This window comes from Styela clava, chromosome 12 (assembly GCF_964204865.1).
Source record: "Styela clava chromosome 12, kaStyClav1.hap1.2, whole genome shotgun sequence".
Taxonomy (NCBI): domain Eukaryota; kingdom Metazoa; phylum Chordata; class Ascidiacea; order Stolidobranchia; family Styelidae; genus Styela; species Styela clava.
In genome coordinates, this window is record NC_135261.1 from 14,050,992 (window position 1) to 14,339,349 (window position 288,358).

The window sequence follows — 288,358 nt, forward strand, 5'->3', positions numbered from 1 at the left end:
TAGTCTATTAAAAGCTATACTTTTTCAAAGATCTGTGTCTTTATGTGTTTTATTGGACAATTAAGATTATGATATACTGGTACACAGCAGGTGAAGTTTAAATATGTTTTGGATTATACATATATACTAATTAAATTGTTACTTATGCAGAGTTTATATCTAGAGTACTAATATATGAAAAATACCTAGTCGGTACCTTCAACACTTTACCGTTTATGTCTACCGCCTTTTGAATGCAGCTGAGTAGTGACTAATAATCACCTTATGTTATGACTACCTAACATTGTCTTAAACTCGACAACGTAGTATATATACAGTATAATAGCAAATACCTTTGAAAAGTTCGCGAATAAAACAAAGAATATTGTTTCATTGGATAAAATTTGTAGTAACTTTATATATTTTGCTTATCGAAATTCACCTATAATTTAAAAACTACGTAAATGCAAATTATAGGGAAATTCGTGGTTATATAAAAAAAATTGTGTCATCAATGACCTCTTAGCTCATATTGTTTCAAAATATATCGGTCGAAAGTTAAATTTGGCCAAGCATTCATCTGATGCATACAGCATTGAGTGATGAAAGATGTTCATTTATATACCCGTTCTTAGTGGTACTTTAGGACACAGAGAGCAGTTTAGAATTAGGCTGTACATCAACACGTCTAATTACTATAATGTGTTAAAATGGAATCTATAACATCTATACAACAACAAACCCATGTGGTCTCCAATCGTGATGGTAGTATACATTCAAAAACCGGAAGCTTTAGAAAAAGACAACTTCAAAGACAAAATATGTCGTTCAAAGAAGAACCGGAATCCGAAAGTCAAAACTTTTCATTTCCTTCTGCTATATATGAAGAACGAAACGCAACTGAAAGACATGGATACCAAACGGAATTATATGGAAGGTTAGATGTTTCGCAAACCATTTTCTCTTATTCGAATATATCTGGCCTTACTTTGTTTTAACGTCACATCTCAATATCCAGAAACGCCTAAAATTTCTCCTGATTTAATATGAATAAGTATGTTTGTTCAAAATTTGAAAGATATTACAGATTATCATCCCTTGTGTGGTCATTAAACTTATTTTGTCATCAATGTAACAATTGTTCATACACTGGTAAAAATATCTAAGAAACTATTGATGTTCTAAACCTCATCTATATATAAATGAATATGCAACGGGTTATAACGGATGGCTAGCATAAAACGGATCCAAACTAGTAGGGGAATCGATTAGGTAATAGATTAAATTTTATAGCACAATACGTACAGGCAAGCAATGTGCTATTTTTGAAAATGAATAAAAGGCACTCCACAATCGGCCCATCGGTATTTGAGAAAAACCAAGATGGATAGATTTCAATCATCGAACTGTTATCATTTCTCTTCAAAAAACATGAATCATAGACAAAGCGCCCACTGATTTGGTGACAGTATACGGACTCGACTCGAATTTGCGAAATACAATGCAAAACTAGTTGTCGAAAAGTTTGGATCGATAGATGCATTATCACTGAATAACAACAAGTTGAGGGGAAAGGCAATTTACTCTTCATTGTGCCTGAGTTCCGGCTCTTCTTGGTCTTTGTCCATTTTGAGTTTATTTTAACTCGATATTTTGTGTAACAAATTAAGCAAATTACTGACTGGAACTTGTTGATGAGAGACTTGATATTAAAGTTAATCATGAGCTACAACGTTTTGTTTGGGTACACCTGGTGATAAAAAGTTAAGTTGGCGGGACTAATGCATAGTGGGTAAATGTAGTTTTTATTCAGTGACTAAGAAATTCCTTTGCGACACACATCTTACCGCGCATAATTCTTCATTCTGAATCATTAGCCCCACTCTTAAAATTTTATTTATAAAACTTTTATAGATTTAAAAATATATATGAAAAGAACTATACCGCCATAACAAACAATTTTGATTGGCTAATAATCATTGGTTGGCCGAGGAATAGCGTGTTTAAAGATGCCGAAATATAATTTCTGGAAAGTCCAAAATATTTTTTAAGTTTTGTATGCGGACCTTCGGTAAAAATAGTTGAGTAGCCCTGGGCCCTAGGCTAGTGCTTCTCATCGTTTAAATCAGTAGATTGCCGCCGATGTAAGTTTATTTTTCATTATCGTAACGCACTCGCTTTGCCGAAGGCTGCCTTTCCCTAAATCAATTTTGTAGTAGGCTCGTGAGCTAATTTTCATGATTTTTCGTCTCAAAATGTCTCTCTGGTATCTCGGATGAACATTCCGGGTAAAATCTTATGACTTTAGTTTAGATACCACCGTGGCGATGAATGTACGCAATAAAAATAAAAGTCAAAACAAGAATTTTCACTTACATTTTTGAAATTAAAATTTCGGCAGCGTATGCAGCTGTTCGAACGCAACGGTAAAAATATCTAAGAAACTATTGATGTTCTAAACCTCACCTATATATATAAATGAATATGCAACGGGTTATAACGGATGGCTAGCATAAAACGGATCCAAACTAGTAGGGGAATCGATTAGGTAATAGATTAAATTTTATAGCACAATACGTACAAGCAAGCAATGTGCTATTTTTGAAAATGAATAAAAGGCACTCCACAATCGGCCCATCGGTATTTGAGAAAAACCAAGATGGATAGATTTCAATCATCGAACTGTTATCATTTCTCTTCAAAAAACATGAATCATAGACAAAGCGCCCACAGATTTGGTGACAGTATACGGACTCGACTCGAGTTTGCGAAATACAATGCAAAACTAGTTGTCGAAAAGTTTGGATCGATAGATGCATTATCACTGAATAACAACAAGTTGAGGAGAAAGGCAATTTACTCTCCATTGTGCCTGAGTTCCGGCTCTTCTTGGTCTTTGTCCATTTTGAGTTTATTTTAACTCGATATTTTGTGTAACAAATTAAGCAAATTACTGACTGGAACTTGTTGATGAGAGACTTGATATTAAAGTTAATCATGAGCTACAACGTTTTGTTTGAGTACACCTGGTGATAAAAAGTTAAGTTGGCGGGACTAATGCATAGTGGGTAAATGTAGTTTTTATTCAGTGACTAAGAAATTCCTTTGCGACACACATCACCAAATTGCTTTGAAAAACGTCTATCAAGTGTCCCACTGTACCCACCTGTGGGGCACATTCGGACAGACCTTGGGGCACAATGGGTCAGTCTGTCAAATTCAACGAAGTATGCCTTTAAAAATGAGCAATTAATCAGCATAATCGTCTAAACTCTAAAGAACAGGGAGACTTCAAATTTGAAGATTTAATATTTTTGAAATAAATGTTCTGAAATAGTTCAGATATTTTGACAAAAAATTTTGCAAACAAATTTGAATATTTCCTTCCTCGAATCTAAATCTGGAAATATTATTGATTCTCGAATATATTCCATATTGGGCCATGGGTCGAAAGAAACCATAATCTTACACAAAATATACGGCATCTCTAGGTTTCTGAGCACTTATTGTATCAAACACTCTCGAATTGTGCCCTGTAGGACATGTCCCACTGAACCCCGGTCCATTGTTCCCCATAGGAAGCAAATATTTTCAGACCATCCCTCGGCGAAATTCGGAAGGCTCATCCACTCGCCAACGTTATGAATATTTTACAGTGGACTAAAGCTGAAAAATACCAGACGGTGGTTTGTCATGTTAAAAGGCTAAAGTAGAAAAAAAAACTGGAACGGTGAAATTTTAGTTTCAACCTACCTAAACCAATTTCACCTCATAGCTTGCGCCGCTCTACCCGTCCATTGTCCGTTCGCGGGGACGTTGTAACTCACCGAAAGGCGGATTGAAACATCGAACCGCGGACAGGATTGCGGATATAGTATCAGTACGAGAGCTGATTTTCCACTGTGCCCGATGTCCCAACGTGCCCCATCTTCCCCTGCAATATTGGTTATAAGCACACTCAAATTTATTTATAGCACATTTGATCTGTTCCTGGAACTGAGCAAAAGCATGTGCCGGCCACGGAAATGAGATGATTAAATGTCCTTCAAACTAAAAAATCTATTTTCACGGTGACTAACCCCGAACAACAGTAATTTTTCAAATGAAACTTTACAGCACCTATGGAATCATGCGTACTATTTTTATTACTTGACAATTAACAACCTCCGAAAATATTTCATCTAAAGATTTAGATGAAAAATACCACTAAGAAAGAAATTCTGTAAAAGAAGTTGAAATATTATTAAATCTTAATCAGTGCTGGGTTCAAAAATTTAAAATTGGGTTTTCTCTCGTATCGCCCCACCATCAACAGGTTCTACGGAACGCCAAATATAATCGTAATCGTTAACTACGGTGTTGCATTTGTTTAGCGTCTAAAACAAGAACGCTTTCATTCCAATAACGAGCTCGCACGAACCCGCTGAATCGTACCACGAATCTTAATTGCAATTATATTTTCGGGTTTTCCCAAGATATATTGCTTCGAGGTCCTACTTTACAATACTAGGTTTCAAAATCACAACTGAAAGAATATTATTCTAGATATTTCAATATGCTTTGTATGAATAAAAAAAAGCGTAATGCTTATAAAATGAAATAAAAACAACGATAACACGCAGCAAGTTTTCAATATTATGACGGTATACAATTGGCACGAATAAAATTTAAAAGAAAACTCAGTCACGAAGGAGAAAAATTTTGTTTCATTCCCGAAGCTAATTTTATTTTAACCATAATATATATATTTACTCATTACTTCGGACTAAATTAATTCATAACGATGTCAATAACGTTCGGGATAAAAGCTGTCAATGTTCATATATCTCAAGTTTAGTAACGTTTCATGTCAGACATCTTTGTATGTAAAATATATTGTGGACAAAATATTAAAACTTGTATATATATTTGGGTCGTGAAAACAATTCCTCGCATAATTTGATGAAAGACATTACAAGGTCTGGTTCAGATTATAATCAAAGGGGTGAAGGGCCCTTTTTAAGCCAAATAGAACGATGAGTGGACATTAGAGCATTACTTGCTATTCACTTAATTGCCGCTGTATGGAGTATTCATGTCCAATATCAAGAGTTGTAAATATGACAGGTCTCAAACTTGTTTCGAAATGCGTCATTTTTCTCACCAATGAAGTGTTGAGGCACGTTGGCTTAAAACTTCGATGGTTAACAACAGCAGCAGTCAAGGCAACTTTTTTAAATAAATCCATTTCTTCAATTTGTTCTTGGTTCTTACAGGACCCGATATTTAACCTAGAACTTTGCTGTTTACTTATAGTAGGACACTTTCTAGTTCATTTCGCACACTTTTCATCAGTGTTCCTCAAAATCCCCTCATTTCCTGGAAACTTAGCCGATCTTTCGTAAACCAAAAGTCATCGATAAGTAAATAGAATCAAATTCTTGAAAAAAATTTTTCCGTAAATATGAAAAGTATTTTAAACAAAGATATGTTTTGGATTGTGATATAACAAATCCCTGATAATATGTAAAGCATTAATAAGCGATCCTGCGGCATTGCGACAAATTTTGTTACTTCGTCCGAGTGCTCGACTTTCATTTGATGGCTTTCAATTATTCCCACTTCCACAATGAAGCGATCGCATCAGATTATACAAAAGTTAAAAACAATGCGTTCCAGGCCTGCCGAAATCTACGTTACTATTCTAAAAGAAACATTCTAATATAGCCTATGTCTGAATATTTATTTGCTACATTGTTCTATATTAAAATGAGTAGATAATTAGTCCTAAGAACCGTCAGATAATGTAATATTTGCGTCGTTGCATTATTTCGTTGAGAAGTCGGAAGCACTCATAACATCTGAGCATTGAGAATCATTTAGCATTGAGTCGATGTCACGTTCAAATCAATCAAAGTATTCCTAATGCCATAAAGATATTTTGCCGAGAGGTATGGGGTTGGGTGTACACTTCGATCCACTGAATCTCTGCGAGATGTTGACTATGTCAATATTAACACTGTGTTTTAAAATAAGCATAAACCATATGACGAACCACGGCCTCTCGTCCGGTTACCATTCTATGTCGGGTATGGGATTAGTTAGTTATTTGTCTTCGGTACCATGGACTTGATGGTGGATTATTGGGATTTGTTCAAAGATAATGGTTTTAAAACAATTGTTTTAAATCAATTTTTTCTTGCCTGTTTTGTTCAAAATGACTGTACTATTTGATTTTTTTGTATTAAATAGGTTGAAGGAAAATGGATGTAAAAACTTGCCAAGCGCTTCTTATTTTCAATAAATTCTTCGAAACGGCGCAAATATCGATAACGGCTCATACACACCTTCTCAAGCTTTAGTTCAGTGCGACCGCAAACGTGGTTGGCGCAGTAAGACGTAATCGATAAGGTATTACGTGAGCGACCCTGCGACGAAACCACCTTGCGAAAATTGAAATGTGATTTCAGTTTGTAAAATTTTGAAGACTCACTTCAACCTTAAGAACAAAGTATGCAAAGCATAAATTAACCGAACAGGATTAATTAACCGTAATAATACCTTTATTTTATGAGGAAAATGTCAATACATAAACTCGAAATCCTTATTATGGCGTTATAACAGATTAGTTGTAGCGTCTTTGCATCAGAGGACTCTTACAATTAGCATAGCCTAGGCCAGGGCTACTCAACTGGCGGACCGCGGTCCGAATCCGGCCCTCCTGAGTATTCGATTCGGACCGCGCATAATTCTTCATTCTGAATCATTAGCCCCACTCTTAAAATTTTATTTATAAAACTTTTATAGATTTAAAAATATATATGAAAAAAACTATAACGCCATAACAAACAATTTTGATTAGCTAATAATCATTGGTTGGCCGAGGAATAGCGTGTTTAAAGATGCCGAAATATAATTTCTGGAAAGTCCAAAATATTTTTGAAGTTTTGTATGCGGACCTTCGGTAAAAATAGTTGATTAGCCCTGGGCCCTAGGCTAGTGCGTCTCATCGTTTAAATCAGTAGATTGCCGCCGATGTAAGTTTATTCTTCATTATCGTAATGCACTCGCTTTGCCGAAGGCTGCCTTTCCCTAAATCAATTTTGTAGCAGGCTCGTGAGCTAATTTTCATGATTTTTCGTCTCAAAATGTCTCTCTGGTATCTCGGATGAACATTCCGGGTAAAATCTTATGACTTTAGTTTAGATACCACCGTGGCGATGAATGTACGCAATAAAAATAAAAGTCAAAACAAGAATTTTTACTTACATTTTTGAAATTATAATTTCGGCAGCGTATGCAGCTGTTCGAACGCAACGTTTTGACGTAGTTTAGCGGCGATGCAGGGGGTAATTCAATGAAAAGTACAAAGAATAAAGAAAAAAATTGTTATAAAACATGATGTTTTTTTTTAGAATTGATAAAAAACAAAACCCTACTGGAGGAAGGCGTATCCGGTCAGCGATTACGTGAATCACCCTACGGCGGCGAAGATTCCAGCAATCCTCTCGCACATAACTATCCCCGCATGGGATTCGAACCTGCAAACTCATACAGAGTAATCAGAGATGCGATGGCGAGCGTATTCCTAACGCTTAGGACGATTAGTAACTCACCCAGTGTCTCACGGGGGATTTTACTTGGCTCATCCGTGAAAAAAATTGCTCGTAGAAGTAAATGCTGTCAAATATTGAGGTCATAAAACTGCCTTTCCTAGCTTTACAGAAAAAAAAGAGAAAAACAGATTGAAATACATGACAGACGATAAAAATAAATTCAAACATGTGTCACTGGCAATAACAGCCATAAATGGACATAAAAGAAGCTTTAGATAGCTAGGTGATGCTTCTCGCGCGTTTGAACGACTTTTTTTTCATTAGCGGTTCCAATAAGGGCTCAGATTTGTGAAAGACATTGGGATTCGAATAATACCGCGCGGGCCACTCGAAAACTTTCGGCGGGCCACGGGTTGGACCACCCTAACCTAGATGGTCAACAGCAGCAGCCAGAGCAACTTTATTAAATTTATTCATTTTTTCAAATTTAGTCCTGATTATTATGGGACCCTATACTTCACCTAGAACATTGCTGTTTACATATAGTAAAGCACTTTCTAGTTCATCTCGCACAATTTTCCCTCAGTGTCCCTTAAAAATTCATTATTTGGAAACTTCATCGACTTTATGTAATCCAAAATTCCTAGATAATTGAATAGAATTAAATTCTTTGAAATATGGAAAGTAGGCTATTCTAAACAAGGTATATCGAACGAGCATTAAAATCGGTGACCCAAAAGCAATTATGTTCAATATGTTTCGAATTGTGATACAGCGAATCACTGATAATATGTAAAGAAATAATTAGCGTACCTGTGGTATTGCGACGAATTTTGTTATTTCTCCCGAGTTCTCGACTTTCGTTTGTTGGCTCTCAACTTATTTCCACTTCCACAATTAAGCGATCACATCAGATTATACAAACGATAAAAATAATGCTTCCCAGGCCTGTCGAAAGCATAGTTCTTTAGACTACGTTGAATATTTATTTGACACATTATTCTATAATAAAATGAGTAGATAATTATAAGTCCTAATAACCGTCAGATAATATAATATTTGCGTCGTTGCATTATCTTGTTGAGATGTCGAAAGCACCCATAACATCTGAGCATTGAGAATTATTTAGAGGTGAAATGGCCTTTAAATCAATCAAAGCATTCTTAATGTCAAGAAGGTCTTTTGCTGATGGATATGGTGTTGGTGTATACAATTCGATCCACTGAATCCCTGCAAGATATTAACTATGTTTTTATTGACATTGTAATTTAAAATAAGACATGTTTGATATTTGTATGAAATAATCAACAATGAGTACGATGCCATTTTACGTAACAATATATGATCATGGCAGCTGTTCTCTTGTGCTTGTCTGATTTCCTTGGCAGCACAATACTCAAAATCACATTTCAAAGTTATACCTCGATTTCAGTTAACGCATTTGCTGTAACTTGAAACAGTTAATTTACAAATAAGATGCTTTACTCGTTTTCATAAACTTACGGTTGTGTATGAATAAAAAGCTAATTCGTTTCTTGCCATTTCCATTACAATCAATACAAACGATGTATGTTGAATAGTCGGTTGCAACAAGGATCTCCGTGTCACCATTCAAGATTCACCAGATTCATCTGTAAACGTACACACATGGATTATACAAACGGTTGTGTTACGACCATAGTGATCACAGTCGAAGTCACACTATATAGAAATATTGAATCAATCAGATTATAAAATGTTATTTTTTAAAACTGCCTTCGTTATCTAATGAGTTGCTTGGTGTATTAGATATCAGATATTGCTTTTTGCTAAAAATGGATTCTAGTGCATAGTTACTTTTTCAATGAATCGAATATTCTAGTTTCCCGTCCGTTGGCCCAATATCACATTTTCACATACTTATTTACACGCAAGGCTGTATTCACGAAAAAAGCTCATTCTTCAGCTACCCCTGGATGCTGCTTTCGAACATGTATATAATTTGTGTACTTATTTGAAATGCCTCATGATAACTATAGATTTGTAAAACTTAATCGCCGTGAAATCCTGATGGATTCCTTTTGAAAATAACACAAAACCTTCCTGCGCAACTGCTGTGTCATGGACGTGAGAAGAAACTCGAGAGTCGGCTTCTCTATGATCTGCGTCTTCTGTATTTATAGAAATAGTTCCAATTTACAATAATAAATCGGGTAGTGTTTAACAACTGATAACTCACGAATTCCTCGATATGTGTTGTTTCCTTGGTTTTGAAAAGTGCGACCACGAATTCTTTAGAGTTTAGGCTCAGATATATGTTCGAAACTATAAATAACGTGTAATAGACTGCTTGTCAAAATACAATTATGAAGCTGCTTTAGATTCATTTTATATCAAGCTTTCTAAAACAGTGTTTCTCATTATCTACTCAAAAAGAAATAGCAGGTGAAATTCACTTAATTAATGTGCTTCGCAGGGTACACCCAAAATTTATTTATCTGCACAATCGATATGCTTTTGTGCCCTAAAGATACGAAAGATACCAATCTGACGATGAAATCTATTAAAACAAAGTTAAATATTATCGGATATCAATTAAAATATATTTTTGTCATCACCCAGAATTATCAAATTCCCATAGTTTCAATCATTGTGAGATTGAGCACGCATTGCAGCACCATATTGCAACGAGAACACACACTTGTACAAAAATGAAGAGTGCTCCCGAAGTATGCGAACCAAGATGGCGGACATCGGAACGTAACATGGGTAACAGGTTAGGGTTAGGCCATAAAATTTTTCCAATTTTCCTTATTTTAGTCCTATTATCAGTTCGAAGACTAGCCAAGAGCCTCCCGTAGTATTTATGCCTAAAATGATGGCCTAATCACAACCTAGTAGACATATCACATTCCGATGTCCGCCATCTTGGTTCGCATACTTCGGGAGCCCCAAATGAAGTAAGTTTAATTTTAAACATTGTTTACCCTTGGACTTCTGTTTGTGTATGATTATACCAGAACGTTACAGTAGTCTAAGACGCTTTGTACAAAAGTTGTTCTCTCCCTAGAACACTGGTTTTCAACCAGTCGGCCATAGCTGGTCCACAGGAACATTTTGAGGTGAGCCACAACCTATTAAAAATTGCTAGAGTTGCTGATAAAGTTAATTAAATTTGATGGTAGTAGCAATGGATGATGCTGCTTTTTGTTACAGGGTGGTAATTTTTACCTAATTATTAATAAAAGGAAAGTGTCAATTTTCGCAGAAAAAATTTCATGTTTTTCGTGAAGTTTTTCAAGAAAATAGGTTGAGAACCATTGCTCTAGCTAGATTCTAGAATGTGTTGTATAAGCCAGGGGTTCTCAAACTTTTTGTGTTGCGGAGCCCTTGAAAAAGTTGACTATTATTCACGGAGCCCCAAAATAAATGTTAAAATTGTTACTTTCCGAATAATATTTCTGAGTAAGTCAAAAGTAATGTACTTATTTTAAATGCTTAACCTCTTTTAATAGGGTTAATACAAGTCATAAATGAATCTAAATGTAAAAGATGAATTATATATACTAAAGCTGTAAACTTGATACTTGATACTTGATACAAACATATTAATAAATTAGGGGTCGGATCTTTTACCTTTATATATATATACCTTTTATACTATAAGCTAAACTATCTTTGTGATGTTGTAGACAGACCTGTATACGCTGCGCAAAATTGCCTTGGTCCATTGGTTTTATGCTGAAGCGCACTTTCTGCTACCTGGGCATGTCAATAACAAAAATATCGTTTACAGGGGCACATCGGGTAGTCTTGCAGAGAATGTCACACCCAGTGCGCGGCATGTGTAGCCATTTGCGTACGAAATGTTCCGGACGAACAAGGAAACGAATATCGAACGGTGAATATGGAACATTATGTGACGGTGCTAGCGAAGTGCTGAATATTATTTGAACGACGTCGATGATTGAGATGATTAGTGGTTTCAGCAAAAATTTTTGTAAACAAAATTAGATAAATTTTCTCGAATTTCGAAGAAGTAACTAAGAAATTTAAGGGATTTGTTTCTTAGGTCACTCTGTATTTCGCCTTTTCTTTTCGAAGTATTTCATCCTTTTAACTTATATATTTAATACAGTATATTGCTTCAAACAAAGTTTTCATTTCAATTTCTTAACTCTTCAGGTCACAAAGACTTGAATACAAAACTTGCCTCCGACCAGTCCACATTCTTCTTTGGTGTCAAACCACATTTGTCATGAATGAACGAGGTTGATTGACTATGGGCATCTATAGCCATGCACAGTTATATACACTAATACAAATAGGCTGCATTTCAACTTAATTATTTTGCAGTTTATACAACCTTCCGCCAGCAACACTTCCAGAATCATATCGGCTGATGTGAGTCATTCCATATAGATATCCGACGGGATAGGAAATGACGTTTCCAATAATACTTCATGATTTCTTAGCTTTGTTTACAATCCTCTACCATGTACTCGTATATATCTGCACATTTTCAATGTGTACTGTTGTAAAGTTTCAGGTTCTTTGGAGAATAAAAGGGGCTAAATATAATTCAGTAATAAAATAAAATTTATTCCGAAGTTAGCACCTCTTAAAATTGAAGATTAAGAAAAAGTTAAAGTAAGAAATATGGATCCCAAAGATCTCGATGCCCACGGAATTATCCGTATATATTCTTCTCATCGTTTTATAAACTACCGCTCATCAGTATATTTTCCGAAAGAATATTATTTTCAAACATTTTACTATGATTTGAAATAAATAAATAAAAAAAATGCCCATAAAATTAAACGAAAACGAGAAACGACAACATAGAAATATCAAAATTAATAAACCACAAGTTGAGTAACGTTTTATCTCGAAAATATATGTATGTCAAACACATAGTTGACGAATTGAATGATTTATATGGGTCGTGAAAACAATTCATCGCATAAATTGATGAGGGATATCACAAATTAGTATCAAAGTAGTGAACGTCTTTTTTGACCAACCAATATCTGACCAACAAAAGTAAATTTAAATGAGGACTTCACCTGAACGAATCATTGGATTGACGTTGTACGAAGTATTGCTGTCACATTAGGGGTTGTGCTCCCGTGACCGCAGTCAACCCCAATTACCGATTTCGCAAAAGTCATGAATATGATTAATCTAATACGTGATTTGTGGTGCAGCCTCTTACTCACCGATGAAGTGTGGCTTCACCTATAGCCTATTTTATAGATAGCGTAACAGAGCGAAAGCATTGAGGCACATTGTTTCAAAACTTGGTTGGTCAACAGTAGCAGCCGACAAGGAAAGTTATTACATTTATTCTTTCATATTACTCCGAGTCTACGGACCTGATATTCCACAAAATGTTTTACTGTTACCTTTTAGCGGAACAATTCTTAGGTAATTTTTTAAATTTTTATACCAACGTACTCTGCAAAGTCAGAAGAAATCGATCGCAGTCACCTAAATGCTCGCAGAACCGAACGACTTTTCATCACGTAGGCCCCAGAGTCCCATCCTAAACTCTGATTCACGTTTTATAATTATGTACGATTATTACAATTATATTTCTCTTTCAATCGGAGCTTTTCTCCGTGTATATAGATAAAGAGCAAAACAATATTTTGATGTAGAGCATAACCAGATAGAAGATTCTCAACGATCGAGTAAAATCCCATCGCAGTCACTTCAAAGATCGCAGTATAGACCCAAACCTGCATGACCCATTGTCGCAGAACAAAGAAGGGCGTCTTAAATATGTTGCGTCACAGTTGTCTCACCTGTGGCATGTGTCTCATTTGCCCCCCCCCCCTCCCAATTGTACAACGTGCCACAATTTTTCGCTCAAATTGTCCCACTTTTCCCATGTGCCCCACTTGTCCAATTTGCCGCCCGGAGTGTCCCACTTGTCGGACGTATCCCACGTGTCCCGCTTGGAAAATGAGGCACTACATATATATATCAATTTAATATGTTCTGGAATACTTGTTCGTCAATCTGAAAAATGATCACCGTAAACATAGTTCGCAGATACTATTTAATACTGTTTGTCTCCTACAATTCAAATAGGAAATAAATATTATCTGAATATCAGTATCGAAATATTTTTATAAATAGTAATAACAATAGTTCAATCAGGTATAATTTACTTATACGCCAATTTTCATCACATTGGTACAAGTATGACACGAGGAGCAACTGGGACACGTGGAACACGACATATCCAAGACATCGAGAAAAGAACCCTGAAGGTCTGCGTAATACAAATACAAAATAGATTCATTACTCACGAATCCACGATTATGATATCGTTAACACTATAGGCTCATATCAAAATGTTCCCATTTCTAAAACCCAGACGTTCATGGTGTAGCTCTTTTTCGGTCCTACTGATTTCAAGCGCTATAAGCTTCTCAGCGATATATTCAAATTCATACTTAATTCCTGCTGTAAAACTTTATTGCACATCGTTCCGATTTTGTTTCTTTTTTCATATTCGTCGCCACTTATCCTGCCATCATACTCACATATTTACCTGATTTTTTAAATTTTGAAATACATAAATTATATCAATTCGAAGCAAAATTAGGACTAATATGATAGCCCTGTAGATGGAATCAGTAAGCGTATGGTAATATTTTTCAAACGATTCCGAATTATTGAATATTACTTGTGGCTTGTTCTAAACTACACTTTTGATCACTTTTCAATTTATGTGTTTTTGCAACCTCCTTTTAATAAAAACTTTTAATATGTCAACAGTATGTATTTTAAAACAGGATGTTTTTTCCCGGCAAGTTCATCGGCGTTTTTTCAGAATTGATAATAACCGAAACCCTAACTGTGTGCTATCAAACTCCTCCGTTATGACGTTAGCCGCCGTTATGAGGCCATAGACTTAACAAACATCCAGCTGTTCAGGGTTTGAAATGGGCAGAGGACTTCTAACCAAGTTCGGTTGTTAGACGAATACCGGTACTACGAATAAATAGGAGTTCGGAAAAAAATCATGAAAATATCGGAAATGCCGTCAATACTTTGTATTTTGCAATTTGCTTTTAACATATTAATATTAGAAAAATATTTGGCGGGCCGGTAGCAACGTTGCCGGCGGTTGAGAACCACTGGTCTATATAACGAGAAACACATGCTTCTCATTCGGGATACACAATTGTTATACAACAATGGCAATTTAAATGTATATATAAAGTCACACCAAAATGGTAATATTCTAAAACCTTCCATAGAATAGCTTCCCCTTTATAAAGTTCCTAATGCGCTCCTGGTTTTAACCGCTTTGTACGGTGTGGTTCGACGGGAGCTTACAGAAAAGAGTAGGGGTTCGACAGACTCACGAAGGTTAAGAACCACTGGTATGAGGCCAAATCCATCTATAGATAAAGCAGGTGAGGCCTCTCTCAATTTGGTCTCGCCATGTAATTTGACATCATTTTGTTTGACAAAATTATCTGAATCAGTATATATATTCATTTTCAGTGACCATTCATCTCCCCCAGTCAAAACGACTGCCTGAATGAATTAGCAGTGGAACAGCATTGACTTTCGATTACAGCCATGTTCAAGATGAGATATTTCACATCCATACCGGAAAAAGAGAAAGCAGATAAAAACGTATCGCGTGGACGGGCTGTTTTTCACTTCAGTCTGTACATGCCCGTTCCTGCAATATATAACCCATAATTGTTCTCAGCTGAAATTGAAGTCACGCACACTGCGCAGTATGATCCGCCAACCATCCAGCCGAACAGTTCAATTCTAATAGATTCCGATTCCCGTTATTTTTCCCAGTGCCCCACTCCAGCGCATATTCACGTGGGTTTCCCCACATGGCAGTGCATTCGAATTTCGTTACAATCGAATAAAAATAATTGTTAGAGCTCAGTTGATTTTACGTTGCTTTTTTAAAAAATGAGATATAAGAATTTTGGAAAATCATTGGAACTTGTTCAAAGTACAAAATTTAAAAATAAAGAAAAATTTTCAATTGTCATCGACAATAACAGGCGATTCCGTACACATCTGCTTTTTAAATTTTATTCTTCTGTTTTGAAACCAAACCTTGATTTGAGCTTCCCCGAGTTTCAATTTATTTGCCAGTGCTGTTCTATCATCACCAACCAAATAACGTTGTTGTGAAAATTCTTTCCCAAATTTTTCAAGCTGTTTGTTGGTGAAAACCGTTCTGATTCTTTTCACATTAGTGTGTGATCTACTCACGATGATAGATTTTTAGGTCCTGGGCAATAGGAGAAAGCGTAAATGACTCGTTCATGTCCGGATGAAACTGTTTATATTGTGCCATTGGCTCTGGAGTTGAATGCAATAATTCACTATGCTTCCTTGAAGTCATGTTGTTAAAATCGGGGTAATTGTAGTGCCACCAATCATTCTGTCGTTTTGAGAGATGACAGACGGAATGATATCTACCTGAAGTTGAATCGGAAGATTCATGTGGTTCATAAACACTGAAACTGCTGGAGTTTGACGACTCTTAATCAAAGTTGGATATAACTTCAAAATCAACCGATGTATTAGGATTGTTGACAGACGATTCGCTTGACTTTGTTTGTTTTGATGGATTATATTTTTCGTCTTCCCTTTCGTTGTCGAGAATTGCATCAATCGTAAACCTGGTTCGCTTTGTGTTTTTCTGTAAGCTTGCTGTTGGTAATATTTCCCCGTTTGTTTTATTGCTATCTGTTGGACCAAAAAAGGGCCTTGTTTCGTTTACTGGACAAAACATACCTTGGAATAGGGGGAAACGACGTTGAACATAGTACAATATTGGTGCCTGGAGAAATACGTATTGGTCAGATTCCTTATGTACCATGCGGTATACTTTCATAAAGGAATTCTTATGCTATCTGTAGTGACCTCGGATTGTTCAAGTGTATCGCCGCGATAACTTGCACTTTTTATCACACTAAATATTGCGTATTCCCATAACATTGTTGTTATCTCATTAGTAGGTTTAGTTTTCACAATTGTGTCTATTAACGCGCGACATCACCTCCAATGAGTTCAATAATCGTAGATAGACGTTTATGTAAATTCAGATTTACCGATTTAATTACTTTCGAGTGTAATAGATAAAATGTTTAAATTATCGTTATCTATGCAACCCACAGGATACAACAATAATTAAGCAAGCGGGATTATTAGCCTAAATATCAAGAGATTAGCTGAAATATGCGACGGAAGTAGGCACTTGTAGTAGCTATTATAATATATTCAACTGTGCGTTTCTATGAATTGGATTATTCCAATATCACAGACAGGCGTTTTTATGACTTTATTGGCCACTGAACACAGCTCATATGTTCCAGTCCATGTTACCACCAGGTGCGGACACCCGGGGGGGGGGGGGCGAAGGGGAGCGGTCGCCCCCCAATAATTTCGCAAAAAAATTTTACACATGTTATTTCCGCCTTACAAAATTATCATGTTCGAGAAGTGCGATAGTCGAGCACGATTAAACGGTTGTTAGTTACCGATATTATAACTGCTTTCTTACAATAATGTAGACCAACGCGCTTTCGGAGCACCTTACATTTTCGTGAAACATGCGCACCCGCACGGGTAATACTCCGTCTTCAAACGCACCGCCGATCACGCGCCACGGTTTTGCACAACTAATTACAATTTAATATGGTTTTCTTATTGTCAAAATATTTCAATAGTGTTATTGTTGGCACTTGCGAGAGAAGTGAAAGAGGCAAACTTTCATTACAACAATTATTCATTATCGCATAGATTTAAAGATTTAAACAATTTTCACCGCTGGACGTATCTTTTCACGTTTTGGGTTTCGTGCAAGGCCCAGTATAATTTGCCGGCAAATATCAAAGCAATTACTATGTCAAAACGCTTATTCGACTTTTCAGACCACAGAAACTATCTGAAAAAGATATCCCCCCCCCCCCCTTGGAATTTTTTTAAAAACTGAAAAAGTCGTCAATAACGCGTTCAATTGCCTTTTGCTAAAATCGCCGGTTGTTTTCATCATTGTGACCTGTTACGTTGGCGTTTATTCTCATTGAATCACATCTTTTCTACAAATTTGTGACACGATGACTATGATAATTATTTTATATTTGTACTAGCACGGAATTATGAACCCGGTAAGTTCATCGGCGAGATTCTAAAGACAAATGAAGGAGTAAAATCCGAGATCTATATTTTTCGATTGAAAAGCGGCAATATAAAATACTAAAAATAAAACCGTAAACAATATAAGTTTTGTTGAGGCCCGCGACAGTTAAAAAACGCTTTTCTAGGCATCGAAAATCGCAAAATTTCGTGTTCCTACGGCACACATTATAGTTGGTTTCCGGTTGGCCTTCAAAAACATTTCGTTACTATCGAAACACAGTTTTGTGGGCTGGATTTGACTTTTTATCCATTACTTTTAAGTTGACGTCGAAAAATTTCGTGTTGACTTTAAACAAGGTTGAGTACGCGACTTTTTCCCGGTTTCTGATGATATATGAGATAATTAAAGTATATTCGATTAATTTTTATTGTACTGAAATAAATTTTACTTCGTGAAAATTGACAGAAAATATACAGATTTTTCGAAAGGTTTTATTTTTAAAAATAATCCGAGTGGCAGCATTGCGATTGAGCGGAGTCAGTGTTACAAGTACATCTCAAATTTATCGAATTCGCAAAATAGCAAAAATACGGATTAAAACAATATATAAACGGGCAGTTTACCACACATTTTTATGTCCGCGGACTGCCGTATAGTGTTTTAGAGGGGCTCTTGTTTTGTCGACGCAACCGCAATTTTAATTGAAGACAATTAATTTAATAAATCAAGACATTTTAAATGTGCCCGTATCGGTCTTTGATTGATTACTTTGCACAAGTGAAAAATCATTTTTCGTTGAAAAGTCGTCTCTTTTAACAAGTGGCGTAATCGCGGCGACTGTTCGGCGTGGATTTCGAAGCGGTGAATTTGTATTTTCGATTTACTTGTATACTTTATAATTATTTTCTTTGTATGAAGTAATATTGTACTATACGGGATTTTATATCAGATATCGAGATTTTTGTAACGGCGATAACGATATCGGAAGATTGCAAAAATACTATCAAAATTAAATCGATCTGGCAGCTTATTTCATATTTTTATGTCCACAAATCGACGTTGTATTTAGTTCACGAATATTTTTATTTTGACGTAAGAAGTCGCAACCGCGAGTTACGTTGCACACAATTAAATTAATAAATAGGGACATTTTAAAATCTCGTGGCTGACATGGATTGAATATTCTACGCGACAGAAAAATCATTATACGCTTAAAAAGGCGGCTCTTTTAACGAGCGCATAATCGCGGTGACTGTTACAGACGGCAAAGGGAATTTCCGACTTTGACCCCCCCCCCCCTTTTTTTTGAAAATCCTGGCTGCGCTCCTGAACTCGTGCCTGTTTGTTTTCATATTAAATTATGAATAAAAACCCTGCTAAGTCATTGTGTGAATCCTGAATGTTATTTCGAGTTCAAATGATGATTTAATAAATCGGCAATAATGGAAATTCTACTAGTCAAATCATCAAATGATAATTCCTTGGTAAAATTTAGGAAAAAATTCGCACAATAGCTTACCTTGTTTTGCATTTCTGATTTTATGAAACGGCGTTAGTGCGCTTTATGCAGAACTAGGAATTGAAACCCAATATGACTCCTCCAATTTGTCGTTTCTGTTTGTTAGCAAAAGCCGTGGGCTTATATTCAAGAAATTAGTTCAGTGACGCGCAAGTTCCGTGTCCAAGCAAAGCAGCCTAGGTATGCTAGGAGAATGACATCAACAGGTTATTGTTACGTGACAATACACGGCGCGGTCTTTTTCGGTAGGCGATCCAAGTTCGCCCCCCAAAATTATGGAAAGTGTCCGCCCCTGGTTACCACGTATTTAAATGAAAAGATGTAATTCCAAGCAACTAGGAAAGTCCGGCCTCTATAACGGATACGGATGGACTGTAGAGAATGACATGAATATATCCATCTCATTTAATATTATGCTATATCGTACGTTGTTCGGCTCCTAATTATATTACTATATTACCAATAAAAGCTTAGATACAACAAATACTTCATAGCCTAAATGTTAATCATCCAACAAGATGGTTTATTTTGTTTTGCTTTTTGTATATACGGTATTTATTGTCCTTAGACAAGTTGAAACACGAGTAGATAAATGAATGTACCAACCTATCGAACGTGAAGTGCTAGTTACACAATTTTAACTCAATAGATCTACCGTAAATAAAAAATATATATAACTTGTATTTGAATACTTGCGTCCTTCAGTAAATTGCATTGTGGAAGATAAGATCAAATGTCATTATGAGTGCGGCGATTCCGTTAATTTTGCACTTTTTACAGAATCACGGCACAGGAAGCTTTGCCAGTAATTTAATATCAATTTTGTATAGGACAAATAACCAACCTATGGAAGAAGTTATGAAGTTCACTCTATCAAAATGAAACTGTATCGTCAATTCGTTTTAGTTTTACAGTTGTTCAAGTTTTGTAGTTTTTTTTTTTTTTGTTTTTTTTGAAGGATTGCACTTATAGAATTATATGCTTTGAACGTCAGCTAGATGATTGAATTGTTTTGCTAACTTCTTGTTGTTAGGACTGAAATTGAGTAGCTAATTATGGTAAAGTTGTTTTGAGGTCATTCAATACTGTTAAATGAATTTTTGTACAGAAACATACATTGTGGAATATCAATCAGCATTGCTTTACAATAGAAAGATCTTGTATCGTTATTTTAGTTTTCATGTTGACGTATATTTACAAGAATGTAATGAATATCATAATTTTTTTCAATATAGTCTCCATTGCCGCATTTGTCTTCCTGGGATTCATAGCCATTTAAATATGTATAATATATTTGTCACTATTGGCTCGAGTGAGGGCTTCGAGTAGAGCTGCATTAATTCCGAATTTAATCTTCTTTCTTACTGTATATTTATCTTTACACATAAATTAAGATGACGAAGACTTCCAATACTGACTTCCAATACTCATGAAGCTTCCAATACTGACATGGCAGAAGCAAATCCACCTGAAGAACTGCGGCTGGCAGCAGAGCCACGAGTTATTAACAATGTTTTCCACATTGGTGCAATAAATAATGAATACCATCATCATCATGGAGATATAATACATAATCACGTGTAAGTGATTCAACACTCCTAAAATATTATTATTTTTATTACTCAAATTACAGGCATTTCATGCGGGTGTTTGTAAACTCTACTAGTTGCCTAGTATTTTCCACCAAAGCTTCGCCGTTTTAATTTTGAATTCTGGATTTCGATTAGGACAATACCAGATGTATAAAAAGTTTGAATTAAAAAAGTATTGTTTTAACGCAAAAAAAGCATATTTAATACTCTACTGATCAGCTTATATGCAGATTTCCCAAAAGTTATAACATATATGATGTAACATTGATGCGTAATTCAAGGTCGGTTATGTAACGATTCTTGTACTTGATATTCCAGATCTCCACCTGCTCGCGGCATAGCTACTCAACTGGGTAAGTTATTGTACTATAAATATATCAATAAGACGGAAATATCCTCAAAAAAATGTATTTGTAATACTCAAGTGAATTGAATTTCCCAATCAAACCTATCTACCGATATTTATCCTTATAATTTGTTGCCATGAACAACGGCTGTTCATGGTTGAAAGTAGGAATAACGATTCTCCATGGTCACAGAAAGCCAAACTTCTGGTGGAGGCACAGAAACGATGGACAGATATCAACTCAACGAAATGGCTGATAAGGGACAAGAAGCACTTTTACATGAAAATGAAGAAGCGTCCAAATTTATCAGCATATACCGGAAAGAAGGTACAGAATAATTGCTTCAATTTTGTATATTTTTTTTCCTTGTCAAATCGGAGGTTCTGAATAAGTTCTTTTTTTGAGAAATAGACATTTATCAATATTAATCAACGTGCTATATGCCAAAACTCTACTTTTTGATTGGTTAGATTTAGACTTCGTGCTTTATGCTTGTTATAAAATGTCAACATATATCTTCAACTTTTTATTCGACAGTGGTTGCAATACCGGAAGAAATTAAAGACGATTGGGCCAACGTTTTATCAGTAGTTAGTAAAACATGGGAGACACTCTACAATAAAATAATGGTAGACATTCGCAACAAGAACATGAAAATTGGGGACAGAGTGAAAAATGCTCTGGCTTCAATATGCAAACATCTGAAGACGCAAAGTTCAGAAGAACTTGTAATAGAAGATGATTTTTTGCGACAATTTGTTGGTAAAGTAAAAGATGTAATAAACATGAGGAGTATATTAGCGGAAAAACAGTTGAATATTATTTCTATTATCTGTTTTTATGTTGCTTCCAAACTCCATCATATCAGTGCAAAACGCGATTTCTCTGTTCTGGGAATAAAGGAGACTGTAGAAAAAAACACATCAATTATTTAAGAAAATCACCAAAGAGGACAACATGATGAAAAAAGTCATTCACTGTTGTGTATGATTTATTTATTATTATTAGTATTATTTCCTTGTTGTTGACGGCTTCCGCTTTGATTTTGCTAACGTGTGCTATGCGAAAGTTGCAGTATTTACAAATATTACGGTAACGTTATTCACGTTTACGGCTGATCCAGCTTGATCAATTTCAATCCATAAGTCACATTCAGTTGAATTTATTTAAACTAAGATCATCGCGTAGATAATATGAAATTTGATACATTGTAATATGAATAATAATAGAATGACCCCTCCTGTTTTAGTGCAGGGTTTTTGCGTATAAAGCAGTGTTTCTTAACTTGGGTTCGATCGAACCCCTGGGGTTCGGTGAAGCTATTCCATGGGTTCGACGAAGGTCCTCTGAAACAGTTGTATATTATGGGACTTTTCCATTACCCAGCGTACTAATTATCCAAAATGATCTGTAGTTTATAGCAGATATACAAGTTTACACGTTTAAGCAACTCGTAAAATAGCCGCGTGTAGCTTCGCGTAGATAGTAGATACACGTTTTATTGGATCTGTCAATGACTGTTACACATGTTTTCTTTCAATACAATTCACTGAGAACACATTGCCACATATGGGTGTCTTTCTCGGTGATAGCGTTTTGCGATGCTTTCTGCTTGTGAGCCCGAGATATCTTAGGTATTTATGACAAACCTAGAGGGTTTAACTTTCTAAATATACGTGCTCCCGTCAATGACTTGCAACTTTTATTTTTGGCCGCGAACGACAAAAGTTTGCCTACCTCTGGTTTAGACTTTAGAGTCAGTGAAGATATACATAATATAAAATCAACCCGATTCAATCGTACGTCGACAAAACATTATTGACGGCATTCGTTAATGTAGGCTGGAATCTCAATTTGCCCTTTAATTCAGCGTATAGTCCCAAAATTGAGCTTAAATTATCTGCAACTTTTAATGAAGTTGCAAGAGACGCAGTTCGTACGTAATCTTTGGCATCGCTTTTACTATGAAAAGTTAAAAAAAATACTTTATACGGACCAGAGCACTATTGCTTATTTCGGATCAGCATCATATTGTCACAAGAATCACGACATGGCCAATTATTAAGGGCATCAAACGGCTTGTTAAAATTTAGAAAACTGTCATTCTCAACAAGAAACCATCAGTAGCCCAATTAGTAACACATTTTTTAACTGCCAATTATGGTTATTGTTTACAATTTGAGATTCAAGCCTACATTTACGAATTCCGTCAATCATGTTTTGTTGACGTACAAATGAATCATCTCATTGGCCTACACGACCAGTATAACCAATGGAAGTTGGTCGCAAGATAGTAAAGTTCAGTGTGGTGATCGGGTCGTGAATAAAGCGCCGTTAGGTCAGGTACTGAATAGTGTAGCACTGTAGGTCAAAGATAAGTAAGTTGTGGCAGATAGGGCAGTGGGTCGAGAAGAGAAAGGTTGAAGGAGATAGGGCGGTGGGTCGAGGATAGGAAGGTTGAGGGAGACAGGGCAGTGGGTCGAGGATAGGAAAGATCAGGGAGTTCGGGCAGTGGGTCGAGGATAGGTAAGTATATGGACATAGGGCAGTGGGTCGAGGACAGTTTCCGAGTAAACGAATAGCTCGCGGAGGCCCTAAGCGTCTCCTGAGGCTCCGTACGGAGCACTTTAAGAACCTAAAGTCTACGTAGAAGGATATAGCAATGCGAACAACTAAGTAACGAATGTTTCCCCGACTTTTGATTTTTTGAATTCTTCCTCTTTACACTTTACCATTGAAAAATTATTGGTACTTATTTCAAGAATGATTTTGCGAGTTTAGGATTTATATTTACCAAAACACAACTAAAATCTAACAAATAACACGCGAAAACTGACAAAACGAGGTAATATTCACAACCATAAAAATTCAATCATTCATCCCAATGCAATTCTCGATCGATTGCCCTATCTCCCTCCACTTTCCTATTCTCGATCCACTGCCCTGTCTCCCTCGCCTAGGCCAACCGCTCCAACTCCCTCAACTATCCTATCCTCGACCCACCGCCCTATCTCCTTCAACCTTCCTATCCTCGATCCACTGTCCTAATTCCCCAAACCTTCCTATCCCCTTCAATCTTTTTATCCTCGACTCATTGCCCTATCTCCCTCAACTTTTCCATCCTTGGTCCACTGCACTATCTGCCTCAAGCTTCCCACCCTCGACCCACTGTCCGACCTCCCTCTACTTACTTACTTATCTTCGCCCAACGGCGCCATAATCACGACTCGATCGTCAAAACGAACTTTACCATCTTGCGACCAACTTCCATGTGTTATACTGGTCGAGTATGCCAATGAGAGGATTCAATCGTACGTCCACAAAACATGATTGGAGGCATTCGTAAATGTAGGCTGGAATTGCAATTGGTAATCAGTAACCATAATTAGTGGCTTAAAAATGTGCTACTAATTAGGCTACTGATGGCATCAGGTTTGGAGTCACTGTTTTTGAAAATTTAACAGGCCATTCGATATCGAAGTATCTGAGTTCCTTTCCACAAACTCATTCAATGTCACCTGTATTTCCGTGCAAGGTGAAACGATGAGGAAATATTCAAATATTTACACGCTTGGTTTTTTTCAACGAATGTTCTGCCATATTCTGCATTTTTTAATCCTACTCAGATAGTTGTATATACAAATTTCTTATACGTGACTGAGAAGGCTTAAAACTCAAAACCGGTCAAAAATATAAGTCTCTCAGTGAGTGTAATCCCATCCAAACTATTTTTAATCCGTGAAATGTTTTGTCGTAGCTAGCGTTGCCAACTGCCCTTTAATTCAGCGTATAGTCTCAAAACTGAGCTCATCTTATCTGCAACTTAATGAAGTTGCAAAGTACGCAGCTCATACGTAATCTTTGGCATCGCTTTTACTATAAAATGTTGAAAAAAATACTTTATACGGACCAGAGCACTACTGCTTATTTCGGATCACCATCATCTTATCACAAGACTCACGACATGGCCAATTATTAAGGGCATCAAACGGCTTGTTAAAATTTAGAAAACTGTCATTCCCAACAAGAAACCATCAGTAGCCCAATAAGTAACACATTTTTAAACTGCCAATTATGGTTATTGTTTACCATTTGAGATTCAAGCCTACATTTACGAATGCCGTCAATCATGTTTTGTCGACGTACAAATGAATCATCCCATTGGCATACACGACCAGTATAACCAATGGAAGTTTGTCGCAAGATAGTAAAGTTCAGTGTGGTGATCGGGTCGTGAATAAAAAACCGTTAGGACAGGTTCTGAATAGTGTAGCGCTGTAGGTCAAAGATAGGTAAGTTGTGGTAGATAGGGCAGTGGGTCGAGAAGAGAAAGGTTGAGGGAGATAAGAGTGGAGGTTCGAGAATGGGGAAGTTGGGGAGATAGGGCAGTGGGGAGAGGATAGAGAGATAGCGTAGAGGGTCGAGGATAGGAAGGTTGAGGGCTTAATACAAAGAATCCAGCATTTCCATTACATTCGTCTGTTTATATTTGTCGAGTAAACGCGCACGTGGATGTCATTAAAAATGTAACCTTCCTTCCACCCAATGAAAGAATAACGGCGTGTTTAGCTTTATATCAATGCATTCTCTAAATTGAAGTACAAATCTTAGCTCATTGACTTTTGCAGTCAAGAATGTTTTCATACAATAACGTGACGGCGATGTCCTTAAAAGTGGAGTCACAATGTGACGTTGTTCCGATGCCTACGCCCTACTGTAAAGGTAATTTCTCCGCCCAAACCAAACGGCAGAGACATAACATCAGCAACAGCATTTATCACGGTTCTATGTGAAGTTAATACGGTAATTGACTGCTCAGGACAAGAGCATACCGACGACAACGACTGATTCACATATTTGGTGTCATGGAGCTCGTGAAGAGGTAGACTGTTATTTACGGAGCCCCACAATGAGAACGTAACAAAAACAAATTGTTACTTAATATTAATGAGTGATTTGAAATTACTCTAATTAATAACTCGGATGTATTTGCTGCTTCTTAAATTTTATTAATGTCATTTTGAGTAAACAATTAGTTCGTGGAGACTCTAGTTCTGCATGAAGCACTTTGAGTCTGTCTCTAGAGTAGATCTCTTGGTAAAAAGCGATCATGATACAGGTATGTACGGCCATAAAGAACAATCCTGAGATTTCGTCATCCAGCGTAATGGTATAGACGTGTATTAATGTGTTTAGTATCTATGTCGGGCACGGGCAGTGCACTGCAGTTGACTACGTTTGCGTTGAGTGTCGCATCGTGCTAAGCCTTCGGACTACTCTTGATTTCTAACCTGAGATTACCCCGCTTGGATTGGCAGGTTCAAATCCAGTAGAGAATAATTTAGTACCAGAGTATTGCTGGCGGCTTCCTCCCACTATCCCTACCCTAAGCTAGCGCTTCCCAAACTTTTTTCGCAACGGAATATTAATACTTTTTATGATGTAATTAAAGTTTTTTCTCTACTTTCGCTTGAGGCACATAATATGCAGCACCTACGCCAAATGGATTTTTCGAACCGTCTGTAAATACTTGTACATAGTCTTGATAGTTTTTGTGTATATGGTCAAGAAATGACGTTTGAAGTATTGTTGGTGAACATGTTGTACCATAAATCGTTAGAGATGTATCAATTTGCGGCGGCTTCATTATCCAGGAAGAAATCTTGAAATTGACATCTTTTGCAACAGAGAAGTCGGTAAAAAAGCTGTTGGTTGTTTTTATATTAAACGTTGCAAAGGATGATTTGTCAGCAAAATATTCTTCCCACGACTGTTTAAATAATTGTGCTGTAATTTCGCTGTCATGAGGAATCATGCTGCATTTGTAATGTAGATATTTTCTATAATGTATAATATGTAAAGACAGTTCGTTACACTGGGTTTGTAACGCTATAATAGGAGTACTTTTTAATGCAACCAAACATTGTGATTGGAATACAGCCAGTTTCCGCAATATAGTCGTTGTGCTTATTGTTCCTGTTATTGTTCTTTGATACGTTTTTAAAAAGTCGCTTTTCTCTTTGATTACTGGACCGATTGCTTTGAAATTTTCAGTAGTTAAAGATGGAATTTTTTTCTAGAAGGCTATCACTTTTATTAATTTCAAATATTCCTGTGAGCTTTATGAGATTCATTTTTATTTTGAGCTATGACGTCATCAGACTTTGCCACCATGTGGCGATTCCGCAAACATATATCGATCACTTGATCAACGAACAGGTTCCGTGGTCAAGCCTGCTGGTAAGTTACCGTGCCGTACCACAGTGAATTTCAGCGTAACGTGTCTATATATTTGAGCATAGCTCTCTTGTTTATGATGTAATCCCTTCAATATTTGTATACTGTAAGTAAACAATTACTTTCGACTGTGACCACTTGTAACACAAACATTTGTTTGATTTATGTGTTTATTATCACAGCTGAGTCCTATGAAAATGGCAACACGAAGTGACGAAGATCGTGTTTGCATCAGATTATTCAACATTTATCCTGACTGTTGATTGTAATAAATTTGAAGGTAAATTTTGAAGTGTAACAAGTGCAGAAAACAAATTAACTCTTACTTTGCATACAATCGCAAGTTTAGGAACTTGGGCGAAGATCTTATTTATTAAGTAACCGCGTCAGGAAACATCAAGCGCATTAAATAAAATAAAACTATAGTACGTCTTCAGCACAAAATAAATGACGCCATAATCATATAAAATGAAATAACTCCAAAGTGTGTAAAATAAGGTCTCAAAACTGAAACCGTGGCGCCGTGATTAGTTCATACCAATATTCACACTGAGACCAATAGTCTCAAATTTTTCAGGTATTCGATGAATCGGAGTGTATACACCAACATCATATATCCAACAGCGGAAGATCTTCTTGGCGCCAGGAATACTTCACATGATTTGAATGTGACATTACCTCTAAGCAGCGCCGGATTAATCATCAAACAATATAAGCATGTGCTTGGGGCACCAAGCAAAGAGGGGCACCACAAAAATTTTAGAGCATAATTTTTTATAGTTTATCGGTATTTATTAAAATATTACGAGTTCACCAAACGACTAAAACTTCAAAATATTCGCTTATTTTTTGTCTTCAAGTATCATATTAACCTTCTTTACTAAAAATAAACACTGAAACTTATTTATTGAACCCGAAATGGCCTATGAGTCGTTTTCTTAAATTGTTGTTGTTTTTTCGTTTCTAGTATTCACCTTGTTGATGCATTTTTGTTTTGTAAAAATTTTTATTCTCTTCAACAATTGGACCAATGAACTATTTACACTATGTGGCGGTTCCACTATCGCATTTCAACGATATAGTGGTCAGCAAAGTCGGGAGTTTTTTGATAAGGTAGACCAGGGTGGTTCAAACTCTGTCATGCTGATACATTCCGTGCGGCTCACAGAACAATTTTAGCATATATTTGTATCTAATGAAGGAACGTTTTGAGTTTTTTTCTAGATATTCCAACTGGGGGTTGAGATCCCGAAATTCAAACCTTTTTTCTAACGCTTTGTGCCTTTATTTTAGTAAAAACACTCTTCTGTTTATAAGCGTCAGCCATGTGACAGTAGTGACGAAACGCAGAGCCGACTTAACGCCGCGTAATCCAGTTTTTTTTTAGGTAGGTCCCGAAATACCAACTTAGACTGACTTGGTTGGTATTTGACGATGTCACTAAGCTTGCTCACGCTGCAAGTTTTTAAATAACTCAATATAACAATTCGTAATAAAATAAGTGTCGCAAGAAAGGTGAGATAAGAGAACACGGCGGAAATGTATTTCCTTGCCCATCACACAGTGTCTGGTTTGATTTCAAGTAATATCTGTCACGAAAGAATATAATTTAAAGCGACAATAAACGCGAGATGCGCAAAAAACAACGGTAATTCTCGGGAATTAACTTTAAAATAACTGAAGGCTTTATATATCTTCTTTACAAGAACGCCACCCATGCAACATAATAATAGTCTGATTAGAACGGTAAACTCTGGTTGTTTATTAAATTTAAAGTAAGTAAACTCGCGATATTTTGATCACTTTGGATCGCGAGGACTGGTTTTTTTTATAAAAAAAATACAGCATCTAAATCGATATATTCATTTAATTCTAATATGATTTTGATTGGTAAATACACTATTTTAATAATGTAAACCCACGATTGAAAGACAACATTTCTTCGTTATATAAAACACATAGGCTACTTAGTAAAATACAGTTGCCCAGTGATATTTTTCTCCGGTTAACGTATAATGAGCTACAACTCTACTCAAACGCAGTCTACTGCTTGATTACTAACACCGTGGACAAGGAATATGGTAAGTCATATATATATGATTGTTCCAGCGACATACATTGATTGAGTTGGTGGCGAAAGCCGTGTTGCCTTCAGGGAGCTAGAGCCGAGGATCTATTCTAGGACCTTTATGGCATTTTACATTTTTCTGAATGGTCTTAGTAAACGGGATTTGAATCCTTTAAAATAGGTTACATGTTCTCATGGATGGTTAATACCACAGAACCTGTTAATAAATGCGTGTATTACGTTATTTTGAAATTTCTTTGCGTCTTAAAATTGACCTAAATTATCGAAATCATCGCGATTAAAAACTGTAACTTAAAATAATCACGAATAATTCAATCAATCAATCAAATCGTTTTTTAGTAGCCATCCATGCAGGCAAACGCGCACAACAAAGTCAAAGCAAAATTTAAAAAATATATATATACATATTCATGACTTTCCCATAATGGAAAGGATCACCGCGAAATGACCATTCGGTATACATTGGTTAGGTAATTGTGCTTGCGGTGATTCTGCATTTCCTACTATAACTTTTTGTCTTCAAAACTGTAAATATGATGCATTAGCAACTGTGTTGTCGGTCTATGTATATTAGCAACGACCGGAAAGTAAATTTAAATATGAGCCTGTAACAATTTGATTACAACACGAAGGAACCCACGTCTTAATCAACTTTCCTATAGGAAATATCTTTTTACTATTTACCAAGCGTGGAGTATACAGGTTTTGATGCACGAATAACGTAAACCATGCTAAATTTATTTTACCTCTGCTCGTGATCACCTTACCATTCATGTCATAGACAAATTGTTATGACTAACAAATTAAGAAACCTGCAATTGCTTGGAGTTTAAAAAACAAGTATTTTCATCGGCCTTACATATCAAAACACTGTCTATAGGTTTGAGTTATTGAATGTAAAGCCATTTGGTTGCGAGGTCGAAACCATATGAAAAGGTAGAAACCGAGCGATTAAAGGATTGTTGCGAGTCTTTAGTGAATATAAAATAAGCCGTGCCGGAATGTCGAAATGAAACGTTTGTTGTTGCAGAAATTCATTTAAGTTATAAGATAATCCAAAGAAATTGTTTTGAAGTGCATGAGGAAGTGAGAACAGGTACGAAGTTATAAGTCGCATAAGACATTCCAGGTCAATGCGTAGATTGAGTTTATCTTGAAAGAATATGATGAATAAACAAACAAACCTATTGGTTTATGAATGAGTTTAAGTTAGAGATAGAAGGTTCTGCTGACAAATACACACCGTTCGAGTAAATTTGTTATTTCAGTTATTTCGTCCAGCCTAATGCTTATTACAAATAATTTTATTGTCTGATTCGGAATCGGAATTTAATTTTGATTTTTTAAACCAATTTCAATTTACCCGAATTCAGATTTTTGAGTATTAGTCTATTAAAAGCTATACTTTTTCAAAGATCTGTGTCTTTATGTGTTTTATTGGACAATTAAGATTATGATATACTGGTACACAGCAGGTGAAGTTTAAATATGTTTTGGATTATACATATATACTAATTAAATTGTTACTTATGCAGAGTTTATATCTAGAGTACTAATATATGAAAAATACCTAGTCGGTACCTTCAACACTTTACCGTTTATGTCTACCGCCTTTTGAATGCAGCTGAGTATTGACTAATAATCACCTTATGTTATGACTACCTAACATTGCCTTAAACTCGACAACGTAGTATATATACAGTATAATAGCTAATACCTTTGAAAAGTTCGCGAATAAAACAAAGAATATTGTTTCATTGGATAAAATTTGTAGTAACTTTATATATTTTGCTTATCGAAATTCACCTATAATTTAAAAACTACGTAAATGCAAATTATAGGGAAATTCGTGGTTATATAAAAAAAATTGTGTCATCAATGACCTCTTAGCTCAAATTGTTTCAAAATATATCGGTCGAAACTTAAATTTGGCCAAGCATTCATCTGATGCATACAGCATTTAGTGATGAAAGATGTTCATTTATATACCCGTTCTTAGTGGTACTTTAGGACACAGAGAGCAGTTTAGAATTAGGCTGTACATCAATACGTCCAATTACTATAATGTGTTAAAATGGAATCTATAACATCTATACAACAACAAACCCATGTGGTCTCCAATCGTGATGGTAGTATACATTCAAAAACCGGAAGCTTTAGAAAAAGACAACTTCAAAGACAAAATATGTCGTTCAAAGAAGAACCGGAATCCGAAAGTCAAAACTTTTCATTTCCTTCTGCTATATATGAAGAACGAAACGCAACTGAAAGACATGGATACCAAACGGAATTATATGGAAGGTTAGATGTTTCGCAAACCATTTTCTCTAATTCGAATATATCTGGCCTTACTTTGTTTTAACGTCACATCTCAATATCCAGAAACGCCTAAAATTTCTCCTGATTTAATATGAATAAGTATGTTTGTTCAAAATTTGAAAGATATTACAGATTATCATCCCTTGTGTCGTCATTAAACTTATTTTGTCATCAATGTAACAATTGTTTATACACTGGTAAAAATATCTAAGAAACTATAGATGTTCTAAACCTCATCTATATATAAATGAATATGCAACGGGTTATAACGGATGGCTAGCATAAAACGGATCCAAACTAGTAGGGGAATCGATTAGGTAATAGATTAAATTTTATAGCACAATACGTACAAGCAAGCAATGTGCTATTTTTGAAAATGAATAAAAGGCACTCCACAATCGGCCCATCGGTATTTGAGAAAAACCAAGATGGATAGATTTCAATCATCGAACTGTTATCATTTCTCTTCAAAAAACATGAATCATAGACAAAGCGCCCACTGATTTGGTGACAGTATACGGACTCGACTCGAATTTGCGAAATACAATGCAAAACTAGTTGTCGAAAAGTTTGGATCGATAGATGCATTATCACTGAATAACAACAAGTTGAGGGGAAAGGCAATTTACTCTCCATTGTGCCTGAGTTCCGGCTCTTCTTGGTCTTTGTCCATTTTGAGTTTATTTTAACTCGATATTTTGTGTAACAAATTAAGCAAATTACTGACTGGAACTTGTTGATGAGAGACTTGATATTAAATTTAATCATGAGCTACAACGTTTTGTTTGGGTACACCTGGTGATAAAAAGTTAAGTTGGCGGGACTAATGCATAGTGGGTAAATGTAGTTTTTATTCAGTGACTAAGAAATTCCTTTGCGACACACATCTTACCGCGCATAATTCTTCATTCTGAATCATTAGCCCCACTCTTAAAATTTTATTTATAAAACTTTTATAGATTTAAAAATATATATGAAAAGAACTATAACGCCATAACAAACAATTTTGATTAGCTAATAATCATTGGTTGGCCGAGGAATAGCGTGTTTAAAGATGCCGAAATATAATTTCTGGAAAGTCCAAAATATTTTTGAAGTTTTGTATGCGGACCTTCGGTAAAAATAGTTGAGTAGCCCTGGGCCCTAGGCTAGTGCGTCTCATCGTTTAAATCAGTAGATTGCCGCCGATGTAAGTTTATTCTTCATTATCGTAACGCACTCGCTTTGCCGAAGGCTGCCTTTCCCTAAATCAATTTTGTAGTAGGCTCGTGAGCTAATTTTCATGATTTTTAGTCTCAAAATGTCTCTCTGGTATCTCGGATGAACATTCCGGGTAAAATCTTATGACTTTAGTTTAGATACCACCGTGGCGATGAATGTACGCAATAAAAATAAAAGTCAAAACAAGAATTTTTACTTACATTTTTGAAATTATAATTTCGGCAGCGTATGCAGCTGTTCGAACGCAACGGTAAAAATATCTAAGAAACTATTGATGTTCTAAACCTCACCTATATATAAATGAATATGCAACGGGTTATAACGGATGGCTAGCATAAAACGGATCCAAACTAGTAGGGGAATCGATTAGGTAATAGATTAAATTTTATAGCACAATACGTACAAGCAAGCAATGTGCTATTTTTGAAAATGAACAAAAGGCACTCCACAATCGGCCCATCGGTATTTGAGAAAAACCAAGATGGATAGATTTCAATCATCGAACTGTTATCATTTCTCTTCAAAAAACATGAATCATAGACAAAGCGCCCACTGATTTGGTGACAGTATACGGACTCGACTCGAATTTGCGAAATACAATGCAAAACTAGTTGTCGAAAAGTTTGGATCGATAGATGCATTATCACTGAATAACAACAAGTTGAGGGGAAAGGCAATTTACTCTCCATTGTGCCTGAGTTCCGGCTCTTCTTGGTCTTTGTCCATTTTGAGTTTATTTTAACTCGATATTTTGTGTAACAAATTAAGCAAATTACTGACTGGAACTTGTTGATGAGAGACTTGATATTAAATTTAATCATGAGCTACAACGTTTTGTTTGGGTACACCTGGTGATAAAAAGTTAAGTTGGCGGGACTAATGCATAGTGGGTAAATGTAGTTTTTATTCAGTGACTAAGAAATTCCTTTGCGACACACATCTTACCGCGCATAATTCTTCATTCATAATCATTAGCCCCACTCTTAAAATTTTATTTATAAAACTTTTATAGATTTAAAAATATATATGAAAAGAACTATAACGCCATAACAAACAATTTTGATTAGCTAATAATCATTGGTTGGCCGAGGAATAGCGTGTTTAAAGATGCCGAAATATAATTTCTGGAAAGTCCAAAATATTTTTGAAGTTTTGTATGCGGACCTTCGGTAAAAATAGTTGAGTAGCCCTGGGCCCTAGGCTAGTGCGTCTCATCGTTTAAATCAGTAGATTGCCGCCGATGTAAGTTTATTCTTCATTATCGTAACGCACTCGCTTTGCCGAAGGCTGCCTTTCCCTAAATCAATTTTGTAGTAGGCTCGTGAGCTAATTTTCATGATTTTTAGTCTCAAAATGTCTCTCTGGTATCTCGGATGAACATTCCGGGTAAAATCTTATGACTTTAGTTTAGATACCACCGTGGCGATGAATGTACGCAATAAAAATAAAAGTCAAAACAAGAATTTTTACTTACATTTTTGAAATTATAATTTCGGCAGCGTATGCGGCTGTTCGAACGCAACGGTAAAAATATCTAAGAAACTATTGATGTTCTAAACCTCACCTATATATAAATGAATATGCAACGGGTTATAACGGATGGCTAGCATAAAACGGATCCAAACTAGTAGGGGAATCGATTAGGTAATAGATTAAATTTTATAGCACAATACGTACAAGCAAGCAATGTGCTATTTTTGAAAATGAATAAATGGCACTCCACAATCGGCCCATCGGTATTTGAGAAAAACCAAGATGGATAGATTTCAATCATCGAACTGTTATCATTTCTCTTCAAAAAACATGAATCATAGACAAAGCGCCCACTGATTTGGTGACAGTATACGGACTCGACTCGAATTTGCGAAATACAATGCAAAACTAGTTGTCGAAAAGTTTGGATCGATAGATGCATTATCACTGAATAACAACAAGTTGAGGGGAAAGGCAATTTACTCTCCATTGTGCCTGAGTTCCGGCTCTTCTTGGTCTTTGTCCATTTTGAGTTTATTTTAACTCGATATTTTGTGTAACAAATTAAGCAAATTACTGACTGGAACTTGTTGATGAGAGACTTGATATTAAAGTTAATCATGAGCTACAACGTTTTGTTTGGGTACACCTGGTGATAAAAAGTTAAGTTGGCGGGACTAATGCATAGTGGGTAAATGTAGTTTTTATTCAGTGACTAAGAAATTCCTTTGCGACACACATCTTACTACCAAATTGCTTTGGAAAACGTCTATCAAGTGTCCCACTGTACCCACCTGTGGGGCACATTCGGACAGACCTTGGGGCACAATGGGTCAGTCTGTCAAATTCAACGAAGTATGCCTTTAAAAATGAGCAATTAATCAGCATAATCGTCTAAACTCTAAAGAACAGGGAGACTTCAAATTTGAAGATTTAATATTTTTGAAATAAATGTTCTGAAATAGTTCAGATATTTTGACAAAAAATTTTGCAAACAAATTTGAATATTTCCTTCCTCGAATCTAAATCTGGAAATATTATTGATTCTCGAATATATTCCATATTGGGCCATGGGTCGAAAGAAACCATAATCTTACACAAAATATACGGCATCTCTAGGTTTCTGAGCACTTATTGTATCAAACACTCTCGAATTGTGCCCTGTAGGACATGTCCCACTGAACCCCGGTCCATTGTTCCCCATAGGAAGCAAATATTTTCAGACCATCCCTCGGCGAAATTCGGAAGGCTCATCCACTCGCCAACGTTATGAATATTTTACAGTGGACTAAAGCTGAAAAATACCAGACGGTGGTTTGTCATGTTAAAAGGCTAAAGTAGAAACAAAAAACTGGAACGGTGAAATTTTAGTTTCAACCTACCTAAACCAATTTCACCTCATAGCTTGCGCCGCTCTACCCGTCCATTGTCCGTTCGCGGGGACGTTGTAACTCACCGAAAGGCGGATTGAAACATCGAACCGTGGACAGGATTGCGGATATAGTATCAGTACGAGAGCTGATTTTCCACTGTGCCCGATGTCCCAACGTGCCCCATCTTCCCCTGCAATATTGGTTATAAGCACACTCAAATTTATTTATAGCACATTTGATCTGTTCCTGGAACTGAGCAAAAGCATGTGCCGGCCACGGAAATGAGATGATTAAATGTCCTTCAAACTAAAAAATCTATTTACACGGTGACTAACCCCGAACAACAGTAATTTTTCAAATGAAACTTTACAGCTCCTATGGAATCATTTGTACTATTTTTATTACTTGACAATTAACAACCTCCGAAATATTTCATCTAAAGATTTAGATGAAAAATACCACTAAGAAAGAAATTCTGTAAAAGAAGTTGAAATATTATTAAATCTTAATCAGTGCTGGGTTCAAAAATTTAAAATTGGGTTTTCTCTCGTATCGCCCCACCATCAACAGGTTCTACGGAACGCCAAATATAATCGTAATCGTTAACTACGGTGTTGCATTTGTTTAACGTCTAAAACAAGAACGGTTTCATTCCAATAACGAGCTCGCACGAACCCGCTGAATCGTACCACGAATCTTAATTGCAATTATATTTTCGGGTTTTCCCAAGATATATTGCTTCGAGGTCCTACTTTACAATACTAGGTTTCAAAATCACAACTGAAAGAATATTATTCTAGATATTTCAATATGCTTTGTATGAATAAAAAAAAGCGTAATGGTTATAAAATGAAATAAAAACAACGATAACACGCAGCAAGTTTTCAATATTATGACGGTATACAATTGGCACGAATAAAATTTAAAAGAAAACTCAGTCACGAAGGAGAAAAATTTTGTTTCATTCCCGAAGCTAATTTTATTTTAACCATAATATATATATTTACTCATTACTTCGGACTAAATTAATTCATAACGATGTCAATAACGTTCGGGATAAAAGCTGTCAATGTTCATATATCTCAAGTTTAGTAACGTTTCATGTCAGACATCTTTGTATGTAAAATATATTGTGGACAAAATATTAAAACTTGTATATATATTTGGGTCGTGAAAACAATTCCTCGCATAATTTGATGAAAGACATTACAAGGTTGGTTCAGATTATAATCAAAGGGGTGAAGGGCCCTTTTTAAGCCAAATAGAACGATGATTGGACATTAGAGCATTACTTGCTATTCACTTAATTGCCGCTGTATGGAGTATTCATGTCCAATATCAAGAGTTGTAAATATGACAGGTCTCAAACTTGTTTCGAGATGCGTCATTTTACTCACCAATGAAGTGTTGAGGCACGTTGGCTTAAAACTTCGATGGTTAACAACAGCAGCAGTCAAGGCAACTTTTTTAAATAAATCCATTTCTTCAATTTGTTCTTGGTTCTTACAGGACCCGATATTTAACCTAGAACTTTGCTGTTTACTTATAGTAGGACACTTTCTAGTTCATTTCGCACACTTTTCATCAGTGTTCCTCAAAATCCCCTCATTTCCTGGAAACTTAGCCGATCTTTCGTAAACCAAAAGTCATCGATAATTAAATAGAATCAAATTCTTGAAAAAAAATTTTCCGTAAATATGAAAAGTATTTTAAACAAAGATATGTTTTGGATTTTGATATAACAAATCCCTGATAATATGTAAAGCATTAATAAGCGATCCTGCGGCATTGCGACAAATTTTGTTACTTCGTCCGAGTGCTCGACTTTCATTTGATGGCTTTCAATTATTCCCACTTCCACAATGAAGCGATCGCATCAGATTATACAAAAGTTAAAAACAATGCGTTCCAGGCCTGCCGAAATCTACGTTACTATTCTAAAAGAAACATTCTAATATAGCCTATGTCTGAATATTTATTTGCTACATTGTTCTATAATAAAATGAGTAGATAATTAGTCCTAAGAACCATCAGATAATGTAATATTTGCGTCGTTGCATTATTTCGTTGAGAAGTCGGAAGCACTCATAACATCTGAGCATTGAGAATCATTTAGCATTGAGTCGATGTCACGTTCAAATCAATCAAAGTATTCCTAATGCCATAAAGGTATTTTGCCGAGAGGTATGGGGTTGGGTGTACACTTCGATTCACTGAATCCCTGCGAGATGTTGACTATGTCAATATTAACACTGTGTTTTAAAATAAGCATAAACCATATGACGAACCACGGCCTCTCGTCCGGTTACCATTCCATGTCGGGTATGGGATTAGTTAGTTATTTGTCTTCGGTACCATGGACTTGATGGTGGATTATTGGGATTTGTTCAAAGATAATTGTTTTAAAACAATTGTTCTAAATCAAATTTTTTTTTTGCCTGTTTTGTTCAAAATGACTGTACTATTTGATTTTTTTGTATTAAATAGGTTGAAGGAAAATGGATGTAAAAACTTGCCAAGCGCTTCTTATTTGCAATAAATCCTTCGAAACGGCGCAAATATCGATAACGGCTCATACACACCTTCTCAAGCTTTAGTTCAGTGCGACCGCAAACGTGGTTGGCGCAGTAAGACGCAATCGATAAGGTATTACGTGAGCGACCCTGCGACGAAACCACCTTGCGAAAATTGAAATGTGATTTCAGTTTGTAAAATTTTGAAGACTCACTTCAACCTTAAGAACAAAGTATGCAAAGCATAAATTAACCGAACAGGATTAATTAACCGTAATAATACCTTCATTTTATGAGAAAAATGTCAATACATAAACTCGAAATCCTTATTATGGCGTTATAACAGATTAGTTGTAGCGTCTTTGCATCAGAGGACTCTTACAATTAGCATAGCCTAGGCCAGGGCTACTCAACTGGCGGACCGCGGTCCGAATCCGGCCCTTCTGAGTATTCGATTCGGACCGCGCATAATTCTTCATTCTGAATCATTAGCCCCACTCTTAAAATTTTATTTATAAAACTTTTATAGATTTAAAAATATATATGAAAAGAACTATAACGCCATAACAAACAATTTTGATTAGCTAATAATCATTGGTTGGCCGAGGAATAGCGTGTTTAAAGATGCCGAAATATAATTTCTGGAAAGTCCAAAATATTTTTGAAGTTTTGTATGCGGACCTTCGGTAAAAATAGTTGAGTAGCCCTGGGCCCTAGGCTAGTGCGTCTCATCGTTTAAATCAGTAGATTGCCGCCGATGTAAGTTTATTCTTCATTATCGTAACGCACTCGCTTTGCCGAAGGCTGCCTTTCCCTAAATCAATTTTGTAGTAGGCTCGTGAGCTAATTTTCATGATTTTTCGTCTCAAAATGTCTCTCTGGTATCTCGGATGAACATTCCGGGTAAAATCTTATGACTTTAGTTTAGATACCACCGTGGCGATGAATGTACGCAATAAAAATAAAAGTCAAAACAAGAATTTTTACTTACATTTTTGAAATTATAATTTCGGCAGCGTATGCAGCTGTTCGAACGCAACGTTTTGACGTAGTTTAGCGGCGATGCAGGGGGTAATTCAATGAAAAGTACAAAGAATAAAGAAAAAAAATTGTTATAAAACATGATGTTTTTTTTAGAATTGATAAAAAACAAAACCCTACTGGAGGAAGGCGTATCCGATCAGCCATTACGTGAATCACCCTACGGCGGCGAAGATTCCAGCAATCCTCTCGCACATAACTATCCCCGCATGGGATTCGAACCTGCGAACTCATACAGAGTAATGAGAGATGCGATGGCGAGCGTATTCCTAACGCTTAGGACGATTAGTAACTCACTCAGTGTCTCACGGGGGATATTACTTGGCTCATCCGTGAAAAAAATTGCTCGTAGAAGTAAATGCTGTCAAATATTGAGGTCATAAAACTGCCTTTCCTAGCTTTACAGAAAAAAAGAGAAAAACAGATTGAAATACTTGACAGACGATAAAAATAAATTCAAACATGTGTCACTGGCAATAACAGCCATAAATGGACATAAAAGAAGCTTTAGATAGCTAGGTGATGCTTCTCGCGCGTTTGAACGACATTTTTTTCATTAGCGGTTCCAATAAGGGCTCAGATTTGTGAAAGACATTGGGATTCGAATAATACCGCGCGGGCCACTCGAAAACTTTCGGCGGGCCACGGGTTGGACCACCCTAACCTAGATGGTCAACAGCAGCAGCCAGAGCAACTTTATTAAATTTATTCATTTTTTCAAATTTAGTCCTGATTATTATGGGACCCTATACTTCACCTAGAACATTGCTGTTTACATATAGTAAAGCACTTTCTAGTTCATCTCGCACAATTTTCCCTTAGTGTCCCTTAAAAATTCATTATTTGGAAACTTCATCGACTTTATGTAAACCAAAATTCCTAGATAATTGAATAGAAATAAATTCTTTGAAATATGGAAAGTAGGCTATTCTAAACAAGGTATATCGAACGAGCATTAAAATCGGTGACCCAAAAGCAATTATGTTCAATATGTTTCGAATTGTGATACAGCGAATCACTGATAATATGTAAAGAAATAATTAGCGTACCTGTGGTATTGCGACGAATTTTGTTATTTCTCCCGAGTTCTCGACTTTCGTTTGTTGGCTCTCAACTTATTTCCACTTCCACAATTAAGCGATCACATCAGATTATACAAACGATAAAAATAATGCTTCCCAGGCCTGTCGAAAGCATAGTTCTTTAGACTACGTCTGAATATTTATTTGACACATTATTCTATAATAAAATGAGTAGATAATTATAAGTCTTAATAACCGTCAGATAATATAATATTTGCGTCGTTGCATTATCTTGTTGAGATGTCGAAAGCACCCATAACATCTGAGCATTGAGAATTATTTAGAGGTGAAATGGCCTTTAAATCAATCAAAGCATTCTTAATGTCAAGAAGGTCTTTTGCTGGTGGATATGGTGTTGGTGTATACAATTCGATCCACTGAATCCCTGCAAGATATTAACTATGTTTTTATTGACATTGTAATTTAAAATAAGACATGTTTGATATTTGTATGAAATAATCAACAATAAGTACGATGCCATTTTACGTAACAATATATGATCAAGGCAGCTGTTCTCTTGTGCTTGTCTGATTTCCCTGGCAGCACAATACTCAAAATCACATTTCAAAGTTATACCTCGATTTCAGTTAACGCATTTGCTGTAACTTGAAACAGTTAATTTACAAATAAGATGCTTTACTCGTTTTCATAAACTTACGGTTGTGTATGAATAAAAAGCTAATTCGTTTCTTGCCATTTCCATTACAATCAATACAAACGATGTATGTTGAATAGTCGGTTGCAACAATGATCTCCGTGTCACCATTCAAGATTCACCAGATTCATCTGTAACCGTACACACATGGATTATACAAACGGTTGTGTTACGACCATAGTGATCACAGTCGAAGTCACACTATATAGAAATATTGAATCAATCTGATTATAAAATGTTATTTTTTAAAACTGCCTTCGTTTTCTAATGAGTTGCTTGGTGTATTAGATATCAGATATTGCTTTTTGCTAAAAATGGATTCTAGTGCATAGTTACTTTTTTAATAAATCGAATATTCTAGTTTCCCGTCCGTTGGCCCAATATCACACTTTCACATACTTATTTACACGCAAGGCTGTATTCACGAAAAAAGCTCATTCTTCAGCTACCCCTGGATGCTGCTTTCGAACATGTATATAATTTGTGTACTTATTTGAAATGCCTCATGATAACTATAGGTTTGTAAAACTTAATCGCCGTGAAATCCTGATGGATTCCTTTTGAAAATAACACAAAACCTTCCTGCGCAACTGCTGTGTCATGGACGTGAGAAGAAACTCGAGAGTCGGCTTCTCTATGATCTGCGTCTTCTGTATTTATAGAAATAGTTCCAATTTACAATAATAAATCGGGTAGTGTTTAACAACTGATAACTCACGAATTCCTCGATATGTGTTGTTTCCTTGGTTTTGAAAAGTGCGACCACGAATTCTTTAGGCTCAGATATATGTTCGAAACTATAAATAACGTGTAATAGACTGCTTGTCAAAATACAATTATGAAGCTGCTTTAGATTCATTTTATATTAAGCTTTCTAAAACAGTGTTTCTCATTATCTACTCAAAAAGAAATAGCAGGTGAAATTCACTAAATTAATGTGCTTCGCAGGGTACACCCAAAATTTATTTATCTGCACAATCGATATGCTTTTGTGCCCTAAAGATACGAAAGATACCAATCTGACGATGAAATCTATTAAAACAAAGTTAAATATTATCGGATATCAATTAAAATATATTTTTGTCATCACCCAGAATTATCAAATTCCCATAGTTTCAATCATTGTGAGATTGAGCACGCATTGCAGCACCATATTGCAACGAGAACACACACTTGTACAAAAATGAAGGGTGCTCCCGAAGTATGCGAACCAAGATGGCGGACATCGGAACGTAACATGGGTAACAGGTTAGGGTTAGGCCATAAAATTTTTCCAATTTTCCCTATTTTAGTCCTATTATCAGTTCGAAGACTAGCCAAGAGCCTCCCGTAGTATTTATGCCTAAAATTATGGCCTAATCACAACCTAGTACACATATCACATTCCGATGTCCGCCATCTTGGTTCGCATACTTCGGGAGCCCCAAATGAAGTAAGTTTATTAAATATTGTTTACCCTTGGACTTCTGTTTGTGTATGATTATACCAGAACGTTACAGTAGTCTAAGACGCTTTGCACAAAAGTTGTTCTCTCCCTAGAACACTGGTTTTTAACCAGTCGGCCATAGCTGGTCCACAGGAACATTTTGAGGTGAGCCACAACCTATTAAAAATTGCTAGAGTTGCTGATAAAGTTAATTAAATTTGATGGTAGTAGCAATGGATGATGCTGCTTTTTGTTAAAGGGTGGTAATTTTTACCTAATTATTATCAAAAGGAAAGTGTCAATTTTCGCAGAAAAAATTTCATGTTTTTCGTGAAGTTTTTCAAGAAAATAGGTTGAGAACCATTGCTCTAGATTCTAGAATGTGTTGTATAAGGCTTATACTATAAGCTAAACTATCTTTGTGATGTTGTAGACAGACCTGTATACGCTGCGCAAAATTGCCTTGGTCCATTGGTTTTATGCTGAAGCGCACTTTCTGCTACCTGGGCATGTCAATAACAAAAATATCGTTTACAGGGGCACATCGGGTAGTCTTGCAGAGAATGTCACACCCAGTGCGCGGCATGTGTAGCCATTTGCGTACGAAATGTTCCGGACGAACAAGGAAACGAATATCGAACGGTGAATATGGAACATTATGTGACGGTGCTAGCGAAGTGCTGAATATTATTTGAACGACGTCGATGATTGAGATGATTAGTGGTTTCAGCAAAAATTTTTGTAAACAAAATTAGATAAATTTTCTCGAATTTCGAAGAAGTAACTAAGAAATTTAAGGGATTTGTTTCTTAGGTCACTCTGTATTTCGCCTTTTCTTTTCGAAGTATTTCATCCTTTTAACTTATATATTTAATACAGTATATTGCTTCAAACAAAGTTTTCATTTCAATTTCTTAACTCTTCAGGTCACAAAGACTTGAATACAAAACTTGCCTCCGACCAGTCCACATTCTTCTTTGGTGTCAAACCACATTTGTCATGAATGAACGAGGTTGATTGACTATGGGCATCTATAGCCATGCACAGTTATATACACTAATACAAATAGGCTGCATTTCAACTTAAATATTTTGCAGTTTATACAACCTTCCGCCAGCAACACTTCCAGGATCATATCGGCTGATGTGAGTCATTCCATATAGATATCCGACGGGATAGGAAATGACGTTTCCAATAATACTTCATGATTTCTTAGCTTTGTTTACAATCCTCTACCATGTACTCGTATATATCTGCACATTTTCAATGTGTACTGTTGTAAAGTTTCAGGTTCTTTGGAGAATAAAAGGGGCTAAATATAATTCAGTAATAAAATAAAATTTATTCCGAAGTTAGCACCTCTTGAAATTGAAGATTAAGAAAAAGTTAAAGTAAGAAATATGGATCCCAAAGATCTCGATGCCCACGGAATTATCCGTATATATTCTTCTCATCGTTTTATAAACTACCGCTCATCAGTTTATTTTCCGAAAGAATATTATTTTCAAACATTTTACTATGATTTGAAATAAATAAATAAAAAAAATGCTCATAAAATTAAACGAAAACGAGAAACGACAACATAGAAATATCAAAATTAATAAACCACAAGTTGAGTAACGTTTTATATCGAAAATATATGTATGTCAAACACATAGTTGACGAATTGAATGATTTATATGGGTCGTGAAAACAATTCATCGCATAAATTGATGAGGGATATCACAAATTAGTATCAAAGTAGTGAACGTCTTTTTTGACCAACCAATATCTGACCACCAAAAGTAAATTTAAATGAGGACTTCACCTGAACGAATCATTGGATTGACGTTGTACGAAGTATTGCTGCCACATTAGGGGTTGTGCTCCCGTGACCGCAGTCAGCCCCAATTACCGATTTCGCAAAAGTCATGAATATGATTAATCTAATACGTGATTTGTGGTGCAGACTCTTACTCACCGATGAAGTGTGGCTTCACCTATAGCCTATTTTATAGATAGCGTAACAGAGCGAAAGCATTGAGGCACATTGTTTCAAAACTTGGTTGGTCAACAGCAGCAGCCGATAAGGAAAGTTATTACATTTATTCTTTCATATTACTCCGAGTCTACGGACCTGATATTCCACAAAATATTTTACTGTTACCGTTTAGCGGAACAATTCTTAGGTAATTTTATAAATTTTTATACCAACGTAGTCTGCAAAGTCAGAAGAAATCGATCGCAGTCACCTAAATGCTCGCAGAACCGAACGACTTTTCATCACGTAGGCCCCAGAGTCCCATCCTAAACTCTGATTCACGTTTTATAATTATGTACGATTATTACAATTATATTTCTCTTTCAATCGGAGTTTTTCTCCGTGTATATAGATAAAGAGCAAAACAATATTTTGATGTAGAGCATAACCAGACAGAAGATTCTCAACGATCGAGTAAAATCCAATCGCAGTCACTTCAAAGATCGCAGTATAGACCCAAACCTGCATGACCCATTGTCGCAGAACAAAGAAGGGCGTCTTAAATATGTTGCGTCACAGTTGTCTCACCTGTGGCATGTGTCTCATTTGCCCCCCCCCTCCCAATTGTACAACGTGCCACAATTTTTCGCTCAAATTGTCCCACTTTTCCCATGTGCCCCACTTGTCCAATTTGCCGCCCGGAGTGTCCCACTTGTCGGACGTATCCCACGTGTCCCGCTTGGAAAATGAGGCACTACATATATATATCAATTTAATATGTTCTGGAATACCTGTTCGTCAATCTGAAAAATGATCACCGTAAACATAGTTCGCAGATACTATTTAATACTGTTTGTCTCCTACAATTCACTCTTAATCAAAGTTGGATATAACTTCAGAATCAACCGATGTATTAGGATTGTTGACAGACGATTCGCTTGACTTTGTTTGTTTTGATGGATTATATTTTTCGTCTTCCCTTTCGTTGTCGAGAATTGCATCAATCGTAAACCTGGTTCGCTTTGTGTTTTTCTGTAAGCTTGCTGTTGGTAATATTTCCCCGTTTGTTTTATTGCTATCTGCTGGACCAAAAAAGGGCCTTGTTTCGTTTACTGGACAAAACATACCTTGGAATAGGGGGAAACGACGTTGAACATAGTACAATATTGGTGCCTGAAGAAATACGTATTGGTCAGATTCCTTATGTACCATGCGGTATACTTTCATAAAGGAATTCTGATGCGATCTGTAGTGACCTCGGATTGTTCAAGTGTATCGCCGCGATAACTTGCACTTTTTATCACACTAAATATTGCGTATTCCCATAACATTGTTGTTATCTCATTAGTAGGTTTAGTTTTCACAATTGTGTCTATTAACGCGCGACATCACCTCCAATGAGTTCAATAATCGTAGATAGACGTTTATGTAAATTCAGATTTACCGATTTAATTACTTTAGAGTGTAATAGATAAAATGTTTAAATTATCGTTATCTATGCAACCCACAGGATACAACAATAATTAAGCAAGCGGGATTATTTGCCTAAATATCAAGAGATTAGCTGAAATATGCGACGGGAGTAGGCACTTGTAGTAGCTATTATAATTTATTCAACTGTGCGTTTCTATGAATTGGATTATTCCATTATCACAGACAGGCGTTTTTATGACTTTATTGGCCACTGAACACAGCTCATATGTTCCAGTCCATGTTACCACCAGGTGCGGACACCCGGGGAGGCGAAGGGGAGCGGTCGCCCCCCCAATAATTTCGCAAAAAATTTTTACACATGTTATTTCCGCCTTACAAAATTATCATGTTCGAAAAGTGCGATAGTCGAGCGCGATTAAACGGTTGTTAGTTACCGATATTATAACTGTTTTCTTACAATAATGTAGACCAACGCGCTTTCGGAGCACCTTACTTTTTCGTGAAACATGCGCACCCGCACGGGTAATACTCCGTCTTCAAACGCACCGCCGATCACGCGCCACGGTTTTGCACAACTAATTACAATTTAATATGGTTTTCTTATTGTCAAAATATTTCAATAGTGTTATTGTTGGCACTTGCGAGAGAAGTGAAAGAGGCAAACTTTCTTTACAACAATTATTCATTATCGCTAAAACATTAAATAGATTTAAAGATTTAAACAATTTTCACCGCTGGACGTATCTTTTCACGTTTTGGGTTTCGTGCAAGGCCCAGCATAATTTGCGGGCAAATATCAAAGCAATTAATATTTCTAAAAACGCTTATTCGACTTTTCAGACCACAGAAACTATCTGAAAAAGATATCCCCCCCCCCCCCCCCCCCCCCTTGGGATTTTTTTAAAACCTGAAAAAGTCGTCAATAACGCGTTCAATTGCCTTTTGCTAAAATCGCCGGTAGTTTTCATCATTGTGACCTGTTACGTTGGCGTTTATTCTCATTGAATCACATCTTTTCTACAAATTTGTGACACGATGACTATGATAATTATTTTATATTTGTACTAGCACGGAATTTTGAACCCGGCAAGTTCATCGGCGAGATTCTAAAGACAAATGAAGGAGTAAAATCCGAGATCTATATTTTTTGATTGAAAAGCAGCAATATAAAATACTAAAAATAAAACCGTAAACAATATAAGTTTTGTTGAGGCCCGCGACAGTTAAAAAACGCTTTTCTAGGCATCGAAAATCGCAAAATTTCGTGTTCCTACGGCACACATTATAGTTGGTTTCCGGTTGGCCTTCAAAAACATTTCGTTACTATCGAAACACAGTTAATTGTGGGCGGGATTTGACTTTTTATCCATTACTTTTAAGTTGACGTCGAAAATTTTCGTGTTGACTTTAAACAAGGTTGAGTACGCGACTTTGTCCCGGTTTGTGATGATATATAAGAGATTTTTAAAGTATATTCGATTAATTTTTATTGTACTGAAATAAATTTTACTTCGTGAAAATTGACAGAAAATATACAGATTTTGCGAAAGGTTTTATTTTTAAAAATAATCCGAGTGGCAGCATTGCGATTGAGTCAGTGTTACAAGTACATCTCAAATTTATCGAATTCGCAAAATAGCAAAAATACGGATTAAAACAATATATAAACGGGCAGTTTACCACACATTTTTATGTCCGCGGACTGCCGTATAGTGTTTTAGAGGGGCTCTTGTTTTGTCGACGCAACCGCAATTTTAATTGAAGACAATTAATTTAATAAATCAAGACATTTTAAATGTGCCCGTATCGGTCTTTGATTGATTACTTTGCACAAGTGAAAAATCATTTTTCGTTGAAAAGTCGTCTCTTTTAACAAGTGGCGTAATCGCGGCGACTGTTCGGCGTGGATTTCGAGGCGGTGAATTTGTATTTTCGATTTACTTGTATACTTTATAATTATTTTCTTTGTATGAAGTAATATTGTACTATACGGGATTTTATATCAGATATCGAGATTTTTGTAACGGCGATAACGATATCGGAAGATTGCAAAAATACGTATCAAAATTAAATAGATCTGGCAGCTTATTTCATATTTTTATGTCCACAAATCGACGTTGTATTTAGTTCACGAATATTTTTATTTTGACGTAAGAAGTCGCAACCGCGAGTTACGTTGAACACAATTAAATTAATAAATAGGGACATTTTAGAATCTCGTGGCTGACATGGATTGAATATTCTACGCGACAGAAAAATCATTATACGCTTAAAAAGGCGGCTCTTTTAACGAGCGCATAATCGCGGTGACTGTTACAGACGGCAAAGGGAATTTCCGACTTTGAACCCCCCCCCCCCCCCCCTTTTTTTTTTGAAAATCCTGGCTGCGCGCCTGAACTCGTGCCTGTTTATTTTCGAATTAAATTATGAATAAAAACCCTGCAAAGTCATTGCGTGAATCCTGAATGTTATTTCGAGTTCAAATGATGATTTAATAAATCGGCAATAATGGAAATTCTACTAGTCAAATCATCAAATGATATTTCCTTGGTAAAATTTAGGAAAAAATTCGCACAATAGCTTACCTTGTTTTGCATTTCTGATTTTACGAAACGGCGTTAGTGCGCTTTATGCAGAACTAGGAATTGAAACCCAATATGACTCCTCCAATTTGTCGTTTCTGTTTGTTAGCAAAAGCCGTGTGCTTATATTCAAGAAATTAGTTCAGTGACGCGCAAGTTCCGTGTCCAAGCAAAGCAGCCTAGATATGCTAGGAGAATGACATCGACAGGTTATTGTTACGTGACAATACACGGCGCGGTGTTTTTCGGTAGGCGATCCAAGTTCGCCCCCCAAAATTATGGAAAGTGTCCGCCCCTGGTTACCACGTATTTAAATGAAAAGATTTAATTCCAAGCAACTAGGAAAGTCCGGCCTCTATAACGGATACGAATGGACTGTAGAGAATGACATGAATATATCCATCTCATTTAATATTATGCTATATCGTACGTTGTTCGGCTCCTAATTATATTACTATATTACCAATAAAAGCTTAGATACAACAAATACTTTATAGCCTAAATGTTAATCATCCAACAAGATGATTTATTTTGTTTTGCTTTTTGTATATACGGTATTTATTGTCCTTAGACAAGTTGAAACACGAGTAGATAAATGAATGTACCAACCTATCGAACGTGAAGTGCTAGTTGCACAATTTTAACTCAATAGATCCACCGTGAATAAAAAATATATATAAATTGTATTTGAATACTTGCGTCCTTCAGTAAATTGCATTGTGGAAGATAAGATCAAATTTCATTATGAGCGCGGCGATTCCGTTAATTTTGCACTTTTTACAGAATCACGGCACAGGAAGCTTTGTCAATAAATTAATATCAATTTTGTATAGGACAAATAACCAACCTATGGAAGAAGTTATGAAGTTCACTCTATCAAAATGAAACTGTATCGTCAATTCGTTTTAGTTTTACAGTTGTTCAAGTTTTGTAGTTTTTTGTTTTTTTGAAGGATTGCACTTATAGAATTATATGCTTTGAACGTCAGCTAGATGATTGAATTGTTTTGCTAACTTCTTGTTGTTAGGACTGAAATTGAGTAGCTAATTATGGTAAAGTTGTTTTGAGGTCATTCAATACTGTTAAATGAATTTTTGTACAGAAACATACATTGTGGAATATCAATCAGCATTGCTTTACAATAGAAAGATCTTGTATCGTTATTTTAGTTTTCATGTTGACGTATATTTTCAAGAATGTAATGAATATCATAATTTTTTTCAATATAGTCTCCATTGCCACATTTGTCTTCCTGGGATTCATAGCCATTTAAATATGTATAATATATTTGTCACTATTGGCTCGAGTGAGGGCTTCGAGTAGAGCTGCATTAATTCCGAATTTAATCTTCTTTCTTACTGTATATTTTTATCTTTACACATAAATTAAGATGATGAAGACTCCAAATACTGACTTTCAATACTCATGAAGCTTCCAATACTGACATGGCAGAAGCAAATCTACCTGAAGAACTGCGGCTGGCAGCAGAGCCACGAGTTATTAACAATGTTTTCCACATTGGTGCAATACATAATGAATACCATCATCATCATGGAGATATAATACATAATCACGTGTGAGTGATTCAACACTCCTAAAATATTATTATTTTTATTACTCAAATTACAGGCATTTCATGCGGGTGTTTGTAAACTCTACTAGTTGCCTAGTATTTTCCACCAAAGCTTCGCCGTTTTAATTTTGAATTCTGGATTTTGATTAGGACAATACCAGATGTATAAAAAGTTTGAATTAAAAAAGTATTGTTTCAACGCAAAAAAAGCATATTCAATACTCTACTGATCAGCTTATATGCAGATTTCCCAAAAGTTATAACATATATGATGTAACATTGATGCGTAATTCAAGGTCGGTTATGTAACGATTCTTGTACTTGATATTCCAGATATCCACCTGCTCGCGGCATAGCTACTCAACTGGGTAAGTTATTGTACTATAAATATATCAATAAGACGGAAATATCCTCAAAAAATGTATTTGTAATACTCAAGTGAATTGAATTTCCCAATCAAACCTATCTACCGACTTTTATCCTTATAATTTGTTGCCATAAACAACGGCTGTTCATGGTTGAAAGTAGGAATAACGACTCTCCATGGTCATAGAAAGCCAAACTTCTGGTGGAGGCACAGAAACGATGGACAGATATCAATTCAACGAAATGGCTGATGAAGGACACGAAGCACTTTTACATGAAAATGAAGAAGCTTCCAAATTTAGAATAATATGCTTCAATTTCGTATATTTTTTTTTCTTGTCAAATCGGAGGTTCTGAATAGGTTCTTTCTTTGAGAAATTGACATTTATCAATATTAATCAACGCGCTATATGCCAAAACTCTACTTTCTGATTGGTTAGATTTAGACTTCGTGCTTTATGCTTGTTATAAAATGTCAACATATATCTGCAACTTTTTATTCGACAGTGGTTGCAATACCGGAAGAAATTAAAGACGATTGGGCCAACGTTTTATCAGTAGTTAGTAAAACATGGGAGACACTCTACAATAAAATAATGGTAGACATTCGCGACAAGAACATGAAAGGTGGAGACAGAGTGAGAAATGCTCTGGCTTCAATATGCAAACATCTGAAGACGCAAAGTTTAGAAGAACTTGTAATAGAAGATTATTTTGTGCGACAATTTGTCGGTAAAGTAAAAGATGTAATGAACATGGGGAGTATATTAGCGGAAAAACAGTTGAATATTCTTTCTATCATCTGTTTTTATGTTGCTGCAAAACTGCATCACATCAGTACAAAACGCAATTTCTCTGTTCTGGGAATAAAGGAGACTGTAGAAAAAATAACATTAATTATTAAGAAAATCACCAAAGAGGACAACATGATGGAAAAAGTCATTCACTGTTGTGTTCTACCCCTCCTGCTGGAGATGTCTGAGTTGGTACCATGCGTTGCAGATGCAGAGCCAAAAGTGAAATTTATTAACGAAGTCTGGTGTTTATATAACGTCGCTCTCTGCTATTACTACTGTGATATTCGAGAGAAATCTGTGACGGTCAACTTATCCGTCACTCAACTTATGGAAAAGGAATATAACAACGACGCCGTCAAACGTCGAGTATTCGGACATTGTCATCACAATGCTGCACTTGCTTACAGCGAAAACAATCAATTTGGTGAAGCAATTGAACATTACAGGGTGGCCGTCGAGTCTTATGAGAAAGCCACTGATTGGGCCAGTGAAAACCATATGAATGAAAAAGTCAAACTCACGAAAGAATATCTGAGAAGAGCAGAATACGCAAAAATTGACATATATATAATTATATACATGAAAACACGTTTCACTTGTTCTATTACGTACAGTTCAGTGTTAATGAATAGACTGCTAATAACCAGAGTAAAGTGTAAAAAAAAGTTAGACCAGCGCCAAAGCTTAAGTAGCTGAATGTGGTAATTTTGTTTTTTCGTCCTTGCTCGGAATTATTCACAAAACTTAATATTTATATTCAATATACTTTCTAATATTTTGTGTTTAAATGAAAAATGCTATTCAGAACAATGTAGATGATTGCTTTGTATACAAGTGTAGGTGATGGCGAATCTAGCTTCAGAATGTGCTATATCTTTGCATATACACGTTTTGCTATTCAAATGCATTAGCAGTTTTATACAAATAAAAATGAATCGAAAATTGCTCGGTTCAACAGTTTATGTGTGATGCGTGGTTCTTCTATTACGGGGTCTGTTTATAAATACGCTACAATTATTGAGGCCAAAAGACTGCTGCAATTTCAGGGATTGGCAAATTAGAAGGCGTGCCAGTACAGAATTTAGATTGATCTTGGAGATTTGGACTTCAGTTATTACATATATATTCTGACTTATTTTTCCTCCAAAAGAAATATCTTATTGATTATCTTATACTCTTACTTTTGATAACAGCATTGGTTTGCTCCATAACCGTATGTATTGTATCACAATCTTGTAAGGTTTTACACTGGTAATGGAGTAGGGAGTTCTAATGATTATGAGAGTATGGTATCGTAACATTGGCTAGGGAAATTTGTAATTATCTAACAACAATGTGCTATTAACACGACCTTAGTAATGATGCTTCCAATACCATTAGGAAGCGACTATAGTACTTAATTAGGTTAGGACGCGATATGATAAATGATTTCCAACGAAACAGTTTGATCCCGAAATGACGGTTCATTTACCTCACACTTCTCAACGTGGTCCAAGTAGACCCACAGGGGTCCAAAGCGGGAACTCAGGGGGTCAACAGATAAAGTGCTAATTATATTAATAAGTTGTTAATATTAATAAGTTGTTGCTCTTCTCGTGTGTTGTTGGATAAACTGAAATGAATGGAAGAGAAAATGTTAGATTAGTGCTTGGATTAAAATTGGATCTTGATGTTAGTTACAAAGTTCTCACTGAGACTTCTGTTAGTCCTTTATCAATAAATGTAACTTGTTCCCAATCCCAATCAAACCTTTCTACCGATTTTCATCTTTATATGTGTTGCCATGAACAACGGCTGTTCATGGTTGAAAGTAGGAATAACGACTCTCTGTGGTCACAGAAAGAAAAACTTCTGGCGGAGGCACAGAAACGATGGACAGATATCAAATCAACAAAATGGCTGATAAAGGACACGAAGCACTTTTACATGAAAATGAAGAAGCGTCCAAATTTATCAGCATATACCGGAAAGAAGTTACAGAATAATATGGTTCAATTTTGCATATTTTTTTTTCTTGTCAAATCAGATGTTCTGAATAAGTTCTTTTTATTTTGAGAAATTGACATTTATCAATATTAATCAACGTGCTATATGTCAAAACTATACTGGTTGATTGGTTAGATTTAGACTTCGTGCTCTATGCTTGTTATAAAATGTCAACATATATCTTCAACTTTTTATTCGACAGTGGTTGCAATACCGGAAGAAATTAAAGACGATTGGGCCAACGTTTCATCAGTAGTTAGTAAAACATGGGAGACACTCTACAATAAGATAATGGTAGACAGACATTCGCGACAAGAACATGGAAGGTGGAGACAGAGAGAGAAATGCTCTGGCTTCAATATGCAAACATCTGAAGACGCAAAGTTTAGAAGAACTTGTAATAGAAGATGATTTTTTGCGACAATTTGTTGGTAAAGTAAAAGATGTAATGAACATGGGGAGTATATTAGAGGAAAAACAGTTGAATATTCTTTCTATCATCTGTTTTTATGTTGCTTCCAAACTCCATCACATCAGTACAAAACGCAATTTCTCTGTTCTGGGAATAAAGGAGACTGTAGAAGAAATAACATCAATTATTAAGAAAATCACCAAAGAGGACAAAATGATGAAAAAAGTCATTCACTGTTGTGTTCCACCCCTCCTGCTGGAGATGTCTGAGTTGGTACCATGCGTTGCAGATGAAGAGTCAAAAGTGAAATTCATTAACAAAGTCTGGTGTTTATATAACGTCGCTCTCTGCTATTACTACTGTGATATTCGAGAGAAATCTGTGTCGGTCAACTTATCCGTCATTCAACTTATGGAAAAAGAATATAACAACGATGCCGTAAAACGTCGAGTATTCAGACATTGTCATCACAATGCTGCAATTGCCTACAGCGAAAACAATGAATTTGGCGAAGCAATTGAACATTACAGGTTGGCCGTCGAGTCTTATAAGACAGCCACTGATTGGGCCAATGAAATTCATAGGAATGAAAAAGTCAAACGCACGAAAAAATATCTGAGAAAAACAGACGTTCGAAAAAATTGACATATATGAAAACATATTTCTATTGTTCTAATACCTAATTACTATCTCTCGAACTCAATATCTCAATAAGCACTGCAAATATTATTCAAAAGTATAATAGCAATAATTGCCCAGTTCAGTGGTAATGAATTGACTGCTAACAACCAGAGTAAAATGTGAAATAAATGTGGGTATTTTTGTTTTTTCGTCTTGCTCGGAATTATTCACAAAACTTAATAATTATAATCAATATACTTTCTGATATTTTGTGTTTAAATGAAAAATGCTATTTAGAACAATGTAGATGATTGCTTTGTATACAAGTGTAGGTGATGATGAATCTGGCTTGAGAATGTGCTCTATCTATGCCTATACACGTTTTGCTATTTAAATGCATGACCAGTTTCATACAAATAAAAATGAATCTAAAATTCCTCGGTTTAACAGTTTATGTGTGACGCGTGGCTCTTCTCCTACGTGGTTTGTTTATAAAAAAGCTGCAATTAATGAGCCCAAGAGGCTGCGGCAACTTCGTGGAATGACAAATTAGAAGGCGTGGCAGTATGGAATTTATTTTGGTCTTGGAGTTGTTGACATTAGTTATTACATATATTATTCTGACTTATTTTTGCACCAATAGAAATACCTCATTGATAATCTCATACTCCTACTTTTGATAACAGCATTAGTTTACCCAATAACAGTATGTATTGTATCACAATCTTGTAAGGTTTTAAACTGGCAATGGAGTAGGGAGTTCAAATGATTATGAGAGTAGGGTATCATAACATTGGCATACGAAAAAAAAACGTCATTTGTAAATATCTAACAACACTGAGCTATTAATACGACCTTAGTTATGATAAAAGAGTCCAGCTGCACACTAACACAAATGTATTTCTGTAACGTTTCGTACAAATATCAGTGGAGCTCATTTCAGATGTAATTAAAAAAAAAAGTTTTATTATTGCATTTACGAAAATGATGGGTAACTAAATGTAATTAAAATTATGGGCACTTAGAGAATCACGAACATCTGAAATGAGCTCCACTGATATTTGTGGTTCTAATTTTCCCATCATTACTTCTACGGCTAAATGCAAATTAAATGTTTATGCATTACGTCATAATTGATTTGATGTTTCAAATTCATTTACCAAATTTATTTCTTGCCATTGTTGTAAACTGTTGTCTGAGGAAGTCTGACTCTGGTCGGACGAAACGGTACAGAAATACATTTGTGATAGTGTGCAGCTGGACTCTTTAATTGAATAGAATAGTCATGTTTATTCCAGCTACAGTATCCTTGCAGTATACGCATACGGATCCACTAGCATAAAGGCATAGAGAAAAGATAGGAAGTTAGGCTCGCGCAACCCAACTCAAACTTAGTAATGATGCTGCTAATACTATCAAAAAGCGACTATAATACCTCAAAATAATAAAATAAAATGAGGAATGAATTTGGTTAGGATGCAATACGATAAATGATTTCCAAAGAAATAGTTTTTTTCCCGAAATGAAGTCTTTTATTTACGTCAAGGGTTCCCACAGTGCGATTTTACGGTACAGATAAAGTGCTAATTATATTAATAAGTACATTTATTTCATTAATAAAAGTTTTTGCACTTCTCATATGTTGTTGGAAAAACTGAAATAATCGGAAGAGCACCTGTTAGATTAGTACTTGGATTAGTGTTAAATTGGATCTTGACGCTTGTGAATAACGAGCATTCAAAAAGTTCTCACTGAGACTTCTGTTCAATTCAATTCAACTTGAATTTATTTAAAGATGATGAGTTACGTTATCTCATTGCTCGAAACTCAAAATCTAGCATGGAATCGCGAAGGTTTAGCAATAGATCAGACAATAAGGTGGAAAACATTAGAACAGTTTTAACCAACATACAACTTAAGAGATTGGAAGAAGATTATTCATTTTTTATTATGTTCTTGGCAGTATTCTTTTCTTGATGTTGACGGCTTCCGCTTTGATTTTGCTAACGTGTGCTATGCGAAAGTCGCCATGTACAACTATTACAGTAACGTTATTCACGTTTACGGCTGATCCAGCTTGATCAATTTCAACTCATAAGTCACATTCAGTTGAATTTAATTAATCTAAGATCATCGCGTAGTCCATATGAAATTTGATACATTCTAATATAAATAATTATAGAATGACGCCTTCTGTTTAGTGCAGGGGTTTTTGCGTATAAACAGTGTTTCTTAACTTGGGTTCGATCGAATCGCTGGGGTGCGATGAAGCTTTTCCATGGGTTCGACGAAGGTCCACTGAAACAGTTGTATATTATGAGATCATCACCCAGCGTACTAATTATACAAAAAGATCTGTAGTTTATAGCAGATATATAAGTTTACACGTTTAAGCAACTCATAAAATAGCCGCGTGTAGCTTCGCATAGATAGTAGATACACGTTTTATTGGATCTGTCAATGACTGTCACACATAAGTTTTTTCAATACAATTCATCGAGAACACATATTGCCACATATATCGTGCGCTGGGTGCACGTACTTCTCGGTGATAGCGTTTTGCGATGCTTTCTGCTTGTGAGCACGAGATATCGTAAGTATTTATGACAAACCTAGAAGGTTTAAGTTAATATTTGCGTGAACGACATCTTCATTCATAATCGACTAATAAAATGTAACTCAGTTTTACTAATGAGTGGAAATAAGAAGATAAGTGTACGTAAATAAATATAATATCAAGGCATGTTTGAATTTAAAGTACTGTTTGTGGCAAAGATTTCCAAGCAAAGTGGCAGAGCAAAGATATTTTGATTTCCCTTAAACAAAAAAGCACGCAAAACAACACAATGAATACACAGTGAATTGAGAAAATCGGTTGTTATCTTGGGTGTCATCTCATAGCCATTACGTATTTTCTAGACAATCTCAATATGGTGCTGAGTCATATGGTATCTCTATTTCTACAAAACAATGGACAAAAGCCCTTATGCAATTTTGAAGATTGACTCAAGCTACCAACGTTTTTGAGGCATAATATCATCTTTCGTGTCTAAAAAAATGCAATATTTTCTTTATTAGTATTTGGCCTTCACACTAGAGGTGTAGCGATGTACCGGTATCGGCGATATCTGCCAATTTTTCGGTATCCGAAGTGTATCGGTATCGGCTAAGTTTGGACCGATATTTCCGATATATATATTTAGCTTCTAAATATCATTCAGAATGTTTTAAAAAAATAGGTTAGAATACTAATCTTGATAATTATTTTTTGTTTGGATAGATCATGATTTATGAGCGATTGCACGTTCCGTTCCCACACCCGCTGACTGACCTGTTTTAAGCCATTTATCAGTCAAACTGGGTCAATCAATTTGGGTATTTTCTCTACCGAATTTTTATATTAAAATTTCTAATATTACATGGTAATTATGGAGAATTATATCAATCGAATATTAATGGATGTTCCGATGTGTAAAATTCAAAATACGACGTTATATTGGCCCAAAATCCTACGCACGTTACTCAATGTATCAGTTTCATACGATAAGTAGGCTAAACATTTTTTTTTACCACCAACAGTAGCCAAATCCTACTAGTTTTCTAATAAAGCACCGAGATAACTAGCGCCAGTTCTCAATGCATCTGAACCAATTAACGCATTTGGATCCCAAACATCTACATCTTATTATGTGACATTCCTCTTTTTTGATCCGAAAAAATGTGCACTATTAATAATGCTCAAAGACTATTGTTTTAAGCCGTCCGCCCAGCACAATTGAGGTGATAATTACATAGTATCGGAATATCGGTCGTTTCCGAATATCGGCGTATCAGTATCGGATTTTTTAACTGGTATCGGTATCGGCGGCAAAAGTGGTATCGGTACATCTCTACTTCACACCCGCTTTTTCACTCAACTTATAGAGAACTTGCACGGGTCACGTGACTTTGTTTACTGGACGGCAAAAAAACAAAAACGTCCATTTGGCTCCTGTCAGTTGTAAGGTTGGCTGTTGAAAATGGTTATTTCGTATTGTTCCGTTGGCTGTACGTATAGTACTATAGACAACGAAATGGATCTTCAGTTATATGCCACTGTTTTCAAAAAATCCGGAACGTCCTGCAATGTGGATATCATTTATTGGCAGGACTGCTTGGTGTCAAGTCCAGAGGTCATCTCGCTTGTGTTTCACTGTTTGCGGACAGCACTTTGTTGATGGTGAGTGATAATGTGCCGTTATCAATTTCTCTAAATATTCATAAGCTCCCTCATTTCAATGGAAAGCAGATGACAAACTACTGTTATTGATAGGCCTGGGCTAGGCGTAGAGGATTGCAGCTCGCTTTCCACTGAGGGTGGTTCACACGACCGCTGGTCGATTACGACATCCCCCCACCATCAAGTCCATGCTTCTGAAAAAAATAACTGGCTAACTAATCCCGACATAGAATGGTAATCGTACGATGTTGCACCTTGCAATCCTCCCTCACCAGATAAATCCTATCCTAAAAACTACCGACATTGGTAGGCATATTTGCGTTTTAAATTGGAAGGAAATCTTCATTAATGGTCAGAAGGTGTTGTCTGATTGTTTTGTTAGTTAGCAGGTAATCTATTACCGGTCTGATACACAAACTTGGCAGTTGGCACTGTCAAATGATGATTAGTGTTTAATTTCTTTTCAGGAAAAAGGAGAGATAACCCATTATCAGCTGCTTCTGTCCCATCAATATTTGAATTTTCGCCATCGCCATTTCGGAAAAGAATAGTTAGAAAAAGGGGGGTTTTAAAAAAAGGCAGGACCATTTCAACAAATTCTGTTGCCTTGTATGCGTTGCAATATCACTTTGCAGTTGTTAGCATAAACATTTAATGTGTCTTTCATCTAGACCTACCACACTTAAAAGAAGCCGCCTATACCCTTTTTCACTAGAACCATAACACTGTAAAATATGAGCTGTGGAGGCAGATACATTTTTTACTCTAAATTATGGCATGTTACTTCCAGGTTATCTTATCCTTGCCTATAGATATCTTGATGTTAGTGACTCCAACTGACCCATGCATGCCACATTGAAAGTTCTCTTGTGTACCAATAATATTAATCAGTTGGAGCCTTCAGACCTTGAAAACAGTCGAATCTGAGCACGATGGATTCATGTGAAACACGTAATGTGCATTTATGAGCAAAAATATCCCATCCTGAGCTGCACCGATCCACAACATCCTGCCTATGGAATCAAAACATTAGACAAATTGATGTACTGTGCGCATTCATAAATCTTTGCGAATCAAGTGTGCCTTTTGACTAAGGAAAATTTAGCATTAAAATGATCAATCTCAATATAAACCTGGTATCTGCAGATAAAACCAATTGTTTTTTGAAAATACATTTTTAATGTGCTTTATTTTTCAAATATAATTTATAATTACTGTAAAGTGTGTGATACATTTGGTACCAGGAATACCATTTGCAAATTAGCTTGGGTTACACCCCTCTCAAATGAAAGTTCAGACTCTTAATCATATCTCATAATATTCTTTAAACAAAAGGTTGCGGCTAGCCGGCTACCCATTAGAATTTTCTTCCAGATCACAAAGTCGGAATATTACGCCTCGCTAAGTTTCATCGGCAACTGTATTTGGTTGTAGTATCGATGTCCAACTTTAGACTGAAACCAACTTTAGACTGAAACCTTCACCACCAGACCCATCGAAACAAAAACAAAATGGACACTTTATCTCCATCAATCCACAGTAATCACAAGTTACTTTGTCTATACGATAAGCATCAATAAATGGATACTGAGGATGTATTATCAAGTCACGCAGGCTGAGGTCTTGTGCCACTGTGGTCTTATAGCAACTTATACTTTGCCATCCATCTATTCCATGGTCGCACCCATATCTGTGAGGTAATGGATACATATTCATTCGATATCATGATCCTGCACTAGCTTTGTTTTAATTGTAGAGTTTTCATAAAATCTAACAATCGAGTGGTGTGAAATTTATGTCCATGTCCCACCACAAACACTATTCGTAAATGAATTTGATTCCGGGCAGCATATCTTTTTTACCAGGTGCAACAACTAAACATATGGCGAACCACAGTCTCTCATACGATTACCATTCTATGTTGGGATTAGTTAGCCAGTTATTTGTTTTCAGAAGCATGGACTTGAATGGTGGGCGAGGGTCGTAATAACGAGCGTATTCCTAGATGGCGAATTCCATTGAATTCCGGTTATTTTTTCTCGTGACCACTGGTGTTGAACTTCAGTTATCTATTCAACCTTTCAAACTTAATAATAGATTACCTGCTAACTATGGAAACAATACCTTATGACAATTGATGATTAATTCCTTACACAAGTCAAGTCTGCAAGTAAGCTTACGCCTAGGCCTGCCAATAACAGTAGTTTGTCATCTGCTTTCCATTGAAATGAGGGAGCTTATGAATATTTAAAGAAATTGATAACGGCACATTATCACTCACCATCATCGAAGTGCTGTCCGCAAACAGTGAAACACAAGTGAGATGACTTTTGGACACCAAGCAGTCCTGCAAATAGATGATTTCCACATTGCGCGACTTTCCGGATCTTTTGAAAACAGTGGAATATAACTGAAGATCCATTTCGTTGTCTATAATAGTACTATACGTACAGCCAACGGAAAAATACGAAATAACCATTTTCAACAGCCAAATCCAACAGCTACAAATACTACTTATCAGTTATCATACCAGATCCATATCAACTTTGCAGCTGCGTACACCAGAACGTAGTCTGTGTAGCAGGTTAGGGTTAGGGAGTAACTTTATTCCAATTTTCCCTATTTTAGATCTATTACAAGTTCGACGACTAGCCAAGTGACTTCCGTAGTAGTTGTACCTGAAATTATGGCTTACCCCAACCTGGTACACATACTACGTTCTGTTGTCCGCCATCTTGGTTCACATACTTCGGGAGTTCCGATTTTTTTTGTATTGAATAGGTAGATGTTTACTGAAGGCCTATACATGCCTTCTCAAGCTTGAGTTCAAGGCGTTCACAAACGTGATTGGCGCAAAGAGACGCAACAGATAAGACATTACGTAAACGACCCTGTGACGAGAACCAAAATTGAAATACGACCGAATGAATGAGTTTGTATAACTTTGGAAAACTCTATCACTTTAACCTTAACAACATAAATAAGCATAAATTAACCGAACAATTTTAACCGTAATAATGCCTTTATTTTATGAGAAAAAAGTCGATACAGAAACTCGAAATCCTTATAATGGGGTCATAACAGATTGTTTTTTTTGACATCATTGCATCAGAGGGGTCTTGCAATTAGCATAGCCTGTCTCGTCGTTTAATAAATCAGGTCACCGCCGATGTATATTCTTAGTATATTCCTCATTATCATAACGCACTCGTTTTGCCGATGGCTGCCCTTGATTAAATAAGTTTCATGATTTTTCTCACTCGAAACGTCTCTCTGGTATCTCGGATAAATATTCCTGTTAAAATCGTATGACTTTGGTTTAGATACAAACTTGCAAAGATACAATACAAGAATTTTTACTTACATTGCTAAAAATATAATTCTGGCAGCTTATGCGGTTTCACGGCTATGCAAGGGTTATTTCAATAAAGCAAATTGATTCAAAACAAGCCCTTGTTTTAAATCGAAGCTTCACCTGATTAATTAACCATTTTTTAAGCAAATATAGTTACCATTTCGGGAACGGGAAGAAGAATCGGCGGTTATGAAAACTCAAGTTCCCGCAGAATTAAATCCAATAGCACGGTCTAGAAAGGCAATAAACTTTTCCTTTCCCATTGAATGCAAAGTTTCGTGTTCTGATGACCGTGAGTTTGCTTAATCATATAATTCAAACTGGAGAACAAAGAGAATGAAAGTGGAAAACAAAATAAAGTGGTATCGGCATGAGCGACTTGGACTTGCGGTATAGAAAGTTGTCCTAATTCCCACATTTCCACGAGTCTCAATAACGAGTTGTATCCCATTTGTTAATTAGGAATACAGCCGCTGAAAGGTAACAGAGCTTTCAAATATGCCACAGTTCGTTATAATAGATTTTAATCTGAATTTCAACTGTGCAACGTTCAAATTTCGATTTTCAGGTAATGTATTTTTTCGAGTGGGATTTGTCCAAAATAGCTCACAATGTACTAGGTGTTACCATAATTCTTTTGATTATAGATAGTTGGAAATAAGTTCAGTGAATATTCAGTTAACCATGGTTTGACTACACTCACAGCACATCGAAAATCATGTCCAGGCTCATTTAGGCAATTTCTGCTCTTGGTTTAATTGTCATCATGGCTGAGAAACCCTGGTCGCACTCCCAAGTGGAGGGAAAAACCAATAGTTGAGGAACAGCATTACGGGCCAGTGTCGGGTAACTAGAAGACAATTTTAGCCAGAAATTGATTCGTGATGAAGAGCATTCTCTGAGCTCATTTTTTGCAGTTTCATCAGCTTGGATATCAATTATCTCTTCTTGTTCACCAGTTCCAACAGGTAGAAGTGCGGGATTGACAAAAATCGGATTAACCATATATGGGCAGCATATTGTATGCGGAAAGTAATGCATCAGTTCCGTTATTAGCAATCTTAGATGTTCTGCAATTTCTTGAGACAATTTTTCATTTGGTTCCCACGAAACGGTGGTGAGGAATTCGAACATTCCGTAACGTTTGCTCTCCACATTTTTCATCCAAATGTCCAGCTTCCGAACGAACACTTCAAGCTTAGAGACAAAGTCTTGGATTGATCTGTCTGGCCCTTGCAACGAACGATTCACATCGTTAAGAGATTAAAAAGTATCCGATAAGTAAGCCAACTGTAATATAAACTCCTCGTTTTCCAAATCCTTTTGAAATCTTGTCTCCTGGAAAAATGTGAACAGTTCTTGTCGATGTTCAAAGACTCTTCAAGTGATATTTCCGCGAGATCCCGTGATCTGAATTCAAATCTTCACACAATCTTGCAAACAGTCGAGTGTTAAGAGCAGATGTTTTGACGTAATTCACCATTTTTATTATTCGATCCAAGCATGACAGTAGATCTCGAGGGAGCACCTCGGCAAAAAGAGCAAACCTGTGGATGAAGCAGTGAACAAATGTGGCGCGTGGGGATACGGTTTTAACATGCGATTAGAACCCTGAAATTCGACCAAGCAAGGATGGAGCACCATCAGTTGTGCATCCAACCAACTTGCCCTAATCCAGGTCATTTTGGGTGAAGAGTTCGGCCAAAACGTTGAAGACATCGATTCCCTTTGTTGTAGCTGACAGATCCGTGCTCAGTAATAATTCTGTTTGCACAGAATTATTCTGAATAAAGCGGACCTAAACGAGTAATTGAGAACACTTGGTGACATCAGTCGATTCATCAAGTTGTATAGCAAAACCCCAAACATCGATCCTTTCATTCCAGCAATCACTTGATCTTCGATATCAAGGGACATTACTTTGATCCGTGTTTCACAGTATCGTTAGAAAGCGATACACGATCTAACTTTGCCAGGGACTCTTTGCCAATCAGGTTTCTGACTTATATTCTTGCTGCTGGCAAAACAAGCAATTCCGCGATGGTATGAGCTTTCTTGTTTTGAGCCACGAGAAGAAATACTTCATAGGATGACTTCACAATCCCCGCATTCGTTTGGTGAAACTGACCTCTCTGGTCTATGCGCTGTCGCTTCACATGTTCCCTGAGTCGCTCAAAATAACTTTTATCGTGGTTCTTTTTATCTGCGTGATTGGATTCTAGATGTCGTTTAAGCAAACTCGGTTTTATTACTGAATTTGAAAGGGTTTTCATGCAGACCACGCACTGCGGTAAACTTTCTCCATTCTGCTCAATAGCAATGAACCCATATTTGATGTATTCGGAGGTATACTTTCGCTTCGAAATGTATAAATAAACAATCAAAAAATTACTGATGAATTAGCCTTAAAACTTAAGAGTATGCCGATCAACCAATACGTCCTGCAGGTAGCACTTGTAACATCCGTATATCGATTTTAACTCGCCTTGTCCGATTTTTCTCGATGCAGACGCATCGTGACATTACACGAAAAACGTGCAAGAACGTGCTCTTCTCGTTTCGTTTCAGAACTAAGTGCAAAAACATGCTCGTCTCGTTTCGTTTAAAGCGGGCAGTAGCGGGGAGGGCGATCTCTAAATACAAGTACTGGTAGCACTATAAACGCCATTCCGTGAATACATACAGTATGGAAAATAAATAGAAAGCTTTGACAGCATATTTCAGCGAACGCGAAAGTTAATTGTTGCAATTATTCAAAGCTGCTCGCGTACCACTTGGAAAGCTTCCGCGTACCACAGGTTGAGAACCACTGATGTAATATGATGCCATAAATTAATATAAAAATTTCCGTTGTACGGAAGATCTGTATGTTAATCACGCAAGTATACTAAATAATAAGTTGAATATAGAAAATTAATAAACCGCGTCACCAGTAAACTTGAAGTCAGAGTAGCTATTTCTATTTGTGCCAAGGGAGCAGGGACTTGACCCAAATCCTACCCTTTTTATATTTTTTATGAAATCGCCCATCTGAGACTTCAAAGAGAGGGGTGTAGGAGTATTATTAAAACGTACCTGGACATAATTCAATATGTACAATAGAGATGATATGACAATATTGTTATCACCGCAATGCAGATCGTGTTTTTTTATAGAAGTATGTTTGGGCAGCAAAAATTACCCAGCTTCACAAAACTGCCAAATTCATCAAAACCAACTGGAAACGTCACAGTAATTACAAAATTACAAGTAAGAAAAGCTCTTGTACAAGAAGACCAATCCACCTTTTCAACTGTTGGTACTTCGCCCATCAAGATCGGTCTGTCAAAATCGGTGACAGCAAAATGACTTTCGCTGACCATGCAGTTTAGAGTGACTGTTCTGTACCATTGACCGACAAACAATTACATTGTGACAAGATATTACAAGTCATCGTTATAATAAAATCTCCTGTTTGCTGTATCAAATAGACACGGGGGTAAGTACCGCACAATTTGGGCACAGATAGCAAACGTCAGCTTCAATAACAGATGCGTCGTATGCCATGAAAATTACAAGATTGCAAAAAATCTTAGCCCGCTGCTTCAGGCAAATACTATGTTTAAATATTGTGACAAATGCCCATGTCTAGGCAAAAAACAAACATGGGTGGAAAAATGTTAGAAGTCTTTCACGTTCATTATTATTCTGGTAATTGTAAATAATATTGCAAGCTGGTTCATATTTCTACACAATGCCATAAGTTTATAGGATAAATATTCCCGTAGTATGTGAACTGAGTTTGGGTTAATAAGCCATAACTTTATTAAGATTTTCCTTATTTTTGTTATATTTTGAAATCGGACTTCCTGTGTTGGCCAAGTACATATACCCCTTACCGTAGGTTTCAGTCCTTGATGTAAAGTGGGCCAACAAATTAGTTACCTCCATATTTGTACACGCACTTCTGGAGCGCCGTTTATGAGGCTTGAGCTGGCATTTTAGAACCTTGTGCAAGTTTTGAATGACTGACATCGGGTTAAATACCTATCTTAATTAAGCAGAGACTTAAATTAATTAATTAGCATCTCGACATAACATGTTATAGACAAAGTTTCTTTGTTTTATTTTGTATATATTTGACCGTGTTTATTTTAGGAGATATCGTTCATTGAGGTTTCTTATATGGTTGACCGCTCATAAAATTATTCCTTTTTAAAACAATTTCATCATCTGTCCGTGGGCAGGAATAGGCCTGTCGGCGTAAACAAAACCCTTTATCAGGCTTTTCCCTTATTCATGTTTATTTATTATTTCGAATCATTGCCAGTCGGCTGTTTACTATTTATTTAGTGTTAGAAGTTTGCCGTTGAGTAGTGCTAATTTAATTGTCGCAATGAGCGGATATGTTTGCTTGTTTTTTTTAAGTTAAAGGATGAGGTTTGATTTGTTTTGCATAATTGGACACGTTTATTGGACATAACGATTGTTTCAATAATATGTTGGTATTGTTATTATTTGTCTCCATCATTTTTAAAAAATCGCTTTTCTCTTCGAATACTGGACCAATTGCTTTGAAATTTTCAGTGAGTGAAGATTGATTTTTTTTGCCAGAAGGTGTGTGATGCATGGTTCTTCTATTACGGGGTCTGTTTATAAATACGCTACAATTATTGAGGCCAAAAGACTGCTGCAATTTCAGGGATTGACAAATTAGAAGGCGTGCGAGTACGGAATTTAGATTGATCTTGGAAATTTGGACTTCAGTTATTACATATATATTCTGACTTATTTTTCTTCCAAAAGAAATATCTTATTGATTATCTTATACTCTTACTTTTGATAACAGCATTGATTTGCTCCATAACCGTATGTATTGTATCACAATCTTGTAAGGTTTTACACTGATAATGGAGTAGGGAGTTCTAATGATTATGAGAGTATGGTATCATAACATTGGCTAGGGAAATTTGTAATTGTCTAACAACACTGAGCTATTAACACGACCTTAGTAATGATGCTTCCAATACCATTAAGAAGCGACCATAAAAATTAATTAGGTTAGGACGCGATATGATAAATGATTTCCAACGAAACAGTTTGATCCCGAAATGACGGTTCATTTACCTCACGGCTTCTCAACGTGGTCCAAGTGGACCCACAGGGGTCCACGGCGGGAACTCAGGGGGTCAACAGATAAAGTGCTAATCATATTAAATAAGTACAAGTTGTTGCTCTTCTCGTGTGTTGTTGAATAAACTGAAATGAACGGAAGAGGAAATGTTAGATTAGTGCTTGGATTAAAATTGGATCGGGATGTTAGTTACAAAGTTCTCACTGAGACTTCTTTTAGTTCTTTATCAATAAATGTAACTTGTTCCCAATCCCAATCAAACCTATCTACCGATTTTTATCTTTATATTTGTTGCCATGAACAACGGCTGTTCATGGTTGAAAGTAGGAATAACGACTCTCTGTGGTCACAGAAAGCCAAACTTCTGGCGGAGGCACAGAAACGATGGACAGATATCAACTCAACGAAATGGCTGATAAAGGACACGAAGCACTATTACATGAAAATGAAGAAGCGTCCAAATTTATCCGCATATACCGGAAAGAAGGTACAGAATATTGTGCTTCAATTTTGCATATTTTTTTTTCTTGTCAAACGAAGGTTCTGAATAAGTTCTTTTTATTTTGAGAAATTGACATTTATCAATATTAATCAACGTGCTATAAGTCAAAACTCTACTGGTTGATTGGTCAGATTTAGACTTCGTGCTCTATGCTTGTTACAAAATGTCAACATATATATTCAACTTTTTATTCGACAGTGGTTGCAATACCGGAAGAAATTAAAGACGATTGGGCCAACGTTTTATCAGTAGTTAGTAAAACATGGGAGACACTCTACAATAAGATAATGGTAGACAGACATTCGCGACAAGAACATGGAAGGTGGAGACAGAGTGAGAAATGCTCTGGCTTCAATATGCAAACATCTGAAGACGCAAAGTTTAGAAGAACTTGTAATAGAAGATGATATTTTGCGACAATTTGTTGGTAAAGTAAAAGATGTAATGAACATGGGGAGTATATTAGCGGAAAAACAGTTGAATATTATTTCTATCATCTGTTTTTATGTTGCTTCCAAACTCCATCATATCAGTGCAAAACGCAATTTCTCTGTTCTGGGAATAAAGGAGACTGTAGAAAAAATAACATCAATTATTAAGAAAATCACCAAAGAGGACAACATGATGAAAAAAGTCATTAACTGTTGTGTTCTACCCCTCCTGCTGGAGATGTCTGAGTTGGTACCATGCGTTGCAGATGAAGAGTCAAAAGTGAAATTCATTAACGAAATCTGGTGTTTATATAACGTCGCTCTCTGCTATTACTACTGTGATATTCAAGAGAAATCTGTGGCGGTCAACTTATCCGTCATTCAACTTATGGAAAAAGAATATAACAACGATGCCGTAAAACGTCGAGTATTCAGACATTGTCATCACAATGCTGCACTTGCCTACAGCGAAAACAATGAACTTGGCGAAGCAATTGAACATTACAGGTTGGCCGTCAAGAAAGCCACTGATTGGGCCAATGAAAATCCTAGGAATGAAAAAGTCAAACGCACTAAAGAATATCTGAGAAAAACAAACGTTCGCAAAAATTGACATATATGAAAACATATTTCTATTGTTCTAATACCTAATTACTATCTCTCGAACTCAATATCTCAATAAGTACTGCAAATATTATTCAGTATAATAGCAATAATTGCCAAGTTCAGTGGTAATGAATTGACTGCTAACAACCAGAGTAAAATGTGAAATAAATGTGGGTATATTTGTTTTTTCGTCTTGCTCGGAATTATTCCCAAAACTTAATATTTATATTCAATATACTTTCTGATATTTTGTGTTTAAATGAAAAATGCTATTTAGAACAATGTAGATGATTGCTTTGTATACAAGTGCAGGTGATGATGAATCTGGCTTGAGAATGTGCTCTATCTATGCCTATACACGTTTTGCTATTTAAATGCATGAGCAGTTTTATACAAATAAAAATGAATCTAAAATTCCTCGGTTTAACAGTTTATGTGTGACGCGTGGCTCTTCTCCTACGTGGTCTGTTTATAAAAAAGCTGCAATTAATGAGCCCAAGAGCTGCGACAACTTCGTGGAATGACAAATTAGAAGGCGTGGCAGTATGGAATTTATTTTGGTCTTGGAGTTGTTGACATTAGTTATTACATATATTATTCTGACTTATTTTTGCACCGAAAGAAATACCTCATTGATAATCTCATACTCCTACTTTTGATAACAGCATTAGTTTACCCAATAACAGTATGTATTGTATCACAATCTTGTAAGGTTTTAAACTGGCAATGGAGTAGGGAGTTCAAATGTTTATCAGAGTAGGGTATCATAACATTGGCTAACGAAAAAAAAACGTCATTTGTAAATATCTAACAACACTGAGCTATTAATACGACTTTAGTAATGATTAAAGAGTCCAGCTGCACACTAACACAAATGTATTTCTGTAACGTTTCGTACAAATATCAGTGGAGCTCATTTCAGATGTAATTAAAAAAAAAAAGTTTTATTATTGCATTTACGAAAATGATGGGTAACTAAATGTAATTAAAATTATGGGCACTTAGAGAACCTCGAACATCTGAAATGAGCTCCACTGATATTTGTGGTTCTAATTTTCCCATCATTACTTTTACGGCTAAATGCAAATTAAATGTTTATGCATTACGTCATACTTGATTTGATGTTTCAAATCCATTTACCAAATTTATTTTTTGCCATTGTTGTAAACTGCTTTTCCGAGGAAGTCTGACTCTGGTCGGACGAAACGGTACAGAAATACATTTGTGTTAGTGTGCAGCTGGACTCTTTAATTGAATAGAATAGTCATGTTTATTCCAGCTACAGTATCCTTGCAGTATACGCATACGGATCCACTAATATAAAGGCATAGAGAAAAGATAGGAAGTTAGTCTCGCGCAACTCAACTCAAACTTAGTAATGATGCTCCTAATACTATCAAAAAGCGACTATAATACCTCAAAATAATAAAATAAAATGAGGAATGAATTTGGTTGGGATGCACTACGATAAATGATTTCCAAAGAAATAGTTTTTTCCCGAAATGAACGCCTTTTATTTACGTCAAGGGTTCCCACAGTGCGATTTTGGGTACAGATAAAGTGCTAATTATATTAAATAAGTACATTTATTTCATTAATAAAAGTTTTTGCACTTCTCATATGTTGTTGGAAAAACTGAAATAATTGGAAGAGCACCTGTTAGATTAGTGCTTGGATTAGTGTTTAATTGGATATTGGCGCTTGTGAATAACGAGCATTCAAAAAGTTCTCACTGAGACTTCTGTTAGTTTTTTTTACCAATAAATTCAACTTGAATTTATTTAAAGATGATGAGTTGGGAAGCCCTGATTTACGTTATCTCATTGCTCGAAACTCAAAATCTAGCATGGAATCGCGAAGGTTTAGCAATAGATCAGACAATAAGGTGGAAAACATTAGAACAGCTTTAACCAACATACAACTTAAAAGATTGGAAGAAGATTATTCATTTTTTATTATGTTCTTGGCAGTATTCTTTTCTTGATGTTGACGGCTTCCGCTTTGATTTTGCTAACGTGTGCTATGCGAAAGTCGCTATGTACAACTATTACAGTAACGTTATTCACGTTTACGGCTGATCCAGCTTGATCAATTTCAACTCATAAGTTACATTCAGTTGAATTTAATTAAACTAAGATCATCGCGTAGTCCATATGAAATTTGATACATTCTAATATAAATAATTATAGAATGACGCCTTCTGTTTAGTGCCTGGGTTTTTGCATATAAAGCAGTGTTTTTTAACTTGGGTTCGATCGAATCCCTGGGGTTTGATGAAGCTTTTCCATGGGTTCGACGAAGGTCCACTGAAACAGTTGTATATTATGAGACCATTACCCAGCGTACTAATTATACAAAATGATCTGTAGTTTATAGCAGATATACAAGTTTACACGTTTAAGCAACTCATAAAATAGCCGCGTGTAGCTTCGCATAGATAGTAGATACACGTTTTATTGGATCTGTCAATGACTGTCACACATAAGTTTTTTCAATACAATTCATCGAGAACACATATTGCCACATATATCGTGCGCTGGGTGCACGTACTTCTCGGTGATAGCGTTTTGCGATGCTTTCTGCTTGTGAGCACGAGATATCCTAGGTATTTATGACAAACCTAGAAGGTTTAAGTTAATATTTGCGTGAACGACATCTTCATTCATAATCGACTAATAAAATGTAACTCAGTTTTACTAAGGAGTGGAAATAAGAATTTAGTGTACGTAAATAAATATAATATCAAGGCATTTTTGAATTTCAAGTACAGTTTGTGGCAAAGATTTCCAAGCAAAGTGGCAAAGCAAAGATATTTTGATTTCCCCTAAACAAAAAAGCACGCAAAACAACACAATGGATACACAGTGAATTGAGAAAATCGGTTGGTATCTTGGCCATTACGTATTTTCTAGACAATCTCAATATGGTGCTGAGTCATATGGTATCTCTATTTCTACAAAACAATGGACAAAAGCCCTCATCCGATTTTGAAGATTGACTCAAGCTACCAACGTTTTTGAGGTATAATACCATCATTCGTGTTTGAAAAAAATGCATTATTTTCTTTATTAGTATTTGGCCTTCGCACTAGAGATGTAGCGATGTACCGGTATCGGCAATATCGGCCAATTTTTCGTAATTCGAAGTGTATCGGTATCGGCTAAGTTTGGACCGATATTTCCGATATATATATTTAGCTTCTAAATATCATTCAGAATGTTTTAAAAAAATAGGTTAGAAGACTAATCTTGAAAATTATTTTTTGTTTGGATAGATCTTGATTTATGAGCGATTGCACGTTCCGTTCCCACACCCGCTGACCTGTTTTAAGCCATTTATCAGTCAAACAGGGTCAATCAATTTGGGTATTTTCGCTACCGAATTTTTATATTAAAATTTCTAATATTACATGGTAATTATGGAGAATTATATCAATCGAATATTAATGGATGTTCCGATGTGTAAAATTCAAAAAACGTCGTTATATTGGCCCAAAATCCTACGCACGTTACTCAATGTATCAGTTTCATACGATAAGTAGGCTAAACATTTATTTTTTTTTACCACCAACAATAGCCAAATCCCTACTAGTTTTCTAATAAAGCACCGAAATAACTAGCACCAGTTCTCAATGCATCTGAACCAATTAACGCATTTGGATCCCAAACATCTACTTCTTATTATGTGACATTCCTCTTTTTTGATCCGAAAAAATGTGCACTATTAATAATGCTCAAAGACTATTGTTTTAAGCCATCCGCCCTGCACAATTGAGGTGATAATTACATAGTATCGGAATATCGGTCGTTTCCGAATATCGGCGTATCGGTATCGGCGACAAAAGTGGTATCGATACACCTCTACTTCACACCCTCTTTTTCACTCAACTTATAGAGAACTTGCACGGGTCACGTGACTTTGTTTACTGTACGGCAAAAAAACAAAAACGTCCATTTGGCTCCTGTCAGTTTTAAGTCGGATTAAACGTTTCCATTTTGTTTGGCTGTTGAAAAGGTTATTTCGTATTGTTCCGTTGGCTGTGCGTATAGTACTATAGACAACGAAATGGATCTTCAGTTATATGCCACTGTTTTCAAAAAATCCGGAACGTCCCGCAATGTGGATATCATCTATTGGCAGGACTGCTTGGTGTCAAGTCCAGAGGTCATCTCGCTTGTGTTTCACTGTTTGCGGACAGCACTTTGTTGATGGTGAGTGATAATGTGCCGTTATCAATTTCTCTAAATATTCATAAGCTCCCTCATTTCAATGGAAAGCAGATGACAAACTACTGTTATTGGTAGGCCTGGGCTAGGCGTAGAGGATTACAGCTCTCTTCCCACTGAGGGTGGTTCACACGACCGCTGGTCGATTACGACATCCCCCCACCATCAAGTCCATGCTTATGAAAAAAATAACTGGCTAACTAATCCCGACATAGAATGGTAATCGTACGATGTTGCACCTTGCAATCCTCCCTCACCAGATAAATCCTATCCTCTAAAAACTACCGACATTGGTAGGCATATTTGCGTTTTAAATTGGAAGGAAATCTTCATTGATGCTCAGAAGGTGTTGTCTGATTGTTTTGTCAGTTAGCAGGTAATCTATTACCGGTCTGATACACAAACTTGGCAGTTGGCACTGTCAAATGATGATTAGTGTTTAATTTCTTTTCAGGAAAAAGGAGAGATAACCCATTATCAGCTGCCTATGTCCCATCAATATTTGAATTTTCGCCATCCCCAGAGAGGACCATTTCAACAAATTCTGTTACCTTGTATGCGTTGCAATATCACTTTGCAGTTGTTAGCATAAACATTTAATGTGTCTTTCGACTAGACCTACCACACTTTAGTTTAAAAGAAGCCGCCTATACCCTTTTTCACTAGAACCACTGTAAAATATTTAATAGAAATTACCCCTAAGGCATCATATCTTCCATTTGGAAGGGCTGTGGAGGCAGATACATTTTTACTCTAAATTGTGGCGTGTTACTTCCAGGTTATCTTATCCTTGCGTATAGATATCTTGATGTTAGCGACTCCAACTGACCCATGCATGCCACCTTGAAAGTTCTCTAGTCTCTAGTGTACCAATAATATTAAGCAGTTGGAGCGTTCAGACCTTGAAAACAGTCGAATCTGAGCACGATGGATTCATGTGAAACACGTAATGTGCATTTATGGGCAAAAATATCCCATCCTGAGCTGCACCGATCCATAACCTCCTGCCTATGGAATCAAAACATTAAACAAATTGGTGTACTGTGCACATTCAAAAATCTTTGCAAATCAAGTGTGCCTTTTGACTAAGGGAAATTTAGCATTAAAATGGTCAATCTCAATATAAACCTGGTATCTGCAGATAAAACCAATTGTTTTTTGAAAATACATTTTTAATGTGCTTTATTTTTCAAATATAATTTATAATTACTGTAAAGTGTGTGATACATTTGGTACCATGAATACCATTTGCAAATTAGCTTGGGTTACACCCCTCTCAAATGAAATTTCAGACTCTTAATCATATCTCATAATATTCTTTAAACAAAAGGTTGCGGCTAGTCGGCTACCCATTAGAATTTTCTTTCAGACCACCGCTAAGTTTCATCGGCAACTGTATTTGGTTGTAGTATCGGTGTCCAACTTTAGACTGAAACCTTCACTACCAGACCCATCGAAACAAAAACAAAATTTGATAGGGTCGTATTGAAGTTTCTTTCGTTCAAGCACAAGGGACACTTTATCTCCACCAATCCACAGTAATCACAAGTTACTTTGTTATTACGATTATCATCAATAAATGGATACTAAGGATGTATTATCAAGTCACGCAAGCTGAGGTCTTGTGCCACTGTGGTCTTGTTGCAACTTTTACTTTGCCATCCATCTATTCCATGGTCGCACCCATATCTGTGAGATAATGGATACAGATTCATTCGATATCATGATCCTGCACTAGCTTTGTAATAATTTCACACCTAATAATAGATTACCTGTTAACTAGGAAATCAATACCTTATGGCAACTGATGATTAATTCTTTACACAAGTCTATAGCATATATAATTGGTAAATAAATGTGATGTTACCGTATATTGCTATTTCGTAGATTGTCTCAGAACTTGCAAGTCACCCGTTCACCCTTCAACTTCAATGCCCACGTTAATGAAGATGCGTTAAAAATCTCTGTATGTTTTTATTCGTAAATTACCACAACACACAGAATACAAATCTTAAAACATTTATCCACACTAGCTTTTTTATTGAAAGATATCGAGTCGTATTTATATACGTCGATCATAAATCTAATTAAATACTGTAAACGTGAGCTCGTGATTCACGTTATAAACAGAAACTCCTATTATCTCAATAAGGGTAATTATTAACATCGTACGGATGGGAACTTAGATATAATTATTTCAATAAGTGACAAAGGTCTTGAGAATATAAATTTTAATTTGATAATGATCGGGTGGAACCTGTTATGTTCTTAAAACTGGTGTAATTTGATTCCTACGAAAGTCTTTGTTCGAATTTTGAGAAAAATTAACTTTGTTTTCATATTTTTAACATGAAATGGAGTACATTTGGGGGTTAGTTGCTATAAGTCAAGTCTGCAAGTAGTCTTACGCCTAGGCCTACCAATTACAGTAGTTTGTCATCTGCTTTCCATTGAAATGGAGAGCTTATGAATATTTAAAGAAATTGATAACGGAACATTATCACTCACCATCATCGAAGTGCTGTCCGCAAACAGTGAAACACAAGTGAGATGACTTCTGGACTTGACACCAAGCAGTCCTGCCAATAGATGATATCTACATTGCGCGACTTTCCGGATCTTTTGAAAACAGTGGAATATAACTGAAGATCCATTTCGTTGTCTATATATACGAAATAACCATTTTCAACAGCCAAATCAAACAGCTACAAATACTACTTATCATACCAGATCCATATCAACTTCGCAGCTTTGCAGTACACCAGAACGTAGTCTGTGTAGCAGGTTAGGGTTAGGGAGTAACTTTATTCCAATTTTCCCTATTTTAGTTATATTACAAGTTCGACGACTAGCCAAGTGACTTCCGCAGTAGTTGTACCTGAAATTATGGCTTACCCCAACCTGGTACACATACTACGTTCTGTTGTCCGCCATCTTGGTTCACATACTTCGGGTGTTCCGATTTTTTTTTGTATTGAATAGGTAGATGTTTACTGATGGCCTATACATGCCTTCTCAAGCTTGAGTTCAAGGCGTCCACAAACGTGATTGGCTCAAGGAGACGCAACAAGATAAGACATTACGTAAACGACCCTGTGACGAGAACCAAACTTGAAATACGACCGAATGAATGAGTTTGTATAACGTTGGAAAACTCTATCACTTTAACCTTAACAACATAAATAAGCATAAATTACCGAACAATTTTAACCGTAATAATGCCTTTATTTCATGAGAAAAAAGTCGATACAGAAACTCGAAATCCTTATTATGGGGTCATAACAGATTAGTTTTTTTGACATCATTGCATCAGAGGGGTCTTGCAATTAGCATAGCCTGTCTCGTCGTTTAATAAATCAGGTTGCCGCCGATGTATATTCTTCATTATCATACCGCACTCGTTTTGCCCATGGCTGCCCTTGATTAAATAAGTTTCATGATTTTTCTCACTCGAAACGTCTCTCTGGTATCTCGGATAAATATTCCTGTTAAAATCGTATGACTTTGGTATATATACAAACTTGCAAAGATACAATACAAGAATTTTTACTTACATTTTTAAAAATATAATTCTGGCAGCTTATGCATTTTCACGGCTCTGCAAGGGTTATTTCAATAAAGCAAATTGATTCAAAACAAGCCCTTGTTTTAAATCGAACCTTCACCTGATAAATTAACCATTTTTTAAACAAATATAGTTACCATTTCGGGAACGGGAAGAAAAATCGAGGTTATGAAAACTCAAGTTCCCGCAGAATTAAATCCAATAGCACGGTCTAGAAAAGCAATAAAATTTTCCTTTCCCATTGAATGCAAAGTTTCGTGTTCTGATGACCGTGAGTTTGCTTAATCATGTAATTCAAACTGGAGAACAAAGAGAATGAAAGTGGAAAACAAATTAAAGTGGTATCGGCATGAGCGACTTGGACTTGCGGTATATAAAGTTGTCCTAATTCCTACATTTCCACGAGTCTCAATAACAAGTTGAATCCCATTTGTTGATTAGGAATACAGCCGCTGAAAAGTAACAGAGCTTTCAAATATGTCACAGTTCGTTAGAATAGATTTTAATCTGAATTTCAACTGTGCAGCGTCCAATTTCCGATTTTTAGGTAATGTATTTTTTCGAGTGGGATTTGTCCAAAATAGCTCACAATGTACTAGGTGTTACCATAATTCTTTTGATTATGGATAGTTGGAAATAAGTTAGGCCAGTTAATGTAATTAGTATCATGTATTTCCAACAATGTGAAAAATCCTAGTGACGTCATATGGTTTTCTACGTGAAATTAATTTTGGCGTCATAACAAAGATGTTCATGTAATACAGTGTTTCTCAACCTTTTACTGACTGCGTACCACCACTTCAGTGTTTTTTAGTCCGGCCGCGTGCCACCGACGAAGTTACCTTTTTCGGAGTGGGAAAATGGCACAAAAAACGCCCTATGAAAGTATTTCACAATGTGGCACTACACTACATCGATTTTTTTAGAGCTTCATGCAAAGATTTCATATCAATTATACGCCGCAACAGCGTATTGATTGCGTGCAAAATCGCAAGAGGATTTACGTCGTCTACCGTCAGAGCTGAAAAGCTTTGAATATCGCCGCCACTAAATTATTGCAAACCTCGGGCGAATACACTTTGATCGGCGCTAGTCGCTATCACGAACTGCCTAACCTAGTCTCCAAATTAATTTGCTGAAATGTATGTATTATTGCAAAAAAAATCGAATTTTAGAAAAGCGTTATAGTTTAATGCGAGTGTTGCAATTTTTTTTCTACAAGCTGGTCTATGCGGGGTTTGACCATGGTTAACTGTATAAAACCAATAGTTGAGGAACAGCATTACGGGCCAGTGTGGGGTAACTAGAAGACAATTTTAGCCAGAAATTGATTAGTGATGGAGAGCATTCTCTGTGCACATTTTTTGCAGTTTCATCAGCTTGGATATCAATTATCTCTTCTTGTTCACCAGTTCCAACAGGTAGAAGTGCGGGATTGACAAAAAACGGATTGACCATATATGGGCAGCATATTGTATGCGGAAAGTAATGCATCAATTCCGTGATTAGCAATCTTAGATGTTCTGCAATTTCTTGAGAAAATTTTTCATTTGGTTCCCACGAAACGGTGGTGAAGAATTCTAACATTCCGTAACGTTTGCTCTCCACATTTTTCATCCAAATGTCCAGCTTCCGAACGAACACTTCAAGCTTAGAGACAAAGTCTTGGATTGATCTGTCTGGCCCTTGGAACGAACGATTCACATCGTTAAGAGCTTGAAAAATATCCGATAAGTAAGCCAACTGTAATATAAACTCCTCGTTTTTCAAATCCTTTTTGAAATCTTGTCTCTTATCCTGGAAAAATGTGAACAGTTCTTGTTGAAGTTCAAAGACTCTTCTAGTGATATTTCCGCGAGATCCCGTGATCTGAATTCAAATCTTCACACAATCTTGCAAACAGTCGAGGGTTAAGAGCAGATGTTTTGACGTAATTCACCATTTTTATTATTCGATCCAAGCATGACAGTAGGTCTGGAGGGAGCACCTCGGCACAAAGAGCAAACCTGTGGATGAAGCAGTGAACAAATGTGGCGCGTGGGGATACGGTTTTAACATGCGATTGGAACCCTGAAATTCGACCAAGCAAGGATGGAGCACCATCAGTTGTGCATCCAACCAACTTGCCCTAATCCAGGTCATTTTGGGTGAAGAGTTCGGCCAAAACGTTGAAGACATCGATTCCCTTTGTTGTAGCTGACAGATCCGTGCTCAGTAATAATTCTGTTTTCACAGAATTATTCTGAATAAAGCGGACATAAAAGAGTAATTGAGAATCAAATAGACACGGGGGTAAGTACCGCACAATTTGGGCACAGATAGCAAACGTCAGCTTCAATAACAGATGCGTCGTATGCCATGAAAATTACAAGATTGCGAAAAATCTTAGCCCGATGCTTCAGGCAAATACTTGCTTCACCTATGTTTGAATATTGTGACAAATGCCCATGTCTAGGCAAAGAAACAAACATGGGTGGAAAATGTTAGAAGTCTTTCACGTTCATTATTATTCTGGTAATTGTAAATAATATTGCAAGCTGGTTCATATTTCTACATAACGATCGTTTCAATATTATGTTGGTATTGGTATTATATGTCTCCATCATTTTTAAAAAATCGCTTTTCTCTTCGAATACTGGACCAATTGCTTTTAAATTTTCAGTGAGTAAAGATTGATTTTTTTGCCAGAAGGCTATTTATTTATTTCTAAATTTCGCATGAAATCTGATATTTCGTCTAAAATTTCGGTGTATTATTTTATTCTTGGGAACACTGGCTGTCCGGTTTGATTCTGTAAATTATTTCTACGCAACAGCGGAATTTTTTGTGGGTACCGGTGGCGTCAAAGGTAAATACTGCTTCGCTCTGGTTAACGTGTCCATATATTAGAGCACAGCTCTTGTTTGCATATTTTAGAATAAAGTATGTTAATAACCTGCCTGTTGGGTTTGCCGTAAACCTTAGCAATCCTCAACAATACTATATATTTATTATTCACACGTCTATATCTACAATACTGGAATCATTTTGTTTTATCACCTCACTATTTCGTCTTTTCATTCATCACATTTACATATTCAAAGTGGCGAAGTTGTTAATTATCGTGAAACCTGGCAAAGATGCATCAAAGGAAGTTAATGGCCCGAAGTGTCACCGCCCAACACGATATAGGCTTCTTGTAGAGGCTCATCATAAATACTAAGTCGCTTATATTCTACATAACATATTGACACACTCTGTTGAATTAGCTTAATATATATGTACACAACTGCGTGACGAAACCAAGGATTGGCTGGTATATATTGTCACGTTTTTGGTTTAAATAGCAAGATCTTGGCCAAAGTGAACCTAGAAAGAAAATTCTCTATGCATGACGTTACAAAGTAAAGTGAATACGTACATTCATGCATAACATTACAAAGTAAAACTGACTGCGCTGACTCATGCATGACGTTCCGAAGTAAAACTGACTATGCTCACTCATGCATAACGTAACAAATGTGAACTGACTACGCTCACTCATGCATGACCTTACAAAGTAAAACTGACTACGCTCACCCATGAATGAAGTTAAAAAGTAAAACTGACTACGCTCACCCATGCATGCATGACATTCCAAAGTAAAACAGACTACGCTCTCTCATGCATGATGTTACAAAGTAAAATTGACTATGCTTACTAATGCATGCATGACGTTCCAAAGTAAAACCGACTACGCTCACTCATGCATGATGTTACAAAGTAAAACTGATTACGCTCACCCACGCATGAAGTTACAAAACAAAACTGAATACGCTCACTCATGCATGACGTTACAAAGTAAAGCTGACTACCCTCACCCACGCATGAAGTTACAAAGTAAAACCGACTATGCTCACTAATGAAGGAAGTTACAAAGTAAAAACTGACTATGCTCACTCATACATGGTGTTACAAAGTAAACCCGACTACGCCCACTCATGCATGACTCATGAAATTACAAAGTAAAATCGACTACGCTCCCCATGCATGACATTACAAAGTAAAACTGACTACGCTCACTCATGCATGACGATACAAAATAAAAATGATTCTGCTCACTCATGCATGGAGAAGTTACAGTGAAACAAACTACGCTCACTCATGCATGACGTTACAAAGTGCAACCCCATCAATGAACTGACTATGCTCACCCGTGCATGAAGCTGCAAAGTAAATCTAACCATGCCCACCCATTCATGAAGTTGCAAAACTGCCAATCGAAGTTGCAAGGTAAACCGACTATGCTCATCCATGCATGAAGTTGCTAAGTAAAACTGACCATGCTCACCACCCATGTATGAAGTTTCTTGGTGGCCTCTAACTACATTTCTTTTGGTGATAGTCTTTCGGCATATTTGTCTAGTATCCACCAATATCACTTATCACTTTGCTCTGCCATTTCAAAACGGAATGAAACAAGAGAATCAATCAAAGCAAATAAATTTATTTTATTATACAGATATATTTTCTCCATTTATTATATATATATGCAAAATACAACTAAAACATATTGCAAAGTAAGGAGTAAGTATTGGAGTAGTCACATATTTGATTAAATAATCTAAATAGATTCGTAAGTAATATATATTCATTGCAACATTGCATTTTTCAATATTTAAACAAAAAAAGTATTTTCTAAAATGTCAAAATATAATTCCGAGCTTCCATGTGGACCCAAGGGGTGTCGGTTTTCCCACTCGTTAGGACTTGTTGATGGGGTCCTATCGCGCTTCAGAAAAATCTGAAACGCCCTATGCCCATATTTAAATTCCAAACGAATACATGACAATACCAATAAAACCACAGTGGACATTAGAAACGTTGACTCCAACAAATAGTGGCTTGTCAAAATTATAAAAACCCAGTCATTAATGCATTATATTATACCTCATCGTGATTGTCTTCACAGATCTTGTTCGGCTTCTTCTATGTCTCGGTAAGTAATCTTCTGAAAAAAAAACATATAATAAAAATATTCAATAGAATCGAATTTATCAATAAAATTCACTTAATTGAATTTAAAATTTGTAAAAATTTTTACATGTAATCTGTAGATTTTCCTTGCATCCGTCTTTTCCTAATTCTCCCAGCCCTTCCATAGTTCTTTGCCTGAGAATCTAGAATACCATTAAGATATCTAAGCCTAATAAAACCCTATAAATCCTAATGGCGGGAATGGGTCTGAATCTAACTATACCAAATAAAATAATAACAACAAAAAAGCCATGGCAACCTGTTAATACTTTTCTTTTTTGTCGGTGTCACGATATCCTGGTTCCTGTTGAAAATATCTTAAAAATAGAAGAGAAATTAATGATTATGACAAACACAGATAGGAAAATATGGATAGAGCATATTCCTAAAAAAGCTTTATTATTAAATATTCAATATCAGCTATGAACATAATACTTCGTGCATTACTGTATCAGTATTTATATAATCTAAAGAATATTATATCTAACTAAAATAAAAATAAACACTAGAAGGCGTAAGCTTGACTAATGAAACACTTGTAACATACTCACCGGAATTTCAGATTTGTCTATGATTATGTCTTTTTTCAATTTCTTCAGAGCCTTCAAAAATCTGTGCCTGAGAAGCTAAGATAACATTACCAATATCTAAGCCTAATAAAATTTGTAAGAATATTTACATTCAATTTGTAGATTTTTCTTGTATCAGTCTTTTCCTATTTTCTTCATTGTTTCCTTGTATCAGTCTTTTCCTAATTTCCCCATTGCCTTCATAATTCTTTGCCTGAGAATCTAGAATACCATTAAAAATATCTAAGCCTAATAAAAACCCTATTAATCCTAATGGCGGGAATGGGTCTAAATCTATCTATACCAAATAAAATAATAACAACAAAAGAGCCATGGCAACCTGTTAATACTTTTCTTTTTTGTCGGTGTCACGATATCCTGGTTCCTGTTGAAAATATCTTAAAAATAGAAGTGAAATCATAATTATGACAAACACAGATAGAAAAATATGGATAGAGCATATTACTAAAAAAGCTTTATTATTAAATATTCAATATCAGCAATGAACATAATACTTCGTGCATTACTGTATCGGTATTAATATAATCTAAAGAATATTATATCCAACTAAAATCAAAATAAACACTAGAAGGCGTAAGCCTGAATAATGAAACACTTGTAACATACTTACCGGAATTTCAGATTTGTCTATGATTCCGTCTTTTTTCAATTTCTCCAGTGCCTTCAAAATTATGTGCCTGAGAAGCTGAGATAACATTAACAATATCTAAGCCTAATAAAACTTGTAAAAATATTTACATTCAATTTGTAAATTTTTCTTGTATCAGTCTTTTCCTATTTTCTTCATTGTTTCCTTGTATCAGTCTTTTCCTAATTTCCCCATTGCCTTCATAATTCTTTGCCTGAGAATCTAGAATACCATTAAAAATACCTAAGCCTAATAAAAACCCTAATAATCCTAATGGCGGGTATTTCTAACGGTGGGAACGGGTCTAAATCTATCTCTAACAAAGCAAATAATATAAACAAAAAAAGCCATGGTAAGCCTGTTAATACTTTTCTTCTTTGGTCGGTGTCACGACATTCTGTTTCCTGTTGAAAATACCTCAAAAATGAAAGAGAAAATAATGATTAGGACAAATAAAATAGGCAAATAAGGATAGAGCCTATTACTAAAACAGCTTTAATAATAAATATTCAATATCAGCAATGAATATAATACTTCGTGCATTACTGTATCAGTATTGATATAATCAAAAAAAATATTATATCGAACTAAAATCAAAATGAACACTAGATGGGAGTAAGCATGACTAATGAAACACTTGTAACATACTCACCGGAATTTCAGATTTGTCTCTGATTCCGTCTATTTTTCAATTGCTCCAGTGCTTTCAGAATTCTGTGCCTGAGAAGCTAAGATAATATTAACAATATCTAAGCCTAATAAAATTGGTAAAATATTTACATGTAATTTTTAGATTTTTCTTGCATCCGTCTTTTCTTAATCTTCCCAGTTCCTGCATAGTTCTGTGCCTGAGAAGCTAGAAAAACATCAAAAATATCTAAGCCTAATAAAATTTGTAAGAATATTTACATTCAATTTGTAGATTTTTCTTGTATCAGTCTTTTCCTATTTTCTTCATTGTTTCCTTGTATCAGTCTTTTCCTAATTTCCCCATTGCCTTCATAATTCTTTGCCTGAGAATCTAGAATACCATTAAAAATACCCAAGCCTAATAAAAACCCTATTAATCCTAATGGCGGGTATTTCTAACGGTGGGAATAAGTCTAAATCTATCTCTAACAGAGCAAATATTAAAAACAAAAAAAGCCATGGTAAGCCTGTTAATACTTTTCTTCTTTGGTCGGTGTCACGACATTCTGTTTCCTGTTGAAAATACCTCAAAAATAAAAGAGAAAATAATGATTAGGACAAATAAAATAGGCAAATATGGATAGAGCCTATTACTAAAAAACTTTAATATTGAATATTCAATATCAGCAATGAATATAATACTTCGTGCATTACTGTATCAGTATTAATATAATCAAAGAAAATATTATATCGAACTAAAATCAAAATGAACACTAGATGGGAGTAAGCCTGACTAATGAAACACTTGTAACATACTCACTGGAATTTCAGATTTGTCTCTGATTCCGTCTTTTTTTCAATTGCTCCAGTGCTTTCAGAATTCTGTGCCTGAGAAGCTAAGATAATATTAACAATATCTAAGCCTAATAAAAACCCTATTATTCCTAATGGCGGGAATGGGTCTAAATCTATCTATACCAAATAAAATAATAACAACAAAAAAGCCATGGCAACCTGTTAATACTTTTCTTTTTTGTCGATGTCACGATAACCTGGTTCCTGTTGAAAATATCTTAAAAATAGAAGTGAAATCATAATTATGACAATCACAGATAGAAAAATATGGATAGAGCATATTACTAAAAAAGCTTTATTATTAAATATTCAATATCAGCAATGAACATAATACTTCGTGCATTACTGTATCAGTATTATTATAATCTAAAGAATATTATATCCAACTAAAATCAAAATAAACACTAGAAGGCGTAAGCCTGACTAATGAAACACTTGTAACATACTTTACCGGAATTTCAGATTTGTCTATGATTCCGTCTTTTTTCAATTTCTCCAGTGCCTTCAAAATTATGTGCCTGAGAAGCTGAGATAACATTAACAATATCTAAGCCTAATAAAACTTGTAAAAATATTTACATTCAATTTGTAGATTTTTCTTGTATCAGTCTTTTCCTATTTTCTTCATTGTTTCCTTGTATCAGTCTTTTCCTAATTTCCCCATTGCCTTCATAATTCTTTGCCTGAGAATCTAGAATACCATTAAAAATACCTAAGCCTAATAAAAACCCTATTAATCCTAATGGCGGGTATTTCTAACGGTGGGAATGGGTCTAAATCTATCTCTAACAGAGCAAATATAAAAAACAAAAAAGCCATGGTAAGCCTGTTAATACTTTTCTTCTTTGGTCGGTGTCACGACATTCTGTTTCCTGTTGAAAATACCTCAAAAATGAAAGAGAAAATAATGATTAGGACAAATAAAATAGGCAAATAATACTAAAAAAGCTTTATTATTAAATATTCATTATCAGCAATGAACATAATACTTCGTGCATTACTGTATCAGTATTAATATAATCTAAAGAATATTATATCAAACTAAAATCAAAATAAACACTAGAAGGCGTAAGCCTGACTAATGAAACACTTGTAACATACTTACCGGAATTTTAGATTTCTCTATGATTCCATCTTTTTTCAATTTCTCCAGTGCCTTTAAAATTCTGTGCCTGAGAAGCTAAGATAGCATTAACAATATCTAAGTCTAATAAAATTTGTAAGAACATTTCCATTCAATTTGTAGATTTTTCCTGTATCAGTCTTTTCCTATTTTCTTCATTGTTTCCTTGTATCAGTCTTTTCCTAATTTCTCCATTGCCTTCATATTTCTTTGCCTGAGAATCTAGAATACCATTAAAAATATCTAAGCCTAATAAAAACCCTATTAATCCTAATGGCGGGTATTTCTAACGGTGGGAATGGGTCTAAATCTATCTCTAACAGAGCAAATATTATAAACAAAAAAAAGCCATGGTAAGCCTGTTAATACTTTTCTTCTTTGGTCGGTGTCACGACATTCTGTTTCCTGTTGAAAATATCTCAAAAATGAAAGAGAAAATATTGATTAGGACAAATAAAATAGGCAAATATGGATAGAGCCTATTACTAAAAAAGCTTTAATATTAAATATTCAATATCAGCAATGAATATAATACTTCGTGCATTACTGTATCAGTATTGATATATTCAAAAAAAATATTATATCGAACTAAAATCAAAATGAACACTAGAAGGGAGTAAGCATGACTAATGAAACACTTGTAACATACTCACCGGAATTTCAGATTTGTCTCTGATTCCGTCTATTTTTCAATTGCTCCAGTGCTTTCAGAATTCTGTGCCTGAGAAGCTAAGATAATATTAACAATATCTAAGCCTAATAAAATTCGTAAAATATTTACATGTAATTTGTAGATTTTTCTTGCATCCGTCTTTTCCTAATCTTCCCAGTTCCTGCATAGTTCTGTGCCTGAGAAGCTAGAATAACATTAAAAAAATTTAAGCCTAATAAAATTTGTAAGAATATTTACATTCAATTTGTAGATTTTTCTTGTATCAGTCTTTTCATATTTTCTTCATTGTTTCCTTGTATCAGTCTTTTCCTAATTTCCCCATTGCCTTCATAATTCTTTGCCTGAGAATCTAGAATACCATTAAAAATACCTAAGCCTAATAAAAACCGTATTAATCCTAATGGCGGGTATTTTTAACGGTGGGAATAAGTCTAAATCTAACTCTAACAGAGCAAATATTAAAAACAAAAAAGCCATGGTAAGCCTGTTAATACTTTTCTTCTTTGGTCGGTGTCACGACATTCTGTTTCCTGTTGAAAATACCTCAAAAATAAAAGAGAAAATAATGATTAGGACAAATAAAATAGGCAAATATGGATAGAGCCTATTACTAAAAAAGCTTTAATATTAAATATTCAATATCAGCAATGAATATAATACTTCGTGCATTACTGTATCAGTTTTAATATAATCAAAGAAAATATTATATCGAACTAAAATCAAAATGAACACTAGATGGGAGTAAGCCTGACTAATGAAACACTTGTAACATACTCACCGGAATTTCAGATTTGTCTCTGATTCCGTCTTTTTTTCAATTGCTCCAGTGCTTTCAGAATTCTGTGCCTGAGAAGCTAAGATAATATTAACAATATCTAAGCCTAATAAAATTCGTAAAATATTTACATGTAATTTGTAGATTTTCCTTGCATCCGTCTTTTCCTAATCTTCTCAGACCCTGCATAGTTCTGTGCCTGAGAAGCTAGAATAACATTAAAAATATCTAAGCCTAATAAAAACCCTATTATTCCTAATGGCGGGAATGGGTCTAAATCTATCTATACCAAATAAAATAATAACAACAAAAAAGCCATGGCAACCTGTTAATACTTTTCTTTTTTGTCGGTGTCACGATATCCTGGTTCCTGTTGAAAATATCTTAAAAATAGAAGTGAAATCATAATTATGATAAACACAGATAGAAAAATATGGATAGAGCATATTACTAAAAAAGCTTTATTATTAAATATTCAATATCAGCAATGAACATAATACTTCGTGCATTACTGTATCAGTATTAATATAATCTAAAGAATATTATATCCAACTAAAATCAAAATAAACACTAGAAGGCGTAAGCCTGACTAATGAAACACTTGTAACATACTTACCGGAATTTCAGATTTGTCTATGATTCCGTCTTTTTTCAATTTCTCCAGTGCCTTCAAAATTATGTGCCTGAGAAGCTGAGATAACATTAACAATATCTAAGCCTAATAAAACTTGTAAAAATATTTACATTCAATTTATAGATTTTTCTTGTATCAGTCTTTTCCTATTTTCTTCCTTGTTTCCTTGTATCAGTCTTTTCCTAATTTCCCCATTGCCTTCATAATTCTTTGCCTGAGCCATTAAAAATACTTAAGCCTAATAAAAACCCTATTAATCCTAATGGCGGGTATTTCTAACGGTGGGAATAAGTCTAAATCTATCTCTAACAGAGCAAATATTAAAAACAAAAAAAGCCATGGTAAGCCTGTTAATACTTTTCTTCTTTGGTCGGTGTCACGACATTCTGTTTCCTGTTGAAAATACCTCAAAAATAAAAGAGAAAATAATGATTAGGACAAATAAAATAGGCAAATATGGATAGAGCCTATTACTAAAAAAGCTTTAATATTAAATATTCAATATCAGCAATGAATATAATACTTCGTGCATTACTGTATCAGTATTAATATAATCAAAGAAAATATTATATCGAACTAAAATCAAAATGAACACTAGATGAGAGTAAGCCTGACTAATGAAACACTTGTAACATACTCACCGGAATTTCAGATTTGTCTCTGATTCCGTCTTTTTTTCAATTGCTCCAGTGCTTTCAGAATTCTGTGCCTGAGAAGCTAAGATAATATTAACAATATCTAAGCCTAATAAAATTCGTAAAATATTTACATGTAATTTGTAGATTTTCCTTGCATCCGTCTTTTCCTAATCTTCTCAGACTCTGCATAGTTCTGTGCCTGAGAAGCTAGAATAACATTAAAAATATCTAAGCCTAATAAAAACCCTATTATTCCTAATGGCGGGAATGGGTCTAAATCTATCTATACCAAATAAAATAATAACAACAAAAAAGCCATGGCAACCTGTTAATACTTTTTTTTTTGTCGGTGTCACGATATCCTGGTTCCTGTTGAAAATATCTTAAAAATAGAAGTGAAATCATAATTATGATAAACACAGATAGAAAAATATGGATAGAGCATATTACTAAAAAAGCTTTATTATTAAATATTCAATATCAGCAATGAACATAATACTTCGTGCATTACTGTATCAGTATTAATATAATCTAAAGAATATTATATCCAACTAAAATCAAAATAAACACTAGAAGGCGTAAGCCTGACTAATGAAACACTTGTAACATACTTACCGGAATTTCAGATTTGTCTATGATTCCGTCTTTTTTCAATTTCTCCAGTGCCTTCAAAATTATGTGCCTGAGAAGCTGAGATAACATTAACAATATCTAAGCCTAATAAAACTTGTAAAAATATTTACATTCAATTTGTAGATTTTTCTTGTATCAGTCTTTTCCTATTTTCTTCCTTGTTTCCTTGTATCAGTCTTTTCCTAATTTCCCCATTGCCTTCATAATTCTTTGCCTGAGCCATTAAAAATACCTAAGCCTAATAAAAATCCTATTAATCCTAATGGCGGGTATTTCTAACGGTGGGAATAAGTCTAAATCTATCTCTAACAGAGCAAATATTAAAAACAAAAAAAGCCATGGTAAGCCTGTTAATACTTTTCTTCTTTGGTCGGTGTCACGACATTCTGTTTCCTGTTGAAAATACCTCAAAAATAAAAGAGAAAATAATGATTAGGACAAATAAAATAGGCAAATATGGATAGAGCCTATTACTAAAAAAGCTTTAATATTAAATATTCAATATCAGCAATGATTATAATACTTCGTGCATTACTGTATCAGTATTAATATAATCAAAGAAAATATTATATCGAACTAAAATCAAAATGAACACTAGATGAGAGTAAGCCTGACTAATGAAACACTTGTAACATACTCACCGGAATTTCAGATTTGTCTCTGATTCCGTCTTTTTTTCAATTGTTCCAGTGCTTTCAGAATTCTGTGCCTGAGAAGCTAAGATAATATTAACAATATCTAAGCCTAATAAAATTCGTAAAATATTTACATGTAATTTGTAGATTTTCCTTGCATCCGTCTTTTCCTAATCTTCTCAGACCCTGCATAGTTCTGTGCCTGAGAAGCTAGAATAACATTAAAAATATCTAAGCCTAATAAAAACCCTATTATTCCTAATGGCGGGAATGGGTCTAAATCTATCTATACCAAATAAAATAATAACAACAAAAAAGCCATGGCAACCTGTTAATACTTTTCTTTTTTGTCGGTGTCACGATATCCTGGTTCCTGTTGAAAATATCTTAAAAATAGAAGTGAAATCATAATTATGACTAACACAGATAGAAAAATATGGATAGAGCATATTACTAAAAAAGCTTTATTATTAAATATTCAATTTCAGCAATGAATATAATAATAATACTTCGTGCATTACTGTATCAGTATTAATATAATCTAAAGAATATTATATCCAACTAAAATCAAAATAAACACTAGAAGGCGTAAGCCTGACTAATGAAACACTTGTAACATACTTACCGGAATTTCAGATTTGTCTATGATTCCGTCTTTTTTCAATTTCTCCAGTGCCTTCAAAATTATGTGCCTGAGAAGCTGAGATAACATTAACAATATCTAAGCCTAATAAAACTTGTAAAAATATTTACATTCAATTTGTAGATTTTTCTTGTATCAGTCTTTTCCTATTTTCTTCATTGTTTCCTTGTATCAGTCTTTTCCTAATTTCCCCATTGCCTTCATAATTCTTTGCCTGAGAATCTAGAATACCATTAAAAATACCTAAGCCTAATAAAAACCCTATTAATCCTAATGGCGGGTATTTCTAACGGTGGGAATGGGTCTAAATCTATCTCTAACAGAGCAAATATAAAAAACAAAAAAAGCCATGGTAAGCCTGTGAATACTTTTCTTCTTTGGTCGGTGTCACGACATTCTGTTTCCTGTTGAAAATACCTCAAAAATAAAAGAGAAAATAAGGATTAGGACAATTAAAATAGGCAAATATGGATAGAGCCTATTACTAAAAAAGCTTTAATATTAAATATTCAATATCAGCAATGAATATAATACTTCGTGCATTACTGTATCAGTATTAATATAATCAAAAAAAATATTATATCGAACTAAAATCAAAATGATCACTAGATGAGAGTAAGCCTGACTAATGAAACACTTGTAACATACTCACCGGAATTTCAGATTTGTCTCTGATTCCGTCTTTTTTTCAATTGCTCCAGTGCTTTCAGAATTCTGAGCCTGAGAAGCTAAGATAATATTAACAATATCTAAGCCTAATAAAATTCGTAAAATATTTACATGTAATTTGAAGATTTTCCTTGCATCCGTCTTTTCCTAATCTTCTCAGTCCCTGCATAGTTCTGTGCCTGAGAAGCTAGAATAACATTAAAAATATCTAAGACTAATAAAAACCCTATCATTCCTAATGGCGGGAATGGGTCTAAATCTATCTATACCAAATAAAATAATAACAACAAAAAAGCCATGGCAACCTGTTAATACTTTTCTTTTTTGTCGGTGTCACGATATCCTGGTTCCTGTTGAAAATATCTTAAAAATAGAAGTGAAATCATGATTATGACAAACACAGATAGAAAAATATGGATAGAGCATATTACTAAAAAAGCTTTATTATTAAATATTCAATATCAGCAATGAACATAATACTTCGTGCATTACTGTATCAGTATTAATATAATCTAAAGAATACTATATCCAACTAAAATCAAAATAAACACTAGAAGGCGTAAGCCTGACTAATGAAACACTTGTAACATACTTACCGGAATTTCAGATTTGTCTATGATTCCGTCTTTTTTCAATTTCTCCAGTGCCTTCAAAATTATGTGCCTGAGAAGCTGAGATAAAATTAACAATATCTAAGCCTAATAAAACTTGTAAAAATATTTACATTCAATTTGTAGATTTTTCTTGTATCAGTCTTTTCCTATTTTCTTCATTGTTTCCTTGTATCAGTCTTTTCCTAATTTCCCCATTGCCTTCATAATTCTTTACCTGAGAATCTAGAATACCATTAAAAATACCTAAGCCTAATAAAAACCCTATTAATCCTAATGGCTGGTATTTCTAACGGTGGGAATGGGTCTAAATCTATCTCTAACAGAGCAAATATAAAAAACAAAAAAAGCCATGGTAAGCCTGTTAATACTTTTCTTCTTTGGTCGGTGTCACGACATTCTGTTTCCTGTTGAAAATACCTCAAAAATAAAAGAGAAAATAAGGATTAGGACAAATAAAATAGGCAAATATGGATAGAGCCTATTACTAAAAAAAGCTTTAATATTAAATATTCAATATCAGCAATGAATATAATACTTCGTGCATTACTGTATCAGTATTAATATAATCAAAAAAAATATTATATCGAACTAAAATCAAAATGATCACTAGATGGGAGTAAGCCTGACTAATGAAACACTTGTAACATACTCACCGGAATTTCAGATTTGTCTCTGATTCCGTCTTTTTTTCAATTGCTCCAGTGCTTTCAGAATTCTGTGCCTGAGAAGCTAAGATAATATTAACAATATCTAAGCCTAATAAAATTCGTAAAATATTTACATGTAATTTGTAGATTTTCCTTGCATCCTTTTTTTCCTAATCTTCTCAGTCCCTGCATAGTTCTGTGCCTGAGAAGCTAGAATAACATTAAAAATATCTAAGCCTAATAAAAACCCTATTATTCCTAATGGCGGGAATGGGTCTAAATCTATCTATACCAAATAAAATAATAACAACAAAAAAGCCATGGCAACCTGTTAATACTTTTCTTTTTTGTCGGTGTCACGATATCCTGGTTCCTGTTGAAAATATCTTAAAAATAGAAGTGAAATCATGATTATGACAAACACAGATAGAAAAATATGGATAGAGCATATTACTAAAAAAGCTTTATTATTAAATATTCAATATCAGCAATGAACATAATACTTCGTGCATTACTGTATCAGTATTAATATAATCTAAAGAATATTATATCCAACTAAAATCAAAATAAACACTAGAAGGCGTAAGCCTGACTAATGAAACACTTGTAACATACTTACCGTAATTTCAGATTTGTCTATGATTCCGTCTTTTTTCAATTTCTCCAGTGCCTTCAAAATTATGTGCCTGAGAAGCTAAGATAACATTAACAATATCTAAGCCTAATAAAACTTGTAAAAATATTTACATTCAATTTGTAGATTTTTCTTGTATCAGTCTTTTCCTATTTTCTTCATTGTTTCCTTGTATCAGTCTTTTCCTAATTTCCCCATTGCCTCATAATTCTTTGCCTGAGAATCTAGAATACCATTAAAAATATCTAAGCCTAATAAAAACCCTTAATGGCGGGAATGGGTCTAAATCTATCTATACCAAATAAAATAATAAAAACAAAAAAGCCATGGCAGGATTGGTTAATACTTTTCTTCTTTTGTCGGTGTCACGATATCCTGGTTCCTGTTGAATATATCTTAAAAATAGAAGAGAAAATAATGAATATGACAAACACAGATAGGAAAATATGGATACAGAATATCAATAAAAAAAACTTTATTAATAAATATTGAATATCAGCAATAAACATAATACTTCGTGCATTATTGTATCAGTATTAATATATTCAGAAAAATATTATATCGACTAAAGTCAAAATGAACACTATAGATGAAAAGCTCTGTTAATACTTTTCTTCCTTTGTCGTTGTCACGATATCTTGTTTTCCTGTTGAAAATTTCTCCAAAACTACAATAGAATATAATGAACATGACAAATAAGATAGCTAAATATGGAAACAGCATATTACGAAAAAAGCCTATTAAAAAATATACAATATCAGTAATTAATCAGTCATGTTCAATAACAGTAATAAAAATATAAGAATAACGTAGAATGAAAGAATCATTTTAAACTTATCATACCAGTACATCAAATACAGGATTGCATTGCAGGGTGTTAAAATACAAATAACAATTGTATTTTAGTTTTCTGAGCTATGATTCAATTCATTAATAAAGAGAAGAATCCGTTTGCAGTTATTCAAATTACATAAATAGTTAGTTCCTCACGGGTCGACCCATGTCAAACTTCCGCATATAATCCTTTTACAGTGTGTATGACATTTTGGTATAGTTTCAATCAACAGTCGTATTTGATATAAAAGACATGTGTATGTGCTGCCCAATGCATTTGTTTGGGATCACATATTAGTAATCAGTGCACATACATACGAGCTTAAAGTAGGTATGGCAATGGAATACAGTCTCAAACAACAGTCTATTTTTTTATATAGAAGTCTTGTGTGTGCCCTCGATGCATTTGTTGGCTAGCACATCTTAGTTATCTTTAATAAAACTTTTCTTCATATTCAAATAATTGAGTTGTATTTTCTTTTGAAACTCAGAAAGATTTTTCAAGTTCCATAATTGAAGAATCCTGTAAAAATATATATACATTTAGTTATTATGCACTTTTATAGTAGAGGAAGTAAATAATGATCAACCTTTTACGTATGATGAGTCTCTACAAGACACCTATAACGTGTTGGGCGATGACGCTGTGCGACTTCCTTGGACTTATAACCTGCCAGTTTTCTCGATATTAACAACTCCACATCTATGAATATGATTGAAGTCTATTACTGGCAATGAAATATCCAGTCTACATGAACAAAGTACGAGAAACGAATAATATGTGATGAAAAACGTCAAAAAGTGTGCTGATAAAAATGGTTATTGTAGAGGTCGAAACGCATAATGTAGAAGCCAAAACTATTAACCCTACTATTCACATATGTCAATATATTGGGACATCTGTCATACTTGGTCATAATGTATTGGGTTGCTAAAGTTTACGACCAACCTAAGTATGTCGACAACATACTTAATTCCAAAATATGCAAGCAATAGCAACTTTAATTTATGCAATATGAATAAACCCTATCATTTACCCAAAATAAAAAAAACAAGCAAACAATCCGATTATTACGGCAATTAAATTAACACTACTTGAACGACAAACTTCTAATGCGAAATAACCTTTATATAGCCGACTTGAAATGATCCGAAATAATATTAAACAAACAAGAATATGAGAAGACTGATACAAGATTTTGTTGAAGTCAATCAACATGCCTCTTTTCTCCCCGCAAACAGAAGATGAAATTGCCTTAAAGAGAGAAGTCCATGAGCGATCATTCACCAAAAGTACAATGCCCGATAACTTTCGAAATACCCCGGGTCAAATATATATATATACGGAAGAAAACAATTAAACTTTGTCTGTTGCTCAGGAAATAAATCTTAGTAGTGGTATGTGTAATATACTATTACATGCTTGAGATGGCTTAAAAAAGATGCTATTTGATATCATACGAGTTTTTTAGGTTTGCAGTAAAAGAGTATATATCTATTTTAGACATTACATTAACGTCCATTACATTATACTAGTGATTCCAACTAAGAGATGTACCGATACCTTTTGTCGCCGATACCAATTCGACAACAACGATAAAACGACGATATTAAAATTTTAAAGCAGAAATTGCCTACATTTACATGCTATGTAATTCTTATCCCAGGTGTGCAGTCGAAACAAGTTAAAGTAACAGTTTGCAAGATTTATTCATGCCACACAATTTTTTAGATTTGAAAAAGACATATTTAAGATAAAAAGAAATAAATGTTTTGGATCCTGATACGTTTTTATTTAAATATATTGCACACTGATGTTAATTTTATCGGTGTTCGGTTAGAAAACTCATCGGGTTTGGCTACTGTAGGTGGTAAAATAAACAAATGTTCACTCATTCTATCCAACTGATAAATCGAGTTGCGTGCGCAGAATTTTATGCCATTATAACGTCGTATTTTGTATTTTGCACATCGAAAAATTCACATTCGATATATTTCTTCATAATTTCCATGTAATGTCAAAATTGTCAATATAATAAAAAGGTTGCAATAATAGCCAAATTAGTAGAGCTAGTTGGGCTGATAAATGGCTTAAATCAGGTCATAATCATATTCCCGTTTCTATTCGCGCGGTTTGGAAACAGCATTGCTCCTACCTAACGAGGATAATACCGCGAACACGATCACACACGATCACAAACGAACACAAGCAAAAAATAATTTCAATATCAGTATTTCAACCTACTTTGTAAAACATTCAGAAATAGATTAAAAGTTTAATTATCAAGGAAATATCAGTCTACATTTAGCCGATATCAATACGAATACCGATACCAAAAAATTGCCGATATTACCGATACCCAATAACTTTTACCGAAAGCCTTTTATAATAGGTTTGACCAGCACTTGCTGCATGTGTAACGACATTGATGTTTGTTTTAAGCAGAAAGTAAAACACTCATTTCAAGCATTCCGAACCGAAATTGAAATAAATGAAAAGTCAATATACCGCAATTAATGATAAAATAAAACTAGTAAATAATACACGATAGTAATACGAAAATTTGGTAAAAAAATCACAATTCAAGACAGCCAAAATTATTGCAAAATGAACATATTATATTGGGTTAGATTAGCTGTCTTTAGGTAATATTTGGACGTGATTCGACTTAAAATTATTCTAATGTGAATCAAGCATCAAAATTAGAACCAAGCTGAAGTATAAAATGCGACTATCAGAAGATAACCCGTAGGTTACAATGACAATATATTTTCGTGGCATCAAGATACCAGAACAACACAACACAACGCAAAGAACTACAGAAACAAATGTTCGTAGAAGTATGTAATGGACAGACATTTTTCCTCTTTACAGGTATCCCATATTTTCCTTTCATATTGTTAACGGCGTTCTATATTTTGTACTAAACCCAAAGTGGGTTTATTTGATTTGAGAGATTCGTTTTCCTGTATGACTTAGATTTATAGTCACGTTAACATATTTTAGAATATGACTTTAAAAAAATCGCACTACAAATAGGAGTTTTAAGATGTACCTACATGAAAGCCAGTAGAATCCGCATTTTTATTTTTTTAAAAGCTCAAACTGATATGCTTTTGTCACAATTACATCCAAGCGCCTTCAGTTAACAGTTAGTTGGACGTGTTTTAACCCTAAATATTCTAATACTCTCCAACATTAAAATTAGAAGCAAGTTAAAGTAGTAAGTAAGATAAAGTTAAGCAAGTTAAAGTAGAGTTTATAAATGTCCACTTATTAACAGAGGTTCAGCTAAAATAGAAGAACAAACGATTAAACGAAGGCTTAAATAATAAATAATCTAATAATCAAACACAGCAATTTGATAACAATCACAAACTATATGAAATGTGTTGTACAGAGACAAACCAAAACGTGAATAAAAAACTAGCCTTGACAAAATGAAAAATTTGGAATGTTAGGAACTCCGGAAAAACATACGATTGAGCAAGGGATTATTAAATATGACCTGGCATGCGTGCAGTGTAACTAAGATTTTTCTAGCCTGTCAGCTTGCTTAAAACATTTTAACTTTTCGTTTACAAATAAACTATTTCAACACACATATTAGAAACTATGAATAGTCAGTATCAGCGTCGGATAAATAACAATTCAGCTAATAAAACAGAACTATTCTAAAGTATTCGCAATCCCTAATGAAGAACAAACTGATCAGTGTCGTTGCGACAAAATCAGAAAATTTATTAAAAAGTCCTCTTGTTGCGTGCTTTCGAATCTACCAAAATATTACGCTTCATCGGAGAATTAGAAGTGACCATTTCATTTTTTTCTTAAATTCGTGGACACGTCCACCGCTTTTTTGTTAATAAGTTTCTTCATTTCCCCAAATGTATTTTTGTACGGCTAAGACATTCACGCGACAATGACTTAGAAATGAATTGTTATTTATCAGAATTTTTGGATTTAAATAAAAATTTATCAAACACAAATCTGGGTCGGGCATTCAATTCAATTCAACGAAAGCATTTATTTCAAAAAACACCCCCGAATGCAGATTTCAAATTTTTTAATTTCTTCTAACCCGAAACCTAAACCAAGCTGGACAACGACTAATTTGTTATTTTAAAGCTTTAAGTTAACGACGGATTCAAATTCAATTCAATAGGAGCATTAATTTCAAATAAAATCTCTCATTTTTAAAGAAACAGTCACAACTGTGGTAATATACTTAGATAATTGGTATATTGCACTATAAGTTTTTTCAGAAATATTGAATCTTTTCCGATCTAGCGGGTCAATATTTGAATATTCCATTAAATCGAGGACTAATATAAACGAGAATATCGGTCAGAGACCGAAGACTCATTGATCGAAAGTTAGGGGATCCCCCAGAACAGCGCTCTTACTCCATAGTGACAACTTCTGGTACGCCATATGATGAATGCACATGCAAAATCTGGAGCAGATTCAATATCGCTTTCGTGAGATATCGAGTGCATCTAACAGACAAACAGACTATACCTATCAACAAACTTACCGATTAAAATCGATAAGTAACGAGAGAGCTGTGCTCAAATATATGGACACGTCACAAGGTGTCGTTATTTTTCATTCTGACCCAAAAAAAACTCGAATATCTTGAAGTCCACACAAATTTTTAAAATAAGTAAAAGTAATAGCCTTTTCTCATTTGGTTCAGTATTCGAAAAGGAAAGCGATTTCATCATGACGATTCATCATGACGAAAAAGAAGAATACTAACAAGAACAACAACATTAATATTGAAACGATCGTTATGTACACTGACGTGTCCAAAAAGTTAATTCAACAAAAACTTGCGGTGGCACAATGTAGTATTCGAAGATTGTAAATTTTACAAAAATTGATTGATTTCAGTAAAATATTTAATTATTTCGATCTAATTTCGGCTTGTGGGTTAAAATTTGAATGTACCAATAATTTTTCGAACTATGGCATTATGTGAACTATATGAACTATGTCAAGTTTTGGGTTTATGAATGACCGAAAATGTAATTTGATAAATTAGATATGAATTGGATATATATTTAAACCAATCTATTCGTACCTGTCTGCTCTAGTGATATGGCAACATCAAACAAAATAATACACCGTGGATTTTCCAAATTCTAAACCCTAACCATTCCGAGCCTGTCGAACCCCTGCGCTACCCTGAAAGCTCCCGCCAAACCCCATTGTACCAGATGGTTTAAATTAGGAGCCCAATTAAGACTTTATAAAGGGGAAACATAATTTTGTGCAAGGTTATAGAAAATGAAAAGATTCAGGTTGAAAATCCTTGGTTTGCCATAGCAATCGAAGATGTTTCAAAGTCATAAGCAGAAAGCACCAAAAGCCACTATCATATAAGCACAAACACTAAAGCGCGCGACATCCATGAAGATGACGGGTTCACTAAAACTTACAACTGCGCAACGCTATACAAACAGCAACGCTAATTTATAAGTTGTTGAACGTGTAAGTTTAAATATCTGAGATGAACTGTAGTTAAATTTGCATAATTAGTAGACGATGTGATACAAATTCCCATAATAGAAAACTGTTTTAATTAAAGATACCTCGTCGAACTCCTGTTACCCCAACAAAAAACAAAAAGTCGATTGAACCATGGTTTAAAACTACTCTTCTAGACTATTGAAAAACTAACAAAACGCTATGGCAACGAAATAAACCCATAAAGTACGAATACAACAAATACTATAAAATGAGGCCCGACAAATTGTAATAATGCAGCCGCAATTGCCCCATTACCTGTATTATAACCCCATTGCTGGCGGACTGCCGCATACTTCGATACTTGTCAAACGATGGGAGAACGCCCAAAAGTAAACATAACCCGCGTCTTTTCGGGAATTGTGCAAACGAAAGTAACACAGCAGAAACATTTATTGCATACCAGCTAAAAACTGCACATCTTCCGTGAACTAGCGGGTGGAAACCATTGCATTATATGAATTTTGCAATTCTTCCTGACTAGCGGGATTTAACATGATATTTCAGTTCATACCTGAAAAAATATGAATTGAAAGATTTATAAGATTTCATACTTGCTCTTTACTCTTTACACTATATAAAAGCTTCCATCTCACTCCGTGAGGCACCAGACTAATAACAACGTCCGTTTGATGCAATGACTCTTTCAAGCAGTGATTTAGAAAACTGAAAATAAATATATAGTTTCATTAATAAGTTTCGGAGTTACAAATCACAAAAAAATGAATGCTTATTAACAGAGGTAAAGCAAAGGTAAACTTATATTAAAAATGCATAAACAATATTATTTTGACCACGTAGAAATACCAGTATTGCCGATTTATTCATGTAGTTAGTATCAATAAAAAAAAGTGTTTTACCAAAGCTGAGTTACGTGAACACTCAACACCAAGTATTGTAGTAATTACCAATTTGTGAAGTTCTTTAATTATTATTTAATACGAAAGTAACACCGACACGATCCAAATTTAAACGCATAGAAATGTCCAACTATCCGCTTCACAAATATCGCACCCCGGGGTTAATAAGAATGATATTGTTCGCTTAAAATTGGAACTGTAATTTACAAACTGTGATAGAAATCCTACACAGAAGATAGAAATCATAATAAAATTGCATGCGAATGCACTTGTTGCCCCTCTTCGTCGATGTGAACTCACAATCATGTCCGAAATATAAAAACTACGATATCCGCCGTGATAATTAATATATACTAGTGAATAAAAAAGTGCTTTGATATAGTCTAACAACATTAATTGGAATGTCGGCCGCCAAAACGATCGCGGTGACGAATATTTAACTGAGGCCTTCGATTACGACAAAATTATGAAATAAAAAACGCCGCACTGTTACGAGTTTTCAGTCTTCTAGTAAAATTCGAAAAAAATATATATATATATATTGTCACGGCGGTGGTTTCGGCGGCCAACATCCCAATTAATGTCGTTTATAATGCTGATTATTCGGTGTTCGTTAAAAATATTCGATTAACTCGATTCAAAAATACGATTTTGCCCGCCCCTGATTACGGCGCGAGTAAATAATAATTGAATGAAAATAAAAATTTAACTTCATAACAATAAATTCCAAGTAATAGTTTCACACCTCATGCATTCGGTCGGCGCTACATGCGAGCGTATTTTTGTACATATAAACCATTATGACACTACTGAAATGTTTTAGTTCTCTCTGAAATTAATTTTCCCGAATTTTTGATGTTTTATTTCTAAATGCGGGTACCCGATGACTACGGATTAATAGTCGATGATTGAAATACGACTTGTAAAATACTCGCCTACACCGGCAGGCAAAGAGAGACGGGCTACAACGTAACTGTGAAATTTCGCTGTGAACGACCATACATTTTAGTTTATTAAACGCATTACGTCGTCGTGAATTGCACTTTTGGCGCACTCTTTTAATTTCATCTTAACCCCCGTTGGAAAATCCTGACTGCGCCCCTGGATGCGGACATATTTAAAATGCGGTATTTGATGGCTTAATTGTGTTCAACGAAACCTGCAGTTGCGACGACTTACGACAATATAAAATCATTACAACTCAAAATTACCGCGTCAATCCGCGGACATAAAATGAAGAACAATGAAACCACGTGTAACAACACCGACTCCGCCCCGCCGCAGGCCTGTCACTCTGATTCTTTTTTTTAAGTTTCACCGTTTGAAATATCCCAAGATGTGGACAATAAACGAACGATTGTAATTTAAATTATTGCAAAAAAATGCGATCGATATATTTTGCATTTATTATTTTATATATAGTCACATACCGAGAAAAAGTCGTATGCGGTTTCATAGGTAGTTAGTTTCAAAATAGACAAAAGGTACATCGCGCGAACAATTTACAGTGTTTCGATTTCAGTTACTATTATGGTATATATTTTAAAGAAATACTAACATAACACCAAATTTTGTGCTTTACAATGTCTAAAAAGCGTTTTCAAACTGCTGCGAGACTGCTAAAACAAAACCTATGGTGATATCTTTCGTTTTATTATTTTATAATGCCGCTTTTCAATCAAGAAATTGGGTTGCGGATTTACCTCTTTATCATTTATCTCTTCACCGATTTTTATAATATAGTATTCTAACTTGTTTGTGATGAATGTAAATTAGGAAGATTCAAAAGATTTTAATAACATACTTACTCTTCAGACTCGATGCATCCACTTCTCTCAGTGATGTATAATCGGACAAATACCTCCGCGTGTCTTTTGATGTAATGATAAACTGTCTTTTCCGCTTCCAAGAAGTGTTTCAGAAAGCTGAAATTTATGCGAGATAATGAAATGTAGGTAAATTTTGTATAATATTGATTTGATTAAACATAGTTGTTCGAACTATGTCATTATTAAGTTTTAAGTTTATAAGTTACGGAAAATGTAATTTGACAGGAGCACAGAGAAGCAATGCTTATACTTTGAATACATAAAATAAAAATATTAATTTTCAGTTCATTCACAAATTATTCACAGATTTCCTCCTAATTTACAAACATTACTTTGGAATGATCTGTCAGGTTATAATATTGCAACACATCATATAAACTATATTTATAATCATTTGAAAGCACGTTGAAAATACGGCTACATATTTAAGAAATGAAAATATCAAAAATAAGGTGGAAAAGATAAAATCTAACAAATATTTTTGTTTCTAATTATCTTTACGCCCCTCAAAAAATTGCCCACGCCCTTGTGATAAGCTGTGCTTATTCTAAAGATACAAAGATGATAACTTGTACTGATATTCATTTACGTTCATTCTTAAATTATTCGCAGATTTTCAACATTATAAATATTACTTATTCGGAATGATCTGTCAGTGTGTTATGTTGTATCTCATTATTTAAATCTTAACTAGTGAATTGTTTATTAGTGTGTTATATTTTACCTTCAAGTGTTCTATAGTCTGTCCTTCCCAGCGACTACCTGAAAATATACGTCTATAAATAACTTCAGCCACAGACATTGTAGACATTATTTATATATATAAGAACATGATAGATCATAACTAGGGAATAAACTATAGAGAAATAAGGAATATATTCCCAGATTCGAACACTAATGAACATGGGACGGTATGATTATTAAGGCTATTAGCATAGGGATATAGCCTGACTATACTAGATTTACAATTGGTGGGATCTCATGTATATAGTAACCTTGGAAATTTTAGTTTGAGACACAAATCACATTGTCAACCAGTACTAAAGGGTGTACGATTCCCGGTTATATTGATGCATATTGATGCACTTGATTCTACCCACTCATATAATATCGTTATGGGAAACAATGCCATTTCAGTTCAAAACACATGTGAATACGAATGTCATGGTTAACTAGTACCAAAGGGGGTACTAGTTAACCATGATTAACCAGGGTAACGATTAAATTAAGTCAAGTCAAGTTTATTTTTTCCAACCAGCAAAATGTATCACAATCATAAAATACAAAACAAAAAAAAATTACACAGTTTTCTACTGGGGAAGGGAAGTCGCGGGGAACCAAACTGGTTATCGAGCAGGAACACCCAAGTTCCTAATATCTAATTAAAAAAGTAAGAATTCTGAGTTTTCAAGCTGCTCTATCTTATATTGACGGTGAGTGCCGTATGAAAGAGACCATTCAGTAGAGATTATATAGGAGAGTTTATATTAATTAAGCTCTCCCTAATACACGTGATTAGGCATAACATGACGTGACCCGCACTAACATTAGGGAAAATATGACACATATTTTTATTTTTCTATATTTATAGTTATGAACATGGATGGTATGATATCTTAGAATATTTACCAAGGGGATAAGAACCAAAAAGTTTACACTTGGTTGAATATAATTTATACAGTATCGTTTTTGGAAATTTTAGTTGGGACACATTTTGAAATTGTAATTTTTAGAAAATTTCATTTGACAGACAAACCAAAACTGAGCTTATACTCAATATATTGAAAGTAATAATTTGTCTGTAGATTTCCCGAAAAAAAAATACAATATATCATTTATTTATAGATATCTAAATTGAAAAGATTTCAAATGATTTAATTACATACTTGATCTTCAGACTTGCTAGGCCTTCATCTCACTCAGTGATGAAAAGCTGGCACTTGATAAATTGTCCTGTCAACCTTCAAGCGGTGTTTCAAAAAGCTGAAAATCAATATATATGTTATGATTTTGTGTAAGCCAATTCTAAATTTAAATTAAACTAAATTTCGTTGCGCCAAATATGTCATTGCTATTTGACAGAGACACTGCAAAGCAAAAAATATACGTTAGCATTTTAAACGTGAACGTGGGTCTTACTCTTTTGGACTTTTGATTCGAAAGACAATTATTAAAACTTGTGAAAATATAAACCTTCAATTTCGAGGGAAAAAACAGGATCAAATAAGTGGCATAACAATGCCGACTTTGATTGCAAGACCCGAGAGGTGGTGCGCTTGCATCTGATTGTTTAGCATTTTATAAGAAAACAGTGGTATGCAGGAATAGAATAGGCGTCGAAAGTCAAATAAAATGTTTGAATGAATTTTACTTGTATTATTCCTCGTTCGTTACTTTGTGTCTTTTAATCTTCAACCTTTAATTGTTTTGCATCTGAAAAAAAGTTAAGATATTGTTAAACAAACTGTCGAAGAATTCTCTTGCTTAATAAATGAAGAGTAGGGCTCTATCTGATCTTTTGCAAAAAGCTCCAGCCACGTTTTAAAATGACATATTACTAATTATCTATTTGGGGTTAGGACTGATTTATAGAATTTCCAGTGCAATCTGCATTCCTAACTTAAACTGGATAATTACTAATTCTCTTATGTTGAACGTTAGTAGGGTCTTTGTAGAAAGATCCAATCTATACACGGCGATCGGTAGTATTCGTACCAAGATGGCGCACAACCTGCAGATACACATACTGTGTTCAGGTTGTGCGCCATCTTGGTACGAATACTATGGGAGCCCCCTAAACACTATAAAATATGAAAGTGAAAAGGCTACGTCGAATCTCTAATAAACCATTGATTTTGCGATACATTTGAGAAAGTTTTGAAAGTTATGCATTACATTCATGTAAATCTTGCCATGTGGAATGCAGCTTACGTAGTGACGTATATCAGTATATTACGTTTAAGTTTCTTAATATGATAAGTCTATGTATTGCCTTATAGCTTTTAAGTTCGACCAGTTGTGAGAAAACGATGGAACCCGATGTTAGTGAGTTCGATACAAAAGAGAATCACCCACCAATCTAGACTTCTGTATTAGATTAATAATTCCAATTCGTATAGGCCCGAAAACCTCTAATTTACCACTTATACAATAGAAAAATGAAGGCAATAGAATAGCAATGAAAACAATATTAATAAAGAACATTTAGCTCACCTGAATATTGTTTCGAACTCGCTGTCATAACCCAACAGACAGCTTATCCATACTTCCTAAACAAAATCAAAATCAAAACCTCATCCTACGACAAACATTTGTGACTGCGATGTCGCTTGTGGCTTCCCGCGCACAAATATTTGACGAAAAAAGCTAACTGATTGTTGTAATCAAATTATTTAACTGATTACTTTAATTACTCCAGGTTGCCGTTATGAGCCGATCACGTTTCTAACGCGTGATCTTAAATTTGCAGAATGAAGAGGACGGTTGGGATTTGCTTTATACATTTTCTGATCGTTAATACCTAGTTCATATTATTTTTGGGGGTGTTTATCTCGGTGACCGTAGGGAAAGGTGGGGCACGTTGGGACATCGGGCACAGTGAAAAATCAGCTCTCACACTAATACTATATTCGGAATCCGGTCCGCGGTTTGATGTTTCAATCCGCCTTTCGGTGAGTTACAACGTCCCCGCAAACGGACAGCGTACGGGTAGAGCGACGCAAGCTTTGAGGTGAAATTGGTTTTGGGGGGTTGAAACTAAAATTTCACCGTTCCAGTTTTTTCTTTTTTCTAACTTAGTCTTTTCAACGTCTGATATATCAACCACCGTCTGATATATTTCAGCTATAGTCAGTCCACTGTGAAATATTTATAACGTTGTCGAGTGGATGTGCCTTCCGAATTTCGCCGTGGGATGATCTGAAGATATTTGTTGATTATGGGGAACAATGGACCGGGGTTCAGTGAGACATGCCCTACATGGCACAATTCGACAGTGTTTGATACAACAAGTGCTTAGAGACCTAGAGATGCGTTATATTTTTATGTAACATTATGGTATCTTTCGACTCATGGTCCAATATGAAATATATTCGAGAATCAAAAATATTCCCAGATTTGGATTCGGATTATAAAATAATTTAATTTGTAAGTGAATTTTTTGGTGAAATATCTGAAATATTTCGGCTGAACATTGATTTTAAAAATCTTAAATCTTCAAATTTGAGGCCTTCCTGTTATTTAGACGATTATGCTGATTGATTGCTTATTTTTAAGGGCATACTTCGTTGAACTTTCACAGAATGACCCATTGTGCCCCTAGGTCTGTCCGAATGTGCCCCACAAGTGGGGTGCAGTGGAACACTTGACAAAAGTTTTTAAAAGCATTTTGGTGGTAAGATGTGTGTCGCAAGGGAATTTCTTAGTCGCTGAATAAAAACTACATTTACCCCTCTCTGCATTAATCTCGCAAAGTCATATGTATGTGCAGAATAAAGGACTCAAAATGTGAAAAAGAAAAAAAGTGTCCCAACCTTCCCCACTTTCCGCTACATTTGAACCCACTTACATTTGAATCATGTGCATTTGAACCCATGTGTATATCCGCGGGTTCAATCTATATGCGGGTGCTAAAACCCATGGATTAGGGTTAGTAAGGGTTCAAATATCCGTAAAACAAAAAAATTCCATAGGTGCAATAGTATGCAGGTGCGATTGCCGTGGGTTCAGATGTACGTGGTTCAAATGTACGTGGGTTCAAATGTACACGGGTTCAAATGTAATGGAACCGTTTATCTCAGATCTCACATTTTTGCATCAGTGACGGGAGCTTAATACAAAGAATCCAGCATTTCCATTACATTCGTCTGTTTATATTTGTCGAGTAAACGCGCACGTGGATGTCATTAAAAATGTAACCTTCCTTCCACCCAATGAAAGAATAACGGCGTGTTTAGCGTTATATCAATGCATTCTCTTAATTGAAGTACAAATCTTAGCTCATTGACTTTTGCAGTCAAGAATGTTTTCATACAATAACGTGCCGGCGATGTCCTTAAAAGTGGAGTCACAATGTGACGTTGTTCCGATGCCTACGCCCTACTGTAAAGGTAATTTCTCCGCCCAAACCAAACGGCAGAGACATAACATCAGCAACAGCATTTATCACGGTTCTATGTGAAGTTAATACGGTAATTGACTGCTCCGGACAAGAGCATTCCGACGACAACGACTGATTCACATATTTGGTGTCATGGAGCTCGTGAAGAGGTAGACTGTTATTTACGGAGCCCCACAATGAGAACGTAACAAAAACAAATTGTTACTTAATATTAATGAGTGATTTGAAATTACTCTATTTAATAACTCGGATGTATTTGCTGCTTCTTAAATTTTATTAATGTCATTTTGAGTAAACAATTAGTTCGTGGAGACTCTAGTTCTGCATGAAGCACTTTGAGTCTGTCTCTACAGTAGATCTCTTGGTAAAAAGCGATCATGATACAGGTATGTACGGCCATAAAGAACAATCCTGAGATTTCGTCATCCAGCGTAAGGGTATAGACGTGTATTAATGTGTTTAGTATCTATGTCAGCCAGTGCACTACAGTTGACTACGTTTGCGTTGAGTGTCGCATCGTGCTAAGCCTTAGGACTACTCCTTAGGACGACCCCGCTTGGATTGGCAGGTTCAAATCCAGTAGAGAATAATTTAGTACCAGAGTATTGCTGGCGGCTTCCTCCCACTATCCCTACCCTAAGCTAGCGCTTCCCAAACTTTTTTCGCAACGGAATATTAATACTTTTTATGATGTAATTAAAGTTTTTTCTCTACTTTCGCTTGAGGCACATAATATGCAGCACCTACGCCAAATGGATTTTTCGAACCGTCAGTAAATACTTGTACATAGTCTTGATAGTTTTTGTGTATATGGTCAAGAAATGACGTTTGAAGTATTGTTGGTGAACATGTTGTACCATAAATCGTTAGAGATGTATCAATTTGCGGCGGCTTCATTATCCAGGAAGAAATCTTGAAATTGACATCTTTTGCAACAGAGAAGTCGGTAAAAAAGCTGTTGGTTGTTTTTATATTAAACGTTGCAAAGGATGATTTGTCAGCAAAATATTCTTCCCACGACTGTTTAAATAATTGTGCTGTAATTTCGCTGTCATGAGGAATCATGCTGCATTTGTAATGTAGACATTTTCTATAATGTATAATATGTAAAGACAGTTCGTTACACTGGGTTTGTAACGCTATAATAGGAGTACTTTTTAATGCAACCAAACATTGTGATTGGAATACAGCCAGTTTCCGCAATATAGTCGTTGTGCTTATTGTTCCTGTTCTTGTTCTTTGATACGTTTTTAAAAAGTCGCTTTTCTCTTTGATTACTGGACCGATTGCTTTGAAATTTTCAGTAGTTAAAGATGGAATTTTTTTCTAGAAGGCTATCACTTTTATTAATTTCAAATATTCCTGTGAGCTTTATGAGATTCATTTTTATTTTGAGCTATGACGTCATCAGACTTTGCCACCATGTGGCGATTCCGCAAACATATATCGATCACTTGATCAACGAACAGGTTCCGTGGTCAAGCCTGCTGGTAAGTTACCGTGCCGTACCACAGTGAATTTCAGCGTAACGTGTCTATATATTTGAGCATAGCTCTCTTGTTTATGATGTAATCCCTTCAATATTTGTATACTGTAAGTAAACAATTACTTTCGACTGTGACCACTTGTAACACAAACATTTGTTTGATTTATGTGTTTATTATCACAGCTGAGTCCTATGAAAATGGCAACACGAAGATCGTGTTTGCATCAGATTATTCAACATTTATCCTGACTGTTGATTGTAATAAATTTGAAGGTAAATTTTGAAGTGTAACAAGTGCAGAAAACAAATTAACTTTTACTTTGCATACAATCGCAAGTTTAGGAACTTGGGCGAAGATCTTATTTATTAAGTAACCGCGTCAGGAAACATCAAGCGCATTAAATAAAATAAAACTATAGTACTTCTTCAGCACAAAATAAATGACGCCATAATCATATAAAATGAAATAACTCCAAAGTGTGTAAAATAAGGTCTCAAAACTGAAACCGTGGCGCCGTGATTAGTTCATACCAATATTCACACTGAGACCAATAGTCTCAAATTTTTCAGGTATTCGATGAATCGGAGTGTATACACCAACATCATATATCCAACAGCGGAAGATCTTCTTGGCGCCAGGAATACTTCACATGATTTGAATGTGACATTACCTCTAAGCAGCGCCGGATTAATCATCAAACAATATAAGCATGTGCTTGGGGCACCAAGCAAAGAGGGGCACCACAAAAATCTTAGAGCATAATTTTTTATAGTTTATCGGTATTTATTAAAATATTACGAGTTCACCAAACGACTAAAACTTCAAAATATTCGCTTATTTTTTGTCTTCAAGTATCATATTAACCTTCTTTACTAAAAATAAACACTGAAACTTATTTATTGAACACGAAATGGCCTATGAGTCGTTTTCTTAAATTGTTGTTGTTTTTTCGTTTCTAGTATTCACCTTGTTGATGCATTTTTGTTTTGTAAAAATTTTTATTCTCTTCAACAATTGGACCAATGAACTATTTACACTATGTGGCGGTTCCACTATCGCATTTCAACGATATAGTGGTCAGCAAAGTCGGGAGTTTTTTGATAAGGTAGACCAGGGTGGTTCAAACTCTGTCATGCTGATACATTCCGTGCGGCTCACAGAACAATTTTAGCATATATTTGTATCTAATGAAGGAACGTTTTGAGTTTTTTTCTAGATATTCCAACTGGGGGTTGAGATCCCGAAATTCAAACCTTTTTTCTAACGCTTTGTGCCTTTATTTTAGTAAAAACACTCTTCTGTTTACAAGCGTCAGCCATGTGACAGTAGTGACGAAACGCAGAGCCGACTTAACGCCGCGTAATCCAGTTTTTTTTTAGGTAGGTCCCGAAATACCAACTTAGACTGACTTGGTTGGTATTTGACGATGTCACTAAGCTTGCTCACGCTGCAAGTTTTTAAATAACTCAATATAACAATTCGTAATAAAATAAGTGTCGCAAGAAAGGTGAGATAAGAGAACACGGCGGAAATGTATTTCCTTGCCCATCACACAGTGTCTGGTTTGATTTCAAGTAATATCTGTCACGAAAGAATATAATTTAAAGCGACAATAAACGCGAGATGCGCAAAAAACAACGGTAATTCTCGGGAATTAACTTTAAAATAACTGAAGGCTTTATATATCTTCTTTACAAGAACGCCACCCATGCAACATAATAATAGTCTGATTAGAACGGTAAACTCTGGTTGTTTATTAAATTTAAAGTAAGTAAACTCGCGATATTTTGATCGCTTTGGCTCGCGAGGACTGGTTTTTTTTATAAAAAAAATACAGCATCTAAATCGATATATTCATTTAATTCTAATATGATTTTGATTGGTAAATACACTATTTTAATAATGTAAACCCACGATTGAAAGACAACATTTCTTCGTTATCTAAAACACATAGGCTACTTAGTAAAATACAGTTGCCCAGTGATATTTTTCTCCGGTTAACGTATAATGAGCTACAACTCTACTCAAACGCAGTCTACTGCTTGATTACTAACACCGTGGACAAGGAATATGGTAAGTCATATATATATGATTGTTCCAGCGACATACATTGATTGAGTTGGTGGCGAAAGCCGTGTTGCCTTCAGGGAGCTAGAGCCGAGGATCTATTCTAGGACCTTTATGGCATTTTACATTTTTCTGAATGGTCTTAGTAAACGGGATTTGAATCCTTTAAAATAGGTTACATGTTCTCATGGATGGTTAATACCACAGAACCTGTTAATAAATGCGTGTATTACGTTATTTTGAAATTTCTTTGCGTCTTAAAATTGACCTAAATTATCGAAATCATCGCGATTAAAAACTGTAACTTAAAATAATCACGAATAATTCAATCAATCAATCAAATCGTTTTTTAGTAGCCATCCATGCAGGCAAACGCGCACAACAAAGTCAAAGCAAAATTTAAAAAATATATATATACATATTCATGACTTTCCCATAATGGACAGGATCACCGCGAAATGACCATTCGGTATACATTGGTTAGGTAATTGTGCTTGCGGTGATTCTGCATTTCCTACTATAACTTTTTGTCTTCAAAACTGTAAATATGATGCATTAGCAACTGTGTTGTCGGTTTATGTATATTAGCAACGACCGGAAAGTAAATTTAAATATGAGCCTGTAACAATTTGATTACAACACGAAGGAACCCACGTCTTAATCAACTTTCCTATAGGAAATATCTTTTTACTATTTACCAAGCGTGGAGTATACAGGTTTTGATGCACGAATAACGTAAACCATGCTAAATTTATTTTACCTCTGCTCGTGATCACCTTACCATTCATGTCATAGACAAATTGTTATGACTAACAAAGTAAGAAACCTGCAATTGCTTGGAGTTTAAAAAACAAGTATTTTCATCGGCCTTACATATCAAAACACTGTCTATAGGTTTGAGTTATTGAATGTAAAGCCATTTGGTTGCGAGGTCGAAACCATATGAAAAGGTAGAAACCGAGCGATTAAAGAATTATTGCGAGTCTTTAGTGAATATAAAATAAGCCGTGCCGGAATGTCGAAATGAAACGTTTGTTGTTGCAGAAATTCATTTAGGTTATAAGATAATCCAAAGAAATTGTTTTGAAGTGCATGAGGAAGTGAGAACAGGTACGAAGTTATAAGTCGCATAAGACATTCCAGGTCAATGCGTAGATTGAGTTTATCTTGAAAGAATATGATGAATAAACAAACAAACCTATTGGTTTATAAATGAGTTTAAGTTAGAGATAGAAGGTTCTGCTGACAAATACACACCGTTCGAGTAAATTTGTTATTTCAGTTATTTCGCTTATTACAAATAATTTTATTGTCTGATTCGGAATCGGAATTTAATTTTGATTTTTTAAACCAATTTCAATTTACCCAAATTCAGATTTTTGAGTATTAGTCTATTAAAAGCTATACTTTTTCAAAGATCTGTGTCTTTATGTGTTTTATTGGACAATTAAGATTATGATATACTGGTACACAGCAGGTGAAGTTTAAATATGTTTTGGATTATACATATATACTAATTAAATTGTTACTTATGCAGAGTTTATATCTAGAGTACTAATATATGAAAAATACCTAGTCGGTACCTTCAACACTTTACCGTTTATGTCTACCGCCTTTTGAATGCAGCTGAGTAGTGACTAATAATCACCTTATGTTATGACTACCTCACATTGTCTTAAACTCGACAACGTAGTATATATACAGTATAATAGCAAATACCTTTGAAAAGTTCGCGAATAAAACAAAGAATATTGTTTCATTGGATAAAATTTGTAGTAACTTTATATATTTTGCTTATCGAAATTCACCTATAATTTAAAAACTACGTAAATGCAAATTATAGGGAAATTCGTGGTTATATAAAAAAAATTGTGTCATCAATGACCTCTTAGCTCATATTGTTTCAAAATATATCGGTCGAAAGTTAAATTTGGCCAAGCATTCATCTGATGCATACAGCATTGAGTGATGAAAGATGTTCATTTATATACCCGTTCTTAGTGGTACTTTAGGACACAGAGAGCAGTTTAGAATTAGGCTGTACATCAATACGTCTAATTACTATAATGTGTTAAAATGGAATCTATAACATCTATACAACAACAAACCCATGTGGTCTCCAATCGTGATGGTAGTATACATTCAAAAACCGGAAGCGTTAGAAAAAGACAACTTCAAAGACAAAATATGTCGTTCAAAGAAGAACCGGAATCCGAAAGTCAAAACTTTTCATTTCCTTCTGCTATATATGAAGAACGAAACGCAACTGAAAGACATGGATACCAAACGGAATTATATGGAAGGTTAGATGTTTCGCAAACCATTTTCTCTTATTCGAATATATCTGGCCTTACTTTGTTTTAACGTCACATCTCAATATCCAGAAACGCCTAAAATTTCTCCTGATTTAATATGAATAAGTATGTTTGTTCAAAATTTGAAAGATATTACAGATTATCATCCCTTGTGTGGTCATTAAACTTATTTTGTCATCAATGTAACAATTGTTCATACACTGGTAAAAATATCTAAGAAACTATTGATGTTCTAAACCTCATCTATATATAAATGAATATGCAACGGGTTATAACGGATGGCTAGCATAAAACGGATCCAAACTAGTAGGGGAATCGATTAGGTAATAGATTAAATTTTATAGCACAATACGTACAGGCAAGCAATGTGCTATTTTTGAAAATGAATAAAAGGCACTCCACAATCGGCCCATCGGTATTTGAGAAAAACCAAGATGGATAGATTTCAATCATCGAACTGTTATCATTTCTCTTCAAAAAACATGAATCATAGACAAAGCGCCCACTGATTTGGTGACAGTATACGGACTCGACTCGAATTTGCGAAATACAATGCAAAACTAGTTGTCGAAAAGTTTGGATCGATAGATGCATTATCACTGAATAACAACAAGTTGAGGGGAAAGGCAATTTACTCTTCATTGTGCCTGAGTTCCGGCTCTTCTTGGTCTTTGTCCATTTTGAGTTTATTTTAACTCGATATTTTGTGTAACAAATTAAGCAAATTACTGACTGGAACTTGTTGATGAGAGACTTGATATTAAAGTTAATCATGAGCTACAACGTTTTGTTTGGGTACACCTGGTGATAAAAAGTTAAGTTGGCGGGACTAATGCATAGTGGGTAAATGTAGTTTTTATTCAGTGACTAAGAAATTCCTTTGCGACACACATCTTACCGCGCATAATTCTTCATTCTGAATCATTAGCCCCACTCTTAAAATTTTATTTATAAAACTTTTATAGATTTAAAAATATATATGAAAAGAACTATACCGCCATAACAAACAATTTTGATTGGCTAATAATCATTGGTTGGCCGAGGAATAGCGTGTTTAAAGATGCCGAAATATAATTTCTGGAAAGTCCAAAATATTTTTTAAGTTTTGTATGCGGACCTTCGGTAAAAATAGTTGAGTAGCCCTGGGCCCTAGGCTAGTGCTTCTCATCGTTTAAATCAGTAGATTGCCGCCGATGTAAGTTTATTTTTCATTATCGTAACGCACTCGCTTTGCCGAAGGCTGCCTTTCCCTAAATCAATTTTGTAGTAGGCTCGTGAGCTAATTTTCATGATTTTTCGTCTCAAAATGTCTCTCTGGTATCTCGGATGAACATTCCGGGTAAAATCTTATGACTTTAGTTTAGATACCACCGTGGCGATGAATGTACGCAATAAAAATAAAAGTCAAAACAAGAATTTTTACTTACATTTTTGAAATTAAAATTTCGGCAGCGTATGCAGCTGTTCGAACGCAACGGTAAAAATATCTAAGAAACTATTGATGTTCTAAACCTCACCTATATATATAAATGAATATGCAACGGGTTATAACGGATGGCTAGCATAAAACGGATCCAAACTAGTAGGGGAATCGATTAGGTAATAGATTAAATTTTATAGCACAATACGTACAAGCAAGCAATGTGCTATTTTTGAAAATGAATAAAAGGCACTCCACAATCGGCCCATCGGTATTTGAGAAAAACCAAGATGGATAGATTTCAATCATCGAACTGTTATCATTTCTCTTCAAAAAACATGAATCATAGTCAAAGCGCCCACAGATTTGGTGACAGTATACGGACTCGACTCGAGTTTGCGAAATACAATGCAAAACTAGTTGTCGAAAAGTTTGGATCGATAGATGCATTATCACTGAATAACAACAAGTTGAGGAGAAAGGCAATTTACTCTCCATTGTGCCTGAGTTCCGGCTCTTCTTGGTCTTTGTCCATTTTGAGTTTATTTTAACTCGATATTTTGTGTAACAAATTAAGCAAATTACTGACTGGAACTTGTTGATGAGAGACTTGATATTAAAGTTAATCATGAGCTACAACGTTTTGTTTGAGTACACCTGGTGATAAAAAGTTAAGTTGGCGGGACTAATGCATAGTGGGTAAATGTAGTTTTTATTCAGTGACTAAGAAATTCCTTTGCGACACACATCTTACTACCAAATTGCTTTGGAAAACGTCTATCAAGTGTCCCACTGTACCCACCTGTGGGGCACATTCGGACAGACCTTGGGGCACAATGGGTCAGTCTGTCAAATTCAACGAAGTATGCCTTTAAAAATGAGCAATTAATCAGCATAATCGTCTAAACTCTAAAGAACAGGGAGACTTCAAATTTGAAGATTTAATATTTTTGAAATAAATGTTCTGAAATAGTTCAGATATTTTGACAAAAAATTTTGCAAACAAATTTGAATATTTCCTTCCTCGAATCTAAATCTGGAAATATTATTGATACTGGAATATATTCCATATTGGGCCATGGGTCGAAAGAAACCATAATCTTACACAAAATATACGGCATCTCTAGGTTTCTGAGCACTTATTGTATCAAACACTCTCGAATTGTGCCCTGTAGGACATGTCCCACTGAACCCCGGTCCATTGTTCCCCATAGGAAGCAAATATTTTCAGACCATCCCTCGGCGAAATTCGGAAGGCTCATCCACTCGCCAACGTTATGAATATTTTACAGTGGACTAAAGCTGAAAAATACCAGACGGTGGTTTGTCATGTTAAAAGGCTAAAGTAGAAAAAAAAAACTGGAACGGTGAAATTTCAGTTTCAACCTACCTAAACCAATTTCACCTCATAGCTTGCGCCGCTCTACCCGTCCATTGTCCGTTCGCGGGGACGTTGTAACTCACCGAAAGGCGGATTGAAACATCGAACCGCGGACAGGATTGCGGATATAGTATCAGTACGAGAGCTGATTTTCCACTGTGCCCGATGTCCCAACGTGCCCCATCTTCCCCTGCAATATTGGTTATAAGCACACTCAAATTTATTTATAGCACATTTGATCTGTTCCTGGAACTGAGCAAAAGCATGTGCCGGCCACGGAAATGAGATGATTAAATGTCCTTCAAACTAAAAAATCTATTTTCACGGTGACTAACCCCGAACAACAGTAATTTTTCAAATGAAACTTTACAGCACCTATGACATCATGCGTACTATTTTTATTACTTGACAATTAACAACCTCCGAAAATATTTCATCTAAAGATTTAGATGAAAAATACCACTAAGAAAGAAATTCTGTAAAAGAAGTTGAAATATTATTAAATCTTAATCAGTGCTGGGTTCAAAAATTTAAAATTGGGTTTTCTCTCGTATCGCCCCACCATCAACAGGTTCTACGGAACGCCAAATATAATCGTAATCGTTAACTACGGTGTTGCATTTGTTTAGCGTCTAAAACAAGAACGCTTTCATTCCAATAACGAGCTCGCACGAACCCGCTGAATCGTACCACGAATCTTAATTGCAATTATATTTTCGGGTTTTCCCAAGATATATTGCTTCGAGGTCCTACTTTACAATACTAGGTTTCAAAATCACAACTGAAAGAATATTATTCTAGATATTTCAATATGCTTTGTATGAATAAAAAAAAGCGTAATGCTTATAAAATGAAATAAAAACAACGATAACACGCAGCAAGTTTTCAATATTATGACGGTATACAATTGGCACGAATAAAATTTAAAAGAAAACTCAGTCACGAAGGAGAAAAATTTTGTTTCATTCCCGAAGCTAATTTTATTTTAACCATAATATATATATTTACTCATTACTTCGGACTAAATTAATTCATAACGATGTCAATAACGTTCGGGATAAAAGCTGTCAATGTTCATATATCTCAAGTTTAGTAACGTTTCATGTCAGACATCTTTGTATGTAAAATATATTGTGGACAAAATATTAAAACTTGTATATATATTTGGGTCGTGAAAACAATTCCTCGCATAATTTGATGAAAGACATTACAAGGTCTGGTTCAGATTATAATCAAAGGGGTGAAGGGCCCTTTTTAAGCCAAATAGAACGATGATTGGACATTAGAGCATTACTTGCTATTCACTTAATTGCCGCTGTATGGAGTATTCATGTCCAATATCAAGAGTTGTAAATATGACAGGTCTCAAACTTGTTTCGAGATGCGTCATTTTTCTCACCAATGAAGTGTTGAGGCACGTTGGCTTAAAACTTCGATGGTTAACAACAGCAGCAGTCAAGGCAACTTTTTTAAATAAATCCATTTCTTCAATTTGTTCTTGGTTCTTACAGGACCCGATATTTAACCTAGAACTTTGCTGTTTACTTGTAGTAGGACACTTTCTAGTTCATTTCGCACACTTTTCATCAGTGTTCCTCAAAATCCCCTCATTTCCTGGAAACTTAGCCGATCTTTCGTAAACCAAAAGTCATCGATAAGTAAATAGAATCAAATTCTTGAAAAAAAATTTTCCGTAAATATGAAAAGTATTTTAAACAAAGATATGTTTTGGATTGTGATATAACAAATCCCTGATAATATGTAAAGCATTAATAAGCGATCCTGCGGCATTGCGACAAATTTTGTTACTTCGTCCGAGTGCTCGACTTTCATTTGATGGCTTTCAATTATTCCCACTTCCACAATGAAGCGATCGCATCAGATTATACAAAAGTTAAAAACAATGCGTTCCAGGCCTGCCGAAATCTACGTTACTATTCTAAAAGAAACATTCTAATATAGCCTATGTCTGAATATTTATTTGCTACATTGTTCTATATTAAAATGAGTAGATAATTAGTCCTAAGAACCGTCAGATAATGTAATATTTGCGTCGTTGCATTATTTCGTTGAGAAGTCGGAAGCACTCATAACATCTGAGCATTGAGAATCATTTAGCATTGAGTCGATGTCACGTTCAAATCAATCAAAGTATTCCTAATGCCATAAAGATATTTTGTCGAGAGGTATGGGGTTGGGTGTACACTTCGATCCACTGAATCTCTGCGAGATGTTGACTATGTCAATATTAACACTGTGTTTTAAAATAAGCATAAACCATATGACGAACCACGGCCTCTCGTCCGGTTACCATTCCATGTCGGGTATGGGATTAGTTAGTTATTTGTCTTCGGTACCATGGACTTGATGGTGGATTATTGGGATTTGTTCAAAGATAATGGTTTTAAAACAATTGTTTTAAATCAATTTTTTCTTGCCTGTTTTGTTCAAAATGACTGTACTATTTGATTTTTTTGTATTAAATAGGTTGAAGGAAAATGGATGTAAAAACTTGCCAAGCGCTTCTTATTTTCAATAAATTCTTCGAAACGGCGCAAATATCGATAACGGCTCATACACACCTTCTCAAGCTTTAGTTCAGTGCGACCGCAAACGTGGTTGGCGCAGTAAGACGTAATCGATAAGGTATTACGTGAGCGACCCTGCGACGAAACCACCTTGCGAAAATTGAAATGTGATTTCAGTTTGTAAAATTTTGAAGACTCACTTCAACCTTAAGAACAAAGTATGCAAAGCATAAATTAACCGAACAGGATTAATTAACCGTAATAATACCTTTATTTTATGAGGAAAATGTCAATACATAAACTCGAAATCCTTATTATGGCGTTATAACAGATTAGTTGTAGCGTCTTTGCATCAGAGGACTCTTACAATTAGCATAGCCTAGGCCAGGGCTACTCAACTGGCGGACCGCGGTCCGAATCCGGCCCTCCTGAGTATTCGATTCGGACCGCGCATAATTCTTCATTCTGAATCATTAGCCCCACTCTTAAAATTTTATTTATAAAACTTTTATAGATTTAAAAATATATATGAAAAAAACTATAACGCCATAACAAACAATTTTGATTAGCTAATAATCATTGGTTGGCCGAGGAATAGCGTGTTTAAAGATGCCGAAATATAATTTCTGGAAAGTCCACAATATTTTTGAAGTTTTGTATGCGGACCTTCGGTAAAAATAGTTGATTAGCCCTGGGCCCTAGGCTAGTGCGTCTCATCGTTTAAATCAGTAGATTGCCGCCGATGTAAGTTTATTCTTCATTATCGTAATGCACTCGCTTTGCCGAAGGCTGCCTTTCCCTAAATCAATTTTGTAGTAGGCTCGTGAGCTAATTTTCATGATTTTTCGTCTCAAAATGTCTCTCTGGTATCTCGGATGAACATTCCGGGTAAAATCTTATGACTTTAGTTTAGATACCACCGTGGCGATGAATGTACGCAATAAAAATAAAAGTCAAAACAAGAATTTTTACTTACATTTTTGAAATTATAATTTCGGCAGCGTATGCAGCTGTTCGAACGCAACGTTTTGACGTAGTTTAGCGGCGATGCAGGGGGTAATTCAATGAAAAGTACAAAGAATAAAGAAAAAAATTGTTATAAAACATGATGTTTTTTTTTAGAATTGATAAAAAACAAAACCCTACTGGAGGAAGGCGTATCCGATCAGCGATTACGTGAATCACCCTACGGCGGCGAAGATTCCAGCAATCCTCTCGCACATAACTATCCCCGCATGGGATTCGAACCTGCAAACTCATACAGAGTAATCAGAGATGCGATGGCGAGCGTATTCCTAACGCTTAGGACGATTAGTAACTCACCCAGTGTCTCACGGGGGATTTTACTTGGCTCATCCGTGAAAAAAATTGCTCGTAGAAGTAAATGCTGTCAAATATTGAGGTCATAAAACTGCCTTTCCTAGCTTTACAGAAAAAAAAGAGAAAAACAGATTGAAATACATGACAGACGATAAAAATAAATTCAAACATGTGTCACTGGCAATAACAGCCATAAATGGACATAAAAGAAGCTTTAGATAGCTAGGTGATGCTTCTCGCGCGTTTGAACGACATTTTTTTCATTAGCGGTTCCAATAAGGGCTCAGATTTGTGAAAGACATTGGGATTCGAATAATACCGCGCGGGCCACTCGAAAACTTTCGGCGGGCCACGGGTTGGACCACCCTAACCTAGATGGTCAACAGCAGCAGCCAGAGCAACTTTATTAAATTTATTCATTTTTTCAAATTTAGTCCTGATTATTATGGGACCCTATACTTCACCTAGAACATTGCTGTTTACATATAGTAAAGCACTTTCTAGTTCATCTCGCACAATTTTCCCTCAGTGTCCCTTAAAAATTCATTATTTGGAAACTTCATCGACTTTATGTAAACCAAAATTCCTAGATAATTGAATAGAATTAAATTCTTTGAAATATGGAAAGTAGGCTATTCTAAACAAGGTATATCGAACGAGCATTAAAATCGGTGACCCAAAAGCAATTATGTTCAATATGTTTCGAATTGTGATACAGCGAATCACTGATAATATGTAAAGAAATAATTAGCGTACCTGTGGTATTGCGACGAATTTTGTTATTTCTCCCGAGTTCTCGACTTTCGTTTGTTGGCTCTCAACTTATTTCCACTTCCACAATTAAGCGATCACATCAGATTATACAAACGATAAAAATAATGCTTCCCAGGCCTGTCGAAAGCATAGTTCTTTAGACTACGTTGAATATTTATTTGACACATTATTCTATAATAAAATGAGTAGATAATTATAAGTCCTAATAACCGTCAGATAATATAATATTTGCGTCGTTGCATTATCTTGTTGAGATGTCGAAAGCACCCATAACATCTGAGCATTGAGAATTATTTAGAGGTGAAATGGCCTTTAAATCAATCAAAGCATTCTTAATGTCAAGAAGGTCTTTTGCTGATGGATATGGTGTTGGTGTATACAATTCGATCCACTGAATCCCTGCAAGATATTAACTATGTTTTTATTGACATTGTAATTTAAAATAAGACATGTTTGATATTTGTATGAAATAATCAACAATGAGTACGATGCCATTTTACGTAACAATATATGATCATGGCAGCTGTTCTCTTGTGCTTGTCTGATTTCCTTGGCAGCACAATACTCAAAATCACATTTCAAAGTTATACCTCGATTTCAGTTAACGCATTTGCTGTAACTTGAAACAGTTAATTTACAAATAAGATGCTTTACTCGTTTTCATAAACTTACGGTTGTGTATGAATAAAAAGCTAATTCGTTTCTTGCCATTTCCATTACAATCAATACAAACGATGTATGTTGAATAGTCGGTTGCAACAAGGATCTCCGTGTCACCATTCAAGATTCACCAGATTCATCTGTAAACGTACACACATGGATTATACAAACGGTTGTGTTACGACCATAGTGATCACAGTCGAAGTCACACTATATAGAAATATTGAATCAATCAGATTATAAAATGTTATTTTTTAAAACTGCCTTCGTTATCTAATGAGTTGCTTGGTGTATTAGATATCAGATATTGCTTTTTGCTAAAAATGGATTCTAGTGCATAGTTACTTTTTCAATAAATCGAATATTCTAGTTTCCCGTCCGTTGGCCCAATATCACATTTTCACATACTTATTTACACGCAAGGCTGTATTCACGAAAAAAGCTCATTCTTCAGCTACCCCTGGATGCTGCTTTCGAACATGTATATAATTTGTGTACTTATTTGAAATGCCTCATGATAACTATAGATTTGTAAAACTTAATCGCCGTGAAATCCTGATGGATTCCTTTTGAAAATAACACAAAACCTTCCTGCGCAACTGCTGTGTCATGGACGTGAGAAGAAACTCGAGAGTCGGCTTCTCTATGATCTGCGTCTTCTGTATTTATAGAAATAGTTCCAATTTACAATAATAAATCGGGTAGTGTTTAACAACTGATAACTCACGAATTCCTCGATATGTGTTGTTTCCTTGGTTTTGAAAAGTGCGACCACGAATTCTTTAGAGTTTAGGCTCAGATATATGTTCGAAACTATAAATAACGTGTAATAGACTGCTTGTCAAAATACAATTATGAAGCTGCTTTAGATTCATTTTATATTAAGCTTTCTAAAACAGTGTTTCTCATTATCTACTCAAAAAGAAATAGCAGGTGAAATTCACTTAATTAATGTGCTTCGCAGGGTACACCCAAAATTTATTTATCTGCACAATCGATATGCTTTTGTGCCCTAAAGATACGAAAGATACCAATCTGACGATGAAATCTATTAAAACAAAGTTAAATATTATCGGATATCAATTAAAATATATTTTTGTCATCACCCAGAATTATCAAATTCCCATAGTTTCAATCATTGTGAGATTGAGCACGCATTGCAGCACCATATTGCAACGAGAACACACACTTGTACAAAAATGAAGAGTGCTCCCGAAGTATGCGAACCAAGATGGCGGACATCGGAACGTAACATGGGTAACAGGTTAGGGTTAGGCCATAAAATTTTTCCAATTTTCCTTATTTTAGTCCTATTATCAGTTCGAAGACTAGCCAAGAGCCTCCCGTAGTATTTATGCCTAAAATGATGGCCTAATCACAACCTAGTAGACATATCACATTCCGATGTCCGCCATCTTGGTTCGCATACTTCGGGAGCCCCAAATGAAGTAAGTTTAATTTTAAACATTGTTTACCCTTGGACTTCTGTTTGTGTATGATTATACCAGAACGTTACAGTAGTCTAAGACGCTTTGTACAAAAGTTGTTCTCTCCCTAGAACACTTGTTTTCAACCAGTCGGCCATAGCTGGTCCACAGGAACATTTTGAGGTGAGCCACAACCTATTAAAAATTGCTAGAGTTGCTGATAAAGTTAATTAAATTTGATGGTAGTAGCAATGGATGATGCTGCTTTTTGTTACAGGGTGGTAATTTTTACCTAATTATTAATAAAAGGAAAGTGTCAATTTTCGCAGAAAAAATTTCATGTTTTTCGTGAAGTTTTTCAAGAAAATAGGTTGAGAACCATTGCTCTAGATTCTAGAATGTGTTGTATAAGCCAGGGGTTCTCAAACTTTTTGTGTTGCGGAGCCCTTGAAAAAGTTGACTATTATTCACGGAGCCCCAAAATAAATGTTAAAATTGTTACTTTCCGAATAATATTTCTGAGTAAGTCAAAAGTAATGTACTTATTTTAAATGCTTAACCTCTTTTAATAGGGTTAATACAAGTCATAAATGAATCTAAATGTAAAAGATGAATTATATATACTAAAGCTGTAAACTTGATACTTGATACTTGATACAAACCTATTAATAAATTAGGGGTCGGATCTTTTACCTTTATATATATATACCTTTTATACTATAAGCTAAACTATCTTTGTGATGTTGTAGACAGACCTGTATACGCTGCGCAAAATTGCCTTGGTCCATTGGTTTTATGCTGAAGCGCACTTTCTGCTACCTGGGCATGTCAATAACAAAAATATCGTTTACAGGGGCACATCGGGTAGTCTTGCAGAGAATGTCACACCCAGTGCGCGGCATGTGTAGCCATTTGCGTACGAAATGTTCCGGACGAACAAGGAAACGAATATCGAACGGTGAATATGGAACATTATGTGACGGTGCTAGCGAAGTGCTGAATATTATTTGAACGACGTCGATGATTGAGATGATTAGTGGTTTCAGCAAAAATTTTTGTAAACAAAATTAGATAAATTTTCTCGAATTTCGAAGAAGTAACTAAGAAATTTAAGGGATTTGTTTCTTAGGTCACTCTGTATTTCGCCTTTTTTTTTCGAAGTATTTCATCCTTTTAACTTATATATTTAATACAGTATATTGCTTCAAACAAAGTTTTCATTTCAATTTCTTAACTCTTCAGGTCACAAAGACTTGAATACAAAACTTGCCTCCGACCAGTCCACATTCTTCTTTGGTGTCAAACCACATTTGTCATGAATGAACGAGGTTGATTGACTATGGGCATCTATAGCCATGCACAGTTATATACACTAATACAAATAGGCTGCATTTCAACTTAATTATTTTGCAGTTTATACAACCTTCCGCGAGCAACACTTCCAGGATCATATCGGCTGATGTGAGTCATTCCATATAGATATCCGACGGGATAGGAAATGACGTTTCCAATAATACTTCATGATTTCTTAGCTTTGTTTACAATCCTCTACCATGTACTCGTATATATCTGCACATTTTCAATGTGTACTGTTGTAAAGTTTCAGGTTCTTTGGAGAATAAAAGGGGCTAAATATAATTCAGTAATAAAATAAAATTTATTCCGAAGTTAGCACCTCTTGAAATTGAAGATTAAGAAAAAGTTAAAGTAAGAAATATGGATCCCAAAGATCTCGATGCCCACGGAATTATCCGTATATATTCTTCTCATCGTTTTATAAACTACCGCTCATCAGTATATTTTCCGAAAGAATATTATTTTCAAACATTTTACTATGATTTGAAATAAATAAATAAAAAAAATGCCCATAAAATTAAACGAAAACGAGAAACGACAACATAGAAATATCAAAATTAATAAACCACAAGTTGAGTAACGTTTTATCTCGAAAATATATGTATGTCAAACACATAGTTGACGAATTGAATGATTTATATGGGTCGTGAAAACAATTCATCGCATAAATTGATGAGGGATATCACAAATTAGTATCAAAGTAGTGAACGTCTTTTTTGACCAACCAATATCTGACCAACAAAAGTAAATTTAAATGAGGACTTCACCTGAACGAATCATTGGATTGACGTTGTACGAAGTATTGCTGTCACATTAGGGGTTGTGCTCCCGTGACCGCAGTCAACCCCAATTACCGATTTCGCAAAAGTCATGAATATGATTAATCTAATACGTGATTTGTGGTGCAGCCTCTTACTCACCGATGAAGTGTGGCTTCACCTATAGCCTATTTTATAGATAGCGTAACAGAGCGAAAGCATTGAGGCACATTGTTTCAAAACTTGGTTGGTCAACAGCAGCAGCCGACAAGGAAAGTTATTACATTTATTCTTTCATATTACTCCGAGTCTACGGACCTGATATTCCACAAAATGTTTTACTGTTACCTTTTAGCGGAACAATTCTTAGGTAATTTTTTAAATTTTTATACCAACGTACTCTGCAAAGTCAGAAGAAATCGATCGCAGTCACCTAAATGCTCGCAGAACCGAACGACTTTTCATCACGTAGGCCCCAGAGTCCCATCCTAAACTCTGATTCACGTTTTATAATTATGTACGATTATTACAATTATATTTCTCTTTCAATCGGAGCTTTTCTCCGTGTATATAGATAAAGAGCAAAACAATATTTTGATGTAGAGCATAACCAGATAGAAGATTCTCAACGATCGAGTAAAATCCCATCGCAGTCACTTCAAAGATCGCAGTATAGACCCAAACCTGCATGACCCATTGTCGCAGAACAAAGAAGGGCGTCTTAAATATGTTGCGTCACAGTTGTCTCACCTGTGGCATGTGTCTCATTTGCCCCCCCCCCCCTCCCAATTGTACAACGTGCCACAATTTTTCGCTCAAATTGTCCCACTTTTCCCATGTGCCCCACTTGTCCAATTTGCCGCCCGGAGTGTCCCACTTGTCGGACGTATCCCACGTGTCCTGCTTGGAAAATGAGGCACTACATATATATATCAATTTAATATGTTCTGGAATACTTGTTCGTCAATCTGAAAAATGATCACCGTAAACATAGTTCGCAGATACTATTTAATACTGTTTGTCTCCTACAATTCAAATAGGAAATAAATATTATCTGAATATCAGTATCGAAATATTTTTATAAATAGTAATAACAATAGTTCAATCAGGTATAATTTACTTATACGCCAATTTTCATCACATTGGTACAAGTATGACACGAGGAGCAACTGGGACACGTGGAACACGACATATCCAAGACATCGAGAAAAGAACCCTGAAGGTCTGCGTAATACAAATACAAAATAGATTCATTACTCACGAATCCACGATTATGATATCGTTAACACTATAGGCTCATATCAAATTGTTCCCATTTCTAAAACCCAGACGTTCATGGTGTAGCTCTTTTTCGGTCCTACTGATTTCAAGCGCTATAAGCTTCTCAGCGATATATTCAAATTCATACTTAATTCCTGCTGTAAAACTTTTATTGCACATCGTTCCGATTTTGTTTCTTTTTTCATATTCGTCGCCACTTATCCTGCCATCATACTCACATATTTACCTGATTTTTTAAATTTTGAAATACATAAATTATATCAATTCGAAGCAAAATTAGGACTAATATGATAGCCCTGTAGATGGAATCAGTAAGCGTATGGTAATATTTTTCAAACGATTCCGAATTATTGAATATTACTTGTGGCTTGTTCTAAACTACACTTTTGATCACTTTTCAATTTATGTGTTTTTGCAACCTCCTTTTAATAAAAACTTTTAATATGTCAACAGTATGTATTTTAAAACAGGATGTTTTTTCCCGGCAAGTTCATCGGCGTTTTTTCAGAATTGATAATAACCGAAACCCTAACTGTGTGCTATCAAACTCCTCCGTTATGACGTTAGCCGCCGTTATGAGGCCATAGACTTAACAAACATCCAGCTGTTCAGGGTTTGAAATGGGCAGAGGACTTCTAACCAAGTTCGGTTGTTAGACGAATACCGGTACTACGAATAAATAGGAGTTCGGAAAAAAATCATGAAAATATCGGAAATGCCGTCAATACTTTGTATTTTGCAATTTGCTTTTAACATATTAATATTAGAAAAATATTTGGCGGGCCGGTAGCAACGTTGCCGGCGGTTGAGAACCACTGGTCTATATAACGAGAAACACATGCTTCTCATTCGGGATACACAATTGTTATACAACAATGGCAATTTAAATGTATATATAAAGTCACACCAAAATGGTAATATTCTAAAACCTTCCATAAAATAGCTTCCCCTTTATAAAGTTCCTAATGCGCCCCTGGTTTTAACCGCTTTGTACGGTGTGGTTCGACGGGAGCTTACAGAAAAGAGTAGGGGTTCGACAGACTCACGAAGGTTAAGAACCACTGGTATGAGGCCAAATCCATCTATAGATAAAGCAGGTGAGGCCTCTCTCAATTTGGTCTCGCCATGTAATTTGACATCATTTTGTTTGACAAAATTATCTGAATCAGTATATATATTCATTTTCAGTGACCATTCATCTCCCCCAGTCAAAACGACTGCCTGAATGAATTAGCAGTGGAACAGCATTGACTTTCGATTACAGCCATGTTCAAGATGAGATATTTCACATCCATACCGGAAAAAGAGAAAGCAGATAAAAACGTATCGCGTGGACGGGCTGTTTTTCACTTCAGTCTGTACATGCCCGTTCCTGCAATATATAACCCATAATTGTTCTCAGCTGAAATTGAAGTCACGCACACTGCGCAGTATGATCCGCCAACCATCCAGCCGAACAGTTCAATTCTAATAGATTCCGATTCCCGTTATTTTTCCCAGTGCCCCACTCCAGCGCATATTCACGTGGGTTTCCCCACATGGCAGTGCATTCGAATTTCGTTACAATCGAATAAAAAAAATTGTTAGAGCTCAGTTGGTTTTACGTTGCTTTTTTAAAAAATGAGATATAAGAATTTTGGAAAATCATTGGAACTTGTTCAAAGTACAAAATTTAAAAATAAAGAAAAATTTTCAATTGTCATCGACAATAACAGGCGATTCCGTACACATCTGCTTTTTAAATTTTATTCTTCTGTTTTGAAACCAAACCTTGATTTGAGCTTCCCCGAGTTTCAATTTATTTGTCAGTGCTGTTCTATCATCACCAACCAAATAACGTTGTTGTGAAAATTCTTTCCCAAATTTTTCAAGCTGTTTGTTGATGAAAACCGTTCTGATTCTTTTCACATTAGTGTGTGATCTACTCACGATGATAGATTTTTAGGTCCTGGGCAATAGGAGAAAGCGTAAATGACTCGTTCATGTCCGGATGAAACTGTTTATATTGTGCCATTGGCTCTGGAGTTGAATGCAATAATTCACTATGCTTCCTTGAAGTCATGTTGTTAAAATCGGGGTAATTGTAGTGCCACCAATCATTCTGTCGTTTTGAGAGATGACAGACGGAATGATATCTACCTGAAGTTGAATCGGAAGATTCATGTGGTTCATAAACACTGAAACTGCTGGAGTTTGACGACTCTTAATCAAAGTTGGATATAACTTCAAAATCAACCGATGTATTAGGATTGTTGACAGACGATTCGCTTGACTTTGTTTGTTTTGATGGATTATATTTTTCGTCTTCCCTTTCGTTGTCGAGAATTGCATCAATCGTAAACCTGGTTCGCTTTGTGTTTTTCTGTAAGCTTGCTGTTGGTAATATTTCCCCGTTTGTTTTATTGCTATCTGCTGGACCAAAAAAGGGCCTTGTTTCGTTTACTGGACAAAACATACCTTGGAATAGGGGGAAACGACGTTGAACATAGTACAATATTGGTGCCTGGAGAAATACGTATTGGTCAGATTCCTTATGTACCATGCGGTATACTTTCATAAAGGAATTCTGATGCTATCTGTAGTGACCTCGGATTGTTCAAGTGTATCGCCGCGATAACTTGCACTTTTTATCACACTAAATATTGCGTATTCCCATAACATTGTTGTTATCTCATTAGTAGGTTTAGTTTTCACAATTGTGTCTATTAACGCGCGACATCACCTCCAATGAGTTCAATAATCGTAGATAGACGTTTATGTAAATTCAGATTTACCGATTTAATTACTTTAGAGTGTAATAGATAAAATGTTTAAATTATCGTTATCTATGCAACCCACAGGATACAACAATAATTAAGCAAGCGGGATTATTAGCCTAAATATCAAGAGATTAGCTGAAATATGCGACGGAAGTAGGCACTTGTAGTAGCTATTATAATATATTCAACTGTGCGTTTCTATGAATTGGATTATTCCAATATCACAGACAGGCGTTTTTATGACTTTATTGGCCACTGAACACAGCTCATATGTTCCAGTCCATGTTACCACCAGGTGCGGACACCCGGGGGGGGGGGGGGGGGGGGGTGGCGAAGGGGAGAGGTCGCCCCCCAATAATTTCGCAAAAAAATTTTACACATGTTATTTCCGCCTTACAAAATTATCATGTTCGAAAAGTGCGATAGTCGAGCACGATTAAACGGTTGTTAGTTACCGATATTATAACTGCTTTCTTACAATAATGTAGACCAACGCGCTTTCGGAGCACCTTACATTTTCGTGAAACATGCGCACCCGCACGGGTAATACTCCGTCTTCAAACGCACCGCCGATCACGCGCCACGGTTTTGCACAACTAATTACAATTTAATATGGTTTTCTTATTGTCAAAATATTTCAATAGTGTTATTGTTGGCACTTGCGAGAGAAGTGAAAGAGGCAAACTTCCATTACAACAATTATTCATTATCGCTAAAACATTAAATAGATTTAAAGATTTAAACAATTTTCACCGCTAGACGTATCTTTTCACGTTTTGGGTTTCGTGCAAGGCCCAGCATAATTTGCCGGCAAATATCAAAGCAATTACTATGTCAAAACGCTTATTCGACTTTTCAGACCACAGAAACTATCTGAAAAAGATATCCCCCCCCCCCCCCCCCCCCTTGGAATTTTTTTAAAAACTGAAAAAGTCGTCAATAACGCGTTCAATTGCCTTTTGCTAAAATCGCCGGTTGTTTTCATCATTGTGACCTGTTACGTTGGCGTTTATTCTCATTGAATCACATCTTTTCTACAAATTTGTGACACGATGACTATGATAATTATTTTATATTTGTACTAGCACGGAATTATGAACCCGGCAAGTTCATCGGCGAGATTCTAAAGACAAATGAAGGAGTAAAATCCGAGATCTATATTTTTCGATTGAAAAGCGGCAATATAAAATACTAAAAATAAAACCGTAAACAATATAAGTTTTGTTGAGGCCCGCGACAGTTAAAAAACGCTTTTCTAGGCATCGAAAATCGCAAAATTTCGTGTTCCTACGGCACACATTATAGTTGGTTTCCGGTTGGCCTTCAAAAACATTTCGTTACTATCGAAACACAGTTAATTGTGGGCTGGATTTGACTTTTTATCCATTACTTTTAAGTTGACGTCGAAAATTTTCGTGTTGACTTTAAACAAGGTTGAGTACGCGACTTTTTCCCGGTTTGTGATGATATATGAGATAATTAAAGTATATTCGATTAATTTTTATTGTACTGAAATAAATTTTACTTCGTGAAAATTGACAGAAAATATACAGATTTTTCGAAAAGTTTTATTTTTAAAAATAATCCGAGTGGCAGCATTGCGATTGAGCGGAGTCAGTGTTACAAGTACATCTCAAATTTATCGAATTCGCAAAATAGCAAAAATACGGATTAAAACAATATATAAACGGGCAGTTTACCACACATTTTTATGTCCGCGGACTGCCGTATAGTGTTTTAGAGGGGCTCTTGTTTTGTCGACGCAACCGCAATTTTAATTGAAGACAATTAATTTAATAAATCAAGACATTTTAAATGTGCCCGTATCGGTCTTTGATTGATTACTTTGCACAAGTGAAAAATCATTTTTCGTTGAAAAGTCGTCTCTTTTAACAAGTGGCGTAATCGCGGCGACTGTTCGGCGTGGATTTCGAAGCGGTGAATTTGTATTTTCGATTTACTTGTATACTTTATAATTATTTTCTTTGTATGAAGTAATATTGTACTATACGGGATTTTATATCAGATATCGAGATTTTTGTAACGGCGATAACGATATCGGAAGATTGCAAAAATACTATCAAAATTAAATCGATCTGGCAGCTTATTTCATATTTTTATGTCCACAAATCGACGTTGTATTTAGTTCACGAATATTTTTATTTTGACGTAAGAAGTCGCAACCGCGAGTTACGTTGCACACAATTAAATTAATAAATAGGGACATTTTAAAATCTCGTGGCTGACATGGATTGAATATTCTACGCGACAGAATAATCATTATACGCTTAAAAAGGCGGCTCTTTTAACGAGTGCATAATCGCGGTGACTGTTACAGACGGCAAAGGGAATTTCCGACTTTGACCCCCCCCCCCTTTTTTTTGAAAATCCTGGCTGCGCTCCTGAACTCGTGCCTGTTTGTTTTCGTATTAAATTATGAATAAAAACCCTGCTAAGTCATTGCGTGAATCCTGAATGTTATTTCGAGTTCAAATGATGATTTAATAAATCGGCAATAATGGAAATTCTACTAGTCAAATCATCAAATGATAATTCCTTGGTAAAATTTAGGAAAAAATTCGCACAATAGCTTACCTTGTTTTGCATTTCTGATTTTATGAAACGGCGTTAGTGCGCTTTATGCAGAACTAGGAATTGAAACCCAATATGACTCCTCCAATTTGTCGTTTCTGTTTGTTAGCAAAAGCCGTGGGCTTATATTCAAGAAATTAGTTCAGTGACGCGCAAGTTCCGTGTCCAAGCAAAGCAGCCTAGGTATGCTAGGAGAATGACATCAACAGGTTATTGTTACGTGACAATACACGGCGCGGTCTTTTTCGGTAGGCGATCCAAGTTCGCCCCCCAAAATTATGGAAAGTGTCCGCCCCTGGTTACCACGTATTTAAATGAAAAGATGTAATTCCAAGCAACTAGGAAAGTCCGGCCTCTATAACGGATACGGATGGACTGTAGAGAATGACATGAATATATCCATCTCATTTAATATTATGCTATATCGTACGTTGTTCGGCTCCTAATTATATTACTATATTACCAATAAAAGCTTAGATACAACAAATACTTCATAGCCTAAATGTTAATCATCCAACAAGATGGTTTATTTTGTTTTGCTTTTTGTATATACGGTATTTATTGTCCTTAGACAAGTTGAAACACGAGTAGATAAATGAATGTACCAACCTATCGAACGTGAAGTGCTAGTTACACAATTTTAACTCAATAGATCTACCGTAAATAAAAAATATATATAACTTGTATTTGAATACTTGCGTCCTTCAGTAAATTGCATTGTGGAAGATAAGATCAAATGTCATTATGAGCGCGGCGATTCCGTTAATTTTGCACTTTTTACAGAATCACGGCACAGGAAGCTTTGCCAGTAATTTAATATCAATTTTGTATAGGACAAATAACCAACCTATGGAAGAAGTTATGAAGTTCACTCTATCAAAATGAAACTGTATCGTCAATTCGTTTTAGTTTTACAGTTGTTCAAGTTTTGTAGTTTTTTTGTTTTTTGTTTTTTTTGAAGGATTGCACTTATAGAATTATATGCTTTGAACGTCAGCTAGATGATTGAATTGTTTTGCTAACTTCTTGTTGTTAGGACTGAAATTGAGTAGCTAATTATGGTAAAGTTGTTTTGAGGTCATTCAATACTGTTAAATGAATTTTTGTACAGAAACATACATTGTGGAATATCAATCAGCATTGCTTTACAATAGAAAGATCTTGTATCGTTATTTTAGTTTTCATGTTGACGTATATTTACAAGAATGTAATGAATATCATAATTTTTTTCAATATAGTCTCCATTGCCGCATTTGTCTTCCTGGGATTCATAGCCATTTAAATATGTATAATATATTTGTCACTATTGGCTCGAGTGAGGGCTTCGAGTAGAGCTGCATTAATTCCGAATTTAATCTTCTTTCTTACTGTATATTTATCTCTACACATAAATTAAGATGACGAAGACTTCCAATACTGACTTCCAATACTCATGAAGCTTCCAATACTGACATGGCAGAAGCAAATCCACCTGAAGAACTGCGGCTGGCAGCAGAGCCACGAGTTATTAACAATGTTTTCCACATTGGTGCAATAAATAATGAATACCATCATCATCATGGAGATATAATACATAATCACGTGTAAGTGATTCAACACTCCTAAAATATTATTATTTTTATTACTCAAATTACAGGCATTTCATGTGGGTGTTTGTAAACTCTACTAGTTGCCTAGTATTTTCCACCAAAGCTTCGCCGTTTTAATTTTGAATTCTGGATTTCGATTAGGACAATACCAGATGTATAAAAAGTTTGAATTAAAAAAGTATTGTTTTAACGCAAAAAAAGCATATTTAATACTCTACTGATCAGCTTATATGCAGATTTCCCAAAAGTTATAACATATATGATGTAACATTGATGCGTAATTCAAGGTCGGTTATGTAACGATTCTTGTACTTGATATTCCAGATCTCCACCTGCTCGCGGCATAGCTACTCAACTGGGTAAGTTATTGTACTATAAATATATCAATAAGACGGAAATATCCTCAAAAAAATGTATTTGTAATACTCAAGTGAATTGAATTTCCCAATCAAACCTATCTACCGATATTTATCCTTATAATTTGTTGCCATGAACAACGGCTGTTCATGGTTGAAAGTAGGAATAACGATTCTCCATGGTCACAGAAAGCCAAACTTCTGGTGGAGGCACAGAAACGATGGACAGATATCAACTCAACGAAATGGCTGATAAGGGACAAGAAGCACTTTTACATGAAAATGAAGAAGCGTCCAAATTTATCAGCATATACCGGAAAGAAGGTACAGAATAATATGCTTCAATTTTGTATATTTTTTTTCCTTGTCAAATCGGAGGTTCTGAATAAGTTCTTTTTTTGAGAAATAGACATTTATCAATATTAATCAACGTGCTATATGCCAAAACTCTACTTTTTGATTGGTTAGATTTAGACTTCGTGCTTTATGCTTGTTATAAAATGTCAACATATATCTTCAACTTTTTATTCGACAGTGGTTGCAATACCGGAAGAAATTAAAGACGATTGGGCCAACGTTTTATCAGTAGTTAGTAAAACATGGGAGACACTCTACAATAAAATAATGGTAGACATTCGCAACAAGAACATGAAAATTGGAGACAGAGTGAAAAATGCTCTGGCTTCAATATGCAAACATCTGAAGACGCAAAGTTCAGAAGAACTTGTAATAGAAGATGATTTTTTGCGACAATTTGTTGGTAAAGTAAAAGATGTAATAAACATGAGGAGTATATTAGCGGAAAAACAGTTGAATATTATTTCTATTATCTGTTTTTATGTTGCTTCCAAACTCCATCATATCAGTGCAAAACGCGATTTCTCTGTTCTGGGAATAAAGGAGACTGTAGAAAAAAACACATCAATTATTTAAGAAAATCACCAAAGAGGACAACATGATGAAAAAAGTCATTCACTGTTGTGTATGATTTATTTATTATTATTAGTATTATTTCCTTGTTGTTGACGGCTTCCGCTTTGATTTTGCTAACGTGTGCTATGCGAAAGTTGCAGTATTTACAAATATTACGGTAACGTTATTCACGTTTACGGCTGATCCAGCTTGATCAATTTCAATCCATAAGTCACATTCAGTTGAATTTATTTAAACTAAGATCATCGCGTAGATAATATGAAATTTGATACATTGTAATATGAATAATAATAGAATGACCCCTCCTGTTTTAGTGCAGGGTTTTTGCGTATAAAGCAGTGTTTCTTAACTTGGGTTCGATCGAACCCCTGGGGTTCGGTGAAGCTATTCCATGGGTTCGACGAAGGTCCTCTGAAACAGTTGTATATTATGGGACTTTTCCATTACCCAGCGTACTAATTATCCAAAATGATCTGTAGTTTATAGCAGATATACAAGTTTACACGTTTAAGCAACTCGTAAAATAGCCGCGTGTAGCTTCGCGTAGATAGTAGATACACGTTTTATTGGATCTGTCAATGACTGTTACACATGTTTTCTTTCAATAACAATTCATTGAGAACACATTGCCACATATGGGTGTCTTTCTCGGTGATAGCGTTTTGCGATGCTTTCTGCTTGTGAGCCCGAGATATCTTAGGTATTTATGACAAACCTAGAGGGTTTAACTTTCTAAATATACGTGCTCCCGTCAATGACTTGCAACTTTTATTTTTGGCCGCGAACGACAAAAGTTTGCCTACCTCTGGTTTAGACTTTAGAGTCAGTGAAGATATACATAATATAAAGTCAACCCGATTCAATCGTACGTCGACAAAACATTTTTGACGGCATTCGTTAATGTAGGCTGGAATCTCAATTTGCCCTTTAATTCAGCGTATAGTCCCAAAATTGAGCTTAAATTATCTGCAACTTAATGAAGTTGCAAGAGACGCAGTTCGTACGTAATCTTTGGCATCGCTTTTACTATGAAAAGTTAAAAAAAATACTTTATACGGACCAGAGCACTATTGCTTATTTCGGATCAGCATCATATTGTCACAAGAATCACGACATGGCCAATTATTAAGGGCATCAAACGGCTTGTTAAAATTTAGAAAACTGTCATTCTCAACAAGAAACCATCAGTAGCCCAATTAGTAACACATTTTTAAACTGCCAATTATGGTTATTGTTTACAATTTGAGATTCAAGCCTACATTTACGAATTCCGTCAATCATGTTTTGTTGACGTACAAATGAATCATCTCATTGGCCTACACGACCAGTATAACCAATGGAAGTTGGTCGCAAGATAGTAAAGTTCAGTGTGGTGATCGGGTCGTGAATAAAGCGCCGTTAGGTCAGGTACTGAATAGTGTAGCACTGTAGGTCAAAGATAAGTAAGTTGTGGCAGATAGGGCAGTGGGTCGAGAAGAGAAAGGTTGAAGGAGATAGGGCGGTGGGTCGAGGATAGGAAGGTTGAGGGAGACAGGGCAGTGGGTCGAGGATAGGAAAGATCAGGGAGTTCGGGCAGTGGGTCGAGGATAGGTAAGTATATGGACATAGGGCAATGGGTCGAGGACAGTTTCCGAGTAAACGAATAGCTCGCGGAGGCCCTAAGCGTCTCCTGAGGCTCCGTACGGAGCACTTTAAGAACCTAAAGTCTACGTAGAAGGATATAGCAATGCGAACAACTAAGTAACGAATGTTTCCCCGACTTTTGATTTTTTGAATTCTTCCTCTTTACACTTTACCATTGAAAAATTATTGGTACTTATTTCAAGAATGATTTTGCGAGTTTAGGACTTATATTTACCAAAACACAACTAAAATCTAACAAATAACACGCGAAAACTGACAAAACGAGGTAATATTCACAACCATAAAAATTCAATCATTCATCCCAATGCAATTCTCGATCGATTGCCCTATCTCCCTCCACTTTCCTATTCTCGATCCACTGCCCTGTCTCCCTCGCCTAGGCCAACCGCTCCAACTCCCTCAACTATCCTATCCTCGACCCACCGCCCTATCTCCTTCAACCTTCCTATCCTCGATCCACTGTCCTAATTCCCCAAACCTTCCTATCCCCTTCAATCTTTTTATCCTCGACTCATTGCCCTATCTCCCTCAACTTTTCCATCCTTGGTCCACTGCACTATCTGCCTCAAGCTTCCCACCCTCGACCCACTGTCCGACCTCCCTCTACTTACTTACTTACTTATCTTCGCCCAACGGCGCCATAATCACGACTCGATCATCAAAACGAACTTTACCATCTTGCGACCAACTTCCATGTGTTATACTGGTCGAGTATGCCAATGAGAGGATTCAATCGTACGTCCACAAAACATGATTGGAGGCATTCGTAAATGTAGGCTGGAATTGCAATTGGTAATCAGTAACCATAATTAGTGGCTTAAAAATGTGCTACTAATTAGGCTACTGATGGCATCAGGTTTGGAGTCACTGTTTTTGAAAATTTAACAGGCCATTCGATATCGAAGTATCTGAGTTCCTTTCCATAAACTCATTCAATGTCACCTGTATTTCCGTGCAAGGTGAAACGATGAGGAAATATTCAAATATTTACACGCTTGGTTTTTTTCAACGAATGTTCTGCCATATTCTGCATTTTTTTATCCTACTCAGATAGTTGTATATACAAATTTCTTTTACGTGTCTGAGAAGGCCCAAAACTCAAAACCGGTCAAAAATATAAGTCTCTCAGTGAGTGTAATCCCATCCAAACTATTTTTAATCCGTGAAATGTTTTGTCGTAGCTAGCGTTGCCAACTGCCCTTTAATTCAGCGTATAGTCTCAAAACTGAGCTTATCTTATCTGCAACTTAATGAAGTTGCAAAGTACGCAGCTCATACGTAATCTTTGGCATCGCTTTTACTATAAAATGTTGAAAAAAATACTTCATACGGACCAGAGCACTACTGCTTATTTCGGATCAGCATCATCTTATCACAAGACTCACGACATGGCCAATTATTAAGGGCATCAAACGGCTTGTTAAAATTTAGAAAACTGTCATTCCCAACAAGAAACCATCAGTAGCCCAATAAGTAACACATTTTTAAACTGCCAATTATGGTTATTGTTTACCATTTGAGATTCAAGCCTACATTTACGAATGCCGTCAATCATGTTTTGTCGACGTACAAATGAATCATCCCATTGGCATACACGACCAGTATAACCAATGGAAGTTTGTCGCAAGATAGTAAAGTTCAGTGTGGTGATCGGGTCGTGAATAAAAAACCGTTAGGACAGGTTCTGAATAGTGTAGCGCTGTAGGTCAAAGATAGGTAAGTTGTGGTAGATAGGGCAGTGGGTCGAGAAGAGAAAGGTTGAGGGAGATAAGAGTGGAGGTTCGAGAATGGGGAAGTTGGGGAGATAGGGCAGTGGGGAGAGGATAGAGAGATAGCGTAGAGGGTCGAGGATAGGAAGGTTGAGGGCTTAATACAAAGAATCCAGCATTTCCATTACATTCGTCTGTTTATATTTGTCGAGTAAACGCGCACGTGGATGTCATTAAAAATGTAACCTTCCTTCCACCCAATGAAAGAATAACGGCGTGTTTAGCTTTATATCAATGCATTCTCTAAATTGAAGTACAAATCTTAGCTCATTGACTTTTGCAGTCAAGAATGTTTTCATACAATAACGTGCCGGCGATGTCCTTAAAAGTGGAGTCACAATGTGACGTTGTTCCGATGCCTACGCCCTACTGTAAAGGTAATTTCTCCGCCCAAACCAAACGGCAGAGACATAACATCAGCAACAGCATTTATCACGGTTCTATGTGAAGTTAATACGGTAATTGACTGCTCAGGACAAGAGCATACCGACGACAACGACTGATTCACATATTTGGTGTCATGGAGCTCGTGAAGAGGTAGACTGTTATTTACGGAGCCCCACAATGAGAACGTAACAAAAACAAATTGTTACTTAATATTAATGAGTGATTTGAAATTACTCTAATTAATAACTCGGATGTATTTGCTGCTTCTTAAATTTTATTAATGTCATTTTGAGTAAACAATTAGTTCGTGGAGACTCTAGTTCTGCATGAAGCACTTTGAGTCTGTCTCTAGAGTAGATCTCTTGGTAAAAAGCGATCATGATACAGGTATGTACGGCCATAAAGAACAATCCTGAGATTTCGTCATCCAGCGTAATGGTATAGACGTGTATTAATGTGTTTAGTATCTATGTCGGGCAGTGCACTGCAGTTGACTACGTTTGCGTTGAGTGTCGCATCGTGCTAAGCCTTCGGACTACTCTTGATTTCTAACCTGAGATTACCCCGCTTGGATTGGCAGGTTCAAATCCAGTAGAGAATAATTTAGTACCAGAGTATTGCTGGCGGCTTCCTCCCACTATCCCTACCCTAAGCTAGCGCTTCCCAAACTTTTTTCGCAACGGAATATTAATACTTTTTATGATGTAATTAAAGTTTTTTCTCTACTTTCGCTTGAGGCACATAATATGCAGCACCTACGCCAAATGGATTTTTCGAACCGTCAGTAAATACTTGTACATAGTCTTGATAGTTTTTGTGTATATGGTCAAGAAATGACGTTTGAAGTATTGTTGGTGAACATGTTGTACCATAAATCGTTAGAGATGTATCAATTTGCGGCGGCTTCATTATCCAGGACGAAATCTTGAAATTGACATCTTTTGCAACAGAGAAGTCGGTAAAAAAGCTGTTGGTTGTTTTTATATTAAACGTTGCAAAGGATGATTTGTCAGCAAAATATTCTTCCCACGACTGTTTAAATAATTGTGCTGTAATTTCGCTGTCATGAGGAATCATGCTGCATTTGTAATGTAGATATTTTCTATAATGTATAATATGTAAAGACAGTTCGTTACACTGGGTTTGTAACGCTATAATAGGAGTACTTTTTAATGCAACCAAACATTGTGATTGGAATACAGCCAGTTTCCGCAATATAGTCGTTGTGCTTATTGTTCCTGTTATTGTTCTTTGATACGTTTTTAAAAAGTCGCTTTTCTCTTTGATTACTGGACCGATTGCTTTGAAATTTTCAGTAGTTAAAGATGGAATTTTTTTCTAGAAGGCTATCACTTTTATTAATTTCAAATATTCCTGTGAGCTTTATGAGATTCATTTTTATTTTGAGCTATGACGTCATCAGACTTTGCCACCATTCGATTCCGCAAACATATATCGATCACTTGATCAACGAACAGGTTCCGTGGTCAAGCCTGCTGGTAAGTTACCGTGCCGTACCACAGTGAATTTCAGCGTAACGTGTCTATATATTTGAGCATAGCTCTCTTGTTTATGATGTAATCCCTTCAATATTTGTATACTGTAAGTAAACAATTACTTTCGACTGTGACCACTTGTAACACAAACATTTGTTTGATTTATGTGTTTATTATCACAGCTGAGTCCTATGAAAATGGCAACACGAAGTGACGAAGATCGTGTTTGCATCAGATTATTCAACATTTATCCTGACTGTTGATTGTAATAAATTTGAAGGTAAATTTTGAAGTGTAACAAGTGCAGAAAACAAATTAACTCTTACTTTGCATACAATCGCAAGTTTAGGAACTTGGGCGAAGATCTTATTTATTAAGTAACCGCGTCAGGAAACATCAAGCGCATTAAATAAAATAAAACTATAGTACGTCTTCAGCACAAAATAAATGACGCCATAATCATATAAAATGAAATAACTCCAAAGTGTGTAAAATAAGGTCTCAAAACTGAAACCGTGGCGCCGTGATTAGTTCATACCAATATTCACACTGAGACCAATAGTCTCAAATTTTTCAGGTATTCGATGAATCGGAGTGTATACACCAACATCATATATCCAACAGCGGAAGATCTTCTTGGCGCCAGGAATACTTCACATGATTTGAATGTGACATTACCTCTAAGCAGCGCCGGATTAATCATCAAACAATATAAGCATGTGCTTGGGGCACCAAGCAAAGAGGGGCACCACAAAAATTTTAGAGCATAATTTTTTATAGTTTATCGGTATTTATTAAAATATTACGAGTTCACCAAACGACTAAAACTTCAAAATATTCGCTTATTTTTTGTCTTCAAGTATCATATTAACCTTCTTTACTAAAAATAAACACTGAAACTTATTTATTGAACCCGAAATGGCCTATGAGTCGTTTTCTTAAATTGTTGTTGTTTTTTCGTTTCTAGTATTCACCTTGTTGATGCATTTTTGTTTTGTAAAAATTTTTATTCTCTTCAACAATTGGACCAATGAACTATTTACACTATGTGGCGGTTCCACTATCGCATTTCAACGATATAGTGGTCAGCAAAGTCGGGAGTTTTTTGATAAGGTAGACCAGGGTGGTTCAAACTCTGTCATGCTGATAGAATTCCGTGCGGCTCACAGAACAATTTTAGCATATATTTGTATCTAATGAAGGAACGTTTTGAGTTTTTTTCTAGATATTCCAACTGGGGTTGAGATCCCGAAATTCAAACCTTTTTTCTAACGCTTTGTGCCTTTATTTTAGTAAAAACACTCTTCTGTTTACAAGCGTCAGCCATGTGACAGTAGTGACGAAACGCAGAGCCGACTTAACGCCGCGTAATCCAGTTTTTTTTTAGGTAGGTCCCGAAATACCAACTTAGACTGACTTGGTTGGTATTTGACGATGTCACTAAGCTTGCTCACGCTGCAAGTTTTTAAATAACTCAATATAACAATTCGTAATAAAATAAGTGTCGCAAGAAAGGTGAGATAAGAGAACACGGCGGAAATGTATTTCCTTGCCCATCACACAGTGTCTGGTTTGATTTCAAGTAATATCTGTCACGAAAGAATATAATTTAAAGCGACAATAAACGCGAGATGCGCAAAAAACAACGGTAATTCTCGGGAATTAACTTTAAAATAACTGAAGGCTTTATATATCTTCTTTACAAGAACGCCACCCATGCAACATAATAATAGTCTGATTAGAACGGTAAACTCTGGTTGTTTATTAAATTTAAAGTAAGTAAACTCGCGATATTTTGATCACTTTGGATCGCGAGGACTGTTTTTTTTTATAAAAAAAATACAGCATCTAAATCGATATATTCATTTAATTCTAATATGATTTTGATTGGTAAATACACTATTTTAATAATGTAAACCCACGATTGAAAGACAACATTTCTTCGTTATCTAAAACACATAGGCTACTTAGTAAAATACAGTTGCCCAGTGATATTTTTCTCCGGTTAACGTATAATGAGCTACAACTCTACTCAAACGCAGTCTACTGCTTGATTACTAACACCGTGGACAAGGAATATGGTAAGTCATATATATATGATTGTTCCAGCGACATACATTGATTGAGTTGGTGGCGAAAGCCGTGTTGCCTTCAGGGAGCTAGAGCCGAGGATCTATTCTAGGACCTTTATGGCATTTTACATTTTTCTGAATGGTCTTAGTAAACGGGATTTGAATCCTTTAAAATAGGTTACATGTTCTCATGGATGGTTAATACCACAGAACCTGTTAATAAATGCGTGTATTACGTTATTTTGAAATTTCTTTGCGTCTTAAAATTGACCTAAATTATCGAAATCATCGCGATTAAAAACTGTAACTTAAAATAATCACGAATAATTCAATCAATCAATCAAATCGTTTTCTAGTAGCCATCCATGCAGGCAAACGCGCACAACAAAGTCAAAGCAAAATTTAAAAAATATATATACATATTCATGACTTTCCCATAATGGACAGGATCACCGCGAAATGACCATTCGGTATACATTGGTTAGGTAATTGTGCTTGCGGTGATTCTGCATTTCCTACTATAACTTTTTGTCTTCAAAACTGTAAATATGATGCATTAGCAACTGTGTTGTCGGTCTATGTATATTAGCAACGACCGGAAAGTAAATTTAAATATGAGCCTGTAACAATTTGATTACAACACGAAGGAACCCACGTCTTAATCAACTTTCCTATAGGAAATATCTTTTTACTATTTACCAAGCGTGGAGTATACAGGTTTTGATGCACGAATAACGTAAACCATGCTAAATTTATTTTACCTCTGCTCGTGATCACCTTACCATTCATGTCATAGACAAATTGTTATGACTAACAAAGTAAGAAACCTGCAATTGCTTGGAGTTTAAAAAACAAGTATTTTCATCGGCCTTACATATCAAAACACTGTCTATAGGTTTGAGTTATTAAATGTAAAGCCATTTGGTTGCGAGGTCGAAACCATATGAAAAGGTAGAAACCGAGCGATTAAAGGATTGTTGCGAGTCTTTAGTGAATATAAAATAAGCCGTGCCGGAATGTCGAAATGAAACGTTTGTTGTTGCAGAAATTCATTTAAGTTATAAGATAATCCAAAGAAATTGTTTTGAAGTGCATGAGGAAGTGAGAACAGGTACGAAGTTATAAGTCGCATAAGACATTCCAGGTCAATGCGTAGATTGAGTTTATCTTGAAAGAATATGATGAATAAACAAACAAACCTATTGGTTTATAAATGAGTTTAAGTTAGAGATAGAAGGTTCTGCTGACAAATACACACCGTTCGAGTAAATTTGTTATTTCAGTTATTTCGTCCAGCCTAATGCTTATTACAAATAATTTTATTGTCTGATTCGGAATCGGAATTTAATTTTGATTTTTTAAACCAATTTCAATTTACCCGAATTCAGATTTTTGAGTATTAGTCTATTAAAAGCTATACTTTTTCAAAGATCTGTGTCTTTATGTGTTTTATTGGACAATTAAGATTATGATATACTGGTACACAGCAGGTGAAGTTTAAATATGTTTTGGATTATACATATATACTAATTAAATTGTTACTTATGCAGAGTTTATATCTAGAGTACTAATATATGAAAAATACCTAGTCGGTACCTTCAACACTTTACCGTTTATGTCTACCGCCTTTTGAATGCAGCTGAGTAGTGACTAACAATCACCTTATGTTATGACTACCTAACATTGCCTTAAACTCGACAACGTAGTATATATACAGTATTATAGCAAATACCTTTGAAAAGTTCGCGAATAAAACAAAGAATATTGTTTCATTGGATAAAATTTGTTGTAACTTTATATATTTTGCTTATCGAAATTCACCTATAATTTAAAAACTACGTAAATGCAAATTATAGGGAAATTCGTGGTTATATAAAAAAAATTGTGTCATCAATGACCTCTTAGCTCATATTGTTTCAAAATATATCGGTCGAAACTTAAATTTGGCCAAGCATTCATCTGATGCATACAGCATTGAGTGATGAAAGATGTTCATTTATATACCCGTTCTTAGTGGTACTTTAGGACACAGAGAGCAGTTTAGAATTAGGCTGTACATCAATACGTCTAATTTCTATAATGTGTTAAAATGGAATCTATAACATCTATACAACAACAAACCCATGTGGTCTCCAATCGTGATGGTAGTATACATTCAAAAACCGGAAGCTTTAGAAAAAGACAACTTCAAAGACAAAATATGTCGTTCAAAGAAGAACCGGAATCCGAAAGTCAAAACTTTTCATTTCCTTCTGCTATATATGAAGAACGAAACGCAACTGAAAGACATGGATACCAAACGGAATTATATGGAAGGTTAGATGTTTTGCAAACCATTTTCTCTAATTCGAATATATCTGGCCTTACTTTGTTTTAACGTCACATCTCAATATCCAGAAACGCCTAAAATTTCTCCTGATTTAATATGAATAAGTATGTTTGTTCAAAATTTGAAAGATATTACAGATTATCATCCCTTGTGTCGTCATTAAACTTATTTTGTCATCAATGTAACAATTGTTTATACACTGGTAAAAATATCTAAGAAACTATTGATGTTCTAAACCTCATCTATATATAAATGAATATGCAACGGGTTATAACGGATGGCTAGCATAAAACGGATCCAAACTAGTAGGGGAATCGATTAGGTAATAGAATAAATTTTATAGCACAATACGTACAAGCAAGCAATGTGCTATTTTTGAAAATGAATAAAAGGCACTCCACAATCGGCCCATCGGTATTTGAGAAAAACCAAGATGGATAGATTTCAATCATCGAACTGTTATCATTTCTCTTCAAAAAACATGAATCATAGACAAAGCGCCCACTGATTTGGTGACAGTATACGGACTCGACTCGAATTTGCGAAATACAATGCAAAACTAGTTGTCGAAAAGTTTGGATCGATAGATGCATTATCACTGAATAACAACAAGTTGAGGGGAAAGGCAATTTACTCTCCATTGTGCCTGAGTTCCGGCTCTTCTTGGTCTTTGTCCATTTTGAGTTTATTTTAACTCGATATTTTGTGTAACAAATTAAGCAAATTACTGACTGGAACTTGTTGATGAGAGACTTGATATTAAATTTAATCATGAGCTACAACGTTTTGTTTGGGTACACCTGGTGATAAAAAGTTAAGTTGGCGGGACTAATGCATAGTGGGTAAATGTAGTTTTTATTCAGTGACTAAGAAATTCCTTTGCGACACACATCTTACCGCGCATAATTCTTCATTCTGAATCATTAGCCCCACTCTTAAAATTTTATTTATAAAACTTTTATAGATTTAAAAATATATATGAAAAGAACTATAACGCCATAACAAACAATTTTGATTAGCTAATAATCATTGGTTGGCCGAGGAATAGCGTGTTTAAAGATGCCGAAATATAATTTCTGGAAAGTCCAAAATATTTTTGAAGTTTTGTATGCGGACCTTCGGTAAAAATAGTTGAGTAGCCCTGGGCCCTAGGCTAGTGCGTCTCATCGTTTAAATCAGTAGATTGCCGCCGATGTAAGTTTATTCTTCATTATCGTAACGCACTCGCTTTGCCGAAGGCTGTCTTTCCCTAAATCAATTTTGTAGTAGGCTCGTGAGCTAATTTTCATGATTTTTAGTCTCAAAATGTCTCTCTGGTATCTCGGATGAACATTCCGGGTAAAATCTTATGACTTTAGTTTAGATACCACCGTGGCGATGAATGTACGCAATAAAAATAAAAGTCAAAACAAGAATTTTTACTTACATTTTTGAAATTATAATTTCGGCAGCGTATGCAGCTGTTCGAACGCAACGGTAAAAATATCTAAGAAACTATTGATGTTCTAAACCTCACCTATATATAAATGAATATGCAACGGGTTATAACGGATGGCTAGCATAAAACGGATCCAAACTAGTAGGGGAATCGATTAGGTAATAGATTAAATTTTATAGTACAATACGTACAAGCAAGCAATGTGCTATTTTTGAAAATGAATAAAAGGCACTCCACAATCGGCCCATCGGTATTTGAGAAAAACCAAGATGGATAGATTTCAATCATCGAACTGTTATCATTTCTCTTCAAAAAACATGAATCATAGACAAAGCGCCCACTGATTTGGTGACAGTATACGGACTCGACTCGAATTTGCAAAATACAATGCAAAACTAGTTGTCGAAAAGTTTGGATCGATAGATGCATTATCACTGAATAACAACAAGTTGAGGGGAAAGGCAATTTACTCTCCATTGTGCCTGAGTTCCGGCTCTTCTTGGTCTTTGTCCATTTTGAGTTTATTTTAACTCGATATTTTGTGTAACAAATTAAGCAAATTACTGACTGGAACTTGTTGATGAGAGACTTGATATTAAAGTTAATCATGAGCTACAACGTTTTGTTTGGGTACACCTGGTGATAAAAAGTTAAGTTGGCGGGACTAATGCATAGTGGGTAAATGTAGTTTTTATTCAGTGACTAAGAAATTCCTTTGCGACACACATCTTACTACCAAATTGCTTTGGAAAACGTCTATCAAGTGTCCCACTGTACCCACCTGTGGGGCACATTCGGACAGACCTTGGGGCACAATGGGTCAGTCTGTCAAATTCAACGAAGTATGCCTTTAAAAATGAGCAATTAATCAGCATAATCGTCTAAACTCTAAAGAACAGGGAGACTTCAAATTTGAAGATTTAATATTTTTGAAATAAATGTTCTGAAATAGTTCAGATATTTTGACAAAAAATTTTGCAAACAAATTTGAATATTTCCTTCCTCGAATCTAAATCTGGAAATATTATTGATTCTCGAATATATTCCATATTGGGCCATGGGTCGAAAGAAACCATAATCTTACACAAAATATACGGCATCTCTAGGTTTCTGAGCACTTATTGTATCAAACACTCTCGAATTGTGCCCTGTAGGACATGTCCCACTGAACCCCGGTCCATTGTTCCCCATAGGAAGCAAATATTTTCAGACCATCCCTCGGCGAAATTCGGAAGGCTCATCCACTCGCCAACGTTATGAATATTTTACAGTGGACTAAAGCTGAAAAATACCAGACGGTGGTTTGTCATGTTAAAAGGCTAAAGTAGAAACAAAAAACTGGAACGGTGAAATTTTAGTTTCAACCTACCTAAACCAATTTCACCTCATAGCTTGCGCCGCTCTACCCGTCCATTGTCCGTTCGCGGGGACGTTGTAACTCACCGAAAGGCGGATTGAAACATCGAACCGCGGACAGGATTGCGGATATAGTATCAGTACGAGAGCTGATTTTCCACTGTGCCCGATGTCCCAACGTGCCCCATCTTCCCCTGCAATATTGGTTATAAGCACACTCAAATTTATTTATAGCACATTTGATCTGTTCCTGGAACTGAGCAAAAGCATGTGCCGGCCACGGAAATGAGATGATTAAATGTCCTTCAAACTAAAAAATCTATTTACACGGTGACTAACCCCGAACAACAGTAATTTTTCAAATGAAACTTTACAGCTCCTATGGAATCATTTGTACTATTTTTATTACTTGACAATTAACAACCTCCGAAATATTTCATCTAAAGATTTAGATGAAAAATACCACTAAGAAAGAAATTCTGTAAAAGAAGTTGAAATATTATTAAACCTTAATCAGTGCTGGGTTCAAAAATTTAAAATTGGGTTTTCTCTCTTATCGCCCCACCATCAACAGGTTCTACGGAACGCCAAATATAATCGTAATCGTTAACTACGGTGTTGCATTTGTTTAACGTCTAAAACAAGAACGTTTTCATTCCAATAACGAGCTCGCACGAACCCGCTGAATCGTACCACGAATCTAAATTGCAATTATATTTTCGGGTTTTCCCAAGATATATTGCTTCGAGGTCCTACTTTACAATACTAGGTTTCAAAATCACAACTGAAAGAATATTATTCTAGATATTTCAATATGCTTTGTATGAATAAAAAAAAGCGTAATGCTTATAAAATGAAATAAAAACAACGATAACACGCAGCAAGTTTTCAATATTATGACGGTATACAATTGGCACGAATAAAATTTAAAAGAAAACTCAGTCACGAAGGAGAAAAATTTTGTTTCATTCCCGAAGCTAATTTTATTTTAACCATAATATATATATTTACTCATTACTTCGGACTAAATTAATTCATAACAATGTCAATAACGTTCGGGATAAAAGCTGTCAATGTTCATATATCTCAAGTTTAGTAACGTTTCATGTCAGACATCTTTGTATGTAAAATATATTGTGGACAAAATATTAAAACTTGTATATATATTTGGGTCGTGAAAACAATTCCTCGCATAATTTGATGAAAGACATTACAAGGTCTGGTTCAGATTATAATCAAAGGGGTGAAGGGCCCTTTTTAAGCCAAATAGAACGATGATTGGACATTAGAGCATTACTTGCTATTCACTTAATTGCCGCTGTATGGAGTATTCATGTCCAATATCAAGAGTTGTAAATATGACAGGTCTCAAACTTGTTTCGAAATTCGTCATTTTTCTCACCAATGAAGTGTTGAGGCACGTTGGCTTAAAACTTCGATGGTTAACAACAGCAGCAGTAAAGGCAACTTTTTTAAATAAATCCATTTCTTCAATTTGTTCTTGGTTCTTACAGGACCCGATATTTAACCTAGAACTTTGCTGTTTACTTATAGTAGGACACTTTCTAGTTCATTTCGCACACTTTTCATCAGTGTTCCTCAAAATCCCCTCATTTCCTGGAAACTTAGCCGATCTTTCGTAAACCAAAAGTCATCGATAATTAAATAGAATCAAATTCTTGAAAAAAAATTTTCCGTAAATATGAAAAGTATTTTAAACAAAGATATGTTTTGGATTTTGATATAACAAATCCCTGATAATATGTAAAGCATTAATAAGCGATCCTGCGGCATTGCGACAAATTTTGTTACTTCGTCCGAGTGCTCGACTTTCATTTGATGGCTTTCAATTATTCCCACTTCCACAATGAAGCGATCGCATCAGATTATACAAAAGTTAAAAACAATGCGTTCCAGGCCTGCCGAAATCTACGTTACTATTCTAAAAGAAACATTCTAATATAGCCTATGTCTGAATATTTATTTGCTACATTGTTCTATAATAAAATGAGTAGATAATTAGTCCTAAGAACCATCAGATAATGTAATATTTGCGTCGTTGCATTATTTCGTTGAGAAGTCGGAAGCACTCATAACATCTGAGCATTGAGAATCATTTAGCATTGAGTCGATGTCACGTTCAAATCAATCAAAGTATTCCTAATGCCATAAAGGTATTTTGCCGAGAGGTATGGGGTTGGGTGTACACTTCGATCCACTGAATCTCTGCGAGATGTTGACTATGTCAATATTAACACTGTGTTTTAAAATAAGCATAAACCATATGACGAACCACGGCCTCTCGTCCGGTTACCATTCCATGTCGGGTATGGGATTAGTTAGTTATTTGTCTTCGGTACCATGGACTTGATGATGGATTATTGGGATTTGTTCAAAGATAATTGTTTTAAAACAATTGTTTTAAATCAAATTTTTTTTTTGCCTGTTTTGTTCAAAATGACTGTACTATTTGATTTTTTTGTATTAAATAGGTTGAAGGAAAATGGATGTAAAAACTTGCCAAGCGCTTCTTATTTGCAATAAATCCTTCGAAACGGCGCAAATATCGATAACGGCTCATACACACCTTCTCAAGCTTTAGTTCAGTGCGACCGCAAACGTGGTTGGCGCAGTAAGACGTAATCGATAAGGTATTACGTGAGCGACCCTGCGACGAAACCACCTTGCGAAAATTGAAATGTGATTTCAGTTTGTAAAATTTTGAAGACTCACTTCAACCTTAAGAACAAAGTATGCAAAGCATAAATTAACCGAACAGGATTAATTAACCGTAATAATACCTTTATTTTATGAGAAAAATGTCAATACATAAACTCGAAATCCTTATTATGGCGTTATAACAGATTAGTTGTAGCGTCTTTGCATCAGAGGACTCTTACAATTAGCATAGCCTAGGCCAGGGCTACTCAACTGGCGGACCGCGGTCCGAATCCGGCCCTTCTGAGTATTCGATTCGGACCGCGCATAATTCTTCATTCTGAATCATTAGCCCCACTCTTAAAATTTTATTTATAAAACTTTTATAGATTTTAAAATATATATGAAAAGAACTATAACGCCATAACAAACAATTTTGATTAGCTAATAATCATTGGTTGGCCGAGGAATAGCGTGTTTAAAGATGCCGAAATATAATTTCTGGAAAGTCCAAAATATTTTTGAAGTTTTGTATGCGGACCTTCGGTAAAAATAGTTGAGTAGCCCTGGGCCCTAGGCTAGTGCGTCTCATCGTTTAAATCAGTAGATTGCCGCCGATGTAAGTTTATTCTTCATTATCGTAACGCACTCGCTTTGCCGAAGGCTGCCTTTCCCTAAATCAATTTTGTAGTAGGCTCGTGAGCTAATTTTCATGATTTTTCGTCTCAAAATGTCTCTCTGGTATCTCGGATGAACATTCCGGGTAAAATCTTATGACTTTAGTTTAGATACCACCGTGGTGATGAATGTACGCAATAAAAATAAAAGTCAAAACAAGAATTTTTACTTACATTTTTGAAATTATAATTTCGGCAGCGTATGCAGCTGTTCGAACGCAACGTTTTGACGTAGTTTAGCGGCGATGCAGGGGGTAATTCAATGAAAAGTACAAAGAATAAAGAAAAAAAATTGTTATAAAACATGATGTTTTTTTTAGAATTGATAAAAAACTAAACCCTACTGGAGGAAGGCGTATCCGATCAGCCATTACGTGAATCACCCTACGGCGGCGAAGATTCCAGCAATCCTCTCGCACATAACTATCCCCGCATGGGATTCGAACCTGCGAACTCATACAGAGTAATCAGAGATGCGATGGCGAGCGTATTCCTAACGCTTAGAACGATTAGTAACTCACTCAGTGTCTCACGGGGGATATTACTTGGCTCATCTGTGAAAAAAATTGCTCGTAGAAGTAAATGCTGTCAAATATTGAGGTCATAAAACTGCCTTTCCTAACTTTACAGAAAAAAAGAGAAAAACAGATTGAAATACATGACAGACGATAAAAATAAATTCAAACATGTGTCACTGGCAATAACAGCCATAAATGGACATAAAAGAAGCTTTAGATAGCTAGGTGATGCTTCTCGCGCGTTTGAACGACATTTTTTTCATTAGCGGTTCCAATAAGGGCTCAGATTTGTGAAAGACATTGGGATTCGAATAATACCGAGCGGGCCACTCGAAAACTTTCGGCGGGCCACGGGTTGGACCACCCTAACCTAGATGGTCAACAGCAGCAGCCAGAGCAACTTTATTAAATTTATTCATTTTTTCAAATTTAGTCCTGATTATTATGGGACCCTATACTTCACCTAGAACATTGCTGTTTACATATAGTAAAGCACTTTCTAGTTCATCTCGCACAATTTTCCCTTAGTGTCCCTTAAAAATTCATTATTTGGAAACTTCATCGACTTTATGTAAACCAAAATTCCTAGATAATTGAATAGAATTAAATTCTTTGAAATATGGAAAGTAGGCTATTCTAAACAAGGTATATCGAACGAGCATTAAAATCGGTGACCCAAAAGCAATTATGTTCAATATGTTTCGAATTGTGATACAGCGAATCACTGATAATATGTAAAGAAATAATTAGCGTACCTGTGGTATTGCGACGAATTTTGTTATTTCTCCCGAGTTCTCGACTTTCGTTTGTTGGCTCTCAACTTATTTCCACTTCCACAATTAAGCGATCACATCAGATTATACAAACGATAAAAATAATGCTTCCCAGGCCTGTCGAAAGCATAGTTCTTTAGACTACGTCTGAATATTTATTTGACACATTATTCTATAATAAAATGAGTAGATAATTATAAGTCTTAATAACCGTCAGATAATATAATATTTGCGTCGTTGCATTATCTTGTTGAGATGTCGAAAGCACCCATAACATCTGAGCATTGAGAATTATTTAGAGGTGAAATGGCCTTTAAATCAATCAAAGCATTCTTAATGTCAAGAAGGTCTTTTGCTGATGGATATGGTGTTGGTGTATACAATTCGATCCACTGAATCCCTGCAAGATATTAACTATGTTTTTATTGACATTGTAATTTAAAATAAGACATGTTTGATATTTGTATGAAATAATCAACAATAAGTACGATGCCATTTTACGTAACAATATATGATCATGGCAGCTGTTCTCTTGTGCTTGTCTGATTTCCCTGGCAGCACGATACTCAAAATCACATTTCAAAGTTATACCTCGATTTCAGTTAACGCATTTGCTGTAACTTGAAACAGTTAATTTACAAATAAGATGCTTTACTCGTTTTCATAAACTTACGGTTGTGTATGAATAAAAAGCTAATTCGTTTCTTGCCATTTCCATTACAATCAATACAAACGATGTATGTTGAATAGTCGGTTGCAACAATGATCTCCGTGTCACCATTCAAGATTCACCAGATTCATCTGTAACCGTACACACATGGATTATACAAACGGTTGTGTTACGACCATAGTGATCACAGTCGAAGTCACACTATATAGAAATATTGAATCAATCTGATTATAAAATGTTATTTTTTAAAACTGCCTTCGTTTTCTAATGAGTTGCTTGGTGTATTAGATATCAGATATTGCTTTTTGCTAAAAATGGATTCTAGTGCATAGTTACTTTTTTAATAAATCGAATATTCTAGTTTCCCGTCCGTTGGCCCAATATCACACTTTCACATACTTATTTACACGCAAGGCTGTATTCACGAAAAAAGCTCATTCTTCAGCTACCCCTGGATGCTGCTTTCGAACATGTATATAATTTGTGTACTTATTTGAAATGCCTCATGATAACTATAGGTTTGTAAAACTTAATCGCCGTGAAATCCTGATGGATTCCTTTTGAAAATAACACAAAACCTTCCTGCGCAACTGCTGTGTCATGGACGTGAGAAGAAACTCGAGAGTCGGCTTCTCTATGATCTGCGTCTTCTGTATTTATAGAAATAGTTCCAATTTACAATAATAAATCGGGTAGTGTTTAACAACTGATAACTCACGAATTCCTCGATATGTGTTGTTTCCTTGGTTTTGAAAAGTGCGACCACGAATTCTTTAGGCTCAGATATATGTTCGAAACTATAAATAACGTGTAATAGACTGCTTGTCAAAATACAATTATGAAGCTGCTTTAGATTCATTTTATATTAAGCTTTCTAAAACAGTGTTTCTCATTATCTACTCAAAAAGAAATAGCAGGTGAAATTCACTTAATTAATGTGCTTCGCAGGGTACACCCAAAATTTATTTATCTGCACAATCGATATGCTTTTGTGCCCTAAAGATACGAAAGATACCAATCTGACGATGAAATCTATTAAAACAAAGTTAAATATTATCGGATATCAATTAAAATATATTTTTGTCATCACCCAGAATTATCAAATTCCCATAGTTTCAATCATTGTGAGATTGAGCACGCATTGCAGCACCATATTGCAACGAGAACACACACTTGTACAAAAATGAAGGGTGCTCCCGAAGTATGCGAACCAAGATGGCGGACATCGGAACGTAACATGGGTAACAGGTTAGGGTTAGGCCATAAAATTTTTCCAATTTTCCCTATTTTAGTCCTATTATCAGTTCGAAGACTAGCCAATAGCCTCCCGTAGTATTTATGCCTAAAATTATGGCCTAATCACAACCTAGTACACATATCACATTCCGATGTCCGCCATCTTGGTTCGCATACTTCGGGAGCCCCAAATGAAGTAAGTTTATTAAATATTGTTTACCCTTGGACTTCTGTTTGTGTATGATTATACCAGAACGTTACAGTAGTCTAAGACGCTTTGCACAAAAGTTGTTCTCTCCCTAGAACACTGGTTTTTAACCAGTCGGCCATAGCTGGTCCACAGGAACATTTTGAGGTGAGCCACAACCTATTAAAAATTGCTAGAGTTGCTGATAAAGTTAATTAAATTTGATGGTAGTAGCAATGGATGATGCTGCTTTTTGTTAAAGGGTGGTAATTTTTACCTAATTATTATCAAAAGGAAAGTGTCAATTTTCGCAGAAAAAATTTCATGTTTTTCGTGAAGTTTTTCAAGAAAATAGGTTGAGAACCATTGCTCTAGATTCTAGAATGTGTTGTATAAGGCTTATACTATAAGCTAAACTATCTTTGTGATGTTGTAGACAGACCTGTATACGCTGCGCAAAATTGCCTTGGTCCATTGGTTTTATGCTGAAGCGCACTTTCTGCTACCTGGGCATGTCAATAACAAAAATATCGTTTACAGGGGCACATCGGGTAGTCTTGCAAAGAATGTCACACCCAGTGCGCGGCATGTGTAGCCATTTGCGTACGAAATGTTCCGGACGAACAAGGAAACGAATATCGAACGGTGAATATGGAACATTATGTGACGGTGCTAGCGAAGTGCTGAATATTATTTGAACGACGTCGATGATTGAGATGATTAGTGGTTTCAGCAAAAATTTTTGTAAACAAAATTAGATAAATTTTCTCGAATTTCGAAGAAGTAACTAAGAAATTTAAGGGATTTGTTTCTTAGGTCACTCTGTATTTCGCCTTTTCTTTTCGAAGTATTTCATCCTTTTAACTTATATATTTAATACAGTATATTGCTTCAAACAAAGTTTTCATTTCAATTTCTTAACTCTTCAGGTCACAAAGACTTGAATACAAAACTTGCCTCCGACCAGTCCACATTCTTCTTTGGTGTCAAACCACATTTGTCATGAATGAACGAGGTTGATTGACTATGGGCATCTATAGCCATGCACAGTTATATACACTAATACAAATAGGCTGCATTTCAACTTAAATATTTTGCAGTTTATACAACCTTCCGCCAGCAACACTTCCAGGATCATATCGGCTGATGTGAGTCATTCCATATAGATATCCGACGGGATAGGAAATGACGTTTCCAATAATACTTCATGATTTCTTAGCTTTGTTTACAATCCTCTACCATGTACTCGTATATATCTGCACATTTTCAATGTGTACTGTTGTAAAGTTTCAGGTTCTTTGGAGAATAAAAGGGGCTAAATATAATTCAGTAATAAAATAAAATTTATTCCGAAGTTAGCACCTCTTGAAATTGAAGATTAAGAAAAAGTTAAAGTAAGAAATATGGATCCCAAAGATCTCGATGCCCACGGAATTATCCGTATATATTCTTCTCATCGTTTTATAAACTACCGCTCATCAGTATATTTTCCGAAAGAATATTATTTTCAAACATTTTACTATGATTTGAAATAAATAAATAAAAAAAATGCTCATAAAATTAAACGAAAACGAGAAACGACAACATAGAAATATCAAAATTAATAAACCACAAGTTGAGTAACGTTTTATATCGAAAATATATGTATGTCAAACACATAGTTGACGAATTGAATGATTTATATGGGTCGTGAAAACAATTCATCGCATAAATTGATGAGGGATATCACAAATTAGTATCAAAGTAGTGAACGTCTTTTTTGACCAACCAATATCTGACCACCAAAAGTAAATTTAAATGAGGACTTCACCTGAACGAATCATTGGATTGACGTTGTACGAAGTATTGCTGCCACATTAGGGGTTGTGCTCCCGTGACCGCAGTCAACCCCAATTACCGATTTCGCAAAAGTCATGAATATGATTAATCTAATACGTGATTTGTGGTGCAGACTCTTACTCACCGATGAAGTGTGGCTTCACCTATAGCCTATTTTATAGATAGCGTAACAGAGCGAAAGCATTGAGGCACATTGTTTAAAAACTTGGTTGGTCAACAGCAGCAGCCGACAAGGAAAGTTATTACATTTATTCTTTCATATTACTCCGAGTCTACGGACCTGATATTCCACAAAATATTTTACTGTTACCTTTTAGCGGAACAATTCTTAGGTAATTTTATAAATTTTTATACCAACGTACTCTGCAAAGTCAGAAGAAATCGATCGCAGTCACCTAAATGCTCGCAGAACCGAACGACTTTTCATCACGTAGGCCCCAGAGTCCCATCCTAAACTCTGATTCACGTTTTATAATTATGTACGATTATTACAATTATATTTCTCTTTCAATCGGAGCTTTTCTCCGTGTATATAGATAAAGAGCAAAACAATATTTTGATGTAGAGCATAACCAGACAGAAGATTCTCAACGATCGAGTAAAATCCCATCGCAGTCACTTCAAAGATCGCAGTATAGACCCAAACCTGCATGACCCATTGTCGCAGAACAAAGAAGGGCGTCTTAAATATGTTGCGTCACAGTTGTCTCACCTGTGGCATGTGTCTCATTTGCCCCCCCCCTCCCAATTGTACAACGTGCCACAATTTTTCGCTCAAATTGTCCCACTTTTCCCATGTGCCCCACTTGTCCAATTTGCCGCCCGGAGTGTCCCACTTGTCGGACGTATCCCACGTGTCCCGCTTGGAAAATGAGGCACTACATATATATATCAATTTAATATGTTCTGGAATACCTGTTCGTCAATCTGAAAAATGATCACCGTAAACATAGTTTGCAGATACTATTTAATACTGTTTGTCTCCTACAATTCACTCTTAATCAAAGTTGGATATAACTTCAGAATCAACCGATGTATTAGGATTGTTGACAGACGATTCGCTTGACTTTGTTTGTTTTGATGGATTATATTTTTCGTCTTCCCTTTCGTTGTCGAGAATTGCATCAATCGTAAACCTGGTTCGCTTTGTGTTTTTCTGTAAGCTTGCTGTTGGTAATATTTCCCCGTTTGTTTTATTGCTATCTGCTGGACCAAAAAAGGGCCTTGTTTCGTTTACTGGACAAAACATACCTTGGAATAGGGGGAAACGACGTTGAACATAGTACAATATTGGTGCCTGAAGAAATACGTATTGGTCAGATTCCTTATGTACCATGCGGTATACTTTCATAAAGGAATTCTGATGCGATCTGTAGTGACCTCGGATTGTTCAAGTGTATCGCCGCGATAACTTGCACTTTTTATCACACTAAATATTGCGTATTCCCATAACATTGTTGTTATCTCATTAGTAGGTTTAGTTTTCACAATTGTGTCTATTAACGCGCGACATCACCTCCAATGAGTTCAATAATCGTATATAGACGTTTATGTAAATTCAGATTTACCGATTTAATTACTTTAGAGTGTAATAGATAAAATGTTTAAATTATCGTTATCTATGCAACCCACAGGATACAACAATAATTAAGCAAGCGGGATTATTAGCCTAAATATCAAGAGATTAGCTGAAATATGCGACGGGAGTAGGCACTTGTAGTAGCTATTATAATTTATTCAACTGTGCGTTTCTATGAATTGGATTATTCCATTATCACAGACAGGCGTTTTTATGACTTTATTGGCCACTGAACACAGCTCATATGTTCCAGTCCATGTTACCACCAGGTGCGGACACCCGGGGAGGCGAAGGGGAGCGGTCGCCCCCCCAATAATTTCGCAAAAAATTTTTACACATGTTATTTCCGCCTTACAAAATTATCATGTTCGAAAAGTGCGATAGTCGAGCGCGATTAAACGGTTGTTAGTTACCGATATTATAACTGTTTTCTTACAATAATGTAGACCAACGCGCTTTCGGAGCACCTTACTTTTTCGTGAAACATGCGCACCCGCACGGGTAATACTCCGTCTTCAAACGCACCGCCGATCACGCGCCACGGTTTTGCACAACTAATTACAATTTAATATGGTTTTCTTATTGTCAAAATATTTCAATAGTGTTATTGTTGGCACTTGCGAGAGAAGTGAAAGAGGCAAACTTTCTTTACAACAATTATTCATTATCGCTAAAACATTAAATAGATTTAAAGATTTAAACAATTTTCACCGCTGGACGTATCTTTTCACGTTTTGGGTTTCGTGCAAGGCCCAGCATAATTTGCGGGCAAATATCAAAGCAATTAATATTTCTAAAAACGCTTATTCGACTTTTCAGACCACAGAAACTATCTGAAAAAGATATCCCCCCCCCCCTTGGGATTTTTTTAAAACCTGAAAAAGTCGTCAATAACGCGTTCAATTGCCTTTTGCTAAAATCGCCGGTTGTTTTCATCATTGTGACCTGTTACGTTGGCGTTTATTCTCATTGAATCACATCTTTTCTACAAATTTGTGACACGATGACTATGATAATTATTTTATATTTGTACTAGCACGGAATTTTGAACCCGGCAAGTTCATCGGCGAGATTCTAAAGACAAATGAAGGAGTAAAATCCGAGATCTATATTTTTTGATTGAAAAGCAGCAATATAAAATACTAAAAATAAAACCGTAAACAATATAAGTTTTGTTGAGGCCCGCGACAGTTAAAAAACGCTTTTCTAGGCATCGAAAATCGCAAAATTTCGTGTTCCTACGGCACACATTATAGTTGGTTTCCGGTTGGCCTTCAAAAACATTTCGTTACTATCGAAACACAGTTAATTGTGGGCGGGATTTGACTTTTTATCCATTACTTTTAAGTTGACGTCGAAAATTTTCGTGTTGACTTTAAACAAGGTTGAGTACGCGACTTTGTCCCGGTTTGTGATGATATATAAGAGATTTTTAAAGTATATTCGATTAATTTTTATTGTACTGAAATAAATTTTACTTCGTGAAAATTGACAGAAAATATACAGATTTTGCGAAAGGTTTTATTTTTAAAAATAATCCGAGTGGCAGCATTGCGATTGAGCGGAGTCAGTGTTACAAGTACATCTCAAATTTATCGAATTCGCAAAATAGCAAAAATACGGATTAAAACAATATATAAACGGGCAGTTTACCACACATTTTTATGTCCGCGGACTGCCGTATAGTGTTTTAGAGGGGCTCTTGTTTTGTCGACGCAACCGCAATTTTAATTGAAGACAATTAATTTAATAAATCAAGACATTTTAAATGTGCCCGTATCGGTCTTTGATTGATTACTTTGCACAAGTGAAAAATCATTTTTCGTTGAAAAGTCGTCTCTTTTAACAAGTGGCGTAATCGCGGCGACTGTTCGGCGTGGATTTCGAGGCGGTGAATTTGTATTTTCGATTTACTTGTATACTTTATAATTTTTTTCTTTGTATGAAGTAATATTGTACTATACGGGATTTTATATCAGATATCGAGATTTTTGTAACGGCGATAACGATATCGGAAGATTGCAAAAATACGTATCAAAATTAAATAGATCTGGCAGCTTATTTCATATTTTTATGTCCACAAATCGACGTTGTATTTAGTTCACGAATATTTTTATTTTGACGTAAGAAGTCGCAACCGCGAGTTACGTTGAACACAATTAAATTAATAAATAGGGACATTTTAGAATCTCGTGGCTGACATGGATTGAATATTCTACGCGACAGAAAAATCATTATACGCTTAAAAAGGCGGCTCTTTTAACGAGCGCATAATCGCGGTGACTGTTACAGACGGCAAAGGGAATTTCCGACTTTGAACCCCCCCCCCCCCCCCTTTTTTTTTGAAAATCCTGGCTGCGCGCCTGAACTCGTGCCTGTTTATTTTCGAATTAAATTATGAATAAAAACCCTGCAAAGTCATTGCGTGAATCCTGAATGTTATTTCGAGTTCAAATGATGATTTAATAAATCGGCAATAATGGAAATTCTACTAGTCAAATCATCAAATGATATTTCCTTGGTAAAATTTAGGAAAAAATTCGCACAATAGCTTACCTTGTTTTGCATTTCTGATTTTACGAAACGGCGTTAGTGCGCTTTATGCAGAACTAGGAATTGAAACCCAATATGACTCCTCCAATTTGTCGTTTCTGTTTGTTAGCAAAAGCCGTGGGCTTATATTCAAGAAATTAGTTCAGTGACGCGCAAATTCCGTGTCCAAGCAAAGCAGCCTAGATATGCTAGGAGAATGACATCGACAGGTTATTGTTACGTGACAATACACGGCGCGGTGTTTTTCGGTAGGCGATCCAAGTTCGCCCCCCAAAATTAGGGAAAGTGTCCGCCCCTGGTTACCACGTATTTAAATGAAAAGATGTAATTCCAAGCAACTAGGAAAGTCCGGCCTCTATAACGGATACGAATGGACTGTAGAGAATGACATGAATATATCCATCTCATTTAATATTATGCTATATCGTACGTTGTTCGGCTCCTAATTATATTACTATATTACCAATAAAAGCTTAGATACAACAAATACTTTATAGCCTAAATGTTAATCATCCAACAAGATGATTTATTTTGTTTTGCTTTTTGTATATACGGTATTTATTGTCCTTAGACAAGTTGAAACACGAGTAGATAAATGAATGTACCAACCTATCGAACGAGAAGTGCTAGTTGCACAATTTTAACTCAATAGATCCACCGTGAATAAAAAATATATATAAATTGTATTTGAATACTTGCGTCCTTCAGTAAATTGCATTGTGGAAGATAAGATCAAATTTCATTATGAGCGCGGCGATTCCGTTAATTTTGCACTTTTTACAGAATCACGGCACAGGAAGCTTTGTCAATAAATTAATATCAATTTTGTATAGGACAAATAACCAACCTATGGAAGAAGTTATGAAGTTCACTCTATCAAAATGAAACTGTATCGTCAATTCGTTTTAGTTTTACAGTTGTTCAAGTTTTGTAGTTTTTTGTTTTTTTGAAGGATTGCACTTATAGAATTATATGCTTTGAACGTCAGCTAGATGATTGAATTGTTTTGCTAACTTCTTGTTGTTAGGACTGAAATTGAGTAGCTAATTATGGTAAAGTTGTTTTGAGGTCATTCAATACTGTTAAATGAATTTTTGTACAGAAACATACATTGTGGAATATCAATCAGCATTGCTTTACAATAGAAAGATCTTGTATCGTTATTTTAGTTTTCATGTTGACGTATATTTTCAAGAATGTAATGAATATCATAATTTTTTTCAATATAGTCTCCATTGCCACATTTGTCTTCCTGGGATTCATAGCCATTTAAATATGTATAATATATTTGTCACTATTGGCTCGAGTGAGGGCTTCGAGTAGAGCTGCATTAATTCCGAATTTAATCTTCTTTCTTACTGTATATTTTTATCTTTACACATAAATTAAGATGATGAAGACTCCAAATACTGACTTCCAATACTCATGAAGCTTCCAATACTGACATGGCAGAAGCAAATCCACCTGAAGAACTGCGGCTGGCAGCAGAGCCACGAGTTATTAACAATGTTTTCCACATTGGTGCAATACATAATGAATACCATCATCATCATGGAGATATAATACATAATCACGTGTAAGTGATTCAACACTCCTAAAATATTATTATTTTTATTACTCAAATTACAAGCATTTCATGCGGGTGTTTGTAAACTCTACTAGTTGCCTAGTATTTTCCACCAAAGCTTCGCCGTTTTAATTTTGAATTCTGGATTTTGATTAGGACAATACCAGATGTATAAAAAGTTTGAATTAAAAAAGTATTGTTTCAACGCAAAAAAAGCATATTCAATACTCTACTGATCAGCTTATATGCAGATTTCCCAAAAGTTATAACATATATGATGTAACATTGATGCGTAATTCAAGGTCGGTTATGTAACGATTCTTGTACTTGATATTCCAGATCTCCACCTGCTCGCGGCATAGCTACTCAACTGGGTAAGTTATTGTACTATAAATATATCAATAAGACGGAAATATCCTCAAAAAATGTATTTGTAATACTCAAGTGAATTGAATTTCCCAATCAAACCTATCTACCGACTTTTATCCTTATAATTTGTTGCCATAAACAACGGCTGTTCATGGTTGAAAGTAGGAATAACGACTCTCCATGGTCATAGAAAGCCAAACTTCTGGTGGAGGCACAGAAACGATGGACAGATATCAATTCAACGAAATGGCTGATGAAGGACACGAAGCACTTTTACATGAAAATGAAAAAGCTTCCAAATTTAGAATAATATGCTTCAATTTCGTATATTTTTTTTTCTTGTCAAATCGGAGGTTCTGAATAGGTTCTTTCTTTGAGAAATTGACATTTATCAATATTAATCAACGCGCTATATGCCAAAACTCTACTTTCTGATTGGTTAGATTTAGACTTCGTGCTTTATGCTTGTTATAAAATGTCAACATATATCTTCAACTTTTTATTCGACAGTGGTTGCAATACCGGAAGAAATTAAAGACGATTGGGCCAACGTTTTATCAGTAGTTAGTAAAACATGGGAGACACTCTACAATAAAATAATGGTAGACATTCGCGACAAGAACATGAAAGGTGGAGACAGAGTGAGAAATGCTCTGGCTTCAATATGCAAACATCTGAAGACGCAAAGTTTAGAAGAACTTGTAATAGAAGATTATTTTGTGCGACAATTTGTCGGTAAAGTAAAAGATGTAATGAACATGGGGAGTATATTAGCGGAAAAACAGTTGAATATTCTTTCTATCATCTGTTTTTATGTTGCTGCAAAACTGCATCACATCAGTACAAAACGCAATTTCTCTGTTCTGGGAATAAAGGAGACTGTAGAAAAAATAACATTAATTATTAAGAAAATCACCAAAGAGGACAACATGATGGAAAAAGTCATTCACTGTTGTGTTCTACCCCTCCTGCTGGAGATGTCTGAGTTGGTACCATGCGTTGCAGATGCAGAGCCAAAAGTGAAATTTATTAACGAAGTCTGGTGTTTATATAACGTCGCTCTCTGCTATTACTACTGTGATATTCGAGAGAAATCTGTGACGGTCAACTTATCCGTCACTCAACTTATGGAAAAGGAATATAACAACGACGCCGTCAAACGTCGAGTATTCGGACATTGTCATCACAATGCTGCACTTGCTTACAGCGAAAACAATCAATTTGGTGAAGCAATTGAACATTACAGGGTGGCCGTCGAGTCTTATGAGAAAGCCACTGATTGGGCCAGTGAAAACCATATGAATGAAAAAGTCAAACTCACGAAAGAATATCTGAGAAGAGCAGAATACGCAAAAATTGACATATATATAATTATATACATGAAAACACGTTTCACTTGTTCTATTACGTACAGTTCAGTGTTAATGAATAGACTGCTAATAACCAGAGTAAAGTGTAAAAAAAAGTTAGACCAGCGCCAAAGCTTAAGTAGCTGAATGTGGTAATTTTGTTTTTTCGTCCTTGCTCGGAATTATTCACAAAACTTAATATTTATATTCAATATACTTTCTAATATTTTGTGTTTAAATGAAAAATGCTATTCAGAACAATGTAGATGATTGCTTTGTATACAAGTGTAGGTGATGGCGAATCTAGCTTCAGAATGTGCTATATCTTTGCATATACACGTTTTGCTATTCAAATGCATTAGCAGTTTTATACAAATAAAAATGAATCGAAAATTGCTCGGTTCAACAGTTTATGTGTGATGCGTGGTTCTTCTATTACGGGGTCTGTTTATAAATACGCTACAATTATTGAGGCCAAAAGACTGCTGCAATTTCAGGGATTGGCAAATTAGAAGGCGTGCCAGTACGGAATTTAGATTGATCTTGGAGATTTGGACTTCAGTTATTACATATATATTCTGACTTATTTTTCCTCCAAAAGAAATATCTTATTGATTATCTTATACTCTTACTTTTGATAACAGCATTGGTTTGCTCCATAACCGTATGTATTGTATCACAATCTTGTAAGGTTTTACACTGGTAATGGAGTAGGGAGTTCTAATGATTATGAGAGTATGGTATCGTAACATTGGCTAGGGAAATTTGTAATTATCTAACAACAATGTGCTATTAACACGACCTTAGTAATGATGCTTCCAATACCATTAGGAAGCGACTATAGTACTTAATTAGGTTAGGACGCGATATGATAAATGATTTCCAACGAAACAGTTTGATCCCGAAATGACGGTTCATTTACCTCACACTTCTCAACGTGGTCCAAGTAGACCCACAGGGGTCCAAAGCGGGAACTCAGGGGGTCAACAGATAAAGTGCTAATTATATTAATAAGTTGTTAATATTAATAAGTTGTTGCTCTTCTCGTTTGTTGTTGGATAAACTGAAATGAATGGAAGAGAAAATGTTAGATTAGTGCTTGGATTAAAATTGGATCTTGATGTTAGTTACAAAGTTCTCACTGAGACTTCTGTTAGTCCTTTATCAATAAATGTAACTTGTTCCCAATCCCAAACAAACCTTTCTACCGATTTTCATCTTTATATGTGTTGCCATGAACAACGGCTGTTCATGCTTGAAAGTAGGAATAACGACTCTCTGTGGTCACAGAAAGAAAAACTTCTGGCGGAGGCACAGAAACGATGGACAGATATCAAATCAACAAAATGGCTGATAAAGGACACGAAGCACTTTTACATGAAAATGAAGAAGCGTCCAAATTTATCAGCATATACCGGAAAGAAGTTACAGAATAATATGGTTCAATTTTGCATATTTTTTTTTCTTGTCAAATCAGATGTTCTGAATAAGTTCTTTTTATTTTGAGAAATTGACATTTATCAATATTAATCAACGTGCTATATGTCAAAACTATACTGGTTGATTGGTTAGATTTAGACTTTGTGCTCTATGCTTGTTATAAAATGTCAACATATATCTTCAACTTTTTATTCGACAGTGGTTGCAATACCGGAAGAAATTAAAGACGATTGGGCCAACGTTTCATCAGTAGTTAGTAAAACATGGGAGACACTCTACAATAAGATAATGGTAGACAGACATTCGCGACAAGAACATGGAAGGTGGAGACAGAGTGAGAAATGCTCTGGCTTCAATATGCAAACATCTGAAGACGCAAAGTTTAGAAGAACTTGTAATAGAAGATGATTTTTTGCGACAATTTGTTGGTAAAGTAAAAGATGTAATGAACATGGGGAGTATATTAGAGGAAAAACAGTTGAATATTCTTTCTATCATCTGTTTTTATGTTGCTTCCAAACTCCATCACATCAGTACAAAACGCAATTTCTCTGTTCTGGGAATAAAGGAGACTGTAGAAAAAATAACATCAATTATTAAGAAAATCACCAAAGAGGACAAAATGATGAAAAAAGTCATTCACTGTTGTGTTCCACCCCTCCTGCTGGAGATGTCTGAGTTGGTACCATGCGTTGCAGATGACGAGTCAAAAGTGAAATTCATTAACAAAGTCTGGTGTTTATATAACGTCGCTCTCTGCTATTACTACTGTGATATTCGAGAGAAATCTGTGTCGGTCAACTTATCCGTCATTCAACTTATGGAAAAAGAATATAACAACGATGCCGTAAAACGTCGAGTATTCAGACATTGTCATCACAATGCTGCAATTGCCTACAGCGAAAACAATGAATTTGGCGAAGCAATTGAACATTACAGGTTGGCCGTCGAGTCTTATAAGAAAGCCACTGATTGGGCCAATGAAATTCATAGGAATGAAAAAGTCAAACGCACGAAAAAATATCTGAGAAAAACAGACGTTCGCAAAAATTGACATATATGAAAACATATTTCTATTGTTCTAATACCTAATTACTATCTCTCGAACTCAATATCTCAATAAGCACTGCAAATATTATTCAAAAGTATAATAGCAATAATTGCCCAGTTCAGTGGTAATGAATTGACTGCTAACAACCAGAGTAAAATGTGAAATAAATGTGGGTATTTTTGTTTTTTCGTCTTGCTCGGAATTATTCACAAAACTTAATAATTATAATCAATATACTTTCTGATATTTTGTGTTTAAATGAAAAATGCTATTTAGAACAATGTAGATGATTGCTTTGTATACAAGTGTAGGTGATGATGAATCTGGCTTGAGAATGTGCTCTATCTATGCCTATACACGTTTTGCTATTTAAATGCATGACCAGTTTCATACAAATAAAAATGAATCTAAAATTCCTCGGTTTAACAGTTTATGTGTGACGCGTGGCTCTTCTCCTACGTGGTTTGTTTATAAAAAAGCTGCAATTAATGAGCCCAAGAGGCTGCGGCAACTTCGTGGAATGACAAATTAGAAGGCGTGGCAGTATGGAATTTATTTTGGTCTTGGAGTTGTTGACATTAGTTATTACATATATTATTCTGACTTATTTTTGCACCAATAGAAATACCTCATTGATAATCTCATACTCCTACTTTTGATAACAGCATTAGTTTACCCAATAACAGTATGTATTGTATCACAATCTTGTAAGGTTTTAAACTGGCAATGGAGTAGGGAGTTCAAATGATTATGAGAGTAGGGTATCATAACATTGGCTAACGAAAAAAAAACGTCATTTGTAAATATCTAACAACACTGAGCTATTAATACGACCTTAGTAATGATAAAAGAGTCCAGCTGCACACTAACACAAATATATTTCTGTAACGTTTCGTACAAATATCAGTGGAGCTCATTTCAGATGTGATTAAAAAAAAAAGTTTTATTATTGCATTTACGAAAATGATGGGTAACTAAATGTAATTAAAATTATGGGCACTTAGAGAATCACGAACATCTGAAATGAGCTCCACTGATATTTGTGGTTCTAATTTTCCCATCATTACTTCTACGGCTAAATGCAAATTAAATGTTTATGCAATACGTCATAATTGATTTGATGTTTCAAATTCATTTACCAAATTTATTTCTTGCCATTGTTGTAAACTGTTGTCTGAGGAAGTCTGACTCTGGTCGGACGAAACGGTACAGAAATACATTTGTGATAGTGTGCAGCTGGACTCTTTAATTGAATAGAATAGTCATGTTTATTCCAGCTACAGTATCCTTGCAGTATACGCATACGGATCCACTAGCATAAAGGCATAGAGAAAAGATAGGAAGTTAGGCTCGCGCAACCCAACTCAAACTTAGTAATGATGCTGCTAATACTATCAAAAAGCGACTATAATACCTCAAAATAATAAAATAAAATGAGGAATGAATTTGGTTAGGATGCAATACGATAAATGATTTCCAAAGAAATAGTTTTTTTCCCGAAATGAAGTCTTTTATTTACGTCAAGGGTTCCCACAGTGCGATTTTACGGTACAGATAAAGTGCTAATTATATTAATAAGTACATTTATTTCATTAATAAAAGTTTTTGCACTTCTCATATGTTGTTGGAAAAACTGAAATAATCGGAAGAGCACCTGTTAGATTAGTACTTGGATTAGTGTTAAATTGGATCTTGACGCTTGTGAATAACGAGCATTCAAAAAGTTCTCACTGAGACTTCTGTTCAATTCAATTCAACTTGAATTTATTTAAAGATGATGAGTTGGGAAGCCCTGAGTTACGTTATCTCATTGCTCGAAACTCAAAATCTAGCATGGAATCGCGAAGGTTTAGCAATAGATCAGACAATAAGGTGGAAAACATTAGAACAGTTTTAACCAACATACAACTTAAGAGATTGGAAGAAGATTATTCATTTTTTATTATGTTCTTGGCAGTATTCTTTTCTTGATGTTGACGGCTTCCGCTTTGATTTTGCTAACGTGTGCTATGCGAAAGTCGCCATGTACAACTATTACAGTAACGGTATTCACGTTTACGGCTGATCCAGCTTGATCAATTTCAACTCATAAGTCACATTCAGTTGAATTTAATTAATCTAAGATCATCGCGTAGTCCATATGAAATTTGATACATTCTAATATAAATAATTATAGAATGACGCCTTCTGTTTAGTGCAGGGGTTTTTGCGTATAAACAGTGTTTCTTAACTTGGGTTCGATCGAATCGCTGGGGTGCGATGAAGCTTTTCCATGGGTTCGACGAAGGTCCACTGAAACAGTTGTATATTATGAGATCATCACCCAGCGTACTAATTATACAAAAAGATCTGTAGTTTATAGCAGATATATAAGTTTACACGTTTAAGCAACTCATAAAATAGCCGCGTGTAGCTTCGCATAGATAGTAGATACACGTTTTATTGGATCTGTCAATGACTGTCACACATAAGTTTTTTCAATACAATTCATCGAGAACACATATTGCCACATATATCGTGCGCTGGGTGCACGTACTTCTCGGTGATAGCGTTTTGCGATGCTTTCTGCTTGTGAGCACGAGATATCGTAAGTATTTATGACAAACCTAGAAGGTTTAAGTTAATATTTGCGTGAACGACATCTTCATTCATAATCGACTAATAAAATGTAACTCAGTTTTACTAATGAGTGGAAATAAGAAGATAAGTGTACGTAAATAAATATAATATCAAGGCATGTTTGAATTTAAAGTACTGTTTGTGGCAAAGATTTCCAAGCAAAGTGGCAGAGCAAAGATATTTTGATTTCCCTTAAACAAAAAAGCACGCAAAACAACACAATGAATACACAGTGAATTGAGAAAATCGGTTGTTATCTTGGGTGTCATCTCATAGCCATTACGTATTTTCTAGACAATCTCAATATGGTGCTGAGTCATATGGTATCTCTATTTCTACAAAACAATGGACAAAAGCCCTTATCCAATTTTGAAGGTTGACTCAAGCTACCAACGTTTTTGAGGCATAATATCATCTTTCGTGTCTAAAAAAATGCAATATTTTCTTTATTAGTATTTGGCCTTCACACTAGAGGTGTAGCGATGTACCGGTATCGGCGATATCTGCCAATTTTTCGGTATCCGAAGTGTATCGGTATCGGCTAAGTTTGGACCGATATTTCCGATATATATATTTAGCTTCTAAATATCATTCAGAATGTTTTAAAAAAATAGGTTAGAATACTAATCTTGAAAATTATTTTTTGTTTGGATAGATCATGATTTATGAGCGATTGCACGTTCCGTTCCCACACCCGCTGACTGACCTGTTTTAAGCCATTTATCAGTCAAACTGGGTCAATCAATTTGGGTATTTTCTCTACCGAATTTTTATATTAAAATTTCTAATATTACATGGTAATTATGGAGAATTATATCAATCGAATATTAATGGATGTTCCGATGTGTAAAATTCAAAATACGACGTTATATTGGCCCAAAATCCTACGCACGTTACTCAATGTATCAGTTTCATACGATAAGTAGGCTAAACATTTTTTTTTTTACCACCAACAGTAGCCAAATCCTACTAGTTTTCTAATAAAGCACCGAGATAACTAGCGCCAGTTCTCAATGCATCTGAACCAATTAACGCATTTGGATCCCAAACATCTACATCTTATTATGTGACATTCCTCTTTTTTGATCCGAAAAAATGTGCACTATTAATAATGCTCAAAGACTATTGTTTTAAGCCGTCCGCCCAGCACAATTGAGGTGATAATTACATAGTATCGGAATATCGGTCGTTTCCGAATATCGGCGTATCAGTATCGGATTTTTTAACTGGTATCGGTATCGGCGGCAAAAGTGGTATCGGTACATCTCTACTTCACACCCGCTTTTTCACTCAACTTATAGAGAACTTGCACGGGTCACGTGACTTTGTTTACTGGACGGCAAAAAAACAAAAACGTCCATTTGGCTCCTGTCAGTTGTAAGGTTGGCTGTTGAAAATGGTTATTTCGTATTGTTCCGTTGGCTGTACGTATAGTACTATAGACAACGAAATGGATCTTCAGTTATATGCCACTGTTTTCAAAAAATCTGGAACGTCCCGCAATGTGGATATCATTTATTGGCAGGACTGCTTGGTGTCAAGTCCAGAGGTCATCTCGCTTGTGTTTCACTGTTTGCGGACAGCACTTTGTTGATGGTGAGTGATAATGTGCCGTTATCAATTTCTCTAAATATTCATAAGCTCCCTCATTTCAATGGAAAGCAGATGACAAACTACTGTTATTGATAGGCCTGGGCTAGGCGTAGAGGATTGCAGCTCGCTTTCCACTGAGGGTGGTTCACACGACCGCTGGTCGATTACGACATCCCCCCACCATCAAGTCCATGCTTCTGAAAAAAATAACTGGCTAACTAATCCCGACATAGAATGGTAATCGTACGATGTTGCACCTTGCAATCCTCCCTCACCAGATAAATCCTATCCTAAAAACTACCGACATTGGTAGGCATATTTGCGTTTTAAATTGGAAGGAAATCTTCATTAATGGTCAGAAGGTGTTGTCTGATTGTTTTGTTAGTTAGCAGGTAATCTATTACCGGTCTGATACACAAACTTGGCAGTTGGCACTGTCAAATGATGATTAGTGTTTAATTTCTTTTCAGGAAAAAGGAGAGATAACCCATTATCAGCTGCTTATGTCCCATCAATATTTGAATTTTCGCCATCGCCATTTCGGAAAAGAATAGTTAGAAAAAGGGGGGTTTTAAAAAAAGGCAGGACCATTTCAACAAATTCTGTTGCCTTGTATGCGTTGCAATATCACTTTGCAGTTGTTAGCATAAACATTTAATGTGTCTTTCATCTAGACCTACCACACTTAAAAGAAGCCGCCTATACCCTTTTTCACTAGAACCATAACACTGTAAAATATGAGCTGTGGAGGCAGATACATTTTTTACTCTAAATTATGGCATGTTACTTCCAGGTTATCTTATCCTTGCCTATAGATATCTTGATGTTAGTGACTCCAACTGACCCATGCATGCCACATTGAAAGTTCTCTTGTGTACCAATAATATTAATCAGTTGGAGCCTTCAGACCTTGAAAACAGTCGAATCTGAGCACGATGGATTCATGTGAAACACGTAATGTGCATTTATGAGCAAAAATATCCCATCCTGAGCTGCACCGATCCACAACATCCTGCCTATGGAATCAAAACATTAGACAAATTGATGTACTGTGCGCATTCATAAATCTTTGCGAATCAAGTGTGCCTTTTGACTAAGGAAAATTTAGCATTAAAATGATCAATCTCAATATAAACCTGGTATCTGCAGATAAAACCAATTGTTTTTTGAAAATACATTTTTAATAATGTGCTTTATTTTTCAAATATAATTTATAATTACTGTAAAGTGTGTGATACATTTGGTACCAGGAATACCATTTGCAAATTTGCTTGGGTTACACCCCTCTCAAATGAAAGTTCAGACTCTTAATCATATCTCATAATATTCTTTAAACAAAAGGTTGCGGCTAGCCGGCTACCCATTAGAATTTTCTTCCAGATCACAAAGTCGGAATATTACGCCTCGCTAAGTTTCATCGGCAACTGTATTTGGTTGTAGTATCGATGTCCAACTTTAGACTGAAACCAACTTTAGACTGAAACCTTCACCACCAGACCCATCGAAACAAAAACAAAATGGACACTTTATCTCCATCAATCCACAGTAATCACAAGTTACTTTGTCTATACGATAAGCATCAATGAATGGATACTGAGGATGTATTATCAAGTCACGCAGGCTGAGGTCTTGTGCCACTGTGGTCTTATAGCAACTTATACTTTGCCATCCATCTATTCCATGGTCGCACCCATATCTGTGAGGTAATGGATACATATTCATTCGATATCATGATCCTGCACTAGCTTTGTTTTAATTGTAGAGTTTTCATAAAATCTAACAATCGAGTGGTGTGAAATTTATGTCCATGTCCCACCACAAACACTATTCGTAAATGAATTTGATTCCGGGCAGCATATCTTTTTTACCAGGTGCAACAACTAAACATATGGCGAACCACAGTCTCTCATACGATTACCATTCTATGTTGGGATTAGTTAGCCAGTTATTTGTTTTCAGAAGCATGGACTTGAATGGTGGGCGAGGGTCGTAATAACGAGCGTATTCCTAGATGGCGAATTCCATTGAATTCCGGTTATTTTTTCTCGTGACCACTGGTGTTGAACTTCAGTTATCTATTCAACCTTTCAAACTTAATAATAGATTACCTGCTAACTATGGAAACAATACCTTATGACAATTGATGATTAATTCCTTACACAAGTCAAGTCTGCAAGTAAGCTTACGCCTAGGCCTGCCAATAACAGTAGTTTGTCATCTGCTTTCCATTGAAATGAGGGAGCTTATGAATATTTAAAGAAATTGATAACGGCACATTATCACTCACCATCATCGAAGTGCTGTCCGCAAACAGTGAAACACAAGTGAGATGACTTTTGGACACCAAGCAGTCCTGCAAATAGATGATTTCCACATTGCGCGACTTTCCGGATCTTTTGAAAACAGTGGAATATAACTGAAGATCCATTTCGTTGTCTATAATAGTACTATACGTACAGCCAACGGAAAAATACGAAATAACCATTTTCAACAGCCAAATACAACAGCTACAAATACTACTTATCAGTTATCATACCAGATCCATATCAACTTTGCAGCTGCGTACAGCAGAACGTAGTCTGTGTAGCAGGTTAGGGTTAGGGAGTAACTTTATTCCAATTTTCCCTATTTTAGATCTATTACAAGTTCGACGACTAGCCAAGTGACTTCCGTAGTGGTTGTACCTGAAATTATGGCTTACCCCAACCTGGTACACATACTACGTTCTGTTGTCCGCCATCTTGGTTCACATACTTCGGGAGTTCCGATTTTTTTTGTATTGAATAGGTAGATGTTTACTGAAGGCCTATACATGCCTTCTCAAGCTTGAGTTCAAGGCGTTCACAAACGTGATTGGCGCAAAGAGACGCAACAGATAAGACATTACGTAAACGACCCTGTGACGAGAACCAAAATTGAAATACGACCGAATGAATGAGTTTGTATAACTTTGGAAAACTCTATCACTTAAACCTTAACAACATAAATAAGCATAAATTAACCGAACAATTTTAACCGTAATAATGCCTTTATTTCATGAGAAAAAAGTCGATACAGAAACTCGAAATCCTTATAATGGGGTCATAACAGATTGGTTTTTTTGACATCATTGCATCAGAGGGGTCTTGCAATTAGCATAGCCTGTCTCGTCGTTTAATAAATCAGGTCACCGCCGATGTATATTCTTAGTATATTCCTCATTATCATAACGCACTCGTTTTGCCGATGGCTGCCCTTGATTAAATAAGTTTCATGATTTTTCTCACTCGAAACGTCTCTCTGGTATCTCGGATAAATATTCCTGTTAAAATCCTATGACTTTGGTTTAGATACAAACTTGCAAAGATACAATACAAGAATTTTTACTTACATTGCTAAAAATATAATTCTGGCAGCTTATGCGGTTTCACGGCTATGCAAGGGTTATTTCAATAAAGCAAATTGATTCAAAACAAGCCCTTGTTTCAAATCGAAGCTTCACCTGATTAATTAACCATTTTTTAAACAAATATAGTTACCATTTCGGGAACGGGAAGAAGAATCGGCGGTTATGAAAACTCAAGTTCCCGCAGAATTAAATCCAATAGCACGGTCTAGAAAGGCAATAAACTTTTCCTTTCCCATTGAATGCAAAGTTTCGTGTTCTGATGACCGTGAGTTTGCTTAATCATATAATTCAAACTGGAGAACAAAGGGAATGAAAGTGGAAAACAAAATAAAGTGGTATCGGCATGAGCGACTTGGACTTGCGGTATAGAAAGTTGTCCTAATTCCTACATTTCCACGAGTCTCAATAACGAGTTGTATCCCATTTGTTAATTAGGAATACAGCCGCTGAAAGGTAACAGAGCTTTCAAATATGCCACAGTTCGTTAGAATAGATTTTAATCTGAATTTCAACTGTGCAACGTTCAAATTTCGATTTTCAGGTAATGTATTTTTTCGAGTGGGATTTGTCCAAAATAGCTCACAATGTACTAGGTGTTACCATAATTCTTTTGATTATAGATAGTTGGAAATAAGTTCAGTGAATATTCAGTTAACCATGGTTTGACTACACTCACAGCACATCGGAAATCATGTCCAGGCTCATTTAGGCAATTTCTGCTCTTGGTTTTAATTGTCATCATGGCTGAGAAACCCTGGTCGCACTCCCAAGTGGAGGGAAAAACCAATAGTTGAGGAACAGCATTACGGGCCAGTGTCGGGTAACTAGAAGACAATTTTAGCCAGAAATTGATTCGTGATGAAGAGCATTCTCTGAGCTCATTTTTTGCAGTTTCATCAGCTTGGATATCAATTATCTCTTCTTGTTCACCAGTTCCAACAGGTAGAAGTGCGGGATTGACAAAAATCGGATTAACCATATATGGGCAGCATATTGTATGCGGAAAGTAATGCATCAGTTCCGTTATTAGCAATCTTAGATGTTCTGCAATTTCTTGAGACAATTTTTCATTTGGTTCCCACGAAACGGTGGTGAGGAATTCGAACATTCCGTAACGTTTGCTCTCCACATTTTTCATCCAAATGTCCAGCTTCCGAACGAACACTTCAAGCTTAGAGACAAAGTCTTGGATTGATCTGTCTGGCCCTTGCAACGAACGATTCACATCGTTAAGAGATTAAAAAGTATCCGATAAGTAAGCCAACTGTAATATAAACTCCTCGTTTTCCAAATCCTTTTGAAATCTTGTCTCCTGGAAAAATGTGAACAGTTCTTGTCGATGTTCAAAGACTCTTCAAGTGATATTTCCGCGAGATCCCGTGATCTGAATTCAAATCTTCACACAATCTTGCAAACAGTCGAGTGTTAAGAGCAGATGTTTTGACGTAATTCACCATTTTTATTATTCGATCCAAGCATGACAGTAGGTCTGGAGGGAGCACCTCGGCAAAAAGAGCAAACCTGTGGATGAAGCAGTGAACAAATGTGGCGCGTGGGGATACGGTTTTAACATGCGATTAGAACCCTGAAATTCGACCAAGCAAGGATGGAGCACCATCAGTTGTGCATCCAACCAACTTGCCCTAATCCAGGTCATTTTGGGTGAAGAGTTCGGCCAAAACGTTGAAGACATCGATTCCCTTTGTTGTAGCTGACAGATCCGTGCTCAGTAATAATTCTGTTTGCACAGAATTATTCTGAATAAAGCGGACCTAAACGAGTAATTGCGAACACTTGGTGACATCAGTCGATTCATCAAGTTGTATAGCAAAACCCCAAACATCGATCCTTTCATTCCAGCAATCACTTGATCTTCGATATCAAGGGACATTACTTTGATCCGTGTTTCACAGTATCGTTAGAAAGCGATACACGATCTAACTTTGCCAGGGACTCTTTGCCAATCAGGTTTCTGACTTATATTCTTGCTGCTGGCAAAACAAGCAATTCCGCGATGGTATGAGCTTTCTTGTTTTGAGCCACGAGAAGAAATACTTCATAGGATGACTTCACAATCCCCGCATTCGTTTGGTGAAACTGACCTCTCTGGTCTATGCGCTGTCGCTTCACATGTTCCCTGAGTCGCTCAAAATAACTTTTATCGTGGTTCTTTTTATCTGCGTGATTGGATTCTAGATGTCGTTTAAGCAAACTCGGTTTTATTACTGAATTTGAAAGGGTTTTCATGCAGACCACGCACTGCGGTAAACTTTCTCCATTCTGCTCAATAGCAATGAACCCATATTTGATGTATTCGGAGGTATACTTTCGCTTCGAAATGTATAAATAAACAATCAAAAAATTACTGATGAATTAGCCTTAAAACTTAAGAGTATGCCGATCAACCAATACGTCCTGCAGGTAGCACTTGTAACATCCGTATATCGATTTTCGACTCGCCTTGTCCGATTTTTCTCGATGCAGACGCATCGTGACATTACACGGAAAACGTGCAAGAACGTGCTCTTCTCGTTTCGTTTCAGAACTAAGTGCAAAAACATGCTCGTCTCGTTTCGTTTAAAGCGGGCAGTAGCGGGGAGGGCGATCTCTAAATACAAGTACTGGTAGCACTATAAACGCCATTCCGTGAATACATACAGTATGGAAAATAAATAGAAAGCTTTGACAGCATATTTCAGCGAACGCGAAAGTTAATTGTTGCAATTATTCAAAGCTGCTCGCGTACCACTTGGAAAGCTTCCGCGTACCACAGGTTGAGAACCACTGATGTAATATGATGCCATAAATTAATATAAAAATTTCCGTTGTACGGAAGATCTGTATGTTAATCACGCAAGTATACTAAATAATAAGTTGAATATAGAAAACTAATAAACCGCGTCACCAGTAAACTTGAAGTCAGAGTAGCTATTTCTATTTGTGCCAAGGGAGCAGGGACTTGACCCAAATCCTACCCTTTTTGTATTTTTTATGAAATCGCCCATCTGAGACTTCAAAGAGAGGGGTGTAGGAGTATTATTAAAACGTACCTGGACATAATTCAATATGTACAATAGAGATGATATGACAATATTGTTATCACCGCAATGCAGATCGTGTTTTTTTATAGAAGTATGTTTGGGCAGCAAAAATTACCCAGCTTCACAAAACTGCCAAATTCATCAAAACCAACTGGAAACGTCACAGTAATTACAAAATTACAAGTAAGAAAAGCTCTTGTACAAGAAGACCAATCCACCTTTTCAACTGTTGGTACTTCGCCCATCAAGATCGGTCTGTCAAAATCGGTGACAGCAAAATGACTTTCGCTGACCATGCAGTTTAGAGTGACTGTTCTGTACCATTGACCGACAAACAATTACATTGTGACAAGATATTACAAGTCATCGTTATAATAAAATCTCCTGTTTGCTGTATCAAATAGACACGGGGGTAAGTACCGCACAATTTGGGCACAGATAGCAAACGTCAGCTTCAATAACAGATGCGTCGTATGCCATGAAAATTACAAGATTGCAAAAAATCTTAGCCCGCTGCTTCAGGCAAATACTATGTTTAAATATTGTGACAAATGCCCATGTCTAGGCAAAAAACAAACATGGGTGGAAAAATGTTAGAAGTCTTTCACGTTCATTATTATTCTGGTAATTGTAAATAATATTGCAAGCTGGTTCATATTTCTACACATTGCCATAAGTTTATAGGATAAATATTCCCGTAGTATGTGAACTGAGTTTGGGTTAATAAGCCATAACTTTATTAAGATTTTCCTTATTTTTGTTATATTTTGAAATCGGACTTCCTGTGTTGGCCAAGTACATATACCCCTTACCGTAGGTTTCAGTCCTTGATGTAAAGTGGGCCAACAAATTAGTTACCTCCATATTTGTACACGCACTTCTGGAGCGCCGTTTATGAGGCTTGAGCTGGCATTTTAAAACCTTGTGCAAGTTTTGAATGACTGACATCGGGTTAAATACCTATCTTAATTAAGCAGAGACTTAAATTAATTAATTAGCATCTCGACATAACATGTTATAGACAAAGTTTCTTTGTTTTATTTTGTATATATTTGACCGTGTTTATTTTAGGAGATATCGTTCATTGAGGTTTCTTATATGGTTGACCGCTCATAAAATTATTCCTTTTTAAAACAATTTCATCATCTGTCCGTGGGCAGGAATAGGCCTGTCGGCGTAAACAAAACCCTTTATCAGGCTTTTCCCTTATTCATGTTTATTTATTATTTCGAATCATTGCCAGTCGGCTGTTTACTATTTATTTAGTGTTAGAAGTTTGCCGTTGAGTAGTGCTAATTTAATTGTCGCAATGAGCGGATATGTTTGCTTGTTTTTTTTAAGTTAAAGGATGAGGTTTGATTTGTTTTGCATAATTGGACACGTTTATTGGACATAACGATTGTTTCAATAATATGTTGGTATTGTTATTATTTGTCTCCATCATTTTTAAAAAATCGCTTTTCTCTTCGAATACTGGACCAATTGCTTTGAAATTTTCAGTGAGTGAAGATTGATTTTTTTTGCCAGAAGGTGTGTGATGCATGGTTCTTCTATTACGGGGTCTGTTTATAAATACGCTACAATTATTGAGGCCAAAAGACTGCTGCAATTTCAGGGATTGACAAATTAGAAGGCGTGCGAGTACGGAATTTAGATTGATCTTGGAAATTTGGACTTCAGTTATTACATATATATTCTGACTTATTTTTCTTCCAAAAGAAATATCTTATTGATTATCTTATACTCTTACTTTTGATAACAGCATTGATTTGCTCCATAACCGTATGTATTGTATCCCAATCTTGTAAGGTTTTACACTGATAATGGAGTAGGGAGTTCTAATGATTATGAGAGTATGGTATCATAACATTGGCTAGGGAAATTTGTAATTGTCTAACAACACTGAGCTATTAACACGACCTTAGTAATGATGCTTCCAATACCATTAAGAAGCGACCATAAAAATTAATTAGGTTAGGACGCGATATGATAAATGATTTCCAACGAAACAGTTTGATCCCGAAATGACGGTTCATTTACCTCACGGCTTCTCAACGTGGTCCAAGTGGACCCACAGGGGTCCACGGCGGGAACTCAGGGGGTCAACAGATAAAGTGCTAATCATATTAAATAAGTACAAGTTGTTGCTCTTCTCGTGTGTTGTTGAATAAACTGAAATGAACGGAAGAGGAAATGTTAGATTAGTGCTTGGATTAAAATTGGATCGGGATGTTAGTTACAAAGTTCTCACTGAGACTTCTTTTAGTTCTTTATCAATAAATGTAACTTGTTCCCAATCCCAATCAAACCTATCTACCGATTTTTATCTTTATATTTGTTGCCATGAACAACGGCTGTTCATGGTTGAAAGTAGGAATAACGACTCTCTGTGGTCACAGAAAGCCAAACTTCTGGCGGAGGCACAGAAACGATGGACAGATATCAACTCAACGAAATGGCTGATAAAGGACACGAAGCCCTATTACATGAAAATGAAGAAGCGTCCAAATTTATCCGCATATACCGGAAAGAAGGTACAGAATATTGTGCTTCAATTTTGCATATTTTTTTTTCTTGTCAAACGAAGGTTCTGAATAAGTTCTTTTTATTTTGAGAAATTGACATTTATCAATATTAATCAACGTGCTATAAGTCAAAACTCTACTGGTTGATTGGTCAGATTTAGACTTCGTGCTCTATGCTTGTTACAAAATGTCAACATATATATTCAACTTTTTATTCGACAGTGGTTGCAATACCGGAAGAAATTAAAGACGATTGGGCCAACGTTTTATCAGTAGTTAGTAAAACATGGGAGACACTCTACAATAAGATAATGGTAGACAGACATTCGCGACAAGAACATGGAAGGTGGAGACAGAGTGAGAAATGCTCTGGCTTCAATATGCAAACATCTGAAGACGCAAAGTTTAGAAGAACTTGTAATAGAAGATGATATTTTGCGACAATTTGTTGGTAAAGTAAAAGATGTAATGAACATGGGGAGTATATTAGCGGAAAAACAGTTGAATATTATTTCTATCATCTGTTTTTATGTTGCTTCCAAACTCCATCATATCAGTGCAAAACGCAATTTCTCTGTTCTGGGAATAAAGGAGACTGTAGAAAAAATAACATCAATTATTAAGAAAATCACCAAAGAGGACAACATGATGAAAAAAGTCATTAACTGTTGTGTTCTACCCCTCCTGCTGGAGATGTCTGAGTTGGTACCATGCGTTGCAGATGAAGAGTCAAAAGTGAAATTCATTAACGAAATCTGGTGTTTATATAACGTCGCTCTCTGCTATTACTACTGTGATATTCAAGAGAAATCTGTGGCGGTCAACTTATCCGTCATTCAACTTATGGAAAAAGAATATAACAACGATGCCGTAAAACGTCGAGTATTCAGACATTGTCATCACAATGCTGCACTTGCCTACAGCGAAAACAATGAACTTGGCGAAGCAATTGAACATTACAGGTTGGCCGTCAAGAAAGCCACTGATTGGGCCAATGAAAATCATAGGAATGAAAAAGTCAAACGCACTAAAGAATATCTGAGAAAAACAAACGTTCGCAAAAATTGACATATATGAAAACATATTTCTATTGTTCTAATACCTAATTACTATCTCTCGAACTCAATATCTCAATAAGTACTGCAAATATTATTCAGTATAATAGCAATAATTGCCAAGTTCAGTGGTAATGAATTGACTGCTAACAACCAGAGTAAAATGTGAAATAAATGTGGGTATATTTGTTTTTTCGTCTTGCTCGGAATTATTCCCAAAACTTAATATTTATATTCAATATACTTTCTGATATTTTGTGTTTAAATGAAAAATGCTATTTAGAACAATGTAGATGATTGCTTTGTATACAAGTGCAGGTGATGATGAATCTGGCTTGAGAATGTGCTCTATCTATGCCTATACACGTTTTGCTATTTAAATGCATGAGCAGTTTTATACAAATAAAAATGAATCTAAAATTCCTCGGTTTAACAGTTTATGTGTGACGCGTGGCTCTTCTCCTACGTGGTCTGTTTATAAAAAAGATGCAATTAATGAGCCCAAGAGCTGCGACAACTTCGTGGAATGACAAATTAGAAGGCGTGGCAGTATGGAATTTATTTTGGTCTTGGAGTTGTTGACATTAGTTATTACATATATTATTCTGACTTATTTTTGCACCGAAAGAAATACCTCATTGATAATCTCATACTCCTACTTTTGATAACAGCATTAGTTTACCCAATAACAGTATGTATTGTATCACAATCTTGTAAGGTTTTAAACTGGCAATGGAGTAGGGAGTTCAAATGATTATCAGAGTAGGGTATCATAACATTGACTAACGAAAAAAAAACGTCATTTGTAAATATCTAACAACACTGAGCTATTAATACGACTTTAGTAATGATTAAAGAGTCCAGCTGCACACTAACACAAATGTATTTCTGTAACGTTTCGTACAAATATCAGTGGAGCTCATTTCAGATGTAATTAAAAAAAAAAAGTTTTATTATTGCATTTACGAAAATGATGGGTAACTAAATGTAATTAAAATTATGGGCACTTAGAGAACCACGAACATCTGAAATGAGCTCCACTGATATTTGTGGTTCTAATTTTCCCATCATTACTTTTACGGCTAAATGCAAATTAAATGTTTATGCATTACGTCATACTTGATTTGATGTTTCAAATCCATTTACCAAATTTATTTTTTGCCATTGTTGTAAACTGCTTTTCCGAGGAAGTCTGACTCTGGTCGGACGAAACGGTACAGAAATACATTTGTGTTAGTGTGCAGCTGGACTCTTTAATTGAATAGAATAGTCATGTTTATTCCAGCTACAGTATCCTTGCAGTATACGCATACGGATCCACTAATATAAAGGCATATAGAAAAGATAGGAAGTTAGTCTCGCGCAACCCAACTCAAACTTAGTAATGATGCTCCTAATACTATCAAAAAGCGACTATAATACCTCAAAATAATAAAATAAAATGAGGAATGAATTTGGTTGGGATGCACTACGATAAATGATTTCCAAAGAAATAGTTTTTTCCCGAAATGAACGCCTTTTATTTACGTCAAGGGTTCCCACAGTGCGATTTTGGGTACAGATAAAGTGCTAATTATATTAAATAAGTACATTTATTTCATTAATAAAAGTTTTTGCACTTCTCATATGTTGTTGGAAAAACTGAAATAATTGGAAGAGCACCTGTTAGATTAGTGCTTGGATTAGTGTTAAATTGAATATTGGCGCTTGTGAATAACGAGCATTCAAAAAGTTCTCACTGAGACTTCTGTTAGTTTTTTTTACCAATAAATTCAACTTGAATTTATTTAAAGATGATGAGTTGGGAAGCCCTGATTTACGTTATCTCATTGCTCGAAACTCAAAATCTAGCATGGAATCGCGAAGGTTTAGCAATAGATCAGACAATAAGGTGGAAAACATTAGAACAGCTTTAACCAACATACAACTTAAAAGATTGGAAGAAGATTATTCATTTTTTATTATGTTCTTGGCAGTATTCTTTTCTTGATGTTGACGGCTTCCGCTTTGATTTTGCTAACGTGTGCTATGCGAAAGTCGCTATGTACAACTATTACAGTAACGTTATTCACGTTTACGGCTGATCCAGCTTGATCAATTTCAACTCATAAGTTACATTCAGTTGAATTTAATTAAACTAAGATCATCGCGTAGTCCATATGAAATTTGATACATTCTAATATAAATAATTATAGAATGACGCCTTCTGTTTAGTGCCTGGGTTTTTGCATATAAAGCAGTGTTTTTTAACTTGGGTTCGATCGAATCCCTGGGGTTTGATGAAGCTTTTCCATGGGTTCGACGAAGGTCCACTGAAACAGTTGTATATTATGAGACCATTACCCAGCGTACTAATTATACAAAATGATCTGTAGTTTATAGCAGATATACAAGTTTACACGTTTAAGCAACTCATAAAATAGCCGCGTGTAGCTTCGCATAGATAGTAGATACACGTTTTATTGGATCTGTCAATGACTGTCACACATAAGTTTTTTCAATACAATTCATCGAGAACACATATTGCCACATATATCGTGCGCTGGGTGCACGTACTTCTCGGTGATAGCGTTTTGCGATGCTTTCTGCTTGTGAGCACGAGATATCCTAGGTATTTATGACAAACCTAGAAGGTTTAAGTTAATATTTGCGTGAACGACATCTTCATTCATAATCGACTAATAAAATGTAACTCAGTTTTACTAAGGAGTGGAAATAAGAATTTAGTGTACGTAAATAAATATAATATCAAGGCATTTTTGAATTTCAAGTACAGTTTGTGGCAAAGATTTCCAAGCAAAGTGGCAAAGCAAAGATATTTTGATTTCCCCTAAACAAAAAAGCACGCAAAACAACACAATGGATACACAGTGAATTGAGAAAATCGGTTGGTATCTTGGCCATTACGTATTTTCTAGACAATCTCAATATGGTGCTGAGTCATATGGTATCTCTATTTCTACAAAACAATGGACAAAAGCCCTCATCCGATTTTGAAGATTGACTCAAGCTACCAACGTTTTTGAGGTATAATAACATCATTCGTGTTTGAAAAAAATGCATTATTTTCTTTATTAGTATTTGGCCTTCGCACTAGAGATGTAGCGATGTACCGGTATCGGCAATATCGGCCAATTTGTCGTAATTCGAAGTGTATCGGTATCGGCTAAGTTTGGACCGATATTTCCGATATATATATTTAGCTTCTAAATATCATTCAGAATGTTTTAAAAAAATAGGTTAGAAGACTAATCTTGAAAATTATTTTTTGTTTGGATAGATCTTGATTTATGAGCGATTGCACGTTCCGTTCCCACACCCGCTGACCTGTTTTAAGCCATTTATCAGTCAAACAGGGTCAATCAATTTGGGTATTTTCGCTACCGAATTTTTATATTAAAATTTCTAATATTACATGGTAATTATGGAGAATTATATCAATCGAATATTAATGGATGTTCCGATGTGTAAAATTTAAAAAACGACGTTATATTGGCCCAAAATCCTACGCACGTTACTCAATGTATCAGTTTCATACGATAAGTAGGCTAAACATTTATTTTTTTTTACCACCAACAATAGCCAAATCCCTACTAGTTTTCTAATAAAGCACCGAAATAACTAGCACCAGTTCTCAATGCATCTGAACCAATTAACGCATTTGGATCCCAAACATCTACTTCTTATTATGTGACATTCCTCTTTTTTGATCCGAAAAAATGTGCACTATTAATAATGCTCAAAGACTATTGTTTTGAGCCGTCCGCCCTGCACAATTGAGGTGATAATTACATAGTATCGGAATATCGGTCGTTTCCGAATATCGGCGTATCGGTATCGGCGACAAAAGTGGTATCGATACATCTCTACTTCACACCCTCTTTTTCACTCAACTTATAGAGAACTTGCACGGGTCACGTGACTTTGTTTACTGTACGGCAAAAAAACAAAAACGTCCATTTGGCTCCTGTCAGTTTTAAGTCGGATTAAACGTTTCCATTTTGTTTGGCTGTTGAAAAAGGTTATTTCGTATTGTTCCGTTGGCTGTGCGTATAGTACTATAGACAACGAAATGGATCTTCAGTTATATGCCACTGTTTTCAAAAAATCCGGAACGTCCCGCAATGTGGATATCATCTATTGGCAGGACTGCTTGGTGTCAAGTCCAGAGGTCATCTCGCTTGTGTTTCACTGTTTGCGGACAGCACTTTGTTGATGGTGAGTGATAATGTGCCGTTATCAATTTCTCTAAATATTCATAAGCTCCCTCATTTCAATGGAAAGCAGATGACAAACTACTGTTATTGGTAGGCCTGGGCTAGGCGTAGAGGATTACAGCTCTCTTCCCACTGAGGGTGGTTCACACGACCGCTGGTCGATTACGACATCCCCCCACCATCAAGTCCATGCTTATGAAAAAAATAACTGGCTAACTAATCCCGACATAGAATGGTAATCGTACGATGTTGCACCTTGCAATCCTCCCTCACCAGATAAATCCTATCCTCTAAAAACTACCGACATTGGTAGGCATATTTGCGTTTTAAATTGGAAGGAAATCTTCATTGATGCTCAGAAGGTGTTGTCTGATTGTTTTGTCAGTTAGCAGGTAATCTATTACCGGTCTGATACACAAACTTGGCAGTTGGCACTGTCAAATGATGATTAGTGTTTAATTTCTTTTCAGGAAAAAGGAGAGATAACCCATTATCAGCTGCCTATGTCCCATCAATATTTGAATTTTCGCCATCCCCAGAGAGGACCATTTCAACAAATTCTGTTACCTTGTATGCGTTGCAATATCACTTTGCAGTTGTTAGCATAAACATTTAATGTGTCTTTCGACTAGACCTACCACACTTTAGTTTAAAAGAAGCCGCCTATACCCTTTTTCACTAGAACCACTGTAAAATATTTAATAGAAATTACCCCTAAGGCATCATATCTTCCATTTGGAAGGGCTGTGGAGGCAGATACATTTTTACTCTAAATTGTGGCGTGTTACTTCCAGGTTATCTTATCCTTGCGTATAGATATCTTGATGTTAGCGACTCCAACTGACCCATGCATGCCACATTGAAAGTTCTCTAGTCTCTAGTGTACCAATAATATTAAGCAGTTGGAGCGTTCAGACCTTGAAAACAGTCGAATCTGAGCACGATGGATTCATGTGAAACACGTAATGTGCATTTATGGGCAAAAATATCCCATCCTGAGCTGCACCGATCCATAACCTCCTGCCTATGGAATCAAAACATTAGACAAATTGGTGTACTGTGCACATTCAAAAATCTTTGCAAATCAAGTGTGCCTTTTGACTAAGGGAAATTTAGCATTAAAATGGTCAATCTCAATATAAACCTGGTATCTGCAGATAAAACCAATTGTTTTTTGAAAATACATTTTTAATGTGCTTTATTTTTCAAATATAATTTATAATTACTGTAAAGTGTGTGATACATTTGGTACCATGAATACCATTTGCAAATTAGCTTGGGTTACACCCCTCTCAAATGAAATTTCAGACTCTTAATCATATCTCATAATATTCTTTAAACAAAAGGTTGCGGCTAGTCGGCTACCCATTAGAATTTTCTTTCAGACCACCGCTAAGTTTCATCGGCAACTGTATTTGGTTGTAGTATCGGTGTCCAACTTTAGACTGAAACCTTCACTACCAGACCCATCGAAACAAAAACAAAATTTGATAGGGTCGTATTGAAGTTGCTTTCGTTCAAGCACAAGGGACACTTTATCTCCACCAATCCACAGTAATCACAAGTTACTTTGTTATTACGATCATCATCAATAAATGGATACTAAGGATGTATTATCAAGTCACGCAAGCTGAGGTCTTGTGCCACTGTGGTCTTGTTGCAACTTTTACTTTGCCATCCATCTATTCCATGGTCGCACCCATATCTGTGAGATAATGGATACAGATTCATTCGATATCATGATCCTGCACTAGCTTTGTAATAATTTCACACCTAATAATAGATTACCTGTTAACTAGGAAATCAATACCTTATGGCAACTGATGATTAATTCTTTACACAAGTCTATAGCATATATAATTGGTAAATAAATGTGATGTTACCGTATATTGCTATTTCGTAGATTGTCTCAGAACTTGCAAGTCACCCGTTCACCCTTCAACTTCAATGCCCACGTTAATGAAGATGCGTTAAAAATCTCTGTATGTTTTTATTCGTAAATTACCACAACACACAGAATACAAATCTTAAAACATTTATCCACACTAGCTTTTTTATTGAAAGATATCGAGTCGTATTTATATACGTCGATCATAAATCTAATTAAATACTGTAAACGTGAGCTCGTGATTCACGTTATAAACAGAAACTCCTATTATCTCAATAAGGGTAATTATTAACATCGTACGGATGGGAACTTAGATATAATTATTTCAATAAGTGACAAAGGTCTTGAGAATATAAATTTTAATTTGATAATGATCGGGTGGAACCTGTTATGTTCTTAAAACTGGTGTAATTTGATTCCTACGAAAGTCTTTGTTCAAATTTTGAGAAAAATTAACTTTGTTTTCATATTTTTAACATGAAATGGAGTACATTTGGGGGTTAGTTGCTATAAGTCAAGTCTGCAAGTAGTCTTACGCCTAGGCCTACCAATTACAGTAGTTTGTTATCTGCTTTCCATTGAAATGGAGAGCTTATGAATATTTAAAGAAATTGATAACGGAACATTATCACTCACCATCATCGAAGTGCTGTCCGCAAACAGTGAAACACAAGTGAGATGACTTCTGGACTTGACACCAAGCAGTCCTGCCAATAGATGATATCTACATTGCGCGACTTTCCGGATCTTTTGAAAACAGTTGAATATAACTGAAGATCCATTTCGTTGTCTATATATACGAAATAACCATTTTCAACAGCCAAATCAAACAGCTACAAATACTACTTATCATACCAGATCCATATCAACTTTGCAGCTTTGCAGTACACCAGAACGTAGTCTGTGTAGCAGGTTAGGGTTAGGGAGTAACTTTATTCCAATTTTCCCTATTTTAGTTATATTACAAGTTCGACGACTAGCCAAGTGACTTCCGCAGTAGTTGTACCTGAAATTATGGCTTACCCCAACCTGGTACACATACTACGTTCTGTTGTCCGCCATCTTGGTTCACATACTTCGGGTGTTCCGATTTTTTTTTGTATTGAATAGGTAGATGTTTACTGATGGCCTATAAATGCCTTCTCAAGCTTGAGTTCAAGGCGTCCACAAACGTGATTGGCTCAAGGAGACGCAACAAGATAAGACATTACGTAAACGACCCTGTGACGAGAACCAAACTTGAAATACGACCGAATGAATGAGTTTGTTTAACGTTGGAAAACTCTATCACTTTAACCTTAACAACATAAATAAGCATAAATTACCGAACAATTTTAACCGTAATAATGCCTTTATTTCATGAGAAAAAAGTCGATACAGAAACTCGAAATCCTTATTATGGGGTCATAACAGATTAGTTTTTTTGACATCATTGCATCAGAGGGGTCTTGCAATTAGCATAGCCTGTCTCGTCGTTTAATAAATCAGGTTGCCGCCGATGTATATTCTTCATTATCATACCGCACTCGTTTTGCCCATGGCTGCCCTTGATTAAATAAGTTTCATGATTTTTCTCACTCGAAACGTCTCTCTGGTATCTCGGATAAATATTCCTGTTAAAATCGTATGACTTTGGTTTAGATACAAACTTGCAAAGATACAATACAAGAATTTTTACTTACATTTTTAAAAATATAATTCTGGCAGCTTATGCATTTTCACGGCTCTGCAAGGGTTATTTCAATAAAGCAAATTGATTCAAAACAAGCCCTTGTTTTAAATCGAACCTTCACCTGATAAATTAACCATTTTTTAAACAAATATAGTTACCATTTCGGGAACAGGAAGAAAAATCGAGGTTATGAAAACTCAAGTTCCCGCAGAATTAAATCCAATAGCACGGTCTAGAAAAGCAATAAAATTTTCCTTTCCCATTGAATGCAAAGTTTCGTGTTCTGATGACCGTGAGTTTGCTTAATCATGTAATTCAAACTGGAGAACAAAGGGAATGAAAGTGGAAAACAAATTAAAGTGGTATCGGCATGAGCGACTTGGACTTGCGGTATATAAAGTTGTCCTAATTCCTACATTTCCACGAGTCTCAATAACAAGTTGAATCCCATTTGTTGATTAGGAATACAGCCGCTGAAAAGTAACAGAGCTTTCAAATATGTCACAGTTCGTTAGAATAGATTTTAATCTGAATTTCAACTGTGCAGCGTCCAATTTCCGATTTTTAGGTAATGTATTTTTTCGAGTGGGATTTGTCCAAAATAGCTCACAATGTACTAGGTGTTACCATAATTCTTTTGATTATGGATAGTTGGAAATAAGTTAGGCCAGTTAATGTAATTAGTATCATGTATTTCCAACAATGTGAAAAATCCTAGTGACGTCATATGGTTTTCTACGTGAAATTAATTTTGGCGTCATAACAAAGATGTTCATGTAATACAGTGGTTCTCAACCTTTTACTGACTGCGTACCACCACTTCAGTGTTTTTTAGTCCGGCCGCGTGCCACCGACGAAGTTACCTTTTTCGGAGTGGGAAAATGGCACAAAAAACGCCCTATGAAAGTATTTCACAATGTGGCACTACACTACATCGATTTTTTTAGAGCTTCATGCAAAGATTTCAATCAATTATACGCCGCAACAGCGTATTGATTGCGTGCAAAATCGCAAGAGGATTTACGTCGTCTACCGTCAGAGCTGAAAAGCTTTGAATATCGCCGCCACTAAATTATTGCAAACCTCGGGCGAATACACTTTGATCGGCGCTAGTCGCTATCACGAACTGCCTAACCTAGTCTCCAAATTAATTTGCTGAAATGTATGTATTATTGCAAAAAAAATCGAATTTTAGAAAAGCGTTATAGTTTAATGCGAGTGTTGCAATTTTTTTTCTACAAGCTGGTCTATGCGGGGTTTGACCATGGTTAACTGTATAAAACCAATAGTTGAGGAACAGCATTACGGGCCAGTGTGGGGTAACTAGAAGACAATTTTAGCCAGAAATTGATTAGTGATGGAGAGCATTCTCTGTGCACATTTTTTGCAGTTTCATCAGCTTGGATATCAATTATCTCTTCTTGTTCACCAGTTCCAACAGGTAGAAGTGCGGGATTGACAAAAAACGGATTGACCATATATGGGCAGCATATTGTATGCGGAAAGTAATGCATCAATTCCGTGATTAGCAATCTTAGATGTTCTGCAATTTCTTGAGACAATTTTTCATTTGGTTCCCACGAAACGGTGGTGAAGAATTCTAACATTCCGTAACGTTTGCTCTCCACATTTTTCATCCAAATGTCCAGCTTCCGAACGAACACTTCAAGCTTAGAGACAAAGTCTTGGATTGATCTGTCTGGCCCTTGGAACGAACGATTCACATCGTTAAGAGCTTGAAAAATATCCGATTAATAAGCCAACTGTAATATAAACTCCTCGTTTTTCAAATCCTTTTTGAAATCTTGTCTCTTATCCTGGAAAAATGTGAACAGTTCTTGTTGAAGTTCAAAGACTCTTCTAGTGATATTTCCGCGAGATCCCGTGATCTGAATTCAAATCTTCACACAATCTTGCAAACAGTCGAGGGTTAAGAGCAGATGTTTTGACGTAATTCACCATTTTTATTATTCGATCCAAGCATGACAGTAGGTCTGGAGGGAGCACCTCGGCACAAAGAGCAAACCTGTGGATGAAGCAGTGAACAAATGTGGCGCGTGGGGATACGGTTTTAACATGCGATTGGAACCCTGAAATTCGACCAAGCAAGGATGGAGCACCATCAGTTGTGCATCCAACCAACTTGCCCTAATCCAGGTCATTTTGGGTGAAGAGTTCGGCCAAAACGTTGAAGACATCGATTCCCTTTGTTGTAGCTGACAGATCCGTGCTCAGTAATAATTCTGTTTTCACAGAATTATTCTGAATAAAGCGGACATAAAAGAGTAATTGAGAATCAAATAGACACGGGGGTAAGTACCGCACAATTTGGGCACAGATAGCAAACGTCAGCTTCAATAACAGATGCGTCGTATGCCATGAAAATTACAAGATTGCGAAAAATCTTAGCCCGATGCTTCAGGCAAATACTTGCTTCACCTATGTTTGAATATTGTGACAAATGCCCATGTCTAGGCAAAGAAACAAACATGGGTGGAAAATGTTAGAAGTCTTTCACGTTCATTATTATTCTGGTAATTGTAAATAATATTGCAAGCTGGTTCATATTTCTACATAACGATCGTTTCAATATTATGTTGGTATTGGTATTATATGTCTCCATCATTTTTAAAAAATCGCTTTTCTCTTCGAATACTGGACCAATTGCTTTTAAATTTTCAGTGAGTAAAGATTGATTTTTTTGCCAGAAGGCTATTTATTTATTTCTAAATTTCGCATGAAATCTGATATTTCGTCTAAAATTTCGGTGTATTATTTTATTCTTGGGAACACTGGCTGTCCGGTTTGATTCTGTAAATTATTTCTACGCAACAGCGGAATTTTTTGTGGGTACCGGTGGCGTCAAAGGTAAATACTGCTTCGCTCTGGTTAACGTGTCCATATATTAGAGCACAGCTCTTGTTTGCATATTTTAGAATAAAGTATGTTAATAACCTGCCTGTTGGGTTTGCCGTAAACCTTAGCAATCCTCAACAATACTATATATTTATTATTCACACGTCTATATCTACAATACTGGAATCATTTTGTTTTATCACCTCACTATTTCGTCTTTTCATTCATCACATTTACATATTCAAAGTGGCGAAGTTGTTAATTATCGTGAAACCTGGCAAAGATGCATCAAAGGAAGTTAATGGCCCGAAGTGTCACCGCCCAACACGATATAGGCTTCTTGTAGAGGCTCATCATAAATACTAAGTCGCTTATATTCTACATAACATATTGACACACTCTGTTGAATTAGCTTAATATATATGTACACAACTGCGTGACGAAACCAAAGATTGGCTGGTATATATTGTCACGTTTTTGGTTTAAATAGCAAGATCTTGGCCAAAGTGAACCTAGAAAGAAAATTCTCTATGCATGACGTTACAAAGTAAAGTGAATACGTACATTCATGCATAACATTACAAAGTAAAACTGACTGCGCTGACTCATGCATGACGTTCCGAAGTAAAACTGACTATGCTCACTCATGCATAACGTAACAAATGTGAACTGACTACGCTCACTCATGCATGACCTTACAAAGTAAAACTGACTACGCTCACCCATGAATGAAGTTAAAAAGTAAAACTGACTACGCTCACCCATGCATGCATGACATTCCAAAGTAAAACAGACTACGCTCTCTCTTGCATGATGTTACAAAGTAAAATTGACTATGCTTACTAATGCATGCATGACGTTCCAAAGTAAAACCGACTACGCTCACTCATGCATGATGTTACAAAGTAAAACTGATTACGCTCACCCACGCATGAAGTTACAAAACAAAACTGAATACGCTCACTCATGCATGACGTTACAAAGTAAAGCTGACTACCCTCACCCACGCATGAAGTTACAAAGTAAAACCGACTATGCTCACTAATGAAGGAAGTTACAAAGTAAAAACTGACTATGCTCACTCATACATGGTGTTACAAAGTAAACCCGACTACGCCCACTCATGCATGACTCATGAAATTACAAAGTAAAATCGACTACGCTCCCCATGCATGACATTACAAAGTAAAACTGACTACGCTCACTCATGCATGACGATACAAAATAAAAATGATTCTGCTCACTCATGCATGAAGAAGTTACAGTGAAACAAACTACGCTCACTCATGCATGACGTTACAAAGTGCAACCCCATCAATGAACTGACTATGCTCACCCGTGCATGAAGCTGCAAAGTAAATCTAACCATGCCCACCCATTCATGAAGTTGCAAAACTGCCAATCGAAGTTGCAAGGTAAACCGACTATGCTCATCCATGCATGAAGTTGCTAGGTAAAACTGACCATGCTCACCACCCATGTATGAAGTTTCTTGGTGGCCTCTAACTACATTTCTTTTGGTGATAGTCTTTCGGCATATTTGTCTAGTATCCACCAATATCACTTATCACTTTGCTCTGCCATTTCAAAACGGAATGAAACAAGAGAATCAATCAAAGCAAATAAATTTATTTTATTATACAGACATATTTTCTCCATTTATTATATATATATGCAAAATACAACTAAAACATATTGCAAAGTAAGTGGAGTAGTCACATATTTGATTAAATAATCTAAATAGATTCGTAAGTAATATATATTCATTGCAACATTGCATTTTTCAATATTTAAACAAAAAAAGTATTTTCTAAAATGTCAAAATATAATTCCGAGCTTCCATGTGGACCCAAGAGGTGTCGGTTTTCCCACTCGTTAGGACTTGTTGATGGGGTCCTATCGCGCTTCAGAAAAATCTGAAACGCCCTATGCCCATATTTAAATTCCAAACGAATACATGACAATACCAATAAAACCACAGTGGACACTAGAAACGTTGACTCCAACAAATAGTGGCTTGTCAAAATTATAAAAACCCAGTCTTTAATGCATTATATTATACCTCATCGTGATTGTCTTCACAGATCTTGTTCGGCTTCTTCTATTTCTCGGTAAGTAATCTTCTGAAAAAAAAACATATAATAAAAATATTCAATAGAATCGAATTTATCAATAAAATTCACTTAATTGAATTTAAAATTTGTAAAAATTTTTACATGTAATCTGTAGATTTTCCTTGCATCCGTCTTTTCCTAATTCTCCCAGCCCTTCCATAGTTCTTTGCCTGAGAATCTAGAATACCATTAAGATATCTAAGCCTAATAAAACCCTATAAATCCTAATGGCGGGAATGGGTCTGAATCTAACTATACCAAATAAAATAATAACAACAAAAAAGCCATGGCAACCTGTTAATACTTTTCTTTTTTGTCGGTGTCACGATATCCTGGTTCCTGTTGAAAATATCTTAAAAATAGAAGAGAAATTAATGATTATGACAAACACAGATAGGAAAATATGGATAGAGCATATTCCTAAAAAAGCTTTATTATTAAATATTCAATATCAGCTATGAACATAATACTTCGTGCATTACTGTATCAGTATTTATATAATCTAAAGAATATTATATCTAACTAAAATAAAAATAAACACTAGAAGGCGTAAGCTTGACTAATGAAACACTTGTAACATACTCACCGGAATTTCAGATTTGTCTATGATTCCGTCTTTTTTCAATTTCTCCAGTGCCTTCAAAATTATGTGCCTGAGAAGCTAAGATAACATTACCAATATCTAAGCCTAATAAAATTTGTAAGAATATTTACATTCAATTTGTAGATTTTTCTTGTATCAGTCTTTTCCTATTTTCTTCATTGTTTCCTTGTATCAGTCTTTTCCTAATTTCCCCATTGCCTTCATAATTCTTTGCCTGAGAATCTAGAATACCATTAAAAATATCTAAGCCTAATAAAAACCCTATTAATCCTAATGGCGGGAATGGGTCTAAATCTATCTATACCAAATAAAATAATAACAACAAAAAAGCCATGGCAACCTGTTAATACTTTTCTTTTTTGTCGGTGTCACGATATCCTGGTTCCTGTTGAAAATATCTTAAAAATAGAAGTGAAATCATAATTATGACAAACACAGATAGAAAAATATGGATAGAGCATATTACTAAAAAAGCTTTATTATTAAATATTCAATATCAGCAATGAACATAATACTTCGTGCATTACTGTATCAGTATTAATATAATCTAAAGAATATTATATCCAACTAAAATCAAAATAAACACTAGAAGGCGTAAGCCTGAATAATGAAACACTTGTAACATACTTACCGGAATTTCCGATTTGTCTATGATTCCGTCTTTTTTCAATTTCTCCAGTGCCTTCAAAATTATGTGCCTGAGAAGCTGAGATAACATTAACAATATCTAAGCCTAATAAAACTTGTAAAAATATTTACATTCAATTTGTAAATTTTTCTTGTATCAGTCTTTTCCTATTTTCTTCATTGTTTCCTTGTATCAGTCTTTTCCTAATTTCCCCATTGCCTTCATAATTCTTTGCCTGAAAATCTAGAATACCATTAAAAATACCTAAGCCTAATAAAAACCCTAATAATCCTAATGGCGGGTATTTCTAACGGTGGGAATGGGTCTAAATCTATCTCTAACAGAGCAAATAATATAAACAAAAAAAGCCATGGTAAGCCTGTTAATACTTTTCTTCTTTGGTCGGTGTCACGACATTCTGTTTCCTGTTGAAAATACCTCAAAAATGAAAGAGAAAATAATGATTAGGACAAATAAAATAGGCAAATAAGGATAGAGCCTATTACTAAAAAAGCTTTAATATTAAATATTCAATATCAGCAATGAATATAATACTTCGTGCATTACTGTATCAGTATTGATATAATCAAAAAAATATTATATCGAACTAAAATCAAAATGAACACTAGATGGGAGTAAGCATGACTAATGAAACACTTGTAACATACTCACCGGAATTTCAGATTTGTCTCTGATTCCGTCTATTTTTCAATTGCTCCAGTGCTTTCAGAATTCTGTGCCTGAGAAGCTAAGATAATATTAACAATATCTAAGCCTAATAAAATTGGTAAAATATTTACATGTAATTTTTAGATTTTTCTTGCATCCGTCTTTTCTTAATCTTCCCAGTTCCTGCATAGTTCTGTGCCTGAGAAGCTAGAAAAACATCAAAAATATCTAAGCCTAATAAAATTTGTAAGAATATTTACATTCAATTTGTAGATTTATCTTGTATCAGTCTTTTCCTATTTTCTTCATTGTTTCCTTGTATCAGTCTTTTCCTAATTTCCCCATTGCCTTCATAATTCTTTGCCTGAGAATCTAGAATATCATTAAAAATACCTAAGCCTAATAAAAACCCTATTAATCCTAATGGCGGGTATTTCTAACGGTGGGAATAAGTCTAAATCTATCTCTAACAGAGCAAATATTAAAAACAAAAAAAGCCATGGTAAGCCTGATAATACTTTTCTTCTTTGGTCGGTGTCACGACATTCTGTTTCCTGTTGAAAATACCTCAAAAATAAAAGAGAAAATAATGATTAGGACAAATAAAATAGGCAAATATGGATAGAGCCTATTACTAAAAAACTTTAATATTGAATATTCAATATCAGCAATGAATATAATACTTCGTGCATTAGTGTATCAGTATTAATATAATCAAAGAAAATATTATATCGAACTAAAATCAAAATGAACACTAGATGGGAGTAAGCCTGACTAATGAAACACTTGTAACATACTCACTGGAATTTCAGATTTGTCTCTGATTCCGTCTTTTTTTCAATTGCTCCAGTGCTTTCAGAATTCTGTGCCTGAGAAGCTAAGATAATATTAACAATATCTAAGCCTAATAAAATTCGTAAAATATTTACATGTAATTTGTAGATTTTCCTTGCATCCGTCTTTTCCTAATCTTCTCAGACCCTGCATAGTTCTGTGCCTGAGAAGCTAGAATAACATTAAAAATATCTAAGCCTAATAAAAACCCTATTATTCCTAATGGCGGGAATGGGTCTAAATCTATCTATACCAAATAAAATAATAACAACAAAAAAGCCATGGCAACCTGTTAATACTTTTCTTTTTTGTCGGTGTCACGATAACCTGGTTCCTGTTGAAAATATCTTAAAAATAGAAGTGAAATCATAATTATGACAATCACAGATAGAAAAATATGGATAGAGCATATTACTAAAAAAGCTTTATTATTAAATATTCAATATCAGCAATGAACATAATACTTCGTGCATTACTGTATCAGTATTATTATAATCTAAAGAATATTATATCCAACTAAAATCAAAATAAACACTAGAAGGCGTAAGCCTGACTAATGAAACACTTGTAACATACTTTACCGGAATTTCAGATTTGTCTATGATTCCGTCTTTTTTCAATTTCTCCAGTGCCTTCAAAATTATGTGCCTGAGAAGCTGAGATAACATTAACAATATCTAAGCCTAATAAAACTTGTAAAAATATTTACATTCAATTTGTAGATTTTTCTTGTATCAGTCTTTTCCTATTTTCTTCATTGTTTCCTTGTATCAGTCTTTTCCTAATTTCCCCATTGCCTTCATAATTCTTTGCCTGAGAATCTAGAATACCATTAAAAATACCTAAGCCTAATAAAAACCCTATTAATCCTATTGGCGGGTATTTCTAACGGTGGGAATGGGTCTAAATCTATCTCTAACAGAGCAAATATAAAAAACAAAAAAGCCATGGTAAGCCTGTTAATACTTTTCTTCTTTGGTCGGTGTCACGACATTCTGTTTCCTGTTGAAAATACCTCAAAAATGAAAGAGAAAATAATGATTAGGACAAATAAAATAGGCAAATAATACTAAAAAAGCTTTATTATTAAATATTCATTATCAGCAATGAACATAATACTTCGTGCATTACTGTATCAGTATTAATATAATCTAAAGAATATTATATCAAACTAAAATCAAAATAAACACTAGAAGGCGTAAGCCTGACTAATGAAACACTTGTAACATACTTACCGGAATTTCAGATTTCTCTATGATTCCATCTTTTTTCAATTTCTCCAGTGCCTTTAAAATTCTGTGCCTGAGAAGCTAAGATAGCATTAACAATATCTAAGTCTAATAAAATTTGTAAGAACATTTCCATTCAATTTGTAGATTTTTCCTGTATCAGTCTTTTCCTATTTTCTTCATTGTTTCCTTGTATCAGTCTTTTCCTAATTTCTCCATTGCCTTCATATTTCTTTGCCTGAGAATCTAGAATACCATTAAAAATATCTAAGCCTAATAAAAACCCTATTAATCCTAATGGCGGGTATTTCTAACGGTGGGAATGGGTCTAAATCTATCTCTAACAGAGCAAATAATATAAACAAAAAAAAGCCATGGTAAGCCTGTTAATACTTTTCTTCTTTGGTCGGTGTCACGACATTCTGTTTCCTGTTGAAAATACCTCAAAAATGAAAGAGAAAATAATGATTAGGACAAATAAAATAGGCAAATATGGATAGAGCCTATTACTAAAAAAGTTTTAATATTAAATATTCAATATCAGCAATGAATATAATACTTCGTGCATTACTGTATCAGTATTGATATATTCAAAAAAAATATTATATCGAACTAAAATCAAAATAAACACTAGAAGGCGTAAGCCTGACTAATGAAACACTTGTAACATACTCACCGGAATTTCAGATTTGTCTCTGATTCCGTCTATTTTTCAATTGCTCCAGTGCTTTCAGAATTCTGTGCCTGAGAAGCTAAGATAATATTAACGATATTTAAGCCTAATAAAATTCGTAAAATATTTACATGTAATTTGTAGATTTTTCTTGCATCCGTCTTTTCCTAATCTTCCCAGTTCCTGCATAGTTCTGTGCCTGAGAAGCTAGAATAACATTAAAAAAATTTAAGCCTAATAAAATTTGTAAGAATATTTACATTCAATTTGTAGATTTTTCTTGTATCAGTCTTTTCATATTTTCTTCATTGTTTCCTTGTATCAGTCTTTTCCTAATTTCCCCATTGCCTTCATAATTCTTTGCCTGAGAATCTAGAATACCATTAAAAATACCTAAGCCTAATAAAAACCGTATTAATCCTAATGGCGGGTATTTCTAACGGTGGGAATAAGTCTAAATCTATCTCTAACAGAGCAAATATTAAAAACAAAAAAGCCATGGTAAGCCTGTTAATACTTTTCTTCTTTGGTCGGTGTCACGACATTCTGTTTCCTGTTGAAAATACCTCAAAAATAAAAGAGAAAATAATGATTAGGACAAATAAAATAGGCAAATATGGATAGAGCCTATTACTAAAAAAGCTTTAATATTAAATATTCAATATCAGGAATGAATATAATACTTCGTGCATTACTGTATCAGTTTTAATATAATCAAAGAAAATATTATATCGAACTAAAATCAAAATGAACACTAGATGGGAGTAAGCCTGACTAATGAAACACTTGTAACATACTCACCGGAATTTCAGATTTGTCTCTGATTCCGTCTTTTTTTCAATTGCTCCAGTGCTTTCAGAATTCTGTGCCTGAGAAGCTAAGATAATATTAACAATATCTAAGCCTAATAAAATTCGTAAAATATTTACATGTAATTTGTAGATTTTCCTTGCATCCGTCTTTTCCTAATCTTCTCAGACCCTGCATAGTTCTGTGCCTGAGAAGCTAGAATAACATTAAAAATATCTAAGCCTAATAAAAACCCTATTATTCCTAATGGCGGGAATGGGTCTAAATCTATCTATACCAAATAAAATAATAACAACAAAAAAGCCATGGCAACCTGTTAATACTTTTCTTTTTTGTCGGTGTCACGATATCCTGGTTCCTGTTGAAAATATCTTAAAAATAGAAGTGAAATCATAATTATGATAAACACAGATAGAAAAATATGGATAGAGCATATTACTAAAAAAGCTTTATTATTAAATATTCAATATCAGCAATGAACATAATACTTCGTGCGTTACTGTATCAGTATTAATATAATCTAAAGAATATTATATCCAACTAAAATCAAAATAAACACTAGAAGGCGTAAGCCTGACTAATGAAACACTTGTAACATACTTACCGGAATTTCAGATTTGTCTATGATTCCGTCTTTTTTCAATTTCTCCAGTGCCTTCAAAATTATGTGCCTGAGAAGCTGAGATAACATTAACAATATCTAAGTCTAATAAAACTTGTAAAAATATTTACATTCAATTTGTAGATTTTTCTTGTATCAGTCTTTTCCTATTTTCTTCCTTGTTTCCTTGTATCAGTCTTTTCCTAATTTCCCCATTGCCTTCATAATTCTTTGCCTGAGCCATTAAAAATACCTAAGCCTAATAAAAACCCTATTAATCCTAATGGCGGGTATTTCTAACGGTGGGAATAAGTCTAAATCTATCTCTAACAGAGCAAATATTAAAAACAAAAAAAGCCATGGTAAGCCTGTTAATACTTTTCTTCTTTGGTCGGTGTCACGACATTCTGTTTCCTGTTGAAAATACCTCAAAAATAAAAGAGAAAATAATGATTAGGACAAATAAAATAGGCAAATATGGATAGAGCCTATTACTAAAAAAGCTTTAATATTAAATATTCAATATCAGCAATGAATATAATACTTCGTGCATTACTGTATCAGTATTAATATAATCAAAGAAAATATTATATCGAACTAAAATCAAAATGAACACTAGATGAGAGTAAGCCTGACTAATGAAACACTTGTAACATACTCACCGGAATTTCAGATTTGTCTCTGATTCCGTCTTTTTTTCAATTGCTCCAGTGCTTTCAGAATTCTGTGCCTGAGAAGCTAAGATAATATTAACAATATCTAAGCCTAATAAAATTCGTAAAATATTTACATGTAATTTGTAGATTTTCCTTGCATCCGTCTTTTCCTAATCTTCTCAGACCCTGCATAGTTCTGTGCCTGAGAAGCTAGAATAACATTAAAAATATCTAAGCCTAATAAAAACCCTATTATTCCTAATGGCGGGAATGGGTCTAAATCTATCTATACCAAATAAAATAATAACAACAAAAAAGCCATGGCAACCTGTTAATACTTTTCTTTTTTGTCGGTGTCACGATATCCTGGTTCCTGTTGAAAATATCTTAAAAATAGAAGTGAAATCATAATTATGACTAACACAGATAGAAAAATATGGATAGAGCATATTACTAAAAAAGCTTTATTATTAAATATTCAATTTCAGCAATGAATATAATAATAATACTTCGTGCATTACTGTATCAGTATTAATATAATCTAAAGAATATTATATCCAACTAAAATCAAAATAAACACTAGAAGGCGTAAGCCTGACTAATGAAACACTTGTAACATACTTACCGGAATTTCAGATTTGTCTATGATTCCGTCTTTTTTCAATTTCTCCAGTGCCTTCAAAATTATGTGCCTGAGAAGCTGAGATAACATTAACAATATCTAAGCCTAATAAAACTTGTAAAAATATTTACATTCAATTTGTAGATTTTTCTTGTATCAGTCTTTTCCTATTTTCTTCATTGTTTCCTTGTATCAGTCTTTTCCTAATTTCCCCATTGCCTTCATAATTCTTTGCCTGAGAATCTAGAATACCATTAAAAATACCTAAGCCTAATAAAAACCCTATTAATCCTAATGGCGGGTATTTCTAACGGTGGGAATGGGTCTAAATCTATCTCTAACAGAGCAAATATAAAAAACAAAAAAAGCCATGGTAAGCCTGTGAATACTTTTCTTCTTTGGTCGGTGTCACGACATTCTGTTTCCTGTTGAAAATACCTCAAAAATAAAAGAGAAAATAAGGATTAGGACAATTAAAATAGGCAAATATGGATAGAGCCTATTACTAAAAAAGCTTTAATATTAAATATTCAATATCAGCAATGAATATAATACTTCGTGCATTACTGTATCAGTATTAATATAATCAAAAAAATATTATATCGAACTAAAATCAAAATGATCACTAGATGGGAGTAAGCCTGACTAATGAAACACTTGTAACATACTCACCGGAATTTCAGATTTGTCTCTGATTCCGTCTTTTTTTCAATTGCTCCAGTGCTTTCAGAATTCTGTGCCTGAGAAGCTAAGATAATATTAACAATATCTAAGCCTAATAAAATTCGTAAAATATTTACATGTAATTTGTAGATTTTCCTTGCATCCGTCTTTTCCTAATCTTCTCAGTCCCTGCATAGTTCTGTGCCTGAGAAGCTAGAATAACATTAAAAATATCTAAGCCTAATAAAAACCCTATTATTCCTAATGGCGGGAATGGGTCTAAATCTATCTATACCAAATAAAATAATAACAACAAAAAAGCCATGGCAACCTGTTAATACTTTTCTTTTTTGTCGGTGTCACGATATCCTGGTTCCTGTTGAAAATATCTTAAAAATAGAAGTGAAATCATGATTATGACAAACACAGATAGAAAAATATGGATAGAGCATATTACTAAAAAAGCTTTATTATTAAATATTCAATATCAGCAATGAACATAATACTTCGTGCATTACTGTATCAGTATTAATATAATCTAAAGAATACTATATCCAACTAAAATCAAAATAAACACTAGAAGGCGTAAGCCTGACTAATGAAACACTTGTAACATACTTACCGGAATTTCAGATTTGTCTATGATTCCGTCTTTTTTCAATTTCTCCAGTTCCTTCAAAATTATGTGCCTGAGAAGCTGAGATAACATTAACAATATCTAAGCCTAATAAAACTTGTAAAAATATTTACATTCAATTTGTAGATTTTTCCTGTATCAGTCTTTTCCTATTTTCTTCATTGTTTCCTTGTATCAGTCTTTTCCTAATTTCCCCATTGCCTTCATAATTCTTTACCTGAGAATCTAGAATACCATTAAAAATACCTAAGCCTAATAAAAACCCTATTAATCCTAATGGCGGGTATTTCTAACGGTGGGAATGGGTCTAAATCTATCTCTAACAGAGCAAATATAAAAAACAAAAAAAGCCATGGTAAGCCTGTTAATACTTTTCTTCTTTGGTCGGTGTCACGACATTCTGTTTCCTGTTGAAAATACCTCAAAAATAAAAGAGAAAATAATGATTAGGACAAATAAAATAGGCAAATATGGAAAGAGCCTATTACTAAAAAAGCTTTAATATTAAATATTCAATATCAGCAATGAATATAATACTTCGTGCATTACTGTATCAGTATTAATATAATCAAAAAAAATATTATATCGAACTAAAATCAAAATGATCACTAGATGGGAATAAGCCTGACTAATGAAACACTTGTAACATACTCACCGGAATTTCAGATTTGTCTCTGATTCCGTCTTTTTTTCAATTGCTCCAGTGCTTTCAGAATTCTGTGCCTGAGAAGCTAAGATAATATTAACAATATCTAAGCCTAATAAAATTCGTAAAATATTTACATGTAATTTGTAGATTTTCCTTGCATCCGTCTTTTCCTAATCTTCTCAGTCCCTGCATAGTTCTGTGCCTGAGAAGCTAGAATAACATTAAAAATATCTAAGCCTAATAAAAACCCTATTATTCCTAATGGCGGGAATGGGTCTAAATCTATCTATACCAAATAAAATAATAACAACAAAAAAGCCATGGCAACCTGTTAATACTTTTCTTTTTTGTCGGTGTCACGATATCCTGGTTCCCGTTGAAAATATCTTAAAAATAGAAGTGAAATCATGATTATGACAAACACAGATAGAAAAATATGGATAGAGCATATTACTAAAAAAGCTTTATTATTAAATATTCAATACCAGCAATGAACATATTACTTCGTGCATTACTGTATCAGTATTAATATAATCTAAAGAATATCATATCCAACTAAAATCAAAATAAACACTAGAAGGCGTAAGCCTGACTAATGAAACACTTGTAACATACTTACCGGAATTTCAGATTTGTCTATGATTCCGTCTTTTTTCAATTTCTCCAGTGCCTTCAAAATTATGTGCCTGAGAAGCTGAGATAACATTAACAAAATAAGCCTAATAAAACTTGTAAAAATATTTACATTCAATTTGTAGATTTTTCTTGTATCAGTCTTTTCCTATTTTCTTCATTGTTTCCTTGTATCAGTCTTTTCCTAATTTCCCCATTGCCTTCATAATTCTTTACCTGAGAATCTAGAATACCATTAAAAATACCTAAGCCTAATAAAAACCCTATTAATCCTAATGGCGGGTATTTCTAACGGTGGGAATGGGTCTAAATCTATCTCTAACAGAGCAAATATAAAAAACTAAAAAAGCCATGGTAAGCCTGTTAATACTTTTCTTCTTTGGTCGGTGTCACGACATTCTGTTTCCTGTTGCAAATACCTCAAAAATAAAAGAGATAATAATGATTAGGACAAATAAAATAGGCAAATATGGATAGAGCCTATTACTAAAAAAGCTTTAATATTAAATATTCAATATCAGCAATGAATATAATACTTCGTGCATTACTGTATCAGTATTAATATAATCAAAAAAATATTATATCGAACTAAAATCAAAATGATCACTAGATGGGAGTAAGCCTGACTAATGAAACACTTGTAACATACTCACCGGAATTTCAGATTTGTCTCTGATTCCGTCTTTTTTTCAATTGCTCCAGTGCTTTCAGAATTCTGTGCCTGAGAAGCTAAGATAATATTAACAATATCTAAGCCTAATAAAATTCGTAAAATATTTACATGTAATTTGTAGATTTTCCTTGCATCCGTCTTTTCCTAATCTTCTCAGTCCCTGCATAGTTCTGTGCCTGAGAAGCTAGAATAACATTAAAAATATCTAAGCCTAATAAAAACCCTATTATTCCTAATGGCGGGAATGGGTCTAAATCTATCTATACCAAATAAAATAATAACAACAAAAAAGCCATGGCAACCTGTTAATACTTTTCTTTTTTGTCGGTGTCACGATATCCTGGTTCCTGTTGAAAATATCTTAAAAATAGAAGTGAAATCATGATTATGACAAACACAGATAGAAAAATATGGATAGAGCATATTACTAAAAAAGCTTTATTATTAAATATTCAATATCAGCAATGAACATAATACTTCGTGCATTACTGTATCAGTATTAATATAATCTAAAGAATACTATATCCAACTAAAATCAAAATAAACACTAGAAGGCGTAAGCCTGACTAATGAAACACTTGTAACATACTTACCGGAATTTCAGATTTGTCTATGATTCCGTCTTTTTTCAATTTCCCCAGTGCCTTCAAAATTATGTGCCTGAGAAGCTGAGATAACATTAACAATATCTAAGCCTAATAAAACTTGTAAAAATATTTACATTCAATTTGTAGATTTTTCCTGTATCAGTCTTTTCCTATTTTCTTCATTGTTTCCTTGTATCAGTCTTTTCCTAATTTCCCCATTGCCTTCATAATTCTTTACCTGAGAATCTAGAATACCATTAAAAATACCTAAGCCTAATAAAAACCCTATTAATCCTAATGGCGGGTATTTCTAACGGTGGGAATGGGTCTAAATCTATCTCTAACAGAGCAAATATAAAAAACAAAAAAAAGCCATGGTAAGCCTGTTAATACTTTTCTTCTTTGGTCGGTGTCACGACATTCTGTTTCCTGTTGAAAATACCTCAAAAATAAAAGAGAAAATAATGATTAGGACAAATAAAATAGGCAAATATGGATAGAGCCTATTACTAAAAAAGCTTTAATATTAAATATTCAATATCAGCAATGAATATAATACTTCGTGCATTACTGTATCAGTATTAATATAATCAAAAAAAATATTATATCGAACTAAAATCAAAATGATCACTAGATGGGAATAAGCCTGACTAATGAAACACTTGTAACATACTCACCGGAATTTCAGATTTGTCTCTGATTCCGTCTTTTTTTCAATTGCTCCAGTGCTTTCAGAATTCTGTGCCTGAGAAGCTAAGATAATATTAACAATATCTAAGCCTAATAAAATTCGTAAAATATTTACATGTAATTTGTAGATTTTCCTTGCATCCGTCTTTTCCTAATCTTCTCAGTCCCTGCATAGTTCTGTGCCTGAGAAGCTAGAATAACATTAAAAATATCTAAGCCTAATAAAAACCTTATTATTCCTAATGGCGGGAATGGGTCTAAATCTATCTATACCAAATAAAATAATAACAACAAAAAAGCCATGGCAACCTGTTAATACTTTTCTTTTTTGTCGGTGTCACGATATCCTGGTTCCTGTTGAAAATATCTTAAAAATAGAAGTGAAATCATGATTATGACAAACACAGATAGAAAAATATGGATAGAGCATATTACTAAAAAAGCTTTATTATTAAATATTCAATACCAGCAATGAACATATTACTTCGTGCATTACTGTATCAGTATTAATATAATCTAAAGAATATCATATCCAACTAAAATCAAAATAAACACTAGAAGGCGTAAGCCTGACTAATGAAACACTTGTAACATACTTACCGGAATTTCAGATTTGTCTATGATTCCGTCTTTTTTCAATTTCTCCAGTGCCTTCAAAATTATGTGCCTGAGAAGCTGAGATAACATTAACAAAATAAGCCTAATAAAACTTGTAAAAATATTTACATTCAATTTGTAGATTTTTCTTGTATCAGTCTTTTCCTATTTTCTTCATTGTTTCCTTGTATCAGTCTTTTCCTAATTTCCCCATTGCCTTCATAATTTATTACCTGAGAATCTAGAATACCATTAAAAATACCTAAGCCTAATAAAAACCCTATTAATCCTAATGGCGGGTATTTCTAACGGTGGGAATGGGTCTAAATCTATCTCTAACAGAGCAAATATAAAAAACTAAAAAAGCCATGGTAAGCCTGTTAATACTTTTCTTCTTTGGTCGGTGTCACGACATTCTGTTTCCTGTTGAAAATACCTCAAAAATAAAAGAGATAATAATGATTAGGACAAATAAAATAGGCAAATATGGATAGAGCCTATTACTAAAAAAGCTTTAATATTAAATATTCAATATCAGCAATGAATATAATACTTCGTGCATTACTGTATCAGTATTAATATAATCAAAAAAATATTATATCGAACTAAAATCAAAATGATCACTAGATGGGAGTAAGCCTGACTAATGAAACACTTGTAACATACTCACCGGAATTTCAGATTTGTCTCTGATTCCGTCTTTTTTTCAATTGCTCCAGTGCTTTCAGAATTCTGTGCCTGAGAAGCTAAGATAATATTAACAATATCTAAGCCTAATAAAATTCTAAAAATATTTACATGTAATTTGTAGATTTTCCTTGCATCCTTTTTTTCCTAATCTTCTCAGTCCCTGCATAGTTCTGTGCCTGAGAAGCTAGAATAACATTAAAAATATCTAAGCCTAATAAAAACCCTATTATTCCTAATGGCGGGAATGGGTCTAAATCTATCTATACCAAATAAAATAATAACAACAAAAAAGCCATGGCAACCTGTTAATACTTTTCTTTTTTGTCGGTGTCACGATATCCTGGTTCCTGTTGAAAATATCTTAAAAATTGAAGTGAAATCATGATTATGACAAACACAGATAGAAAAATATGGATAGAGCATATTATTAAAAAAGCTTTATTATTAAATATTCAATATCAGCAATGAACATAATACTTCGTGCATTACTGTATCAGTATTAATATAATCTAAAGAATACTATATCCAACTAAAATCAAAATAAACACTAGAAGGCGTAAGCCTGACTAATGAAACACTTGTAACATACTTACCGGAATTTCAGATTTGTCTATGATTCCGTCTTTTTTCAATTTCACCAGTGCCTTCAAAATTATGTGCCTGAGAAGCTGAGATAACATTAACAATATCTAAGCCTAATAAAACTTGTAAAAATATTTACATTCAATTTGTAGATTTTTCTTGTATCAGTCTTTTCCTATTTTCTTCATTGTTTCCTTGTATCAGTCTTTTCCTAATTTCCCCATTGCCTTCATAATTCTTTACCTGAGAATCTAGAATACCATTAAAAATACCTAAGCCTAATAAAAACCCTATTAATCCTAATGGCGGGTATTTCTAACGGTGGGAATGGGTCTAAATCTATCTCTAACAGAGCAAATATAAAAAACTAAAAAAGACATGGTAAGCCTGTTAATACTTTTCTTCTTTGGTCGGTGTCACGACATTCTGTTTCCTGTTGAAAATACCTCAAAAATAAAAGAGATAATAATGATTAGGACAAATAAAATAGGCAAATATGGATAGAGCCTATTACTAAAAAAGCTTTAATATTAAATATTCAATATCAGCAATGAATATAATACTTCGTGCATTACTGTATCAGTATTAATATAATCAAAAAAATATTATATCGAACTAAAATCAAAATGATCACTAGATGGGAGTAAGCCTGACTAATGAAACACTTGTAACATACTCACCGGAATTTCAGATTTGTCTCTGATTCCGTCTTTTTTTCAATTGCTCCAGTGCTTTCAGAATTCTGTGCCTGAGAAGCTAAGATAGTATTAACAATATCTAAGCCTAATAAAATTCTAAAAATATTTACATGTAATTTGTAGATTTTCCTTGCATCCTTTTTTTCCTAATCTTCTCAGTCCCTGCATAGTTCTGTGCCTGAGAAGCTAGAATAACATTAAAAATATCTAAGCCTAATAAAAACCCTATTATTCCTAATGGCGGGAATGGGTCTAAATCTATCTATACCAAATAAAATAATAACAACAAAAAAGCCATGGCAACCTGTTAATACTTTTCTTTTTTGTCGGTGTCACGATATCCTGGTTCCTGTTGAAAATATCTTAAAAATAGAAGTGAAATCATGATTATGACAAACACAGATAGAAAAATATGGATAGAGCATATTACTAAAAAAGCTTTATTATTAAATATTCAATATCAGCAATGAACATAATACTTCGTGCATTACTGTATCAGTATTAATATAATCTAAAGAATATTATATCCAACTAAAATCAAAATAAACACTAGAAGGCGTAAGCCTGACTAATGAAACACTTGTAACATACTTACCGTAATTTCAGATTTGTCTATGATTCCGTCTTTTTTCAATTTCTCCAGTGCCTTCAAAATTATGTGCCTGAGAAGCTAAGATAACATTAACAATATCTAAGCCTAATAAAACTTGTAAAAATATTTACATTCAATTTGTAGATTTTTCTTGTTTCAGTCTTTTCCTATTTTTTTCATTGTTTCCTTGTATCAGTCTTTTCCTAATTTCCCCATTGCCTCATAATTCTTTGCCTGAGAATCTAGAATACCATTAAAAATATCTAAGCCTAATAAAAACCCTTAATGGCGGGAATGGGTCTAAATCTATCTATACCAAATAAAATAATAAAAACAAAAAAGCCATGGCAGGATTGGTTAATACTTTTCTTCTTTTGTCGGTGTCACGATATCCTGGTTCCTGTTGAATATATCTTAAAAATAGAAGAGAAAATAATGAATATGACAAACACAGATAGGAAAATATGGATACAGAATATCAATAAAAAAAACTTTATTAATAAATATTGAATATCAGCAATAAACATAATACTTCGTGCATTATTGTATCAGTATTAATATATTCAGAAAAATATTATATCGACTAAAGTCAAAATGAACACTATAGATGAAAAGCTCTGTTAATACTTTTCTTCCTTTGTCGTTGTCACGATATCTTGTTTTCCTGTTGAAAATTTCTCCAAAACTACAATAGAATATAATGAACATGACAAATAAGATAGCTAAATATGGAAACAGCATATTACGAAAAAAGCCTATTAAAAAATATACAATATCAGTAATTAATCAGTCATGTTCAATAACAGTAATAAAAATATAAGAATAACGTAGAATGAAAGAATCATTTTAAACTTATCATACCAGTACATCAAATACAGGATTGCATTGCAGGGTGTTAAAATACAAATAACAATTGTATTTTAGTTTTCTGAGCTATGATTCAATTCATTAATAAAGAGAAGAATCCGTTTGCAGTTATTCAAATTACATAAATAGTTAGTTCCTCACGGGTCGACCCATGTCAAACTTCCGCATATAATCCTTTTACAGTGTGTATGACATTTTGGTATAGTTTCAATCAACAGTCGTATTTGATATAAAAGACATGTGTATGTGCTGCCCAATGCATTTGTTTGGGATCACATATTAGTAATCAGTGCACATACATACGAGCTTAAAGTAGGTATGGCAATGGAATACAGTCTCAAACAACAGTCTATTTTTTTATATAGAAGTCTTGTGTGTGCCCTCGATGCATTTGTTGGCTAGCTCATCTTAGTTATCTTTAATAAAACTTTTCTTCATATTCAAATAATTGAGTTGTATTTTCTTTTGAAACTCAGAAAGATTTTTCAAGTTCCATAATTGAAGAATCCTGTAAAAATATATATACATTTAGTTATTATGCACTTTTATAGTAGAGGAAGTAAATAATGATCAACCTTTTACGTATGATGAGTCTCTACAAGACACCTATAACGTGTTGGGCGATGACGCTGTGCGACTTCCTTGGACTTATAACCTGCCAGTTTTCTCGATATTAACAACTCCACATCTTTGAATATGATTGAAGTCTATTACTGGCAATGAAATATCCAGTCTACATGAACAAAGTACGAGAAACGAATAATATGTGATGAAAAACGTCAAAAAGTGTGCTGATAAAAATGGTTATTGTAGAGGTCGAAACGCATAATGTAGAAGCCAAAACTATTAACCCTACTATTCACATATGTCAATATATTGGGACATCTGTCATACTTGGTCATAATGTATTGGGTTGCTAAAGTTTACGACCAACCTAAGTATGTCGACAACATACTTAATTCCAAAATATGCAAGCAATAGCAACTTTAATTTATGCAATATGAATAAACCCTATCATTTACCCAAAATAAAAAAAACAAGCAAACAATCCGATTATTACGGCAATTAAATTAACACTACTTGAACGACAAACTTCTAATGCGAAATAACCTTTATATAGCCGACTTGAAATGATCCGAAATAATATTAAACAAACAAGAATATGAGAAGACTGATACAAGATTTTGTTGAAGTCAATCAACATGCCTCTTTTCTCCCCGCAAACAGAAGATGAAATTGCCTTAAAGAGAGAAGTCTATGAGCGATCATTCACCAAAAGTACAATGCCCGATAACTTTCGAAATACCCCGGGTCAAATATATATATATACGGAAGAAAACAATTAAACTTTGTCTGTTGCTCAGGAAATAAATCTTAGTAGTGGTATGTGTAATATACTATTACATGCTTGAGATGGCTTAAAAAAGATGCTATTTGATATCATACGAGTTTTTTAGGTTTGCAGTAAAAGAGTATATATCTATTTTAGACATTACATTAACGTCCATTACATTATACTAGTGATTCCAACTAAGAGATGTACCGATACCTTTTGTCGCCGATACCAATTCGACAACAACGATAAAACGACGATATTAAAATTTTAAAGCAGAAATTGCCTACATTTACATGCTATGTAATTCTTATCCCAGGTGTGCAGTCGAAACAAGTTAAAGTAACAGTTTGCAAGATTTATTCATGCCACACAATTTTTTAGATTTGAAAAAGACATATTTAAGATAAAAAGAAATAAATGTTTTGGATCCTGATACGTTTTTATTTAAATATATTGCACACTGATGTTAATTTTATCGGTGTTCGGTTAGAAAACTCATCGGGTTTGGCTACTGTAGGTGGTAAAATAAACAAATGTTCACTCATTCTATCCAACTGATAAATCGAGTTGCGTGCGCAGAATTTTATGCCATTATAACGTCGTATTTTGTATTTTGCACATCGAAAAATTCACATTCGATATATTTCTTCATAATTTCCATGTAATGTCAAAATTGTCAATATAATAAAAAGGTTGCAATAATAGCCAAATTAGTAGAGCTAGTTGGGCTGATAAATGGCTTAAATCAGGTCATAATCATATTCCCGTTTCTATTCGCGCGGTTTGGAAACAGCATTGCTCCTACCTAACGAGGATAATACCGCGAACACGATCACACACGATCACAAACGAACACAAGCAAAAAATAATTTCAATATCAGTATTTCAACCTACTTTGTAAAACATTCAGAAATAGATTAAAAGTTTAATTATCAAGGAAATATCAGTCTACATTTAGCCGATATCAATACGAATACCGATACCAAAAAATTGCCGATATTACCGATACCCAATAACTTTTACCGAAAGCCTTTTATAATAGGTTTGACCAGCACTTGCTGCATGTGTAACGACATTGATGTTTGTTTTAAGCAGAAAGTAAAACACTCATTTCAAGCATTCCGAACCGAAATTGAAATAAATGAAAAGTCAATATACCGCAATTAATGATAAAATAAAACTAGTAAATAATACACGATAGTAATACGAAAATTTGGTAAAAAAATCACAATTCAAGACAGCCAAAATTATTGCAAAATGAACATATTATATTGGGTTAGATTAGCTGTCTTTAGGTAATATTTGGACGTGATTCGACTTAAAATTATTCTAATGTGAATCAAGCATCAAAATTAGAACCAAGCTGAAGTATAAAATGCGACTATCAGAAGATAACCCGTAGGTTACAATGACAATATATTTTCGTGGCATCAAGATACCAGAACAACACAACACAACGCAAAGAACTACAGAAACAAATGTTCGTAGAAGTATGTAATGGACAGACATTTTTCCTCTTTACAGGTATCCCATATTTTCCTTTCATATTGTTAACGGCGTTCTATATTTTGTACTAAACCCAAAGTGGGTTTATTTGATTTGAGAGATTCGTTTTCCTGTATGACTTAGATTTATAGTCACGTTAACATATTTTAGAATATGACTTTAAAAAAATCGCACTACAAATAGGAGTTTTAAGATGTACCTACATGAAAGCCAGTAGAATCCGCATTTTTATTTTTTTAAAAGCTCAAACTGATATGCTTTTGTCACAATTACATCCAAGCGCCTTCAGTTAACAGTTAGTTGGACGTGTTTTAACCCTAAATATTCTAATACTCTCCAACATTAAAATTAGAAGCAAGTTAAAGTAGTAAGTAGGATAAAGTTAAGCAAGTTAAAGTAGAGTTTATAAATGTCCACTTATTAACAGAGGTTCAGCTAAAATAGAAGAACAAACGATTAAACGAAGGCTTAAATAATAAATAATCTAATAATCAAACACAGCAATTTGATAACAATCACAAACTATATGAAATGTGTTGTACAGAGACAAACCAAAACGTGAATAAAAAACTAGCCTTGACAAAATGAAAAATTTGGAATGTTAGGAACTCCGGAAAAACATACGATTGAGCAAGGGATTATTAAATATGACCTGGCATGCGTGCAGTGTAACTAAGATTTTTCTAGCCTGTCAGCTTGCTTAAAACATTTTAACTTTTCGTTTACAAATAAACTATTTCAACACACATATTAGAAACTATGAATAGTCAGTATCAGCGTCGGATAAATAACAATTCAGCTAATAAAACAGAACTATTCTAAAGTATTCGCAATCCCTAATGAAGAACAAACTGATCAGTGTCGTTGCGACAAAATCAGAAAATTTATTAAAAAGTCCTCTTGTTGCGTGCTTTCGAATCTACCAAAATATTACGCTTCATCGGAGAATTAGAAGTGACCATTTCATTTTTTTCTTAAATTCGTGGACACGTCCACCGCTTTTTTGTTAATAAGTTTCTTCATTTCCCCAAATGTATTTTTGTACGGCTAAGACATTCACGCGACAATGACTTAGAAATGAATTGTTATTTATCAGAATTTTTGGATTTAAATAAAAATTTATCAAACACAAATCTGGGTCGGGCATTCAATTCAATTCAACGAAAGCATTTATTTCAAAAAACACCCCCGAATGCAGATTTCAAATTTTTTAATTTCTTCTAACCCGAAACCTAAACCAAGCTGGACAACGACTAATTTGTTATTTTAAAGCTTTAAGTTAACGACGGATTCAAATTCAATTCAATAGGAGCATTAATTTCAAATAAAATCTCTCATTTTTAAAGAAACAGTCACAACTGTGGTAATATACTTAGATAATTGGTATATTGCACTATAAGTTTTTTCAGAAATATTGAATCTTTTCCGGTCTAGCGGGTCAATATTTGAATATTCCATTAAATCGAGGACTAATATAAACGAGAATATCGGTCAGAGACCGAAGACTCATTGATCGAAAGTTAGGGGATCCCCCAGAACAGCGCTCTTACTCCATAGTGACAACTTCTGGTACGCCATATGATGAATGCACATGCAAAATCTGGAGCAGATTCAATATCGCTTTCGTGAGATATCGAGTGCATCTAACAGACAAACAGACTATACCTATCAACAAACTTACCGATTAAAATCGATAAGTAACGAGAGAGCTGTGCTCAAATATATGGACACGTCACAAGGTGTCGTTATTTTTCATTCTGACCCAAAAAAAACTCGAATATCTTGAAGTCCACACAAATTTTTAAAATAAGTAAAAGTAATAGCCTTCTCTCATTTGATTCAGTATTCGAAAAGGAAAGCGATTTCATCATGACGATTCATCATGACGAAAAAGAAGAATACTAACAAGAACAACAACATTAATATTGAAACGATCGTTATGTACACTGACGTGTCCAAAAAGTTAATTCAACAAAAACTTGCGGTGGCACAATGTAGTATTCGAAGATTGTAAATTTTACAAAAATTGATTGATTTCAGTAAAATATTTAATTATTTCGATCTAATTTCGGCTTGTGGGTTAAAATTTGAATGTACCAATAATTTTTCGAACTATGGCATTATGTGAACTATATGAACTATGTCAAGTTTTGGGTTTATGAATGACCGAAAATGTAATTTGATAAATTAGATATGAATTGGATATATATTTAAACCAATCTATTCGTACCTGTCTGCTCTAGTGATATGGCAACATCAAACAAAATAATACACCGTGGATTTTCCAAATTCTAAACCCTAACCATTCCGAGCCTGTCGAACCCCTGCGCTACCCTGAAAGCTCCCGCCAAACCCCATTGTACCAGATGGTTTAAATTAGGAGCCCTAGTAAGACTTTATAAAGGGGAAACATAATTTTGTGCAAGGTTATAGAAAATGAAAAGATTCAGGTTGAAAATCCTTGGTTTGCCATAGCAATCGAAGATGTTTCAAAGTCATAAGCAGAAAGCACCAAAAGCCACTATCATATAAGCACAAACACTAAAGCGCGCGACATCCATGAAGATGACGGGTTCACTAAAACTTACAACTGCGCAACGCTATACAAACAGCAACGCTAATTTATAAGTTGTTGAACGTGTAAGTTTAAATATCTGAGATGAACTGTAGTTAAATTTGCATAATTAGTAGACGATGTGATACAAATTCCCATAATAGAAAACTGTTTTAATTAAAGATACCTCGTCGAACTCCTGTTACCCCAACAAAAAACAAAAAGTCGATTGAACCATGGTTTAAAACTACTCTTCTAGACTATTGAAAAACTAACAAAACGCTATGGCAACGAAATAAACCCATAAAGTACGAATACAACAAATACTATAAAATGAGGCCCGACAAATTGTAATAATGCAGCCGCAATTGCCCCATTACCTGTATTATAACCCCATTGCTGGCGGACTGCCGCATACTTCGATACTTGTCAAACGATGGGAGAACGCCCAAAAGTAAACATAACCCGCGTCTTTTCGGGAATTGTGCAAACGAAAGTAACACAGCAGAAACATTTATTGCATACCAGCTAAAAACTGCACATCTTCCGTGAACTAGCGGGTGGAAACCATTGCATTATATGAATTTTGCAATTCTTCCTGACTAGCGGGATTTAACATGATATTTCAGTTCATACCTGAAAAAATATGAATTGAAAGATTTATAGGATTTCATACTTGCTCTTTACTCTTTACACTATATAAAAGCTTCCATCTCACTCCGTGAGGCACCAGACTAATAACAACGTCCGTTTGATGCAATGACTCTTTCAAGCAGTGATTTAGAAAACTGAAAATAAATATATAGTTTCATTAATAAGTTTCGGAGTTACAAATCACAAAAAAATGAATGCTTATTAACAGAGGTAAAGCAAAGGTAAACTTATATTAAAAATGCATAAACAATATTATTTTGACCACGTAGAAATACCAGTATTGCCGATTTATTCATGTAGTTAGTATCAATAAAAAAAAGTGTTTTACCAAAGCTGAGTTACGTGAACACTCAACACCAAGTATTGTAGTAATTACCAATTTGTGAAGTTCTTTAATTATTATTTAATACGAAAGTAACACCGACACGATCCAAATTTAAACGCATAGAAATGTCCAACTATCCGCTTCACAAATATCGCACCCCGGGGTTAATAAGAATGATATTGTTCGCTTAAAATTGGAACTGTAATTTACAAACTGTGATAGAAATCCTACACAGAAGATAGAAATCATAATAAAATTGCATGCGAATGCACTTGTTGCCCCTCTTCGTCGATGTGAACTCACAATCATGTCCGAAATATAAAAACTACGATATCCGCCGTGATAATTAATATATACTAGTGAATAAAAAAGTGCTTTGATATAGTCTAACAACATTAATTGGAATGTCGGCCGCCAAAACGATCGCGGTGACGAATATTTAACTGAGGCCTTCGATTACGACAAAATTATGAAATAAAAAACGCCGCACTGTTACGAGTTTTCAGTCTTCTAGTAAAATTCGAAAAAAAAAAATATATATATATTGTCACGGCGGTGGTTTCGGCGGCCAACATCCCAATTAATGTCGTTTATAATGCTGATTATTCGGTGTTCGTTAAAAATATTCGATTAACTCGATTCAAAAATACGATTTTGCCCGCCCCTGATTACGGCGCGAGTAAATAATAATTGAATGAAAATAAAAATTTAACTTCATAACAATAAATTCCAAGTAATAGTTTCACACCTCATGCATACGGTCGGCGCTACATGCGAGCGTATTTTTGTACATATAAACCATTATGACACTACTGAAATGTTTTAGTTCTCTCTGAAATTAATTTTCCCGAATTTTTGATGTTTTATTTCTAAATGCGGGTACCCGATGACTACGGATTAATAGTCGATGATTGAAATACGACTTGTAAAATACTCGCCTACACCGGCAGGCAAAGAGAGACGGGCTACAACGTAACTGTGAAATTTCGCTGTGAACGACCATACATTTTAGTTTATTAAACGCATTACGTCGTCGTGAATTGCACTTTTGGCGCACTCTTTTAATTTCATCTTAACCCCCGTTGGAAAATCCTGACTGCGCCCCTGGATGCGGACATATTTAAAATGCGGTATTTGATGGCTTAATTGTGTTCAACGAAACCTGCAGTTGCGACGACTTACGACAATATAAAATCATTACAACTCAAAATTACCGCGTCAGTCCGCGGACATAAAATGAAGAACAATGAAACCACGTGTAACAACACCGACTCCGCCCCGCCGCAGGCCTGTCACTCTGATTCTTTTTTTTAAGTTTCACCGTTTGAAATATCCCAAGATGTGGACAAAAAACGAACGATTGTAATTTAAATTATTGCAAAAAAATGCGATCGATATATTTTGCATTTATTATTTTATATATAGTCACATACCGAGAAAAAGTCGTATGCGGTTTCATAGGTAGTTAGTTTCAAAATAGACAAAAGGTACATCGCGCGAACAATTTACAGTGTTTCGATTTCAGTTACTATTATGGTATATATTTTAAAGAAATACTAACATAACACCAAATTTTGTGCTTTACAATGTCTAAAAAGCGTTTTCAAACTGCTGCGAGACTGCTAAAACAAAACCTATGGTGATATCTTTCGTTTTAGATTTTTGTTTTATTATTTTATAATGCCGCTTTTCAATCAAGAAATTGGGTTGCGGATTTACCTCTTTATCATTTATCTCTTCACCGATTTTTATAATATAGTATTCTAACTTGTTTGTGATGAGTGTAAATTAGGAAGATTCAAAATATTTTAATAACATACTTACTCTTCAGACTCGATGCATCCACTTCTCTCAGTGATGTATAATCGGACAAATACCTCCGCGTGTCTTTTGATGTAATGATAAACTGTCTTTTCCGCTTCCAAGAAGTGTTTCAGAAAGCTGAAATTTATGCGAGATAATGAAATGTAGGTAAATTTTGTATAATATTGATTTGATTAAACATAGTTGTTCGAACTATGTCATTATTAAGTTTTAAGTTTATAAGTTACGGAAAATGTAATTTGACAGGAGCACAGAGAAGCTATGCTTATACTTTGAATACATAAAATAAAAATATTAATTTTCAGTTCATTCACAAATTATTCACAGATTTCCTCCTAATTTACAAACATTACTTTGGAATGATCTGTCAGGTTATAATATTGCAACACATCATATAAACTATATTTATAATCATTTGAAAGCACGTTGAAAATACGGCTACATATTTAAGAAATGAAAATATCAAAAATAAGGTGGAAAAGATAAAATCTAACAAATATTTTTGTTTCTAATTATCTTTACGCCCCTCAAAAAATTGCCCACGCCCTTGTGATAAGCTGTGCTTATTCTAAAGATACAAAGATGATAACTTGTACTGATATTCATTTACGTTCATTCTTAAATTATTCGCAGATTTTCAACATTATAAATATTACTTATTCGGAATGATCTGTCAGTGTGTTATGTTGTATCTCATTATTTAAATCTTAACTAGTGAATTATTTATTAGTGTGTTATATTTTACCTTCAAGTGTTCTATAGTCTGTCCTTCCCAGCGACTACCTGAAAATATACGTCTATAAATAACTTCAGCCACAGACATTGTAGACATTATATATATATATAAGAACATGATAGATCATAACTAGGGAATAAACTATAGAGAAATAAGGAATATATTCCCAGATTCGAACACTAATGAACATGGGACGGTATGATTATTAAGGCTATTAGCATAGGGATATAGCCTGACTATACTAGATTTACAATTGGTGGGATCTCATGTATATAGTAACCTTGGAAATTTTAGTTTGAGACACAAATCACATTGTCAACCAGTACTAAAGGGTGTACGATTCCCGGTTATATTGATGCATATTGATGCACTTGATTCTACCCACTCATATAATATCGTTATGGGAAACAATGCCATTTCAGTTCAAAACACATGTGAATACGAATGTCATGGTTAACTAGTACCAAAGGGGGTAAGATACACGATTAAATTAAGTCAAGTCAAGTTTATTTTTTCCAACCAGCAAAATGTATCACAATCATAAAATACAAAACAAAAAAAAATTACACAGTTTTCTACTGGGGAAGGGAAGTCGCGGGGAACCAAACTGGTTATCGAGCAGGAACACCCAAGTTCCTAATATCTAATTAAAAAAGTAAGAATTCTGAGTTTTCAAGCTGCTCTATCTTATATTGACGGTGAGTGCCGTATGAAAGAGACCATTCAGTAGAGATTATATAGGAGAGTTTATATTAATTAAGCTCTCCCTAATACACGTGATTAGGCATAACATGACGTGACCCGCACTAACATTAGGGAAAATATGACACATATTTTTATTTTTCTATATTTATAGTTATGAACATGGATGGTATGATATCTTAGAATATTTACCAAGGGGATAAGAACCAAAAAGTTTACACTTGGTTGAATATAATTTATACAGTATCGTTTTTGGAAATTTTAGTTGGGACACATTTTGAAATTGTAATTTTTAGAAAATTTCATTTGACAGACAAACCAAAACTGAGCTTATACTCAATATATTGAAAGTAATAATTTGTCTGTAGATTTCCCGTAAAAAAAATACAATATATCATTTATTTATAGATATCTAAATTGAAAAGATTTCAAATGATTTAATTACATACTTGATCTTCAGACTTGCTAGGCCTTCATCTCACTCAGTGATGAAAAGCTGGCACTTGACGAATTTCTTTTGGTACAATGATAAATTGTCCTGTCAACCTTCAAGCGGTGTTTCAAAAAGCTGAAAATCAATATATATGTTATGATTTTGTGTAAGCCAATTCTAAATTTAAATTAAACTAAATTTCGTTGCGCCAAATATGTCATTTTAAGGTAGTTAATTCACACAAATGCTATTTGACAGAGACACTGCAAAGCAAAAAATATACGTTAGCATTTTAAACGTGAACGTGGGTCTTACTCTTTTGGACTTTTGATTCGAAAGACAATTATTAAAACTTGTGAAAATATAAACCTTCAATTTCGAGGGAAAAAACAGGATCAAATAAGTGGCATAACAATGCCGACTTTGATTGCAAGACCCGAGAGGTGGTGCGCTTGCATCTGATTGTTTAGCATTTTATAAGAAAACAGTGGTATGCAGGAATAGAATAGGCGTCGAAAGTCAAATAAAATGTTTGAATGAATTTTACTTGTATTATTCCTCGTTCGTTACTTTGTGTCTTTTAGTCTTCAACCTTTAATTGTTTTGCATCTGAAAAAAAGTTAAGATATTGTTAAACACACTGTCGAAGAATTCTCTTGCTTAATAAATGAAGAGTAGGGCTCTATCTGATCTTTTGCACAAAGCTCCAGCCACGTTTTAAAATGACATATTACTAATTATCTATTTGGGGTTAGGACTGATTTATAGAATTTCCAGTGCAATCTGCATTCCTAACTTAAACTGGATAATTACTAATTCTCTTATGTTGAACGTTAGTAGGGTCTTTGTAGAAAGATCCAATCTATACACGGCGATCGGTAGTATTCGTACCAAGATGGCGCACAACCTGCAGATACACATACTCTGTTCAGGTTGTGCGCCATCTTGGTACGAATACTATGGGAGCCCCCTAAACACTATAAAATATGAAAGTGAAAAGGCTACGTCGAATCTCTAATAAACCATTGATTTTGCGATACATTTGAGAAAGTTTTGAAAGTTATGCATTACATTCATGTAAATCTTGCCATGTGGAATGCAGCTTACGTAGTGACGTATATCAGTATATTACGTTTAAGTTTCTTAATATGATAAGTCTATGTATTGCCTTATAGCTTTTAAGTTCGACCAGTTGTGAGAAAACGATGGAACCCGATGTTAGTGAGTTCGATACAAAAGAGAATCACCCACCAATCTAGACTTCTGTATTAGATTAATAATTCCAATTCGTATAGGCCCGAAAACCTCTAATTTACCACTTATACAATAGAAAAATGAAGGCAATAGAATAGCAATGAAAACAATATTAATAAAGAACATTTAGCTCACCTGAATATTGTTTCGAACTCGCTGTCATAACCCAACAGACAGCTTATCCATACTTCCTAAACAAAATCAAAATCAAAACCTCATCCTACGACAAACATTTGTGACTGCGATGTCGCTTGTGGCTTCCCGCGCACAAATATTTGACGAAAAAAGCTAACTGATTGTTGTAATCAAATTATTTAACTGATTACTTTAATTACTCCAGGTTGCCGTTATGAGCCGATCACGTTTCTAACGCGTGATCTTAAATTTGCAGAATGAAGAGGACGGTTGGGATTTGCTTTATACATTTTCTGATCGTTAATACCTAGTTCATATTATTTTCGGGGGTGTTTATCTCGGTGACCGTAGGGAAAGGTGGGGCACGTTGGGACATGGGGCACAGTGAAAAATCAGCTCTCACACTAATACTATATTCGGAATCCGGTCCGCGGTTTGATGTTTCAATCCGCCTTTCGGTGAGTTACAACGTCCCCGCAAACGGACAGCGTACGGGTAGAGCGACGCAAGCTTTGAGGTGAAATTGGTTTTGGGGGGTTGAAACTAAAATTTCACCGTTCCAGTTTTTTCTTTTTTCTAACTTAGTCTTTTCAACGTCTGATATATCAACCACCGTCTAATATATTTCAGCTATAGTCAGTCCACTGTGAAATATTTATAACGTTGTCGAGTGGATGTGCCTTCCGAATTTCGCCGTGGGATGATCTGAAGATATTTGTTGATTATGGGGAACAATGGACCGGGGTTCAGTGAGACATGCCCTACATGGCACAATTCGACAGTGTTTGATACAACAAGTGCTTAGAGACCTAGAGATGCGTTATATTTTTATGTAACATTATGGTATCTTTCGACTCATGGTCCAATATGAAATATATTCGAGAATCAAAAATATTCCCAGATTTGGATTCGGATTATAAAATAATTTAATTTGTAAGTGAATTTTTTGGTGAAATATCTGAAATATTTCGGCTGAACATTGATTTTAAAAATCTTAAATCTTCAAATTTGAGGCCTTCCTGTTATTTAGACGATTATGCTGATTGATTGCTTATTTTTAAGGGCATACTTCGTTGAACTTTTACAGAATGACCCATTGTGCCCCTAGGTCTGTCCGAATGTGCCCCACAAGTGGGGTGCAGTGGAACACTTGACAAAAGTTTTTAAAAGCATTTTGGTGGTAAGATGTGTGTCGCAAGGGAATTTCTTAGTCGCTGAATAAAAACTACATTTACCCCTCTCTGCATTAATCTCGCAAAGTCATATGTATGGGCAGAATAAAGGACTCAAAATGTGAAAAAGAAAAAAAGTGTCCCAACCTTCCCCACTTTCCGCTACATTTGAACCCACTTACATTTGAATCATGTGCATTTGAACCCATGTGTATATCCGCGGGTTCAATCTATATGCGGGTGCTAAAACCCATGGATTAGGGTTAGTAAGGGTTCAAATATCCGTAAAACAAAAAAATTCCATAGGTGCAATAGTATGCAGGTGCGATTGCCGTGGGTTCAGATGTACGTGGTTCAAATGTACGTGGGTTCAAATGTACACGGGTTCAAATGTAATGGAACCGTTTATCTCAGATCTCACATTTTTGCATCAGTGACGGGAGCTTAATACAAAGAATCCAGCATTTCCATTACATTCGTCTGTTTATATTTGTCGAGTAAACGCGCACGTGGATGTCATTAAAAATGTAACCTTCCTTCCACCCAATGAAAGAATAACGGCGTGTTTAGCGTTATATCAATGCATTCTCTTAATTGAAGTACAAATCTTAGCTCATTGACTTTTGCAGTCAAGAATGTTTTCATACAATAACGTGCCGGCGATGTCCTTAAAAGTGGAGTCACAATGTGACGTTGTTCCGATGACTACGCCCTACTGTAAAGGTAATTTCTCCGCCCAAACCAAACGGCAGAGACATAACATCAGCAACAGCATTTATCACGGTTCTATGTGAAGTTAATACGGTAATTGACTGCTCCGGACAAGAGCATTCCGACGACAACGACTGATTCACACATTTGGTGTCATGGAGCTCGTGAAGAGGTAGACTGTTATTTACGGAGCCCCACAATGAGAACGTAACAAAAACAAATTGTTACTTAATATTAATGAGTGATTTGAAATTACTCTATTTAATAACTCGGATGTATTTGCTGCTTCTTAAATTTTATTAATGTCATTTTGAGTAAACAATTAGTTCGTGGAGACTCTAGTTCTGCATGAAGCACTTTGAGTCTGTCTCTACAGTAGATCTCTTGGTAAAAAGCGATCATGATACAGGTATGTACGGCCATAAAGAACAATCCTGAGATTTCGTCATCCAGCGTAAGGGTATAGACGTGTATTAATGTGTTTAGTATCTATGTCAGCCAGTGCACTACAGTTGACTACGTTTGCGTTGAGTGTCGCATCGTGCTAAGCCTTAGGACTACTCTTGATTTCTAACCTGAGATTACCCCGCTTGGATTGGCAGGTTCAAATCCAGTAGAGAATAATTTAGTACCAGAGTATTGCTGGCGGCTTCCTCCCACTATCCCTACCCTAAGCTAGCGCTTCCCAAACTTTTTTCGCAACGGAATATTAATACTTTTTATGATGTAATTAAAGTTTTTTCTCTACTTTCGCTTGAGGCACATAATATGCAGCACCTACGCCAAATGGATTTTTCGAACCGTCAGTAAATACTTGTACATAGTCTTGATAGTTTTTGTGTATAGGGTCAAGAAATGACGTTTGAAGTATTGTTGGTGAACATGTTGTACCATAAATCGTTAGAGATGTATCAATTTGCGGCGGCTTCATTATCCAGGAAGAAATCTTGAAATTGACATCTTTTGCAACAGAGAAGTCGGTAAAAAAGCTGTTGGTTGTTTTTATATTAAACGTTGCAAAGGATGATTTGTCAGCAAAATATTCTTCCCACGACTGTTTAAATAATTGTGCTGTAATTTCGCTGTCATGAGGAATCATGCTGCATTTGTAATGTAGACATTTTCTATAATGTATAATATGTAAAGACAGTTCGTTACACTGGGTTTGTAACGCTATAATAGGAGTACTTTTTAATGCAACCAAACATTGTGATTGGAATACAGCCAGTTTCCGCAATATAGTCGTTGTGCTTATTGTTCCTGTTCTTGTTCTTTGATACGTTTTTAAAAAGTCGCTTTTCTCTTTGATTACTGGACCGATTGCTTTGAAATTTTCAGTAGTTAAAGATGGAATTTTTTTCTAGAAGGCTATCACTTTTATTAATTTCAAATATTCCTGTGAGCTTTATGAGATTCATTTTTATTTTGAGCTATGACGTCATCAGACTTTGCCACCATGTGGCGATTCCGCAAACATATATCGATCACTTGATCAACGAACAGGTTCCGTGGTCAAGCCTGCTGGTAAGTTACCGTGCCGTACCACAGTGAATTTCAGCGTAACGTGTCTATATATTTGAGCATAGCTCTCTTGTTTATGATGTAATCCCTTCAATATTTGTATACTGTAAGTAAACAATTACTTTCGACTGTGACCACTTGTAACACAAACATTTGTTTGATTTATGTGTTTATTATCACAGCTGAGTCCTATGAAAATGGCAACACGAAGATCGTGTTTGCATCAGATTATTCAACATTTATCCTGACTGTTGATTGTAATAAATTTGAAGGTAAATTTTGAAGTGTAACAAGTGCAGAAAACAAATTAACTTTTACTTTGCATACAATCGCAAGTTTAGGAACTTGGGCGAAGATCTTATTTATTAAGTAACCGCGTCAGGAAACATCAAGCGCATTAAATAAAATAAAACTATAGTACTTCTTCAGCACAAAATAAATGACGCCATAATCATATAAAATGAAATAACTCCAAAGTGTGTAAAATAAGGTCTCAAAACTGAAACCGTGGCGCCGTGATTAGTTCATACCAATATTCACACTGAGACCAATAGTCTCAAATTTTTCAGGTATTCGATGAATCGGAGTGTATACACCAACATCATATATCCAACAGCGGAAGATCTTCTTGGCGCCAGAAATACTTCACATGATTTGAATGTGACATTACCTCTAAGCAGCGCCGGATTAATCAACAAACAATATAAGCATGTGCTTGGGGCACCAAGCAAAGAGGGGCACCACAAAAATTTTAGAGCATAATTTTTTATAGTTTATCGGTATTTATTAAAATATTACGAGTTCACCAAACGACTAAAACTTCAAAATATTCGCTTATTTTTTGTCTTCAAGTATCATATTAACCTTCTTTACTAAAAATAAACACTGAAACTTATTTATTGGACACGAAATGGCCTATGAGTCGTTTTCTTAAATTGTTGTTGTTTTTTCGTTTCTAGTATTCACCTTGTTGATGCATTTTTGTTTTGTAAAAATTTTTATTCTCTTCAACAATTGGACCAATGAACTATTTACACTATGTGGCGGTTCCACTATCGCATTTCAACGATATAGTGGTCAGCAAAGTCGGGAGTTTTTTGATAAGGTAGACCAGGGTGGTTCAAACTCTGTCATGCTGATACATTCCGTGCGGCTCACAGAACAATTTTAGCATATATTTGTATCTAATGAAGGAACGTTTTGAGTTTTTTTCTAGATATTCCAACTGGGGGTTGAGATCCCAAAATTCAAACCTTTTTCTAACGCTTTGTGCCTTTATTTTAGTAAAAACACTCTTCTGTTTACAAGCGTCAGCCATGTGACAGTAGTGACGAAACGCAGAGCCGACTTAACGCCGCGTAATCCAGTTTTTTTTTAGGTAGGTCCCGAAATACCAACTTAGACTGACTTGGTTGGTATTTGACGATGTCACTAAGCTTGCTCACGCTGCAAGTTTTTAAATAACTCAATATAACAATTCGTAATAAAATAAGTGTCGCAAGAAAGGTGAGATAAGAGAACACGGCGGAAATGTATTTCCTTGCCCATCACACAGTGTCTGGTTTGATTTCAAGTAATATCTGTCACGAAAGAATATAATTTAAAGCGACAATAAACGCGAGATGCGCAAAAAACAACGGTAATTCTCGGGAATTAACTTTAAAATAACTGAAGGCTTTATATATCTTCTTTACAAGAACGCCACCCATGCAACATAATAATAGTCTGATTAGAACGGTAAACTCTGGTTGTTTATTAAATTTAAAGTAAGTAAACTCGCGATATTTTGATCGCTTTGGCTCGCGAGGACTGTTTTTTTTTATAAAAAAAATACAGCATCTAAATCGATATATTCATTTAATTCTAATATGATTTTGATTGGTAAATACACTATTTTAATAATGTAAACCCACGATTGAAAGACAACATTTCTTCGTTATCTAAAACACATAGGCTACTTAGTAAAATACAGTTGCCCAGTGATATTTTTCTCCGGTTAACGTATAATGAGCTACAACTCTACTCAAACGCAGTCTACTGCTTGATTACTAACACCGTGGACAAGGAATATGGTAAGTCATATATATATGATTGTTCCAGCGACATACATTGATTGAGTTGGTGGCGAAAGCCGTGTTGCCTTCAGGGAGCTAGAGCCGAGGATCTATTCTAGGACCTTTATGGCATTTTACATTTTTCTGAATGGTCTTAGTAAACGGGATTTGAATCCTTTAAAATAGGTTACATGTTCTCATGGATGGTTAATACCACAGAACCTGTTAATAAATGCGTGTATTACGGTATTTTGAAATTTCTTTGCGTCTTAAAATTGACCTAAATTATCGAAATCATCGCGATTAAAAACTGTAACTTAAAATAATCACGAATAATTCAATCAATCAATCAAATCGTTTTTTAGTAGCCATCCATGCAGGCAAACGCGCACAACAAAGTCAAAGCAAAATTTAAAAAATATATATATACATATTCATGACTTTCCCATAATGGACAGGATCACCGCGAAATGACCATTCGGTATACATTGGTTAGGTAATTGTGCTTGCGGTGATTCTGCATTTCCTACTATAACTTTTTGACTTCAAAACTGTAAATATGATGCATTAGCAACTGTGTTGTCGGTTTATGTATATTAGCAACGACCGGAAAGTAAATTTAAATATGAGCCTGTAACAATTTGATTACAACACGAAGGAACCCACGTCTTAATCAACTTTCCTATAGGAAATATCTTTTTACTATTTACCAAGCGTGGAGTATACAGGTTTTGATGCACGAATAACGTAAACCATGCTAAATTTATTTTACCTCTGCTCGTGATCACCTTACCATTCATGTCATAGACAAATTGTTATGACTAACAAAGTAAGAAACCTGCAATTGCTTGGAGTTTAAAAAACAAGTATTTTCATCGGCCTTACATATCAAAACACTGTCTATAGGTTTGAGTTATTGAATGTAAAGCCATTTGGTTGCGAGGTCGAAACCATATGAAAAGGTAGAAACCGAGCGATTAAAGGATTGTTGCGAGTCTTTAGTGAATATAAAATAAGCCGTGCCGGAATGTCGAAATAAAACGTTTGTTGTTGCAGAAATTCATTTAGGTTATAAGATAATCCAAAGAAATTGTTTTGAAGTGCATGAGGAAGTGAGAACAGGTACGAAGTTATAAGTCGCATAAGACATTCCAGGTCAATGCGTAGATTGAGTTTATCTTGAAAGAATATGATGAATAAACAAACAAACCTATTGGTTTATAAATGAGTTTAAGTTAGAGATAGAAGGTTCTGCTGACAAATACACACCGTTCGAGTAAATTTGTTATTTCAGTTATTTCGCTTATTACAAATAATTTTATTGTCTGATTCGGAATCGGAATTTAATTTTGATTTTTTAAACCAATTTCAATTTACCCAAATTCAGATTTTTGAGTATTAGTCTATTAAAAGCTATACTTTTTCAAAGATCTGTGTCTTTATGTGTTTTATTGGACAATTAAGATTATGATATACTGGTACACAGCAGGTGAAGTTTAAATATGTTTTGGATTATACATATATACTAATTAAATTGTTACTTATGCAGAGTTTATATCTAGAGTACTAATATATGAAAAATACCTAATCGGTACCTTCAACACTTTACCGTTTATGTCTACCGCCTTTTGAATGCAGCTGAGTAGTGACTAATAATCACCTTATGTTATGACTACCTAACATTGTCTTAAACTCGACAACGTAGTATATATACAGTATAATAGCAAATACCTTTGAAAAGTTCGCGAATAAAACAAAGAATATTGTTTCATTGGATAAAATTTGTAGTAACTTTATATATTTTGCTTATCGAAATTCACCTATAATTTAAAAACTACGTAAATGCAAATTATAGGGAAATTCGTGGTTATATAAAAAAAATTGTGTCATCAATGACCTCTTAGCTCATATTGTTTCAAAATATATCGGTCGAAAGTTAAATTTGGCCAAGCATTCATCTGATGCATACAGCATTGAGTGATGAAAGATGTTCATTTATATACCCGTTCTTAGTGGTACTTTAGGACACAGAGAGCAGTTTAGAATTAGGCTGTACATCAATACGTCTAATTACTATAATGTGTTAAAATGGAATCTATAACATCTATACAACAACAAACCCATGTGGTCTCCAATCGTGATGGTAGTATACATTCAAAAACCGGAAGCGTTAGAAAAAGACAACTTCAAAGACAAAATATGTCGTTCAAAGAAGAACCGGAATCCGAAAGTCAAAACTTTTCATTTCCTTCTGCTATATATGAAGAACGAAACGCAACTGAAAGACATGGATACCAAACGGAATTATATGGAAGGTTAGATGTTTCGCAAACCATTTTCTCTTATTCGAATATATCTGGCCTTACTTTGTTTTAACGTCACATCTCAATATCCAGAAACGCCTAAAATTTCTCCTGATTTAATATGAATAAGTATGTTTGTTCAAAATTTGAAAGATATTACAGATTATCATCCCTTGTGTGGTCATTAAACTTATTTTGTCATCAATGTAACAATTGTTCATACACTGGTAAAAATATCTAAGAAACTATTGATGTTCTAAACTTCATCTATATATAAATGAATATGCAACGGGTTATAACGGATGGCTAGCATAAAACGGATCCAAACTAGTAGGGGAATCGATTAGGTAATAGATTAAATTTTATAGCACAATACGTACAGGCAAGCAATGTGCTATTTTTGAAAATGAATAAAAGGCACTCCACAATCGGCCCATCGGTATTTGAGAAAAACCAAGATGGATAGATTTCAATCATCGAACTGTTATCATTTCTCTTCAAAAAACATGAATCATAGACAAAGCGCCCACAGATTTGGTGACAGTATACGGACTCGACTCGAATTTGCGAAATACAATGCAAAACTAGTTGTCGAAAAGTTTGGATCGATAGATGCATTATCACTGAATAACAACAAGTTGAGGGGAAAGGCAATTTACTCTTCATTGTGCCTGAGTTCCGGCTCTTCTTGGTCTTTGTCCATTTTGAGTTTATTTTAACTCGATATTTTGTGTAACAAATTAAGCAAATTACTGACTGGAACTTGTTGATGAGAGACTTGATATTAAAGTTAATCATGAGCTACAACGTTTTGTTTGGGTACACCTGGTGATAAAAAGTTAAGTTGGCGGGACTAATGCATAGTGGGTAAATGTAGTTTTTATTCAGTGACTAAGAAATTCCTTTGCGACACACATCTTACCGCGCATAATTCTTCATTCTGAATCATTAGCCCCACTCTTAAAATTTTATTTATAAAACTTTTATAGATTTAAAAATATATATGAAAAGAACTATACCGCCATAACAAACAATTTTGATTGGCTAATAATCATTGGTTGGCCGAGGAATAGCGTGTTTAAAGATGCCGAAATATAATTTCTGGAAAGTCCAAAATATTTTTTAAGTTTTGTATGCGGACCTTCGGTAAAATAGTTGAGTAGCCCTGGGCCCTAGGCTAGTGCTTCTCATCGTTTAAATCAGTAGATTGCCGCCGATGTAAGTTTATTTTTCATTATCGTAACGCACTCGCTTTGCCGAAGGCTGCTGCCTTTCCCTAAATCAATTTTGTAGTAGGCTCGTGAGCTAATTTTCATGATTTTTCGTCTCAAAATGTCTCTCTGGTATCTCGGATGAACATTCCGGGTAAAATCTTATGACTTTAGTTTAGATACCACCGTGGCGATGAATGTACGCAATAAAAATAAAAGTCAAAACAAGAATTTTTACTTACATTTTTGAAATTAAAATTTCGGCAGCGTATGCAGCTGTTCGAACGCAACGGTAAAAATATCTAAGAAACTATTGATGTTCTAAACCTCACCTATATATATAAATGAATATGCAACGGGTTATAACGGATGGCTAGCATAAAACGGATCCAAACTAGTAGGGGAATCGATTAGGTAATAGATTAAATTTTATAGCACAATACGTACAAGCAAGCAATGTGCTATTTTTGAAAATGAATAAAAGGCACTCCACAATCGGCCCATCGGTATTTGAGAAAAACCAAGATGGATAGATTTCAATCATCGAACTGTTATCATTTCTCTTCAAAAAACATGAATCATAGACAAAGCGCCCACAGATTTGGTGACAGTATACGGACTCGACTCGAGTTTGCGAAATACAATGCAAAACTAGTTGTCGAAAAGTTTGGATCGATAGATGCATTATCACTGAATAACAACAAGTTGAGGAGAAAGGCAATTTACTCTCCATTGTGCCTGAGTTCCGGCTCTTCTTGGTCTTTGTCCATTTTGAGTTTATTTTAATTCGATATTTTGTGTAACAAATTAAGCAAATTACTGACTGGAACTTGTTGATGAGAGACTTGATATTAAAGTTAATCATGAGCTACAACGTTTTGTTTGAGTACACCTGGTGATAAAAAGTTAAGTTGGCGGGACTAATGCATAGTGGGTAAATGTAGTTTTTATTCAGTGACTAAGAAATTCCTTTGCGACACACATCTTACTACCAAATTGCTTTGGAAAACGTCTATCAAGTGTCCCACTGTACCCACCTGTGGGGCACATTCGGACAGACCTTGGGGCACAATGGGTCAGTCTGTCAAATTCAACGAAGTATGCCTTTGAAAATGAGCAATTAATCAGCATAATCGTCTAAACTCTAAAGAACAGGGAGACTTCAAATTTGAAGATTTAATATTTTTGAAATAAATGTTCTGAAATAGTTCAGATATTTTGACAAAAAATTTTGCAAACAAATTTGAATATTTCCTTCCTCGAATCTAAATCTGGAAATATTATTGATTCTCGAATATATTCCATATTGGGCCATGGGTCAAAAGAAACCATAATCTTACACAAAATATACGGCATCTCTAGGTTTCTGAGCACTTATTGTATCAAACACTCTCGAATTGTGCCCTGTAGGACATGTCCCACTGAACCCCGGTCCATTGTTCCCCATAGGAAGCAAATATTTTCAGACCATCCCTCGGCGAAATTCGGAAGGCTCATCCACTCGCCAACGTTATGAATATTTTACAGTGGACTAAAGCTGAAAAATACCAGACGGTGGTTTGTCATGTTAAAAGGCTAAAGTAGAAAAAAAAAACTGGAACGGTGAAATTTTAGTTTCAACCTACCTAAACCAATTTCACCTCATAGCTTGCGCCGCTCTACCCGTCCATTGTCCGTTCGCGGGGACGTTGTAACTCACCGAAAGGCGGATTGAAACATCGAACCGCGGACAGGATTGCGGATATAGTATCAGTACGAGAGCTGATTTTCCACTGTGCCCGATGTCCCAACGTGCCCCATCTTCCCCTGCAATATTGGTTATAAGCACACTCAAATTTATTTATAGCACATTTGATCTGTTCCTGGAACTGAGCAAAAGCATGTGCCGGCCACGGAAATGAGATGATTAAATGTCCTTCAAACTAAAAAATCTATTTTCACGGTGACTAACCCCGAACAACAGTAATTTTTCAAATGAAACTTTACAGCACCTATGGAATCATTTGTACTATTTTTATTACTTGACAATTAACAACCTCCGAAAATATTTCATCTAAAGATTTAGATGAAAAATACCACTAAGAAAGAAATTCTGTAAAAGAAGTTGAAATATTATTAAATCTTAATCAGTGCTGGGTTCAAAAATTTAAAATTGGGTTTTCTCTCGTACCGCCCCACCATCAACAGGTTCTACGGAACGCCAAATATAATCGTAATCGTTAACTACGGTGTTGCATTTGTTTAGCGTCTAAAACAAGAACGCTTTCATTCCAATAACGAGCTCGCACGAACCCGCTGAATCGTACCACGAATCTTAATTGCAATTATATTTTCGGGTTTTCCCAAGATATATTGCTTCGAGGTCCTACTTTACAATACTAGGTTTCAAAATCACAACTGAAAGAATATTATTCTAGATATTTCAATATGCTTTGTATGAATAAAAAAAAGCGTAATGCTTATAAAATGAAATAAAAACAACGATAACACGCAGCAAGTTTTCAATATTATGACGGTATACAATTGGCACGAATAAAATTTAAAAGAAAACTCAGTCACGAAGGAGAAAAATTTTGTTTCATTCCCGAAGCTAATTTTATTTTAACCATAATATATATATTTACTCATTACTTCGGACTAAATTAATTCATAACGATGTCAATAACGTTCGGGATAAAAGCTGTCAATGTTCATATATCTCAAGTTTAGTAACGTTTCATGTCAGACATCTTTGTATGTAAAATATATTGTGGACAAAATATTAAAACTTGTATATATATTTGGGTCGTGAAAACAATTCCTCGCATAATTTGATGAAAGACATTACAAGGTCTGGTTCAGATTATAATCAAAGGGGTGAAGGGCCCTTTTTAAGCCAAATAGAACGATGATTGGACATTAGAGCATTACTTGCTATTCACTTAATTGCCGCTGTATGGAGTATTCATGTCCAATATCAAGAGTTGTAAATATGACAGGTCTCAAACTTGTTTCGAGATGCGTCATTTTTCTCACCAATGAAGTGTTGAGGCACGTTGGCTTAAAACTTCGATGGTTAACAACAGCAGCAGTCAAGGCAACTTTTTTAAATAAATCCATTTCTTCAATTTGTTCTTGGTTCTTACAGGACCCGATATTTAACCTAGAACTTTGCTGTTTACTTATAGTAGGACACTTTCTAGTTCATTTCGCACACTTTTCATCAGTGTTCCTCAAAATCCCCTCATTTCCTGGAAACTTAGCCGATCTTTCGTAAACCAAAAGTCATCGATAAGTAAATAGAATCAAATTCTTGAAAAATATTTTTCCGTAAATATGAAAAGTATTTTAAACAAAGATATGTTTTGGATTGTGATATAACAAATCCCTGATAATATGTAAAGCATTAATAAGCGATCCTGCGGCATTGCGACAAATTTTGTTACTTCGTCCGAGTGCTCGACTTTCATTTGATGGCTTTCAATTATTCCCACTTCCACAATGAAGCGATCGCATCAGATTATACAAAAGTTAAAAACAATGCGTTCCAGGCCTGCCGAAATCTACGTTACTATTCTAAAAGAAACATTCTAATATAGCCTATGTCTGAATATTTATTTGCTACATTGTTCTATATTAAAATGAGTAGATAATTAGTCCTAAGAACCGTCAGATAATGTAATATTTGCGTCGTTGCATTATTTCGTTGAGAAGTCGGAAGCACTCATAACATCTGAGCATTGAGAATCATTTAGCATTGAGTCGATGTCACGTTCAAATCAATCAAAGTATTCCTAATGCCATAAAGATATTTTGCCGAGAGGTATGGGGTTGGGTGTACACTTCGATCCACTGAATCTCTGCGAGATGTTGACTATGTCAATATTAACACTGTGTTTTAAAATAAGCATAAACCATATGACGAACCACGGCCTCTCGTCCGGTTACCATTTCATGTCGGGTATGGGATTAGTTAGTTATTTGTCTTCGGTACCATGGACTTGATGGTGGATTATTGGGATTTGTTCAAAGATAATGGTTTTAAAACAATTGTTTTAAATCAATTTTTTCTTGCCTGTTTTGTTCAAAATGACTGTACTATTTGATTTTTTTGTATTAAATAGGTTGAAGGAAAATGGATGTAAAAACTTGCCAAGCGCTTCTTATTTTCAATAAATTCTTCGAAACGGCGCAAATATCGATAACGGCTCATACACACCTTCTCAAGCTTTAGTTCAGTGCGACCGCAAACGTGGTTGGCGCAGTAAGACGTAATCGATAAGGTATTACGTGAGCGACCCTGCGACGAAACCACCTTGCGAAAATTGAAATGTGATTTCAGTTTGTAAAATTTTGAAGACTCACTTCAACCTTAAGAACAAAGTATGCAAAGCATAAATTAACCGAACAGGATTAATTAACCGTAATAATACCTTTATTTTATGAGGAAAATGTCAATACATAAACTCGAAATCCTTATTATGGCGTTATAACAGATTAGTTGTAGCGTCTTTGCATCAGAGGACTCTTACAATTAGCATAGCCTAGGCCAGGGCTACTCAACTGGCGGACCGCGGTCCGAATCCGGCCCTCCTGAGTATTCGATTCGGACCGCGCATAATTCTTCATTCTGAATCATTAGCCCCACTCTTAAAATTTTATTTATAAAACTTTTATAGATTTAAAAATATATATGAAAAAAACTATAACGCCATAACAAACAATTCTGATTAGCTAATAATCATTGGTTGGCCGAGGAATAGCGTGTTTAAAGATGCCGAAATATAATTTCTGGAAAGTCCAAAATATTTTTGAAGTTTTGTATGCGGACCTTCGGTAAAAATAGTTGATTAGCCCTGGGCCCTAGTCTAGTGCGTCTCATCGTTTAAATCAGTAGATTGCCGCCGATGTAAGTTTATTCTTCATTATCGTAATGCACTCGCTTTGCCGAAGGCTGCCTTTCCCTAAATCAATTTTGTAGTAGGCTCGTGAGCTAATTTTCATGATTTTTCGTCTCAAAATGTCTCTCTGGTATCTCGGATGAACATTCCGGGTAAAATCTTATGACTTTAGTTTAGATACCACCGTGGCGATGAATGTACGCAATAAAAATAAAAGTCAAAACAAGAATTTTTACTTACATTTTTGAAATTATAATTTCGGCAGCGTATGCAGCTGTTCGACCGCAACGTTTTGACGTAGTGTAGCGGCGATGCAGGGGGTAATTCAATGAAAGTACAAAGAATAATGAAAAAAATTGTTATAAAACATGATGTTTTTTTTTAGAATTGATAAAAAACAAAACCCTACTGGAGGAAGGCGTATCCGATCAGCGATTACGTGAATCACCCTACGGCGGCGAAGATTCCAGCAATCCTCTCGCACATAACTATCCCCGCATGGGATTCGAACCTGCAAACTCATACAGAGTAATCAGAGATGCGATGGCGAGCGTATTCCTAACGCTTAGGACGATTAGTAACTCACCCAGTGTCTCACGGGGGATTTTACTTGGCTCATCCGTGAAAAAAATTGCTCGTAGAAGTAAATGCTGTCAAATATTGAGGTCATAAAACTGCCTTTCCTAGCTTTACAGAAAAAAAAGAGAAAAACAGATTGAAATACATGACAGACGATAAAAATAAATTCAAACATGTGTCACTGGCAATAACAGCCATAAATGGACATAAAAGAAGCTTTAGATAGCTAGGTGATGCTTCTCGCGCGTTTGAACGACATTTTTTTCATTAGCGGTTCCAATAAGGGCTCAGATTTGTGAAAGACATTGGGATTCGTATAATACCGCGCGGGCCACTCGAAAACTTTCGGCGGGCCACGGGTTGGACCACCCTAACCTAGATGGTCAACAGCAGCAGCCAGAGCAACTTTATTAAATTTATTCATTTTTTCAAATTTAGTCCTGATTATTATGGGACCCTATACTTCACCTAGAACATTGCTGTTTACATATAGTAAAGCACTTTCTAGTTCATCTCGCACAATTTTCCCTCAGTGTCCCTTAAAAATTCATTATTTGGAAACTTCATCGACTTTATGTAATCCAAAATTCCTAGATAATTGAATAGAATTAAATTCTTTGAAATATGGAAAGTAGGCTATTCTAAACAAGGTATATCGAACGAGCATTAAAATCGGTGACCCAAAAGCAATTATGTTCAATATGTTTCGAATTGTGATACAGCGAATCACTGATAATATGTAAAGAAATAATTAGCGTACCTGTGGTATTGCGACGAATTTTGTTATTTCTCCCGAGTTCTCGACTTTCGTTTGTTGGCTCTCAACTTATTTCCACTTCCACAATTAAGCGATCACATCAGATTATACAAACGATAAAAATAATGCTTCCCAGGCCTGTCGAAAGCATAGTTCTTTAGACTACGTTGAATATTTATTTGACACATTATTCTATAATAAAATGAGTAGATAATTATAAGTCCTAATAACCGTCAGATAATATAATATTTGCGTCGTTGCATTATCTTGTTGAGATGTCGAAAGCACCCATAACATCTGAGCATTGAGAATTATTTAGAGGTGAAATGGCCTTTAAATCAATCAAAGCATTCTTAATGTCAAGAAGGTCTTTTGCTGATGGATATGGTGTTGGTGTATACAATTCGATCCACTGAATCCCTGCAAGATATTAACTATGTTTTTATTGACATTGTAATTTAAAATAAGACATGTTTGATATTTGTATGAAATAATCAACAATGAGTACGATGCCATTTTACGTAACAATATATGATCATGGCAGCTGTTCTCTTGTGCTTGTCTGATTTCCTTGGCAGCACAATACTCAAAATCACATTTCAAAGTTATACCTCGATTTCAGTTAACGCATTTGCTGTAACTTGAAACAGTTAATTTACAAATAAGATGCTTTACTCGTTTTCATAAACTTACGGTTGTGTATGAATAAAAAGCTAATTCGTTTCTTGCCATTTCCATTACAATCAATACAAACGATGTATGTTGAATAGTCGGTTGCAACAAGGATCTCCGTGTCACCATTCAAGATTCACCAGATTCATCTGTAAACGTACACACATGGATTATACAAACGGTTGTGTTACGACCATAGTGATCACAGTCGAAGTCACACTATATAGAAATATTGAATCAATCAGATTATAAAATGTTATTTTTTAAAACTGCCTTCGTTATCTAATGAGTTGCTTGGTGTATTAGATATCAGATATTGCTTTTTGCTAAAAATGGATTCTAGTGCATAGTTACTTTTTCAATGAATCGAATATTCTAGTTTCCCGTCCGTTGGCCCAATATCACATTTTCACATACTTATTTACACGCAAGGCTGTATTCACGAAAAAAGCTCATTCTTCAGCTACCCCTGGATGCTGCTTTCGAACATGTATATAATTTGTGTACTTATTTGAAATGCCTCATGATAACTATAGATTTGTAAAACTTAATCGCCGTGAAATCCTGATGGATTCCTTTTGAAAATAACACAAAACCTTCCTGCGCAACTGCTGTGTCATGGACGTGAGAAGAAACTCGAGAGTCGGCTTCTCTATGATCTGCGTCTTCTGTATTTATAGAAATAGTTCCAATTTACAATAATAAATCGGGTAGTGTTTAACAACTGATAACTCACGAATTCCTCGATATGTGTTGTTTCCTTGGTTTTGAAAAGTGCGACCACGAATTCTTTAGAGTTTAGGCTCAGATATATGTTCGAAACTATAAATAACGTGTAATAGACTGCTTGTCAAAATACAATTATGAAGCTGCTTTAGATTCATTTTATATTAAGCTTTCTAAAACAGTGTTTCTCATTATCTACTCAAAAAGAAATAGCAGGTGAAATTCACTTAATTAATGTGCTTCGCAGGGTACACCCAAAATTTATTTATCTGCACAATCGATATGCTTTTGTGCCCTAAAGATACGAAAGATACCAATCTGACGATGAAATCTATTAAAACAAAGTTAAATATTATCGGATATCAATTAAAATATATTTTTGTCATCACCCAGAATTATCAAATTCCCATAGTTTCAATCATTGTGAGATTGAGCACGCATTGCAGCACCATATTGCAACGAGAACACACACTTGTACAAAAATGAAGAGTGCTCCCGAAGTATGCGAACCAAGATGGCGGACATCGGAACGTAACATGGGTAACAGGTTAGGGTTAGGCCATAAAATTTTTCCAATTTTCCTTATTTTAGTCCCATTATCAGTTCGAAGACTAGCCAAGAGCCTCCCGTAGTATTTATGCCTAAAATGATGGCCTAATCACAACCTAGTAGACATATCACATTCCGATGTCCGCCATCTTGGTTCGCATACTTCGGGAGCCCCAAATGAAGTAAGTTTAATTTTAAACATTGTTTACCCTTGGACTTCTGTTTGTGTATGATTATACCAGAACGTTACAGTAGTCTAAGACGCTTTGTACAAAAGTTGTTCTCTCCCTAGAACACTGGTTTTCAACCAGTCGGCCATAGCTGGTCCACAGGAACATTTTGAGGTGAGCCACAACCTATTAAAAATTGCTAGAGTTGCTGATAAAGTTAATTAAATTTGATGGTAGTAGCAATGGATGATGCTGCTTTTTGTTACAGGGTGGTAATTTTTACCTAATTATTAATAAAAGGAAAGTGTCAATTTTCGCAGAAAAAATTTCATGTTTTTCGTGAAGTTTTTCAAGAAAATAGGTTGAGAACCATTGCTCTAGCTAGATTCTAGAATGTGTTGTATAAGCCAGGGGTTCTCAAACTTTTTGTGTTGCGGAGCCCTTGAAAAAGTTGACTATTATTCACGGAGCCCCAAAATAAATGTTAAAATTGTTACTTTCCGAATAATATTTCTGAGTAAGTCAAAAGTAATGTACTTATTTTAAATGCTTAACCTCTTTTAATAGGGTTAATACAAGTCATAAATGAATCTAAATGTAAAAGATGAATTATATATACTAAAGCTGTAAACTTGATACTTGATACTTGATACAAACATATTAATAAATTAGGGGTCGGATCTTTTACCTTTATATATATATACCTTTTATACTATAAGCTAAACTATCTTTGTGATGTTGTAGACAGACCTGTATACGCTGCGCAAAATTGCCTTGGTCCATTGGTTTTATGCTGAAGCGCACTTTCTGCTACCTGGGCATGTCAATAACAAAAATATCGTTTACAGGGGCACATCGGGTAGTCTTGCAGAGAATGTCACACCCAGTGCGCGGCATGTGTAGCCATTTGCGTACGAAATGTTCCGGACGAACAAGGAAACGAATATCGAACGGTGAATATGGAACATTATGTGACGGTGCTAGCGAAGTGCTGAATATTATTTGAACGACGTCGATGATTGAGATGATTAGTGGTTTCAGCAAAAATTTTTGTAAACAAAATTAGATAAATTTTCTCGAATTTCGAAGAAGTAACTAAGAAATTTAAGGGATTTGTTTCTTAGGTCACTCTGTATTTCGCCTTTTCTTTTCGAAGTATTTCATCCTTTTAACTTATATATTTAATACAGTATATTGCTTCAAACAAAGTTTTCATTTCAATTTCTTAACTCTTCAGGTCACAAAGACTTGAATACAAAACTTGCCTCCGACCAGTCCACATTCTTCTTTGGTGTCAAACCACATTTGTCATGAATGAACGAGGTTGATTGACTATGGGCATCTATAGCCATGCACAGTTATATACACTAATACAAATAGGCTGCATTTCAACTTAATTATTTTGCAGTTTATACAACCTTCCGCCAGCAACACTTCCAGAATCATATCGGCTGATGTGAGTCATTCCATATAGATATCCGACGGGATAGGAAATGACGTTTCCAATAATACTTCATGATTTCTTAGCTTTGTTTACAATCCTCTACCATGTACTCGTATATATCTGCACATTTTCAATGTGTACTGTTGTAAAGTTTCAGGTTCTTTGGAGAATAAAAGGGGCTAAATATAATTCAGTAATAAAATAAAATTTATTCCGAAGTTAGCACCTCTTGAAATTGAAGATTAAGAAAAAGTTAAAGTAAGAAATATGGATCCCAAAGATCTCGATGCCCACGGAATTATCCGTATATATTCTTCTCATCGTTTTATAAACTACCGCTCATCAGTATATTTTCCGAAAGAATATTATTTTCAAACATTTTACTATGATTTGAAATAAATAAATAAAAAAAATGCCCATAAAATTAAACGAAAACGAGAAACGACAACATAGAAATATCAAAATTAATAAACCACAAGTTGAGTAACGTTTTATCTCGAAAATATATGTATGTCAAACAGATAGTTGACGAATTGAATGATTTATATGGGTCGTGAAAACAATTCATCGCATAAATTGATGAGGGATATCACAAATTAGTATCAAAGTAGTGAACGTCTTTTTTGACCAACCAATATCTGACCAACAAAAGTAAATTTAAATGAGGACTTCACCTGAACGAATCATTGGATTGACGTTGTACGAAGTATTGCTGTCAGATTAGGGGTTGTGCTCCCGTGACCGCAGTCAATCCCAATTACCGATTTCGCAAAAGTCATGAATATGATTAATCTAATACGTGATTTGTGGTGCAGCCTCTTACTCACCGATGAAGTGTGGCTTCACCTATAGCCTATTTTATAGATAGCGTAACAGAGCGAAAGCATTGAGGCACAATGTTTCAAAACTTGGTTGGTCAACAGCAGCAGCCGACAAGGAAAGTTATTACATTTATTCTTTCATATTACTCCGAGTCTACGGACCTGATATTCCACAAAATGTTTTACTGTTACCTTTTAGCGGAACAATTCTTAGGTAATTTTTTAAATTTTTATACCAACGTACTCTGCAAAGTCAGAAGAAATCGATCGCAGTCACCTAAATGCTCGCAGAACCGAACGACTTTTCATCACGTAGGCCCCAGAGTCCCATCCTAAACTCTGATTCACGTTTTATAATTATGTACGATTATTACAATTATATTTCTCTTTCAATCGGAGCTTTTCTCCGTGTATATAGATAAAGAGCAAAACAATATTTTGATGTAGAGCATAACCAGATAGAAGATTCTCAACGATCGAGTAAAATCCCATCGCAGTCACTTCAAAGATCGCAGTATAGACCCAAACCTGCATGACCCATTGTCGCAGAACAAAGAAGGGCGTCTTAAATATGTTGCGTCACAGTTGTCTCACCTGTGGCATGTGTCTCATTTGCCCCCCCCCCCCCCCCCCTCCCAATTGTACAACGTGCCACAATTTTTCGCTCAAATTGTCCCACTTTTCCCATGTGCCCCACTTGTCCAATTTGCCGCCCGGAGTGTCCCACTTGTCGGACGTATCCCACGTGTCCCGCTTGGAAAATGAGGCACTACATATATATATCAATTTAATATGTTCTGGAATACTTGTTCGTCAATCTGAAAAATGATCACCGTAAACATAGTTCGCAGATACTATTTAATACTGTTTGTCTCCTACAATTCAAATAGGAAATAAATATTATCTGAATATCAGTATCGAAATATTTTTATAAATATTAATAACAATAGTTCAATCAGGTATAATTTACTTATACGCCAATTTTCATCACATTGGTACAAGTATGACACGAGGAGCAACTGGGACACGTGGAACACGACATATCCAAGACATCGAGAAAAGAACCCTGAAGGTCTGCGTAATACAAATACAAAATAGATTCATTACTCACGAATCCACGATTATGATATCGTTAACACTATAGGCTCATATCAAATTGTTCCCATTTCTAAAACCCAGACGTTCATGGTGTAGCTCTTTTTCGGTCCTACTGATTTCAAGCGCTATAAGCTTCTCAGCGATATATTCAAATTCATACTTAATTCCTGCTGTAAAACTTTTATTGCACATCGTTCCGATTTTGTTTCTTTTTTCATATTCGTCGCCACTTATCCTGCCATCATACTCACATATTTACCTGATTTTTTAAATTTTGAAATACATAAATTATATCAATTCGAAGCAAAATTAGGACTAATATGATAGCCCTGTAGATGGAATCAGTAAGCGTATGGTAATATTTTTCAAACGATTCCGAATTATTGAATATTACTTGTGGCTTGTTCTAAACTACACTTTTGATCACTTTTCAATTTATGTGTTTTTGCAACCTCCTTTTAATAAAAACTTTTAATATGTCAACAGTATGTATTTTAAAACAGGATGTTTTTTCCCGGCAAGTTCATCGGCGTTTTTTCAGAATTGATAATAACCGAAACCCTAACTGTGTGCTATCAAACTCCTCCGTTATGACGTTAGCCGCCGTTATGAGGCCATAGACTTAACAAACATCCAGCTGTTCAGGGTTTGAAATGGGCAGAGGACTTCTAACCAAGTTCGGTTGTTAGACGAATACCGGTACTACGAATAAATAGGAGTTCGGAAAAAAATCATGAAAATATCGGAAATGCCGTCAATACTTTGTATTTTGCAATTTGCTTTTAACATATTAATATTAGAAAAATATTTGGCGGGCCGGTAGCAACGTTGCCGGCGGTTGAGAACCACTGGTCTATATAACGAGAAACACATGCTTCTCATTCGGGATACACAATTGTTATACAACAATGGCAATTTAAATGTATATATAAAGTCACACCAAAATGGTAATATTCTAAAACCTTCCATAGAATAGCTTCCCCTTTATAAAGTTCCTAATGCGCTCCTGGTTTTAACCGCTTTGTACGGTGTGGTTCGACGGGAGCTTACAGAAAAGAGTAGGGGTTCGACAGACTCACGAAGGTTAAGAACCACTGGTATGAGGCCAAATCCATCTATAGATAAAGCAGGTGAGGCCTCTCTCAATTTGGTCTCGCCATGTAATTTGACATCATTTTGTTTGACAAAATTATCTGAATCAGTATATATATTCATTTTCAGTGACCATTCATCTCCCCCAGTCAAAACGACTGCCTGAATGAATTAGCAGTGGAACAGCATTGACTTTCGATTACAGCCATGTTCAAGATGAGATATTTCACATCCATACCGGAAAAAGAGAAAGCAGATAAAAACGTATCGCGTGGACGGGCTGTTTTTCACTTCAGTCTGTACATGCCCGTTCCTGCAATATATAACCCATAATTGTTCTCAGCTGAAATTGAAGTCACGCACACTGCGCAGTATGATCCGCCAACCATCCAGCCGAACAGTTCAATTCTAATAGATTCCGATTCCCGTTATTTTTCCCAGTGCCCCACTCCAGCGCATATTCACATGGGTTTCCCCACATGGCAGTGCATTCGAATTTCGTTACAATCGAATAAAAATAATTGTTAGAGCTCAGTTGATTTTACGTTGCTTTTTTAAAAAATGAGATATAAGAATTTTGGAAAATCATTGGAACTTGTTCAAAGTACAAAATTTAAAAATAAAGAAAAATTTTCAATTGTCATCGACAATAACAGGCGATTCCGTACACATCTGCTTTTCAAATTTTATTCTTCTGTTTTGAAACCAAACCTTGATTTGAGCTTCCCCGAGTTTCAATTTATTTGCCAGTGCTGTTCTATCATCACCAACCAAATAACGTTGTTGTGAAAATTCTTTCCCAAATTTTTCAAGCTGTTTGTTGGTGAAAACCGTTCTGATTCTTTTCACATTAGTGTGTGATCTACTCACGATGATAGATTTTTAGGTCCTGGGCAATAGGAGAAAGCGTAAATGACTCGTTCATGTCCGGATGAAACTGTTTATATTGTGCCATTGGCTCTGGAGTTGAATGCAATAATTCACTATGCTTCCTTGAAGTCATGTTGTTAAAATCGGGGTAATTGTAGTGCCACCAATCATTCTGTCGTTTTGAGAGATGACAGACGGAATGATATCTACCTGAAGTTGAATCGGAAGATTCATGTGGTTCATAAACACTGAAACTGCTGGAGTTTGACGACTCTTAATCAAAGTTGGATATAACTTCAAAATCAACCGATGTATTAGGATTGTTGACAGACGATTCGCTTGACTTTGTTTGTTTTGATGGATTATATTTTTCGTCTTCCCTTTCGTTGTCGAGAATTGCATCAATCGTAAACCTGGTTCGCTTTGTGTTTTTCTGTAAGCTTGCTGTTGGTAATATTTCCCCGTTTGTTTTATTGCTATCTGCTGGACCAAAAAAGGGCCTTGTTTCGTTTACTGGACAAAACATACCTTGGAATAGGGGGAAACGACGTTGAACATAGTACAATATTGGTGCCTGGAGAAATACGTATTGGTCAGATTCCTTATGTACCATGCGGTATACTTTCATAAAGGAATTCTGATGCTATCTGTAGTGACCTCGGATTGTTCAAGTGTATCGCCGCGATAACTTGCACTTTTTATCACACTAAATATTGCGTATTCCCATAACATTGTTGTTATCTCATTAGTAGGTTTAGTTTTCACAATTGTGTCTATTAACGCGCGACATCACCTCCAATGAGTTCAATAATCGTAGATAGACGTTTATGTAAATTCAGATTTACCGATTTAATTACTTTAGAGTGTAATAGATAAAATGTTTAAATTATCGTTATCTATGCAACCCACAGGATACAACAATAATTAAGCAAGCGGGATTATTAGCCTAAATATCAAGAGATTAGCTGAAATATGCGACGGAAGTAGGCACTTGTAGTAGCTATTATAATATATTCAACTGTGCGTTTCTATGAATTGGATTATTCCAATATCACAGACAGGCGTTTTTATGACTTTATTGGCCACTGAACACAGCTCATATGTTCCAGTCCATGTTACCACCAGGTGCGGACACCCGGGGGGGGGGGGGGGGGGGGTGCGAAGGGGAGCGGTCGCCCCCCAATAATTTCGCAAAAAAATTTTACACATGTTATTTCCGCCTTACAAAATTATCATGTTCGAAAAGTGCGATAGTCGAGCACGATTAAACGGTTGTTAGTTACCGATATTATAACTGCTTTCTTACAATAATGTAGACCAACGCGCTTTCGGAGCACCTTACATTTTCGTGAAACATGCGCACCCGCACGGGTAATACTCCGTCTTCAAACGCACCGCCGATCACGCGCCACGGTTTTGCACAACTAATTACAATTTAATATGGTTTTCTTATTGTCAAAATATTTCAATAGTGTTATTGTTGGCACTTGCGAGAGAAGTGAAAGAGGCAAACTTTCATTACAACAATTATTCATTATCGCATAGATTTAAAGATTTAAACAATTTTCACCGCTGGACGTATCTTTTCACGTTTTGGGTTTCGTGCAAGGCCCAGTATAATTTGCCGGCAAATATCAAAGCAATTACTATGTCAAAACGCTTATTCGACTTTTCAGACCACAGAAACTATCTGAAAAAGATATCCCCCCCCCCCCCTTGGAATTTTTTTAAAAACTGAAAAAGTCGTCAATAACGCGTTCAATTGCCTTTTGCTAAAATCGCCGGTTGTTTTCATCATTGTGACCTGTTACGTTGGCGTTTATTCTCATTGAATCACATCTTTTCTACAAATTTGTGACACGATGACTATGATAATTATTTTATATTTGTACTAGCACGGAATTATGAACCCGGCAAGTTCATCGGCGAGATTCTAAAGACAAATGAAGGAGTAAAATCCGAGATCTATATTTTTCGATTGAAAAGCGGCAATATAAAATACTAAAAATAAAACCGTAAACAATATAAGTTTTGTTGAGGCCCGCGACAGTTAAAAAACGCTTTTCTAGGCATCGAAAATCGCAAAATTTCGTGTTCCTACGGCACACATTATAGTTGGTTTCCGGTTGGCCTTCAAAAACATTTCGTTACTATCGAAACACAGTTAATTGTGGGCTGGATTTGACTTTTTATCCATTACTTTTAAGTTGACGTCGAAAATTTTCGTGTTGACTTTAAACAAGGTTGAGTACGCGACTTTTTCCCGGTTTGTGATGATATATGAGATAATTAAAGTATATTCGATTAATTTTTATTGTACTGAAATAAATTTTACTTCGTGAAAATTGACAGAAAATATACAGATTTTTCGAAAGGTTTTATTTTTAAAAATAATCCGAGTGGCAGCATTGCGATTGAGCGGAGTCAGTGTTACAAGTACATCTCAAATTTATCGAATTCGCAAAATAGCAAAAATACGGATTAAAACAATATATAAACGGGCAGTTTACCACACATTTTTATGTCCGCGGACTGCCGTATAGTGTTTTAGAGGGGCTCTTGTTTTGTCGACGCAACCGCAATTTTAATTGAAGACAATTAATTTAATAAATCAAGACATTTTAAATGTGCCCGTATCGGTCTTTGATTGATTACTTTGCACAAGTGAAAAATCATTTTTCGTTGAAAAGTCGTCTCTTTTAACAAGTGGCGTAATCGCGGCGACTGTTCGGCGTGGATTTCGAAGCGGTGAATTTGTATTTTCGATTTACTTGTATACTTTATAATTATTTTCTTTGTATGAAGTAATATTGTACTATACGGGATTTTATATCAGATATCGAGATTTTTGTAACGGCGATAACGATATCGGAAGATTGCAAAAATACTATCAAAATTAAATCGATCTGGCAGCTTATTTCATATTTTTATGTCCACAAATCGACGTTGTATTTAGTTCACGAATATTTTTATTTTGACGTAAGAAGTCGCAACCGCGAGTTACGTTGCACACAATTAAATTAATAAATAGGGACATTTTAAAATCTCGTGGCTGACATGGATTGAATATTCTACGCGACAGAAAAATCATTATACGCTTAAAAAGGCGGCTCTTTTAACGAGCGCATAATCGCGGTGACTGTTACAGACGGCAAAGGGAATTTCCGACTTTGACCCCCCCCCCCCCTTTTTTTTGAAAATCCTGGCTGCGCTCCTGAACTCGTGCCTGTTTGTTTTCATATTAAATTATGAATAAAAACCCTGCTAAGTCATTGTGTGAATCCTGAATGTTATTTCGAGTTCAAATGATGATTTAATAAATCGGCAATAATGGAAATTCTACTAGTCAAATCATCAAATGATAATTCCTTGGTAAAATTTAGGAAAAAATTCGCACAATAGCTTACCTTGTTTTGCATTTCTGATTTTATGAAACGGCGTTAGTGCGCTTTATGCAGAACTAGGAATTGAAACCCAATATGACTCCTCCAATTTGTCGTTTCTGTTTGTTAGCAAAAGCCGTGGGCTTATATTCAAGAAATTAGTTCAGTGACGCGCAAGTTCCGTGTCCAAGCAAAGCAGCCTAGGTATGCTAGGAGAATGACATCAACAGGTTATTGTTACGTGACAATACACGGCGCGGTCTTTTTCGGTAGGCGATCCAAGTTCGCCCCCCAAAATTATGGAAAGTGTCCGCCCCTGGTTACCACGTATTTAAATGAAAAGATGTAATTCCAAGCAACTAGGAAAGTCCGGCCTCTATAACGGATACGGATGGACTGTAGAGAATGACATGAATATATCCATCTCATTTAATATTATGCTATATCGTACGTTGTTCGGCTCCTAATTATATTACTATATTACCAATAAAAGCTTAGATACAACAAATACTTCATAGCCTAAATGTTAATCATCCAACAAGATGGTTTATTTTGTTTTGCTTTTTGTATATACGGTATTTATTGTCCTTAGACAAGTTGAAACACGAGTAGATAAATGAATGTACCAACCTATCGAACGTGAAGTGCTAGTTACACAATTTTAACTCAATAGATCTACCGTAAATAAAAAATATATATAACTTGTATTTGAATACTTGCGTCCTTCAGTAAATTGCATTGTGGAAGATAAGATCAAATGTCATTATGAGCGCGGCGATTCTGTTAATTTTGCACTTTTTACAGAATCACGGCACAGGAAGCTTTGCCAGTAATTTAATATCAATTTTGTATAGGACAAATAACCAACCTATGGAAGAAGTTATGAAGTTCACTCTATCAAAATGAAACTGTATCGTCAATTCGTTTTAGTTTTACAGTTGTTCAAGTTTTGTAGTTTTTTTTTTTTGTTTTTTTTGAAGGATTGCACTTATAGAATTATATGCTTTGAACGTCAGCTAGATGATTGAATTGTTTTGCTAACTTCTTGTTGTTAGGACTGAAATTGAGTAGCTAATTATGGTAAAGTTGTTTTGAGGTCATTCAATACTGTTAAATGAATTTTTGTACAGAAACATACATTGTGGAATATCAATCAGCATTGCTTTACAATAGAAAGATCTTGTATCGTTATTTTAGTTTTCATGTTGACGTATATTTACAAGAATGTAATGAATATCATAATTTTTTTCAATATAGTCTCCATTGCCGCATTTGTCTTCCTGGGATTCATAGCCATTTAAATATGTATAATATATTTGTCACTATTGGCTCGAGTGAGGGCTTCGAGTAGAGCTGCATTAATTCCGAATTTAATCTTCTTTCTTACTGTATATTTATCTTTACACATAAATTAAGATGACGAAGACTTCCAATACTGACTTCCAATACTCATGAAGCTTCCAATACTGACATGGCAGAAGCAAATCCACCTGAAGAACTGCGGCTGGCAGCAGAGCCACGAGTTATTAACAATGTTTTCCACATTGGTGCAATAAATAATGAATACCATCATCATCATGGAGATATAATACATAATCACGTGTAAGTGATTCAACACTCCTAAAATATTATTATTTTTATTACTCAAATTACAGGCATTTCATGCGGGTGTTTGTAAACTCTACTAGTTGCCTAGTATTTTCCACCAAAGCTTCGCCGTTTTAATTTTGAATTCTGGATTTCGATTAGGACAATACCAGATGTATAAAAAGTTTGAATTAAAAAAGTATTGTTTTAACGCAAAAAAAGCATATTTAATACTCTACTGATCAGCTTATATGCAGATTTCCCAAAAGTTATAACATATATGATGTAACATTGATGCGTAATTCAAGGTCGGTTATGTAACGATTCTTGTACTTGATATTCCAGATCTCCACCTGCTCGCGGCATAGCTACTCAACTGGGTAAGTTATTGTACTATAAATATATCAATAAGACGGAAATATCCTCAAAAAAATGTATTTGTAATACTCAAGTGAATTGAATTTCCCAATCAAACCTATCTACCGATATTTATCCTTATAATTTGTTGCCATGAACAACGGCTGTTCATGGTTGAAAGTAGGAATAACGATTCTCCATGGTCACAGAAAGCCAAACTTCTGGTGGAGGCACAGAAACGATGGACAGATATCAACTCAACGAAATGGCTGATAAGGGACAAGAAGCACTTTTACATGAAAATGAAGAAGCGTCCAAATTTATCAGCATATACCGGAAAGAAGGTACAGAATAATATGCTTCAATTTTGTATATTTTTTTTCCTTGTCAAATCGGAGGTTCTGAATAAGTTCTTTTTTGAGAAATAGACATTTATCAATATTAATCAACGTGCTATATGCCAAAACTCTACTTTTTGATTGGTTAGATTTAGACTTCGTGCTTTATGCTTGTTATAAAATGTCAACATATATCTTCAACTTTTTATTCGACAGTGGTTGCAATACCGGAAGAAATTAAAGACGATTGGGCCAACGTTTTATCAGTAGTTAGTAAAACATGGGAGACACTCTACAATAAAATAATGGTAGACATTCGCAACAAGAACATGAAAATTGGAGACAGAGTGAAAAATGCTCTGGCTTCAATATGCAAACATCTGAAGACGCAAAGTTCAGAAGAACTTGTAATAGAAGATGATTTTTTGCGACAATTTGTTGGTAAAGTAAAAGATGTAATAAACATGAGGAGTATATTAGCGGAAAAACAGTTGAATATTATTTCTATTATCTGTTTTTATGTTGCTTCCAAACTCCATCATATCAGTGCAAAACGCGATTTCTCTGTTCTGGGAATAAAGGAGACTGTAGAAAAAAACACATCAATTATTTAAGAAAATCACCAAAGAGGACAACATGATGAAAAAAGTCATTCACTGTTGTGTATGATTTATTTATTATTATTAGTATTACTTCCTTGTTGTTGACGGCTTCCGCTTTGATTTTGCTAACGTGTGCTATGCGAAAGTTGCAGTATTTACAAATATTACGGTAACGTTATTCACGTTTACGGCTGATCCAGCTTGATCAATTTCAATCCATAAGTCACATTCAGTTGAATTTATTTAAACTAAGATCATCGCGTAGATAATATGAAATTTGATACATTGTAATATGAATAATAATAGAATGACCCCTCCTGTTTTAGTGCAGGGTTTTTGCGTATAAAGCAGTGTTTCTTAACTTGGGTTCGATCGAACCCCTGGGGTTCGGTGAAGCTATTCCATGGGTTCGACGAAGGTCCTCTGAAACAGTTGTATATTATGGGACTTTTCCATTACCCAGCGTACTAATTATCCAAAATGATCTGTAGTTTATAGCAGATATACAAGTTTACACGTTTAAGCAACTCGTAAAATAGCCGCGTGTAGCTTCGCGTAGATAGTAGATACACGTTTTATTGGATCTGTCAATGACTGTTACACATGTTTTCTTTCAATACAATTCATTGAGAACACATTGCCACATATGGGTGTCTTTCTCGGTGATAGCGTTTTGCGATGCTTTCTGCTTGTGAGCCCGAGATATCTTAGGTATTTATGACAAACCTAGAGGGTTTAACTTTCTAAATATACGTGCTCCCGTCAATGACTTGCAACTTTTATTTTTGGCCGCGAACGACAAAAGTTTGCCTACCTCTGGTTTAGACTTTAGAGTCAGTGAAGATATACATAATATAAAGTCAACCCGATTCAATCGTACGTCGACAAAACATTATTGACGGCATTCGTTAATGTAGGCTGGAATCTCAATTTGCCCTTTAATTCAGCGTATAGTCCCAAAATTGAGCTTAAATTATCTGCAACTTAATGAAGTTGCAAGAGACGCAGTTCGTACGTAATCTTTGGCATCGCTTTTACTATGAAAAGTTAAAAAAAATACTTTATACGGACCAGAGCACTATTGCTTATTTCGGATCAGCATCATATTGTCACAAGAATCACGACATGGCCAATTATTAAGGGCATCAAACGGCTTGTTAAAATTTAGAAAACTGTCATTCTCAACAAGAAACCATCAGTAGCCCAATTAGTAACACATTTTTTAACTGCCAATTATGGTTATTGTTTACAATTTGAGATTCAAGCCTACATTTACGAATTCCGTCAATCATGTTTTGTTGACGTACAAATGAATCATCTCATTGGCCTACACGACCAGTATAACCAATGGAAGTTGGTCGCAAGATAGTAAAGTTCAGTGTGGTGATCGGGTCGTGAATAAAGCGCCGTTAGGTCAGGTACTGAATAGTGTAGCACTGTAGGTCAAAGATAAGTAAGTTGTGGCAGATAGGGCAGTGGGTCGAGAAGAGAAAGGTTGAAGGAGATAGGGCGGTGGGTCGAGGATAGGAAGGTTGAGGGAGACAGGGCAGTGGGTCGAGGATAGGAAAGATCAGGGAGTTCGGGCAGTGGGTCGAGGATAGGTAAGTATATGGACATAGGGCAGTGGGTCGAGGACAGTTTCCGAGTAAACGAATAGCTCGCGGAGGCCCTAAGCGTCTCCTGAGGCTCCGTACGGAGCACTTTAAGAACCTAAAGTCTACGTAGAAGGATATAGCAATGCGAACAACTAAGTAACGAATGTTTCCCCGACTTTTGATTTTTTGAATTCTTCCTCTTTACACTTTACCATTGAAAAATTATTGGTACTTATTTCAAGAATGATTTTGCGAGTTTAGGACTTATATTTACCAAAACACAACTAAAATCTAACAAATAACACGCGAAAACTGACAAAACGAGGTAATATTCACAACCATAAAAATTCAATCATTCATCCCAATGCAATTCTCGATCGATTGCCCTATCTCCCTCCACTTTCCTATTCTCGATCCACTGCCCTGTCTCCCTCGCCTAGGCCAACCGCTCCAACTCCCTCAACTTTATACGGACCAGAGCACTACTGCTTATTTCGGATCAGCATCAGCTTATCACAAGACTCACGACATGGCCAATTATTAAGGGCATCAAACGGCTTGTTAAAATTTAGAAAACTGTCATTCCCATCAAGAAACCATCAGTAGCCCAATAAGTAACACATTTTTAAACTGCCAATTATGGTTATTGTTTACCATTTGAGATTCAAGCCTACATTTACGAATGCCGTCAATCATGTTTTGTCGACGTACAAATGAATCATCCCATTGGCATACACGACCAGTATAACCAATGGAAGTTTGTCGCAAGATAGTAAAGTTCAGTGTGGTGATCGGGTCGTGAATAAAAAACCGTTAGGACAGGTTCTGAATAGTGTAGCGCTGTAGGTCAAAGATAGGTAAGTTGTGGTAGATAGGGCAGTGGGTCGAGAAGAGAAAGGTTGAGGGAGATAAGAGTGGAGGTTCGAGAATGGGGAAGTTGGGGAGATAGGGCAGTGGGGAGAGGATAGAGAGATAGCGTAGAGGGTCGAGGATAGGAAGGTTGAGGGCTTAATACAAAGAATCCAGCATTTCCATTACATTCGTCTGTTTATATTTGTCGAGTAAACGCGCACGTGGATGTCATTAAAAATGTAACCTTCCTTCCACCCAATGAAAGAATAACGGCGTGTTCAGCTTTATATCAATGCATTCTCTAAATTGAAGTACAAATCTTAGCTCATTGACTTTTGCAGTCAAGAATGTTTTCATACAATAACGTGACGGCGATGTCCTTAAAAGTGGAGTCACAATGTGACGTTGTTCCGATGACTACGCCCTACTGTAAAGGTAATTTCTCCGCCCAAACCAAACGGCAGAGACATAACATCAGCAACAGCATTTATCACGGTTCTATGTGAAGTTAATACGGTAATTGACTGCTCAGGACAAGAGCATACCGACGACAACGACTGATTCACATATTTGGTGTCATGGAGCTCGTGAAGAGGTAGACTGTTATTTACGGAGCCCCACAATGAGAACGTAACAAAAACAAATTGTTACTTAATATTAATGAGTGATTTGAAATTACTCTAATTAATAACTCGGATGTATTTGCTGCTTCTTAAATTTTATTAATGTCATTTTGAGTAAACAATTAGTTCGTGGAGACTCTAGTTCTGCATGAAGCACTTTGAGTCTGTCTCTAGAGTAGATCTCTTGGTAAAAAGCGATCATGATACAGGTATGTACGGCCATAAAGAACAATCCTGAGATTTCGTCATCCAGCGTAATGGTATAGACGTGTATTAATGTGTTTAGTATCTATGTCGGGCAGTGCACTGCAGTTGACTACGTTTGCGTTGAGTGTCGCATCGTGCTAAGCCTTCGGACTACTCTTGATTTCTAACCTGAGATTACCCCGCTTGGATTGGCAGGTTCAAATCCAGTAGAGAATAATTTAGTACCAGAGTATTGCTGGCGGCTTCCTCCCACTATCCCTACCCTAAGCTAGCGCTTCCCAAACTTTTTTCGCAACGGAATATTAATACTTTTTATGATGTAATTAAAGTTTTTTCTCTACTTTCGCTTGAGGCACATAATATGCAGCACCTACGCCAAATGGATTTTTCGAACCGTCAGTAAATACTTGTACATAGTCTTGATAGTTTTTGTGTATATGGTCAAGAAATGACGTTTGAAGTATTGTTGGTGAACATGTTGTACCATAAATCGTTAGAGATGTATCAATTTGCGGCGGCTTCATTATCCAGGAAGAAATCTTGAAATTGACATCTTTTGCAACAGAGAAGTCGGTAAAAAAGCTGTTGGTTGTTTTTATATTAAACGTTGCAAAGGATGATTTGTCAGCAAAATATTCTTCCCACGACTGTTTAAATAATTGTGCTGTAATTTCGCTGTCATGAGGAATCATGCTGCATATGTAATGTAGATATTTTCTATAATGTATAATATGTAAAGACAGTTCGTTACACTGGGTTTGTAACGCTATAATAGGAGTACTTTTTAATGCAACCAAACATTGTGATTGGAATACAGCCAGTTTCCGCAATATAGTCGTTGTGCTTATTGTTCCTGTTATTGTTCTTTGATACGTTTTTAAAAAGTCGCTTTTCTCTTTGATTACTGGACCGATTGCTTTGAAATTTTCAGTAGTTAAAGATGGAATTTTTTTCTAGAAGGCTATCACTTTTATTAATTTCAAATATTCCTGTGAGCTTTATGAGATTCATTTTTATTTTGAGCTATGACGTCATCAGACTTTGCCACCATGTGGCGATTCCGCAAACATATATCGATCACTTGATCAACGAACAGGTTCCGTGGTCAAGCCTGCTGGTAAGTTACCGTGCCGTACCACAGTGAATTTCAGCGTAACGTGTCTATATATTTGAGCATAGCTCTCTTGTTTATGGTGTAATCCCTTCAATATTTGTATACTGTAAGTAAACAATTACTTTCGACTGTGACCACTTGTAACACAAACATTTGTTTGATTTATGTGTTTATTATCACAGCTGAGTCCTATGAAAATGGCAACACGAAGTGACGAAGATCGTGTTTGCATCAGATTATTCAACATTTATCCTGACTGTTGATTGTAATAAATTTGAAGGTAAATTTTGAAGTGTAACAAGTGCAGAAAACAAATTAACTCTTACTTTGCATACAATCGCAAGTTTAGGAACTTGGGCGAAGATCTTATTTATTAAGTGACCGCGTCAGGAAACATCAAGCGCATTAAATAAAATAAAACTATAGTACGTCTTCAGCACAAAATAAATGACGCCATAATCATATAAAATGAAATAACTCCAAAGTGTGTAAAATAAGGTCTCAAAACTGAAACCGTGGCGCCGTGATTAGTTCATACCAATATTCACACTGAGACCAATAGTCTCAAATTTTTCAGGTATTCGATGAATCGGAGTGTATACACCAACATCATATATCCAACAGCGGAAGATCTTCTTGGCGCCAGAAATACTTCACATGATTTGAATGTGACATTACCTCTAAGCAGCGCCGGATTAATCATCAAACAATATAAGCATGTGCTTGGGGCACCAAGCAAAGAGGGGCACCACAAAAATTTTAGAGCATAATTTTTTATAGTTTATCGGTATTTATTAAAATATTACGAGTTCACCAAACGACTAAAACTTCAAAATATTCGCTTATTTTTTGTCTTCAAGTATCATATTAACCTTCTTTACTAAAAATAAACACTGAAACTTATTTATTGAACCCGAAATGGCCTATGAGTCGTTTTCTTAAATTGTTGTTGTTTTTTCGTTTCTAGTATTCACCTTGTTGATGCATTTTTGTTTTGTAAAAATTTTTATTCTCTTCAACAATTGGACCAATGAACTATTTACACTATGTGGCGGTTCCACTATCGCATTTCAACGATATAGTGGTCAGCAAAGTCGGGAGTTTTTTGATAAGGTAGACCAGGGTGGTTCAAACTCTGTCATGCTGATAGAATTCCGTGCGGCTCACAGAACAATTTTAGCATATATTTGTATCTAATGAAGGAACGTTTTGAGTTTTTTTCTAGATATTCCAACTGGGGTTGAGATCCCGAAATTCAAACCTTTTTTCTAACGCTTTGTGCCTTTATTTTAGTAAAAACACTCTTCTGTTTACAAGCGTCAGCCATGTGACAGTAGTGACGAAACGCAGAGCCGACTTAACGCCGCGTAATCCAGTTTTTTTTTAGGTAGGTCCCGAAATACCAACTTAGACTGACTTGGTTGGTATTTGACGATGTCACTAAGCTTGCTCACGCTGCAAGTTTTTAAATAACTCAATATAACAATTCGTAATAAAATAAGTGTCGCAAGAAAGGTGAGATAAGAGAACACGGCGGAAATGTATTTCCTTGCCCATCACACAGTGTCTGGTTTGATTTCAAGTAATATCTGTCACGAAAGAATATAATTTAAAGCGACAATAAACGCGAGATGCGCAAAAAACAACCGTAATTCTCGGGAATTAACTTTAAAATAACTGAAGGCTTTATATATCTTCTTTACAAGAACGCCACCCATGCAACATAATAATAGTCTGATTAGAACGGTAAACTCTGGTTGTTTATTAAATTTAAAGTAAGTAAACTTGCGATATTTTGATCACTTTGGATCGCGAGGACTGGTTTTTTTTATAAAAAAAATACAGCATCTAAATCGATATATTCATTTAATTCTAATATGATTTTGATTGGTAAATACACTATTTTAATAATGTAAACCCACGATTGAAAGACAACATTTCTTCGTTATATAAAACACATAGGCTACTTAGTAAAATACAGTTGCCCAGTGATATTTTTCTCCGGTTAACGTATAATGAGCTACAACTCTACTCAAACGCAGTCTACTGCTTGATTACTAACACCGTGGACAAGGAATATGGTAAGTCATATATATATGATTGTTCCAGCGACATACATTGATTGAGTTGGTGGCGAAAGCCGTGTTGCCTTCAGGGAGCTAGAGCCGAGGATCTATTCTAGGACCTTTATGGCATTTTACATTTTTCTGAATGGTCTTAGTAAACGGGATTTGAATCCTTTAAAATAGGTTACATGTTCTCATGGATGGTTAATACCACAGAACCTGTTAATAAATGCGTGTATTACGTTATTTTGAAATTTCTTTGCGTCTTAAAATTGACCTAAATTATCGAAATCATCGCGATTAAAAACTGTAACTTAAAATAATCACGAATAATTCAATCAATCAATCAAATCGTTTTTTAGTAGCCATCCATGCAGGCAAACGCGCACAACAAAGTCAAAGCAAAATTTAAAAAATATATATATACATATTCATGACTTTCCCATAATGGACAGGATCACCGCGAAATGACCATTCGGTATACATTGGTTAGGTAATTGTGCTTGCGGTGATTCTGCATTTCCTACTATAACTTTTTGTCTTCAAAACTGTAAATATGATGCATTAGCAACTGTGTTGTCGGTCTATGTATATTAGCAACGACCGGAAAGTAAATTTAAATATGAGCCTGTAACAATTTGATTACAACACGAAGGAACCCACGTCTTAATCAACTTTCCTATAGGAAATATCTTTTTACTGTTTACCAAGCGTGGAGTATACAGGTTTTGATGCACGAATAACGTAAACCATGCTAAATTTATTTTACCTCTGCTCGTGATCACCTTACCATTCATGTCATAGACAAATTGTTATGACTAACAAAGTAAGAAACCTGCAATTGCTTGGAGTTTAAAAAACAAGTATTTTCATCGGCCTTACATATCAAAACACTGTCTATAGGTTTGAGTTATTGAATGTAAAGCCATTTGGTTGCGAGGTCGAAACCATATGAAAAGGTAGAAACCGAGCGATTAAAGGATTGTTGCGAGTCTTTAGTGAATATAAAATAAGCCGTGCCGGAATGTCGAAATGAAACGTTTGTTGTTGCAGAAATTCATTTAAGTTATAAGATAATCCAAAGAAATTGTTTTGAAGTGCATGAGGAAGTGAGAACAGGTACGAAGTTATAAGTCGCATAAGACATTCCAGGTCAATGCGTAGATTGAGTTTATCTTGAAAGAATATGATGAATAAACAAACAAACCTATTGGTTTATGAATGAGTTTAAGTTAGAGATAGAAGGTTCTGCTGACAAATACACACCGTTCGAGTAAATTTGTTATTTCAGTTATTTCGTCCAGCCTAATGCTTATTACAAATAATTTTATTGTCTGATTCGGAATCGGAATTTAATTTTGATTTTTTAAACCAATTTCAATTTACCCGAATTCAGATTTTTGAGTATTAGTCTATTAAAAGCTATACTTTTTCAAAGATCTGTGTCTTTATGTGTTTTATTGGACAATTAAGATTATGATATACTGGTACACAGCAGGTGAAGTTTAAATATGTTTTGGATTATACATATATACTAATTAAATTGTTACTTATGCAGAGTTTATATCTAGAGTACTAATATATGAAAAATACCTAGTCGGTACCTTCAACACTTTACCGTTTATGTCTACCGCCTTTTGAATGCAGCTGAGTAGTGACTAATAATCACCTTATGTTATGACTACCTAACATTGCCTTAAACTCGACAACGTAGTATATATACAGTATAATAGCAAATACCTTTGAAAAGTTCGCGAATAAAACAAAGAATATTGTTTCATTGGATAAAATTTGTAGTAACTTTATATATTTTGCTTATCGAAATTCACCTATAATTTAAAAACTACGTAAATGCAAATTATAGGGAAATTCGTGGTTATATAAAAAAAATTGTGTCATCAATGACCTCTTAGCTCATATTGTTTCAAAATATATCGGTCGAAACTTAAATTTGGCCAAGCATTCATCTGATGCATACAGCATTGAGTGATGAAAGATGTTCATTTATATACCCGTTCTTAGTGGTACTTTAGGACACAGAGAGCAGTTTAGAATTAGGCTGTACATCAATACGTCTAATTACTATAATGTGTTAAGATGGAATCTATAACATCTATACAACAAAAAAACCCATGTGGTCTCCAATCGTGATGGTAGTATACATTCAAAAACCGGAAGCTTTAGAAAAAGACAACTTCAAAGACAAAATATGTCGTTCAAAGAAGAACCGGAATCCGAAAGTCAAAACTTTTCATTTCCTTCTGCTATATATGAAGAACGAAACGCAACTGAAAGACATGGATACCAAACGGAATTATATGGAAGGTTAGATGTTTCGCAAACCATTTTCTCTAATTCGAATATATCTGGCCTTACTTTGTTTTAACGTCACATCTCAATATCCAGAAACGCCTAAAATTTCTCCTGATTTAATATGGATAAGTATGTTTGTTCAAAATTTGAAAGATATTACAGATTATCATCCCTTGTGTCGTCATTAAACTTATTTTGTCATCAATGTAACAATTGTTTATACACTGGTAAAAATATCTAAGAAACTATTGATGTTCTAAACCTCATCTATATATAAATGAATATGCAACGGGTTATAACGGATGGCTAGCATAAAACGGATCCAAACTAGTAGGGGAATCGATTAGGTAATAGATTAAATTTTATAGCACAATACGTACAAGCAAGCAATGTGCTATTTTTGAAAATGAATAAAAGGCACTCCACAATCGGCCCATCGGTATTTGAGAAAAACCAAGATGGATAGATTTCAATCATCGAACTGTTATCATTTCTCTTCAAAAAACATGAATCATAGACAAAGCGCCCACTGATTTGGTGACAGTATACGGACTCGACTCGAATTTGCGAAATACAATGCAAAACTAGTTGTCGAAAAGTTTGGATCGATAGATGCATTATCACTGAATAACAACAAGTTGAGGGGAAAGGCAATTTACTCTCCATTGTGCCTGAGTTCCGGCTCTTCTTGGTCTTTGTCCATTTTGAGTTTATTTTAACTCGATATTTTGTGTAACAAATTAAGCAAATTACTGACTGGAACTTGTTGATGAGAGACTTGATATTAAATTTAATCATGAGCTACAACGTTTTGTTTGGGTACACCTGGTGATAAAAAGTTAAGTTGGCGGGACTAATGCATAGTGGGTAAATGTAGTTTTTATTCAGTGACTAAGAAATTCCTTTGCGACACACATCTTACCGCGCATAATTCTTCATTCTGAATCATTAGCCCCACTCTTAAAATTTTATTTATAAAACTTTTATAGATTTAAAAATATATATGAAAAGAACTATAACGCCATAACAAACAATTTTGATTAGCTAATAATCATTGGTTGGCCGAGGAATAGCGTGTTTAAAGATGCCGAAATATAATTTCTGGAAAGTCCAAAATATTTTTGAAGTTTTGTATGCGGACCTTCGGTAAAAATAGTTGAGTAGCCCTGGGCCCTAGGCTAGTGCGTCTCATCGTTTAAATCAGTAGATTGCCGCCGATGTAAGTTTATTCTTCATTATCGTAACGCACTCGCTTTGCCGAAGGCTGCCTTTCCCTAAATCAATTTTGTAGTAGGCTCGTGAGCTAATTTTCATGATTTTTAGTCTCAAAATGTCTCTCTGGTATCTCGGATGAACATTCCGGGTAAAATCTTATGACTTTAGTTTAGATACCACCGTGGCGATGAATGTACGCAATAAAAATAAAAGTCAAAACAAGAATTTTTACTTACATTTTTGAAATTATAATTTCGGCAGCGTATGCAGCTGTTCGAACGCAACGGTAAAAATATCTAAGAAACTATTGATGTTCTAAACCTCACCTATATATAAATGAATATGCAACGGGTTATAACGGATGGCTAGCATAAAACGGATCCAAACTAGTAGGGGAATCGATTAGGTAATAGATTAAATTTTATAGCACAATACGTACAAGCAAGCAATGTGCTATTTTTGAAAATGAATAAAAGGCACTCCACAATCGGCCCATCGGTATTTGAGAAAAACCAAGATGGATAGATTTCAATCATCGAACTGTTATCATTTCTCTTCAAAAAACATGAATCATAGACAAAGCGCCCACTGATTTGGTGACAGTATACGGACTCGACTCGAATTTGCGAAATACAATGCAAAACTAGTTGTCGAAAAGTTTGGATCGATAGATGCATTATCACTGAATAACAACAAGTTGAGGGGAAAGGCAATTTATAGGGATATTAGTTATTTAGACCAGCAACGACGACAGATCAATGCACGGAATCTCACAAAAAAAATAGAGGAACACAAGATAAGTTCACGTTAATATTATATCCTATAAGTTGCATATACGGGTCCATGCTAATCTAATAGATCTCCTATCTTTCAACAGTTAACGACATTTTACGACTATCAACGAAAAAACAACTCTACGACATCGACACGAGGATCCGGATCAGCGACTATTGACGCGAAGAAGACGAAATCGCCTAAGGATATTTCTACGGACATTCTGTATTTCATTCAATTTACTGCATATTAATTTTGGTATGTACTGCAATTTTCTTTCCTATTTCTTTTCTTATAATCCGTATTCCCATGAGAGCTAGTGTCTTCCCATTTGATTTATTTAAAAAGGCCAAATCTAATTTAGCTCCAACCGATAAGAGTAGTGAATTACCTAAGCCAGAAGACGTATTAAAACCACCCTTAATTATTAAATCTCAGTTGCCCGATAATAATAATATGCAGTCAACTAAGCAGTCGCCTAAACCGTCGTCTAGTCAAAATTATGATCTATTCGAACCTATACCTTCGTCGTCGTCAAATAGGAAACCGTTATCACATTTTAGATATAATGATCGTGATAATATTAAAATCCCGCAATTTTGGATTCACTCTCCCCTTTTATGGATTCGATGTGTTGAATCTGCTTTTTCTAGAGCTGATATTACATCAGAAACAAGAATGTTTGATGAAGTATTAGCTGTTCTTGATAGTTCAATAATTGAAAAAATAGGGGCGGATTTGCTAGACATAAGCGCTACAAATCCGTATACGGAACTTAGAGAAGCCCTAGTAAAAAATTATGCACCGACGGAAGACCAAATGATTTCGTCATTTCTCAACTCAGGGGATTTAGGTGACCAATTGCCGTCAGATTTGCTAAAAAAATTAAAATTACTTATAAATCCAGATCATAGAGGGGACCCTTTTGCTCGTGCTTTACTGAAAAAATTATTTTTGGAAAAATTGCCTAAGGCAATGCAGTCAATTCTAGTTGCGTCGGACGATGATAGTTTAGAAGAGTTAGCAGAGAAGGCCGATAAGATTTATAGAAATTCTAATAATTCACCTGATTCAAGTTATATTAAAAGTCAGACCCAAAATAAGTTGATGGAAGCTAAAATTAATACGTTAACTGATAGTGTTAATGCCTTAACTAATCAGTTGCAAAATCAAACTTTAACTTCAAATAATACTGATATTCGAACTAAGTTTTATCCGAGGTATCCGAGATATAATACTAATTGGCAGCCCAGGGGACGTTTTCAATCGAACTTTAGACAGCCCTTTAATAACCATAGATTCACAGCTCCAAATAGATTTCAAAAGTCACCTAGGAACGGTAATTTCAATTACCGTTATTCCAACCCAAACACTTCATCTCCTAGCGGATGGTGTTTCTATCATTCGACTTTTGGTCGAAATGCTTTTAAATGCGAGCCTGGTTGTACGTTTCAGGGAAAAGGACTGGCCACTCAGTTTCGACGCTAACTAAGCGTGGCACATCTCACTCTAACAAGCGTCAATTATTTTTATACGATCCCGATTCCAATAATAAGTTTTTAATAGATTCGGGAGCTGAAATTAGTATTTTGCCATCAAGTAAATATGCCGTTCATAGGAAATGTCATAAAACTTTACAAGCAATTAATGGTACTTCAATATCTACCTTTGGTAAATTACGTTTGAATTTAACTTTTAACCACGATGTACTTTTACCGTGGTCATTTACGATAGCTGATGTGCCCATACCAATTATAGGAAATGATTTTTTAACCCATTATGGACTTCTAATTGATTTTAAAAATAAGGTTGTAATAGACCCACTTTCTCAAAACATTATAAGAACAACTACTGGTAATTTAAATTCTGTTTCCGCGTACTCATCACCTAAGAATAATAATGATGATGAATATGAAGCCTTATTAAATAAATTCCCACAGATATTGATAGAAGACTATAAGTCACCGAAGCGTAAACATAATGTTAGTCACAGAATAGTAACAACCGGATTTCCAGTTCATGCGAAACCGCGACGTCTAGCGCCATTAAAAGCAGCCGCCGTTAAAGCCCAAATTAATAAAATGTTAAACCAGGGAGTTGTATCGCCCTCTAGTGGAGAGTGGTCATCACCCATCACAGTAGTCCTTAAGAAAAATGGGGATATAAATAACCCAGACCATTATAGGCTATGCGGGGATTTTAGATTACTCAACCTACAGACAAAGAAGGATACTTATCCTATACCCCATATTCAATCTTTTACCAATGAAGTTAGGGGGTGTACTGTTTTTTCAAAAATTGACTTAAAATCGGCTTATTTTCAAATTCCGTTACACCCGGATAGTCGTGAAAAATCTGCGATTACTACGGGGTTTAACAAGGTTAAATGGAACGTCATGCCCTTCGGCCTTAGCAACAGTCAGGCTAGCTTCCAGCGGTTAATAGATGATGTTACTAGGCAATTAACTAATGTATTTGCATATGTTGATGACATTCTTGTATATAGTAAAACTGTAGACGAGCATAAGCAACATTTGCATAAATTATTTGAAACTTTAAATGAATATGGCCTAGTAATTAACAGAGAAAAGAGTTCATTTGGAGTTGATAAGCTAATCTTTTTGGGTTTTTTAGTTGATAAGGAGGGTATTAAACCAATGGAATCTAAAGTTAAAGCGTTAAGAGAATTTCCCATACCTCAGACAAAACGGCAGTTACGATCGTATTTAGGCGCCTTCACGTATTATCAACGGTTTTTACCCAATTGTGCTTGTATTTTAGCTCCTTTACATAAACTAGCAGCCAATTATATTTCTAAAAATCAGCCTGTAATATGGACAGCCGACACTAAATTAGCTTTTGAAAAGTCCAAAAATGCTCTGAGTGATTTTATTATGCTTAATCACCCGAAACCGGATGCAGAACTTTCCATAGCCGTCGACGCAAGTCTAACTGGTGTTGGCGCTATCTTACAACAAAAGATAGGAGAGCACTGGGAACCTCTCTCAGTTTTCAGCAAAGCTCTCAATACTGCCCAGCAAAAATATTCTACATTTGATCGAGAACTTCTAGCAGTTTTTCTGAGTATTCGTCACTTTCGCTACTATGTTCAAGGTCGGGAATTCTTTATTCTTTCCGATCACAAACCTCTTTCTTTTGCTCTGCACAAAAACATGGAGAGAACTTCACCTCGACAAAGCAGACATCTAGATTTTATCAGTCAATTCACTTCTGATATCAGATATATACCTGGTTCTGCAAATATCGTAGCTGATGCTCTATCCAGATCAACAATTGCAGCGATTTCCGATCTTTCTCCTTCTATTTCTCTTACTTCTATCGCTCAAGAGCAAAACACGGACCCAGAAATACAGGCATTGTTAAATAATCCCATGAGTTTACAATTAGATCTTGTTGATACCTCAGTTCCAGGCTTAACTTTAATTTGTGATTCTAAATTACCCAATAAGAGACCAGTTGTACCTAGGAAATTTAGGCAAAAAATTTTTGACACTTTGCATAATCTTAGCCACCCTGGACTTAGAGCTACTCAACATTTAATTCAAGCTAGGTATGCATGGCCAAATATGAATTCAGATATTAGGAAAATGTGTCGAGCTTGCATCCCATGCCAGAAATCTAAAATAACTAGACATACTATTTCACCCTTACAACCTATTTTAGTTCCCAATAAAAGATTTTCAGAAGTAAATACTGATATAATTGGACCTTTGCCAGTTTCGAACGGTTATTCGTATTTATTAATTACGGTTGATAAATTTACCCGTTGGGCCGAAGTAACGCCAATGCGAGATATAACTGCCGAAACTGTCGTTAAAACTTTTCTTTTATCATGGGTAAGTAGATTTGGATCTCCAACGGTAATAACTACTGACCGGGGTGCTCAATTTAGAAGTTCTTTATGGGACAAAATGATAAAATTTTTAGGAAGTCAGCATATATGTACTACAAGTTATCACCCTTGTAGTAATGCAACTGCTGAGCGACCCATTAGACAAATTAAAGCTTCACTTATGGCACAATGTTCAAACAACCATGAGTGGTATCAAAATTTAAGTTTAGTTTTGTTAGGGATACGTACTGCAATAAAATTAGATTTAAGTTTATCCTCGGCGGAATTAGTATACGGATCATCCTTACGTTTACCTGGGGATTTTTTTTCAAACAATATAAACCTGGACTTAGAATCACCTAATGAATTTATAGCGCGTCTTAGACAATTCGTCCAAGACTTAAAACCAACAAACCCAAGAATACCAGAAAATAGAAAAACCTTCATATTTAAAGAATTAAAAGATTGCACACATGTATTTTTACGTGTTGATGCAGTTAAAAAACCTTTGATACCGCCTTATATTGGTCCATTCCAAGTGTTAGAAAAACATGCAAAGTACTATAAAATAGATATTAATGGTAATCCTCAAACTGTTAGTATAGATAGAATAAAACCGGCGCATATCGAAACAGAACTAGAAATACCAACTGAGCCGAATACTGAAACAGCGTTATTGTTTTTAAACAGGCCTGAACCGCCAACAACAACGCGTTCCGGCAGAACGACACGCCACAACCGCCAGCATGATTACGCTTATTATTAGTTTTCTCGTAAATGTATGTATATATTCTTATGCTTTTCCTTTTAACTCCCCTAGCCCAACAGTGTCAGTGAATTTTTGTGATCCAAAAGTACCCGTAGCAGAATATGCCATACCGGAACCACCAAATTGTAAACGAAATACTATCACCCGCGTAGATTATTGCGATGCCACGGTACATAAATTATCTTCAGCATACACTAATATTACAGTGTATGTCTGCCAAAAATCTGTCACAGAATGGCAGGCAACTAGATTCTTTTTTGGTTCAATTTATGACAAATCTAAATCTTATATGGCCGATCCTCCAACTTCTTTATATTGTCAAGATTGGGTTCATTCTCTCAAAGCTGAAAATATTGGTGATTTGAAAGTAACCTCAGAAAATACTTGGTCTACTGATAATGAAGTAAAATACGAATATAATTGGCCAACAACCACAACTGGGAAAATTTTTAATGCACATTTGGCTCTTACAACAATTTATTATGACCATATAAAAGGTATTCTTTTAGGCCCATTTTCAGGATTAGCCACTTGCAGTATTAATTCCGGATCTTGTACTGTAGGTACTCAAACAATTATTTGGAAAAATTACCCATTAATAGATTGTCCCCCTTTCAAAAATTTCAATTCGAAAATGGCATTGCATTATAATGCGTCGGGTGACATTTACCGATTAGACTTTCCGGAATTGGGAGCCAGCATCCACCAATGGGGTTCATGTGGTGCTTATGTTCAAAGATGTTTTAATACAAAAACATTTTGTACAAATAATGCACTTTTATTTGAAACTCACAAATGTTCTTCATTGAAAGCTGCTGGTTTCATCAATTCTAAATACCCAAAACTAAGGTATAGTTCCGTAGTGGTAGATTCTGTTTCTAGCACTCTGACTGGCTTTATTCAGGAAAATACTGACAGGGTAACCGAGGTAATTGTTAATATATCATCAGACATCAATTACCTCGAGTGTCAACTGGAAAGTATTCTAACCCGAATATACAAAACTCTAAGTAAACAATATCCAGGTCAAATTTTAAATGAAGTGTTAGGAGGCAAACATGCTGCTATAACGGTAGGGGATATCCTCACAGAAATACACTGTGAGCAAATAAACGTTACTATATTACGATCACTATATTATAATAATACTTATGCAACAAGGCCACTTGTAACGTTTCTCAACAAAAATAATGTTACCATAGTTGCGCAGATATTTACAGATACGAATGTCTACGCAGGTATACATTTTTTTGAAAACTTCGTCTCCGGACGAACGTTTACTTTTGCAATCAATGGGCGATACTATACGTATATCAATTACACGCTAACTCATACAAATGCCCACATACAATCTCTAAGGCCTTCTTTAACCAAAATCAACGAAACCTTTAAACCAATGGAATATCAAAAGATATTCCAAGATATGCCCCACGGAGGACACTCAGGCTTCGAAGATCTCAATAATATTCTAATTTCGATCAATCACCTGAACTTGATCAAAGAAAAGATATTATTGGATCACAAGTCGTCCTCCGAAACAAATACAAACAACCAATTTACTACAACTAAAAACAAAGTTGAAGACAACTTTGTAAACGCTTTAGCATTTATCAGTCATCCAATTTTGTCGGCTTTCTACATGCTAGCATGGCATTTAGGAATGTTTTGGGGTATTGTATTGACCATACTCGTCATAAAGCGTATGATACCAATGCTCAAAACCTCGTCAACGCCTGTATATAACAGAGCTAGACAATTTTGGATAAATTTTAGAAACCCCGCTCAGGAACTTAATCCTGTAGAACCTTTGCCAAACGTAAATAGAACAAATAGAGAAGACACTGAGACTGCTGTACCTATACATGCCCCCCATACTTCCAATAACCTACCCAATCTATACCCCAATCTTCCTTCTTGAAATTTTCACCTCTCTTGGTGACATGTTTTTCTTATTTACATTGTATTGTATCACATATTTTGTTTGGTGAATATATACTTGAATAAATATTTCAGAATAAAAAAATAATAAATAAATAAATAAAAAAAATATGAAAAAAAAAAAAAAAAAGTATATATTGGTTTATTGATATCATTTTATTATGTTTTTCGTTATTGAAAATTGAATTAATATTTCATCATCAGGGATAACTTTAAATCACTCAATTTATGACGTTATAATTTCAATTTTACGATATATTTTCAATTTCACTTACAATTTTATGTTATTCTCTTTGTTATTTTTTTAGAAATCTGTACAATTTTTGACACGTTTGTTATGCCGAAACCCCGAACTCCGTTCTTTAGGGCCGAATTATATAGGGATATTAGTTATTTAGACCATATTTGTAACAGTAAGAAAAAAAGTAATTCCAGTTAGGACAAGATTTCTTCTGAATTTGAAAAAGGTTGAAAAAATGAAATTTACGTTAAATACTTAATTGGCTTTCATAGGAATAACCCGTTAGTTAAAAACACGTTATCTTGCCCTTGAGCAAGACAAACTAGTACAAGCCAGTTTTAATCACTCGACCACTTATAGCTAACTATTTAATTGGCTACAGACATCCTTCTAAATCGTTTTACAAGAATTGCCGAGACTTAATTACGGCATTCTTACTTTATTTATTATAAACGATATCCACGTAAAAGCTAAACCCTAAAGGCATAACAGGCGTCTCGACTATTGTATATAAACGGACAATAATTCTTTAAATTAACTCACTGGTTTTGATCTTGTATCTATATTCTGCTCTGTGTCGTCAATACAAGAATTATAAGGTTGGTGACTTTGTATTATATTCGTTGTCTGCTGGGTTAAGCTCTGCGCTAACTGAGTCAGAGGGAATTTGGAAGTCTGGTTTAAACTCTAGTTAACCGAGAGTTTATGCTTTTAACGAAGCTTTGTTTAGGATTGCTTTAAGATAACAAGCATCCTATAAATTTACTCTCCATTGTGCCTGAGTTCCGGCTCTTCTTGGTCTTTGTCCATTTTGAGTTTATTTTAACTCGATATTTTGTGTAACAAATTAAGCAAATTACTGACTGGAACTTGTTGATGAGAGACTTGATATTAAATTTAATCATGAGCTACAACGTTTTGTTTGGGTACACCTGGTGATAAAAAGTTAAGTTGGCGGGACTAATGCATAGTGGGTAAATGTAGTTTTTATTCAGTGACTAAGAAATTCCTTTGCGACACACATCTTAACGCGCATAATTCTTCATTCATAATCATTAGCCCCACTCTTAAAATTTTATTTATAAAACTTTTATAGATTTAAAAATATATATGAAAAGAACTATAACGCCATAACAAACAATTTTGATTAGCTAATAATCATTGGTTGGCCGAGGAATAGCGTGTTTAAAGATGCCGAAATATAATTTCTGGAAAGTCCAAAATATTTTTGAAGTTTTGTATGCGGACCTTCGGTAAAAATAGTTGAGTAGCCCTGGGCCCTAGGCTAGTGCGTCTCATCGTTTAAATCAGTAGATTGCCGCCGATGTAAGTTTATTCTTCATTATCGTAACGCACTCGCTTTGCCGAAGGCTGCCTTTCCCTAAATCAATTTTGTAGTAGGCTCGTGAGCTAATTTTCATGATTTTTAGTCTCAAAATGTCTCTCTGGTATCTCGGATGAACATTCCGGGTAAAATCTTATGACTTTAGTTTAGATACCACCGTGGCGATGAATGTACGCAATAAAAATAAAAGTCAAAACAAGAATTTTTACTTACATTTTTGAAATTATAATTTCGGCATCGTATGCGGCTGTTCGAACGCAACGGTAAAAATATCTAAGAAACTATTGATGTTCTAAACCTCACCTATATATAAATGAATATGCAACGGGTTATAACGGATGGCTAGCATAAAACGGATCCAAACTAGTAGGGGAATCGATTAGGTAATAGATTAAATTTTATAGCACAATACGTACAAGCAAGCAATGTGCTATTTTTGAAAATGAATAAAAGGCACTCCACAATCGGCCCATCGGTATTTGAGAAAAACCAAGATGGATAGATTTCAATCATCGAACTGTTATCATTTCTCTTCAAAAAACATGAATCATAGACAAAGCGCCCACTGATTTGGTGACAGTATACGGACTCGACTCGAATTTGCGAAATACAATGCAAAACTAGTTGTCGAAAAGTTTGGATCGATAGATGCATTATCACTGAATAACAACAAGTTGAGGGGAAAGGCAATTTACTCTCCATTGTGCCTGAGTTCCGGCTCTTCTTGGTCTTTGTCCATTTTGAGTTTATTTTAACTCGATATTTTGTGTAACAAATTAAGCAAATTACTGACTGGAACTTGTTGATGAGAGACTTGATATTAAAGTTAATCATGAGCTACAACGTTTTGTTTGGGTACACCTGGTGATAAAAAGTTAAGTTGGCGGGACTAATGCATAGTGGGTAAATGTAGTTTTTATTCAGTGACTAAGAAATTCCTTTGCGACACACATCACCAAATTGCTTTGGAAAACGTCTATCAAGTGTCCCACTGTACCCACCTGTGGGGCACATTCGGACAGACCTTGGGGCACAATGGGTCAGTCTGTCAAATTCAACGAAGTATGCCTTTAAAAATGAGCAATTAATCAGCATAATCGTCTAAACTCTAAAGAACAGGGAGACTTCAAATTTGAAGATTTAATATTTTTGAAATAAATGTTCTGAAATAGTTCAGATATTTTGACAAAAAATTTTGCAAACAAATTTGAATATTTCCTTCCTCGAATCTAAATCTGGAAATATTATTGATTCTCGAATATATTCCATATTGGGCCATGGGTCGAAAGAAACCATAATCTTACACAAAATATACGGCATCTCTAGGTTTCTGAGCACTTATTGTATCAAACACTCTCGAATTGTGCCCTGTAGGACATGTCCCACTGAACCCCGGTCCATTGTTCCCCATAGGAAGCAAATATTTTCAGACCATCCCTCGGCAAAATTCGGAAGGCTCATCCACTCGCCAACGTTATGAATATTTTACAGTGGACTAAAGCTGAAAAATACCAGACGGTGGTTTGTCATGTTAAAAGGCTAAAGTAGAAACAAAAAACTGGAACGGTGAAATTTTAGTTTCAACCTACCTAAACCAATTTCACCTCATAGCTTGCGCCGCTCTACCCGTCCATTGTCCGTTCGCGGGGACGTTGTAACTCACCGAGAGGCGGATTGAAACATCGAACCGCGGACAGGATTGCGGATATAGTATCAGTACGAGAGCTGATTTTCCACTGTGCCCGATGTCCCAACGTGCCCCATCTTCCCCTGCAATATTGGTTATAAGAACACTCAAATTTATTTATAGCACATTTGATCTGTTCCTGGAACTGAGCAAAAGCATGTGCCGGCCACGGAAATGAGATGATTAAATGTCCTTCAAACTAAAAAATCTATTTACACGGTGACTAACCCCGAACAACAGTAATTTTTCAAATGAAACTTTACAGCTCCTATGGAATCATTTGTACTATTTTTATTACTTGACAATTAACAACCTCCGAAATATTTCATCTAAAGATTTAGATGAAAAATACCACTAAGAAAGAAATTCTGTAAAAGAAGTTGAAATATTATTAAATCTTAATCAGTGCTGGGTTCAAAAATTTAAAATTGGGTTTTCTCTCGTATCGCCCCACCATCAACAGGTTCTACGGAACGCCAAATATAATCGTAATCGTTAACTACGGTGTTGCATTTGTTTAACGTCTAAAACAAGAACGGTTTCATTCCAATAACGAGCTCGCACGAACCCGCTGAATCGTACCACGAATCTTAATTGCAATTATATTTTCGGGTTTTCCCAAGATATATTGCTTCGAGGTCCTACTTTACAATACTAGGTTTCAAAATCACAACTGAAAGAATATTATTCTAGATATTTCAATATGCTTTGTATGAATAAAAAAAAGCGTAATGGTTATAAAATGAAATAAAAACAACGATAACACGCAGCAAGTTTTCAATATTATGACGGTATACAATTGGCACGAATAAAATTTAAAAGAAAACTCAGTCACGAAGGAGAAAAATTTTGTTTCATTCCCGAAGCTAATTTTATTTTAACCATAATATATATATTTACTCATTACTTCGGACTAAATTAATTCATAACGATGTCAATAACGTTCGGGATAAAAGCTGTCAATGTTCATATATCTCAAGTTTAGTAACGTTTCATGTCAGACATCTTTGTATGTAAAATATATTGTGGACAAAATATTAAAACTTGTATATATATTTGGGTCGTGAAAACAATTCCTCGCATAATTTGATGAAAGACATTACAAGGTCTGGTTCAGATTATAATCAAAGGGGTGAAGGGCCCTTTTTAAGCCAAATAGAACGATGATTGGACATTAGAGCATTACTTGCTATTCACTTAATTGCCGCTGTATGGAGTATTCATGTCCAATATCAAGAGTTGTAAATATGACAGGTCTCAAACTTGTTTCGAGATGCGTCATTTTTCTCACCAATGAAGTGTTGAGGCACGTTGGCTTAAAACTTCGATGGTTAACAACAGCAGCAGTCAAGGCAACTTTTTTAAATAAATCCATTTCTTCAATTTGTTCTTGGTTCTTACAGGACCCGATATTTAACCTAGAACTTTGCTGTTTACTTATAGTAGGACACTTTCTAGTTCATTTCGCACACTTTTCATCAGTGTTCCTCAAAATCCCCTCATTTCCTGGAAACTTAGCCGATCTTTCGTAAACCAAAAGTCATCGATAATTAAATAGAATCAAATTCTTGAAAAAAAATTTTCCGTAAATATGAAAAGTATTTTAAACAAAGATATGTTTTGGATTTTGATATAACAAATCCCTGATAATATGTAAAGCATTAATAAGCGATCCTGCGGCATTGCGACAAATTTTGTTACTTCGTCCGAGTGCTCGACTTTCATTTGATGGCTTTCAATTATTCCCACTTCCACAATGAAGCGATCGCATCAGATTATACAAAAGTTAAAAACAATGCGTTCCAGGCCTGCCGAAATCTACGTTACTATTCTAAAAGAAACATTCTAATATAGCCTATGTCTGAATATTTATTTGCTACATTGTTCTATAATAAAATGAGTAGATAATTAGTCCTAAGAACCATCAGATAATGTAATATTTGCGTCGTTGCATTATTTCGTTGAGAAGTCGGAAGCACTCATAACATCTGAGCATTGAGAATCATTTAGCATTGAGTCGATGTCACGTTCAAATCAATCAAAGTATTCCTAATGCCATAAAGATATTTTGTCGAGAGGTATGGGGTTGGGTGTACACTTCGATCCACTGAATCTCTGCGAGATGTTGACTATGTCAATATTAACACTGTGTTTTAAAATAAGCATAAACCATATGACGAACCACGGCCTCTCGTCCGGTTACCATTCCATGTCGGGTATGGGATTAGTTAGTTATTTGTCTTCGGTACCATGGACTTGATGGTGGATTATTGGGATTTGTTCAAAGATAATTGTTTTAAAACAATTGTTTTAAATCAAATTTTTTTTTTGCCTGTTTTGTTCAAAATGACTGTACTATTTGATTTTTTTGTATTAAATAGGTTGAAGGAAAATGGATGTAAAAACTTGCCAAGCGCTTCTTATTTGCAATAAATCCTTCGAAACGGCGCAAATATCGATAACGGCTCATACACACCTTCTCAAGCTTTAGTTCAGTGCGACCGCAAACGTGGTTGGCGCAGTAAGACGTAATCGATAAGGTATTACGTGAGCGACCCTGCGACGAAACCACCTTGCGAAAATTGAAATGTGATTTCAGTTTGTAAAATTTTGAAGACTCACTTCAACCTTAAGAACAAAGTATGCAAAGCATAAATTAACCGAACAGGATTAATTAACCGTAATAATACCTTTATTTTATGAGAAAAATGTCAATACATAAACTCGAAATCCTTATTATGGCGTTATAACAGATTAGTTGTAGCGTCTTTGCATCAGAGGACTCTTACAATTAGCATAGCCTAGGCCAGGGCTACTCAACTGGCGGACCGCGGTCCGAATCCGGCCCTTCTGAGTATTCGATTCGGACCGCGCATAATTCTTCATTCTGAATCATTAGCCCCACTCTTAAAATTTTATTTATAAAACTTTTATAGATTTAAAAATATATATGAAAAGAACTATAACGCCATAACAAACAATTTTGATTAGCTAATAATCATTGGTTGGCCGAGGAATAGCGTGTTTAAAGATGCCGAAATATAATTTCTGGAAAGTCCAAAATATTTTTGAAGTTTTGTATGCGGACCTTCGGTAAAAATAGTTGAGTAGCCCTGGGCCCTAGGCTAGTGCGTCTCATCGTTTAAATCAGTAGATTGCCGCCGATGTAAGTTTATTCTTCATTATCGTAACGCACTCGCTTTGCCGAAGGCTGCCTTTCCCTAAATCAATTTTGTAGTAGGCTCGTGAGCTAATTTTCATGATTTTTCGTCTCAAAATGTCTCTCTGGTATCTCGGATGAACATTCCGGGTAAAATCTTATGACTTTAGTTTAGATACCACCGTGGTGATGAATGTACGCAATAAAAATAAAAGTCAAAACAAGAATTTTTACTTACATTTTTGAAATTATAATTTCGGCAGCGTATGCAGCTGTTCGAACGCAACGTTTTGACGTAGTTTAGCGGCGATGCAGGGGGTAATTCAATGAAAAGTACAAAGAATAAAGAAAAAAAATTGTTATAAAACATGATGTTTTTTTTAGAATTGATAAAAAACTAAACCCTACTGGAGGAAGGCGTATCCGATCAGCCATTACGTGAATCACCCTACGGCGGCGAAGATTCCAGCAATCCTCTCGCACATAACTATCCCCGCATGGGATTCGAACCTGCGAACTCATACAGAGTAATCAGAGATGCGATGGCGAGCGTATTCCTAACGCTTAGAACGATTAGTAACTCACTCAGTGTCTCACGGGGGATATTACTTGGCTCATCTGTGAAAAAAATTGCTCGTAGAAGTAAATGCTGTCAAATATTGAGGTCATAAAACTGCCTTTCCTAACTTTACAGAAAAAAAGAGAAAAACAGATTGAAATACATGACAGACGATAAAAATAAATTCAAACATGTGTCACTGGCAATAACAGCCATAAATGGACATAAAAGAAGCTTTAGATAGCTAGGTGATGCTTCTCGCGCGTTTGAACGACATTTTTTTCATTAGCGGTTCCAATAAGGGCTCAGATTTGTGAAAGACATTGGGATTCGAATAATACCGAGCGGGCCACTCGAAAACTTTCGGCGGGCCACGGGTTGGACCACCCTAACCTAGATGGTCAACAGCAGCAGCCAGAGCAACTTTATTAAATTTATTCATTTTTTCAAATTTAGTCCTGATTATTATGGGACCCTATACTTCACCTAGAACATTGCTGTTTACATATAGTAAAGCACTTTCTAGTTCATCTCGCACAATTTTCCCTTAGTGTCCCTTAAAAATTCATTATTTGGAAACTTCATCGACTTTATGTAAACCAAAATTCCTAGATAATTGAATAGAATTAAATTCTTTGAAATATGGAAAGTAGGCTATTCTAAACAAGGTATATCGAACGAGCATTAAAATCGGTGACCCAAAAGCAATTATGTTCAATATGTTTCGAATTGTGATACAGCGAATCACTGATAATATGTAAAGAAATAATTAGCGTACCTGTGGTATTGCGACGAATTTTGTTATTTCTCCCGAGTTCTCGACTTTCGTTTGTTGGCTCTCAACTTATTTCCACTTCCACAATTAAGCGATCACATCAGATTATACAAACGATAAAAATAATGCTTCCCAGGCCTGTCGAAAGCATAGTTCTTTAGACTACGTCTGAATATTTATTTGACACATTATTCTATAATAAAATGAGTAGATAATTATAAGTCTTAATAACCGTCAGATAATATAATATTTGCGTCGTTGCATTATCTTGTTGAGATGTCGAAAGCACCCATAACATCTGAGCATTGAGAATTATTTAGAGGTGAAATGGCCTTTAAATCAATCAAAGCATTCTTAATGTCAAGAAGGTCTTTTGCTGGTGGATATGGTGTTGGTGTATACAATTCGATCCACTGAATCCCTGCAAGATATTAACTATGTTTTTATTGACATTGTAATTTAAAATAAGACATGTTTGATATTTGTATGAAATAATCAACAATAAGTACGATGCCATTTTACGTAACAATATATGATCATGGCAGCTGTTCTCTTGTGCTTGTCTGATTTCCCTGGCAGCACAATACTCAAAATCACATTTCAAAGTTATACCTCGATTTCAGTTAACGCATTTGCTGTAACTTGAAACAGTTAATTTACAAATAAGATGCTTTACTCGTTTTCATAAACTTACGGTTGTGTATGAATAAAAAGCTAATTCGTTTCTTGCCATTTCCATTACAATCAATACAAACGATGTATGTTGAATAGTCGGTTGCAACAATGATCTCCGTGTCACCATTCAAGATTCACCAGATTCATCTGTAACCGTACACACATGGATTATACAAACGGTTGTGTTACGACCATAGTGATCACAGTCGAAGTCACACTATATAGAAATATTGAATCAATCTGATTATAAAATGTTATTTTTTAAAACTGCCTTCGTTTTCTAATGAGTTGCTTGGTGTATTAGATATCAGATATTGCTTTTTGCTAAAAATGGATTCTAGTGCATAGTTACTTTTTTAATAAATCGAATATTCTAGTTTCCCGTCCGTTGGCCCAATATCACACTTTCACATACTTATTTACACGCAAGGCTGTATTCACGAAAAAAGCTCATTCTTCAGCTACCCCTGGATGCTGCTTTCGAACATGTATATAATTTGTGTACTTATTTGAAATGCCTCATGATAACTATAGGTTTGTAAAACTTAATCGCCGTGAAATCCTGATGGATTCCTTTTGAAAATAACACAAAACCTTCCTGCGCAACTGCTGTGTCATGGACGTGAGAAGAAACTCGAGAGTCGGCTTCTCTAGGATCTGCGTCTTCTGTATTTATAGAAATAGTTCCAATTTACAATAATAAATCGGGTAGTGTTTAACAACTGATAACTCACGAATTCCTCGATATGTGTTGTTTCCTTGGTTTTGAAAAGTGCGACCACGAATTCTTTAGGCTCAGATATATGTTCGAAACTATAAATAACGTGTAATAGACTGCTTGTCAAAATACAATTATGAAGCTGCTTTAGATTCATTTTATATTAAGCTTTCTAAAACAGTGTTTCTCATTATCTACTCAAAAAGAAATAGCAGGTGAAATTCACTTAATTAATGTGCTTCGCAGGGTACACCCAAAATTTATTTATCTGCACAATCGATATGCTTTTGTGCCCTAAAGATACGAAAGATACCAATCTGACGATGAAATCTATTAAAACAAAGTTAAATATTATCGGATATCAATTAAAATATATTTTTGTCATCACCCAGAATTATCAAATTCCCATAGTTTCAATCATTGTGAGATTGAGCACGCATTGCAGCACCATATTGCAACGAGAACACACACTTGTACAAAAATGAAGGGTGCTCCCGAAGTATGCGAACCAAGATGGCGGACATCGGAACGTAACATGGGTAACAGGTTAGGGTTAGGCCATAAAATTTTTCCAATTTTCCCTATTTTAGTCCTATTATCAGTTCGAAGACTAGCCAAGAGCCTCCCGTAGTATTTATGCCTAAAATTATGGCCTAATCACAACCTAGTACACATATCACATTCCGATGTCCGCCATCTTGGTTCGCATACTTCGGGAGCCCCAAATGAAGTAAGTTTATTAAATATTGTTTACCCTTGGACTTCTGTTTGTGTATGATTATACCAGAACGTTACAGTAGTCTAAGACGCTTTGCACAAAAGTTGTTCTCTCCCTAGAACACTGGTTTTTAACCAGTCGGCCATAGCTGGTCCACAGGAACATTTTGAGGTGAGCCACAACCTATTAAAAATTGCTAGAGTTGCTGATAAAGTTAATTAAATTTGATGGTAGTAGCAATGGATGATGCTGCTTTTTGTTAAAGGGTGGTAATTTTTACCTAATTATTATCAAAAGGAAAGTGTCAATTTTCGCAGAAAAAATTTCATGTTTTTCGTGAAGTTTTTCAAGAAAATAGGTTGAGAACCATTGCTCTAGATTCTAGAATGTGTTGTATAAGGCTTATACTATAAGCTAAACTATCTTTGTGATGTTGTAGACAGACCTGTATACGCTGCGCAAAATTGCCTTGGTCCATTGGTTTTATGCTGAAGCGCACTTTCTGCTACCTGGGCATGTCAATAACAAAAATATCGTTTACAGGGGCACATCGGGTAGTCTTGCAGAGAATGTCACACCCAGTGCGCGGCATGTGTAGCCATTTGCGTACGAAATGTTCCGGACGAACAAGGAAACGAATATCGAACGGTGAATATGGAACATTATGTGACGGTGCTAGCGAAGTGCTGAATATTATTTGAACGACGTCGATGATTGAGATGATTAGTGGTTTCAGCAAAAATTTTTGTAAACAAAATTAGATAAATTTTCTCGAATTTCGAAGAAGTAACTAAGAAATTTAAGGGATTTGTTTCTTAGGTCACTCTGTATTTCGCCTTTTCTTTTCGAAGTATTTCATCCTTTTAACTTATATATTTAATACAGTATATTGCTTCAAACAAAGTTTTCATTTCAATTTCTTAACTCTTCAGGTCACAAAGACTTGAATACAAAACTTGCCTCCGACCAGTCCACATTCTTCTTTGGTGTCAATTCACATTTGTCATGAATGATCGAGGTTGATTGACTATGGGCATCTATAGCCATGCACAGTTATATACACTAATACAAATAGGCTGCATTTCAACTTAAATATTTTGCAGTTTATACAACCTTCCGCCAGCAACACTTCCAGGATCATATCGGCTGATGTGAGTCATTCCATATAGATATCCGACGGGATAGGAAATGACGTTTCCAATAATACTTCATGATTTCATAGCTTTGTTTACAATCCTCTACCATGTACTCGTATATATCTGCACATTTTCAATGTGTACTGTTGTAAAGTTTCAGGTTCTTTGGAGAATAAAAGGGGCTAAATATAATTCAGTAATAAAATAAAATTTATTCCGAAGTTAGCACCTCTTGAAATTGAAGATTAAGAAAAAGTTAAAGTAAGAAATATGGATCCCAAAGATCTCGATGCCCACGGAATTATCCGTATATATTCTTCTCATCGTTTTATAAACTACCGCTCATCAGTATATTTTCCGAAAGAATATTATTTTCAAACATTTTACTATGATTTGAAATAAATAAATAAAAAAAATGCTCATAAAATTAAACGAAAACGAGAAACGACAACATAGAAATATCAAAATTAATAAACCACAAGTTGAGTAACGTTTTATATCGAAAATATATGTATGTCAAACACATAGTTGACGAATTGAATGATTTATATGGGTCGTGAAAACAATTCATCGCATAAATTGATGAGGGATATCACAAATTAGTATCAAAGTAGTGAACGTCTTTTTTGACCAACCAATATCTGACCACCAAAAGTAAATTTAAATGAGGACTTCACCTGAACGAATCATTGGATTGACGTTGTACGAAGTATTGCTGCCACATTAGGGGTTGTGCTCCCGTGACCGCAGTCAACCCCAATTACCGATTTCGCAAAAGTCATGAATATGATTAATCTAATACGTGATTTGTGGTGCAGACTCTTACTCACCGATGAAGTGTGGCTTCACCTATAGCCTATTTTATAGATAGCGTAACAGAGCGAAAGCATTGAGGCACATTGTTTCAAAACTTGGTTGGTCAACAGCAGCAGCCGACAAGGAAAGTTATTACATTTATTCTTTCATATTACTCCGAGTCTACGGACCTGATATTCCACAAAATATTTTACTGTTACCTTTTAGCGGAACAATTCTTAGGTAATTTTATAAATTTTTATACCAACGTACTCTGCAAAGTCAGAAGAAATCGATCGCAGTCACCTAAATGCTCGCAGAACCGAACGACTTTTCATCACGTAGGCCCCAGAGTCCCATCCTAAACTCTGATTCACGTTTTATAATTATGTACGATTATTACAATTATATTTCTCTTTCAATCGGAGCTTTTCTCCGTGTATATAGATAAAGAGCAAAACAATATTTTGATGTAGAGCATAACCAGACAGAAGATTCTCAACGATCGAGTAAAATCCAATCGCAGTCACTTCAAAGATCGCAGTATAGACCCAAACCTGCATGACCCATTGTCGCAGAACAAAGAAGGGCGTCTTAAATATGTTGCGTCACAGTTGTCTCACCTGTGGCATGTGTCTCATTTGCCCCCCCCCCCCTCCCAATTGTACAACGTGCCACAATTTTTCACTCAAATTGTCCCACTTTTCCCATGTGCCCCACTTGTCCAATTTGCCGCCCGGAGTGTCCCACTTGTCGGACGTATCCCACGTGTCCCGCTTGGAAAATGAGGCACTACATATATATATCAATTTAATATGTTCTGGAATACCTGTTCGTCAATCTGAAAAATGATCACCGTAAACATAGTTCGCAGATACTATTTAATACTGTTTGTCTCCTACAATTCACTCTTAATCAAAGTTGGATATAACTTCAGAATCAACCGATGTATTAGGATTGTTGACAGACGATTCGCTTGACTTTGTTTGTTTTGATGGATTATATTTTTCGTCTTCCCTTTCGTTGTCGAGAATTGCATCAATCGTAAACCTGGTTCGCTTTGTGTTTTTCTGTAAGCTTGCTGTTGGTAATATTTCCCCGTTTGTTTTATTGCTATCTGCTGGACCAAAAAAGGGCCTTGTTTCGTTTACTGGACAAAACATACCTTGGAATAGGGGGAAACGACGTTGAACATAGTACAATATTGGTGCCTGAAGAAATACGTATTGGTCAGATTCCTTATGTACCATGCGGTATACTTTCATAAAGGAATTCTGATGCGATCTGTAGTGACCTCGAATTGTTCAAGTGTATCGCCGCGATAACTTGCACTTTTTATCACACTAAATATTGCGTATTCCCATAACATTGTTGTTATCTCATTAGTAGGTTTAGTTTTCACAATTGTGTCTATTAACGCGCGACATCACCTCCAATGAGTTCAATAATCGTAGATAGACGTTTATGTAAATTCAGATTTACCGATTTAATTACTTCAGAGTGTAATAGATAAAATGTTTAAATTATCGTTATCTATGCAACCCACAGGATACAACAATAATTAGGCAAGCGGGATTATTTGCCTAAATATCAAGAGATTAGCTGAAATATGCGACGGGAGTAGGCACTTGTAGTAGCTATTATAATTTATTCAACTGTGCGTTTCTATGAATTGGATTATTCCATTATCACAGACAGGCGTTTTTATGACTTTATTGGCCACTGAACACAGCTCATATGTTCCAGTCCATGTTACCACCAGGTGCGGACACCCGGGGAGGCGAAGGGGAGCGGTCGCCCCCCCAATAATTTCGCAAAAAATTTTTACACATGTTATTTCCGCCTTACAAAATTATCATGTTCGAAAAGTGCGATAGTCGAGCGCGATTAAACGGTTGTTAGTTACCGATATTATAACTGTTTTCTTACAATAATGTAGACCAACGCGCTTTCGGAGCACCTTACTTTTTCGTGAAACATGCGCACCCGCACGGGTAATACTCCGTCTTCAAACGCACCGCCGATCACGCGCCACGGTTTTGCACAACTAATTACAATTTAATATGGTTTTCTTATTGTCAAAATATTTCAATAGTGTTATTGTTGGCACTTGCGAGAGAAGTGAAAGAGGCAAACTTTCTTTACAACAATTATTCATTATCGCTAAAACATTAAATAGATTTAAAGATTTAAACAATTTTCACCGCTGGACGTATCTTTTCACGTTTTGGGGTTCGTGCAAGGCCCAGCATAATTTGCGGGCAAATATCAAAGCAATTAATATTTCTAAAAACGCTTATTCGACTTTTCAGACCACAGAAACTATCTGAAAAAGATATCCCCCCCCCCCCTTGGAATTTTTTTAAAACCTGAAAAAGTCGTCAATAACGCGTTCAATTGCCTTTTGCTAAAATCGCCGGTTGTTTTCATCATTGTGACCTGTTACGTTGGCGTTTATTCTCATTGAATCACATCTTTTCTACAAATTTGTGACACGATGACTATGATAATTATTTTATATTTGTACTAGCACGGAATTTTGAACCCGGCAAGTTCATCGGCGAGATTCTAAAGACAAATGAAGGAGTAAAATCCGAGATCTATATTTTTTGATTGAAAAGCAGCAATATAAAATACTAAAAATAAAACCGTAAACAATATAAGTTTTGTTGAGGCCCGCGACAGTTAAAAAACGCTTTTCTAGGCATCGAAAATCGCAAAATTTCGTGTTCCTACGGCACACATTATAGTTGGTTTCCGGTTGGCCTTCAAAAACATTTCGTTACTATCGAAACACAGTTAATTGTGGGCGGGATTTGACTTTTTATCCATTACTTTTAAGTTGACGTCGAAAATTTTCGTGTTGACTTTAAACAAGGTTGAGTACGCGACTTTGTCCCGGTTTGTGATGATATATAAGAGATTTTTAAAGTATATTCGATTAATTTTTATTGTACTGAAATAAATTTTACTTCGTGAAAATTGACAGAAAATATACAGATTTTGCAAAAGGTTTTATTTTTAAAAATAATCCGAGTGGCAGCATTGCGATTGAGCGGAGTCAGTGTTACAAGTACATCTCAAATTTATCGAATTCGCAAAATAGCAAAAATACGGATTAAAACAATATATAAACGGGCAGTTTACCACACATTTTTATGTCCGCGGACTGCCGTATAGTGTTTTAGAGGGGCTCTTGTTTTGTCGACGCAACCGCAATTTTAATTGAAGACAATTAATTTAATAAATCAAGACATTTTAAATGTGCCCGTATCGGTCTTTGATTGATTACTTTGCACAAGTAAAAAATCATTTTTCGTTGAAAAGTCGTCTCTTTTAACAAGTGGCGTAATCGCGGCGACTGTTCGGCGTGGATTTCGAGGCGGTGAATTTGTATTTTCGATTTACTTGTATACTTTATAATTATTTTCTTTGTATGAAGTAATATTGTACTATACGGGATTTTATATCAGATATCGAGATTTTTGTAACGGCGATAACGATATCGGAAGATTGCAAAAATACGTATCAAAATTAAATAGATCTGGCAGCTTATTTCATATTTTTATGTCCACAAATCGACGTTGTATTTAGTTCACGAATATTTTTATTTTGACGTAAGAAGTCGCAACCGCGAGTTACGTTGAACACAATTAAATTAATAAATAGGGACATTTTAGAATCTCGTGGCTGACATGGATTGAATATTCTACGCGACAGAAAAATCATTATACGCTTAAAAAGGCGGCTCTTTTAACGAGCGCATAATCGCGGTGACTGTTACAGACGGCAAAGGGAATTTCCGACTTTGAACCCCCCCCTTTTTTTTTTGAAAATCCTGGCTGCGCGCCTGAACTCGTGCCTGTTTATTTTCGAATTAAATTATGAATAAAAACCCTGCAAAGTCATTGCGTGAATCCTGAATGTTATTTCGAGTTCAAATGATGATTTAATAAATCGGCAATAATGGAAATTCTACTAGTCAAATCATCAAATGATATTTCCTTGGTAAAATTTAGGAAAAAATTCGCACAATAGCTTACCTTGTTTTGCATTTCTGATTTTACGAAACGGCGTTAGTGCGCTTTATGCAGAACTAGGAATTGAAACCCAATATGACTCCTCCAATTTGTCGTTTCTGTTTGTTAGCAAAAGCCGTGTGCTTATATTCAAGAAATTAGTTCAGTGACGCGCAAGTTCCGTGTCCAAGCAAAGCAGCCTAGATATGCTAGGAGAATGACATCGACAGGTTATTGTTACGTGACAATACACGGCGCGGTGTTTTTCGGTAGGCGATCCAAGTTCGCCCCCCAAAATTATGGAAAGTGTCCGCCCCTGGTTACCACGTATTTAAATGAAAAGATGTAATTCCAAGCAACTAGGAAAGTCCGGCCTCTATAACGGATACGAATGGACTGTAGAGAATGACATGAATATATCCATCTCATTTAATATTATGCTATATCGTACGTTGTTCGGCTCCTAATTATATTACTATATTACCAATAAAAGCTTAGATACAACAAATACTTTATAGCCTAAATGTTAATCATCCAACAAGATGATTTATTTTGTTTTGCTTTTTGTATATACGGTATTTATTGTCCTTAGACAAGTTGAAACACGAGTAGATAAATGAATGTACCAACCTATCGAACGTGAAGTGCTAGTTGCACAATTTTAACTCAATAGATCCACCGTGAATAAAAAATATATATAAATTGTATTTGAATACTTGCGTCCTTCAGTAAATTGCATTGTGGAAGATAAGATCAAATTTCATTATGAGCGCGGCGATTCCGTTAATTTTGCACTTTTTACAGAATCACGGCACAGGAAGCTTTGTCAATAAATTAATATCAATTTTGTATAGGACAAATAACCAACCTATGGAAGAAGTTATGAAGTTCACTCTATCAAAATGAAACTGTATCGTCAATTCGTTTTAGTTTTACAGTTGTTCAAGTTTTGTAGTTTTTTGTTTTTTTGAAGGATTGCACTTATAGAATTATATGCTTTGAACGTCAGCTAGATGATTGAATTGTTTTGCTAACTTCTTGTTGTTAGGACTGAAATTGAGTAGCTAATTATGGTAAAGTTGTTTTGAGGTCATTCAATACTGTTAAATGAATTTTTGTACAGAAACATACATTGTGGAATATCAATCAGCATTGCTTTACAATAGAAAGATCTTGTATCGTTATTTTAGTTTTCATGTTGACGTATATTTTCAAGAATGTAATGAATATCATAATTTTTTTCAATATAGTCTCCATTGCCACATTTGTCTTCCTGGGATTCATAGCCATTTAAATATGTATAATATATTTGTCACTATTGGCTCGAGTGAGGGCTTCGAGTAGAGCTGCATTAATTCCGAATTTAATCTTCTTTCTTACTGTATATTTTTATCTTTACACATAAATTAAGATGATGAAGACTCCAAATACTGACTTTCAATACTCATGAAGCTTCCAATACTGACATGGCAGAAGCAAATCCACCTGAAGAACTGCGGCTGGCAGCAGAGCCACGAGTTATTAACAATGTTTTCCACATTGGTGCAATACATAATGAATACCATCATCATCATGGAGATATAATACATAATCACGTGTAAGTGATTCAACACTCCTAAAATATTATTATTTTTATTACTCAAATTACAAGCATTTCATGCGGGTGTTTGTAAACTCTACTAGTTGCCTAGTATTTTCCACCAAAGCTTCGCCGTTTTAATTTTGAATTCTGGATTTTGATTAGGACAATACCAGATGTATAAAAAGTTTGAATTAAAAAAGTATTGTTTCAACGCAAAAAAAGCATATTCAATACTCTACTGATCAGCTTATATGCAGATTTCCCAAAAGTTATAACATATATGATGTAACATTGATGCGTAATTCAAGGTCGGTTATGTAACGATTCTTGTACTTGATATTCCAGATCTCCACCTGCTCGCGGCATAGCTACTCAACTGGGTAAGTTATTGTACTATAAATATATCAATAAGACGGAAATATCCTCAAAAAATGTATTTGTAATACTCAAGTGAATTGAATTTCCCAATCAAACCTATCTACCGACTTTTATCCTTATAATTTGTTGCCATAAACAACGGCTGTTCATGGTTGAAAGTAGGAATAACGACTCTCCATGGTCATAGAAAGCCAAACTTCTGGTGGAGGCACAGAAACGATGGACAGATATCAATTCAACGAAATGGCTGATGAAGGACACGAAGCACTTTTACATGAAAATGAAGAAGCTTCCAAATTTAGAATAATATGCTTCAATTTCGTATATTTTTTTTTCTTGTCAAATCGGAGGTTCTGAATAGGTTCTTTCTTTGAGAAATTGACATTTATCAATATTAATCAACGCGCTATATGCCAAAACTCTACTTTCTGATTGGTTAGATTTAGACTTCGTGCTTTATGCTGGTTATAAAATGTCAACATATATCTTCAACTTTTTATTCGACAGTGGTTGCAATACCGGAAGAAATTAAAGACGATTGGGCCAACGTTTTATCAGTAGTTAGTAAAACATGGGAGACACTCTACAATAAAATAATGGTAGACATTCGCGACAAGAACATGAAAGGTGGAGACAGAGTGAGAAATGCTCTGGCTTCAATATGCAAACATCTGAAGACGCAAAGTTTAGAAGAACTTGTAATAGAAGATTATTTTGTGCGACAATTTGTCGGTAAAGTAAAAGATGTAATGAACATGGGGAGTATATTAGCGGAAAAACAGTTGAATATTCTTTCTATCATCTGTTTTTATGTTGCTGCAAAACTGCATCACATCAGTACAAAACGCAATTTCTCTGTTCTGGGAATAAAGGAGACTGTAGAAAAAATAACATTAATTATTAAGAAAATCACCAAAGAGGACAACATGATGGAAAAAGTCATTCACTGTTGTGTTCTACCCCTCCTGCTGGAGATGTCTGAGTTGGTACCATGCGTTGCAGATGCAGAGCCAAAAGTGAAATTTATTAACGAAGTCTGGTGTTTATATAACGTCGCTCTCTGCTATTACTACTGTGATATTCGAGAGAAATCTGTGACGGTCAACTTATCCGTCACTCAACTTATGGAAAAGGAATATAACAACGACGCCGTCAAACGTCGAGTATTCGGACATTGTCATCACAATGCTGCACTTGCTTACAGCGAAAACAATCAATTTGGTGAAGCAATTGAACATTACAGGGTGGCCGTCGAGTCTTATGAGAAAGCCACTGATTGGGCCAGTGAAAACCATATGAATGAAAAAGTCAAACTCACGAAAGAATATCTGAGAAGAGCAGAATACGCAAAAATTGACATATATATAATTATATACATGAAAACACGTTTCACTTGTTCTATTACGTACAGTTCAGTGTTAATGAATAGACTGCTAATAACCAGAGTAAAGTGTGAAAAAAAGTTAGACCAGCGCCAAAGCTTAAGTAGCTGAATGTGGTAATTTTGTTTTTTCGTCCTTGCTCGGAATTATTCACAAAACTTAATATTTATATTCAATATACTTTCTAATATTTTGTGTTTAAATGAAAAATGCTATTCAGAACAATGTAGATGATTGCTTTGTATACAAGTGTAGGTGATGGCGAATCTAGCTTCAGAATGTGCTATATCTTTGCATATACACGTTTTGCTATTCAAATGCATTAGCAGTTTTATACAAATAAAAATGAATCGAAAATTGCTCGGTTCAACAGTTTATGTGTGATGCGTGGTTCTTCTATTACGGGGTCTGTTTATAAATACGCTACAATTATTGAGGCCAAAAGACTGCTGCAATTTCAGGGATTGGCAAATTAGAAGGCGTGCCAGTACAGAATTTAGATTGATCTTGGAGATTTGGACTTCAGTTATTACATATATATTCTGACTTATTTTTCCTCCAAAAGAAATATCTTATTGATTATCTTATACTCTTACTTTTGATAACAGCATTGGTTTGCTCCATAACCGTATGTATTGTATCACAATCTTGTAAGGTTTTACACTGGTAATGGAGTAGGGAGTTCTAATGATTATGAGAGTATGGTATCGTAACATTGGCTAGGGAAATTTGTAATTATCTAACAACAATGTGCTATTAACACGACCTTAGTAATGATGCTTCCAATACCATTAGGAAGCGACTATAGTACTTAATTAGGTTAGGACGCGATATGATAAATGATTTCCAACGAAACAGTTTGATCCCGAAATGACGGTTCATTTACCTCACACTTCTCAACGTGGTCCAAGTAGACCCACAGGGGTCCAAAGCGGGAACTCAGGGGGTCAACAGATAAAGTGCTAATTATATTAATAAGTTGTTAATATTAATAAGTTGTTGCTCTTCTCGTGTGTTGTTGGATAAACTGAAATGAATGGAAGAGAAAATGTTAGATTAGTGCTTGGATAAAAATTGGATCTTGATGTTAGTTACAAAGTTCTCACTGAGACTTCTGTTAGTCCTTTATCAATAAATGTAACTTGTTCCCAATCCCAATCAAACCTTTCTACCGATTTTCATCTTTATATGTGTTGCCATGAACAACGGCTGTTCATGGTTGAAAGTAGGAATAACGACTCTCTGTGGTCACAGAAAGAAAAACTTCTGGCGGAGGCACAGAAACGATGGACAGATATCAAATCAACAAAATGGCTGATAAAGGACACGAAGCACTTTTACATGAAAATGAAGAAGCGTCCAAATTTATCAGCATATACCGGAAAGAAGTTACAGAATAATATGGTTCAATTTTGCATATTTTTTTTCTTGTCAAATCAGATGTTCTGAATAAGTTCTTTTTATTTTGAGAAATTGACATTTATCAATATTAATCAACGTGCTATATGTCAAAACTATACTGGTTGATTGGTTAGATTTAGACTTCGTGCTCTATGCTTGTTATAAAATGTCAACATATATCTTCAACTTTTTATTCGACAGTGGTTGCAATACCGGAAGAAATTAAAGACGATTGGGCCAACGTTTCATCAGTAGTTAGTAAAACATGGGAGACACTCTACAATAAGATAATGGTAGACAGACATTTGCGACAAGAACATGGAAGGTGGAGACAGAGAGAGAAATGCTCTGGCTTCAATATGCAAACATCTGAAGACGCAAAGTTTAGAAGAACTTGTAATAGAAGATGATTTTTTGCGACAATTTGTTGGTAAAGTAAAAGATGTAATGAACATGGGGAGTATATTAGAGGAAAAACAGTTGAATATTCTTTCTATCATCTGTTTTTATGTTGCTTCCAAACTCCATCACATCAGTACAAAACGCAATTTCTCTGTTCTGGGAATAAAGGAGACTGTAGAAGAAATAACATCAATTATTAAGAAAATCACCAAAGAGGACAAAATGATGAAAAAAGTCATTCACTGTTGTGTTCCACCCCTCCTGCTGGAGATGTCTGAGTTGGTACCATGCGTTGCAGATGAAGAGTCAAAAGTGAAATTCATTAACAAAGTCTGGTGTTTATATAACGTCGCTCTCTGCTATTACTACTGTGATATTCGAGAGAAATCTGTGTCGGTCAACTTATCCGTCATTCAACTTATGGAAAAAGAATATAACAACGATGCCGTAAAACGTCGAGTATTCAGACATTGTCATCACAATGCTGCAATTGCCTACAGCGAAAACAATGAATTTGGCGAAGCAATTGAACATTACAGGTTGGCCGTCGAGTCTTATAAGAAAGCCACTGATTGGGCCAATGAAATTCATAGGAATGAAAAAGTCAAACGCACGAAAAAATATCTGAGAAAAACAGACGTTCGCAAAAATTGACATATATGAAAACATATTTCTATTGTTCTAATACCTAATTACTATCTCTCGAACTCAATATCTCAATAAGCACTGCAAATATTATTCAAAAGTATAATAGCAATAATTGCCCAGTTCAGTGGTAATGAATTGACTGCTAACAACCAGAGTAAAATGTGAAATAAATGTGGGTATTTTTCTTTTTTCGTCTTGCTCGGAATTATTCACAAAACTTAATAATTATAATCAATATACTTTCTGATATTTTGTGTTTAAATGAAAAATGCTATTTAGAACAATGTAGATGATTGCTTTGTATACAAGTGTAGGTGATGATGAATCTGGCTTGAGAATGTGCTCTATCTATGCCTATACACGTTTTGCTATTTAAATGCATGACCAGTTTCATACAAATAAAAATGAATCTAAAATTCCTCGGTTTAACAGTTTATGTGTGACGCGTGGCTCTTCTCCTACGTGGTTTTTTATAAAAAAGCTGCAATTAATGAGCCCAAGAGGCTGCGGCAACTTCGTGGAATGACAAATTAGAAGGCGTGGCAGTATGGAATTTATTTTGGTCTTGGAGTTGTTGACATTAGTTATTACATATATTATTCTGACTTATTTTTGCACCAATAGAAATACCTCATTGATAATCTCATACTCCTACTTTTGATAACAGCATTAGTTTACCCAATAACAGTATGTATTGTATCACAATCTTGTAAGGTTTTAAACTGGCAATGGAGTAGGGAGTTCAAATGATTATGAGAGTAGGGTATCATAACATTGGCTAACGAAAAAAAAACGTCATTTGTAAATATCTAACAACACTGAGCTATTAATACGACCTTAGTAATGATAAAAGAGTCCAGCTGCACACTAACACAAATGTATTTCTGTAACGTTTCGTACAAATATCAGTGGAGCTCATTTCAGATGTAATTAAAAAAAAAAGTTTTATTATTGCATTTACGAAAATGATGGGTAACTAAATGTAATTAAAATTATGGGCACTTAGAGAATCACGAACATCTGAAATGAGCTCCACTGATATTTGTGGTTCTAATTTTCCCATCATTACTTCTACGGCTAAATGCAAATTAAATGTTTATGCATTACGTCATAATTGATTTGATGTTTCAAATTCATTTACCAAATTTATTTCTTGCCATTGTTGTAAACTGTTGTCTGAGGAAGTCTGACTCTGGTCGGACGAAACGGTACAGAAATACATTTGTGATAGTGTGCAGCTGGACTCTTTAATTGAATAGAATAGTCATGTTTATTCCAGCTACAGTATCCTTGCAGTATACGCATACGGATCCACTAGCATAAAGGCATAGAGAAAAGATAGGAAGTTAGGCTCGCGCAACCCAACTCAAACTTAGTAATGATGCTGCTAATACTATCAAAAAGCGACTATAATACCTCAAAATAATAAAATAAAATGAGGAATGAATTTGGTTAGGATGCAATACGATAAATGATTTCCAAAGAAATAGTTTTTTTCCCGAAATGAAGTCTTTTATTTACGTCAAGGGTTCCCACAGTGCGATTTTACGGTACAGATAAAGTGCTAATTATATTAATAAGTACATTTATTTCATTAATAAAAGTTTTTGCACTTCTCATATGTTGTTGGAAAAACTGAAATAATCGGAAGAGCACCTGTTAGATTAGTACTTGGATTAGTGTTAAATTGGATCTTGACGCTTGTGAATAACGAGCATTCAAAAAGTTCTCACTGAGACTTCTGTTCAATTCAATTCAACTTGAATTTATTTAAAGATGATGAGTTGGGA

The 288,358-nt window shown here is 35.2% G+C and overlaps 14 protein-coding genes, 4 long non-coding RNA genes and 4 pseudogenes across 20 annotated transcripts; 14 read left to right on the forward strand and 8 right to left on the reverse strand.

Moving 5' to 3' along the window:
- The first annotated feature begins 633 nt into the window (after positions 1-633).
- LOC144430597 (uncharacterized) lies at positions 634-22,027 on the forward strand. The gene is made up of 5 exons (XM_078118612.1): positions 634-916; positions 20,548-20,733; positions 21,064-21,098; positions 21,285-21,419; positions 21,630-22,027. Exons 2-5 carry the CDS (start codon positions 20,603-20,605, stop codon positions 22,025-22,027), a joined length of 699 nt encoding a protein of 232 aa, XP_077974738.1. The 5' UTR covers positions 634-916; positions 20,548-20,602.
- A 4,674-nt stretch (positions 22,028-26,701) lies between these two features.
- LOC144430373 (uncharacterized) lies at positions 26,702-28,227 on the forward strand. The gene is made up of 3 exons (XR_013479499.1): positions 26,702-27,332; positions 27,512-27,609; positions 27,907-28,227. It is a non-coding gene; the product is annotated as an uncharacterized LOC144430373 (long non-coding RNA).
- Positions 28,228-31,283: 3,056 nt separating this feature from the next.
- Positions 31,284-45,485, forward strand: LOC144430674 (uncharacterized). Of its 3 annotated transcripts, XM_078118696.1 has the most exons (3): positions 31,310-31,719; positions 43,059-43,163; positions 43,448-45,485. In XM_078118696.1, the coding sequence occupies exons 1-3, from the start codon at positions 31,527-31,529 to the stop codon at positions 43,522-43,524; spliced, it is 375 nt and encodes a 124-aa protein (XP_077974822.1). In that variant the 5' UTR covers positions 31,310-31,526; the 3' UTR covers positions 43,525-45,485. The 3 variants fall into 3 exon arrangements, 2 of the variants coding, with proteins under 2 accessions (XP_077974823.1, XP_077974822.1); XR_013479663.1 differs by lacking the exons at positions 43,059-43,163; positions 43,448-45,485 and adding an exon at positions 32,125-32,233 and having other exon boundaries at positions 31,284-31,719; XM_078118697.1 differs by lacking the exon at positions 43,059-43,163 and having other exon boundaries at positions 31,296-31,719.
- Positions 45,486-52,474: 6,989 nt separating this feature from the next.
- Positions 52,475-54,688, forward strand: LOC144430778 (uncharacterized). The gene is made up of 2 exons (XM_078118860.1): positions 52,475-53,222; positions 53,422-54,688. The coding sequence occupies exon 2, from the start codon at positions 53,539-53,541 to the stop codon at positions 54,274-54,276; it is 738 nt and encodes a 245-aa protein (XP_077974986.1). The 5' UTR covers positions 52,475-53,222; positions 53,422-53,538; the 3' UTR covers positions 54,277-54,688.
- A 7,754-nt stretch (positions 54,689-62,442) lies between these two features.
- On the reverse strand, positions 62,443-63,509 carry LOC144430598 (zinc finger BED domain-containing protein 5-like; annotated as a pseudogene).
- A 69-nt stretch (positions 63,510-63,578) lies between these two features.
- Positions 63,579-64,909, reverse strand: LOC144430599 (zinc finger BED domain-containing protein 5-like; annotated as a pseudogene).
- A 1,049-nt stretch (positions 64,910-65,958) lies between these two features.
- On the forward strand, positions 65,959-68,485 carry LOC144430600 (uncharacterized). The gene is made up of 2 exons (XM_078118613.1): positions 65,959-67,426; positions 67,640-68,485. The coding sequence occupies exon 2, from the start codon at positions 67,757-67,759 to the stop codon at positions 68,483-68,485; it is 729 nt and encodes a 242-aa protein (XP_077974739.1). The 5' UTR covers positions 65,959-67,426; positions 67,640-67,756.
- Positions 68,486-77,517: 9,032 nt separating this feature from the next.
- LOC144430601 (zinc finger BED domain-containing protein 5-like) lies at positions 77,518-78,411 on the reverse strand. Its single transcript, XM_078118614.1, has 2 exons — positions 78,397-78,411; positions 77,518-78,066 (listed from the first exon to the last, which is right to left on the reverse strand). The coding sequence occupies exons 1-2, from the start codon at positions 78,409-78,411 to the stop codon at positions 77,518-77,520; spliced, it is 564 nt and encodes a 187-aa protein (XP_077974740.1).
- Positions 78,412-92,444: 14,033 nt separating this feature from the next.
- Positions 92,445-104,684, reverse strand: LOC144430785 (uncharacterized). Its single transcript, XR_013479720.1, has 7 exons — positions 104,555-104,684; positions 103,713-103,774; positions 103,228-103,324; positions 102,066-102,103; positions 101,321-101,437; positions 99,207-99,318; positions 92,445-93,642 (listed from the first exon to the last, which is right to left on the reverse strand). It is a non-coding gene; the product is annotated as an uncharacterized LOC144430785 (long non-coding RNA).
- A 7,152-nt stretch (positions 104,685-111,836) lies between these two features.
- LOC144430667 (uncharacterized) lies at positions 111,837-133,906 on the forward strand. Its single transcript, XM_078118686.1, has 5 exons — positions 111,837-112,317; positions 131,983-132,168; positions 132,499-132,533; positions 132,720-132,854; positions 133,066-133,906. Exons 2-5 carry the CDS (start codon positions 132,038-132,040, stop codon positions 133,461-133,463), a joined length of 699 nt encoding a protein of 232 aa, XP_077974812.1. The 5' UTR covers positions 111,837-112,317; positions 131,983-132,037; the 3' UTR covers positions 133,464-133,906.
- An 8,787-nt stretch (positions 133,907-142,693) lies between these two features.
- On the forward strand, positions 142,694-163,093 carry LOC144430768 (uncharacterized). The gene is made up of 4 exons (XM_078118851.1): positions 142,694-143,147; positions 160,035-160,220; positions 160,551-160,585; positions 161,091-163,093. Exons 2-4 carry the CDS (start codon positions 160,090-160,092, stop codon positions 162,074-162,076), a joined length of 1,152 nt encoding a protein of 383 aa, XP_077974977.1. The 5' UTR covers positions 142,694-143,147; positions 160,035-160,089; the 3' UTR covers positions 162,077-163,093.
- Positions 163,094-163,231: 138 nt separating this feature from the next.
- Positions 163,232-164,835, forward strand: LOC144430769 (uncharacterized). The gene is made up of 2 exons (XM_078118852.1): positions 163,232-163,369; positions 163,569-164,835. Exon 2 carries the CDS (start codon positions 163,686-163,688, stop codon positions 164,421-164,423), a length of 738 nt encoding a protein of 245 aa, XP_077974978.1. The 5' UTR covers positions 163,232-163,369; positions 163,569-163,685; the 3' UTR covers positions 164,424-164,835.
- A 7,715-nt stretch (positions 164,836-172,550) lies between these two features.
- Positions 172,551-173,677, reverse strand: LOC144430602 (zinc finger BED domain-containing protein 5-like; annotated as a pseudogene).
- A 69-nt stretch (positions 173,678-173,746) lies between these two features.
- On the reverse strand, positions 173,747-175,078 carry LOC144430603 (zinc finger BED domain-containing protein 5-like; annotated as a pseudogene).
- A 1,049-nt stretch (positions 175,079-176,127) lies between these two features.
- On the forward strand, positions 176,128-179,075 carry LOC144430771 (uncharacterized). The gene is made up of 2 exons (XM_078118853.1): positions 176,128-177,595; positions 177,809-179,075. The coding sequence occupies exon 2, from the start codon at positions 177,926-177,928 to the stop codon at positions 178,652-178,654; it is 729 nt and encodes a 242-aa protein (XP_077974979.1). The 5' UTR covers positions 176,128-177,595; positions 177,809-177,925; the 3' UTR covers positions 178,655-179,075.
- An 8,611-nt stretch (positions 179,076-187,686) lies between these two features.
- On the reverse strand, positions 187,687-188,169 carry LOC144430605 (zinc finger BED domain-containing protein 5-like; the record flags this gene model as incomplete). The annotated part of the gene is made up of 1 exon (XM_078118615.1): positions 187,687-188,169. A coding segment is annotated over one exon (483 nt), but the record flags the coding sequence as incomplete, so codon positions are not given.
- Positions 188,170-206,690: 18,521 nt separating this feature from the next.
- Positions 206,691-218,827, reverse strand: LOC144430784 (uncharacterized). Its single transcript, XR_013479719.1, has 7 exons — positions 218,732-218,827; positions 217,890-217,951; positions 217,359-217,477; positions 216,217-216,254; positions 215,472-215,588; positions 213,345-213,456; positions 206,691-207,780 (listed from the first exon to the last, which is right to left on the reverse strand). It is a non-coding gene; the product is annotated as an uncharacterized LOC144430784 (long non-coding RNA).
- A 7,196-nt stretch (positions 218,828-226,023) lies between these two features.
- Positions 226,024-248,199, forward strand: LOC144430726 (uncharacterized). Its single transcript, XM_078118772.1, has 5 exons — positions 226,024-226,504; positions 246,161-246,346; positions 246,677-246,711; positions 246,898-247,032; positions 247,243-248,199. The coding sequence occupies exons 2-5, from the start codon at positions 246,216-246,218 to the stop codon at positions 247,638-247,640; spliced, it is 699 nt and encodes a 232-aa protein (XP_077974898.1). The 5' UTR covers positions 226,024-226,504; positions 246,161-246,215; the 3' UTR covers positions 247,641-248,199.
- A 3,625-nt stretch (positions 248,200-251,824) lies between these two features.
- Positions 251,825-252,648, forward strand: LOC144430502 (uncharacterized). Its single transcript, XR_013479575.1, has 3 exons — positions 251,825-252,022; positions 252,202-252,299; positions 252,597-252,648. It is a non-coding gene; the product is annotated as an uncharacterized LOC144430502 (long non-coding RNA).
- Positions 252,649-255,694: 3,046 nt separating this feature from the next.
- LOC144430345 (uncharacterized) lies at positions 255,695-284,488 on the forward strand. Its single transcript, XM_078118254.1, has 4 exons — positions 255,695-256,410; positions 282,187-282,372; positions 282,703-282,737; positions 283,243-284,488. The coding sequence occupies exons 2-4, from the start codon at positions 282,242-282,244 to the stop codon at positions 284,226-284,228; spliced, it is 1,152 nt and encodes a 383-aa protein (XP_077974380.1). The 5' UTR covers positions 255,695-256,410; positions 282,187-282,241; the 3' UTR covers positions 284,229-284,488.
- LOC120338364 (uncharacterized) lies at positions 258,357-265,792 on the forward strand. The gene is made up of 2 exons (XM_078118498.1): positions 258,357-258,645; positions 262,931-265,792. The coding sequence occupies exon 2, from the start codon at positions 262,987-262,989 to the stop codon at positions 264,925-264,927; it is 1,941 nt and encodes a 646-aa protein (XP_077974624.1). The 5' UTR covers positions 258,357-258,645; positions 262,931-262,986; the 3' UTR covers positions 264,928-265,792.
- Positions 258,641-260,008, forward strand: LOC144430507 (uncharacterized). The gene has a single exon (XM_078118499.1). The coding sequence runs from the start codon at positions 258,697-258,699 to the stop codon at positions 259,873-259,875; it is 1,179 nt and encodes a 392-aa protein (XP_077974625.1). The 5' UTR covers positions 258,641-258,696; the 3' UTR covers positions 259,876-260,008.
- Positions 284,489-288,358: the final 3,870 nt, after the last annotated feature.

Coding starts and splice junctions, on each gene's coding strand:
- LOC144430597 (XM_078118612.1), top strand. CDS start 20,603: ATGGCAGAAGCAAATCCACCTGAAGAACTGCGGCTGGCAGCAGAGCCA. Junction 20,734..21,063: donor GATATAATACATAATCACGT/GTAAGTGATTCA, acceptor TTGATATTCCAG/ATCTCCACCTGCTCGCGGCA. Junction 21,420..21,629: donor CAGCATATACCGGAAAGAAG/GTACAGAATAAT, acceptor TTTATTCGACAG/TGGTTGCAATACCGGAAGAA.
- LOC144430674 (XM_078118696.1), top strand. CDS start 31,527: ATGTGGTCTCCAATCGTGATGGTAGTATACATTCAAAAACCGGAAGCT. Junction 31,720..43,058: donor CAAACGGAATTATATGGAAG/GTTAGATGTTTC, acceptor TATCGTTTACAG/GGGCACATCGGGTAGTCTTG. Junction 43,164..43,447: donor AAGGAAACGAATATCGAACG/GTGAATATGGAA, acceptor TTAACTCTTCAG/GTCACAAAGACTTGAATACA.
- LOC144430778 (XM_078118860.1), top strand. CDS start 53,539: ATGGAAGGTGGAGACAGAGAGAGAAATGCTCTGGCTTCAATATGCAAA.
- LOC144430600 (XM_078118613.1), top strand. CDS start 67,757: ATGGAAGGTGGAGACAGAGTGAGAAATGCTCTGGCTTCAATATGCAAA.
- LOC144430667 (XM_078118686.1), top strand. CDS start 132,038: ATGGCAGAAGCAAATCCACCTGAAGAACTGCGGCTGGCAGCAGAGCCA. Junction 132,169..132,498: donor GATATAATACATAATCACGT/GTAAGTGATTCA, acceptor TTGATATTCCAG/ATCTCCACCTGCTCGCGGCA. Junction 132,855..133,065: donor CAGCATATACCGGAAAGAAG/GTACAGAATAAT, acceptor TTTATTCGACAG/TGGTTGCAATACCGGAAGAA.
- LOC144430768 (XM_078118851.1), top strand. CDS start 160,090: ATGGCAGAAGCAAATCCACCTGAAGAACTGCGGCTGGCAGCAGAGCCA. Junction 160,221..160,550: donor GATATAATACATAATCACGT/GTAAGTGATTCA, acceptor TTGATATTCCAG/ATCTCCACCTGCTCGCGGCA. Junction 160,586..161,090: donor CGGCATAGCTACTCAACTGG/GTAAGTTATTGT, acceptor TTTATTCGACAG/TGGTTGCAATACCGGAAGAA.
- LOC144430769 (XM_078118852.1), top strand. CDS start 163,686: ATGGAAGGTGGAGACAGAGTGAGAAATGCTCTGGCTTCAATATGCAAA.
- LOC144430771 (XM_078118853.1), top strand. CDS start 177,926: ATGGAAGGTGGAGACAGAGTGAGAAATGCTCTGGCTTCAATATGCAAA.
- LOC144430726 (XM_078118772.1), top strand. CDS start 246,216: ATGGCAGAAGCAAATCCACCTGAAGAACTGCGGCTGGCAGCAGAGCCA. Junction 246,347..246,676: donor GATATAATACATAATCACGT/GTAAGTGATTCA, acceptor TTGATATTCCAG/ATCTCCACCTGCTCGCGGCA. Junction 247,033..247,242: donor CAGCATATACCGGAAAGAAG/GTACAGAATAAT, acceptor TTTATTCGACAG/TGGTTGCAATACCGGAAGAA.
- LOC144430507 (XM_078118499.1), top strand. CDS start 258,697: ATGAGAGCTAGTGTCTTCCCATTTGATTTATTTAAAAAGGCCAAATCT.
- LOC120338364 (XM_078118498.1), top strand. CDS start 262,987: ATGATTACGCTTATTATTAGTTTTCTCGTAAATGTATGTATATATTCT.
- LOC144430345 (XM_078118254.1), top strand. CDS start 282,242: ATGGCAGAAGCAAATCCACCTGAAGAACTGCGGCTGGCAGCAGAGCCA. Junction 282,373..282,702: donor GATATAATACATAATCACGT/GTAAGTGATTCA, acceptor TTGATATTCCAG/ATCTCCACCTGCTCGCGGCA. Junction 282,738..283,242: donor CGGCATAGCTACTCAACTGG/GTAAGTTATTGT, acceptor TTTATTCGACAG/TGGTTGCAATACCGGAAGAA.